The 266,963-nt window shown below is 47.8% G+C and overlaps 5 protein-coding genes across 25 annotated transcripts; 3 read left to right on the forward strand and 2 right to left on the reverse strand.

Moving 5' to 3' along the window:
- Nucleotides 1–54,670: 54,670 nt before the first annotated feature.
- Nucleotides 54,671–186,690, forward strand: SLC8A1 (solute carrier family 8 member A1). 10 transcript variants are annotated; one of them, XM_010411036.3, is made up of 12 exons: nucleotides 54,671–54,762; nucleotides 68,774–68,878; nucleotides 80,997–82,832; nucleotides 162,523–162,629; nucleotides 165,193–165,213; nucleotides 165,967–165,984; nucleotides 166,094–166,108; nucleotides 166,776–166,844; nucleotides 167,652–167,782; nucleotides 168,413–168,512; nucleotides 172,066–172,341; nucleotides 174,475–186,690. In XM_010411036.3, exons 3-12 carry the CDS (start codon nucleotides 81,004–81,006, stop codon nucleotides 174,849–174,851), a joined length of 2,943 nt encoding a protein of 980 aa, XP_010409338.1. In that variant the 5' UTR covers nucleotides 54,671–54,762; nucleotides 68,774–68,878; nucleotides 80,997–81,003; the 3' UTR covers nucleotides 174,852–186,690. The 10 variants fall into 10 exon arrangements, with proteins under 10 accessions (XP_010409338.1, XP_039424417.1, XP_039424418.1 ...); XM_039568483.1 differs by lacking the exons at nucleotides 54,671–54,762; nucleotides 68,774–68,878 and adding an exon at nucleotides 71,238–71,291; XM_039568484.1 differs by lacking the exons at nucleotides 54,671–54,762; nucleotides 68,774–68,878; nucleotides 162,523–162,629 and adding exons at nucleotides 71,238–71,291; nucleotides 162,972–163,075.
- Nucleotides 186,691–187,960: 1,270 nt separating this feature from the next.
- GINS1 (GINS complex subunit 1) lies at nucleotides 187,961–190,478 on the forward strand. 2 transcript variants are annotated; one of them, XM_039568492.1, is made up of 7 exons: nucleotides 187,961–188,070; nucleotides 188,366–188,430; nucleotides 188,538–188,633; nucleotides 188,923–189,013; nucleotides 189,197–189,313; nucleotides 189,699–189,773; nucleotides 190,032–190,478. In XM_039568492.1, exons 1-7 carry the CDS (start codon nucleotides 187,996–187,998, stop codon nucleotides 190,098–190,100), a joined length of 588 nt encoding a protein of 195 aa, XP_039424426.1. In that variant the 5' UTR covers nucleotides 187,961–187,995; the 3' UTR covers nucleotides 190,101–190,478. The 2 variants fall into 2 exon arrangements, with proteins under 2 accessions (XP_039424426.1, XP_039424427.1); XM_039568493.1 differs by lacking the exon at nucleotides 187,961–188,070 and adding an exon at nucleotides 188,150–188,289.
- Nucleotides 189,038–206,519, reverse strand: LOC104696631 (ninein-like protein). Of its 4 annotated transcripts, none has more exons than XM_010411038.4 (14): nucleotides 206,404–206,519; nucleotides 204,922–205,099; nucleotides 204,551–204,687; nucleotides 204,330–204,467; nucleotides 203,933–204,071; nucleotides 202,734–202,844; nucleotides 202,089–202,178; nucleotides 201,618–201,626; nucleotides 200,024–200,120; nucleotides 199,409–199,476; nucleotides 193,913–194,164; nucleotides 192,704–192,916; nucleotides 191,945–192,061; nucleotides 189,038–191,852 (listed from the first exon to the last, which is right to left on the reverse strand). In XM_010411038.4, exons 3-14 carry the CDS (start codon nucleotides 204,616–204,618, stop codon nucleotides 191,664–191,666), a joined length of 1,491 nt encoding a protein of 496 aa, XP_010409340.3. In that variant the 5' UTR covers nucleotides 204,619–204,687; nucleotides 204,922–205,099; nucleotides 206,404–206,519; the 3' UTR covers nucleotides 189,038–191,663. The 4 variants fall into 4 exon arrangements, with proteins under 4 accessions (XP_010409340.3, XP_010409341.3, XP_010409342.3 ...); XM_010411039.4 differs by lacking the exon at nucleotides 206,404–206,519 and adding an exon at nucleotides 206,285–206,397; XM_010411040.4 differs by lacking the exon at nucleotides 201,618–201,626.
- Nucleotides 206,520–207,295: 776 nt separating this feature from the next.
- Nucleotides 207,296–213,926, forward strand: EIF4A3 (eukaryotic translation initiation factor 4A3). Its single transcript, XM_039568496.1, has 12 exons — nucleotides 207,296–207,505; nucleotides 207,692–207,764; nucleotides 208,556–208,622; nucleotides 209,471–209,533; nucleotides 209,938–210,070; nucleotides 210,744–210,824; nucleotides 211,118–211,259; nucleotides 212,027–212,165; nucleotides 212,613–212,728; nucleotides 213,230–213,337; nucleotides 213,423–213,550; nucleotides 213,726–213,926. The coding sequence occupies exons 1-12, from the start codon at nucleotides 207,340–207,342 to the stop codon at nucleotides 213,740–213,742; spliced, it is 1,233 nt and encodes a 410-aa protein (XP_039424430.1). The 5' UTR covers nucleotides 207,296–207,339; the 3' UTR covers nucleotides 213,743–213,926.
- A 2,081-nt stretch (nucleotides 213,927–216,007) lies between these two features.
- On the reverse strand, nucleotides 216,008–257,322 carry ATL2 (atlastin GTPase 2). Of its 8 annotated transcripts, none has more exons than XM_010411043.4 (15): nucleotides 257,231–257,322; nucleotides 256,568–256,766; nucleotides 236,628–236,905; nucleotides 231,902–232,036; nucleotides 230,172–230,276; nucleotides 229,373–229,423; nucleotides 227,241–227,297; nucleotides 226,557–226,649; nucleotides 226,171–226,309; nucleotides 225,202–225,329; nucleotides 222,988–223,044; nucleotides 222,145–222,216; nucleotides 219,992–220,423; nucleotides 218,567–218,581; nucleotides 216,008–218,459 (listed from the first exon to the last, which is right to left on the reverse strand). In XM_010411043.4, exons 2-15 carry the CDS (start codon nucleotides 256,695–256,697, stop codon nucleotides 218,352–218,354), a joined length of 1,800 nt encoding a protein of 599 aa, XP_010409345.2. In that variant the 5' UTR covers nucleotides 256,698–256,766; nucleotides 257,231–257,322; the 3' UTR covers nucleotides 216,008–218,351. The 8 variants fall into 8 exon arrangements, 7 of the variants coding, with proteins under 7 accessions (XP_010409345.2, XP_019148348.2, XP_039424428.1 ...); XM_019292803.3 differs by having other exon boundaries at nucleotides 257,221–257,298; XR_753064.4 differs by lacking the exon at nucleotides 257,231–257,322 and having other exon boundaries at nucleotides 217,858–217,939; nucleotides 218,226–218,459; nucleotides 256,568–257,197.
- Between the last annotated feature and the right edge of the window lie 9,641 nt (nucleotides 257,323–266,963).

A 266,963-nucleotide genomic window follows, 5' to 3' on the forward strand; every position in this document is an offset into this window, starting at 1 on the left:
AACTTGAGTAGAACACATAAAAATGGAGCAGGATGGTTAAAATATTGATTGGGATGGAACAAAGGGGATTGAGAGGGAAAGACAGCTACAAGACCCATAAATAATCTTTGACAAAATAGCTTTAATTTACCAAGCACAGCCAAATTTACTTGCACAGCTAAATGAAGCTTTTTAGTGGATGAATGGGATTGAAAGAACAAATACTGGAAAAAAAGAGGTCTGGGCCAAATAAGACTTGCAGAGCTAGAGCTTGCCAAGGGTCTGGAAAAAGATGGTAATGGTACCATCTGCTTTGGAAAACTCTTCAGCAATGCCACAGGGTGAGAATGGGCCTTCATTCCAAAGGGAAATGGAGCATGTGTTATAGGTGAGTTGGTAGCAAACAATACTTTGGGAAGATTACTGGAAAATGGAGAGAAATGATAGCTTTATTAGTGGGCCAGGGTTATGTCAAACATTTGAGGCAGATGAGCTTTCAGTAGGTTCCAATTCAAAGCCTAGAGAGCCTTAACCAGAGACTGGGGCTCTGGGAAGGAGCCCTTTGCTTTAGGGCAGAAACACCTTGTTCGTGTTGGTGTCCTCTTCCTCTAGAAGTCATAGAAGTAGACAAATAGGCTGTCCTCACTGTCTCCTGACCCTGCTGAACTTGCACAGATATGTCCAAAAAGGGAAAAAAATCTGCTTACTGCAAGGGTAGAAATTTTGGAAAGGTATAAATTCTATTATTTTATAGACTGAGTGGTCTGAGAATAAAATTGCCATGGCACTTAACATATCTGGGTGTCTGCAGGGAGGTCAGAGCCTAGGAAGCCCTCGGCAGCCTGTGAGACAAGGAATGGTAGCAAGGATGTCACTTGTGCCCATTGGGAAATCTGGGCTTGGCTCACATCCAGCACCAGCCACTCGGGAGCAACACTTGCACACCCAAGGGCTGTGGGATACCAGATTAAAAGGGAAATCAAGATGCCAAAATAAAAATCCCTAATGGTGTGGCAGGGAGGTTTAAGCTCGCCTGCCAGCTTGGGCTTCGCAGATGTTGCTCATACCTATGCAACACTACACACCACAGGTAGCCAAATGTTATCCCTGCTTGGCCAGGCTGCATCCCCCACGGGCACAGAAGAAATTCACGGTTCTCTGCGCTAGTCTGAGCAGCTCCTGGTCCCCAGGGAGGTGCCTGCCCTATTTCCAGCTCTGGGACTTCTCAGCTGATGGCCCAGGTCCTGTCCTGGCTTGCCAAGCCCTGTCATCCATATCAAGCAGAGCGTGGCGTTTCACCCAGCCTCCTGCTCAATGCACAGGGGTGACCCCTCCCCACGGAGCAGACAGGCTGTGGCCCAGCCAAGTGAAACTGGAGTGCATCTTTGTAAAGGATATCTGCCCTGACTCCGAGGAGCAGGCTCTTCCAGGGGCTGTGCTTAGCTAGTGCAGAGCCCCAGCTCCAAGGATTCACTCACAGCACAGCTTTTCCGTGCCTCCTGCTCAGTTAACCAGGGCAGCAGCAGAGCGTGAAGCGTGCTCAGGGTGGCTTTGGGAGCACAACACACTGCGAAGAAAGGGCACCCAGGATGGAAAAACCCCAGTAGCTGAGAGGATCCATCCCTACTTTTTCCTGACTTTGGCCCACTGCAGGCAGGAAATTTCTTGTTTAAATTCTGACCTGACAAAATCACTTTGAGAGTTGTTTATCAAAAGGGAATTTTTTTCAGGAGCAATTTATTTTGCAGTGACAGGAAGATGCCATTGCACGCCCAGCCAAGTTTGTTTGGAAAGGCTCATTTGCTATGAATCAAAGCATCTTTTTCTCTTACCATAGGCAGAAAAGTCTGTTCCAGAAGCAAACTGAAGCTTTTTCTCTCTTTTGGACTAAAGCTATTCTCCTGACATCCATGCTTAAGATCATTAGCCAGACATTATTAATTTCAGGGCAGAAAGAAAAGCCAGAAGTCTGAGTTGCAGTGCAGTAAAGTCCACATTTTTAGGGATGACCAACAAATCAACAATCAACATTCAGCTCATGAATTAAGGAGAGAAAAATGTGTGAATTTGCCTTCCTGTCCTGCAAAGCATAATTTTTTCGTTCTTAGAGGAAGGATAAGATTTATCAGATCTAGATATGTGTTTCATGTGTGCTGTTGTCAACTGCTGTCCTCCCAAGAGGACTGAGCAAGGACCACTACAAGGCTCCAGACGGGGTTCACATGAGGGGCTGTGCTGGAAGCAGCTCCTTGTGCTCAGTGAAGCAGGTTGGGGTTGCTTTTCCCCATGGCTTGTTACACAGGGAAGGCTTCTTTCCCATGGGACTTCTGCAGCTGTCTGCAGCTTGGCTGCACAGCACAGGGCTTGTACACAAAATCCTGTCAGAGCTTCCAGCACCATCATGCTGAAAGGTGCTCGTGCTCAAGGTAAGGTGTACACTGGGGAAACTGGGGTCAGTCTTTTGGGCTGTCAGCAAAGATTGTTTTTCTGGAAATGCTTTGGAAAGAGGATGTGTTGCAGAGCCCCAGGGGGCAGATGAGTTGTACTTCGCTGTCCAGCCTTCATCTTGCCCTGGTGACTGTGCAAGGCTGGTGTGACAACAGAGCCAGAACTGCTGTATGCAACACCCATTGATGAGTTAATGTTGCCCACAGGTAGTTTGCAATGTCCTCAGAGCCTTTTTTTAATAAGAAAAGTGGGTTTTAGAGAGAAACCTGCTCATCAGCAGTATGCATATGCACCTATAAACATATGTTTAAGGCAGACAGGGATGTGGAGCTATTGTCAACACACAGGGCTGCCTCTGCTGGCTGCAAGTTCCGGCATCACCTTCACAAGTTTGGGAAGGTGGTTGCTGCCTGAGATTTTTGGGAGTTAATTGCTTGCTTGATACAGAACACAGCTACAATTAGTAGAAGTTGGACATATTTTTGTGGAGAAAGAAATGGTCTGGGAGTTTTATGTGTCCCAGAAGGGCCAGGTGAGGATGTGGTGGAGCCTCTGGCATTGCATGGCTCACTTTGGATGGGGCTGAGCCGAGGGTACTGACAGCCACTTTGTACTGTTGAATTATTCAGGAGTCCTTCACAGATGGCTGCAAGCAAGGGAGGTCTGGGAGAAAGTTTAGAAGAAAATGCTCAGTATTCAAGGAAGAAGTTCAGAATAAGCCAGATTTTCAAAGGACTTCAGGCCAGTAAAGGGTGGCAGACTCTCCTGATGGATATATGGGCTGTACAGAGAAGGCAGCTTTGCCTGGTTACTGAAATCATTGCAAGTGAAACTTTATGAAAATGAAAAACCTTATCCCTAAATTAATCAAACCAAATAAGGTGGAAGAGACCAAGTTAAACATTGGTATGATCAGAGGAAAGCCATATGTTGCATTATAGGATTTATGGGCACCTGTGATAGTGTTATGGGGCTGTTCAGACAGCTCTAAAGAGTTGGCATTTATTTATCAGTATAGCAGAGCTTTTACACAGGTTGCAGGTTAGACATGTCCCTTCCTTCAGCCATGGGACACATATTTTTCTTTCAGATGCATAAAGGAAATAATAGTAATGAACCAAAGTGACACTCAACCTGGTGCTTGGGCAGAGGCTTGGAATTGATGTCCCCACAAACTTTTCAGAGGTGTTTCCCAAGAGAACACAAGCTTTTAAGGCCCAACAACTCTCAGAACTTCTAGGACAGTATTTGTGCATAAAAAGTGAAGAGAAAACACGATGCTGGGGCCTCCAAAAAAGACACCTTTCTCAGAAGCAGCTCATCATCTTCCTCCTGAAGAGGTACCCAATCCAGGCAGCTGTACATACCACAGAGTGGCTCACCGTTAAGACAACCCCATCAACGCCACTGAAGGTCGTCAGGGACACAGTCCAGTGAGACAGCTGGCTGCCCTGGAGAGCCTAGAAGGCTACCCAGAAGGGTACCTCAGTACCCTTTGAAATCCAGAGGTCCCTTCAAGGACAGGTGGCAGGTATTTAATGGTAAGTCATATGTCAGAGACAACCTACGAGTGAAGCGCACAGTAGTTAAGGATTATCCTATCTGTTTATCAGGGTGTCTGCTCTCTGCCAGAAGATACCAGGAAATCTGTTTGGCTGTTTTTTCACTATTGCTTTTGTCTGCTATCCTACTTGGAGCTTTTGCTTCTCCTTTTTTTTTCCAGCTCTACTGCTCTCAGGAGTGGAAAAGCTTAAGAAAGTCTGGCTTTAGGGCCATTTCTGGTCCTCAGGACAGTGAGCTGATGTTGGAGAAGGCAAAGTACTTTTTACATTTTCTCTGAGGCTTTCAGGAAAGCAACAGCTCTGTGCTCCCCGTGGCAGAATTATAACCTGACAATGCAGATGCCAGCAAAGTCTGGCAGGGAGCTGAAAGCTTCAACAGTCTGAACTGGTCTGGGATGTGCAGGGCATATTCATCCTTGAGAAAGAGCCACTAAAACATGTTCACACCAGATTTCAGTTTTGATGAACAACAGATTTGCAGGCAGCAAGCACAGTATCCAGAAGTTCTCAAGCTGCACTGATTGTAATAAGCTTTCTTTTCCTTAGTCACCTGGTGTTTTTCAGAAAGAGCATTAAGGAAACTTACCCTGTGACAGTGTTCCTGCTGTGACTATAAATGTCCTCATTACCAATGAGACAAGAAGTGTCAGAAATTGTGCTGTGCCTCAGTATGCCACAGGATGGGTTTATGCTTAACTTTATTTTTTTTTTAAGTTCTCAAATTGAAGTTCAGAGTCCCTACAAACTCTAAACTCAGTTATCACTGGCTGTGAGTCAAAGCACATTTCACTTAGTTTTCCATAAAATGCAAATCTAGAGTAAGCCAACACCCTCCTGGATTATTTTGTATCTTGAATATACAGACTGAGAAGAAACACCTAAAAGCTGTCTACTTTGTTAGCCTGTCAGCTCAAGAAATAGGGCTGACTTCAAGGAACAGCTCAAGCAAGTTCAGCAGGGACTACATCGTTTTTAGAGATTCCCAAACCAAGGTAAAATCTTGGTACTGTTCAAGAAAACACAGCATGATGGATTCAATTGCCTAAGAGATGTGAGGTTGCTGCAGCTCCACACCCTCAGCTCCAAACATCAGTAACTCTAAAAGCATTTTCCCAGTAGGCACATGCCCACAGACCACATTTCTTTATCACAGAATCACAGAAGCCAAGTCAAAAGGGTCCCACAAGGATCATGGAGTCCAGCTGAAAAGCCCCTTTATCATTCCACAGCCAGAGAAATACCAAGGTGAATGACACCCTTGGTCCCACAGCCCCTGTGTCCTTGCCCCTAGGGACACAGAGGTGCTCTCACGCCCCGAGCTGACCCCAGAGACACCCACACCCCCTCACACACGCACACCTTGCTCCCAGTCTGTGTCCCCTGCTCCTGTCCTGTTCTGGTTGGATCTCAGCTCCCAGTCACCCACACCCTCTCCAGTCACGCTGAGACCCTTGGCCAGCTCCAGCTGCTGCACTCATACCCTCACACGTGCAAGTGCCCACAGGAAGCAGAGCCTCCTGCCTAAAGAAGGGTTGAAAAGCCATTTAACAGGGGTACAGGCCAGACTGTGCACACCCAGATGAGTGCACTGATCAGCAAACTGTTTACATGCCTGCCCCTTTTACTCCCTTACCCCTCTACCACCCCATTCTTGCTCCTCCCCAAATCACCTAATCACCACCCTGCTCCTGCCTCTTCCTCCCTTTGGTTTGCCAGTAAGCATCCCATAAGCTCTGTGCAATTCCAAATCCCCTCTTCCTTTGCATCCCATAACGTGGCTCCCCTCTTAGTGTGAGAGTGATCTGGAGAGCTCTGGATTCCACCTCTGTATGCTGGGACTGATGGCAAAGATGCTTCAGTCCTTGGAGATTTCCTGGCATCCTGCAATGCATTTGGGACCAACCATCTGTTTGGAACAGTGCTGCAGTGCATCTCTGGTGCTCCCCAGGCATTTTCCTTGTGCTGAAATGGGAAAAGGTGTCCACTGCCTTGCTGCCTCTCTCCTCACAGCACCTCATCCATCTCCAGGTTGCACAGCAGGCCCCCTGGCAGCACTGGCAGCATTAGCCCATCTCTCCTGGCTGATGAATTTGATGCAGCTGGCCCTATTTAGGATAACGCTTCCTAGTGGGAGATGGATATGTTTGTCCTGCCTGGAGCCGGGTGCTGTAAAAACCAGACTCGAGCACCCATTCAGCACTGCCATCTCCCTACACCCTGAATTGTGTGTGCCACTGGGTCTCACTGCACTGCTTCCCTCTGCCAAACCACCCAGGCAACTCACCTGCTTAGGAACCAGCCGTATCGTAGTCCAGGATGTCGGCTGGTTTCACCCCAGGGACTTGTGATGCTCTTGCCTTGCCTGCAGGAAGGAGAGCCAGCAGTGGGGTTTCTGTGGCTGTTTCTCTGGCTGCAGAATGATAAAGGTGCTTTTCCAATACTGAGTGCTTCAGTGCCCTTTTGGGACATGATACTGAAGAGCACTGGTGCAGCCACGGGGGCAGAGTAAAGCTGATTAGAATGCCTAAAAAACAGAAATGCGCAGGCTTTATTTGCAAAGTATGGCTGTTCCATCCCTGCTATTCCTTATTCTTAGTTTTGATGTCAAGACTTGATGTCCAGTTATTTTTTTCACAACCAAAGGTCTCCAGAAAATACTAATCTTGCTCTTTACCCTCTTCCTAAATTTCACTGGAGATAAAATATAGCTGCTCTGTGGAGTTTGCTTCTCTGGCTCAGAATTTTTTTGTGTTTGTTTTTAAAAAGAACTGAGCAAGGATTTTGTTGGATTAACTGGCTTTATCACAATAAAAGCCTTGAGTAGCTCTAATTGTATACTTGGCTTTGTTTACAACAATTATATCAGCTTCTCTTTTCTCTGTAATTTATTTTCCAGTGTTGTTATCCAGCACACGTTTATGTGGGTTTTTTTCTAAATGGGCTGAATGTTCCCCAAATGCCTGAAGTTGTTGCTGTGCTAATTCCTTGACTCATTTTTCTGTGTCCCATGCTGCTGTCCTTCCCACGTCCGTCAGTAAAAAAATGGGGAAGCAGAGCTCTACCTGTTTTTAGAGCTCTGAGTGGCAGGTTAGAAGCAGCACAAAGAATGCAGAGGATGGATTTCCCAGATTTTGTGCCAGCTATAGCCCATTCCTTTTTTCTGTTGAAATGAAAACTTTCCTCAAACTCTGACAGAGAAACGGTTTCCAGGAGTGGAAACCACTGCATACAACTTTGTGTTTTTGTTAAAAGATCAACATTGTGGCATTGCTTTAAGCCTAGAAGTATGTCTAGAATTATGAAGACAACACTGGTCTCTTTGTTTTGGCATTTCTTTTTTCTGGTATATTCATGATGATGGGTTTAGCTTAAATATCTGGGTGTTATTTGAGTGTGTAGTTAAATGTATGATAGTGTCTATATACAGAGGGACATCTGTAGTTATAGATGCATAAATATATTATTTTTTCTTTTTGTTTTTTTGGAGCGGAGAGGAATGAGAATGAAGACATTTGACTTTCCTGTTCCAATCATAAAAACCCATGAGGCCATATTTTAGGCCTGGTGGTCTGGATAGTGTCAGTTTTACGAGCAGAATTAAATTTGATGTGCGTATTTCTGTCCCAAAGATCAAGACCCTAAGAGCACTGCAGGTCTGAGCTCTGAGTCAGCTCCTTGTACAATAGATGTCTTAGCACTACAAATAGCTGATAAAGACTGAGACAGGAGTAGGGAAAAAAAAATCTCCTTAGCAGAGAACAATTAATGGCCCTGCCATGGAAAAAGAAGAGCTGTTTTATGAATGTAAGGTTCTCACCACAACCCTCTCCAGTCTTTGCTTTTTAAAACTGTACCATTCCTGTGCAATTCTTGCACAGATCTCTAAGTTGTCTAAGACACTAAATGAACATAGCACCTTGATACCTCCCTGCAATGTCACAGAATGTTCCTCACTAATTTTCAGTTCTGTACTAAATGCAAGAGGTCTCTGTAATCAAGTATTCCCCTAGTCTTTATTCCATGCCCTGTTATCCCCATTTCAGGGTGCCTATCCATCCTACAGAGCCTAAACACCCAAGAACGAGGTTGAAGAATCTCCTCTTCTAGATACCACCTATGTCTCCGACTAAAATGTGATGCAGGCCAGCTCCTGGCCTTGTGGAGTTGGAAATGGGAGGAATGGGATGTAAACCACTCCAGATGGTTGGGAATGCATGAAACTGACGATCCTTAAGGAGTCAGACATCCTCTAAGGAAATCTGGTAAACAGCTGATGTTCCTCTAGGGCATTGAATCCTCCTCCAAAGCTGGTTTTCCTTATGGCACATATCTTCTCTTCCCTCTCCAGCAGAACACCTTTTTACCTGATGAATTCCAGGACCCTCTTCCCTAAAGCCTTGGAGAACATGAGCTGCCACAAAACTTTAAACTGGGGATATGTAAGAGCTGGGGAAAGCTCAGGGGAAACTCCCCGTGACTCCTGCCTTTAGAGATGATTACCTTGTGTGTTTAAACACTCCCAGACCTCCTACTTGATTAGTTAATTTTCTCATGGAGACACATAGATATGATTTGAGGTGATGCACAGGCACATCACAGTATATCAGAGGGCAAGACAGACTCAAGGCCCCATTTGTAGACCTGGATGAAAGTCCAAGTCTGGAAAATTGATGAAGGACTGCACTGCTTTTCTCTCCTCAGCCTGGAAGAGTGACATCTCTGTCTGTGCATCAAAGTATTCAGGACACAAAAAAGTCACAGAATTGTAGCAGAGCAAGTAAATATTGCTCTGAAGGTTGCTTACACTTCGAGATGGTCCCCAGCAATGTCAATTCCAGCCTGAACTCTTACAGTAGTAAAAAAAAAAAGGTACAAATAATCACTCATTTTCTGGACAAAATGATAGGCAATAAAAATACTCCCAAAGCTCATGACACACTGTAAAAACTGACAGATAAGAAAATACATGCATTAATCTGTCAAGCAACTCATATTAAAGCAGGGAGAAAACATCAACCACTGGAGCAACTACCTCCAGTACTTTGGGAGAAATGGCAAACACGAGCAGTAGAAACTTCAATTATCCTGCAGCTTCCATGAAATCTGTTCAACTTGATCAACCACGCTAAACACAGGAAAGGGCTGAATGAGCCAAGCTGGACAGAGCGATTGCAGCTCAATTCAAGAAGTGTCTGAACCTTAAAATATTTATGTAGGTTTGCCTCCTTGCCTACAAAGCTCCTGTGAATGTTATCCAGCAGTATTTCCTGCTTTTAGCTTTTCTGGCAAGGCTGCAATCATAATAGAAGTTTCCATGTTAGAAGGAAACTGAAAAGTAGTGAAGTATGCAAACAGCAGGAAAGAACAGTAATTCACAGGTTTATTTTTAAGTTCATAAGTTCATTTTTACCTTTTTTTTTTGTAACAATTTAAACTATTTCCAATTTACCTGATCCCAAAGCTCATTTGGCAGCAGAAATACTGTAATCTCAGAGGAAAAAAAAAGCAACAACTTGGACAGTTTTAAAGGAAGAACTGTTCAACTACTGTGTTCTGTCAGCCTGGCCACAGTTGCACTGTTACCTGGGGAGTGGGGCTGGGGGGTGTGTGTGTCTTTTTTCTTCCCCAGTCAGGTTGAGAGGGGATCAGAAGGGAAACTTTGGGAGCAGTCCACAGTTCCCCCATGCAACCACTCAGAGCTCTGAGCTCAGATCTCAAGGGAGAACCCCCAATGATAGCTTGCAGTAGAACAGCAGAGCAATTTTATAGTTGGTTCCTCTAATTAGCAAGCACTTACTTCCCTGTAGGGCAGAGGGCCCAGGGGCTCTGCTAGTTTACACAGACGTGCTGCCTGTTCTTATTTGGGTGTCCACTTCTCAGGTAAGCCCCAGTCTGGCTGATCTTAGTTTCAACCCTGTACCTCAAAACTCCTGCACTCAAAGGATTTACTTTCAGCGTGGGGCTGCAAAAAACTTGTTTGGCTGTTCAGGGCTGAACTCTCTGAGGGCGGAGAAGGGGAACCAAAGAGAAGATTGTGAAGGACACAAGCTCACTCATCAGCTGCAAAAGAAGCCACTTCAGCCTCTGCATTGCTCATGAGGCAGAGGGTTTTCGTCCTTTATTGCTGGAAACATCCTTTACTCCTTGCCATCTGTGCTGAACCTCCATTGTCTCTAACTCCCTTCACAGAAAACTGGATGACACTGCCATTTCACTTCATTGCCAGTTTCTTTTGTGTTATTTATCTCTCACAGATGATGCATTCATATGGCCAAGGCAAACAAAGCAGTACAAACCTCCTCTTTCTGCGTGGTGCCCGTGCCTGGGTGCGAATGACCACACATTGTACTAAGCAGAGGAGGGACGATGTTGAACAGCTAAATCCACCGTCTCTGGCTCACATACTGCAACAGAGATGATCAGAAGAAGGGAAACTAAACTGAGTTTGTCCTTTTTCCAGTCAAAGTGACTGCTTGAAGGAGGGCTCTGTTTTACTTCCGTATTTCACCTTTCCCTCGACCATGAAAGCCACTTGCCCTCCGCAGAACAAAAGCCGGTCACGCACAAGGTGCTGCAGTGAGGAGCCCCCTTTTAAAATAAGCTCTGGAAAAATCACTCACCTCTTCAGTCAACAGATGAGAGCCAGGCATTCAGCCCCTAGAAATCTGCAACATCCAATTCTGTTCACAGTACCCTAAAAGCCAAGGAGAGTAGAGAAATGCAGGGGAGGAGCAGGCACCAAGACCACAGAGTGATCCAATCTGACTGCTGTGTGGATGACTGCTGTGCCCTTATCAGTGACTCTTGCACTGCACGTGCTTCCTGCAGTACCTAAACGCTCTTGGCAGCCCACCTTGTCAAGATGTGATGCTGTTCAGCGTTGCCCTGACAGCTTCCTGGCTTTGCCTTCTCTCTATTTTCATTTTAGAGCATGTTCCCACTAATAACAGTGGCTGAGATATGTGTTCTCATTATGAATGAAAAACTGCTTTCCAAAAAACTAATCAAGCAATACATTCTTGCCCGAAGCAGCATTTTAATGGAAGAAAAGCTTTATGTGCTCGTTACTAAATACCATCTCTGTACAGTTGCATACTGTTTCCATTAATAGACTTCCCTAACACCCAGCCATGCTGATAAATGTCATTTTTTCACAATAGTGAGAACACAGGGACAATTTGGAGAGGTGTTGGTCTGCTTCACATGCCCATAAAATACACTGAAAACCAAAAGAAGGAAATCCCTTCTATTCCTTATCACCATATTCTTGTCCTTCCACCATAGAGCAGCGGATTTTCCAGACTCATATCCTCACATCACAAACCTGCTTCCTAGTTATCACTCAGAGAAATGTAAAGTGATATGGCGATGCCATTCCCAAACAAGCTCATGATCTAGGGGAACTGAGGATTGTTTCCAGGTGTGAACAGAAATGTATCAATCTCTTCTTCCTAACACCAGCCTAAGCTGCTTGCTGGCAGGGTAGTTTTATTTATAGCCATTTTGTTACTCGGAATGTGCTGGAAGACAGTAAAAGTGCAAGAGTGAAATACTTGATTCCCTCTAGTGAAGCCCTGATTTTGTTGCACTCCTTCTAGTAAGGAATGGGAGAATTCATTCATTCTGCCACAGTCACCAAGCTATGCTTCTTTCTCATTCTGGGCACGGTTCCTTCTCTCTTCCACGTAAGGAGAGAAGTGGTCCTTGGCCCTGGCAGCGAGGCACTGAACAGGAGTGTGAGCAATGGCCCACAGCATCCCATCCTCTCCCCAGCCCTTGGCTCACTCCCAGCTGCAGACGCAGACCAGAGCTAACCCAGGAGGCACTGACAGGGCTCAATTTAGAGAAGCACCCTGCAGTGAGATACTGCAGTGGCGTTGCTGCTGCCTGAGACCTGCCTTGGCAGCTGCAAATGACAGTGCTGCATCTGCCTGTTCCCGTACATGAAGTTGTAGCCCTCCCACCCCCTGAGCAGGGGCATCCTCTTTCCCCTTCAGCCAGCCCAGTGTCCCCTTGTTCCTGCACAGGAGACTGTCATGGACTGGCACAGGAACTGCACAGAGGGCTGCCTGCCCCCTTGTCCCCTCTTTGCTCTGCAGGCACACTTCAGTTCTGCAAACACAAGAGAATCAGCAGCTTCCAAGAAGTGAATGCACTTTGTCTTCCAACAGCCAGTGGCCCCAAATGAAATATTTCAGCTGTCAGTGCCATGTGGGATGGCAAATTGCAATAATGCTTTCTAGGACATCCACGTTGCAGACTTGTTTGTGGCACACAGCTACGCTACAACTTAGCCAACTTGTAAATTAGGAATTATGGTTTTACTCTTACTGATGACACCCTCCCACCTTGTGATGGATGTCTCTTTGCACTAGAAAAACATAAGCTACAAATGAATAGCTCAAAAACAAATTCTTAATAAAGAGCTGAAAAATTGTTTTAGCTTTTTTAATACAGTCTGTACATTAAAGAAAATAGACTCTGACTAAGGTGAATAGCTGAGGAAGCTACGTAAGTAAACTTACAAAACTCAGGAACTGAATGAATGAGAGGGTAGCATATGGTCATGGCACTTACATATCTGATGGCCAAAACTGGCCAAATCAGACAAGTCTTCACATACTGAGCTCTGAGCTACTCCATGTTTGCTGTGGGATTAAAAAGAAAATGTCACACTGGAAATACAGAGTGGGGAAAGGAACTTCATCTTCTCAATTTCTTAATTCTCACAGTCTGCTGCTGCTTAGCCTTGGCAGATGGTGTAAAGCAGGATGCATCACGAGGAGGAACTCTCTCCCTGGGGATCAATTGTGCAAAGGCACACCTGCCTTTAAAAATAGCCTAACCTGTTAAGTGCTTAGAACCATTTTAAACTTCACTCTGGGGCACAAAAAGAGGTGTTTGATTGTGTTGTAGTGAAACTCATCACCCCTCCCACAGCCTGTCTACAGCTAATCACTGCACACTCTGATTTTTCATGGCATGATATAGGAAACCTGCTTGAGGTTCTGTCTGAAAGGAAGTGTTTCAGCACTTGTGGAAACTATTTTCTCAGACAAGACCACTTGCTAAATTCAACCCACAAATATTTTCCGACTCCCTGAAGTGCCTTTCCTTTTGACCACTTTACCACTGATCAAAGTTTCTCTGCTCAGATACCCCAAACTGTCCCACAAGCAGCAGGAAGAAGGAATGAGCTGAAGTTCAAACCTGTCTCTACAAATTCTCTCTCTTGGGAGGGAAACTGGCAATCTGTGTTGGACCTGCCAGAAAGCCACCTGAAAAAAACACAGCTAAAAAGACAAGTGGGGTTAGAGCTGCCTCTGGGAAACAACTTGATCTTTTCCAAGAATTTTTGCCAATATTGCCAGCAGGAGGAATGAGCAGCAAATACACCAGGACATTGCAGTAGAGAGAGGGATGGTGATGGCAGCCTGAAAGTCTGTTGGTTGTTCATCTACATTTCCTAAAGAAAATATTACTGATTTCTATCCAAAAATATTTTGGTTTTAATAGTACAGGTGAGTTTTTCTCTCCAAAACACTGGAAGGAAAGGACATTTAAACATGAGCAATTATCTTGACTTCACATTGTAAAGTAGAAATCTATGCAAAACTGCAGCCAGACAGGAAGGTAAATCTGCTATGAGATTGTTCACAACAAAATTTGCCCATTACAAGAGACAATCCTCAAGCAGAACAAAATCAGCAAATTCAATGGAAATGGGGACTGATACAGGTGAATTCAAAGGCATTACTTCACCACCCCCCAGCTAGGCCAGGAAAATGTTGGGAAGAAAAACTTCCAGCACAACTGACACTAATGTAATTTCTCTCTCTCCTAACTCTTCTGGGCCACAGCAGCCTGGGCAGATATTGTGAGCTGACAGCAGTATATCCATCCACAACTCTTCCCTGTGCCAAGGATTTCTAATGGGTTTTGCAGCCCTGCTCTTCCAGGAGTGGGGGACAGCCACCAGGATCTGCAAGTCAGGGCAGACAGGCAGCACTCACGAGTCCCTGGGATGGGCAAACACACAGTGTGACCACCAGGAAAAGCACATACAGAGCACTTTGAACCTGTCATCCAGGGCCAGATCTAACATCACAGCTGTCTTCTTGGAGATATGACCTAAAAGGTGTCATGAGTCCATGCTCTTGATTCCCCTGTGCACAAAGAGCGGAGATCCCCAGTTCTTTCTGCGTGTTCTGTTCGTGTTCTTTCACATGTCTTTGTGGAAAAAACAAAAGACTTTGATAAAAAGCAGGAGTCACGGTGAGAAGTGCTCTTGTGACCTCACCACACTGTGTCAGCAGGCCTGGCACAACCTCTGGCTTCTTCCAGGAGTATCCAATTTCTCTAATTTCTGAGAAAAAGCCCTAATCCTTCATCCCTAGCTGAGACTGCTCATGAGACAAGACACTCCAGATTTTGGATTGTTTTGCCTCACACGTGAAATACAATCAGACAGGACAATGAGGAAGCAGTGACCACTGTAAAATCTCTTTTCCTGGTGTTCAGCACCTCTGAGGCTTCACCTGATGGCCACTTGATAGAAGATGAAGAATTACCAAGGAGACTACAAACTCTGTAACATTCTTTTGTCATTACAGCCATAGACATTTATCTCAAACATAAATAGGTGATACAAATGCAAGGAAATGTCATGGACAACAGATGAAATCATCTGAAAAAAACCCAGAGCTGCTGCTGCTGAATTTGGTGTAAAAAAAACCCGAACCAAACACTTTTCAAGGGAGCTGAAGTATCTGCTGCAAATTAAATGTGAGAGACAAGGGGAAAAGAACCAGAAAGAAATTTGTACAGACAATAACCAGCTCCTTCCAAGGGCCAAGAACCAAACTCCAACAAATCTCTGAGAAAGATTTACAGGAGGACTATTTTAAAATCTAAATGTTTGAAAACCTAACTAAAATATACACAAATCAGGGCAGCATACTGAAAACGTATTCATTTCTTATTTCAGTGAAGTTAATTTCCTGTCTTTTAAAGGAAAGATTCTGTCTGAGAAAAGGAGTGATTCTGGGACCAGAGACATGAAAGGAGTCTTTACGTGCATTCCCTGATGTCTAAGAAAGGATGAATCTGTTCTCCAGACTCCGGTAGGAATACTGGTAGGATTTCACCTTTCAATTTAACAATCTATTTCTATCAGGTATGTAGGGCCCTGTTATTTCTTCATCTGCTGCACCAGAATCAAATTTCACCAAGGTGGGTCAAGTATCAAAGTTTTGGGCCTTTCCTACCTGGGAAAAAATTTGCCAGATTTCCTTAAAAAACCTTTGGGAGGGCTGAAACTATCAACCTTTCCAAATTATTATTAAAATTCCAAATGGTATTGTAATACCTGTCCCCTTCTTTTTGATGACTTACTGCTGGTCTTTCAAGCAAAACACTTGTAAGATCATGTGTTTGACTATACAAATAACCAGCAGCCACACCACGAAGGAATTCCAGTGCTTGGTCATTTATCCATTTTTTTTAAATGAAATGGACAGCAGGTATGTGCTCCCAAACTTAGTCTATTAATAGTGCTGGATAAGACATCATGCAGTAGAAAGTGTGCTGCTGCCAAAAACAGCCAAGAGGAAAGCCAAAACATCAATTAAACCTTTGGTTACTCCTGGTAGGATTATTCTGATTTAAAGCAATCCTGTCAGAATGCATCCACTATCACAACCAAGCAAAGCAAATGAAGAAACACAGCTCAAAATCAGGCTCCCCATTCAGTTTGCTGCTTCAAGCATCCTTGGAGCACTTGGAAATAGCTGGAGTCTGAAGAGAAACCTGAAGTCCAAGTAGGCAAATGTAGAGTTTATCTATTGCAGGAAAGAATGACCTATTTTGCTGATTTCCTTCAAGTATGAAAGCACATTTGACTTTGCATTGTTATTGGCAAATGACCTTTAAAAATAAAACACAAGTGACTTTTCCAAGTCATTTGCAGTCTCTATAAAGTGGAAAGATTTGAGATGAATGACTGCTAACAGGAGATTGGTTTGGGCACTAAGTAAACCTAAGTGGATGGAAAAAAACTTAGCAAAATGAAAAGAAAAATGGATTATCAGGGAGCCTGACAGGAATAAGGCAATGCCAAGAAAACAAATGAAATGTAATAATGAAATCAAATTTTGTCTGCGATATTTCAGTCTATACCAAAACAAGGTTTATTGTGCTTGGCAGTGGACTGCCAGAGAGGGGAAGTGTAGCAGTTTCTTTTTCCTCTGGTCTGGCCTTCATCGCAGCATGAGGGGGAAGATGTATTTCCTAGAAGTGTCTTATCTTCCAGCCAAAGACAAATACTGGAATTCTTCAAACTTGCTCCTGATCAAAGTTCTTTCCAAGTGCTCCCCCATTCCCTTAGCAGCACAGTGACAGCCTTGCAGGAGGCTGGTCTTGGCCATGAGGGATGGGATGGTGGCTTAGCTGGCACGTGCACCCTGGGAGACCCAAAAAGCTCCATCCACCAGCAGCAAACCAGAAGACCCCTCTCTCTGAGTACCACACTGGTCAGTGCCAGCACGAGAAAGATCCTGCCATTTCAAAAACCCAGGCACTGCCACGACAGGGGCAAAGCCATCAGGTGGAAGCCAACCTGTAACCAGTCAGCTTCAGCTGGTTTAAGTCCATTTTTGCCTGAACACACAAAAGGGCCAGACAAGTTTGACCACAACAGCCTGCAAAGGCTTCCCAGTGTGAAGTGTCCAGGAAAGGCTGCCTTACAAGGAGCTGTGCCATAGATTTTCCTGGATGAGAGACAGAGCTGCAGCAGAGACAGCTGAGAGCAGCCACAGGGCACAGGCTGGAGATAAGGGGTGTATTTTAAGTGCTGCACTGAAAATACATGACCTTGCTACTGCCAGGAAGGAAAGGCCTGATCCCACCCCCCTCAAAGTCAATGGAACAATCTCAGACCTTGCTGGATCATCAAAATGAAGAAAGCAAAAAGGTTTAGCTGTATCCTTTCCTCTGCCACTTCAAGTGCAAGGATGCTGTGACAAGACACTGACTCTCAGGGGTTTTTAATCCTCCTATTTATTCTATCTATGATTGCTTATATAATTATGTATAATATATATAGTTGTCTAATCCTTAGAGGGCATGTCAAGTCTATCTAAAACAGGCAGAGCAGCCACCCTGTCTTTCAGGGATCACGTTTTTTTCCTGCAAAGAACAATCTATTGCCTTTTTTCTTCTTTTCAAAATTCAGACCTGAAGTACTTTCAGTGAGCACTGAGGCATTTGTCTTGCATAAGTCAAGCTGCCATATTTTAAAATTATTTGTTGTACACTTGTAAGGCAAACTGTTACAGATCTTTCAGTTAATACTATGCTTATCAGCACAGAAGGGAATCCTCCAGCTCAGTGAAAATTTTGTTCTAAAGCAAATCTGAGCCACAGCACTGAAACATGTCTTTCTTTCCCTCTGCTGAGGTGAGATGGACACCCTGAACTGAGAGCTTCCCAGTTCTGCTAAAGCTCCCAGAACAGCGATTCAGGTTGGCAAGAGATTTTTCAGCCCGGCAAGAGATTTTTCAGCCCTCTCAGTGCTCTGGATCATGGAGTACAAAGCTCATGTGCTTCTTGATTCTTACCAAGGCTGGGATTGTGACAGTGGCTGGCACTGGTTGACAATTACAGCTGCTTACAGCACAAATGAGATTTTGCTTTTGCTGTTTGAAACAACTCAGCTGAGACATCAGTAGTTCTCCAGTAATGCTGAAGAGAGATAATGCACTCCTCATTACATACACAGGGAGGGCTCTCACACCACCCTTTTACATTTGCCAGAATTATGTGGTTTTGACCTAATGTGTTCCAATTAGACACTAATAACACTTCAGGGACTGACACAGTTAGTTAGACTCATTTAACCTCTATTATAGCCGTCCTCTTCCCTTTCATCCCGAAGGCACTCCGTGAGATGACCCAGTGTGCTTGTTTGTGCAATCAGTTTACAAAATGAAACTGAAAAGTACATATTTCAAACATGATTCTGCTCAGAGAAAGGAGGGTGGTTTGTTTGTCTTTGTAATAAAACAAGACAAATGGGTTTGTGCATGCTGGAACCCACAAGCAAAAGCTAAGAAGCCAAAGATGCTTTCTGAACTTCAGAAAAGCTTGAAATTAAACCAAAGCTCAGCAGATATTTGCAATGGTTTCAGGAAAGAGAGAGGGTTCTGACATTATTCAGGAAAATGGAATCTAACTAGAAATATTTTTTCCCATCTTGGTACAAGCCTACCTGGTTTTTAGCTGATTTTGTGAAGGGAAAAGTTGTGATTTGAAAAACAACTTTGTTTATTCTTATGCAGGAATTTTGATACATCCCTAGCTATTGGATTACACCCTGCAGTGGAAAACAAAGCACAACACGTGTTCTGAAGCCCATGGTAATGGGCACTAGGAATGGAACTGCTCGTGCTTTTGCTTTGCTGGTTTCTTTCTTGCTACATCACGTACTCTAATTCAGGATTTAATGTTTTGCCTAACTCCAAGACATGGTGTTGATCAATATATCCTATTGGCATGAAGCTCTCTGAAGACCTTGGACATGACCACATGCAAATTCCATGCATATTTTGCAGCAATTTGCAAAATTAATTTAAAATCAAATTCAAGAAAGACTCTGTATTTTGGGTGTGAACCGGGTGAGGCATTTGAACATTCAGTGGCTTGCATTCGTATCAGAGTAGGGTTGGCTGCAGAGCATAATTCTGAATCAGTTTGTACACTCACTTATTATCGTATTCTGAGCAGAACTTGCACAGGAAAATATTCTCATAATGGTTGCAAACTGACATTTTGCTGTAGAAAACAAAAGCCACTGCCATTTCTGCCTGAAGTCAAGGACAGCTTTTCCAGCAAGACCATCAGAAGGAAGAGGAGCATCCTCTAAGCCCTCAAAACATAGGCAGTACAAACAAATGCCAGCCAAACGCAGAGAGGTCAGAGCAATGAGCATCTTGAAGTGCTGTCCAGTCAGACTTAAGGCAGTGAGGTGAGAGTAAGAGCTATTCTCATGGGATGTTGTAACTCTGCTTTGGGAACGATGACACTCAGAGGAATTTTTGACTTTCAGTCAGAAAAACAGCCCATATATCCTGGAAGGCAGTTGATTCAAGAAGATGTGCATGCAAGCTTTGAAAAATTTTGCAAAGTTGGGCTACACCTAATTTTGATGGTATAGGACCCGTCAGATGATGTAAGAGAGGGCAGGAGGCAGAAGAGAACTTGTCTGTGATGTCCAGAAGTCCAGAGGATAAATGGTGTATAAACTTGGTGCTGCTTACAAGGAAGTGTGCCCCATGAACAGACATCAGATGAGGTTATGAGTGTCACGCACAGAGGAAAAGTCTTTAGACAAATCAATCCCATCAATTACAACACAGTGAGAGGCAAGGGATTTGCCATCCAACCTCTTCAATGAAGCAAGGATGTTTGATGCAGTCAGTTTTAAATACCACTGAAACTATGACACACTAAATCGCAGCAGTAGTGGTGTAAGTCTTCATCTAGATTTTAGTTAATTAAGAAAAAGAATATTCTCTAATCCTCCAGAGAACACATTCTTTGCTGATCTGATAAAGAAAGGCAACTTTTGTAACATGTGCTGCTGGTCACTCAGGAGTGAAACTTGCATTTTAGAGAAGCTGAGAGCAAGGCAAAAAAGTGACAACATCCTTGCAAAGTGTACATTTAAGATCTTTTCTGCAGCAGAAGCACTAAGTGAAAACATTAGGTTAGGTTCTGATTCCTGATCAAAGGATTATGGAATTTAAACTACGTTACATCAAATCTCCTGTAGAGAGAGGAAGGGGATAAAGACATAAGTAGTCGCTTCTGATTGCACATGCTTCTCTTCCCTTTTGGCTTGATTGCTTACATCCATGATGTTTAAGAGATTACATTGTTCTTGTATCTTTCAATCCTCCACTAATAAATATTAACTCACTAATTGATCTCACTGAGCAGCTGTTGTTTCCAGGATTTTATATCCCTACAGTTTTTGTGAAAATTGGCATCTGGCTAGAGGAATGCAGTCCAGAGAGTGTTCTTGCTCTCTGCTACAACTGTGCTTGGCAGCAGCTGGCAACCTGTCAGCTGGCTGGCTAACGAGCATGGATGTCATTTGTCACTACCTGCAGGCATCATCGATGACAGAACAGAAACTGTCCATAAAGGAAACAGGACAGGAACCAGATTTATGTAGGAAACGAGTTTTAATTAGTTCTTCTGCTTATTGAACACCTTGTTGTATAGGACATTGACATCCTTGTGGTGTGTCCTGTCTCCTGAGGCAGCACCAGTCAGAAAAAAAAGAAAAGTAAAATGATAAGAGACAGGGAGTGCAAATGTGAATTTGTGATCCCCAGCTCTACTGACCAGTTCCTGAAGGGTGGGTGATGGCCCATTGATGACGAAATAAGGAAAGAGCTAACACTTTTTTTTCAAAGTGCTGGTTTTCCTTGAAAGAATGAAAGTACATTATTTAAATGAGGACTATACAGAGGACAGATTTTATTTGCTTGGGGTCTTTTTTTCTTGAGTCCGTGCCTCTTCAATCTCTGCAGATATGTTTAGGATGCGACTTTTTAAAGCTTATGTATTGTAATGAGAGCCCTGATGACCAGACATTTGCATGAATTTTGATGCTTGCCTGGAATGGAACAGATTGGAGGAGTCTCATAGCAGCACAACTGCCCTTACAGGGCAGACATTTCACAGTTCATTTGTCCATAGTCTCAGTGGCAAAACTGGGGAAAAAAATACAGTAATAAGTGATCAACCTGTAAGTATGCCAACCATGGGCCAAAATGGGGGACTGAGCAGATTCACAGGAGGGATTCAAGAACATGGGAAATAACCAGCAATGATTTTTTTTTTCTGTGCAAGCAGATACCATAATAAAAATATTTTTGACCCAGTGAAACACTTGCTTTCTAACAAAAGCTTTGGTGTGAGTGATCCAAAAAACCAGCTGTGTTTTGTTATGATCCACTCCACCATCTGATTTAGAAGGATGCTATTTGCCTTATATACCTTCTCTCTTTAAAGCCCCCTCAGTCAGAGATTTGCTCCCATGTGATCCCATGCTATATCTCAGGAAGAAAAGGGACAAAGTTACTCCTCAGCCTGTGAATCAGATGTGCCTTGACCCTGGAGCCTGGCTGAAACTCTTGAATTTGGATCATGGAATAGTTTCCCCCTTAACAGGCTGGCCGAGTCCAAACAGAATTTTGGGGTAGCAGGGAACCCTTTACCACTACATGTCACTGTATCACAACACAGGACAGGAATTCTTTTAGTGAGGATCTCTTTATAAAGTTCAGGGGGCCATCAGAGCAAGTAAGCACCAGTCATAACACCACCACTTACTTAGTCTACACAGCATCAAACAAAAATAAAATGTTGGTTTTGGCTTTTCTTTTTCTCCTCTGTGGAAATCAAAAGTGTGTGGGTCCGGTGTGGGAGGGCTGCACACATTATCTCTTTCTTTTCATGGATGAACCAGAAGATATTATACCTTTGAGTAATTGAAAATAATCTCCTTGCTTCATTTGCCTGTCATTTTGTGGTTTGGATTTTTCCCCCCTAAGTGCCAGAACATTCATTTTGCCCATGGTAAGTAACACCACCTTGGTCTCTCTTAGGAAGAAGGGTGTATCTACTGTCACACAAAGAAACTTTTGACCTTAGCCCATGCAGGTCCAGCAAGCAAATAATGGTTTAATAATCCACAGCACCCCACAATATTTGCTGAGGAACAAACCACTGCCCTGCAAAGCAGGTAGGGCTGATGCCCAGAATCGTTACAAGGCCACAGACCAAGGAGCAGAATTTAATTCCTGGGGGGCTGAGGGAAGGCTGCAGTTAGAAGCATTATCCCATGCAATCCTGGCTGTGTGCCATGCAAGATCAAGCACTGCTAGAAGCCAGAGAAGTCTCTGACAGGCACTGCACAGCAAGGATGCCCAAAGCAGTGCAACCAAGCAACCTCTCTACAGCAGAGTCACCTGGGCACCTCACCAACCCTTGGGTGCACAACTGCTCGGAACCTTTGAAATGGAAATGCAAATGCCAGCCATCTGTTAGCAACTCCTTCATTGAGGCAGAGCAGAGGGGTTCATTAAATCAGAAAGGGCTTAAAAAAATAAACCCACCAACAGCCTAATACTGCGCTAGATCAAAATAGATAGTGATCTCAAAACACACAGGGAAGATTAATGAGTCGCACACAAGCTGGGGAGGAGGCAGGGAACCGGAAAGGAGGCAGAGGAGATGGATGCCAGATGGATGCCCGAGCCACAGTGTGAGCAGAGCTCTCGGTGGAGGGCAGGTGGCTCAGGTGTGCACCCCAGTGATCCACAGGGAAGATGTGAAGGGACCCAGACAGTCTCCGGCTTTGCCACAGGACAAAGAAACCAGAGAACTGCAGTAGGAACCTGCCAGACAGATACAAGGAGATCCTGGTGCACAGGGATGATGCATGAACAGCCCAAGTGTTCACACAGATCCCTGCCCTGTGTAGCTGTGGGGCAGCAGAAGGGACAGCTGCAAACAGCAAGCTCTTGCTCCAGGTGTTGAGAAGGCAGCTGCCCACGCTCTTACACCTTACCAGGCAGGAAAGATGCTCTGCTCTGGCCAGGGCACAGGGTAGAGACCTCCAAAGTCCTTCATCCCAGCTCTTTCTTGGAGCAGCAATAGCCCCCAACACTAGGGGAGGGAGGCGAGGGCTTTGTCTGCAGAATCCTGGCAACCACCAAAGGCCTCTGGTCATCCTTCGGCCCCTGGTCACCTCTTCCACCAGAGCAGGGGAGAATGAGATTTCCCTGGAGTCTTTCTAAGGCTAAACCCTCAGTATCCTGAAACTTGTTCTGCTGCATGTTTTGGAGGAGATGGCAGGGGTCTTTTGTGAGTTCTGATACACATTTGAAGTCGGGAATATAGTTATGCACATTTAGTTGTGGATTTACATCTCTACACTTGAAAATCTTCCCAGGCCTGCTAGGCACCGTGGCTGAGCTGGCACCCGCATGCAATATTCGAGTTTGCAAACTGTGAGGGGAAACTGGAACTGGAACTAAACCAAGTTATATTTGGGAGCACTTTGGTTAAGTGTTAAGAGCGCTCTGGAAGGACAGTTGGGACACCAGTCTTCGAAAGGGGCAGTGTGGGAACTCGTCTCCCCCTGTTTCAGCTTCAGTTCACACTGTGACTTCCTTTTGGTTCATGAAGTCTGAGTGCACTCACTGCCAAGGGGTTTTAGATTCACCCTTTGTATGAATTAGCCCAGTTACAGGGCCCTTCAGCATGAAAGCCATCTATGTAAGGCATATTCATAATATCCATATTTAAAATCCAAAGTATTAGTAATATTTATATAAATAAAATTTGCCAATGTGACAAAGGTTCCAACAAATTCTTCTGGTCCAAGATGTCACTAAATGGGAGAACTGGCAGGAGGAAGAGAGGAAGCTTTTAGGAAGGCAAAAAGCACAATGGCAAGGGTGAGTCCTAGCACACTGAACAGTGCTGTATTCAAGTCTCCTCTCTGCTCTCACAGATTTTCCAAAGGTCAAGAACTACCTGATCATGACCAAAAACAAATAGAGGGAGATGGAAATACAGTGTCTGCAAATAATAATAAAGATAAGGCAACAGGATATAATGAACATAATAAATCAAGGGAACAAGAAAAATGCTTTGAATTTTATATTAAACACTTCTTTTTGCATTGAAGGACAGGCTTTAAGCAGACAGTACCCTAACTTTGATTCACACCAGCCCTGGGTTTAGGGAACCAGCCCAGTTAGTGTTGTTACCACTTCACTGAAGGCTCAAACAAAGCTGCCTTAGGCAGAAAAGTTGTCCATGGCACCCAGTCCCTCAGAGGAGTCACTCAAACCCACAGTTTACTCCCAAAAAGCCAAGACTGGGAGCACCCAACGTGAATGTCGGGGGCAGCCTAACCTTGGCCCTCCCTTCTCACCTGGGGAGCCGGAAAAGTGAAACAATTTGTGAGGTGACATTTCCACTTTTGTTATTTCCATGTGCCTGCACCTAACACAGTAAGACCCAAGTTGGTGCTTGAGATCTCCAAGCACGACTGCAATGTAAATAATGAATTAGCATAACAATGAAGCTTGCAGACAGTGCTTTAGGCTCCAGTCGGCTAATATGGCAAATGTGAATTTTTCATAAGAACATAACAATCCTACCGGTCTATAATATCCTTTCCTCACTTTTTTTTGCCGAGAAGGTATGAATATCTACAAATCATTTTCAGTCATCATCCCTTTCGGAAGGATTTTTTATTACCTCTAGTCATGACTCATAAGAGTGGGAAACAAATTACTCCTGCTCCAAGTATAAACAGTGACGGTTCAAAATGCCTTCAGTTTCTGTCTCCTGAACGATCTGCCTCTCAATCAGTTGGAGGATATCAGAACATATTTACTCTGAAGACTAACAGATGTTTTCATCTTAAGTTAAATTTAAACTCAGCATCAATCTCCCAGAGAGGAATGAGATAACACAGGATATCTTTCAGACTTTAGATATGCTGAACGAAACCCTGCCTAAAACAGCTCAGAGCTGAGACTCAGCTCTACCTTGCCAGTTTAACTAAATCCATATCACTATTGTTGAGGAAGCTTTCCTGTCTGACCATTCAGGACCACTCTGGCAGTCACACTCTTACCACCCCAGACTTTCACTGCTGGGACCAAAGCTGATTTAGGATTTGCTCTGTATTTAAGGAAGATGCCCCTGAGCCTGAGAATAGTCCAATTTCATATTCCTAAAGTATTACAGTTGGGAATTTTGTAGCAAAGGCTATAAGAGCAAAACCCTGAAACTGCACAGAAAAATTTACTGTCTTGCTTCTTGTCTAGCAGTTTTCTACTTCACAGCATTTTTTGAGAGCACCCTATAGTATCCCTTACTGCCAGGGCAACAGGGGCAAAAACTGCCAAAGTTTACCTGGACAAGACTTTCTGCTCTAGGACAAATTTTGCATACCTGGCGCAGCACAAAGAGAAGCAGTGCCAGGGTGGAGGGTGGGGAAGATGGGGAAGCACAGAGCAAAGCATCCCCTGAGCCAGCTGATGAAGCAGCAAATTTGGTGTGGAAAGCCAGATTTTGGAGATCTATTCTCCAGGCTTTGCTCAGCACTTGGACCCCAGGTGTAGCATTGCTTCCTTACTTTCCTTCCAGTTCACTTCTGTTCAGCCTGTAATGTCCTCAGGCTGGGGCAGTCTCTCCTGAAGTCCCCTACAAGCTAACACAGTGCTCCTCAAGGTGAGGAAAATCCTGCTCCTCTTCCCGTGTGGACAAGCCACCCACTTGGACACGCCTTGGCTCAGCAAGTGTCCTGACTAACCCAAGAGACTTTGTCCAAAGGAACAGAACTGAGAAAGTGTGTTGGGACATTTCAGGCACTGAACTTATCCCAAAACCACATTGTGTTTACCTCAATCCTCATAGTGATGGAGGGAGACTTTGGAAGAAATGGGAGAGCCCAGGATACCAATACCTGACTCTGGGATAAGGGACATTAGCAGGGATAGGCAGGGCAGGCAAGCTGGAGGTATCACTCTCTGCATAAGGGAGAGGTTTGACTGCACAGACCTTAAAATTAGTCATGATGTGGTAAAGAGGATTAGGGGGGTGGAAAACAAAGGAAATGTAGTGGATATCTACCACCAATACCCCAGACAGGACAGGTTAACTCACTGATGAGTTATTCCATAGGCAATTAGGAGACATTCCTGGATCGGTAGCTTTCAGCTTGCCAGGCATCAGCTGGGAATACCATGCTGCTGTGATGAACAGGTCTTGGAAATTCTTGAAGTTTGTAGGAGGTAATTTCTTGTCACAAGTACTCAGCCAGCTAGGAAAGATAACCTCTAGACTTGCTTCTTGTGAATAGAGAAGGACTCACAAGGGATGTGATTGTAGGCGGCTGCCTTGGCCACAAGGATCATAAAACAATTAAGATGAAAGTTCTCACTGTAATGAGAAAAAAAGGCCGTCAGAGTTGCTACCCTGGACTTCAGGAGATCAAACCTTAATGTATAAATAAAGAGATGAACTGAAATACTTGTTCCTGGGTGACTTTTATGGATAAGAATACCTGGTCTGACCTCACAGGAGCCACAGTCTATCCTATGGACCACAATGAATGTCCATGTGTCTAGCAAGACCGCCTGACTTCTAGTTAGAGTTGTTTACCTGTAACACACCTCACTGTTTATCCTCTGTGCCACCCTCCAGGCAGTGAGCAAGGATAATGTCACACAGCTCAGGTAACCAGCAGACAGGATTCAAGTTGCTGGCTGAACACCCACTCACAAATGACTTGCCTGGATCATTTAGCAAATAAATTAATTCAGCAAACAAACAAGGCAGATTCACTCCTGCAGAAGGAACCTGTCTGCCCTGGAAGGGACTAATTGGCCAGTAACATTGTTTCTGAAGCCCACCACTCCAAAATCTGCAGAAAAATGTGCAGTTTGCATCAGGTTCAAAGCAGGTTGAACATTTTATTCCTACTGTTGTCTCAATATCGCATGTGTTTCCAAAGCTTTGTAAAAAAAAGCTGAAGGATATGGATGGGAGTTACTGTATCTCAGTTCAGCTGGTTTTTGCAAGTGTTTTCTGTGCTAACACTGTTAAGAGCAGCTGCTGAGGCCACACAGAGGTCCTGAATTCACAGCACCCATTACAGAGAGGGAAATTCAACCTTGTAGGGTTGGGTGACACATCCACTCTTCTTCCGAGCAGGAAACAAAACCTAAGCCCACCACCACTCCAAAGCAAGCCCACAGAGCTCTGGGCAGCTGGCAACCCTGAATCTCCAGGCTTTACTTCAATTTTTATTTCAGAAATACTGTGAGCAAGAGGCCAATTTATGACCTATTCTTCCTTTCATTTCACAAATAACTCCAGCTGCTATTCTGTGCATCAATCTTGTCTGCCTTTTCCACTCTGAAACCTCTTGCAGTGTTTGCTTTTGGCTCTGCAGCTGGAAGTGCTCTCACAGACACAGTTTAGGCTGGGGATGATCTCCATCTCTAAAGCAAATCTCCCTGTTTTCAGCATTTCTTCCTGACTATACCAGGCTGTTGTTGGGAAGGGGATGGTCAAAATCTGGAGACAAAACTCCAGAGCAAGGTGATGAAGTGCCTCTTCTACTGTGAGCTCACAGCTAGTTTGGCTCCGCACTTCTGTGTTTCCAGTGGGCTTGGGAAATAACCAGCTTCAATTCCAGGCGGAGGGAGCACGGTTCCCATTGCAATATCCCAACTGCAGTAGGGGATTTGCTCTCATCAGTCACAGCCTGGGTTTCTGCCACTGCAAACTCCTCAAAACACCTACAGGTCAGAGCAGAGAGACACTGGGTGCACACATCATCTTCGGTGGCTTGGAAAATTTCTGTGGCCCCACGCATGGTATGAGGATTTGCAAGGAATTTGGGGATTGACGTGCTCCTGAAAATCTTGTCAGTTCCACTGAGGGATTGGTTACATAATTCAGATAAATGCCAAGCTCCCTTCTCTGCATTTTCAGGATTAAATGTGTCTGTTCAGTCACAACAATTTTTTCTGTATTTTTCCTTCAAGCTAATTGTTTCAAGTAAAGAAATCACCTTCTATCAAAGCAGAAAACCTTATTTTACCCATGAAAGTATAATTTCAATTTTCTATTTGCCAGTTTTCCTTCTTTTATGGCTTTAAAATCTTCCAGTTTTGGGGGGAAAACATTTCACACAGCACTAGACGGAACACCGGTGATCTCCTAACTGTGTTTAACTGTGCTAGGGTAAGATGAAAATTTTCATCACAAAAATTGCACTGCTTGTGGGGTAAGCTGGAGATATTCTGTTTTAGATCAAGTATCTGAGAGGACAATGAACAAATAACTGGTAAAGCTTTATTGCAGTCACTGTGCAGCTACAGGAAGTACCACAGCTCCTTTTGCAATACCAGAGTGCAAAGATGTCTGTGAATGGCATGTTCTGGACTGCTTTCAGCATGAAAAGCTAACATTTCTGCTTTGCAGAGTCTCCCTGGAGACTCTGTGATGGAAGGGCCCTTCCCAGATGGCATTGCCACGTGCCCTGGATGTGCTGTGCCCGGCTCAGCCAGAGGACAATGGAAGAGCCCGCTGCTATGCAGCTGGGTGAACTTGGCCTTACCTGAAAGAAGTTCTCATGGCAACATGCATTCTGTTTGATGGTAGATGATGAATGGAGTTGTTCTCCTGTAAGAAAATGGAATAATAGCTCAAATGGCTGAGCTAGTGGAACCTCTCCATGGATGGGGTCTGCATGACACACTGTGCCCTCGTCGGGGACCAGCTCAGTGCCACACAGGTGGGGGTTCCCAGTGCCCGAAGGGACACAGCATCATCTCCCCCATCCTCTCCTTTACAGTTAAAAACTTAAATTATACCTCAGTGATCCTTCCCAGCACCTGAGTGCCTTTCTGACTGGGATCATAATGAAGCAGCACCTCCTGGTGCATAGCAACGTGCACATTCCTTGTGGGCACATCAGGATGCTGCAGTCCTGGCTGGCTGCAAGCTCAGCCTGGAGACCTCACCAAGAAACCAACTTGTCTTCTGGAGAGGTTGTCTTCTACCTCCATGCCTTTCATGCTCTGGCAAAGCAAACTCCAAATTAATAGATAAAAATAATGTATTTTTTAAAAAAAAAGAAGAAAAAAAAAAAGAAGAAAAAAGGTATGATTAATGTTTTCAGGATTTTTTTTTTAAAGTATCTCTGGAAACCAAGAGAAAGTTGCCTTGGCAACATTGTTTTCCATTCCTCCTTTGCTCACTGTTTTCTTGTGTGCCTGTTTCTCTAGCTTACATTTCTGACAGTACACACAATAAATGCAGCTCTGGGAAGGAAATCAGCATTCAGCCAAATAAAGGCCCTTCTTCCTTCTCACACCACCAGGGTGGAACAGTCCCATCTATGATTAACAGCAGTCAATTACAAAAGCTAGTTTAGAAATTTTCAATGCTGAAAATACTTCATATTCATAAAAAAATGTTCTGAACAGCTTCTGTAGGACAGACAGCCCAGATTAAGTGGGAGGGGTAAGCACTGCTCTGAGCCTTTTTTTGACTGAGTATGAGCCCAAAAGGAGCTATTACCTCTATGTAAATGCCAATTTTCATTAAGCAAACAGAAAGTGGTGTAGCAGCTATGAGGTAACTGGGATATAATTCAAGCTGACAGCTTTAAAATCTCTTCCCTTTGGTCAGATCCCATCGAATTTGGCAAGTGGATTCAAGAGCTGTGAACTTGCAGGTGAACAGGAAGAAAAAAGTCATTATGTCCTCTTGCTCCTCCCCACCAAAATCTATATTAAAACTGTAAAATAGGGTTTGGAAAGACCAATCATCCCTGTTCAAGTTTCTTGAATTTTCTGTATATGTCACGAAAAAATGTTGTAATAATGTATAAAAGTAAAAAATATAACTTAAATGTGACTAGAATACTTCTCAAAATCCATTCTCTGCACAGTGTTGTGTTCTCCATCACACCTCATGGAATGCATTGACTTCCAGCTAATTCAAAATTAATATTTATGACCATAGCACTATATTTCTACCACATTTACCCGGGTGTTTTAGTTAAAAGGTCCACTTTGTCTTCTTCTCAACAACTCTCTCATGTAAGTTTGCAATCCCCTCACCCTGCTAGGCGAGGTGCAGAGGAGCTTCAAGGGGACAGATCCCAGTGTCACAAATGCTGTGTCCCTTCCAAGACTTTGGCCAAGCCACCTGAGCTTCACAAGATGGGAACAAGCTATTTGCACAGAGCTTAGAGCTGCTCCAAGGCTCTGTGCTAATATGTGACCTGGCAGCTGAAATGTCTTCCAGGTTCATGTCTTCCCAAGCCAGGAGATGGATTGCCTTTAACAGCTTCAGTGCTTTATCCTTCTCCCCTTCATGTAGCCCACGTTTCAGAGTTCAAAAACATTTATTGCTCTCTGTAATTACTTACCAAGAGGCAACTGACAGCGTGTTGACATAATTTTGCCAGAATTAAAACCTTTAGATTTTCTGAGAAAACACTTAAAACCTTAGTTATTGCTTAGACATTACCCAGACTGCCAAATATCCCAGGGTTTCATATATCTAAGACTCTATTTTATACAAAGTTTAAGGTGTTGAGTTTCTTTGCCTTGAAATTTTCCAATACCTTCGTGTGACCTTGCCTCGGGGAAAGAAAAAGAAACAGAAAGTTAATTCAAAACAGCCTCAGTTAGCACAGATATGTTCATTTCCCTGCTTCCTTTAGCATTGACAGGTCTGGCAAAGAACTCCATCAGAGCAAATAGAGTCATCACAGCATCTCATTTGTGATGTATGGCTCCGGACTTGCTGTAGTAGCTCTTAGGAGCAGATCATCTGAGTGTTTCTGTCTGAAGAGAGAGAGCTCGTGCTTCTCCTGCGATGGACTTGGCTATTACAGCAGCAAGTTGCAGCCCCAGGTGGGACAGACTGATGGATACAGGTCTGGAGCCCAGCTCCCAGCTGAGACCAGCAATTCTCTCTTGCATTACTTGGGTCCCACTGACTGCTCGATGGGAAATTCCCCGCAGAAATAAGCGCAGCCTCTTAGGCTAAACTCTGACAACACTAAGAGAAATTTGCCTTCAAGAAAGGCAGGATTTTGCTTATAGTGGCATATCTTGGACAGATCAACCTAGCAAGACAGGACCTTAGTCAGACCAGTAACAAGAAAGACCACAGGGATACACATGACAGTGGACAAGAGCAGATCCAAAACATGATGGAGGAAAAAACTGGTGCTGGACAGGAAAAACACATGCAGCCTGATGTCTGGTTTCACATTCACCTTGCTGTGCCTCACCCTCTGACAGCCCCTGAGGGACACCAGCTCTGACAGCTTTAACAGAGGCCCTGCAACCACAAATCACCCTCGTTTTCCGGACAATGCAGATGATGATCATCCTGAGAAACGCCTGTGGATCAATAGGCCCTCCCACCACTCATTGCTCCTACTGGGGTGTGGATGTCCCTTCTCGAGTGCCATTGGGCTGCTGAGTGACCAGATGATTTGTGAACACTCAAGATTTCTACTTCACCCCTCTGCTGCTCAGATTAATTGGCACTTCTGAAGCTGATTGCCATGAGTTTTGTTGTCCCTGCTTCACCATTAGCACTGCCTTCCTTACAATTTCAAATTACAGCTCAAAATTCTTCCACAATAGATGGTATAACCTGTCTTGAGCAGCAGCGGTGGTTTAGCTTTCAAATAACATTCCTCACTACCTCAAAGCTGGCAGGGAGTCTGCAGAAAGTCTTTGGTCTTTAGAATGGGTCCCTGTGTTTTATTGGCAAAATATCTGTGGATACTTCTGGTTGGCTTTGCAAAGCTCAAGGAGTAGACATGGATGACCCAGAAGATATTCAGACCTCTGAGGAACCCTGTATACAACAGGCATAGTGGGACATCAGGAGTGCCTGCCTTGGCACAGTCAAGTATTAAGTGATTTGTGCTGAAAAACCGGGGTTTCAGTTAAGTGGTGTTTTGCTAAAAAAAGTCTGTTTTTTAGCTAAACACATCGAGTCTTCAACCAAAGCCAAAGTCTAATATCTGAAAGCTAAAAGAGAGCCAAAAACTGGTAATAAAACATTGAGACTTGTTTTGGACAGATAGTACTATGACTTCATTTTAAACCAAGACCTCCCCAATCCCAAGAGGAAGGCAATTTGAATGGCTTATCCACTCAGAGTATAACGAATTGGGATGTTTTATACCTCCCTCAGCAGGTTTTTCTGCTTGAACAGGGCTTCCAGTTCCAGCTGTACCCACTCAGGAACCTCATGTGAGAAAGCACTGATGGGGTTTTTCTCATATTCAGAGGCATCCACATGATCTCCCATGCACTTCTTTCCACCTCCTTCTTCTGAAGGTACAGACACCAAGTCATCATGAAGACTCATCTTTTCCTCATGAGAAAAGCAGCCTTATCACCAGCCTTGTGGAGATCCCTTCTCCTTGCACTTTTACCTCCTTGGTGATCCTTGGTCACTGCGACGCCAACACTCCCAAAGTTTCGAAAAGTGCTCACTGACATCATCTGCAAGACTGGCAAACCTGTGTGTTCACAAGCAGAACCAGAGCCTGAGGAGAGCTGAGGATCCGTCACACTGTCATGGATGTTTCCAGAATTAACATCCTGGTTGTTGGAGTCTTTCCCATAGATGTTTCTGATCCTGTTCACCTTCAGGACTCATTAATTCTATTTCTTTAGGAATGAAATTACCCAAAAGTGCTAAAAAATGCATGTGTATGAAGTACCTTTTTTTTTCCCCCCTATTTCTCCACTGACCCCAGAAGCAAAATATTACACAGAGGCTATGAAAATGAGATTGGGCTGTTCACTCAAGGAACCAAAAGCCATAGTCACGTGAAGGCTGCCCTGTACAGATTAGAAGTTGTCATTATGTGTCTCAGTCAGCTTAGATCTGCTTTCCCTGAAGTATGAACACCCATTCCAATTAATTTCCCAGCTGGTGCCGCAGATGAAACCCTAAATCAAGGCAAGTGACTCTTAGCTCTTTGTATTGGATGTCTTTGCAACTTGATGGACCATAGCAAGAACTGGAGTGACAGCAAAATATATCTAGAACAAAAAATAAGCTTTCATGTGATGGGATTTATTATTCAATTTAGGTTATTTTCAATTTAGGTTGAAAAATTATTTGTTAGTTATGCAGTCATTTAGTCATAGCCCTCAGGAACTGAGATAATTTTGAGCCTCTTAAAAGTCACAATTACCTTTTGTAAGTGTAATTTTATGTGCTCCAATATCAGTGCTGATCACTGTGCTATAAGAGGACATTTCTGTTGTCCCACTGCTCCTCCTGGAAAAAAACCCTAGGATGCTACAGAGTAACAGAATCCCAGGATGGGTCAGGTTGGAAGAGACCACCGTGGGCCATCTGGTCCAACCTCCCTGCTCAAGCAGAGTCATCGCAGAGCACATGGCACAGGATGGTGTCCAAATGGCTCTTGAATACCCCCAGTGAGGGAGGCTCCACAGCCTCTCTGGGCAATCTGTCCCAGTGCTCGGGCACTGCTCAGTGAGGAACCTCTTCCTCATGGTCAGGAACTATCATTAAGGCAAAAGTTCCCATCGGATAGCACCACAGCTGCTGCAGATTAACTTCCAGGGCCACATTTTCAACCTTTCTGGCAAAGCAGTTCAGATTTTGTACTTTCAAATGCTTACAGCATGTTCTGTGAGAACAAGGCAAAAAGGGAGGAAAGGCCTGAATTGATCAAAAGGTATTATTTTGTGATGTTTGAAACATATCCACTTAAACAAAAATCCAGGATCAAGCAGTAATCTTTCTGTGTGTTTTACACCAATATTAATGAAATCACTAACATTTTTCATTCACTGTCACAGAATAGACTCCAAATTTCACCAAGGAGCAACATGTCATCTCAATCATTGGGCCCTAAAACTGCACATGCAGAGTGTTTGGTTACCTAGCTGGGGACTTTGTGCTAAACCTTATTGTCAGTTTTTGGGGCTGACCTTTCTCAAAACAAGCCTGAAATTAAACAGCTGCAGAAAAAGAGTAAAACGCCCTGGAGAAGGCAACACTCACCACCCCATCCATTGTGGTGGCCAAGCAGCACAGGAACGCATTGCAAGCTGCATTTTAGCAGTCAGGGAAGAGGCAGAGGAGCCTACTACACCCTGAACACCATGAGGATATCAGAGATGGCAAACTCAAGATAAACCTACTTAATTCAAAATGACATTACAGGAAAAAAAAATTAGTTCAAAGACGAGAAAGGCCTGTTGGGAACTGGGAACAAGTTTGCAAACTTATTTTAAACAATAAGATTTTGTGCTTCTTAAAGGCTTCTCTAAAAGAAGTTGATGCTTTGTTTAATTGGAAATAGGAAACCTACAAAGCTCACCCTTAAATACATTTAAAAGCTTTGTAAATGGATTATCTGAGCACAGCAGGCATCATGCTTTTGGTAAGTGCAAGATGATATAAGCCTTAGGGAACTTTTGAAGATAGTTCATTCAATAATTCATTCACTTCCCTCTAATACTGTGTTGAAGAAACGTTAAACACTGGCTCTGCTTTAATAAGTGAATGATCACTCAAAATGTGGTTTCCTCACAGGATTAATTCAATTTGCCATCTTCCCCAAAGTAACCCTTTGCAAGGCAATATCAGGAGCAAGGCTCAGGAGCAAAGGACTGTGCAGGCACCACCTGATAACTTAGTGCCACACCAGCACCAGTTCTTCCTGAGCTACAGATACTGAGTTGAAAGTGCAGATATTGCAGATGGTGACACATTTTCATGTCTTGGCACAACATCTGAGGCTCTCTTCTAGACCTGGTTACTGGATACAGGCAGCTTCCTGCATAGGTGGGAAGGCTTTCAAAAATCTTCCAAGATTTTATTTTAGGAACCGCTTGAGTGATCCTAGGCAAAATTCGAGGGAATTATATCGGCTGCAGGAAAACAGGAATTTGAGGACAGGACACTCAATTGTGTTAAGTTTGCAAGTTCCAGCAGAACCCCTTGAAGAAGACAGCAGACATTCTGGCTCTGGGAAAAGTTGTGATGTGTGCTTCAGAGGTGGAAAAGGGTATGTGCAAACGCTCTGCAAAATACCATAAAAAAAGATAGCACTGATACTTAGTAGGTAAAGAATTTCCAGAATACCTCTCAAAAGAGTTCAAAAAAAACCCCAAATCCACAACACAAGCCTACTTTGAGCCCTTTGAAATGGTAGGAGGAATTAAATAAACCAATTCAGATTATTCAACAATTTGAAAGGCTTTTTTTCTTTATGCGGAACAAGCTCCAACTTTCAAGCAAATTAGGAAAGTGCTCAATTTTATACAGCAAGGCTTAAAATCTGACTTTATTTGGGATTACCTGTTTTGAAAAACATGGGATTACCTGTTTTGTGCTTTTGTTCCTTCAGTGGGACTTCAACTCTGTGGAGTGAGCATAGAAACTAGGAGTGGCTGGTATTCAGAGGAGGAAGCAAAGCGTAAAGGATTTGAGGATGTGGCAGGAGGAATTGTTCCCCAACGTTTGGAGGCTGCAGCTTTCTCACTCTCTGCATAGTGTGGTGGCCCTGCCATGGTTCTTCTTTCACTTCCACATCCCCAACAGAGCATTTCCAGCCTTGCACAGCTGACCAGGCCATACCTCTTTTAGCCACCCAGACATCACATTTTGACTGGGCTGAAGCTGTGTGAAAAACATGATCCACCCCAAAGGCACCGGAGGCCTTTCCTGAACACATTCAGGAAGAACTGCTGGTGTTTCTGGGTATGCTCTGCCTTAAAATGAATTTACACATCTTGATTGTTAAACTGGTGTAAATATATTCTTAGGCCTGGAAATCTATTCAGCCAGGCTGTGTTCTCATGCCTTTGCCCTCTACCTCTAAATGCTCTTCTGAGGAGCAAGTGGCCTCGTACCACTTTCTGCACGGCCCTGTGGACAGTGAATACTCACTGCTTTAAATCCTTGGAGCACATCCTCTGTCTTTGGGTGCCACGTGACCCTTCGAATGCTGCATTGTATTTAGAGACCATAATCTTATATTTGCCCTGTACAAGTAAGATTTAAAATCCTAAGAAGTAAATTAGGCAAGCAAAGGTGCTCCAGTGTGCTGGTGAGCTATCACACCTCCTCGTGTAAGTCCATCAAAGTTCCTGAAGACATCAGTGCCACCAAAAAACTGCGATTTATCTCAGCCTTTCCTTCCTGTAGACAGTCCTGAAAACTGTGTAGGCTTTGGGAGGATTTAGAAGGAAAAAGAGTGAAAGAACAGCAAAGCCACACGTTGTGTGGCACATATTCCCTGAGATCTGCTCCCAGGCGTTTTACAGAATCCCTGTGTAACCTCCAACAGATATTGAGAATTATTAACATGTATTGTGGGCTGTTTACAAAGGAACACTTTAAAGTCAAACTATATGTAAGTGGGTGTTCACGGGTACATTTCTTTTCCAATGTCAGAAAGCCCAATATTACTTCTTTCTTAGGACCTAATTTAGCTTAGCTTTGACAACTCCATTATCAATGTACTCCTGATGATAACAGCTGAATGAGGTTTGCTGTTGAGGTTGGGGTGTTCTCTGTTTGCAAGGTCCATGGATCTTTTGGAAGCAGGAATACTGCTGTCTTTGTAGCAACCACGGATCCTGCACAACATTGACCCCAGCTTGAGGAGTAATTTATGAAAATTTGCAGAATCATTGAGTAACTCGGCCTCAAGAGTACCAAGTCCAACTCTCTGCTCAAAGCAGGGAAACTTCAAACCAGATTGGCTGATCATACCCTTGTCCAGTCAATCCATTGGTCACTGTTTTCTACTCTTCCTGCTTTTCCCCCTTGTTTTGTTTGAATGCAGGAATTTCTCAGGCGATTCCTCACTAATGAAGTGCAACTAAGCAGAACAGGCGGTTAAATCCCAGCCTGGAAATCACTGACCCTGCAAAAAGTGCTGATTCATTTGTAATTAGTCACATAATGCTTCCATTTCTCAATTTCTAGGATTATTTACAATTATCAAAACGGATATTAAGGGAAAAGTGTCCAATCCAGTTTTCAGTAGAGTAATGGCAATATTCCAAGATAATTCCATGTGTGTCAGGTGAGTTTCCAACACCAGAACAAAAGCACTGCTTAAAGAAATTCCTTGGTAATTATTGCAATGCCATACAGTTTTTGCTGTGCACTAAGGAGAGCTCCAGGAATTCTCAGTGTCAGGCTGCAACTCAACACTTTGGTGAAAAGACACCATTTTCCTATTTGTTGTGTCTGTCCTTCCTAATACCTGAACCCAGAGGGGTGATCCAAGGACAACAGATTCCAGCACAATTAACTTTGCTGAGTTTGGCATAACATTAATGAGAAACATCAGCGTTCAAATAAAGTCGATGACTAGAGCTGTTCACACAACAGCAAGAAATCTGATCATTAAGGCCACATTCTCCTGACACAGTTGCCAATGGCAAATCCCAAATACACTGGTCCTACAGTGACTTTCCCTTTTTATCCCAGAGGGAAGAGGCAGAGCTTTGCGGTCTGAATCAAAAGAAAGTGCAGCTTTATAGAACTACAGAACCATACAATGGTTTGAGTTGGAAACAACCTTAGATATCATCAGCTTCCAACCCTTCTTCCATGGTCAAGAGTAGCTTTCACTAGAGCTGCTTGCTCAAAGCTATCCAGGAATGCCTCCAGGGGTGGGGCATCCACAGCTCCTCTGGGCCACCTGTGCCAGTGCCTCACCACCCTCACAGTGAAGAATTTTCTTCCCATCATGTAATCTGAACCTGTCCTCTTTCAGCTAAAGCCATTCCCCCTTGTCCTGCAGGCCTTTGCCTTCAGCGCAAGCTGGTACAACTCGGCCACTTCCCTTTTAGCACTAGTCCCTGCTCAGGAATTTTGGCCATGCTCAGGTGGTCAGTGATCAGCTGTAATCAAAGAAAAGGAAACTGTGGACACAGTGAACGATGAGCCAGCAATTGCAGCAGATGCCTCTAGAAACCTGGATGTGCCAGGGAACACAGGCTGTGTAAGTGGTCCCCGCCCTTACTGCTTAGAGGTGTAACTCTCACCAGAAGACAGTGGGTACTAACATGCTCTTTCTTCCACTGGGATAAATGGAAACAGAAACTGATGCTGCCTTTTTGTGGTTTGTGGTTTTTGTGTTTCCCCCCACCCAGGCAGAAGGTAATATCAGAGTGACAGATAAATCTACAGCATCTGGCACCTTCAAAACTACCTGGTATATCTTGCTGGAGTCTGACAGAGCTGTTGCAAGCCCAGTATTTGGTAAAAGGGTAAATTCTGGTGGCCTACATTGCATTGCTTTTTTCTGATGTACACAAGAGTTTCTTGAGAATTTAGAATAAACAAAGTGCTCCTATTTCCTGTGTGCATCTCTGTCTTCTCTATCACTGACCCATGCTAGTTCAAATCCTGAAGCACTGCAGCTCCAAACATATGAGGAGATGGAAACCATTTAAGATCTTTGTTCCATCATTTGGATGAAGGTTTCACAATAATCCATACTAGCAAGAGAAATCTAGCAAGATTACCGAAAGGCATAGATCTGGGAAACACTCCAGCTAGCTCACAAAAGATGCGTGCTTGTGTTCAGAGACAGCAGCATGACAAAGCACCAGGTTAAACATGGTATTTGAGAGAGAAAAATCCTACAGTGACAAGACAAAGAAAATACAGCCATTAAACCATCCCCTGCATGGACAGGGACAGGGCACAGCATCTTTCACCTCCCACTGAACATTTCATCCGTCGGTGAAACGAAAAGATCCCTGGCTGAAGAAAGAGCGTGGCTTCTGCCTTCCACGGGCAACCCAAGGTATCTCGCCCACTGAGCTTCCCTCCAGCAGAGGGGAGTGCAGCCTGTACGGCATGAGCTGTCAGAAACTCCAGGAAAAGGGAAGAGCTTGGCATTTTCACCAAGCCTGTAATGATGATTTCATCTTGCGCAAATATCAGTAAAAAGCACTGTATTCCTCCTCATGTAACTCAGAGCTGCAGGAGAAGCAGGCTGAGGTTAGCTGGCTTTCAGAGGTAGTGAAGTTTGGAAGGAAGCTGGTGAAAAATGAGAATATTGCTGCAGACCACTTCCCTGCTCACAAGGATTTGCAAATAACTGGTCACATATTTTGTTTACAGTGCCAAGTGAATGCTAAAATGCATTTATAAACTTGTTTGCTAGGTCAGACCCACAGCTCAAGCTGACTCTGCCCATTTTACTTTTCTATGAAGTATCTGCTCTCTACTCTTTCACTTAGACAAATTTTTAGTTAGTTTTTATGTGTGAGCTGTAATGGATTCACATTTTCCTCTTTCATACTGCTAAGCATGTTCTGGAACATTTCCTCTTCCTCTAAAAAGATACTCTGCAGAAAAATATACCTTAACTTCCAGCCTTTTGGTATAAGCAGGTAAGCCCATTTGTCACAGCACAGCCTTCTGAAGGAGTAAAAATCCACATCAGTGTGGTTGAGGTCACTGCTAAAAGTTTTGCAGGACAAAAGCCAGACAAGACTGCGGGAGTCAGGCACACACTTGCATGATTTTTCTTGCAATTTTCATCTCAGAAATTGATTTTCAAAATGCATTTGCTTCAGTATTGAGCTATATTGTCTCGTTATTGCTGTTTCAAGATCACATTTGTCCATATCAATCACCATAATTGCTGTACTGTAAAGAAAGTCTATTAGAATTATGTCTGCAAAGATTTCACAACTCGGTGCTAGAAAGAGCCTGGACCATTAACAAAGTGTAAGAGTAATCTAAAATCCAAATGTGTCCTGGAGCGATTGCCTTTGCCCTTGGGCACATTTCACCTGCTACCTCCAAAGGGGAAGTGAGGAATCCTTCCCCTCGTGCCAGTGAGATTGTGCTCTCATTTAAAGCCTTTACCTACCGCACAGCATCACGCTTTGGCCCTGCCCTGCCCATTTCCTGACCTGGGCTCACCTCTCTGCTTCACTTGCTCAATAGAGACTGAACAAATCAGTTTGTTCCCAAGGGAATGCGGCGTCAGCAGATTTAGACACCAGCTGTGGTAACTTTAGTTTCATTTTGCTCTGGAGGACTGGCATCCGAGCCAGTGCATAAATATGTTTGCCAGACTTCTCCACTGATGAGGGTAAGAGGAATTGATAGCTCTCATAAGAAATACATGTCAGAAAAGCAAGGATGTTATTAATATGGAAAAAGTAGTAGAAGTAAGAAGCCATATGGAAGAGTTACCAGGCAGAAATCAGTCCATCAAAAGAAAAGCAGGAACAACACAATTTGTTCCTCTGTCTTCAGGCACAGGACTTGATAGTAAATTACTGTACCATGAAGATAAGAGATATTTAGATATTCTAAAAGTGTTTAACCTTTCTTATATCTAGATCATCTTTTAAGCTGAATTTCTAACACATCTTATGGAAAAAGGTGCTATGGTCCTTGGCGTCTCTCCCAGTCCAAAGTATGAATAAAAAAGGTCCCAGAAATCAATCTGCAAGTCTGTCCTTCACTAAGTCACCACCTCCTGTGTGTATTTTTATTTTTTTTAATAAAACATCTATTTTGTCACATGAATACACCTGTTTTCACCACACCACCAAGGTGATACTGTTCCCACTTTATCAAATGAAAGCCATAATAGGCACTTGGCTCCAGAGAATTAAACAGAGATTAGGGATTTCCTTTCAAGCTAACAGACAAAAAACACATTTGAAGTGGCACGGGCTCACATGCCTTGTCTCCTCTTATTTGATCTCTGTCTGTGATGCTTTGATTCATTCTATTCTCAAGCCATCCTAACCTCCCTCCCATCCAGCCTGGGTAAGCCAGTCTTGCTCTACCCACATGCCCTTTCCCCAGCTCTCTCTCCTCACCTTCACCTCAAAGCCAGACCCTCCCTTTGCTTCTCACCCAAAATCCTCTACCTATCCTTTCCCAGCCTATCCCCCCATCTGTATCCCCACCCTGTGCAGTACAATCTCCCTTTCCCTGGGGGTCTGCTGGGGATTTGTTATGCCTACCTCAAATACCCGGGCTCATGATCAGTATAAAGGTGTGTTACCTGCCCCCCAACCTGGCTGGTACTGAGAAACGCCACCTTTTGAAAGTCTGGTAGATATGCAAAGGCAAAATTGTCCTTGTCAAGCAAAGGGATAAAATAAACAATGCAAGTTTTTTCCCCTTTCCACCAAATGGGCAAACAGCAAACAGGTTTGCTTTGCAAGTGAAGCAGTTCATAAAACAGATCAAAGCCCTCCCCGAATCTCAGCAATAGTACGGATCATTTCTGAGTAACACATCCCATGGAGAGAGCTCTTTGCAGGGGCTGCACCAGCCAAAACAGGATTAGCAAGTGGTAGAAATAAAAAGAAATTTTCACACTTTCACTCTAGCAGTGAAAGCAGTCACTGCTAGAGTAACTCAAAATGTGCAAAGTGCTTTCACTATAAAAGATACCCAGGCTGAGGAAAAAAATATATGGGATGGGATCCCGTGCCACCAAAATGCTACCACTTCTGAGAACAAGCACTGAAACTGTTAAAACATGTTTCACATTCTTGTTCCAAGTCATTCAGGGGCACAAGGAAAATGCTGACTGCAAGACACCTTGTACTTGGGCTCTGGAGATTATGTAGAAGAGAATAGATTTATTGTCTCAAATACACTGCAGAATCTGACTGTTACCTGTCCTCGTATTCTGCACTCTTGTTACGCTTTGGAGGAATTAAAATGGAAAGTCCAACCCAAACAGAGCTCCCCATGCTTATTTCTGTAAACTCATACAGTGACACAGCCTGAAAACTCAGTGGCAGGGAGGAAAATGCACAAAGTCATTCTTCCAGCAGATACATGGAGCAGACACAGTCATTACATCTCTGCACTTTGTGTGATCACATGCTGGGGACGAATTCTGGGGGAGACGCACAAACACCTCTTGCCTGCCTTATTTGCCCAGCATATTGGTCAGAGTGTAGGCCATAGGAGTTATTATCCTGTTAGACAGCCTTTGACAGATCAGCTGTGAATGAGTTTCCTAACTATGTTTTTATGCTTTCTCTCATTTAGATCTTCAGTTTGTGCTGCATCTTCTGGCAGGGAGCACCACAGCTTCACTATGCAACAAAGGATCCAGCAAGAGGGTCTTCTCTTCAGCCTCTTTTAATATTGCTTTAAAGAATCTTTGAAGGTTTTTCAGTGAAGAGAAGCAGCAGCTACTGCTTCTCTGCTCTCACCCTTGTTCATGAAGGACCTGATCACAGCCCTTTCAGTTGTTTCCTTTCCACTCGTATTTCAGCTCTTCCTAAAGAGCGTTCACCCATACCTTGATTGCCAGATGCCTCCTTCCTGCCCCTCTGCTGCACCCATGGAATTCTCTGAGACAGAGTGTGCACAGCTTCATGCCATGTGCAAGTCTGAGGCACATGTGGGGTTTATGCAGCAGGATAACAATGTCATCTGCTTCTCTGGGTATCTTTCCTAATAGTTACTCACATCCCATTTTCAATTTTGGCCGTGCTGAGCTGCAAATCGATGTTTTCACAATGATTTACACAGTCTCACAAATCATCAGATCCTCTTTGTAATTGGTACATGATCATTTAGAGACAAACAGCATATATGCATATTGAAGGCTCCCCCGCATGCATAGATATAATTTTGCAGTTTAACAAAATGAATTTTATTGGCAAGTTCATTTTTTCTGAAGCTCCTGAGTTAGTTTAGACCATCGAGAACAGGTCTGTATCAGCAGCAAGTTTGTCCATATTCTCCTAGATCCCATGTTGGAGATTTCACAGGCAAGTTCTCTCAGTGGAGAAAACAAGCATTTATTCCTCCTTTACCTTTTAAAACATTTGTTAATATGCTTTCCTACACAGCTCCGTTTCTTATTTCTGTGTCTCCTCTAATTCTTTTCTTTCTCATGATTTCTTATGAAGGTACTTGGCAGATCAATCCCCTGCACAACCATCAAGTTTGCAGAACATTTCTGAGGACTCTGCAGCCTTTAGAGATTTATTCACCAGCCTAATGTAACTCCATCTAATTTTTCTCCCTCTTTACCACACAGTATGAATGCCAATTTAACAACCTGACAATCATTAAGATCTTTCAGAGCACTGCTCAGGTTACCAGTTATTCTTAGGTACCTTCTTAGGTAGGGCATGAAAAATCTCATCAGTTTAATCAATGAAAGCTTCTGTCACCCAGCATCTGCCCTTCCCTGCCCCCAGAGGGAAGGGAAAATTTTAAAACCCCTCAAAAAAAAAAAAAAAAAAAGAAAAAAAAAAGCCAGAGTTCTTAATTTAGGCAGGGGGGAAAAAATCATACCATAAAAGTTTATGAGGGAAGAGCAAACGAAGGGGCTGCTCTGGAGAACATATGTTCCTTCTGCAGAGACACCCCAGCTGACGCCAACAGAGCACCGGCTGCTCCCATGCTTATCTTAGCTCCCGTTGACTCAGTTCCAGGCAGAGAGGAAACCTTAGCATGATCATGCTGCAGTTTAACTCTGCCGTGGGGTTGGAATTATTAAGAATCTCTCACTGCTTCCAGATCTACTGGAAGCACCGACTTGAAAATTCCTGTATGTTTTAAAAGCAGAATCCTTACACTTCTGGCAAAATGAAGAGCTTAGACCATTAAGAATAACTATATGGGCTTGAAAAGAGCAAGTTTAATCTAGAAGACATAGCTAGAGTTTAAGTTAAGGCTAGAGTTAATTAAAACCATAATTCTGTTGCAAAAAAAAAAAAAAAAAAAAAAAAGAAGTGTAGGGGTTTATGCGAATTTTTTAATTGTCTTACTAAATCCATGCCAGAAGACACCACGTCTCCTAATCTGAACTGGCAAACCTGCTGCTGTAGAAGAAAACATGCTATGTGGTCACTCAGGTTTCCAGGAGGACTATCCCATGGCCATAAACATGCAGGACTGTTGACCAGGGCTGATTGTGGGGAGTGGACAGGCAGGTAAGGTGGGCCATGGGATGACTTTTGCAAAGAGATTTTGTTAACTAACATCACTTTCATTAGTGGAAACAACATACCCAGGGAACGGGAGGGCAGGGCACTTGAGCAAGAACTCACTGATCCAAAAGCCTCAGTTAAAAGGCTTTTCAGGAGCTGTGAACAGGGCAGGGATACCCATGGTCTGTGGTGAAACAGAAAACCCACTGGTATCAGGGAGGCCCAGGCACTTTTCTTTTATGCTCTCTTGGAGATGTCCCAGCCCCCTGCCCTATCCCAGTCACGACGATGATGCCTGGCAGTGGAGCACCCCAAAAATGAGAATAGGCATTGCCTGTGCAGGATTGGGATGGTCTGGAGCTATCCCAAACTATTTCCCGTGTGACTCCTTGGAGTTCATGCTTGATACAATATTTTTTGTGAGCTTGTAAATGTGCCTCAGCCAGCAGTGGGTTGTATCCATCTCTTTGGAGAGAAGGAGGACTTTCGTGATGCTTTGCAAACATTATCCCAATGTCCTTGCCATAGGAGGGAGGGGGAAATAATGCCTCTTACTGCCCTTACTCCCAAAATACAGCTGTCTAAAACCCTCCTCAGGCAGAGGCTCAGCATGGGAAATTTTAGCCCCAGAGGTGAATGTCTCAGAAGGTTATGGGGAAATGAAAACAAATGGGATTGAATAGAAACTGACTTGTGACCTCAGTGCCAGTGGTTGCTACTAGAGCCCAGAGCAGGGATTGCTTGTGACAGGTTGAAAGCAATCTTCCTCACACCACTCCCAAAGATTAATCAAAGACCTTGGAAGTTTTGATTCATAGATCACATATTCCTAACAAGGATGTATTTATTATTATACATCAGAAAACACCCATACAAATGAGACACTGCTAAACTAGAGCTGTCAGATATTTATTTTTGCAGTCAACAGAAGTAATGTTATTAAACTCTCCAAAGGCAGCCTTCAAAAGCAAGAAAAATAAATTCCAAATTGGTTTAAATGAATGAATTCATAGTAATCACAGCTGAAACATCAAGTGATCAATCTCTGTCTCCACTGCCTTCCAGTCCTGAATTTTAATTAGCAGAAGATGAAACACGGAGCGAAGGTTAGGGTGTCTGCTGTGGAGGTAAATCTGGAGCCAGCCCACTCCCATGAAAGAAGCACTTGGCTCTCTGCTCTGGGCCTCCTGCTGGGTAAACAACAGTCATCAGTGCCGGAAAGCTTCCTCTATCGAACCTTTGGATCTTGGAAACACAGAGAATTGCAGCATAATCGAGGTGGGAAGAGACTGTGGTCAGGCTCAGATGAGGTTGCTCAGGGCCATGTCTGGCTGAGGTTTGAGGGTTCCAAGCAGGGACATCCTAGAGCCTCTCCGGGCTACCACGCCCACATCTGAACACCCCCATAGGGAGTGAACATTTCCTAGCGTATCTTCCTCTGCCTGCTGACACCATCCCCCTTTCTATGCCTCAAGAAGAGTGGAGATGTTTCTGACAGCACAAAAAGAAGCAGCAGGGAAAATCAGCTCCCTTCTTCCTCTTTCTGCCCTCCAACTGAGAGGGAAGCAAACAGGGGTCAGATTTAGACCAGATATAAGGAAGATATTTTAGAGGGAACTTGTGGGTGCACCATCTCTGGAAGTATTCAAGGTCAGGTTGGACAGGGCTTTGAGCAACCTGGTCTAGTGGAAAGTGCCCATGCCCATGGCAGAAGATTTGGAACTGGGTGATCTTTAAGGTCCCTTCTAACCCAAACCATTCTGTGCTTCTGTGATTCTATTATTTTGGGCAGATAATCTTGAGGAAGGGAAAAAAATGAGGACACGTAATCATTGATGGGACATGCCATGTAGGACTGCTGCTCTACCAGCCTGGAGCTTGCTTACAGACTCCTGAGAACATGCAGGAAATTATTAATTATTACCTAGTAATTATTTTAATTGCACATTAAATCTGTCCTGTGTTGTATGAACTGCATTAGCAGCATTCAGTAGCAGCATGTGAAGCATAAGCAGTAATACCCAGAAGTAAGAAATTCTGCTTTCTCCTCTGCTTTCCTCTCCAGGGAGGTGGTAAAGGAGGAAGCCACTCATGGAGGCTGAAGGTAGGAAAAGAGAATCTTGGTTTGCCCCAGAGCTGTACGCTCGAGGCTTTATGGCCCCAGCATCGGCAGTGTGAGTCATTTCATGCCTTTTGGAGGGAAGTGATACTTTTAGGCTTTGTATTTCTGTTTTATAGGCCATGAAATACTTTCTGAAATGTTTCACCCTTGACAGGTTTATGGACAAATAGATATCTTTCTTTCATATTTAGTCGTGTTCATGCACAAATTACCTAATTCCAGTCACACTAACACTGACATAACACCCTTGCGTTGCTCTCTGGGTTTGAATATTTATGTACTCCAGTTTGTACCATTGCAACAGGGAGGTGCAAAGATCTGCCCTCTCCAGCCCCCATGGCAGAAGCTGCTGCATTTAGCAAGGCTTACACACATCCAGGAGAGTCTGGAGGACAACCCCTTCCACTGGGAGACCAATGAAGGGCACCAACACTGTCACCCCTGGACTTGTCTCCCTACTCTGCAGGTCACTGAGAGCCCTGGAACATCTGTGGACCACATGAGGCTGACAACACCAGGGAGAAACTCTGAATCTCTTCAGCAGGCAAAAGGATCTGGAATGAGGGGCCCTGCAGCAAAAAATGGGCAGCTGGCAGTTCTTCCAGCACTGGCATGGGCCAGGTTTTCTGCTTCTGCGCTGCCTTCCAGGAGCCAAAGATGCAAGTGTCTGGCCAGATGACAGCATAAGAGGGACACCACTGGCACACTGAGGAAAGTAAGACTGGAAAACATGAGGGATGAGGATCATCTCTGCTGGGGCTCCAGCCCCTCTGACTGTGAACATGCCTGGCTTTGCCAAGCTAGCATGGAGCCAGTGGATAACGGTGGCTTTGGATCAAGATGCATTTCCCCAGTGAAAGCAATTTTGCTGAATTTGGACTCGTTAATTTCAGCAATACTCATCAGTGGCTCTTCATCCTGATTACAATGTTCATCTCCAAAAGCACTATTTCCACAGAAGTGCTGATTAATGTTATCACACCAACAAGGTTTCGGAAACGAAAACACTCTGGAAAAAAGTTGTCAAAATCCCATCACCTCAACATGACTGCAGATGCAAGGGAGCCCCTGAGCTACAGGATGGGAACTCCTTCCTAATCCCAGAGGGCTAAAAATTGTCTCCGTGATTCCCAGGATGACAGACACCTTCAGGCACAATTCTGTGACCAAGCTTTCTTCAGATAAAGCACCGCTTCTATCCTGGTGGCTCCACTGGCCTGGGTGAGTCTGGTCATGGTTTCACAGCAGGGGAAGAAATCAAAAGATGGGATCTCCTTTCTATTCAGGACAAAGGAGTATCAGGCCATAAACAAACTGGAGAGATGAGAAATTTCTGAAACTCACAATATTCAACCATTCAGGGGTCCAAAATCCCCTCTGGCTGCAGGACGGCTGGCAGAGCTATGCTAGTGACATTCAGTTGTGGCTGAACCAGACCTTCCTCTGGGTGGTTTGCTGTGACTGGAAGTATGAAACTCCATTCTTTCTGCCTTTCTCTCACCTTCATCCATCACAAGACTGTGAACATTTTGAAACCTTCAACTGTTGTGTTACTACACTTCTGTCATGTTTGCTTCTGTTTCCTGGGACAGGTGCCGTTTCTTTTTTGCCATAACAGTTTTGCCACATGCTTCACTGGTGAGAAAAACAACTGCTTTCCCTCACTGCATTGTAGCTGTACCTAGAACCCAGCAGAATCAGACATTTCTGTTGTAAGTGCTTCCATACCTCCAGTGACAGACAGAAGTTGCCCCCTCAATCCAAAGAGACACAACAGCAGAAAACAAAGTTGTATCATTTCTGTTTTGTGCAGGAGTGAACCAGAAGAGAGGAAGATCAAACCCAGTTTCTGCTTGCAGACTGAGGTTCCAGATGTTAATGCACCAGGCAGCTGTGAAGAAATGGGTTGGTTTCCATAGGAAACCCTTTCCCTGCACTGTCCTTGTGTGCTGGCTATATAAAACAACCAATTGCAGGATGGGCCAAGGCCTGAGGCTATGAGCTAGGCAGGGTTTGTAGGACTAAGCCAGCAATTCAGCAGGAAAGCCATGCAGAGCAGAACCTTCATCTTTCCACTTTTTGCAGGTGAAGAATGATTTTTTAAAATTACCCAGACTCATACAAATTAGATATATTAGAGAGAAGGGCAATCACCAGCTGTATGAAGTTTAACTGCACCTGGGATGGTGCAGCCCTGGATGTACAGACTGGCGAATGAGAGGCTGGGGAGCAGTGCCATGGAAAGGGACCAGGGGATCCTGGTCCATGGCAAGTTGGATATGGATCAGCAGTGCCCTGGCAGCCAGGAGGGCCACCCCTGTCCTGGGGGGCATCAGGCACAGCATTGCCAGCCGGGCAAGGGAGGGGATTGTCCAGTGCTCTGCACTGGGGCAGCCTCACCTCGAGTGTTGGGGGCAGTTTTGGGTGCTACAGTATAAGAAAGATATTAAGCTGTTAGAGAGCATCCAAAGGATGGCCACAGGGATGGTGAAGGGCCTTGAGGGAAGCCATGCGAGGAGTGGCTGAGGTCGCTTGGTCTGTTCAGCCTGGAGGAGACTGAGGGGAGATCTCACTGGCATCTTCAACATCCTCACTGGAGTGAGTGGAGGGGCAGGTACCAATTTCTTCTCTCTGGTGACCATTGATAGGACTTGAGGAAAAAGCATGAAGCTGAGTCAGGGGAGGTTGAGGTTGGATATCAGGAAAAAGTTTTTCACCCAGAGGGTGGCTGGGCACTGGAACAGGCTCCCCAGGGCACTGGTCACAGCACCAAGCCTGAGAGAGTTCAGGAAGCCTTTGGACAATGCTCTCAGGCACATGGTGTGACCCTTGGCGTGTTTGTTCTGTGCAAGGCCAGGAGCTGGACTCGATGACCCTGATGGGCCCCTTCCAGCTCAGCATCTTCTATGATTCTGTGGTTCTATGAATTTGAGAGAACATGGTGGTGTTTGGGCAACACACAGAAGCACCAGAGAGGAAGAAGGTGAAAAAGTGGCTTAGACCACTGCGTGGTTAGGGAAGAAAATAAAGTGTAGTGATTCTCCCCAGGTCCTTCAGGGGTAGCTGGACAAAATTCCAGTGCACTGTAAAACCCGCAACTCCTGTTTGCCAGGTTTTGCAGCTATGAATTGTTGCTCCTAGGCTCATCTTTTGGTGGCATGTTTGGAGATCTCCCTTGATGATCACGATGGGAAAAAGAGAAACAAAGGGACTGTTTAATGCAGAATGTTCCCTCGCTGGTAACCAAGTGTGCTGTCCTTTACAGACTGTTTGTCTCTGTTTGTGCTATTGTACCAGGGTTTCTTGGCTTCCCTTGCATAGTTTCCGTGGTGCGTTGGGTTCTTTTGAAGCAGATTGTGTTACATAAAGCAGCTCATTTTAATGGCATATGAATTGTGCCACCGTCTCCCTGCCCTCTGCTCCGGGCGCACGGCAGCTATGTGATACTGAGAGAGATGATGCTCCTGACACAGTCAGCTCCGTGCAGACTCTGAGGGCTTTTATCAGGCAAATGACGGTGCTATCAGCACCGAGCCTGATCCTGATCAGGTGGAAATGGCTGCAGCCCCTCATGCCGGGATGATCTAGGCAAATAAATTTAAAAGAAAAACGAAAAGAAAAAGGGGAAAAGGCAGGAAGATTTTTTTCTTCTTTCTTGGCAACCAGCAGTTAATTTTTTTCCAGCTGTGGTTTTCGAGATTTAGATGACTACCCAAATATTTTCACTGAAAGCAAAACTCTGAGGGAAACCCTCTGCCTCTTTTACTTTTTTTTCCAAAGGCAAAACTTTCAACAAAATTGTTGAGCACATCCAGTGTTAAAACATCATCTGGATCCTCTGCTTGCTTCTGCTGGCTGGGAGTCTGGCCTGTTGAGACCTGAGGTTTTGAGCAGAGAATTTCAAAATTGTCATTTCTCTGATGTTTTAAATAAATGTAGGCAGCTGTCTGAGCCATACATCTACCCTAGCCAAAATGTTGTTCATTCCAAGTGGATTTGCTCCATCATAAGTTGCCTACAAATAATTTTAAAAAGTGACAGTGTTTCTTAAATTATCTTAGCTCTTTAAATATTGAAGTGCATCAAATATTAATGCTTGGCAATTCAGAGTATCCTTAGTCCTGGTTCCTGCAATATTCTGATCAGCATTAGACCTACGTTCTTCCAGCTCTGGGATATGAAGAGGTGGTCCTAGCTAAGGGAAGGGTCATGGTCACCACCCCCATAGGTGCCTGGCTCCAGGGGTGTTCTCTGGAAGAGGGAAATGTGGAAGGCCAAAGAGCTGGGCTGGTTTCAGCAGGAGTGGAGCCAAGGAGTGAGCAGGCACAAGCAGAGCCAGGAGCAAACATGGACTGGTTCAGGCACCATCCAAACACACTGCTGGTGGCACAGATGGTCCCCAAGCCCAGCAGTGCAGGTCTGGAGTGAGCTGGTACCACCAGATCCATGCTCATGGGCTTTTCAGTTCCAGTTTGGCCATAGAGCCCTCAAAGTTACATGCAAATTGAAGCCCATGCACCTGTTTCTGAATTTATGAATATCACAGTGCTGTGATCCTCATCTCTTCAGACGCAGAGGCAAGGAAGTGTGAGATGAAAAAAAAAGCACTGCATGCGGATTTGGCATGTCACGGATGGAGAAGCTACACCTTCAAGCCCGAGTTCAAAGGAACACAGATAGTATCAGAGCAGCTCGTCCTTTTCTCCCAGCAGAAATCCCAGAACAAAATTCAAGTCTTCTCTTTTATAAGCCAAGGAGAAGGTCTGACTCAGCTGCCTGAAGTATCTCATTTGGGAATGTTGATATGCCATTCTGCATGCACGTTCCCAGGCTGGTGTCCAGTGGAAGGGAGCTGGGGAGATGAGACAGGCTCCCTGACTTCAGTATTTACAACTCCCACCCAGGAACCAGGAATTTTCACCACTTGTCCATCAGCACGTTTTCTGCATGGCAGATTTCCCCAAACTCCAACCCTTAGCGGTGCCACAAGGCCGGCAGCCAAGCAGATAAATTGTCAGGGGATCAGCAAGAGGGTTTTGATGGATTCCCTCTTTCCTTACTCCCACCCCACCTCAGCTGACCCTGTGGCATTTGAGGCTCAGCAAAACCAACATGTTCTTCTGGAACATTTCAACTTTGACTAAGCAGGAGAGTTTCTGACTGAAAAATGTTCCACTGGAAAATTTTTGACCAGCACTAATTAGCATTTTTTCTATTAGCTTTGTCCTGAAGGCACAGTAATTTATGCCTTGGTGAAATAAACAATCACTAAGAATTGGACACTCCCCAGGTTCAAGGCATATTTGCTTACCCCAAACAGAAAAAGCCTTTTTCGCTTGCAAAGCTTTACATACTTAACACAAGGAAAGAATGACTGCCTGACTTTCTTGTGCTTTACCTGGGCACAGGCCCAACTGCATTTTAATCACTTTGCTCTTAAAAAAAAAGGGGGGGAAGTAGTGGATTTTCACTTGCAGAGCAGTAAGGTTCAAGCAACGCTGGAGACAAGCCATGGATGTGGAACGAGAGCTGAACCACACTCAAAGAGCTTGAAGGTAGTCACAAGAAACAAGAGGAAGCCAGAAATTGTCGCAGGTGCCCTAGGAGTTCAGATTTCCTTCTATTCCTCTACCATATGGTTACATCCTAAACTGAATTTCTCACTGAACCACAGGATAATTAAGGTTGTGAGGGACCTCTGGAGGTCCAGCCCCTGCTCAGAGCTGGGCTGGCTTCCACATTAGATCAGGTTGCTCAGAGCTGTGTCCAGCTTTCCCAGCACATAATACTACATAAATGCACCTGAGCAACACATCTGAATGTGCTGAAGCCTGCCCATCCATCCTTTCTCCCCAGAAAGCCTTCATTTTGGAACCCTGTACAAGCCAAATGCAGAATGACAGGTCCCTGGCGGTCTTTGGGAAGCGGCTGTGAATGCTGGGCAGATGGTGCAGCTTTTGCTGCAGTGAGAATACAGCTACAGGGTCTCCCAGGAAAGCAGGCAGCTATATTTAAATCACTCTTACGAAATCCACATTGATATTCATAAAAGACACTTCAACACCTCTTTGGTGGCTCGAAACTGCAGCACACAGCATGGGGAAGAGCACACGTGTTTCTGAAGACCAAGGCCCTCTTTCATTTTGTGGCTACAGCATTGATAGCAGCAGGCAGAGAGGACAGATAGCACAAAAAAGCACAACCTCTTGGAGCACAATCCTGGAGAATCAGCACCTAAATGCTGAGGGAGAGACTAGGGAGGATTTTTCCTGGGAAGGTGTACAGCTCTGGGAGGGGACTCAGGTGTTGGGGAGATCCCTGGGGGGACCAGGCTTCAGCACATGAAGCCCCACCACCCTCACCTGGCACAGACACAGGTCCTGATCCCAGCCCTGCATTCAGCAGCACTCCTGCAAGTCCAGCTGGTTCCAAGCATGTCAGAGCTGCTGATGTCCCCTACATGTCTCACCACCAAAGATGGACTTCATCCTCCTGTTCTGCTTGTTTTGGGGAGGAGGAGAGAAGTCAGTGGGCACGAAGGCCAAAGGTACTTTATTTCCATCCCCCTGTGCCCACTCGGTGCTTGGCAACACTGCTGTCTGCTCTTTCTTTTGCTCTAGGAAAATGCCTTTCACCTTATCACCACCCTGATACAAACTCCACCTCTCCCAGCAGGGAAGAATGGAAAAACCTCTCGATGGAAAATGTGAGAAGCTCTTTGGCAGCTCTGTGTGGGGAGCAGAGTTTAAAGAGGGCGGTGTCACCCATCTAGAGGGTGACACATGGCCACTGTGCCAAAAGGCAGATCAAAGCCAGAAAACAGCCTACTCTCTTGTCCTTGTAGCTACCGAAATTCCGAGTGCGGCTTTGTCATGATATTCTCAAAGCCACCGAGGTTTTTCTTTGGTATTGAAATCCACAGACACCTGTGGTTTTCAACATTTCCCTCAAGGAAAGGAGGACACTTAAAATGAATTGAGTCTTTCTTATCTTAGCCCATTTTTGTTGGCCCTAAGACCTCCTAGGAGCAATACCTAAAGTCAAGACATGCAAATACACTCATATGTGAGTGCCAAATCTTGTTTGTTTTTCATGCTGCTTCACGGCAGATTCATGTCCATATCTGGGCAACCTAGTAAAGTACAGAATGAAAATCACATGAATAACCCCCGGGGAGTCAAAAGTATTATTCAATATTTAAAATTAAGCAGGAATTTCAACACTTTGCTGAATCATGTTCTCATTTGCATTGGAGCATAGACCTCCTGAGTCACCAGGTGTGTCTTACATGCAATGGTGATATTCCTGTTCAAGCACCTTCCTAGGATGAGCTTGGCTCCTGCTCTTAAAAGGCTGGAGAAACTTCAGGACAGATTTCCAGGAGGAATTTTTCTCATGCCATTCCTCTCCACCACCCCAAACAACAGGGGGTTGTACACTGTACAACCCTTTGGCCGGTATAATGAAAACTGGAGGGTCCCCTTCATAAATACCCATCTTTTCCAAGACACTCCTTTTCCTGCCTGTTGCATGCTTCCATGGGCCTTCAGCTTGCTCTGGGATGCGCTCTCAGGGAGGCTGTTGGTTCTGGATGCTGGGGAGATGCTGGAAATCTCCCCAGACCCCCATTTATACACACACTCCCACACGTATCCCCTCCGATTTCTGAGACAGCAAACAGCAGGAGTCAAATAGGCCACTTGAAGCAGCATTTCTACCCGGGCAATTTGTGACATAGAAAATGTAGTTTATCATTAATTGTAAAGGTGGAGCTGGTGAGCTCTTTTAAAAACTTTTCTTGTGCCTAGTGTTCAACAGATGTCTAGGAAAAATCTCAAACAGTCAAGGTCAATGACTTGGTGTGTGGGAATCTACAAGGAATTTCCATCTCCTGCAATGAATCAAAGCCACCACGTTTGAGGATGCCATTTTCCATGCAAGTGGCCTGAACAGGGAGACCTACCTTCAGCCTCAGAAATATGCCTTTCACTGGTTTTCTTTCATCCAGAGAACCCAGTATGAAGCAATTGATTAGCTCACTAATATCTCTTTTATTCCCAGCTGCCACTACAACAAACAGTAATAAAGACATCGGTTTAGTGCTCCCCTTTCACTGGAGCCCTTAACATTTCCATTTGCACAGCAAAGATTACAAAGGGCAGAGTTAAGGGCAATTATATGACTTCTTCCCTGACCTGTGCCACGAGGCTCCCTCCCGTTTGTGTTCTTCATCAGCCCTTTCTGAAACTGAAACCTAGGAAGTAGGAAAGTACCTAGAAAGATAGCAAAAAGAGCGAGGAGTGATTTACTCATCAATACATCTGCAGGAGGCTTCCAAACTGCAGCTTCCCTCTTCATTGTTTCAGGCATGTCCCACGGTGGCTACTGTAATATCAGAGGAATGCTTACTCCTGCTACTGCTGCTAATCTGGGAGCTGTCATGTGGCTCAGCTGTATTCTCTCTCTCCAAAAATTTGACTTTTAACCTTCCTTTGCTACAGACATGATGTATATTGCTTTGACATGATTCCAAGTCACAAACATGCAAAACTCTGACCTATAAGCAAAGCAAATGGAAAAAAAAAATATTTATGAGAATAAAATTATGTGAGCCTGCGGGAAGGGGAGAAGGAAAATCTGCCTGTGTCATTTGCCTCCCCCTAGGAATTACTTTGGGAAAAATAGCAAAATGTTAATCTGGGGAGAAGGAGGAAAAGAAAAAGGTGTCCTGAGGTGCAAATTAAAAAAAATAAAAGGAGACAGCAGAAAATGTAATTATTTATTCGTGCTCATTTACGTGTCAGATGAAGCTGAAAGCTGCCAGATAGCTTCTTTTCGACAGCTTGGAGTTACTGTTGGGAACAGATCCATGTATGGAAGCAAAAGCAGAAAAGCATAGATAAGCTGAGATCCAGCTATGCAAACCATCCTTAGAGACACTTAAAGGACAAGCACCCCAGCTCCTTTCTTTCTGGTAAATATAGGGACACTATCATATGAGGGCTTTTTTCCATTCTGCATCACCCACAACTGCTGAGCCTCGGCTGGGGTAAGTGAAAAGCAACTCAGGCATTTCTTGGGAACACCTGGGGATTCGGTTGGACTGACATCCTGGGAAAAGCCGTAAATCTGGGGCAATGGGATGGCTCCAACAGCTGGATAATGGTTAAGCTCCCTGAGTAGGAAACATGACATATAACAGCTTTGCCGCTGGAGGGACAGGAACTTTCCAAGTGTCTGAAGGAGGCAAGAGAAAAATGTTGGAAAACAAGCGTTTTATCACTCAAGAACTGGATTTACAGACTGAGTGATGATAGAGCTTCAGTGGGCAGGGAGGATCAGTGGTGGTTGCCAGTGTCAGAGTCTCTCTGTGTTTCTATTTAGAAAAATTCATTTAAAAAGTCGAGGGCTTTTTCTTCCCTGCTCTGCGCTACTTTCGTTTTGAGAAACATGTTTCACTTGGGTTGAGCTGACTGGACATTAGGAAGAGCTCGTTGTAAATGACTGTTGTTTTTCTTGGCACTTGAAGGCAGTTTCCCAATGTTTCTCTGTAGATTTGAGGTTGATTACATCCTGTGCAAGGATTTTTGGTACAGTTTTAACAGTGTTGTGAAAGTCAGCTCCAGCAAAAACAGCTGTGTGCTATTGTGAATATTTCCAAAGCACTGAAGTAATACATCTCCTCCAAACCAGCACAGAAATGTGTCAGCTCTGGGAATTGGGCACTGTCAAAGAAACAGAGTATAGCCTTGGCAGAGAGGCTTTCTTCACCAAGTGCTTTGTTAAAAAGAATGAGAAAAAAGCTTTTAATAGCCTTGGCTTAAAATCTTGTTGGTATATGGTGGTACAGTTAAACATGAGGTTTTTCTTTAAATGCTAGTGAATGTCTTTAGGGTAACAGTTCATGTGTTTTCAGCTGTTAAAATGCTGTATTCATAGTCCCACTGCAAAGTTCTAGGTAAAGCTTTGGCATTTTTCAGGTGGTTAATAGACTGGAAAAAAAAATCAGAGCAGGTGAAGTGAAATTATACAGAAAGAACTGGATGTAATATCAATTGTAGATTTCCAGGGATATGAAGGATAATCGTCAAGGGAAATCATAAACATTTCCATTCATGAATGAAAATGCTTTCCCTTGTCCTTACACAAGAAGAACATAATGGAAGTGTTTGCATGTAACCCCATAGCAGAGTCTGCAGTTGAGAGGGCCCATGCCCTCATTTTCCCTTATTCAGCCAGCATTTCCACAGATTTTCCCACTTTCCTCAGTTTTCACACTCACTGAAATACACAACTTCTCTTTGTCTGGTTTCCTTTGTCTGTGCCAGGCAAACTTTGATTCTTTTGAGAGGTACCTTTTAAATACATGCCACCTGTCTGTAGAAATGCTAGCACAGAAATCAATCTTTAAATAATTGGGGTCAACAGATAGCTTTTAAATTGGTAGTGAGTCATTGACAAATAAACCTTTTAGCTGTTAATGCTATGAAATAACATTTCTGCATTTCACTCTTACTCAGATTGCTTCTATTTTCTACTGGGTATGGTCCTGGTTCATAGGTTGCTGTGAACCTGATGATTTATAAAAGTTCTTCCTCAGTTTTTCCTCTTTCCTCCCCATTCAGACTGTGAGCTTTCCTTTCCCCAGGAGAGACAAAGGCCAGCTGATATGTGTGGTCCCTGAGCAAGGCGTTACCCAACAGCTGTGCTGGGCAGGCCAGGAAGAGGATGGCAGGATGGAGCTGGAAAAGCTGGGATTTATTGAATTTGCTGTTTCCATTTGGTCCAGGGCCTGGGGCAGTGAGGCCTGGTAGACAAAGCCCTGGTGGCATGAATCATCTCTTGGTTCCTAGCCCCAAGGCTGCCTGTCCTTTGTGCACCCCTCCTCCTCTCCCTCTATCAGGAGCATTTTCAGGCAGGCTGTGTTATCAGTAATATTAATTACTATTATCAGTGTGCTGGCTATTATTAATATTTACTATTGATTACTCGTGGCTATCACCGGGATTTGTTCGGTCCCTCGTGCCGAGCTGATGGGATCTCATTCAGAGACCCCAGCCATTAATATAAGGAGCCACATAAAGCATCAGTGATAGTATCACTAACATCTTTTATAAGTGACTAGTCATGATGAGTGCTGCAGTCTCCGAGCATCCGCCGTGAGGTCCTCCCACGCTCCATTCTCTGCCAGAGTGCAGGCAGGAGAGGGGGAAGGGGGAGCTCTGCTCTTTCTCACCATCAGCCTCAGCAAGGCTGCCGAGCTCAGTCGGGGAAGCACATGCACCAGTAGGGAAGGATCGAGGGCAAAGCTGAGCTCCGTGCTTATTCCTGCTGGCCCACGGCAAGGGTAAAGCTGTCCTTGCCCCGGTGGTGCTTGGAGGGAGCAGGAAAGGAGCCAAAGGCACACGGGACTTCTAGATACGCTGGTGGCTTGTGTTCCCAAACCTTAGTGACTTTAAAAAAAGAAAAGCAACACACTTGGGTTTCAGACAACACGTCTGAAGAAAGTCTTTGCACCGGACATCCACACTTAGTCCTTGAATTCAGACTTTCCTGTGAGAAGGGAAAGCCACCTTTGTGGTCTACAGTGTGCCCAAGAAGAGAGCATCCCCAGAAAGAAATCAGAGAGGAGAGCTACACCCTGAATTCACTTAGTAAGGATTCTGTAAACTGGCTCTGACTTGAAGTAAACCCACTGTATATTCTCCTCTTCCAGACACCTCGAAGCTTTTATTGTTATTCCTGAAGGATGGTGTTTGGACACCATCTCTGTCTTTTCTCTAGGAAGTCAGAAGATTGGAGCAGATTCTGAGGACACGCTGACAGACTGATCCACTTCTCTGGCCAGATACACACTATTGCCTATGTCCCTGCAAAATGGGCTCTGTGCAATGGCTCCGCCTGCTCCCAGCCTTGAAACTTGCAGACATATTTGCCTGTTGGAGTCTGATTTGGCCCAGGAATTGAGGCCTCTTCAAAAAAAAATCTGAAAATGTCCAGCTCTCTCCCACTGATTTTTTGCAAAAACATCATCTTCCTACTCTTACAGGAAGAGGCAGCAACAAGACAGTTTTAAGCAGTGGTGGTGTTTTCTAACAATTTACAGGTAAAGCAGGGAATTGATGAGTGGACATTCACTCTAGAGCTGATCCTTTGGGGAGCTCACTATCATTCTGGCAACACATAGGGGAAAAACATAGCAACAATACAGTAAATCTGGAGGTCTTCAAAACTCAGTTTATTCCTATTTAGGGCTCTAACCATCACTGTTATCTAATCATAAATGTATTCTTTTTGCATGGGGTCACTGCAGGGCAAAGCTGGAGTTATTTTGATTTCTATTCTTCAACATATTTGGATTTCTCTTATATTTAAAGCTGAACTTCCTCCTAAGTTTGGGATGTTTGTTTTTAGGATCTTTCCCAAATCCTTGGAATGCTGAACTCTGACATTGCTATTATAAAATGCAGGTTTCAGTTTGTGATGTCTCTAGCTGAGTCTCTTCCAGAGACATAAGGAGAGAAGAGGGATACGGAGAGGGAGAGGGAGAGGGAGAGGGAGAGGGAGAGGGAGAGGAGAGGAGAGGAGAGGAGAGGAGAGGAGAGGAGAGGAGAGGAGAGGAGAGGAGAGGAGAGGAGAGGAGAGGAGAGGAGAGGAGAGGAGAGGAGAGGAGAGGAGAGGAGAGGAGAGGAGAGGAGAGGAGAGGAGAGGAGAGGAGAGGAGAGGAGAGGAGAGGAGAGGAGATGTGCATTTCACTCTGGAGGATTCCACATCAGTTTATTTATGGAGAAAGGTGGGCACAGGAGAAGGAAAATGCTAACAGAAGTGGTATTCTGGAAAATGTGAGTACTGGGTAAAGGTACAGTGGGAAGACTAGTCTGGATTCCATTCAGCTTAATGATGATTAATGACTTATCTGTACATACCCAAAAAGGACAAATGCTCAGGAATTTCTGCCAAGGAGAGCTGTTCAGGTATAGATTTTCTCCTGCCAGTGTGGGAGATTCAGCACTTGGGTTGCTTTACTCCCCATAGGAACACAGTGCATTGAACAGTATATAAAATCTTTTTCCTGCCATTGGTCCCCCAGGGCCTTCAAGCTCTGCTGAGGATGAGTTTCACCAGGAGTTTTGTCCCAGGTCATCCCACAGACCGCAGTGTGCCTTGGAGGCTGCAGACTCATCCTGCATGACACCACCACACATCATTTCCTGCTCTTCCAAAGAGATGTTCCTTCTCATTGGAACACCAAATTGGATTTTTTTGCCCTCTTATATAAGCAAAAGCAGGAAAATAGAGAAGAATGTAAAATGTAAAAATGACAAAACATGGGAAGTGCAGGAATGGGGCCTGCAAAACTATTGCTGCCTTTCTATGTCCCTCCAGGCAAAGGTTTCCTTGAGCCCCTCTTGGAAACAGCACAGGAAATGCTCCCTTCTTGTGCTTTAGGAATGGTATTCCCCAGTTTAATGCACCCACTAAAACCACTCCGTGCTGCTCCCTCTCCCCTCCAATTGGAAGCACAAAAGGCAAAGATCGTGGGTCGAGATAAGAACAATTTCCAGGAAACAGCAATGAGATATAAGAAAATGAGCAGTAACAGCAACAATACTGAATGTCAGAGGAGATAAAGAAAAGAAACAACTCGCTTAGAACCACCCCCCGATAACACTAGTACCTGATGGCTCCCTCAGCCACATTTTCTCAATCAGGAGGACCCCTTCTGCCTGGAAGAGCTTCCCTTCCCCCTGCTCCTGGCAACAGTGTGAGAGGGAACAGAATAACGTTTAGGTCCCAGCCGTGTCTCTTCCTGGCTACTACACCCCTCCAGACACCAAGGTCTCCCAGGCCACAGGGAGATCTCACCAAGATGCTGAGTAATGTTTAACAAGCTTTCGGAAGCAAGGGACAGCACATGAGCTCAGTGGAGCTGATGGAGGGGCTTGGCCCACAGTGATGTGCGCACGGTTTCAGCCTCAGACAGAGAAGCCTGAGGAGTCATGAAGCAGCTGATGGGACGTGCTGGTCCACCTAAGTCAGCTCTCACCACCCTCAGGATTTCTGCAGGGGCTTGGGGTTTGATGGAGGAGTTGTATCTCTTGCCCTAAAACCTCTTCACCCTTCTAAACCTGCTTGATTTGACATCTGTTTCTAAAAGAGGCAACCATGCATCCAGGCTTTAGTGTGGGAACAGGGATCCCATCTCTTTGAAAGAGCCCCCTCCCAGCATCAGCATTTGCCATATCTGCACACTGGAGCAAGGAAGCAAAATCCAAGGTGACAACTACTAACCCAGCCTCTAATTCCCAGCTCATTGCTTCTGCTGCAGTCTGGCAAGCACGATAGGAGAAATATCCCATGTTATTATTTTGGCTTACGGAAAGGCTCCAAGCAGGGATCTTATGCTTCTGCCCCAAACGCAGCAACAAACTTCTGGATTTGCTGCCGGTGTGCCGAGACTGCCAACATGTACACAATAAAAGTAAACCCTTCCTGTGGCCACAGACCACAACATGCTGGTGAGCCATGGTATTATCCTGTTATTTAGTGAGTCATCCTTGCTGCTGAAAAATACACACAGCCCAGTTAGTTGTTAACAATAACACTGGATGTGAGAGACTGGTGTTTGTTTTACTCCAGTGTAACTTATTCCATATGGTCCTTTAACCATGCTAAATGTTACGTCGCTTTGGGCTGCCAACTATTATTTCAAGATGAACTCCCAGATCTAGAACACGGCTACTTGAAGCTAGGCTCTGAGAAGCATTTTCTGTCCAGGAAAAGTGCCCAGTTCAGGAGCAAAACAGATGTTCTGGATTGCCCTATCTTGATCTGGATAAGCAGGTCCCCATTTTTACTGAGTGTCCAGAATAGTGACGTTTACTGCTGCTCTGCTGCCTGCTGTGACATCTTTCAGATGTAAGCCACATGCACAGGGCAGAAGCCATGCCCTGACCAGGGAGATAAGTTTAACTTCTAGCATTTACTTCTTATGCATGTCTTTCCAAGTTGCTGATGAACCAATTCTTTGTGGAATCCTAGTGTGTTTTCCAAATCTCCTTGGTAGCCTTAATTCATGGGGAAAATACTGCAAAAAGAGAGATATGCAGCCGTGAGAGGTGTCCTCACTTCGCTCTCTGGCTACATTACTCAAAGGTTTAGCACAACAAAGTCCAGCACCACAGTGTATCCTTGAGTTCCTGCCACCACAGTGTATCCTCGAGTTCTGTCCTGGACTTAGTCCACAGCACTGCTTTGAAAACAAACACATTAAAAAGTTTCTCTCCTCACTAGGGGTGTTCCCCAGGCCTCAGTATTGTGATCAGTCCTGTTCATTTATTTAGGAAATGGTGGAATCACCATTCCTGAAGGTATTGAAAAGACGTGTAGACTTGGTGGCTGGGGACATGGCTTAGTGGTGGACTTTGGTGTGTTAGGTTAACAGCTGGACTCATGATCCCAAAGGCCTTTTTGGACCTAAAGCATCCAGTGATCCTACTTTTTTAGCCGCTGGTTATGGAAAAGAGATGCTCCACAAAGCATCTTTCTTGATAACTGAGAGATTTGCCTTTTGGCTTGAGTTGATTTGATCTGAAGTGAAGTTCTGAGAGTGAGAGTAACCAACACAGAGCTTTTTAGAGCCTTGCTGATAACCTCACCCTTCCCCTGAAGTGTGACATATGCCCAAATTAATCTTGACAAAAGAGTTAATCTTGAATGTTCTCTGCTGTGAGTGTGTATGAGGACCATGGAAATGCGTGTGGGGATCATGTGGAGGAGGATGGTATGTACAGGATGTGAACCTTTTATTGTCAGAGAAGAAATATCTTTGTACTGCTTGCCACTGAAAATCTGCTTAGTGGACAATGATTTCTCTGTTAAGTTATCAATCACTGGTTAAGATTAAGGACAAATCACGACTATTTTAGAAAAATGAGTCAGACCCATTCTAGATTCTTAAAACCTCCAAAATAAATCACCAAAGACCCACCTGAGGATCCATAAATTGGTGAGAGTCCTTGCATTTTTAGAGGCCAGGACAAGTCTGTCTGTATGTGCACCTTCTTCATGTGTACCTGGAAAGGGCCTTAAGGTGTTAAAATGCCTGAAGATGTGCCTCCACAATAATGCACTAAAAAAGTATGCGGCCTTTTACCCTTAATTTCAATGTCCTTACCTTAAAACTAACCAGGCAGACTATTTTTGAGCATGCTTTGATGCACAGACCTAGAAGAATGCTACAAAACAAGACAAGTTTGTAGGCATTACAAGCTGTGCCACTGCCGATGTTTTCTAGACATTTTCTGTCCCTGTTGATAAGAACCTGCCAAATTTTAACATTCTTCTCCTTGAAACACACAGTCTGATCACCTTGAAACGTGCCTTGATGTATACAGCTTATGGAAAATCAGAGAACAAGACAATTTGGAAGGCTCTAACCCTAATAAAGTTGATGTTTTGCCAGCACAGATGCTCGGCCTTCATCCTGAGTTGTAACTTCATTTCTTGTCTTTGGTGTGGATGACGTTTGACGCACGTCCCTTCTTTCGTGGCAGTGTCTTATGCAGACACCTCACTTCAGCAGGGTCTTTGCCACGCAGAGCCATCTGCAGGAAAGCCCTGTGCTGAGTCAGGCTCTCCCAGGAGCTGGGGGTGTGCTGCATGTGGCAGATGTTTGTGACCTGACTGACTTCAGGTACAGCCTCACACCTACGTCGCTCATTTGTCACATTGCCGTAATTAAGCATGCAGCTGACCAAAGGCCCCAGATCAGTCCTGTGTCACTTGCTTTACCTTGTATTTTGGTTTTGCCACTTTTATTCTTCCCAGGTTCTGCTTCTTTATCCAGTCCCTCTGCCCCAGACAAACCCGTGATTAAGCTGGTACCTTGCCTTTGTTAGAGGCAATGTTTGTCTTCTGTGCCATTTTTCCTGCTGCTGTCTAGTCAGTGTAGCTTCTGATCAGACATGGTCGGCTGCATGTACATCACCCCTCTTCTTACAATCTGCAGGTTCTGGTAGCTTCTCATACCCTTATTTCATGTTGTTAGATAGCCATAAGTGAGGGTTAACCAAAGATACAGTTTTCACAGAATCATGGGATCACAAAAGGGTTTGGGTTAGAAGGGAGCTTAAAGATCATCCAGTTCCAACCCCCCTGCTATGGGCAGGGACACCTTCCAGGAGACCAGTTGGCTCCAAGCCCCATCCAACCTGGCCAGGAACACTTCCAGGGATGGGTCATCCACAGCTTCTCCGGGCAACCTGTTCCAGTGCCTCACCGCCCTCACAGTAAAGAATTTCTTATTAACATCTAATCTAAATCTCCTTTAGTTTAAAACAATTAGCATTGTTCTATCACTGTCTGCCTGTGCAAAAATGGCTCTCTCGTGAGTATGCTGGCATGTGAATCACTCTCTTTTGTACACTTTTAAAATTAATATTGTTGCTGTTACCATTCATTTTCTTATCTCTCTGCTGTTTCCTGTAAATGGTTCTTATCTCAGCCTGTGATCTTTGCCTTTTGTGCCTCCATCTGGAGCGGGGAGTGGGAGCAGTGAGTGGCTTTAGTGGGAATAATAAACTGGGGAATACCATTACTAAACCACAAAACCCAAGTGGGATATACCATGGGCTTCAGAGCAACAATCAGCTCTCTTCTCTGCAGTCCTATGAGCTAAATGGCTCATCCACCCAGGAAATTGGCTGCCAGCCTGGAATGAAGGTCAGTCTGCTCCCAGGTTGTGTGAAATTGGATAGTATTGCCACCTAGACTTCGCTGTGCTCTCCCATCATGGCCTGATTTCCAGTGCTCTGACTCTTCTGCAATACCAAATTTTTGTCCAAAGCCTAAGTGTGTGTCTTCTTTCCTTTCAGCCTAATCACAACCTTGCTTTTTCCTTTGTGATGTGCTGGATGACACCTGATTGTTCATCTCTCAGATACATCTTTCTGGTGAAATGATGTTGAGAACTAGATCACCTACACCTGATCTGAACTCAACAGAGGTTTGGTCATCCTTATCTAAAACCCTTTCAGTGATAAAATACATGCTTCTCCCTCTTTACAGACAACCCAGCTGCCTACACCATTGCTCTCATGGCTATAGAAAGTTTTTCTTTGTGCCAAACTTCAGTGTCCCTGCCTGGAGTTTAACCCCCGAGTTCTTATCTTGTCAACAGGAGGAATGGAAAGCATCTACTCTTTCAGATGTGCAAGGATATATGTCTCCTCTTGACTTGTCAGTTTGCATTCCTGCAATGTTTCCTCTTGAATCATTTCTTCTAGACCTCCCACTTCTCTTATTTCTTCTGCAGCTTTTCCCTGCTTTCCTGATGCCACTGGTCATATAAATACAGCTGTTAAGTCTGGAATCTACCGATGGCAAATAAAATCCAGGTACTGTTAGCAGCCCTGGCACAATGACCAAAATACGACACTGGCATCTTGAGAAGCAGGGGGCAGAAACTTTCTGAGTGGCTGAGGTGCACATGGAAGGGAGCTGAAAGAAAAGGGAAAGCCTGTACTCCCATCAGCCCTGTAAGACACTGCTCTACCAAACACACAGCTGCCTACACACCAGCAAACTGGTTCTACAGCCTCCGAACCAAAAGAGATCCCAGAGAAGCTGGGCACAGCTTCCCATAAGAGCAGGAGATTTCCATAAGGGACTTGGGCATTTCTAACCATGAGGCAGGTGGCAAAGGGGCATCTTCAACCATCTTAAAACATCATCAGAATCCAGAAAGACAGGATAAAAATATTCAGCTTTTAGACAGGCCATGTTTGAAATTCCAAGGGGGAAACAGACTAGCACGTGACAGCTTGGAAATTTGAAAGGAGAATCCAGTCTTACAAATGGTGCAGTTTCATTTCTCCAAAGTGTCCAGCAAAATCCCCAAACCCATAACCACTAAGCAATCAGGAAGTTACATCTGGTTTTCTTGTTTCTTTTTTCCTTTTTCTTCTTTTTTTGTGGGTAAATTCTCTTTACACGCAGGGCTCCAGTTCCTACGTTTAGGGCATGCAGCATTGGTTTCTGCCTCAGTACTGCTCGAGCCTGCAGCACAGAGAGGATAAGCATTTTTGGTTCATACATCTTCAGAAGAAAATAGAAGAAATAGAGCAAACTGTGCCAAAACAGCAAGATCTGTGTGTGCAGCAGTGTGAGTTCCTGGCCAGTGGACTAAGCTGTGAGGAAGGAAACTGGGATAAGAACCCTGCTGCTGTCTCAGCTCTCCCAGGGGGGAAAGTCAACCAGGAGCAAGGACACAGGATTTCTGCAAGGTGCCTTGGGAAGACCAAGGAGCACAGGAATTCCAGCCACATGGGTCCTTGTGGCCTAAAATTGACTGATAACAGCAGACAACATGTTCCCCCGTCCCCAGGACTCGAGGACTCATCTCTGGCAGAGCTGTTCTGTGCTGGAGGGACACCTCACCAGGCAAGGCCACTTGGAGGTGAAACAAGGCAGAGCTGAGGCAGAGGCTGGTAAAGCCAAAGCAGCAAGGAGTCAGGGAACATTTCTGACCACCCTCAAGGACAGCAGATTAGACCCCACTGCAGCAAATAAATTTGCCCTTTAGGAGAAGTCATTGCACAACCTCTCTCTCTTCTGCAAGGTGTTCCACCAGCTTTCTTGACGTGGAATACATAAATGAAATAGAAATAGGGTGCTTTGTGCAGCTGAGGCCAGTCACATCTCACTTTCAATAAAAAAAGGCTATTTTCCCTGGAATACCCAGCCTTGCTCAAGGCTGGCAAACAGATGATACAGAGGAGGCCAAATTACTTTCATAACTAGGGGCCACAGCCAGAGCCATGCACTACATCTGATTTGCCTTGTGCTTCCCACTGGTAACTATGGGAACCTTGCACATGGATCAAAGGAGGAATGGGGACAGAGCTGCTGAGGAAGCATCACAGTCCCCAATTTGCAGGACACAGCTCCCAGACCATGCCACATGGTACTTGCACTTCTGTTTTTCTGGAAGTCCCAGCTCCTGAAGTCATGTGATTACTATTTCATCACTCTTACGGTTTTTCAACTTGCTTCTGGTTGCCAAGTAAATCGGAAAGCACCAAAGTCTAGGGTTCAAAAGCAGAAGACAAATCCAGAGAACATGTTATTTGCTACTTTTTAATTCCGTACTTGGAGGGGGGGATTCTTTTTTTTTAACCAAATTTTTTTCCAGGCTAGGACAGCCTTGGAATGGTGGTGAAGAGGGCTGGAGTGTCAGGTGGAGAGTGCTTGTGCCTATTCGGTGGCAGCGCTGCCCCAGGGCTGCCACACTGCTCTTCCATGGCCCCATGCAGGGAAGCAGCAGAGTCACTGGGCTATGGCTTTCACTGGGAAACACATCTCAGTTAACCTTGCATCTGCATTTTTAGTCCCTGTGTTCTGCAGCCCTGTAACAGCAAAACAAAGCTTCATTGGTGTCATGGTTTTGCCGGGAAAAGATGCTAAGGGACAGCCAGTTCAGCAGGGGTCACCTGGTCCTTCATTTTCCAGGGATTCAGTGACTCCAGCTAGGAGCTGGTTCTTGCCTGAGAAGTGGAAGTGAGATGCTGGTATTAGCATGCACTGCTGGTGAGACAACTGACAGCTGCCAGAAGGCTTTTTTGTTTCCACCCCTTTGAGAAGAGTAAGCAGACAGTTTGCACCTTGTACATCTCTCACAATAAGCCCAGCTGCTGAAGTCATTCTGTGCACATATTGAATTTTTCCTGTGTATGCCTGGTGACCAGAAAGCAGGGTTGTTTTTTTTTTTTTTTACAAAGAGAAAAGTACGACTGTGAAGCAGAATTTGAAGAGAAGAATGTGTGGTTTGTTTTTCAGCCTAGATGTTTGCAAAATATGTGTAACTCTCCCCATTTCCAAGCTTCCTAAATTCACATCCGGCCCCTCTAACTACTCCTTCTTTCAGTCCCCATGCAGCAGGTGGTTTCCAGTGCAAATATACTTTTGTGTCTGTAACACATAAGCAGCACTCTGCAAAATTTGGCTAGTCAATGCTTCTTCCAGGAAAGCTCTCTCCCAAGCTGTGAAACGCTATGCTCATGAATTAGTGCTCTGGATTTATTGTTTAAACATGCATAAAGCACAGCACAGAGCAAATATCCGGGGGGAAGCTCGAAAGTGGCACAGGCTGGGCTTCTCCAGTTACCTCTGCAGGCTCCCAGAGCAGAGGAGTGACAGCAAATCACATGCTACCGATTTTTCACAGGTGTGCCAAAACACTCCATCAAACCCTGCCTCCACCCTGGGGTGCAGTCTGTGCTCTCAGTTTTCCAGGGGAGAAGATACCTTTCTCATCCAAGCTCCCTGGCTGGCTGATGGACAATTGTCATGCAATCAGGCCTCCACAGGATCATCAGAACTCAGACTGTGCCAGGTACTTGGACACACTTAAGGAGGCACTGCCTAGAGAGCTCAGAAAGAAATATACTGATGTCCAGCACACAAAATTGCCCTTCCTACTCACTGCTGTGTCCCACTCCATCTGCCACTTTTCTAAATGCCTGATTTATCCCCCTAACAGCAAAGGCTGGTTTGAAGGTGTCAGTGAAAGGAAGCGCTCAAGTGGCTGGAAAAGATGTTTCTAAGCATCTTTTTTAGAAACACCACTCTCCAGGGATCTCCAGGTCTCTGCCAAGAACACGCACAGGAGAGCCAGAGAACGTTCAGGGAGCGCATGCTCAAGTCTGCTGCAGTGAGGAGCAAAGACAGATGGATGGCAAGCAGAGGTGACAACCCATCTGCTTCTGCAGGACCTCTCTGGCATCTCCCGAGGGACTCGAGGAAAACCATGACCAGAGATAACCAGCCAAAGCAGTCTCACTAGTTATCCTCCAGCATCATCTGAGACCAAAGCATTCCATCGAGGAGATGTTCCAAAGAGGGACAAGGGTGGTAGGACAGCTCCTTGGAGATGAACATGCTTTGGCTGAGCTGAGCATTGCCCCGGCCTCTTGTCTCTTACAGGGAATATAAGGCAGAAATTTTTCAAGCAAGAAGCACCTGAGGCTCTGTGTCCCCCTCCTCTAAGCTGTGCAGCAGTTCAGACGTCTTTTTTCACAAGGCACTGAGCAGAGAATTGGCCTGCACCATTCTGTCCTGTGCTCAAGGCTCTGCAGTCCACTAACCCCACTCTTCACCAGGAGAAATTGCCTTTGTGCTCTGCACACACAGACAATACCCAGAAACCTCCTCCAGCAACTGCAGAGAGATGCAGGCTGCTGTCGGAGAGAGCTGTGGGTGGGCATGAATGAATGAAGGAATGAATGAGCCACTCGCTACTATTGGCATGAGAATCTCCATGATTTTGAGACGAGTAATTAGTGGTTGTAAGCATGGTTGCAGTGGTAGGTGTTCACTTGCACGGCTGCAAAGAGTGACAGGGAGGTAAAGGCAGCTGGAGCAAAGTGCTGCCTCGCCCAGCACAGTCCAGGCTGCAATCTGGAATGCCGAAGCACAGATGTGCCCACACCGTGACAAAACTTGCTGTGTCAGGACATGAGCAGTCTTGTTGCATTTCTGCCTAGAGCATCAGGCAGAGCACAGGAGCATTTGCTCAGCTTGCCCAGCAGATTTCACAGCCCGTGCAGAGCTCCATTCTGTCACAGCCACCACTTCAGCTAGCTTGGCTGAGAAAAAGCAGTGTGAACTATGGCCACTGCAGTGGGGAGCAGTTCTGGAACACAGCATTTTCTCCCAGCAACTGGACTCACTGTCTCTCCCACTCCCTGACTTCCACTTTTCCCTTCAGAGCCCTGCTCCACCTTTCTCTTGGAGGCGGTAAGAAATGAAGGTCTAAATGTGCCTGGAAAGGGGTGTGTGAGGGACTGGGGAGTGGAGCACATCTTCTCCAAGCCTCCCAGCCTCATATTCTTCCTAACCAGTCACTTTTCAAGCAGACAGGTGAAAGCTGCTCTCACGTTCAGGTGGGATAGTGCTGCTTCACCTTTGCTGTCCCAGTGCCATTAAGGCTGGGGGGGTACAAAGGGTTCATGGACTAATGGGCATCACCACAAGCACTGACAAACTCTTGTTTTCTTCAGCTCCCTTGGAATGTCATGAAAATCCCACAGCTGAAGCAGCCTTTCTGAGGGTCTCAGCAGGAGGCACTGGGAGACAGGAACACGCACTGCAAGCTGCAGAGAGAGGTGAGTTGGGAGGAACCGTGTGGGTGCCTGGCTCCTCAGAGGGCAGCTCACCAGTGGGTGCCCATTAGCACAGTCCTGGTGATCCACAGGAGTTGGGTACTGTATTCACTGAAAGAGCTGGGAAGTAGGTCAGCAACATTACTGAGGGAATTAGGGACTTTTAGGGAGAACTCCATGACTAAAATTTGAGTTCCACTGCTTACTGATGCAGTGATGGGATTGCAGCGTGCGGGGTGAAAAGCACCAGCAGGGGTTGTGTTTGCTGCAACCATGCCAAATTTTCCTGCTCACACTATCCTTTCGCCAATTTTTCCTGCTCACACTATCCTTTTCCCATGCCAGCTTGTGCAGCGCCTTGCATCCTGCAGCCACTGCCAAACCAAATGCCACTGATACACATCCACTGCTCTGCTCAGGGCCTGAGCTCAGCACAGCACTGTGCATGCTGTACACATTTAGCTGTGCTCATTTTATATCAATGGCCCTGCTGGGAGAATTGAGTACCATCAAAGTACCACACATGGCTAGATGCAAACTTATCCCTCCTCTAAAGAGCTTTAAATCAAAAGAGGTGAGGCAGAAAATCAGAGTTAGCTATTGGACACAAAATCATGGGTTTTTTCTAAACCAAATTCTTATATGGAAATGCCTTTCATTCCACATGTAGGCAATAAGCTCTTAAACTGAGACCAAAACTAAATAATATCCATAACTGCTGCAACACTAATTACAAGTAGCTGGTTTTTTGGTTGGTCAGCTCATCACAAAGTGCTTTACAAAGTGGTTTTGTGACATTATCCTTGTGACATTTTGTGACATTACCCCTCATGTTGAACAGAGAAATTTGGTTTTCCATCTCTGCTGGTGCAAAAATCTTTAAAAAAAAATTGAAAATTTTTTGAAAGCAAGTAAGAAAAGCACAGTGAAAAAAGGTAAAATTCCAGGTTGCTGTCTTGCCAGTGGTGACTAAAATTACAGGCGCAGCTGAGAAGATAAGAGGGAGAGGGTGTAAGAGGGTGCAGGAGCTAAAACAACGTCTCTGCTTCCCCACAGTTCTTGTTGCACCTGAGGATCTGGGCACAGAGGGTTCGTCAAGGTCGCTGGGTACTTGCACACCAGTGTGTGAGTTATTAGCTCTGGTCCTATTTTAAGTTCCTAAAGTCACAGAGCTTTGCCTGGAGGGTGGGACAACGGGTTCATCTGCTCCTTGCTGGAGTCAGTGAAGGGTGGAGGAGTCATTCAAGCATGGTGAAAGGGGAATTGCCCACAGGAAGGACATTTTGGTCAGCCGGAGGTGCAGCAAGTCCTTCTGTGCCATGCTGCTGCCTTCCTGCAGGACCTCCCCGAGCACGATGACCCTCCTGTGGGGACAGCAGGCTCTGTGGGTTCAGGGCTGACCCCTTTGCCAGATGTGAGGGCACTTCCCAGGAGGGTCCTAGCTGACACATACGCTCCTTGCCTGTCACCCCATGTCCTCTACTGACCCCTGCCACAACTTTGAGGATATAAGAGGGGAGTGAACGTTAACCCAAGGCCCCTCGAGATTCTCCTGACCTCTTGCCTCCCCACAGCTGCCATGGGCAACACTGTGGGGCACGGGGACAGACACAGCAAGGCACTCCTTGTGCACACACACACACACACACACGTTTCCCTTCTCTCCATCTTTCCCAGGGCTCTCTCCCTCCTGAAGGGAGTGCAAATGGGTTTAGGGTCGCCCTGGCAGGCTGCAGGTCGGCCAGGGGATGCGGGCAGGAGCTGACCTGCCAGGGTGGGATGGGCTGGGCTGGGCTGGGCTGGGCTGGGCTGGAGGCAGGCAGGAGGGTATGGATGGGGACTGTCCCGGCCAGGGCAGAGCACGACAGGGGACACGCAGGGTATGAATGGAAACTGTCCCGGGCAGGACGGGCAGGGCTGGGGGCAGGCAGGGCAGGGCTAGGGACTGCCCCAAGCAGGGAGGGCAGGGCTGCTGGGGGTGGGTCCGCGACCAGCCCTGCCTTTCAAAGTCCTTCGATCCGAGGAGGAGTTCGGGAAATTTTTCCAGCAGCGGGAGGAGGAGGAGGAGGAGGGCTGAAGCTGCTCCCCAGGAGGAGGGACGGCGGGTCTCTCGCTGGCCGCGCACCGCGGCGGAGGGATGCGGAGGGAGGGGAGGCTGCCTGCGGGGCGGGCCGGCTGAGCGCATCCCCGGGGCGCCTGTGTGTGTGTGTGTGCGCGCGCGCTCCCTCCATCCATCCCTCCATCCCTCCCTTCCTTCCTCCCTCCCTTCTCCCTCCCTCCCTCCCTCCCTCTCTCTCTCTCCCTCCCGCCCGCCGCCGCGCCGCAGCCGCGCACCGGGGCTCCGCCGCCCGCCCCGCCGCGATGCCCCGCCGCTGCTGAGCCGGCCCCGGCGACGCCCGCTCCTGCCCCCCGCCAGGTAGGACTGCGACCGACCGGCCCCCGCCCCGACCCTGCCCAGCCTCACGCTGCTTCCTACACCGCGATCCGAGTGCCGGGCGAGACTGCGGGGGGGAGCGGCATGGGCGACCCGGAGCCGTGTGGGAGCCGATGGGGAGGCGGCGGTAGGATGCTCACACTCACACGCGCCCCGGAATGCTTTCTACAACCCAGCCACGACACCTCTAGGCAGGCGAAGGGGCTCGCCGCCCTCCCCACCCGGCCAATCGCGACATGTCGCGACGGGAGGCGCGGCTGCGGCGGGGGTCGCTTGCCCCTTAGCCCGAGAGCCGGGCATTGCCGGGCAGGTGGGGTCGGGCAGGGCGCTGAGGCAAATCTCCTTCCCCGGGGGGCTCTCGGGCACATCCCCCCGTGCGCGGCGGGGTGCGGTGCCTCCGCCTGGCGGGGCTGTGCGTGCCTCCCGGCGGGGCTGCTTTTCCTGCCTTGAAACGCTTCCCGAGGTGAGTGGTCGGCGGCACCTGCAGCCACGCTGAAATTCCCGTCTTCGTCTGGAGCAGCGTGCGTTATTGAGGGCTGGCATTAAGCAGAGCTCATCACGTAGGCTTTGTCTAGGTGGAAGCATGGCTGGGGCTCTTCCGTCATCTTGAGTTTAATTCTTTATTCACAGCCTTGTTGCTTCCTTCCCCGCCGAGCCGTGCAAAACAACTCCACACTCTGCTCTGTCTCCAAGGCGAGAGCAAACTGCCAAAATGTTGCAGAAATGCAGCAAGCACTAGGGAGGACTGGAGTCTGAAAATGAAAGCTGTAGTAAAATCACAAGGTCACGGGCGTGTGGGTGCGAGTGTGTGCTTTCAGGGCTCCTTTTCGCTTGCGCTTTGCAGGAACCTGTTCGTTCCTCCAGTCCCAGATGTTGGAAATCCATAAGTCAGGCAATGGAAATGAAGGCTGAGAGTGGCTGGGGTTCTCTGTGTGCTCCCCTGGCACCTGCCTAGGAATTCATGTGCTTTTTGTCACCATCACAGAGAATGGTGCGCTTTTATCTAGAAAAGGGAAGCTGGGACACTTGCATATTGATGTGATGGTGGCATCCAGGAAAAAAAGAGTTGTGCTATATGGCTTTGGCTGGGGACGTGGCTATCATCAATGAAAGGCATTTGTGATCCCTTGGGAGCATCTATTAGCTGTTTCTTTCTCCCTCTTTCCTTCTGATGGGTTCTTCAACAGCAGCTTTGCCCCTTGTGCAGCACAGACATTGAGTCCAAATAGGGACGTAATGTATCATTTCTAGGACTATCACCTGCGAGCCAAGCCATGAACAAACTCCTAGGAAAGCTGTCTGACTCCTCCTATGCTCCCACCAGCTCTGTTGGCATGAACAACTCCTAAGTCACTGCTGGGGAGCCACGTTGGTCAAAGCTTCCTTTCTACCAGGGTTTGCATCCAAGATACCTGAGCAGGTTGGACATACTCTCTATGTCCAGCATCCCTGAGTGCCAACACGGAGCAGCACAGTTCTAACCTGATGAAAGTTTGCTTGCTTCTCTCTCCCCCACTTTCATTACGGTTTTTGTAATCTGTTGGCTGTGAATGGCTCCTGAGACTTAAATATTCACTGTCCTGCAGCTGCCCAGGCTGCACCTCATCTTTGGTCCTGGCACTGCTGTACATGACATGGCACAAACTCTGGTTTACATCCTTGCTCTTGTGAGTCTCTACAGCACCTTAAATGATGTTGTACAGGCACAGCCACTTCTCTGCCTTTTGTAGTGTCCTGGTATGCTCAGGGCTTTCAGGGTTGCAGTTTTCTGGCGTTGCATCTAGGACAGAATTTGGATTTCTGCTGTGGCTTTGAGGGGATACAGTCCTGATGGCTCACTGGGGAAATGCCCCTGTTCTCCAGCACCCTAACAGAACTTAGATCCTGTCATAAAGCCCAGTGCCCTGCAAGATCCAAGCATCACTGGACGACCAACCAACAGGTTGGTCATAGACAGCACAAGTGATAGTGGCTCTCCTTGAGACTGGCACAGGGAACAACCTGGGGCTCTGTCCAAGCTCACAGTGCTGGGATCTGCATGTGCTCCCAGCTCCTGGACATCGATGCACACAGCTGAGCAAATCCTGGCTGCACCTGGGGCTGCTGCAGGCTGCTGTGCTCTTGATACTCTGGTGTCCACTATGGGCTGAGCTCCCTGACTGGGCTTTCCCTTGCCAAGGGTGTGAGTGGTATCTCTCCAGCTGTTTTCAGGAACCTTGGAGGAACTTGGTTTTTGCTGTTATCTCTATCCCTCTGGTGATTTTAACTGAAATTGGAAAGAGGGGGGAGCGATGTGAACAGACAGACAGACATGGAAACTGTGATTTCATGTGCCTGGCTTCCTAAGGAAACCTGGCTACAAATAGAAATGAGATTTGGTGCTGCAAAGAGCTCCTGAGGAGACAGAGAAGGCGGGGGAGTCTGAGGAGAAGGAAGGGGTGGTTAACCTCGTGTTTGAGATAGGTAAAGAAGGCCTGGCACACACCTGGGATTAGAATCCCTTGCCTGAGGTCTGGGGGTCTAAAAGCTGGCCATCTGCTCGGCACTAGCATCCAGCTCCCTCTAGAGTCAGCCGTGCCAGAGCTGTGTCTCTGGAAGTGGCTCTGCTGGGAGATGCTACCACCCTTCCCCAGCCAGGAGCAGTCACGCAGCTGATGGATGGAGCATGCCAGGGTGAGCCCCCAACCCAGCCCAACCTGCCCAGCTCCTGTCTAGTACCGTGCCTAAATTGCCCAGGTCAACAACCTGCATTTGCATCAGTCTTTCCCCACATCCATCCCCGTGGATGTCTCCACCTCTTCATCCCTGGATGGGCACAGGGAGCTGGGGATGGGGATTTATCTCTTCTCCCTTGAAGCTTTCTGTTCCTGCAGGGCCCAGGGGAGCATCCTGCTGCACAGAAGACCCACACGCAGCTACAAACCCAGTGCAAAAATAGTCCCAGAGGGAAGAGCGGACACAGGCACAGAGGAAAGCAACAGGCCTGTTAATTCCTCCCTTCTGGCCCCTTTGGAGCACCTCTGGGCAGATACTTCCTCCCCAGGCTGCCCAAGAGCCTCAGGCTTATTAGGGGTGTTTTATTCTCCCAGCACCCACAGGAGATGCTCTTCCCATTTTACACAGAGTCGCGGAGCACAGGGAGATGCAGGGCTGCCCTGACATCGGACAGGGAGTCTGCCAGCCAGGCAGCCTCAGGGCCAGCTCGTGGAGAACGGGCAGACTGTGCTTAAATCAGCAAGGGAGATGCACAGGCAGAGAGGAAGGCATCAGCAACCCAAGAGGAGTCACAGGAAAGAGCCTGATGCTGCTTGATAGAGACCAAAGGCAGGTGGTAAGGATAAAGAAATGGTCTGAAGACAGCAGCAAGTAGGAAGAGAGTCGTTTAAAAAGCAGACAAACAAACAAACAAAAAAAACCCTGGTCCCAGAGAAATGTGGCATTTCCCCCTTGCTTCTTGTTTCCTGGCATATTCCTTGCTGAGATCTTGAGTCGTGGGAGAAAGGGACAACTTGACACTTGGTCTCCATGCATAAAAAGCAAGACTGTAATCTCCATGACAAACTGTTCCAAGCTCATTCTCTGCAAGCTGCCCCCAAATTCATCCAATGTGGTTGAAATTTTATATCAGGGATGTTTTATTTTCTCTATTTATCTGTTTATTTTGGAAAGTTGCTGGGGAATTTGTGGGAGGAGATTGGATGTTTCATTGAAGAGATAGGATACTTGGAAAAATCAGTTGCAGACTGATAATTATTCTTACTTTTTAATGTCCTTTACAGAAACCAGGGTGGCCTGAAGTGTGTTTTACTTGATCGGCCTCATGGAGGGCTTGTGCCTCTGACTATATTTGGGAAGGTTTTGATGTTTTTTTGTACTGATGCAATCAGGATGCTGATGGCCTGGAAATCATTTTCCTGATGTGGAGATCTAGAGGGTCATGGGTAGGGGATGCCAGCAGGCTGTGCCTGTTTTGGAGTGGCAGAGCTGGGTGAAAGGGAGCAGGAGCCAGGCAGAGCCGGAGCAGGGAAGTGAGCCAAGGGTTTTCCAAGCAGTGTTTAAAGTGCTGTCACGCTATGCAGCCCTGAGCAGCAACACAGTCTTTGGACTTAGCAGCTCTCCTCCACGGTTTGGATGTACAGCCAGTGTGTTGGAAGGGTCCTTTTCCTGCTCTGATAGGTAAATCTCACAGCTGCCAGGAGCCCGGTTTTACCAAAGCTGTGCCGCGGGGTCAGCATCAAGATCGGAAGTGAAGCCAACAGAGCCTGTGGCTGTCCAGACAGATCTCCAAGCACCCTGTACCTCCTTGCAGGGCTGTTGGCATCCGCCTTGTGTCCCTTGGCTGCAAGAATCTTGCTGGACCTGTAATGGTCAGAGACCAGACAGTTTGGGGTTTTTTTCCTACAGCCCTGTCTTTTCTCAGTACAGGCTTTGCCCAAGCTGCCTGCTGTAAAGTAGGCTGCTGGTTTCAGTGAGGCACAGGTGTACAGGCTTGGGCACAGCCAGGCAGGGTCAGCAGCAGAGGAGAAGTTTACTGTTCCTTCAAAGATTGGGCCATGGCTGTAAATCCCGTGCGTGGAGGCAAGGTATGCAGTGCTTTCTCCTGGGAAGGCTGCTCACTGCTTGCAGTAAATTCTTCTTCTCCTGCAAGAGAAGCTGGGGAAGGGCTGCTGTAACGTGAGGACTTCAGATTTGACCTGGGGTAGGAGAGAGTGTGCCTTTTTGGGGCTTGCTGTCTTTTTCCCGGGGGCACTGGCAGGGGAGGGAGCAGCTGAGTTGCTTTGAGCTTGTGTTTCTCCGGCTTGCAGGCTGGCTGTGCCTTGCAGTGACCACTGGCTGCTTCTTTGCCAGTTTTTGGCCCCTCTGTCTTTCTCCAGCCTGTGACACCAGCAAAGGGTGGCTTGAGCGGTCTTCCCTGTCTCTTCCTAGTGCACTCTCACTAGGAAAAGGTCCTCTCTTGTCTGGCTCTGGCTGTAGGATGGGAAAAGACTCTTGGGGAATCCCCGTGGTGTTGCAACACACCCCTGGTTGTGTTCCCACATCGTGTTGAAAAGCAGCCGCTCTCGTGTGAAGAGCAAACTTTCTACTGGTCCCCAGCAAGCGACCAGGCACCCCGTGGGGAGAGGGTGCTGCTCCAAGCTGCTGCACGGTGGTGACACAGCTGTGGGGACACCTTGTCCCATCCCAGCTGGCAGTGAATCCGCAGTGATGATGTTCATTATGAAGCCGGTGTCGCAGTGGGGTGGGCACCGTTGGGTAGCACCGGGGGTGGCTGTGATGGTGTGAACACTGCTGTGTTACAGCTGCTCTGTACAGGTTTTCTGTGGGATGCTGGGAAAAAAAATTCCACATGGGAAGCCTCTCAATCTTTTCTTTGTGTGGCCACTCATTCCTCGTGAGCCCAGGCCATTTCCTTCCTTGCCCAGTCCTTCTGTAATTAAAGTGTCTGGACCAGCAGAGTTTTTTCAGTGCTCTTAAAAATAATGGTGCTTCTAGTGTGGTGCAAATGGTCATAGACCTGTGTGTGATACAAAGCTTCAGGAAAATAACAGAGGGAGGGTCTTACAGTGGATATTTCTAGGCTGAAGTGCCTTGATGGAGACAGGACTTTTGGGAAGCTGCTGCAAAGAAAAAGCTGTGCTTTGTTTAAATGCAGAGCAGCTTTCAGGCTCGCTTTGCATGCAACAACCAGTCAGCCTGAAGGATCGATGCTGCCAGGGAAAGATCAGAGCAGAGTCTGAAAGGCTGTTTCCTCCCCATCTGGCAGCTCCTGAGCTGGGGGGCAGGAGCATGAGCTGGCAGCAGGAGCTCTCTCCTACCAATTCGTAAAACATAGAGCTCCCATGTCCAGCAGGGAGGCAAATACCTCTGCAGCCCTCCCAACCCTGCTGTGGGCAACAACTGCCCTCCTGGTGTTTCACAACACCAAGGGGTGGAATAAAGGCTGGACTGACGGCCCTTGGCTGAGAACTCCATCTAAACTGAGGTTGTTGTGCAGCCTTTCACAGGGTTTCCTCCCTGACTCTGCAAAAACACCTGCTGGCACCCCTGTGGAGCTTGTCTGAAAAGGGAAAGGGGCTCAGTGCCACTTCAGGAGAACCCAGGCTGGGCTCTGTCTCTCCTGGTTCGTTTTAGCTCTCCCTTAGAGCTCTCCAGCAGCACCAGGACAGTTCCCCTCCTGCAGTGGTAGAAAGGTCTCAGGGTGCTGTCCCTGGGCATCAAGGTGGTGTTTATGGGCAGGGCTGTGCTGGCCCGAGACAGCACTTTGGGGTTTTTCACCACACATGTATGGCCAGCACCGAGCCTGAGAGCAGCCTGTGCCCCTCTCCAGTGCTGCCATGATCCCTCTGGCCCCAGAGGCACTGGGGCAGTGCCACCAAGGCCACGAGCACCGTGGCAGGCAGGGTTTGCTGGAGCTGCCGGCCTGGCACTGTGCATCAGCTGCTGCACACGCTTTTATTGCTGATGGCCAGGATGGGAAATGCAATTGAGGCACCTTAATGAAAAGCTAACAAAGTTCAGTTTGGAGGGAGGACTGCTCCTCAGGTAGCCTTGCTTTTCTGGGAATATTCCTATGCTATGCCACAGTGTGCTGACCATGAGCTGAGACTGTAGGCAAATGCAGAGTAAGAGGGTCTCTGGGGACCAAGCTGTTTATTTTGGATTGTACAAATAGAGAAATGCTGATGATTTAATAGCAGGTGCTTCTCAGAGATATTTTGAGTGTCGGGCTCTGGCTGCATGTATGTAACTAGCATGTTGTGGCCAAGCATTTTCTAGCTCTTCGTAATTCCTGAGCCTCACTGTGACTTGGTTTAAGTAGGAAAGCTGGTCATGGTGTGTGAATCTTGCTTGATGACTACACTACAAAATGCTGGAGAAAGTACAACAAGAGTTGGGGGATGCTGCTGCTGCTCAGAGGAGGCACATTGACATGGCTGGTGGGTGTCCCTTCCAAAGCTCCAGCCATTTCTTATACCTCTCCAGAAAAGCTCCACATTTCTTACCTCCTGACATCTGAGGGAAAAATATTGTTTGTACATGGAGTGCTGGTTGGGAATGCCAGAAATATGGATTGCTCAGATGCAAGCCTCTAGGCCTTTTTTCTCCCTGTAGTATGGGACTCGATTTCAAACAAACAAACAAACAAACAAATAAACCCAACCAAAACCCAGTTTATATTAGAATGTTTGAAAGGGGAAAAACCTGGTAAATAAAGTTCAAATTACTTATTAATTTGATTTCATGGGTGTCTTTTTTTCTGAATGAGACTTCCAGTACCCAAATCCTTTTAAGGCTGGAGAGTTGGTCCAAAGTGTGATGGGACTCTCCTATTCTTCATGACCTAAATCAGTGACCCAAAGCATAATTTTTTTTCTAGAACCATCTGTTTTCTCTTCTTGCCAAGGGGATTTCACAATGCCTGATTGCTCTGAATAATTTTACATGTGCAGGAATATGACTTGCCACAGGGAGAAGAATTAACTGAACAAGGACAGGTGGATGTTCTTGAGTTTTCTGAAGAAACTACTACCCTTCAGAAGGAGAGGGTGAAGAACCATGCATCTGAGTAGTATTTTATGCCCACAATGAATTTTTTTAAGCCTACATATTTAAAAAGGAAACAAAACTACACTTAGGAACTATCTTGGATAAACAGAGTAGGTACCAAGTCAGCCTGTGTTTTGACAGCCCCTTTATCAAATGTGTCCATGACTTGGTTTGGAGCAGTGTGAAACACAGGAGTACAGATGTTGGGTGACTAATTCATGCTTCAGCTAAATTTCAGTGACCGTGAATGCACATCTGTTTCAGCTTAGCCAGCCACTGAACGGCCTGCAAAAAGGTGCTCCTCTTTACAAACATCATGCTTGCATTTTTTTCACTTTGGGCTTGTAAGTGGTACAGATCACATTTGGGGAAGCAGAAGGTACCCAGGGGCTATGATCAGGGGGGCAGTGAGTCTGGTAGTAAGACCTTTTTTGTAGCATTAGCAGGAATCCCAAGGCAAACAACTTTATTTTAAATCTGTCTTCCTAGAAGACACTTGCTTTTTCTTACTCAGTTTATCTGTTCTTATCACCCAGCTCTCTGATTTGCTCACTTCCTCCACTATGTATCTTTTTCTTTTCTTAATTACAATACCAGGGAGTGGAGGGGGTTGGAGGCAGACCAACAGTTCCTGGTGAGAAAATGCCATTTATATAAAGCTGTCTTGATAAATTCTCAGTATTATTCTTCCAGACCAATAATCCTACTGCAGCATCCATAAATAAAAGCAAACGGAGGAGGGGGCTTTGATCCACCGGTACAACCTCTCTTTGTGGAGTAGATCCCATAACGTGGGTGAGGGATGGTACCCATTGCTTCCTCCAGCCAGTTGTTCCCTTGCACACAGCCCTGTCCCTGCATGATATGCCCCTGCCCTAACAAGGATTTAAAGCCTGTCATGGCTGAGCTTCAGTTGGTTTTTTTCTTTCAGGGGTGTGGGGCTTTTATGAGCAAAATCAGCTCAGCTTTTTGTATTTCCCAGTGAAGTCGAGGTATTGACGTGCTCATTTTCCTCTCTTCATAGAAACATTTTTAAGTACCATCTGATTAAATTAACTTGGATTGGAGAAGCGTGGTACAGCAAAGGCTCTCCTTGAGAAAAAAATACAGCTTTAATAACTAGGGATCTGGCTTTTATTGGCTAGCAAATTTGAGAATGTAACACTGAGCATGCTCAGGGGTTTTTTTTCACTGAGCATCTCTTTGTACTTAAAGGCATCTGTTCTGTCTGTTTATGCACTGTTAACTAACTGCAAACCTCTTTAACAGCTCCTCCGCATTGCTGGAAAATCCTGAGGCAGGACAAGGGCAAGTTCGGCTGTCACGCCTGATGACTGATGTTGTAAATGGAGTGAGAAAGGCCCTGGAAGGGGAAGCCGTCAAAGCTGACCTAGTGGGAAAAGAGCACAGGGACATGCTTCCTCTAGAAGCATGCCAAGAGAGCCAGGCTTCGATGCATATGGGGCTCCTTCCAGTTTTGGGAAGGTGCAAAGTGATGCACTGTGGAAGGAATGGCTCCAAAATCATTAATTACAGGCTGCCCTTCTGGTGCACCTTATGACCAAGTTACTGTTAAGAGTAAGGTTTTGCCAGGGCTCACTTTGTGCGGATTTCTGATGTGGATTAGATGCTTGGGAGGACTGTGAGCAAGGAAAGGCTGTGAAACACGTAGCCTACAGTGATTTAAAATGGCAAGTATAAAAATATTTTTTAAACTTCATGAGGGGATAGCAGATTTCCCTGTCCTCTCCTGCTCTTACCCTGAATTCCAGTGAGTGAGTGCACTGTAATTTTGAAATGGGAAACACTTCTGCCAGCTGTGAAGCAGAATGATGGGCGTTAATTAGATTAGAGGAACAAGAAAATGCAATTGAACAAATAGGTTTTCAACAAAGAGAAAGAAACATCATGGTAGCTAAAGGGGGCAGGTGCTAGCTTACTGGTACCATCTGAATCCATCCTGATTCAGATGACTGAACTAGAGGATTTCTACATGGAAAACATCACCAATCATAACAAAATGGGCTCATCAGCTGGATCTTCTTGAGTAACAGGATTACTCGATCATATCTTTGGAGAGGAACATCTGTTCTCTCTGGTTTACCTCACTTAATGCATCTTTGCTTTTTGCCTCTTCAGGTTGAGGATGTTTGGGACCTGCCTGGTGGAAGTGGCCATGTCACGGGTAACTCATGCACGCACCTTCCCAGTGAGCTTCCCTCTGCTGAGCCTTGTCCTGGTGCTGCTCTTCCATGCAGGGGGCACACACGCGGAAAGCCCCAGTGAACTGCCCGCGAACGACACCGAGGAGTGCGCTGGCTCCTACATCTGCAAAAAGGGTGTGATTTTACCAATATGGGAACCCCAGGACCCCTCGTTTGGGGACAAAATCGCCCGGGCAACGGTGTATTTTGTAGCAATGGTGTACATGTTCCTGGGAGTATCCATCATAGCTGACCGCTTCATGTCCTCCATCGAAGTCATTACGTCCCAAGAGCGGGAAATAACCATCAAGAAGCCCAATGGCGAGACCAGCAAAACCACTGTGAGGATCTGGAACGAGACTGTTTCCAACCTCACGCTGATGGCCTTGGGCTCGTCTGCTCCGGAGATCCTCCTGTCTGTTATTGAGGTGTGCGGCCATGGCTTCACGGCGGGGGACTTGGGGCCAAGCACAATCGTGGGGAGTGCTGCCTTTAACATGTTTGTCATCATTGCAATCTGTGTGTACGTGGTGCCAGATGGAGAGATAAGGAAGATCAAGCACTTGCGAGTGTTTTTTGTCACAGCAGCCTGGAGCATCTTTGCCTACACTTGGCTTTACATTATTTTATCTGTGTCTTCTCCTGGGATTGTGGAGGTTTGGGAAGGTTTGCTCACCTTCTTCTTCTTCCCCATCTGTGTGGTGTTTGCCTGGATAGCTGACAGGAGGCTGTTATTTTACAAGTACGTCTACAAGAAATACCGAGCTGGCAAGCAGAGAGGGATGATCATCGAGCATGAGGGTGACCGGCCCTCTTCCAAGGCTGACATCGAGATGGATGGAAAGGTTGCTAATTCTCATGTGGAGAACTTTTTGGATGGGACACTAGTGTTGGAGGTGGACGAGAAAGACCAGGATGACGAGGAAGCCAGGAGGGAAATGGCTCGGATCCTGAAGGAGCTGAAACAAAAGCACCCAGACAAGGAAGTTGAACAGCTCATAGAGTTGGCCAACTACCAGGTCCTGAGCCAGCAGCAGAAGAGCAGGGCTTTTTACCGCATCCAGGCCACTCGGCTCATGACCGGCGCGGGCAACATCCTGAAGAGACATGCTGCAGACCAGGCCCGCAAAGCCGTCAGCATGCACGAGGTCAACAGCGAGGTGACCGAAAATGATCCCGTCAGCAAACTCTACTTTGAGCAGGGCACCTACCAGTGCTTGGAGAACTGTGGCACCGTGGCCCTGACCATCGTCCGCCGGGGAGGAGACCTGACCAACACAGTGTATGTCGACTTCCGGACAGAGGACGGGACGGCCAATGCTGGCTCTGACTACGAGTTCACTGAAGGGACAGTGGTCTTCAAGCCTGGAGAGACCCAGAAGGAAATCCGTGTTGGCATAATCGATGATGACATATTTGAGGAGGATGAGAACTTCCTGGTCCATCTCAGCAACGTCCGAGTGAGCACCGAGGCCTCAGATGAGGGTGTTCTTGAGGCCAGTCGTGTCTCAACACTCGCCTGCTTGGGATCACCATCTACTGCCACCGTCACCATTTTTGACGATGACCATGCCGGCATCTTCACCTTCGAGGAGCCAGTAACACACATCAGTGAAAGTGTAGGAACCATGGAAGTGAAAGTGTTGCGAACCTCTGGAGCACGAGGAAATGTTATTGTGCCCTACAAAACCATTGAAGGCACGGCCAAAGGTGGAGGAGAGGACTTTGAAGACACCTGCGGGGAGCTGGAGTTCCAGAATGATGAGATAGTGTAAGTCAAGGTTTTATTTGTTTCTTACAGTCTCTGTTTCTCCTGAGACGAAATGCAGTTAGCTCCCAGAGCTGCACTGGAGGTGTTTGGGTGCCAATGTATTGCAATAAGCCATGAATGGCCTTAGGTGCTTTGGGGAGCCTGAAACGCTGCGTCCCTGCCTTGCCAGCAGACTGGTGAGCGATGTCTGGTCAGAGGCACTCCAGCCTTCCAGCAGCAGGGAGGTGGAACTGATCTAGGAGCCGTACTCATGCACTGAGCAGGTCTCTACAGCCTCAGCTCTGCAGTGGAGCAGAGAACAAAACCCAAGTGGCTGTGACCACACAGGCATGAGGGCGTGTCCTGCAAAGGCCTTAACTGAATGTGTGAATTGTGGTACCTGCTTCCTCTTTCCTGTTGGGGCTCAGATCAGCCGGTACTGGGTCACTTGTGATGCTCTGCTCAGGGCTTTGGTGAAGGTTGCTTCACCTCCTCCTGTTCTAAAGGTTGCACGCCTGAGTCACTGCCCAATACACGTCTTGAAAAAGTGTTGTCGTGCAGGGAAGCCTCATGGTTAGGATGCAACTGCAGCCACATTCATTCGCTGCTTGCAAGTAAAAAATGAGGCTGAAAGCTGTTGGAGGCTCCTGAGTGTTGCTCTTTGGATGGTGGAGAAGTTATTAGTGCTGTAGCCTTATTACATTATGTGGAGAACATAAATTTGCTCAGTAAATCGTGGTAGAAAACATCTATCCTTGGGTATGTCATGAAGACATTTCCTTGCCCAGCTGGTGCTCTGGGAGGAGTAAGGGTTGGGAGCTGTGTTGTTCCAGCCTGAGGCTCTTCCTACAGTGAATTCTGTGTTTGCAGCCAACAGGCACTAAGTTCTGTAGCACAAAAACACTGCAGAGAACTGAAAGAAGTAACTGATAAAGGGCACTGCTGTATCAAGGGAGAGCTAAGTTTCGGCTTGGGTGTTATATATTGTACTACTGGTCTCCTAGGAGCTGAGACAAACCATGGCGAGTGCCCAGAGTGGCCCTTGTGTTCTGTCTGTCACCTGGATCTGCTGCGTGTGCACAGGGAGAATGAAACTTCTTCATAAAACTTCTTGAAGTAGATGGGGTGGGGAAGGTGATTTTGTAGCTCTCAGGCAGGATTTATACCAGTTGGGATTTTGACTTCCCAGGAAAAACTGAGCAAAAACTTCACAGCTCTAGCAATCTGGAGGCCACAACATGCATGTTGCTCACACAACGCTCAAGAGCACATGGTTCCTGACTCCTGAATGATAGATGTTATAGAGAGGAATGCAGTTATTTGAATTTTTTTTTTATCATTTGGGGAGAAGCAGGGAGTTTCCTGCAGAGATGCAATGAACTAGGCTATAAGGATATCTCCCAAAGGCTCTTTGCTTTTTATCCAGGTCACTCAGCACTAGCAAAACTGGGCTAGTGGCAGTTAGACTTTGACGTTTGTTCCCAGCTCCCATGGGATGTGACATGTTTACATGGCAGGCCAAACACAGGGCCACAGGCTCTGGAGCGGTGTTCAGAAGGGCTTGGATTACCCCTTGTCTTGGATCCATCACTGGCCAGGATCTCTGTGCTGTCCTTCATCCAAGACCGGTGTCTGTGCTGCCTCTTGGTGCTCAGGCTGTGAGGAGGCGAGGTGTTGTCGCTGGCACTGCTGTGCCTGCTGCCTCTGGTGGTGGCCTTCCTTCCTCTGAGCTGTTCACGGCTGACTTTTGCCAACAGCCCAGTAACCAAGGGGTGTGCTGGAAGCAGGCTGGCCACATCCTGTGGGATCTGTGCTGCTGTGCCCTCACCAGGGCTGCAAGCCTCCTCCTTCCTCTTCTTACCGGCTGCCAGAATGTGCACAGCAAGCAAGAAACAGGGGAAAGCAGCTTCCTTAGAAACCTGAGCGTGCTTTTTCTGTGCAGATGCCATTGTATCTCTATTGTCTTTAAACTGTCTCTCCCAGGAATCGCAGTGAGTGATGGTACCTCAGAAGTGTCCACAGCCTGGCACAGATGAGGGTCTGGGGCATGGATGTAAGGAGGTGGTGACTGCAGGGACAGATGTTGACCAAGGGGCTTTCTCATGTCAGCTAGGAGAGGACATGCACAGAATGAAACTGATGTACTATTCCAATCTATTCATGTGCCTGAAAGGCAGTAGGCATTAATCTAAAACTTAGCTGCTACAGACCATGTTCAGCATGGTACAATCTGACTGGCAGAAGATTTCCTGCAGGTCCGTGTTTTGCCTGGGCACAAGTTTGGAACAACGCTGCAGTGCAGAGGCAGAGTGATCCCAATGCTGAGCTGCTGCTGACAGGCATCCCCCCTTGGAAGAATTTGCTCCAGTAAAGAAGATATACTAGCACAATATGTGGAATATGGAGCTAAAGACTTTTTGCTCTGTCATTGCTTGATAGTGCTGTACTTCAGCTAAGCCACAGTTATGTAGAATGGTGCAATTCCGTAGCACACTGGATTCAATAAAGTTCTAAAATTTCAGGTTTTCCCATGCTCTGATGGCCAAGAGATGTCTTTGCTGCCCTTTCTAAAGGTCTTTAGTGCCTCTTCAGTTCTGCCATTCAAGTCTGTATGAATCAGCTTGATAAAAGTGAGTAAGATGTGTTTTTCTGGGGCAGTAATAGCAAAGGTAGGGCAGTACAGGGAGACAGGAAGATGAAAGAAAAGCATGCACAAGCCTCTATTATTAGAGGGCTGGCTTGCTGGTAAGTCCCAGTAAAATTAGAAAGCGCTGGGAGGGCCCTGATCTTCTGGAGACCTTCCTCTGGTTCCCAAAAGGCCTAATTACGTAACATGTTGTTTGTTTGCAGTGTCCAGAGAGACTTTCCCGTTTTGCAATCTGTTGATGTCCCCCCTTCCCAGAGTACACAAAATAAAGAGTTTAACTGCTGAAGCTGTGCTGCTCCTGTGCATTTAAACAAACATCTCGTTCTGATGCTTCCAAAAGAGATGTGTGATGGAGATGATGTTGGTCCTTCTGTGGAACATTTTATCCCAGCACTGCTTCTTGGAGCGGTGCTTTTCTGCTCCTTGTTCCTGTAGCACAGCTTGTGTGTTCAATGGATGCGTGTTAGCAAGTGAAAGGAACAGCTTTTAAATGGGGTTTGCATAACTTACTGTTCCAAGCTGCGTGAGAAAAGTTGTCTGACTGGTGTCTCAGCAAGGTCAGCCTCAGTGATGCTGCACAGGTACCTGGGGCTCTGAGACATCGGGGTAGGTGCTGTGATTTAAAGTGTAAGAGAGCCTTCCCTCTGGGCCCACCCTCAACAGGGTGACTCCAGCCTTGTCTTGCACCTCCATTAATGATTAAAGCTTTCTGTATGAGAACATGGAGAAGATGTGCAGTTGTAGGCTCCTCCTGCCCTCCTGTCTACTACAGCTATTGTGATCATAGAAGAGGTCACTGGTTCATGCAGCCAGTGTATTTTTATCTCCTGACTGAATGCTAAATAATTCAAAAGAAGTCCAGCTTCTTATATTAGAGGAGGAAGCAATCGTTGCCTCAGCTGATACCCCATCAGCTCTTCTCCTGTCTTGAAACATCAGGAGGAGCATCTCTTCCAGATGTGACTGCAAAGCCATATGAAAAGAGCGTGTTCTTTCATGTTCAAAAAACACAGGTTTTCTAGGGATAACATTGCAACTAGAGATCTGCTACAATCGGTGCTCCAGATGTCTGCACACGCACCCCAAAAGAAAAGGTTTTACTGCATTAGTGTCAGTGAGGAAGATGATACATACAGTTATATGGACAACCAGTTAAACTCATATTTCACCTATGCAGTCACACCTGTAAAAGCCTGGAAAACCTTATGTCAAATGATCTTGCTGTCCATAATGTACAGTTTAGTTGTTTTTATAAAACATGTCTGCTGCAGTTTTAGGAAATGACACTCTTTGCCCACTGAATTTGACTTGTGCAAGTCAGTTTTGGCATTTCTCTGTAAGCATAAATTTAGGAGCTGAATACTAAAAAAGACACAAACATCAGCTACATCCTCTGATTTTTCTGGGGAACTGTCCCCAGAAACCACATAGGCTCCCTCCCAAGAGCCCTTTAAAAATGTCTATGTCAATAAATATAGATTGTGGCAGGAGGGGAACCAAGTGATACTGCTTTTTTAAGTTCTTTTCCAAAAAGAAGTTGGGTCAGGTATTTCTAAAGAAACAGTAGAAATAATATCCTGACTCAGCCCTGGAACCCCTCTATCTCAGTTTTTCATCTGTGGCCTGCAGCTTCAGAGAAAAAAAGTAAAGCCTCCAAGCTTGAGCAGCGTTGCAGTAGGATGCAGTTGAAGAGGAGGATGTCTTCTGATGTGGCAGAGAGTAAACCAGGCTGGAAGGGAAGCAAACAAACATTCCGCTTTTCAGGTTTCATTGTTGAGCACATTGTCTTCTTCTTTGTGGTCCCACTTTGTTCAGCTGGGCCAGTGTGCATCCCCTGACACAACAGCCCCAGCTTGCACAGGGTTAAGGTCTGGCAGCACAGTGTGAGATATCAAAGTAGACCAAACAAAGATTAAACTCTTGTTTGGCCTGCTTCCAGAGCCCAGTGTGGGGTTTACAGAGTATTCTCCCCTCACCACTGGAAGTCTTGCCTGGCCCAGTGGGATTTGCAGGCAGTACAGATATGGCCAGCTGGATCTAGGGCTTGGATCCTTGGCAGAAGCACCTGGTGTTCCTGGTCCATCCAGTACAGATCCATCTTACAGGAGGTGGCCCTGGCTGTGGCCCACAGCAGGGGTCTGAGCAGGTGTGTTGCACCACACTGGGGCACAGATGGGGCCTGTTTCCCTTTTGAGGAGGAGAAGTTCTCTGGGCCTGAAATGTACAATTTCTTTGGTACCTGAAGGCCAAAAGCTGGTTGTCCCCTCTTCAGAGGGGAAGATACGGCTCTAACAGGGTCAGCTGTCTTTTCTTTTTCTCCTCTTCCTTCAAACAGTGTTTAGTCTTTCCTGAACGCTCTTAAAGTATCAGCCTTAATATCTCCCAGGCATGGGCATCTCTCTTAAACTGCTGTGCTCCTGCCTCAGCTGCATGGTCAACCAGGTCTCTGTTGGGAGACAGCAGGGGAATAAGGCCCCGTGGTGTCCACAGACCTTCCCCTTCGTGCTGTGCCCAGGATGTGGCAGGTCCTGAAAACCTCATTCCCAATGCCACATCAGGTCTCAAGCCCCTGAAGGGCAGACTCGCAGCTGTGTCTCCAAGTGTCCCACGGCTTCATGTGCTCCCCAGGGTGAAGCCACTGAGGGTGCTCCTGTGGCAGGTCATCGTGGTGGTGTGGGACACGTCCTGCCCACGGCTTCCTCCGGCAGGGTGAGCGTGGGATGCAGACTGTGCCGTTTGCCCAAATAAGTCAGGAAATCCAGGAACTTGATTGCATGATGTCCCCTGTGGAGGGGATTAGGCAGTGAAGTCGTGTTATTGGACGAAGAAGTTGTGCCAGCACATCACTGGGGGTGAGTGGAGGGGGGAGAAGGGTGAGGACAAGAGTTAGCTGAAGAACTGACACAGTTTTTGTCCTTGAAAAACCAATGTTTCCTTATTTGTAATGAACTGTTGTTGGCAATTTACTGCTGCCAGCTGCATCTCTGTGGTTGATTAAGGGAGCTTGGATCTTAAATATGTAATAACTCCCTGAAAGCCATTGAGGGGTAGTTATTAGCTTCGTCAGGGCCTGTGTACACATCTGCTGTGCTCCTTTATGAAAAGGCTACCTATTAAATGCATTGTAGTGGTTCACAAAATGCAGGAACTAGGCTTGTTTTAAGAAATTAAAACAACCCTAGCAAAGCTTGTTGGCATGGGAAAGTTACCTCGGAGTGAAGCACTGCTCTACAGCTCCCTGATGGGGAGGCAAGAACAGGGAGTAGAAGAAGTCCTATCCCTGTTTGCAGACCCTTCTTTCCCTGGCATGTGCTTGAGCACTGCTGGGAGCAGCATTGGCACCAGCAGGTTTTTCCAACACAACAGGCATCCATCCCTCTCCCAGCTGTGCACATAGGATCCATGGCTGTGGCAAATCCTTGAGCAGGGAGAGGTAATTCATGAGTAAACAGGATCCCAATGCAATTGGAGTTCAAGTTGTGCATTTGCCTTGGGAGCAGACTCCTCTCCTCTGACACATTGCCCTTGGGTTTGAACTCAGTGGATGGCACTCAGTATTCTTTCAGCAGCAGGGCTGAATTTGTGGGCTCAAAATGAGAGTGACAGAACAAAATGCAGACAGCTGACCACAGCCAGCATTCAAGCATCTGTACAGACGGGCAGAGAAACATCTGCTGCCATCCAAAGCCAAACAGAGAGGAGAAGCTGGACCTGGCAGACTGAGTCAGAGGCAGACCCTCCTCAGAGGGAGAGGCTGAGCCTGGAGGCATCATTCTGCATGCTGCAGGGGAATGAGTGTGATCAGCCAGCTCTTAGCTCACAGGGAGATGTGATGCTGCCCTGCCCTTGTCAGATGCACAGTCTTCCATGTCTGGATCTGGCTTCTGCGTGTCTCCACTGGCCCTGCTCACACCAGGGACAAAATCATGTGTCCACTAGCAAGGACATTACATCACTGCCATGCAAGGGAAAAGTCACCTGTCCTATCCCATCCCTCGTCTCTGCTCCTTCCCCTGTTCTCCAGCACCACAGGGTAACTGTTTTAGCTTAACCTTCACAGTCTGGTCTTGCTGAGCCACCTGTGCTTTTCCAGTACTCTTAGATGAGGAGTTTTGGTTAACAGCCTTTCACAGCTACAGTGTTTGCCATGGTGTGTGCATGGCCTTGCTGCACCGGTACCACTGGGTATGTCCTCCTCTTTGCAGTCTTGAGCATGGCTGGAGTTAAGGTCAGTCCTCTCCAAGCCATAAATGCCAGTTAGCCTGAGGACGTCTTGGGAGATATCAAAAACTCTACTAATACAGTTTCTGACAATGACATTAGAGGCACTGTGCTGGTTTCCAAGAATGGCAATGCTGGATCCTGGGTGACAACAAATAGTAACAGCGTTCTCTGTTTTAAAAATATCTTTGTGTAAGAAAGAAAATATTCCCACTGCTGTGTAAGTAAGAGGGTGACCAGCATGAGCCTCCTCTGCCCAGTCCCTATATGGTTCCATTTCCATAATGTCTGGACTGCTTCCTACACAATCAAAGTAACAATCAAGTGTGTCTGGCAGTGAGAAACAAAGCAATAACAAAGAATGGGGGCATGGCTGGATCCCTGTGAACTGGACACTGGAAGGAGAGAGACAGAACTGATGGCATATGTCTGCCCCTTCAGAGCAAAATCCTTTCCGGGGAAAGGTCCCCTCAGTGCAGGTGGCTGGGGACAGGGATAGGGCCCAGCTGAGTGGAGTCCAGTGCAGACATGCTACCTTTGGAGTTTTTCGAGGGATGGTGTAAATTTTATGGCATCATCAGGAAGCTTCTTTGGAGGGCTTGAGTGATTCCTCTGGTTATTTGCTCCTGTTAAAACACTGGTGTGTGGTAGTCGCACACTGTGCTATTTTGGGGTCATGCAATATGGCTCTGATTCAACCACAAGCCCGGTACACCCTGCAGAGACCCTTGTCCCAAGGGCCAGATGCACTGTCACCAGGTGGCAAAGCTGTTGTCTCGTTGGCTGGGACATAAGAAGGACATGAAAACAAAAAAGGATTGATTTGCTCAGAGTTCTTTTCCAAACTTGGTTGCTTGCTTCCTACTAAGAAGCTCATTTTGAGACATGCTTGCATGCTCCTGGATTAATCTATCAGTACACATGATCCTAAAGAACAGAACAGTTATATGTGTGTTTTCACAATCAATTTGGAGTAGAAATCTATGGATCCATGAGCATGCTCAGCAGCCCCCAAAACTGCCCAGGCTGGCTCTCAGCAACCCCCCTGCCTGCTCTTCTCCCTGGTGCTTTCCCTCCCCTCTCTGTGCCGCTCATGTGGCCGTGGCTCTGCCATCCTCTGCCCCAAAACCTCCCTCATGCATCCTGAGCACCAGTGTTGTGACAGATGACTTATCCTGGCATGCCTTTGGATAAGGGCAGGCAACACTCCTGTCTGGAGACTGTGGACATTGTGCTCCAAGGAGCTCTGTGGAGGAGCCACAGCCCTCCCTCAACCCCAGGCAATGCCACTGTGCAGCCCAGGCTCTGCTGTCCTCACACTGCACAGCTCTCACAGAAATTCACAGTCCTGTCACAGTGTATAAGGCAGAAAAAAAGTCAGTTCTGCAGGGAGTCTGAAATGAATCGAGCTGCAGCGAGCAGGGGAGGGACGCCCTGGTTTCATTGAGAACAGGAGGCTTGATCTGAAACAAAACCTGTTACTTTGGCTCAGGCAGGTAGGGAGCAGGCTTTACCTGGCACCAGAGTCTGCACAGGAGCCAAGTATTTGCTTGGTTCAGTAGATTTCCATTCATACTTTACGTTTGGTTATTGAAGTTTGTCTTCCTCCTTAGTGATTGGGTATGTGACAGGACCTATGGGGAATAAGGTATCACCCCTACACAGGGTAAAAATTAGGTAAACATAGTCAGTATCAATGTCCCAGGCACAAATCATCCTGGGAATAAGGAGGGAAGTGTAGCAGGAGATTTACCTGACTCGTGAGCTCTCTGGTGACCTGGAACTCAGAAAGACTCATACAAAAATCTGAAAATGGGTCAGTTTAGTAGGGAGGATTGTAACAGAGAAGTGTGGGAGGGTTGGATCAGAATCAGACCGAGCATGAACTGGACAAGAATTAGATGGAAAGGAGATATTCTGGACATTCACACCTTAGCAATGCAGAGGAAGAAGGGGAAGGGAGCTGAACAACAGATTCTACCGAGAAGCAGGTCCCTCTGTGGATGTACATGAGGCCTGCAGGTGTAGGACAGAGGTGACGCAGCCTGCCTGTCCTCAGACCAGAAAGCATACAGAAATCTAGCCTTGTGCTCTAAGGGCAGTGCATGAGGGGCTCTTAGCACTCCCTCTGGAAGGTTTCCTGGGCAATAGGTGACATGTGCAGCAAGCTCAGAAGCTGCCTTCAAAAGCAGCTCAGCCAGATTAGGTCTGCTTTTGTACCTAAAAGAGCCTGGAATAAATCAACACGTTATTTGTAAGTACCTCAAAGATAACAAGGAGAGGAATAACAGCCAGCATATATTTGTCAAGAACAAATCTTATCAAGCCAACCTAATTTCCTTTTATGCCAGCCTTTTGGGTAAGGGAGAAGCAGTGTTGTCATATCACTGAGCTTCAGAAGGGCTTTTAATGTTGTCTTGTTTAGCACTGTCATAAGCAAGCCCTGGCTAAATGGGCCACTGGGGTGATGGGGTCTAATCTGTCTGGAAAGAGAAATCTGTCACTGGATGGGGGTGAAAAGGTGTTCAGTAGGTGCTCTTCCTGGAATGGAGCTTGTTGGGCATGGGAAAGAGAAAATCTGTGTTTAAACTTGCAGGTAGAAAGAGAATAGAGTCTGAAAGACTATCAGAGGTAGGATGGGGACTTACAGAGATGTGAATTAGCCTGAACAGAAGCAAGACTCTGTAAAGTGCTTGTGTAAGAATAGTCATAAACACAAATTCGAGTGGGAGGGGAACAACCAAGTCAGGGGTGTCATTATGACCTGGCAGCCAAATCTGAGCTCACATCGTGCTCTTGCAATCAGTGAGACAGATGACATCCTGAAGATATTCAAGAGGAGGGTAACCATCCTTGTGCTCTCTCTTGGGGCAGTGGGTAGCCTCTGTCAACAGCAAAGACAGCTTAGAAGGCACTGCCCAGAAGTTTACTGAAGATATCAGGTGTTTTGTCTCTTTTAATACACCTTGGGTCAGATGAAGCCTTGGGAACTCTTTGTCTCCTCTTGCTATGTGCTAGCCAAGCAGAAATGTTCATCGTGTGAGTTGCATTTCAGTCAGATGGTCCCCATCCTGCTACCAACCTTTGATGGGATAACATGCAAAGCAACCTACAGATGGAGCAGAAAGGCCAAATACACCCATGGAATCTGCACAGCTTCCCTGTGGCAACCCACTCAGGGCTCCCTGCTCACAAGGGATATCTGGGGCAGGGGCAGTGCTGCCTTCTCTCTCCTTTGGTAGTAATTAGATGCAATCCAAGCTTCCCTGCAGGAGAGCCCTGTCCCCGTGGGGGAAGAAGCAAGGCTGCACAGATTAAGGAAGCTAATTAGAGAGGGAGAGAGCATTGGTACTGAAGCCTCAACAGTAAACTTTGAAATCTAGATAAGGGAGCAGTAGTTAATTATATACAATTAAAACACCGTATCTCAGCCCCCTGGGAACTGGCAGTCCTGGAAAGTCCTCACAAAGGTGCTAATGAACAGATCCGAAGGCAGCAGTAGGCTAGGGGCTATGCTTATCAAACTTCACCTGGGAAACACACCTGAAGAGAAGAGCTAGGAAAATTCCCTTGGACCAGCACCTCCTTATTCCTGCATGATGTTCTCCCTCTCCTAGTTCTACTAGGAGAGTTCTACTCCCTCTCCTGGTTCCTACTCTTCTGTTCCCACATCTTAGGAACAGAAAGGGAGATTGCTCTGCTCTTACCTGCAACCAGGCAAGACCATTGCAGGCACCTGCGCAAGGAAAAGTAACCCTGAGAATGTAGGGGAAGTCAGAGAAGGTTGTAAATACTTGGTCTGAAAAACAGACCTGTGCCCTTCTCTCCCAATGCACAGGAGAAAAATCTCCTTCCCTGTGCCTGCGAGCCAGGGGTGTCCTAGTGTCTCCAGGGAGCACCATGCCGGTGTTCCCCTTTGCTCCACAAACCCTGCATATTTATCAGGTTATTTTCCTACAAGTTCCCTCTAGCCACTAAAGCAGCTACTTCCCCTCCCTGCTTCTTTGCTGCATCATCTGTGTGGTCCCTGACTTCTGATCCTTTCACCTGTCCTCTTCAAGCCAGGGGAGCAGTTTGGTTTCCCCTGTAGAGTGCCTGCTTTGTGCTCAAACATTCCCTGTTGCACCATGCCAGATGAGCCAGCAGGCTTCATGGACTGCAGCAGCAGCTCTCATCCCATAGCTGCTGCTGGGTGTTAATGCAGAATCATGATGAGGGAAAGCTCGGATAGATTCATATCATCTGACAGATTAGAACTGCAGAACCAGCCTCAAGTTTTCCAGAATTCCTCTTCCTCAGCAACTTCAAACCCTTAAGGAAGGCTTTTCGTTCAGCCCTGGGTGCCAAAGGAAGTGGTCCCTGTTTTAATTTATGTAGATATAAAATGCCATTGGGCTTCTGCCTCCTGAAGGCAGTAACTTTGAAAAGCACAGGTGAAAGGCTAGGGCTCCTTTTCCTGCATCCTTGTCACCTGTTCTTGTTGAGGAACACACCTAGTGCAGGTCTCTCTTGAGCAGCTGCAGTGGGAGCTGCAGGTTGTGCCTGGGGTGGGGGAAATGGTTCTAACCTGGGGCAAGGGGCCATGACCTGGCACCAATCCTTTGTCTGACAAAGGGCAGGGGGACCTGCAGCACTGGCTGGGGGTGGCCAGTCCCCTAGAGACTCTAGAGAACCCAGATAAAGAAGCAGAAGACCCCAAACAGATATCAGGTGCAAGGGGCATAAAGAGGATGAGAGGAACGGGTGCACAGACTGTAAGGGTGCAGAAGCCCAGGGATTCATTCCTTCACTGACCCTGGAGGCATCAGCTCAAGCTGTTACAGTGCAACTGCACGTCGATTAAATTACTTAAAAGAACCAGACATCTGGGACTCTGCTGCAGGAAACCTGGGACTGAGGCAGTGAGGGAATCTTGTCTTTGTGAGTGTGGTGTGTGGTGGGAGCCAAGCTGGGCACCTGGGGGTTCACTGGAGCTGCCCACTGCAAGGGGGCTTTGGTCCCAGCAGTGAAAGTCTTGGGTGGTGCAGTTGTGACTGCCAGAGTGGTCCTGAATGGTCAGACAGCAAGGATTCCTTAGCAATCTTCTGCCTGGCCTTTGCCCCACATTCTGCTCGCTAGGAACCTTTCTCCTTTCAGTGCGCAAAGCCCATGAGTCACATCTGTGATGTTGTCACAAACAGCTTCCTTCCCTGGTGATACAGCTGATTGAAATGTTACAAGACCCCAAAGTGATGCCAGTGCCACTGAGGTTCATTTTATTTGTCTGAGCCTTTCTGGTGATGTTTTCCTCTGCTGTGCCAAGAGCTAAAACTTCAGGGCATCCTTCACTCACTGTGTTTTATGTGGAAATTAAATTTCTTGTTGAATCCCAGGGCTCCAAGAGCTGTGGTCTTAAGAAAGACGCTGACTAATATCTAGTGTGCCCTGTCTGGTCCTTGGTGTGCCAGGGAAGAAGCTGCCATGCTTTGGGAGAAGAATTGCTCTCAATTGCCAGTCCTCTAGAGCTGGAAGGAAGGGTGGAAGGCTTAAGTTGCTTCTCCATTCGAGCATTCCTGCATTAGTATGAATGAGCATGTTGGTGCCTTGCAAATACACAAACAGATTTCTACAAAACACTTGCTAATGAACCAAACCAGCAGTCTGTCCTCTCAGTGATTTGTGGGGAGTCAGTAAAAGACTCAACCTGGGGAGCTCATTACCCTGCTGGAGGAGTGCATTTTTAGGGGAGATGCTGGGAAGCTGTTAGCTGCCAGCTGTGAGGCAGGGCCAGAGGCTTGGTTGGCAGTGCTGGGAGGAAGCCTGGGAGAGGAGATATCCATTGCCTTTGTGGGCACGAGCACAATGAGGCTGTGGTTGTGACACACAAGAGGGGCTGATTTCCACCCCCAATCACTGTAATCTCAGGGCCAGGCATGCTGATACTGTGCTGGGTTCTCGGGTTTTTGGTGTGAAATGGAGAAGACCAGCATCAGCACCAGTGACAAGGGAGAGCCACAGCAACCTACTTAACCACACACACAGTATAAACCAGAGGCCTTCTGGAAAACACAGACTCTCGGGGCTTAGAAAACAGGTACTTAATCCTATACATCAAAGGGAGTTTGGCACTGCTCAGCCACTGCTCTGCCTCATGGGCACAGCTCATTTGTCACCTGCAGCTATTGCACAGCTCAGCCACGAAGCTAATCCACACCACTGCCCTCTCCTCTGGGTGTGAGCAGATGGGCTCACTCAGGCAGCAACTGCGGCCGCCTCCAAAAGGGATGCAAATACCTCAAGGTGCACATACACCTGAGGGCTGCACCTGCCTATGCCTCAGCAATTAAGAGTAGGTGAAAGGATGACCAGGGAACTGCATCTGTGGGGATGAGGTGGGCTGAGGTAAAATGTGAATAATTGGAAAAGGAGTGGAAGGAAAAAGTGAAAGAAGGGCCAGAATCACAACGTTTCGTATGCATGCTTCATCTTTGCTGCTGCTGAGCACTTGAGAGCTGCAAAATGCTTGGGTCCTCCTCAGAGCCCCCCTGTCCCATCAAACCTTAGAGCAAGGTTGTGCTGCTCAAGTCTGCAACAGGTGCTTCGAAAAAGCTATCAAGTTTCATCTTCAGTGTGTTTGCAGGGAGAACCCTGGCTTGTCACTAGGCATCAAAGGTAAAAGCAATGAGGAAAAGAGAATACTTCTAGCCTTGCCAAGAAAAATCACTTGTCTGGGAAAGGAAGAACTAAATTGATCTGAGTTTTCCTGCTATTCATCAGCATTTTGGTGCCAAGGCAGTGCATGTGAGAGAGGAAAGAAAAGGGATAACATGAAGAGCTCCATATTTAATATTGTGTTAATCCCTTCCCTCCCAGCTAGAGCAGAGGTTTAAAATTCCTTTCCTGTACATGAGGGAAAATGTACTGATCCGTGTGAGCATTTTTATTTAGGGAAGAAAGATTTACCTTCAGGAAATCTGCAACTGAATAAACCAATTTCAAAGTCTAAAGAAATTAATTGAAGTTTGGGGTTGTCAGATTTTTTTTTTTTTTGGTTATTTATTGCTTCACAGAACATTCATTTTGCATTTTGAACCAAACTTTCCTTCATTGACTCTGGAAACTTAAGCAGGGGGGATGCATTTCAGGCCAAGTGTTTTGAGAAACCCTGCTAACAGCAAGTGTGACAGAAGGTGAAGCAACTACACTTCAGCACCTCAGCTTCTCTGTGAAAGCCCCTGCGCTGGGAAGGTATCTATTGTCAGGCAACTTGTGCAACAGCTCTTTGCAAGTAAGGATCTGCTCCTAGCACCCCAGTTCTGAGATGGAAAATCCTGCAAGGGAGCAGGTGGAAGTGGCAAAGCCACGTGCCGGTTTTGGACCTAGAGCTCAACGTGATGGTGACCTCCCCCAGCACCCATGGGGAGTGGGGAGCAGTGCCTGCCCTCCAGCCCTGGCTGGGTACGGCGCCCTTTAATTTGTGGTAGAAGTTTTTATTCATTTATTTCTTTCTGAGCTTAGACTCGTGGACTAATTAGAGGAGAACTGGTGAGCTCAGCTAACGCATTTGAACACGGGTAGCTTTAGGCTTGCATTTGGGTCATTAAAAATGAAGTAAAATGATGTTTTCTTTGCACCAGCTATTGTGAGCAGGGGCCTTGATTTGGCAGCGGTTATCTCCCCAACACCACTGCACTAATGACTTCCAGCACAGAAAGAGCAGTGTGTCATTAACGCAACAGGGTGGTGGGAATCTGCTGTAGGCAAAGCAGGATCTGGGACAGAGCAGTTTATGTCACACCTGTAACAAAGCTGGGATTAAGTGGCTGAGTTTAAACCCTTAGGAGGCTGGAAGGCACCGTAAGGGGAAGCCCTTCCCTCAGGGACATGCTCGCAAGGGTGTGGGCATGCTGCAGTGGGTGTGCAGTGGGTCTCCTGAGGACCTCTTCTGCCTGCTGGTGTGTCCAAGCAGCCTGGGTGACCTTGATGTTTGAGCAAGGTTTTCTTCATTGTTCTGTGGGATGTCTCTGCTGGCTGCAGGCAGGATTTGGTTGAGATGGAGACCATCAGTTTACAGCATAACAAGCCGTAGAGAAAGGCTTCATCTCAAATTGATCTAAACTACAAATGCAACATAGCTATGTATGCCAAAGCTGCTGGAGATGGCCTATAAAGATAATTTGGCTTACCTCCCTGTGGGACAGAGGTTGTATGTGTCTGTTGGTTGTTAATTCCCACAACAGCCGATACTGGGGCGGTGTTTGAATGAGGATTTCCCCCGCAAGTACCTTGCTGCGTTTTCTCCTCGCAGTGAAAGTGAGGAAAATTGGAAACTCCACAGAAGCATACCTGCTTTTCATTTAAAAAGCTGGAGGAGGAGAAACCATATAGATTTAGAGGTGTCGTTGGCTTGTATTTTAGAGAAAACACCTGGTAAGAAATAAAATGTCCCTTTTGCCTACTTCAGCCCTGATGACAGAAACCTGCATTGCAACATTGACGATGACCTGCAGAGATTTACAATGCTGGGAGGGCCCTGGGCCATCATCCTGCTGTGGCGGTGCAGTCACATTGCTCGAGGTTCCATTGAGAGGGAGGTGGATGTTTGCTTGCATGCTGTGACAGTGGAAATGGCTCACATTTCTTGAGCTGCAGAACAAAATTACCTTCAATTTCTTCCTCAGTTGCTCTGTGCCTTGTAGCAGTGCTCTCCAGAGGTGGTTGCAATGCAGGCATAAATAAAATTCGGCATGCGCTGGGACTACACATACCTGGAGCCATAACTTAATGAGTTAAATCAGAGCTTTTATTATCTAATTTCTCATTGTCATCCAGTTTTTTGCATCTCTGTAGATAATTGATGTGGAGAATAGTTCTTGCCTTCTGGAAACTGGCTGCCTTTTGAAATGCTCCCATCAGAGATGCTTTTTTCAGGCTTGTACTTCTTTCTTCTCATTATCTTGTTAATAGGCCGCCAAGTGGAGGAAGGAAAACTTACTGGCAGGGTACACGAGGCCGGTGAGCCTTTGCCTTGGAGATGTGGGCACTGAGGCCTCAGGAGCAGCTCCTGCCAGATGAAGGAAGGATAATTCTTCTTTCTGCCAGTAAGGGTGGCTGCAGCCTGGTAGAGGGAAGCTAGCTGAGCCAGAACCGGGGCTGCAAATGCCTTGGAGCAGGAGGGCTAATCCACTGGCCACTGCTCCTGTTGGGAGGCTCTGTGGCTGCTCTTTTGGCAGAGGAGCTCTTTTCAAATCTCAGAAATCCCAGCTGCAAAGGCAGTGCATCTTTGAAGTCTAGAGGAGTACAAAAGACTGCAGATAAACCTGAAGAGTTTTTCCCAGTAGCTAAACCCCTGGGTTATATCTGTTGAGATTGTCGAGAGAAGATCCAACAAATATTTGTAACAGATTTCTACCAAGGATGCTGCATATTCACATGAAAGAGAGGAGATGGCTGCTCCTGCAGCTGGGGAGGGTGACCCTGCATGCAAATATCACTGTGCTCTTTTGGGGGTAGCTCCTTTTCCTTTCCAGCCCTGTGCTTGGGCATATCTGGCAGATGTGCCTTTCTTTTCAGATTTGTCCTTCCCCGTTCCCTGTGCAGTGTTTGGAGCACCACGTGTTGGGCTGTGGCACGCAAGGCAGGGAGCAGTGTGCATGGGGGGGACAGAGGTAACCTGGCCTCCGAGGCACATGGAATGAGGGTCGGCAGCAAAGGGGCTCTCACATAAGGCAGCAGGCATCAAGGTCTCTCCTCACTACACCTAATCCTCCTCTGCAGCTGGAAAGCCCCTTCTTCCCACAGAGACCTCTTGTCTTTCATCGCAGTGTCGCTGTTTCAACCTCAGCCTTCCCTCTGTCCTGCCATTCCAGTTTTCTCTGCTCATCTTCTGTGTCATGATCTCAGAGTTAGGAGGCTTGTGCCCTGCCTCAGAGCATCCTGGGTCATCCTGCCTTAAAATGTGCTGTGAGTACCTACACAGGTGAAATGCTACTCCTGGTTTGGCCTTGCAGGCTCCCTGCAGAGAGGACTGGTGCCTGTCAGGCTGAGTCCTCAGATGTCAAAAATGAATAAATGAGCTGTGTTTTACTGGGATATAAATCAGGATGCCCCGGTGCCCTCTGGGCGCGTGCCCCGGGCTGCAGTGGGATGTGCGGTGGTGCATCTGCGCCCAGCCTGGTGCTGCCTGCGGGATGAGCTCCTGCTGGGAATGCACCAGCACTGGTTAGATAAGCCCAATAGTGCCCTCTGATGCAGCCCACACAATAACAACTAGCACAAATAATAACTACCAGCAAAACCCCCCTATTGGGGGGGTTCTGTTTTGAGCTATTGTTCTCAAGCTTGCATATCCTTTTTTGCCGTCACTGCAAAGAGGTTTGCTGTGTCCAGTGGTTGTTTCCACCTTGGGAACTCACCATTTGCTGTGTCACAGCTGGCTGGTGTTACTGCTGCTTTGGCACTGAGAGAGACCGAAATTTAGCTGGCTGGTGGTTTCATGATCATGCCCTGTGAGATACAGCATGAGTTACAGAAAGAGAGACAAAGAAGGGTTTGTATTGAAACAGAAGTGGTTCTCATGGGTTTGACTCCCCATATGGCAGGGACATATGCAGAAATGAATTTGCTGCTGTTTGGTTAATAACAATAAGCAGGTTGAGACAGTATGTTAGATCTCACAAAAGGAAACGTGACTTTTTGGTTATAATCTCTATTTTTTGTAATTTAGATGTTCACTGCTGTTTTCTTGAAATTCAGTTGCAAACAGTGGGAAGGCATTCAACTGCAATGAAAAGGAAAGGCTGCCCCAGAGGCACATGCCTGTCAGAATGCTCTGTGAGATGTCCTGTGCAGAGGCTGATGTCTTGATGAGGACCAAGCACTGTGGGCTCCATCTCAAGGCTTATACATGTTGGCAAACTCACTTGACTGGTTTGAGATTAACATTATGGGTGAGCTGTTGCAAGCCTACATGCAGCAGGCTGAGAGCAGGAATGCCAGCTCCTTGCTTTTGAGCACAATGCCGCCATCTCTGTGGTGAACAGCGCTGTCTCAGCGAGAGGAAGTTTTTAATATCACAGGGCCAACGCTGTTGATTCTTCAGGGGCCATGAACCTGTTCTTCCCCCCCTGTAAGAAAAGCCTGCAATGCTGTTTTTGAGGCCTGTCTGGAATGGTTTACTTTGGAAGGGACCATAAAGATCACCTTGCTCCTACCCTCCTGCCATGGGCAGGGACACCTTCCACTAGACCAGGTTCGTCAGAGCCCCATCCAACATGCCACTGAACACTTCCAGGGATGGGGCATCCACAGCTTCTCTGGGCAACCTGTTCCTGTTAGCAAATGCTTAGGTAAGAGCAGAGGAGGGCAACAAGGAAGTGCCTCGACGCCAGCCAGGCTCCAGGTTGTGAAGAAGGACCTTGTGCTCTGCACAGGGGGGACACAGTGCAGAAGCACCTCTGTGAGCAAAGCTCTGCAGTTCATTTCCTGCTGCTGCAGAAGGATACGTGGTGGGAGTTCTTAAAAAAAACCTTCGTGTAAAATGTGGACTTTTGCTATCAGAAGAACTCCTCCGAAAAGGGTAAGTCGTAGTCACTAGTAGAGTCTGAAGCAATGCATTTCAATGCCTTGATTTTCTAGGTCCATTTTCATGCAGGAGTTTGTTTCACTGTCATTTTTGCCAGCCTGAATACCAGAAAACACCGTTCCTCTGTTGACCAGTGAGTGTCTTGTAAAATGCCCTGCCTCTGCCTGGCAGTGCTTTCCTGCAGGGGTGCAGGGGGTCACCCCATAACTTTGCAATATTTAACAGGGCTTTATAATTCCCAACTGCTGTCACAGGGACACGAGGCTGGGGGACATCTCTGAGCGTTTAGAGAATGCTGCGCCCTGCCGTACACGTGGCTGTGAGTGTGACATGCTGAGACATCCCTGGGAGAGCAGAGCTCTTAATGCAACAGCGTGACAATCATACTTCAAAGCTAATTGACGACACGGGCTTGCTAATTTTACAGAGGTTAATGGATCTTCTTGGAGCAGTGCGTATGAGGAGTGCTGGGGACTTAGCATCTTTTTCTCCCCCATGGAGTTCTTTGACCATATATAGCCAAGGTATCAACTTACAGGCCTGGGATTTCAGCTTTCTGTTTAGATTTCAGATGAAAGGCTGCAGTTGGAAGTGATTGTTATAAATATTTCCTGCTATCTGGTAGCAGGCTGACTTCAGTCCCTTCTAAGGAATTCACCATAATTATCCTTTACACAACTGCAATGAAAACCCCGCTCCTGATGGAGGCCAGTGAATGAAGCGTGTCCTCCGGCTGCCCCGGTGGGATGGAGCTGCACCACGTACCAGAGAGCTCACTGGGGGCTGGAGTCCTGGGTGAGGGACTCACCAGCACTGCTTTTGCAGTCTTGACCCTAGCTGGTTGCCTTCTCCTTGCTGGCAGGGTGCTGCTGGCCAAGATGCTGCTGGAGTGACCAGGGCTGGGCCAGTTTACAGAAGCTGGGGGTTGAAATGCATCCTGAGGCTTGCAAAGGAGATGGAAGGGGTCAGTGGAAAGGGCAGCCTGCTGCTGTGGCCACATAGGGCATGGGAGATGGGACTGGGCACTCTTCACTTTGTGGGAGCCAGAGGATCCACCTGGGCTCTGCTCTCTGTTGGCCACCAGCAATGAGTTCCCAGTGGAAGGAAGTGCCAGCCACCTCATCATCCAGCTGTCCTTGTTTCGTGAAGGAACATCTCCCCATGAGTGCTGCTGGTGCTGCAGGGCACAGGTTGGACATTCCTGGGAGAAGCCTTCTGTGGTTTCCATTCTTAGGGAAAAGTAATGAGTGCAGTGGGCATTTGTGGCCATCACTGCTCATCTGGAGAAGCCCCAAGACAGGAGCCTGGGTAAGTTCTTTCAGACTCATAGTTGACTGACTAGTTTGTCATCCAAATGCTCAGAGTAATAGGGAGGAAAAGTGCTGTTACCCTGCCCAGGACTCTTCCTTTTTCATTTTTCCCTTCATCTCTGTCTCTCCCCTATCTTTTTGAATATCTTCATGGTTCAAAAACCCACATCAAACCAGCCAGAGCTGCCACTACATGCAGAAGGGCTAAAAAAAATAAAAATGCAGCCACATCAGTTAGAAATCCTGACTCCCAGGGCCTCTGAAAATTTGTGCCACAGAAATGCTGCACAGTTGTGCGATTTAGTGCCTCTGAAGAAGAATAAATTTGCTTTAAAAAAAATCCATCAGCATATTGCATATATTTATAGTTAGCTGCAAGCCTTTCCAGTGAGAACTTTTCGAATTTATTTTAAATTAAAGTGACTAGCGTGACATACCAGTACTTAGCCTTTTAACAAAAACATTTTAGTCGTATAAATACAGTTGCTATTATTAAACTCCAGGGAAAGCCAGCAAGCAGCTCCAAATAACATCCCTCTGGTCTGCCTGTCCAAGATCTTCTGTTCATGCCCAGAACCAAGACATTAGAACACCTTGTTGGAGATCAGGGGTTCATTTTATTTTCTGTTTCCTTGATGGCTTTTGAAGCTTGTTTTAAACTTTGTTTCTACTTCCTCTTCTTTATTCCCTTCTCCTTTCCCTTATGTTACTCCTTATACGCCTTTTCCTTTAGGCTTTTTTATCTTTTTCCTCCCCCTCTCTCATTACCCAGGGAAGCCCAGTTCTCAGTGGTACTTTCTGGCCTTTCTCAAAGCATGCTGAAACCTGTTTGCTAAATCGGTTGCTGGGACTGACTTCAAGGACAGCACAAGTTGCCCTCTGGGTTAGCAGAGTGTGAGGGTACTTCTGTGCATTGAAAATGTGCCTGTAAATGAGATTTTAGAAAATCTCAGTCCACTTATCCTGTCTGTATTTACATCTTTCAAAAGTGCCAAGGGAGGGCAAATTTTGATGCTCCAGGGTACACACCAGACAGAGTGGTGGACAGACTTTGACCTGTGACCAGCACAGTGCAGGGAGGACCTCCTTTTTGGGGACCACCCCCTGCCACTGAAGAGCTCTCTATAGTTGAAAAACAGGCAGCCAGTGACTGGGGTTATTCCCATCTCCTCCACATTAGTCTTCACCCAGCTCATTTCCAAACAAAAGCTCACCAGTTATTCCTCACACAGCTTTTAAGCCTGTGTGGCTGCTAAGAGAGGGAGGATGCAATAAATCACCCAGTCAATTACCGAGGGACTTTCTCCTTATTTGTAACCTCCTTTCAAAGCAAATGAGTATGACTGGTAATGAAAGGAAACATATGCAGTAGTTTAAAAATAGGTGTCTGAGGCCAGTGGGGGAAATCTTTGCCCTGCTGCGTGTGGCATCCAGCATCTCCAGTTTGCGTGCATCACCCCTCTCCACTCACTCTCTCCCAGCACCCACAGTAGCTTATTCCTTCAGGTGATGGAGCAGCATTTCCACATCCAATGCCATGCCAGCACCATCCCACTCACAGGACTTTGTAGACTTTCTACGAACCTAACTCCCCCATAAATCTTGCCCTTGGAGATGGAAAATTAAGGCACAGGGCTCTTGGAGCAGCCTGCAGCATTCCAGCAACTCCCCTGCCAGCTGGGGGGCTTTGGGGTGAGCTCTGAGAAATTCAGCAACCCGCAGGTGGGACTTGAGTCTGCTGGGAGGAGAAAACCAGCAGCTGTGTCCTATTCAGAGCCTCCTCTTGCTGGCTTTAGTCAAGTGTCTCTTGAGGGAAGCCAGCAGACCTTCCCAGGGTTTCTGATGTGCTTTAGCATTTGCTGAGCTGAAAGGCTGGCTTCAGCTCTACACACTGCATTTCAAAGCTGGAGTAGAACCTCATGGGTTTGGGACATAGCTTTTTTTAAAAAATAATTCCTTGAGGTCTTTTGTATTCCTTGGCACCTGCCTCCTAGTTAGTCTGTGTCCCTTAATGTGCATTGCAAGGGCAGCTGCTCATGGCTTGCAGGTCCTGATCCATGTACCTGGGAGACACAGGGCTTTCAGAAAATGTAAGAGCATTGATTTGGTGGGTCAAACAAGGGCACATCTGTGTCAGGCTGGATGGACAGGATACTGGACAGCAGGAACATGATGTCATTGTCCAAAACAGTGTGGGTCCATGGTGTTGCCCTGCAGAGCCAGGATTTGTTGTCTGTGACAGATAGTGGAAGTAGGAAAGCTTAAGATTTTAGCATTTATAAACATTGAGAGGTATCAGGAGTGTTCTCTGAATGTTAATTTCTGTTTGCTTTGTCCTTACTCCAGGTTTTCTTTTTACCTCTCTTAATTCTGACAGTTTAAAGGACTGTAAGAGTTATGATTCAGAATTAAAAGCAGACAATCTTAGTTACGCTCTGAAAATAGCTGAAACTTGGCAATTATGGGCCAGTGATTCCCTCTGTCCCTGTCTGAGCCGGTCACTTTGGTCCATCTCAACTGTCTTGCCCTGAATTGCTTTTCCCCAGCTCAGCAGCACCTACCTGCTCACACTCCTCTGCTCCCGTTCTCCCCACAGAAAACAGGGCCTGGCAGTGCTGATGCCAGCATGATTAGGGCAATAATCCATAATAACCAGTAACCAGGAAAAAGGCAAACACTTAAGCAAGTATGAGGGGAAAAAATAATTTAATGCCTGTAACAATCACTTTATTGTTTGGTGGGGTTTTTGGGGGATTTTTTTGGGTGGGTTTTTTTTTTTAGCCTGGAGGTTTTCTGATGGTTCAAGAGATAAAAAAAAGTCTTTCTGCCATATCTGTAGCTTTAGTAATCACCCAAGTAATTGCATTGTTTGTAAACTGTGTGGTAACGAGCATGTGTAGGGCTGTGATGCAGAAAGCAGAGCTAAGTCTGGCTGAGGGTGCCAGGCAATATGCAGTGCAGAAGTAATGATTATTAATAGGACGTGTTGACTTAGGCTGATAATGCCCCAGAGCTTTCGTGCTCTGTATCTCACCAGCGGGAAGCGGACGCTTGGTGCGGAAGACAAATACCTTGTAACCGGGAAACTGCCTGTGCCTGGGCTTCCCAGGCCTGGATTGTCCTTGGAGACAGCATTTCCCCAGGACAGAGCCCTCGGGGTGCATCCTGAGCAGACACCAGGGCAGGGGATGTGATCTGTGTCTTGCAGTTTTCTTTTCACGAAGGATTGTGGGACGGTGTTCGGACACGATGCACAACGCGGGTTTGCCTGTGGGGAGTTAATTATTCCCATAACCAGAGATAATCAGTGCTGAGCCCTATTTTTGGAGGCAAATGCCAGGTGAGCTGGTGGAATATTAAATAGGAAAAGTTATTACATAGTCTGAATTACACAGTCCCTCGTTGAAGAGGGAGAAAAGAAATTTAACTGAAAAAATACAAAACCTTAGAGTGTCGAAATAAGAAAATGCTAGATTAATCCAGGAAAAATCCCTAAACCAACCCAAACCCTAGAATCATCACCTTTGCTTTGTTTTCTGGCTCTTATTCAATCTTATGAAACAGGACCATATGTGACTGTCAAGACCCTGGTAGGGATGGGGAAGAAATTCTTTATTTACTTTCTTCTTTAAACGTCTCTTTTTCTACTCTCCATCTTTCCCAGAATTCCCTGAGTTTATGGGAAGAAATGTCTGATATGGCAAATGAAAAGTAAAGCCATGGCTGTGGTAACTTGCAGCATGTCAGAATTGAGAAAACTGTTTAGCAAAAAGAAGTAAGAGAGTAGTCATTCTTCCCCTCCATTTTTTGACAGTGTTGAGAAATCAATGAAATGCTGAAAGGAAAGTCAAAGAAAGGGGTAGGAATCAGCAACAGTGAGGATGTGAAGTAATGGCAGGGAATTAGATACTTTAATAATAATAATAGTAGGAGGAATTAAAAAGAACACTGAAAAGAACACTGTGAAAATTAGCCAGGGGAAATGTGGTAGTCAGACATTTTGTCTGAAGAATAGAGAGGGCTTGACATTTTCAGAAAATAGTTCCAAGATAAGTTTTGGGTGGGGAAAAAACTTCAAGCAAGACATTTTTGGGCAGGTCTGATAGTAAATATTATTCTTCTAAAGAGAATTGTGGACATTTAGAGGAAATAAAGAGTTTTTCCTTAAGCCAGAGCTGCAAGTGGCCTCCACTCAAATGTAGTGATTCATGCTGCCTTGTTTAAGGATCTGAGATCCCTTATATTCAAAAGGAAAACTGGGAAAGGCTCCAACCATAAGGGCAATTAGTACTTCAGATGTGAAATTTAGAGCCAAAATTTTCACAAACAAAGGTATTTCTCATTGTAGGGCACTACTTCTCATACTGTATGAGCTGGAATTCCAGTTGATAAAACAAGCAGCTAAAATGTCACCTATGATATTTAGAAAAATGATCTTATTGCACAAGGTGCTGATTTTAAAGGGTTGTGCCAAACACCAGCGTGCAACTTCACATCATCAGAGCTCAGGAAATATCACCTGCAACCCAGGGCTGTTGGCATCTTGTTTAGTGAAAGCTTTCCTAAGGATTTCTCCAGCTATCCATCTAGGCCTGGATGAGGCCTCTGAGGGGCACTTTTTGTCAGCAGAGAGCTGTTTCTTCTGTTTTCATTGCAGGACTAGGGGGGATTAGGAGCCTTGGCAGTTGAGATCTCCCAAAACTGGTCTGTAAGAGATGACCACAGATGCAGCACAAATGCCTCTTCCCTTCTGGGTATTTAACAAGGAGTGACTAAAAACCTGTGCTTGGGAGTGGGGCACTAAATAGCTAAGAATTGCAGTTGTAATGGTGGGAGGAATCGATTTTTTTGTTACTTAGACTTGTGAGCAAGTTTCTTTAGTGCCCATGGAACTAAAGGATAATTTGGGGACTTTGGGTTTCTTTTAAGAAACATCATATTTGAGGATAGGTGATTGGTCAGGCATCCATGGACTTCTGTCATGGCAGGCCTTAGGAACTGGTATCATTGGTTTTCTCAAGTTGAAAATAACCAAAATTGCTTTTGTTGCAGAGTAAGTGGTTTGGATCCTATTTTCCCACTGCATATTGTACTTTGCAGACTAAAAAAGACATGAGAAATAGAAGTGACTGATTTTTCCATTCCTTAAGCTGCCTCCATGTGGGTTGATTGCTCAGGGGATTTCAAGGCAGACTGAAACACAGACAAATGCTGGCTTCGTGTACGCTCTTAAATATTGCTGTGTTTTGAATTTTATTAGAAACTTGGCAGGCTTTTGCTTGAGCTCTAACTGCCTTTTCTGCCTTCAGTTTATCAGCTCCCATAATTTTAGATGCACAATCACAGTGTGCAACGGTGTAGCCCAGCACGCATGAGCAAGGGAAACACTCTAAAAACATGTCTGGTTAAAGTACTTGTCAAATTAGTAGCTGTCAGCCAGGGTGAATTAGACCCAAAATGGTACATGCACAAGTGAGGAAACACGTTCTCCAGCATGCCTTGTGCTATCAGTCCTGCTGTGCTTGGACAGGGAGCCTAACTCAGGAAAAAGCCAGGATCTTCTCTCACTCACGTTCTCGGAGTTCTACCCAAAGACACCTTGGGTATATGTACTCGAGGGGATATGTATTCAAAGGAGAGGATGTGATAAACCCATACATCTGTCAGAAAGAAAACACGGCCTCGTGATCTTTCTGAGCTGACTGCAGCTCTAAATCCTGCCGATGAGGCAGCCATAATTCCTTGTGCGAGACGCTGAAGGCAGATGTACAAATCCTGGTTTAACAGGGGAAGTAGGTGTTTTTCCATTGCTCCAAAGAAGCATTTGGCTTGTGAAATCAGTGCCCTTTATTTAGTTTTGCTGCAGTTCGTCCTGCCCAGGGTCCAAAATGCAGGATGGCAGGTGCTCCTGGGTCTGGCTGATTAGGTCTCACAAACCCATGGGGATGCGGAAGACACGAGCTATTTGGGGAGAAGAGATGGGTACAAAACTCTCATGGAAGGAATTCAGTTCTTTGGAGCAGCACCAGCCCTCAACACTTTGATGACCAAAAGGCAGGAGAGGTAAAAAGCTGATCGATAACTGATAATGCTATTAATGTGACGAGATGCTTTCTTGAGCATGGTCCAGGCCACAGCACGTTTGAGAGTCATTGGCAGCTTGCCACATGTAAGGGAGACGTTTGTGGTCTCTATCAGTGCAAGAAGAGGAAACTCCCTGCTTGATTTTGCTTCCCACACAAAGAGATCCTGTGCTGGCTGGTGTGCAGACTCTCCAGTTGTGAGGAATTGAGATGCACCTCAGAGGTGGGGACACAGTTGTTCTTTGGGGCACTGCAACACAGGCCTGCCTTGGGGACAGCAAGGGCTTTGCCTGGCTGTGGCTGGCACAGCTCTCTGAAGCAGAGCTTTCATCACGCCACAGGGAAACACCAGGGAAATAAACTGGGCTTCCAGGTAGTCTATCAAACGCCCACATCACCCAGTCTCAAGGTGGAGTGATAACAAAGACGACGTGGGGAAAGGCAATCTGTGCCCAGGGAGGTTTTCATGAGTGAAATTGAAAATAAATCACTGCAGACGTGATGGCTCCTGCCAGCTCTCTTCCATGCTCATCCCCTCTCTCTGCTTTCCTTTCCATTTGCTAATTCCTCTGCTGCAGCACACCGTTATCCTGGTTTACTACCCAGCTGGGATAGTCTCTGAATCTGCCTTGCAGAGGAGCTACACAGGCACAAACCAACTGTCTTAGCCTGGGAGAATAAATTAGGAAATGAGCACTGGAGAGCCTGACACATTTGATGTTGCAGAATTAGGTGTACTGAACTGACTGACAGCACGGCCCGCAACACTTTGGCATATTTATGTTGCCCCCTTGCAACTGAAAGCCCACTGTCATGGTGCCAAAAGGCAGCCCCCCAGGAAGGCAGGCTCCATGGCCTGCCCCTCCCCTCCCATCATTCCAGAGAAGTTAAAGCAAGGTCTGGGAAAGCAGCCGTGTGCTGGAGACCTTATGAGATGTGGCTCAGAATAGAAATGCTCTGCCTCACCACAGCCCTCTCGGAAGCTGTCTTTCAGCCAGAAGGGGTTTGTTCCCATCCCCTTACTGACAATGCCCCAGCTGTAGAGCAGGAGGAGCCAGGGTTTGCACACTTCCCTGGGTAGTTTTTGGGTTCTTGGGTGAAGGGCAGCTGTTTGTGCCGTGGTTTTTGCCATCAGAGATGTGAGTCTTTGTTTTGGAGCAGATGGACAAAGGCAGCAAAGCGCAGATGTCTCATGGTGATGAATTTGGAGGGAAGGCTGGACTGTGCTGTTACCTTGCTGTGCTTTGGGAAGCCAGCCTGCTCCCTAGGCTCAGCTTGGTGTGCTCCTGGCCTCACATCCAGCCAGCCTGGCTTGCACAGCTGTGCCTTGGACGTGTCAGCCATGGCACAGGAGCTGCTGAGTCCACTCCCACACCCCTCACTCCAACAGGGCCAGACAGCGACTGCTGCAGAGACTCCCACCTGCCACCAGCCAGGAGCAATGGCAGCCCAGAGATTAATAAAAAACAGCATTGGCAATTGGGTTGCTCCGAATTATTTTTTAACTAGACTATCCCAGGTACTTCTGTCCTCTTTCATAACAAAACTCTCCTCCTCTGAACACCAGGTGATTCTCAGGGTGCTGTTATATGGCTCTTTGTGGCATGGTGGAAACCAACTCTTCAGGGTTTAAAATCAGCTCTAGCTAGTGCTGAACCATACAGAGCAAGAGGTGCTGGAGCAGCAGGGCTGCCTGGAAATGTCATAGAATGGAGAGTTCCTCTTTGGGGTTGCTGGTGAAATCTGCAGCCAAAAGCCTGCCTGCTGCTGCCGAGCAGGAGGCAGATGAGCTTGTGGGGGCTGGAGGATGTTGTCTGTGCTGCCTCAAGCAGCAGAGGGCTGTGTGAGAGGTGGATGAGTTTCAGGAAATGGCTGTCCTAGGAGTAAGCTAGGACCCACTCTCCCCATGCCTGAGGTGCCTCAGCTGTGCCAAAGTCCAGCAAGGGGTTTTCTCAGGCGGTGACAGTGGTGCCACTGCACACAGGGGATGCAAAAGGGAGGGTGGCTGGGGCAGCTCTCCCTCAGCACAGTGCCCTGAAGTGCAAGGCAGTGATCAGAAGCATTTTGAAGATGTTTTCTCCTGATGTCTTTCCATTTGACATGAGGCCAGCTCTCCTGGCAAGAGCCCAGGAGTGCATTGTTGCTTAGAATCACAGAATCATTAAGATTGGAAAAGAGCTCTGATATCGAGTCCAGGCCTTGACCAAACACTGCCATGTCAACTAAACCACAGCACTGAGTGCCGCATTCAGTCATTTCTTGAACGCTTCCAGGGATGGTGACTCTACCACTTCCCTGGGCAGCCTGTTCCAATGCCTGACCACCCATTCAGTGAAGAAATTCTTCCTGATGTGCAATCTGAACAGCTTGAGTCCATTTGCTCTTGTCCTGTCACTTAGTTTCCTGAGAGAAGAGGCCAACCCCCACCTTGGGTCAAATCTCCTGTCAGGGAGTTGTAGAGAGTGATAAGGTCTCCCCTGAGCCTCCTTTCTCCAGGTTAAACACCCCCAGCTCCCTGAGCTGCTCCTCACAGGACTTGTGCTCCAGACCCTTCACCAGCTCCATTGCCCTTCTCTGGACCCATTCCAGCACCTCGGTGTCCTGCCTGAACTGAGGGGCCCAGAACTGGACACAGCACTCGAGGTGAGGCCTCAGCAGTGCCGAGTACAGAGGAAGAATCACTGCCCTGGTCCCACCAGCCATGTTGTTTTTGATATAAGCCAGGATACCCATGGCTACCTTGGCCTCCTGGGCACAGCTGGCTCATGTCCAGACACTGTCAACCAGCACCCACAGGTCCTTTTCTGCTGGACCACTTTCCAGCCACTCTTCCCCCAGCCTGCAGTGCTGCAGAGGGTTATTGAACCTTCTGCCATTGGCCTCGGCCCCTCAGCCTGTCCAGATCCCTGTGCAGAGCCTTCCTGCCCTCCAGCAGAAGCTCGCTAACAGCAAGCAGGACTCACCTCACAAGGAGCATGGGGATGAGCTGGCTCGTGCTCAGCTGCCCACCCCATCCCACACTGTCTCTGCAAGCAGAGGAGTATCAGGGCTGAAGCTGTGTCAGTCCTGGGGGAATGCTCTTTATCAGTCTGACTCTATGAGTGCTCTGCAAGGAGCCAAGTGCCTTTTGGCCACATCAGCCTTGCTGTGCATTTCCAGGCAAACCTGCAAGGAAGCATGTGCCTGGGATGTAACACACATGCTGCATGTGCAGCAGGTTTCCATGTTGCAGGTAGATGCAAAGATGCTGACTCAAAACCCTCAGGAGAATCAGGCAAGTTCTTTGTTGGCTTCTCCATGTCTCTGAATTATTCAAGCAATTCAAAGTAGAGAGTGGCTTACTCAGGGACCCTCTGTGAGAAGCCAGAATGGAGACAGTCTGGTGAAAAATGCAGGGAGATTAGGAAAGCTGAAGCAGTAGGATCCCCTGGGCAGATAGCCAGGGAGGCTCTGCTGAGGAAGCAGGACTGCTAACGTTGGAAGTGGTGATTGGATCAGAGAAGTGGGTGCTTGTAGCTCCTGCGCCTGACAGTGTGCAGGTTCACTCTGGGTCCCCCTTGCAGGCATTTAGTCCCTTGAATTTCAGCAGTATTGCACAGGGCAGAAATCAGTGCAGTTTTTTAGGATGTAAGTCCGTGCCTCGAGCCAAATCTGGCTTTGAATTGGGGAGCAGCAATCAACCACCATGGCCCCCTTCTCGAACTTTTCACAGTTGTGTGTCCATTTCAGGATTTGCACATCTGTGCCTGTCAAGTGCTCCCCAATTACAGAAATCTGGCGTAGAGAATCTCTCATCTCTTTCAGGAGCAAGTGAAAAATTTGCCTTGTGTTTCCTGGTTTTGGCAGCGAGATTCTCAGCCTTTTATCCGAAGCCCTCGAGATGTGAGAAGCAGGGATGGTTCCTTGCACACTGCAGATGGGCTGCTGCATGACAGAAATGAAATGATTTCGTCTTGTGTGTAATCCAGAGGCTCAGCTGAGTTACTCATCAAGCCCTTTATAAACCGCTTTGTAGACTGCCGCTGCTGCTTATTACTTATGATATCTTACATTGTCTGATGAGTTACACGATTTTGCCTGCTGCTTCTTCCATCACATTGAGCAGCTTTAGTGTCTCAGGCAGCTTCTGCTGACTCAGAGCAAGGCAGCCCTGCTGGTGAGCGGTGAGTGGTTTGGAAGTGCACTGTGCAAACCACTGGGCACCTGAAAGCTGAAAGCTGTGGCCTTCCATCAGGTACACTTGGAAATATTCAGCATGGTGGCATTTGGGTGAGGAGCTTTCTCCAGCTCTCTGTGTTTTGCTGCTAAGCACATGGGCATTGGTCACGAGGAGGCACATTCTCTGATCTGCATGGAGTTTGGGTGCAATAGGATTTTACATTGCATTTTCTGGAGTTTTGAGTTTCGTTTCCTCACCAACAAATGCAAGTTCTTGCAGGAATGGAAAGCACTGAAGTGCTGGAGAAGGTTCTGGTGGAAGCTCTGTGGGAGAAGCACTGATATGAAAGTGTCCAACTTCGGCTTATCGCAGTGTGGTGGGGATAAAGGGATCAGCTGAAAGTCTCTTACACTGTGTGCTGCTGGCTCTTGCTGCAAACTTTTTCCCTTTTTTCTTTTCTCCCCTTGCTCTGTGCAGGGGGAAAATACCACAGCTGCTTTCTCTGAAAAGTCATGTCTCCTAAGCAGCTCCTGTGTCTGGGAGGCAGGCAATGAGGTACTCTGAATGCATCAACACGAAACTCCCTGGAAAACATTGTTTATGTCACAGCCATCCCAGTGGCGTGCTGGGAGACAAGCCTTGCTGGTGGCATAATTCAGGAGCTCACTCTTTGCTTCAGAAGATGGTTCTTGCTATCAGTATTTCCAAAATAAAACAGTCAGGACTTCCAGAGATATGGGGAGGGCAGCCTGCCTGCCTAGCCCTGAGCCACAGGGTGGTTTTGGGCATGGCAGCATTGGATTTGGGACAGGCTGGCACAGCCCCAAGAGAAAGCTGCAGGAGGCAGGGTCCATCCGTGCTCCCAGCAGCAGCACAAGGATAATGGGCAGACATTAGTGATGTGAGCTGATCCTCAGGTTCTCTGTAGGCTCCTACAAATTTGGCCAGAGTCTGAACTATTAACCAGTTAAGAGAAAAACACTTTTTTCGTTCAAAGAAGCATTATCTGGGGTTGGATTGAAGGCTTTGGTAGGTACCTTTAGCTTTAACTCTCTTGTATTTGTTTGGCAACCCAGCTCTATTTTGTATCCATGTGAAATGAGAGGGATTTCCAAAGAGATCTGGAGTTTTCCCCACCATCTCTAGTAAGAGTCCCTCTCTGCAGCCTCACAGTCCTGTTTCCTCACACTTACGTCCAGAGTTCCCCTATGCTCACAGCCTGGATTGCTGAGCTCCCTGTCCAGCCTCTCCCCTTTTCTGTGTTGATGTCATTGTCCTCCTTTGAAATTGTTCACTCTCCCTCTTGGTGCCTTCACCTTGTCCGAAATCAGAAACGACCATGGGCGGGACATTTTCCCCATGGTCTGGCTCAGGAGGGAGGGCCTGGAGGGGCACCATGCCATGGGCAGAGCTGGTTGGCAGGAGGAGCTTGGGGAAAGAGTCCCAGGCACAGCACTGGCCCCAGGCAGCGTTGGCCAGCCTGGCCCCAGCCCCAGGCTCCGCTGCATCACCATGACCTACATACACCCCTGCTGCTGGTGGATGCGTTCCCAGACTTTTAAAGCGTTTGTTCCCCTTGGCCTTGCTGGGAGGAGCCAGCAGGGAGGTTTTCTGGGGCCAGGCTCAGCACATTGTTCGCCTTGGAAGAGCTCCTTAGCATGCACTTTTTGTGGTGTAAATAATGAATCGAACATTTAATATTAAACATCCTGTGCACTTAGCAGACCTTGTTGCACACGTGAAACTTGGCAGATGAAGTGCATGAAGGGGGTTTGTCTTTACAGCCATGCAGGATTTCTAATGTGCTCCATTCTTTTGTTTGGGGGGAGCAAGGTTTGATCCTTTGCTCTTCTCTCTGCTGCTCCAGTCACACCTCAGTGCATCTTCTGCTGTGCTGAGCACAGTCCTCAGAGTTCCTCTGCTTTGGCCATCCTGCCCTTTCAGCCACGACTGCCCACATCTTCTCATCCTTCTGCACTAAAACCTCAGCTGCATACATGGGCATGGTTCAGTGCACAGCCCAGGAGGACCACAGACACGGGCAGAGAAAGACTGAGGGATTTGCTTGTAGCGAAACAGCAGAAATGTGTGTGCAGAGCTTGGTGGAACTGAGACAAGACTGTTTACTGGCAGGGAACCCAGCAGGGTGCTGGAGCTCAGCAAGGATGATGGAACAAGAGAAAATTAGTCATTTGGGAAGGAAGGACTGTCAGTACAGTAGGTGACGTCTGCGTGGTTAGCTCACAGACTTCCAGGGACACGCTGGGAACCCCACCACTGGAGTCATTTAAAATCCAAATGTACTCAGCCCTAGGGAGGGATCCTGCACGGGCAACAGGAAGTTTATGAGTAGAGGCATGGATGCATCCATAGGTGAGGTGGTGGACAGTAGCATGATGCAGTTGGTTTTTCCATCTCTGATTCCTGTGAGTCAGCGACCATCGATCATTTTGGAAAGCTAACCGCATTACTCCACAGCTTCAGGTGAATAAGGAAGCAGGCAAACTCCCTGGGGATCTGACACACTGTGAAGCAGGCATCCATCTGGGAGAGCTTTATTGCATTAGCTCAGCATTCCTGTTGGTATTGATGCATGTTCTGCTCTTGCATTGCTCCTCACAAGGGAAGGCTGCGTGGGGTAACACAGTGGGTGATGAGACAAGGCTGGGCACCCTGCTTAGGTGCTATTATTTGTTTGTATAAAATTCATGGGAAGCAGAGGGAGGGAGAAACTCTGGGTGAGGATGAAAAATGATGCTGCACATAAAGCTAGCTCTGAATCTGTAGAGCTGGCCTTTAATTCAGTCGTCATAGTCTGAAAGCAACACACACACACACGTGTGCAAAACCCAGGCTGCAGATAATGAATTTTGAGAAAATGAGCCCTCGGCACCCTCCTCCCAAGCTTTACTTTTTAGAGAATGCCCTTCCTTAATTTTGGAAATGATTGCATTATCTCAAACTGCTTGTAAATCTTGTTAGCCAAGTAATATAGTTTGGACTAAATGTCTGTTCCTACATGAGCCTCAGGGGAGTATGGAAAATAACCAATGCAGCCCTGTTGCAACCTCCCACCAGCTCTACGAAAGAGACTCCTTTTTTCTGATTAACCTCAGTTCCTTTCAGCAGTGAGGCAGAGAGAGGCAGCAAGATTAATGAAAATTAGGTCTATTAAAGCCAGCCTTGTTTTCTAGTCGTGTGCACAGCCTTGCCACAAGCTGAACTCGTCACCAAATGCACAGTTAATCAAAGTGGAGTGCAGGCACTTGGTGTCTCCATGTGCGTGTGTGTGTGTGTGTGTGTGTTTGTGTGAGTATGCACTCAGGTGACTACACCAGATGCATTTGCAATTGAAAGGAGCAGGGGAACAGAAGCAAGATGTTAGTTTTCCTATTTATTATTTATGTCGTTGAGAGTCTGCACCCAGCAAAGCTCGTGGAGCTGTGACTGATGAGTTAATTGGATACCACACTGGCATCTCTGGAAGAAGCTGTGGAAACCCAGGGACAGAAATAGTAGCTGGGACTGCAGGAGAGCATGTCCAATGTGTGTTGACGTGCTTAGTGATGCAAAGCCATAGCTCCTGCTCCTGCTCCAAAGGGAAGGGACTTGTCACTGTTGGTTTTATTTCCCAAAGGACTCCAGTGTAGGATTGGCACTTCTATAAGGATCAAGATTCCTTGTATTTAAAGCTGTCTGATCCTCAGCTTTGGGGGAATTGCTGGGGATGTGCCAGAGACAGGCCCAGCTGCATTTCTGTACATCCCAGATGAGTCTTAGGCTCTCAGTGCTGGCACTTTCCTCCTACCAGCTGCTGCCCTCCACCCCCTTTCTCTGCTTTTCTGACAGGGTTTTATGGGGTGGGGAGGACCCTAAAGCTACTGGTGGCAATGGTTTCTCTGGCCATTCCTAGATGTGATTGCTCAGCTCCCCTCCCTGGATCTGTGTCTGTGCACCTCCTCTATGCCCACGCAAAACCTTCATTCTGTCTCAGTGGTGGTCCTGCTCTGAGTTTCCCTTTACCATGAACCAAGTCCTGGTTCTCTCCATGGATCATCCAGGGACCAGGGGACCTCCCCAGACCGCATTAACTTGCATGGGACTGTGTTGCATCCATTCTCCTGGTCCCAGTGCCGTGGTGGGACTGGGTCTTGGCCAGACATGATTCCCCTTGTGTGGCCAGTGGTGAAGCTACTCCCATGCCAAAGGGTTGTTTGTCTCACAGGGACAATGCAAGGGGACTGGACGGACTTGGAGACTTTCCCACTGCCCCTTGATGAAACAGCCCTGATGGGGGGCAAGAAGGGAACCCCCCCCAGCCCCTCTGTAGTGCTGTTTGAAAACTGCTTTGGGGCTAAACACCTCTGAACATCATGTGATGCCTTTGGAAGAAAATTACAAACTTACATTGTCTGAAAGCCAGTCTAAGCCTGCTGATGGCAAACAGGATGAAGAGAGTCCAACAAGTCCAACACTTTGCAGAGAACCTGGGTAAACGCAGATCTGCTTTGCACTGCCTTTGGGAGCAGTGCAGCAACTGAAAATATGGGTCTTTTTTGCCCTTGGTGGGACCATTGAAATGGAGGTTATAGTGACCAGCAGGCCTCTGTGCACCCCTGCTTTTGCTGCAGGCATCACCGTGCCCCCCAGGCCCTGGCTGCACTTTCTCAGCACCAGGCAAAGCTCCGTGTTTTTCTGTGGCTGGGAAGCCCTGAGCCAGAAGCAGTCGCTGTTGGAGAGCACGCTTAGGGGGCCCAGATGGGCAGAGCCCTCCAGCAAACTCAGTCCAGGTGCTGAGCTACTGCAGGACCTTGGCAGGGTGACGTTGTTCCTGTGCTGCTGCTCCTCCCTATCCATCATCCCAGAGCTGTTCCATATGAAAGATGTCAGTGCTTCTATGACACAAGGAGAAGATACCAGTGTGCACAAGGGTACACAAAGATAAGCAATTAAGCTGTTTCACTCTGCAGACATCCCCCTAGCATGGTGAGTGGTTTGGTTTGGCTTGGTTTGTGGATCTTGCCAGGAGCTGGAGTTTCATTCCCACCACAAAGCTGAGCACACTGTGGGAAGATCTTGTCCCTTTCTGTACCCCAGCCACTGATAAGGAGCAGCCCCTTTGCTCACTCTTGCTCAGGGAGAGTCACTTTCTGACTCTGAGTGACACCATCAGGATCCCAGCAAAGACAGAGAGGGGAAAAAGCCTTTTGTTCCTGCGGTGGAGCAGCCCTGCCCAGGGTACCGCAGCTGGAGAAAGGCATCACAGGCATGTGACTGGGTGGTCAGCTTTGGGCTCTGAAACTGTTGCAGAAGGGTGTGAGCAGATCTAGAGAGCACTTTCCCATAGGAAAGGACAGGAGGATGTGACCTGAAACGGCACCCTGGGCTGCCTGTTTGCCCTCTGCATCTTGCAGTGATTTCATTTCCAAACCCATCTCCTCCAACCCAGGCACTCAGCCGTGAACCACAAGGTTGAAAGGAGTCAAGCCAGGGAGGGAGCATGGAGAGATAAGGTTGCTGTAGGATAAAAACAGCTGATGGCTGAAATCCTATCTGCTGAGAGCCAGGGTAAACCCTTCTCCATGGGTTATGCTGAGTCTTACATGGTCCAGAGAAAAGGGAGTTAAATTACTCACTTCATCCAGTAAATTCAACCCTTTTTGCTGTCTACAGACATAGCAATTTTTTTTGTTCATCTTACTGCATGCAGTTACACGTTTCAATAATCATCTGGATTCCTTAGGATCCCCTTATTACTGTGCTGTTGGCCATGCAGGTTAGGTCAGACTCTCCCAAAGAAGCAGAAGGCTCCCTGTTCTGGGTCCACACTTGCCAGGTGAGCTTTCCAGACCTCAGCTGGTCTTCAGACTTTACCAGGTCCTTGAACAACCATACTGAGAGGTGACCATGGGAGTTAAAGACCTTTTGGTGGTCTCACTGGTGATGGGCTGGTGCTGGCACATCCCTGACTCCCTGCCCATCATCGTCTCCCTTTTTTAGGACACAGGACACAGAGCATGGTGGTGGGAGAGCTGCACCATTTCCAGAATCACTGGTTTGGGGCTACCTTCCAGCATCTTTGGACCAATTCTTTTTTCCTAGTTGTTTGGCCTGGACTGAATGAGAAAGCATATTGTTAATACTTCCTCATAAAAGCACAGGAGCTTGCATGTTTTTTTCTAAACTTTACTTTAAAGTAACTGTATTTTCCTCCTAAACATCTGATTCTGTCTTTAATCATGCTAATCTCCTGATTTCAACAATGTGTCAGTGTCACAATTCGGTGCACTTTAGGTAAGAATATAAAAACCCTTTTGTTTCTTTGAAACCCATTGCTTTTTCATTTCACCAAGAGCATTTATTCCTGTGTCAAGGAAGAATAAATGAGAAGTGTCAGGCAGACCTTTTATATATTGCTTTATCTTTAAGCTAAACAAATCCTCTGTGTGCAGCCTGGCTTAGTATGGAAATCTCTGCACTCCTTTATCAGTTGTCACCCTGTTACTTGATGTTCTCCCTTTCTGAAGTGGAATGACAGAAACCTCATATGTGCCCTTGCAGCTGCTTTACTGAATGTTATTGTGCTGGTTTGATGCTATTTTTTTCAATCTGCTGTTTGCATAGCAAAAGGTTGTATTTTGTTTTCATGATGTCAGAGTTCTCCGCTGGGCTGACTGCTGGGAAGTCGTTTTCAGGGGCAGCTTCAGCTGATTTACAATGTAGGGCATGTAGGAGTAGTTTGGGTCTTTTGCCATTGGTATGTGTGCTGCTTTGCATTAGTTTCTTCAGACTTCATCTTCCCACTCCCTTGTCCTCCTTGGGTGCCTTTGAAGGTTCTCACAGTTCTCTCTGAGCTCGAGTTAAATATGCATGTACATGTGTATTAGTCCATTTGGGTGTCTATACAGCCGTGGACACGTCCATACATTTTTCTCAGCCCGCTGAAGAACTTCTGCAGCCCTGTATATCCTCCCATGCACCCTGCAGGTGAGCTTGTTCCTTTGAAAACTGACCACTTATTCTTCCTCCTTGTTTTCCACTTCTGAGATATTTTCAAAGCCTCAGCCTCTCTCAGATCCCTTAACTATTGTCCCTGGCTTTCACTGCTGTCCTTTCATGGGAGCTGGACCAGGCTGAAGCCATCTGAACTACGCACGAGATACACACAGAGTGCTCTTAGATGCTTATCCTCAAATTTCCTGCTCTGACACCAGACACCTCTGGTTGATGGCTCACTTTCTCTTCAAATTTAATTCAGTTACTGCACAAAGCCACTTTGTACCCTGAAAAAAAGGTTGGAAACTTTTTGTGCCACACGTGAGCTGGGGGCAGGAGAGGAAGACAAAACATCCAAGGCCTTTTCTTTGCTCTGCCAGCAAAGCAGTGAGGCTGAGCAGATCAATTGCTACTGGCCACTCACCCCACACAGCAGCTGCCCCACTTGGTGCACTGAAACCCAAATAAGCAAGCACGTAATCAAATCTAATTCCCATCCAGCAACCCATCCAGAAGCACACAGCCAGCTCCATACAGAATGTAAATCACCACAGCCTGCTGAGGCCACTGAAACAGTCCATGCAGGACCTGGGCCAAGCTCTGTGTTTTCCAGGTGGGCCATGAAGTGATATCACTGCTGCAGATCCAGACAACCTCCCTCAGCAGAGGAGGACGGACAGCTTCTTTGGGAATGCTTAAGGAAGCCAGGAACAACACGAGCAAGTTTTACATAAGGCAGTGAGGCTGTCTGGCCCCTCTACATCCTGAAATAAGTGGTGCATCCTCTTGGGTGAACATGAGGAGAGCTACTGCCCTGCTTGCTTTTGCTGTAGCCTTTCAGCTTTAGACCTACCTTAAGAGGAGCCAGATTCCTTCATTTTATGAAGGTGTTTTGTTTTTTTTAATTTCAAATTTAAACTAACCTCATGTTCACTGAGTCCCTTTGTGGCAAACATCCCAGTGACAAGTCAAGGGAGGAGTGTTTTACTCTAGTAAGGTCTGGTGTCTCATTCAGCACGAGGAGCAGCTCTCTGATACATAAAATTTGGGTGGAGAAACGCAGTTTATCATGCACACTGTTACTGAGTCGCTGTGAAACAGTGTTAAATGGTATAGAGGAGAAAGAGAACATAAAAACAGACTATGAGCTTTTTTTATCCCCAAGCAGCACTGCAAGGCAGGGGGGGCAGAATTCAGAATTCTCGCATTTCAGTAAAGTCACATTTCCCTTCAGACCAGGAAACCCATCCCAACAAAAAAGCACTTGGTACCCCATGAACTTTGTGAGCAGAATTGCCAGCAGAGGCCTAAAGTTAGCAGTTCTGGTTGAGCTGTGTGTTGAAACAATACAGGAGATGGGCTGGTGCAGGCTGCACACAAATGAAGCTCTGCACATGATGTGATCATCCTGCCAGAGTGGTGTTCGCTTTCTCCACTGGGTGCAGGTGGCTTTCCACTACTCTCACAGGTCCGTGTCTCAGCCAGTCTGAAAAGAAGGCAAAACCCCCCCTGTGACTCCCATCCTACATTTCGTTCATGGGTACAAGTGCCATGCTGCTTTGCAGGGCCAAGAGGACTTCTGGTACCTTTAAGAGGTGACTAAGGGCTCCTGGATTAGATCCAAAGTGTACATAAACCTTCTCTAGAAGGGCTGTTTCTCTTGCTGATTTGGGAACTGAACCAACCCAAGGTGGCTTTGAAGTGAAGTGAAGTGGCTTTGAAGCCCATCTTCATGTAACTCGCCATCAAAACATCAAATGAGACATGGAACAGGTTGCCCAGAGAAGTTATGGATGACCCATCTCTGAAATTGTTGAAGGCTGGGTTGGATGTGGCCCTGGGCAACATGATCTAGTGGGTGGCATCCCTACCCAAGGCAGGGGAGTTGGAATTAGATAATCTTCCAACACAGAACATCCAGTGATTCTATGATCCTATGAAAATATGGATACATACATGGATGTACGTGGTTCTCATGGCTCCATTGAGTGATTAGGTTGTGTCAGTGTCCTGGGCAGAGGGGACTCAGTCAAACTTGGCCAACATCGCTGGCTGAACTTACTGAGGCTCTTTCATTTTTCATCATCCTGCCAATCTACCCATCTGGGAAAGTGATGAAAGGCCATGTCTGCCACCACAGGAAAAGGAGAATAAGGAGAAATACGGTTGTTGCTGGAGCCCTCTGGTCTCAATTGCACTGAAATGAAGGGCAGATCAAAGGGAAGAATTTGGCCAAGATTCTGATGTGCCTCTGTGTTTATGTATGTGCACATGCACAAAGCAAGTTAAAAAAACCCCACTTGGGTATGATTCACCCAAATATTGTGTGGGGGAATCATTTTCCACCAGGGAGCTAATTGCTAATTACATGAGTATGAAGCAAATTCATTTGCAAAGTTTTGTTCTTTGCAGCCAAAGAAAGCAAATTTTGCAGAAGCTGAGCGGATGGGTATTTAGGCAACGGAGGTATTGTTATTTCTGTCAGAGCCCTGAGCTGAAGTTTTTAGGAAGCTATTGCTCTTTAAAATAACTTTATTTATTAGCTCAGAATTTTCCCAGAGTGAATGACAAAGCCTATGTTATTTTTCCAGGGCTTATTTTGAGATAAAAGCTATCTGATATAAGGGGTTCCTTTGGCAGCTGGACAAGGGAGACCATACATCAGCATCAAGGAACAGGAAGAGCTGCCTGGCAGATGTGAGATGTGCTGGAGGGTTTCTCTGCTCTGGTTGAGATCCACTCAGGCTGCTTGACACAGAGGTGTGGGACATGAAAATGGTGCAGTATGGGGAAAAAGCATCCCCTCTCTGCTCCCCTGTCCCCTCCGTGGTGGCCACCTCCTCAGCAGAGTGTTAGCATGGTCATGGGGCCACAGCAGAGTGGCAGAACAGGGCTGGGGGGTGCCGAGGATGATGCCATCAGGAAATGCCACGTGGCTGAACGTGGTGGCAGCAGGAGTATCATGGTTACGTGTCCATGGAGCTGCTTATAAGGGATAACAAGCTCAAGCAGACGTGGCTTATTTCTATGTGCCTCTACAGAGAACTCATCCTCTCCATATGAGTCCTTTAGTCCTCACAGCCCAAGTCCATTTAATTTATCCAGACAGTGCTGGGGTGGCTCCCGGCAGGTTTTGATCAGAAAGAATGGAGAGGGCTTGGGTTGCAAGAGCCAAGGGAAGCTGAATGAATCATTAAAAGCAAGATAAGAACCTAAAAGCCTCCACCAAATGCCCTTATTAATGTTGATTTGATTGTTTATGCCACTTGACAGGGATGAAACCAGAGGCAGATGCAACAACTAAATCCTGGGTCACTGCAGTGCCCTGCCTGTGGTGCCTGGCCTTTGCCGGAGACCTCCCTTGTGCATCCAGGCACAAGGTTATGTGTTTGGGGGAGCGATTCGCCTCTCTCCTCAGGGGCTGGCTGCTGCAGGCCAGGCAGGGTGTGTGGCTGCCCAAACGTCTGTGGCCAAATGCCGTGCAGGATTTCTCACAGAAACGGAGAGCGGCGGTGGCACAGCTCGGGGCGGCCGCACTCGGCAGAGGCAGTGGCAAGCTTGGTCACTGTCACCCATCGGGCTGGGAGCATTGCTGGTGTCCCCCAAGGGCTACTAGTGGGTGCCTGGGGGTGCTTGCCTGCTGTCCCTCCTATGCCCTGCAGGCATTTTGCTTGCAGCCAAGAAAAGGAGGCTGAAGCGGGAGCTTTTAAAAGGCTTTTTTTAATCTAGGGTAAAAGAGGAGCAGAAATCAAGCTCCCGGTCTTCGCTGCTTACCCCAGGGTAAGGGAGATGCTCATTCACTCCAGGCAAGGGGAGCAAGCTTTGGCCAGCCTGGCAGAGAGGGGCTGAGGGGGGGCATCTCCCATCCCCAGGACTCACACACACCGTCCCCACCAGTTCCCCACCTGCTCCCAGCAGGCAGCAGCAGCTCCCCATATTGCAGAGAGCTGGTAAAGCTTGCAAGGTGCTCAAACACCATGGCAAAAGTGATAAATGCAGACAATTTCCGGCAGATTATGTGTGCTAGATAAGCTGCCAGTACCTGCAAGAGGCATTGCAGGACAGCTGCTGTGCAGCAGTAGAAGACATTTCCTGCTGCTCCCGGGTAAGCAGCTGGGTTTAGGTGCATTTTGAGCATTGAACACTGTTTTCCAGTGCATGCTGGACACACTCCACCATGGAGCAACACTCTGCCTTGCTTTGGTGTCCTGCAGCTGAAAGTGGAGAACTGAAAGGCAGGCCACCAGCTCCACCAGGAGCAAGTCACCAGAGGGATGAGTCTGAGCACGTGCCAGGACAGAGCTCTGAGGGTGTTGAGGTCTGTCCTGACCCCTGCAGAAGACAGTTGTTGGCAGTGTTTCATGTCTCCTCTCTGTTTAACAGCATTTCTCCAACTCACAGCAGTGTGCAGCAAAAAGCATGGAGCGTTTTTAGAGGGCCTGAGTATGCACCAAGGAGCAACGTGCCAGGCTCTTTGCAGCTGCACACAGGCTTTGCTTGGTGCTTGTGCTGCTCTGAAACCTTGCCAGTGCCCAGTGCAGCCCTGCAGAAGGCCAGACAGGATCAGGTGCTGGAAGCTGGAGAGGTCTCAAAGGCACAAAGCAGACCTTTTTTGGTCCAGGTCTTCAGCATGTCCTGCATCTTGCTGTTAGTGGCAGATGGTAGTTGGCAAGCCTTTAGCACCATCCAAGCCAAATCCCAAATCCACCCCTGGTAGCATTGGGAGAGAGTTGCTGTTATTTCTGTGAGGTCTTCCCATGTCTTGGCTGCCTTGGATGGCTGGGCTGGCTGCTGAGCTCTTTGCTTGCGGTGTCTCAGGATAACTGCGGCTGGCTGCACGTGGGTTTCACCCCCTGCAGCATGTGCCTGCTTCTTTGGCTCCAGGGGCGAATTCCTGGTGCTTTTCATAGCATTGTGCTCTTCCGTGTGCTCCCTCCGATCTTCAGAGCGAGGCATGTTTCCCAAGGATAAAAGACCAGAGCTAAACCAGGCTGAATTCAGAGCTGCTGCAGTTGTGAAGCGGAGCTGATCTGGATTTAGATCAGCAGAGCTCAGCTCATGGCACAAAAATAGACAAAATTCTTCAAGGCATACTGGAAATGTTAGCAGCTCTTTGAACGGCAGCTCTTTCAGTCTGTCTTCCTAACTTTCTCCCTAAAAATGCTGCTTGTTGCACAGAATGGGCCCCGTTTTCTTCTCAGTCCTGCAGCTGCCTGCAGCTTTGCTGGCATTTGGAGCTGTCTCTGTGGTAGGGTATCTTGGGGTTATGTCACCTTCCAGCTCGAGTGTGATGGTCTCCCTGGGAGTGCCGAGCCAGGGACATTTCTTCAGTCAGTTTGAGAAGAGGAGCCCTCTGATCAGGTAGCTCCTTGACTCTGGCGAGGCAGGGGGGTTCCTTTCTGCTCTTCAGGTGCATGAGACTTCAATCTCATTGCTTCCCCCAGCAAATCTCTTATTGGGAGCCGTGTGTGCACACTGCTGAGCGTGTGCAGCTACAGCCCCTCATGGCAGGAGACAGAAACTTTCCAGGGGGGAGCTTGCACGGCTCAGTACAGGAGTACCAGTTCAGGCAGCCCCAGTGCTGCAAGAAAACCCAGGGTCAGGGCAGCCCTGATTGAGACATCTGGGTCAGGAGGGCTCTTGTGTAGGTCATGAGAGCTGCCACATTGTACCCAGTCCACACCTCCAGCTTTTCCTCTGCGAGTGTATAGGGTGAAATTTGATTATGTTTGCAAAGAAAAGAAAGTCTCCGTGTTCATGTTGGCCATCCCCTGATGCAAATAACATCCCTTGATAGTAATGCCGTGCCAGCCCTGATCAGTAAATGCCTGGCTGTTGATGGCAAGAGGTGATTGCCCTGAATTAACAGCAGTTGGTGTTTAAAGATCCCTCTCTGCCCAGCCTCAGCTGGCCCCTGGCACACGTGGAATCGGGGGGATGAGAGGCTCAAGGCTCAGTGCCTGCTCTATTTTTCCTGATCTCCATTTTTTTTTTCTCTTTTTTTCTCGCATCTGCCCTGTGCATTTTAAATCACATCTCCGGGCAGCTGCAGCATCCTGCCTTATTGCAGTGGCATGTCTGTCTGTTGTCCACACTTGCTCTCTTCACAGATGAAGAAGCTTTTCAAAATAAAAAATCCCTCACTCTCAAGCACCATGCAGATGAAATATGCTTTCCTTAGTAAAATATTAAAACAAATCTCTTCCACGCAGGCACAGCCCATGAAGATGTCTTTAAAACACACAGGGAGTCATGGATGCAATATTTACAATCTTGAGCAAGGCAATTTATAATCTACCTGAGCTCCCTGATGCTCTTTGAGCGGGGTTTCTTTCTGGAGTGTATCAGAACAAATTAATCAACATTTTCCTAACTATATGCATATGGACTTCTAAAATTTTTGGCTGTAGGTTGTAGCACTAATTGCTCACAGGGCTTATCCAAGCGTCTTGGATTTGATAAGCCAGGGAATGCACCAGCCACTCCATTGAATTTCTAATGCAAACTTACCAGCCCATTTTCCCTTCTGCAATTATTAAAGGTCAACTCAAAATGAACCGAGGAAGGGGAGGGATATGGTCGCTTTTTGCTTTGATACAGGGCTCTTATTTCTCTTCCTTGGACTGAGGGTGGGGGGAGGAATAGAAGTAAAGTGCCCTTCTCCCCTTGTGCTCCCGTGTTCTCATTCTGGGCACACAGCTGGCCAGAGACCTGGACCTTGTCAGTGCTGGGAGCCCTGCCCACGGGGGCTGGCAAAGGGTCTCATACACTACTACCTTTTGTTTTCTGCTCATTTGCCCCTCCGTGAATTTTCCCCTTAGAAGAAGTGTATCAAAGACAGCGTCCCACTGCTCTTCCAAGCTCTTCAAAGCCCATGAGCTCAGCCATCACCTGTGCTGAGCCATTTCTCATTTGGCAAAGCACAGCTCCAGGCACCTACCAAAAGACTGACGTTTATTGTTGCTATTAAAAAAAAAAAAAAGTAATAAAAACTGTCTTCCCCCCAAAATGTCAAATTTTAGTGCCAGGATTTTCCAGAGCTTGAGAGATCCCGATGCTGACCCCTTGGATGTTTCACCTCAGTGTCCCCTGCAAGCACTGGTGCTGAAACTACATGGGCACAGCAGGGGCTGGGGTGAGGTGGAGCCTTTTTCTGGTGAGGTGGTTTGGAAAAGCTTCCTTCCCGCCACTGCTTGGATGCGCATGGCTTGCCAGGGATTTCCTGCATGTGTTTCCTGCTGAAGCTGAGCAACACTTTTACTGCCTCAATGAGTTTTCTTGCACGGCTGTGTGACAGCTGCAGTTGGGAGAAATACAGGAGAAGAGGACTGAGGAGAGGAGCAGAAAGCTCCCTGAAGAAGCCAGAAGTATTTCTGTGCATCCCTTTGCTGCCTCGTGTCACAGGGTACTCGTGACCCGTGGCTGTACACAGGCCTTGCGTGTCTGTGGTCCAAAAATGCTTTAGCCAGCCCCAGCCAAGTATTACTGAGGATGGGCTGAAGTGGTTGAGCATGGGGAAGTGACTGTTTACTGCAACCATGTTGCAGGAAAACCACATCTGTTTTCCACGTTTCAGGATCCATGTTTTAGGAATCTGGTTGCTAAACTTCAAGACATGCCATGTCTCCAGGAATACTGGCTTGCTCTAACATCTCACATGGACACCCAGAAATGCACAGAGCTGTGAGGAGGCAGCTCTCTCACAAACCAGGTCTGAAACCAGAGCAGACCTGGATCATGTCTCATCAGATCAGGACATCTGCAGGCAGAGAGGGGCTGACATTGCTCTGGAACGGGTGATGCTGCCTGCACACCTCTCTGGGACCAGGGCTTGCTGAGGTCCTGGTGAATCTGTAAAGCTTTCAGCACAAAGCAAACTGCTTTGCAGAGATTCTGAACCCGCTGATTGCCACTGGAGAGAATCCACTCCAGCATCTTCCAGCAGGAACTGCCAAGCCTTTTGTACCAAACATGTGGAGATTATTTTCTGTTTGCCACCATAAATTAAGACATGTTGGTTCCTAAGTTTGTCCCAGGCAGCTCAAATGTGTGTCTGGTAGCCAGAAGGAGAAGCTGACCAAGGAAGCTTTGCAGCACTGCTGACAGGGTTCCTCTCCCCCAGTGTCCTGAGGGATTCTCCCAGCAGAACTGAGTTTCTCGGGTGGTGTGCTGGGGAAGGCTGACCAGTCTAAGTCTAAAACCTCAAAACAGAGTTGCAACCAGAGCTGGGCTGCTGCTTTGGCCATGCCATCACTGCAAAGGTCAGTGCTGTGGCAGTATCCCTCCTGTGGGAATGGCAACACCCAGCAAAAAGCAGCATCCACGGTGGAGCCTTTCCAGCCATGGCATCAGGCTTCTGGGCATTTCACAGCTCTGCTTTTGGCCACCAACAGCTTGTAGGGCCTGTTGGGTAGCCCTGATTGTTCATCCGCAGAGGTCACGATGCTCCAGTCCCGTGGCAGGAGAGCTGTGGGTAGCTGAGCACTGAGAGGTTATTGCTGACACCAAGTGGAAGCAGATGAAGGTTTCTTGGATGGTGTCAGAGTGACTTGTGGGGCAGCTGAGGATCAATGTCTGGTCCCTGAAGAAGCTTGGAAGAAAAGTTATACGTGGTAAATCTGTGCTCCATAGCCCCTCCCATGCTTATCGTGCTCTTACCATCCAGCTACGCGTTTGTCAGCATTTCTTGCAGATAAGGCTTCTGGGTGCTCCAGCAAATGATCCTGTTATATTTGGGCTGGGCATACATGTCCTGCAGACCTCGATGCTTTTTCTGGAAAGCGAAGGGTCAGCAGAGAGCTGCTGACCAAGGTTTGGCAGGTCCCTTCTGCTCTAATGCAGCTCTCTGCTCCCTTGTACTCACATGGAAGGGACAGGAGGAAAAAATGTGTCACGGCTGTGGAGTGGGGTGCAGCCAGCTTGTAGCCTCACAAGAGTTTGGGGAGGGCTTCCTAAAATTGTTGCATCCTTGATAGCACTGCCTTTCCCAGAGCAGACACTGGCATCATTGCCCCTTTTCCCCTCAACTAAAGTGCCACTTTTAAAGGTGCTGCTGAGAACTGTGATGTGCAGTGTCCAAGTGCTTATGCCAAACAGCCCCGTGGGGTGACAAAAGCCTGTCCTCCCTATTCAGTGGTGGCAGCAGAGGCTGGAGATTCTTTTTGCCAGACCAACAGAGTTTCAGCACAAGTTCAGGAGGACCAGGATTTCTGTGGCCGCCCTTGGCAGGGGATCCTGGGCACTTTGCCCATGGTGCTGTTGGCACCCTTGCAGCACACTGGGAATAGCAGGGATGGCTGTCCAGCACCCACTGCATGGGCAGAGTCAACAAAGATATGGCTCTGGGGCCGCTGAGACTCCAGTGAGCTCCTGAGAAGTTTTGGGAGACAGAAGGCTTTCATGTACCTTTATAAAGCCAGCTGGACAGCTGTGGAGTCACAGCTGTTGGCAGAGGGACTCCAGAAGTGCTGAGTAATGTATCACCCTGGTACTAGCCCCAAAACCACCTCCCTGCACTTGGTACTTCCAGGATCCCTGTGCCAGGCACCCAAGCTCCATGATGGCTGGGAGAACCAAGAGGATGAGCCATTTGGTGAATTATTTATCCGTTATTCATTTACTCGGTATGCATATAATGCCGTGCACTGAGTGAGCAGGCGCAAAATTAAAAACCAAAATGATGGATGCTGCCTTATCAAGCCCTCTTCATCCCACTCTTGAGACTCATTCAGCTTTAAATATTGATGGCGGATCGCCTGTTGGCAAACAAAGATTGTGTAAATTCATCCCTCTCCGCTCGCTGCCACGGTTTGGAGGCAGAGACTTTGTGCAGCTGCAGCCACGGCCGAGACATGTGGTCTGTGCTGCCTGAGATGGGGAGGGGGCTCAGAGTCCCTTTAATTACCTCCTGAAGATGGCAATTAATCTGTGCCTGAGTGCTCACCTACATGGCAATACAGCAGCAGTGAGCTGCAGCGTTTAATATGCTGATCCTCAGAACATCCCTCAGAAGCGCAGGCCACCTCAGCAGGGACAGCACGGCTCTAATCGCAGGGCTGCTGTTCCGTCTGTGGAGCTGCTTGAATAGCTCGTGCCTTTGGCTGCTATTCTTTTACTTCAAAACCTACCAGGCACACATTAGCATGGAGGATTAGTTTTTAAAAAAAAAAAAAAAAAATTTAAAAATCAGATCCCTGCTGAGAAAGTGGTGTGATGCCAGAGGAGCTTTGGGAGCCACTGTGTTGAGGGACTAACGCAGTGAGGAGCAGCTTCCCAAGTCCAGGTGGGCTGCATCACTGCCCAGGCCAGACACACTCAGTCTTTCCAAACACACAGACCTGTAGGACCCTGAATTTCCCAGATGGATCCTGCTCCTGCCACCTCCAGGCCTTCTCACACCTTTAACAGGAGCTGGATTCCCAAAACCAGCCACAGGCCCAGCAGACCAAGAGGGGCTGCCTGCACAAGGATAAATTCAGGGCTGTCCCAGGTGAATCCTGAAGCTGGAGATCTGCTTTTTTCCTCTCTCACAGCCTTTCACTGGGCCCATCCGTGTGGCAGGAGCTCCTCACAAGAGTCATTTCTGAGATGAGACCGGTGGGTGCTCAGCTCAGAAGGCAGCGAGGCCCACTGCAGGTGCCAGCCCAAAGGCTTCATCCACAGCACGGAGTGGGGAAGCAGACACCTTTCCAAGCTGGCTTCTCCCTGTGCTGGCAGTGTGAGAGCATGGAGGAGATCTCCGGCCAGTCTCCTCTACCCTGCCAGTGTTTCCACTGCGTTTCACACCACCTCCTTCCCTCCCTTTCCCAGCTGTCAGGAGCATGGGGAGGGATGGGAGCCGTGCACAAAGGGCGGGGATTTTGCCTGCTCCTCAGCAGTCTGGAGGCACCCTTGGGACCGAGGTCGCAGATGGATGGCCTGGGGGTGGTGCCAGCAAAAAGCATACTGGAAACATCTCTGCTGGCTCTCCTGAGCCAGAGGCATGTGGCGAGGTGCCTCTCTGGAGACACTGTCCTTGCACGACTCCAGGGCTAAATTCACCATGTGCTGCAGCGCGACTCCCACGTGGCGTGCTCCCACATGGGCACGCTCCTGCCTGCCCCTGCCTGCTCCTGCCTGCTCCTGCCTGCTCTGGCAGCACTGTGCAGGCAGCTCAGTGGCCTTTCAGGACAGCAATAAAAAGCAGGTTTTCATGCTGGCAGCTTTTCAAGGGACAGAGTGGCGTGACTTCAGGGTAAAGGCCTAGAGGATATGCAAGCTGAAGAAACAAGTGCCATCAAGCCCTCTCATCCTTGCTCTCTGGAAGAAAGAAGTGAGATTCTTTGCACATTTGAAAAGCCCGAGACAAGTATCTTAAACATGGAGCACGGCCAGTCCAATTACTTCTCTTGGTCTCGTGCCCAGGCTTTATTCCGTGAAACATCTCAGTGACAAATGTTCCCACTGCAAGAAACTTTCTAGTACTTCTTTTTTTTCCATTTCGTGACACTGTAAACTTATGCCAGAGACTGCTCAGAACCAAGGTGTAATTCTGATCCATGCAGACCTCTGCAAAGTGCAGCTGGAAAATATCTCAGGAAGGAGATAATCGCTGCGGCCTTGAGAAACAGCTTTGTGTAAATGAACCCAGAGATTTCTTTTGTGGGAATAAACTTCTCTTGGAGATACGTCCTTTCTCTCCTTTAATCTTTTCACTGGGATTTCCGTATCAGCAGCCTAAGGCCCAACCAGTCTGTATTGCTCATTTTCAGTGTGTTTTAAGCACGGATTAATGGCAGATACCCAGCTGTCCTGCTCTAACTAGCCATCTCATACCATTAAACTAAACAACTGCCAACCCAAGCATCTGAAAGCATGGATAAGTAACATCTCCAACTGCCATTCTTCCTCTACCAAAAAGAAATAGTCCTGGTGGCAGTTCAGGTTCAGACCTTTGCCTTGGTAAAATCAGTGCCTCTCCGTTGAGCACACTTGGTCATCTTGTGCTGGCAGAGAGCTGCTGTGTGTGTTGCTGCTTGAATGCATATTGTTTACATAAATGTTGCAAGAGGATCAGAGAGCGATGGGAGCTGCCATCTCCGGAGGTTAAACTCTGATCTGGCTTCTGGGCCGGATCACAGCTCGTAAATGGGGAAGAAACTGGGAGACAGCGGTGCAATTTGGAGGGGCAATTTGGAGGGGCAAGAATTGTGGTGCAATTTGGAGGGGCAAGAATTGTGGTAGTGACAGACCCACTGGAGGCATGGAGGGCAGTGCCAGGCCAAGAGGAGCAGGTCACTACTCCATCCTGGCCCTAAATTGAGTCTCAACATCAGGGCTTTTTATTCAGTGCAGGACTCTGTGCAAAGAAGTTGCCAGCTCTGGCTGCTTAGCCAAATTAATAGTGCCAAGCAGGAACAAGATGTACTGGCAAGTGTCCCTGGGACCAGGTGGGTCCTGCCTGTCCCCCCAGGGGAACCAGGGAAGGGAAGGGCTCCCCTCTCCCAGGCAGAGTTCAGCCCTGATGGCCTGGCTTTCTCACTGCTCCAGGAGCCCCAGCATCCCTTAAGCTCCCCTTCAGAGTCATATTGATTGGTCATATTGGGAGTTCGGGAGAGGCAGGTTGCAGAGATGTGCACCTTCTCCATTCCCCCACCACCAGCAGTGGGTGGCACAAGCCCTCTTGACCTCAGCTGTCCCTGCATGTGGCTCATTCCCATCAGTGCCCTCCAGATATTTCCAACCACTCATGGCATAGCAAGCAGCAAAGTGCTTTTTTTTCGTTATTCTTGCAGCAATCCAGCACAAACCCCAAGTCTGCAGCCAGTGGCTCAACCACAAACTGCTTCCCTTTGGAAAGCGCAGGGACAAATGGACTCTGGGGCCTGGAGAGCACTGTGTGCAGAAAATTAGCATTAGCTGGGACAAAGGAGTCACTTGCAGCTCACAGAGCAGCTACTGTGTGATGATGTTAGAGACCAGCAGGCTGTTTGTCACTGCCTCTCCTTTTGTCTCCCCACTGAAATCTCATGCACTGTGTGCAGTTTTTCCTGATGGAGCTGCTGGATCTTCACAAACCCATCCCTCCCCACGCCTCTCTTGCAATCTCACTAGAAAGTCTGGAGTCTTGGCCGTCCAAAGGTGAAGACAAAATGGGAATTTCCATTTTGAAGCAGCCTGAAAGCCCCAGGGTTTGCGCACAGACAAGGGCTCCCCAGCTAGCAGTGCTGGCAGGTACCAAACAATGTTTGGGGGTTTTTTATAAGCCATGGACTTACATTTACTTCTTTGCTTGCTGGAGGGAAGGCTGCCTATGATTCTGGTCCCCAGAATTTCACAAAAGCTTAATTCACAGTTCAGTTTGGGGTCCAGCAAAGCTCCAAATTTGTGGGAGACTGCTAGGAGCTCTGGTTGGTTATTAAAATATTCCTGGTTGTTCTGGTTTGGTCAAATTTAGAGATATATCCTCTGAGAGAAGGCACAACCACCCCTCCCCCACCAGGTTTGGGAAAAATAAATTTTCCTCGAAGGAAAGAGAAAGAGATAAAAACTATTTATTTAACACATAGGAAAAGGAAAATAATGCTAACTAATAAAAATCTCCCACTGTGGAGAAAAAACCTGGGAAAGCGTTAAGAGTCCTCCCTTTGGTCTCCTCAGAGCTGGGACTTGGCCCAGGGCCAGGCCCTCTGTGCTCGATGGAAAGTCCTCCCGATGTGCTCTGATATTGAAGCAGTCCACAGAAAAAGGGAAAAAATCTGAAATTCCAGAGAAAGAAAAAAGTTCAACTCTCAGTCTCTCTCTGGAGAAAAAGAAACTGAACAACTGGCTGAAAGCTGGCTGAAAAAAAAAAAAGTGTGACCTTGAACAAGCTGCAAACTGCTTTGAAAAAGTTTTGCTCAGTTTTTCCTTCCTCCTCTCAGGCTCAGTTTAAAGGCATAAAAAGGCACAAAAATTAATTTCTGGGCATAGGGCAGCAATATGGGATACACATCATAAAGTCACCCCAAGACACTGGTATCACTTCCACTATCCTCACCCTAGCAGAAGGTGCTGGAGAGTGTGAACAGTATCCTCTAGAGCCTGCAGAGGAACAGAAACCTCCTCAAACCAAACTCGGTGACTGAAATTCAAAGCATGGCACTGAATTTTTTTAACAAAATGCTGTCATTATCCTAAATATAAAAATGTTTGATTCCAAACCATTTTTTCATAGTAATATTAGACAAAAGCAGCTTGTTCTAAACATGTCACTTTTGACAAAACCAGCATCTTTCTGGCTGAAAATAAATACTCTGTGAATAAATCTCTATGCCAGTACTAGTGATAAGTCTTTCATTTCATGCTCTAATTGAACATTGGCTTTACAACTTAAAAGCAATCATCCTAAATTGCCTTCTGCTAATATTAATGCTTCAGACAAAGGGTAACAGCCAGATTATAGGTTCGCATATTATTCAGGCAAATCTGGGTTCTTCATACATCACTTTTTAAAAGAAAATTAATTTTTCCATGTGTCAAGAATGAAAATAGTAATAATGGATGATATGCTTACATCACCCTGTATTGCTGAGATTGGCAAGAACATTGCCTCTGAACAAAGTGAGTGTAGATAGCATGCGTGCCTCCATGCCAACCCAAGCAGGCGGGTGAGCAACCTCAAAAGTGCCGCTGCCTGTGACTTAAACCTGTACTTCTTCGGGTGACAAACTAGATCTCACATGCTGCAGTGATAAGCAACACCCCCTCCCCCTGTTTAATGCACATAAGCTGTTTAAATCCCTCACCTGGCAGGTGGCTGTGTGAATTGGCAAGGACTCGCCCCCTCAAACAGAGCTGAGAGCAGAGCTACAGAGGGTGTGTTCTGTCACAGCAGCAGTGGTGCCATGGGTCTGTTTTTGGGGGAGGGTTGGTGTACTGCTCCAGCTGAGTGACCAGCAGGGTCCATGCAGAGCTGACGCTGAGCCTGGACACATCAGCCACAGTAGTAAAAGTCTGGCAATAGTCAGGGTCTTCCAGTGGGAAATAAACAAAAGCTCAAACCTTAGCCATCACCTGAAGCTGTGGTGTCAGGGTTAGACCTGCCTTTGAAGCATCTGGATTGTCCACTGGATGGGAGTCATTAACCATTTGCGCATTTTCCACCTGCTTTATCCATTTCCCAGCCCAGCTCCCTCCCAGGGATGGCAGTGGGTTTGCACAGCAGCCCTAGTGCTACTGTGCCACCCTGCATGCCTTCTGCTTTTTTGGCTGTGCCATGGGAAACCCACTCTTTCCCAGGCATCTCCTGGGAGCGGTGTATTTTTAGCTATTGGTGCCGGGGCCAGGTGTCTCTACATGGCAGAGGAGCCCATGGATCCCTGGGAACTGCCTGTTCCCACTTCAGCTGCTGTCCTCCATTTGCAGGCACAAACTCCACCATCACTCAGCAGCTTCATTTGCTCACCCCTTGTTTCCTCTTGCAGGAGCAGTCTTCCCTCTGTCAGCTTTCGAGAGCCACTTGTACTCACCCTGCAGCTTGGGATCCTGCCTGCCTTCTCACTCACCCCTGGCATGCTGACCCTCTGACCCAGCCTAGCATGTTCAGGGGTTCACTGCCACCTAAATTGTTGGGGGGTGTCTTTTGCATCAGCTGGAGTAAGTCTGTGCTTGTTCTGAGCTTGGATGATGGGGTGGGGTCACACCTGGATCCAGCCATCACGTCAGCAGTGCCAAATCACCCCTTTGCTCTCCTCAGATGTTCTGAACCTCATGCAGGAGGCTTGTGACCCTGGTAATGATGGTGAGAACTGAAGGTTCTGAAGCTGCTGGGGGATGGAGGTAGCAGGTGACGAAGGGAAAGCGCCACATTCCAACTGTGCCATCCTAGCACTGCTTCAGCCCAAGTCTGCCTGCCTTCCTTCCTTCCTTCCTTCCTTCCTTCCTTCCTTCCTTCCTTCCTTCCTTCCTTCCTTCCCAAATGTGGAAACAACTGCCCAGTGGACTGATGGCTCCTTGGGCAGAGACAGAGTGGAAGGTTGTGTGACCTGCAGAAGAACCACGCAGTAAAAATAGTAACCCAGTAAGAAAAAAATAGCTGTAGCTGGGAGCTGTGCCTGGCATTGGGGAGCATGGCCCCAGCAGGGGGGACATCCCTGCAGGCAGAGGCTGGGATGTCACGAGCAGACACTTGCAGGATGGAGCAGTCCTTGCCCTCGTTGTAGCAAAGGGCACTTGCAGCTCTCCTGCTCTGTCCTTGCAGGAGCTGGGGCTCCAAAGAGAGCCAGGAGGGAATGTGTCACATCTCAGGGCTTTCTTCTTGAGATCAAGATGCTTGGACAAGCAGAGAGTGAAGAGCAGCTGCAGCCCTGAGGAATGCACTGTGCCTGGCAAAGGATTTCTCTGTGCTTGCTGAGGAACATCTGATACCAATAGGTATCAGAAGTGGTCACACAAGAAATCCAGAGCTTGCTTAGGCTCAGGAGGCCAAATCCCAGTTGGTCGTGCTGCCATCCACATCCCGTACACAACCTAAGGAAGCCATCAGTGCCACTCTGCAGTAGCTCAGCAAATTGCAGCAACACCCAGAGCCTTACGCAGCACTTCCAGCTCAGAGCTCCCCAGGTGCTTCACAAAGCCTGGCTGGTGTCATGCTGTCACAGAGGTAGGGGACACAGCCACGGAGAGGCTGACACAGAGGTGATGTGTGCTGGAGCAGGCCTCGGAATTCCCCAGCATGTGGCTGGCAGGCTGAGCACTGCCTGGGGCTGTGAGCAGCACCTCGTACAGGCAGAGAAGCGCTTGGGGCTTATCTGCTGGCTGGTATTTACTCCGCAGTTGTCAGTCTCCTGTTCAGAGTGGTACAGTACGAAAATGCCTCTTGTTAATAGCTTGTTATCAGGACTGATGCAGCTATGTACAAGCATTATCTCCTTGATCCCATCTGTCTCAGGAAATGTGGTTGAGAGGAGAGCAAGGGCGGAGCTCGGTGGCTGCAGGAGTCCAGGAGAGAGACCTGGCACCCCACGGCTACATCATGGCCATCTCTAATTCATCCCCGCTCAGTGGAGCACTTGGAAATGTCACTGGGGAGCTGCAGTGGCCATGATTGATTGTGTCTCTGCTGCACGCTGACGGAGGAGAGCGACTCCAGCAAGAGGAGACCTTGGCTCCCGAGCCTCCCCTTGAAGTGCAGGAATGAATTATGCAAACTAATTCGTCCCTTGGCTCCTCCGACAGCTGCTGCCTTCCCAACACCTCCTGCCTTCACATCTTTCTTTATCTCTGAGCAGTTTTAGAGCCATGGAGGCTACATACTTTTTAGTACATTGTCCTTGTGTGTCCCAGGATGCCTGTGGAGATGGGGGCAGTTCATCACCTGTTGTAGGATGTTGTCCCATACACAAAGATAAATTGCTAAACTAGTCTTGACCAGAGCCTGTAGGCTCCTAGATTCATGAGGAAGTCATAAGCCCTATTAAAATACAATCATTTTCTTCTGGCAGCTGGCACAGCTGCAAGCACTGCTGTGCACCGATGGCATCACTGGCCTCACTGCAGCAGGGCCTGGGTCAGGGGTGCCAGCCCAGCACCAGTGTTGATGTGCTGTGAGGAGCTCCCTCCCAGGGCAGCAGCCCATTGCTCCCCAGCATGATCGCCGCTGGTGCTGGCTGGGAGGCTGGACAGAACTGGCAGCCTTCTTTTGGCTCAGCTAGCAGATATGTAAGGGCTCCTGTGCTGGGGACACACACACAGGCTGGGATGGGTTGTTAAGCTCCCTGCGTGGATGGATGCTGTCTCCAGTGGATGGGAAGAGGGAAAAGGGTGGAGAGAGAAGTGGACCAATGGAGAAAGGCATCTGCACAACGGTGCTTGGTCAGGTTTTTGTGTCCATGTCCCATTGCAGAGGAGATTTGGTCCTCACTTGTCCAAGCTAAGCAGGTGTCCCCTCCTGCCCATGACTCTGCTGCACTGCTTGCCCTGGCTGCTTACTGGCATTTTGGTCCCTGAGAGAGCTGGAAGCTGAGGCAGGCAGAGAGGAGGACAGAGATGAACCAAATGGGAGCAGGATGGACATGTTGAAGAAGGCAGACACAGGACCCTCACGGAAGTCATACCTCAGTCACCTCTTTGCCACATCCCTGCTGTGCCTCTTGCCCTGGTGTGATATGCCCCACTCACAGGTTGCCAGCACAGCACAGGCACCAGGGGAGCTGCCATTTCCCCAGCTGAAAGCCACATTTTATGTAGAAGTGAATTGGCAAATAGCCTGTCTCATTTTGATTCAAAAAGCTCCCAGACTGGAGAACTGCAGTGAAAGTGGCTGTTTTAATCTGTCACTTGCTGGCAGGTGGAGGAATGGGCTGACCCAGAGACAGGGAGGTCATCAGCTTTTGGGGGAATTAAAATTGGAAACCTTTTTTTTGTCCCAGGTGTTGGGGAAAACAAACCCAAAACATCAAAAATCTCACAGAAACAGCTCCTCTTGCTGCCTGTAAGGCAGTAGGAATATTTCCTTCCCCCTGCTCTTTGTCCATGCAGAGCGGGGCAGGCAGGGCTCGTCTTTTATGCCAATATTGTCAGCCAGAAAATGGGTTTTAGTTATGTCTGAATCTTGAAAGTGATGCTGAGCTTGGAATGCTCCCAGTGATGGCAGCTCAGTGTGGAAATGGTTTAAAAGGACTGTTTCCCTCCCACTCTCCCAGGAGCACTCAGTTGCATGTGCTGGCCCTGCTGTGTGCTCAGAGAGATTTGAGCAGGCAACACCATCACACTTGACTGCTGAAGCTGTAGTATGGGAACGCTGAACTTTGGATTTATGGTGAATTTTTGCAGAATTAAGGTTGTAGGGACAAGCTTTGCTTTCCTGCCCGTGGGCACTTCTGTGCACAGGAGCTCTCAACACAGTGCAATGCAGAGATTGCCAAGCCACTGAGAATGTGGCATGAAATTATCAGGGCACTTGCTTGAGGCAAGACAGCACTTGAGAAGGCCATGGGGGCCGTCCTATGTCTGTATGGTCACACTTCCCTGCTGCTGGGCAAGCAAAGCATTAAATTCCCACAAACCACCCGCATCAGGAATCCGTCAGCAAGTGGATGCTGACAGGTGGACCCTGCTGAAACGGGTTGGGGTCATCGTTCTTCCAACCAGCTCATGTAGGGCTTGCGTTTTTGTGATGCAGAGTTTTAATTTCTCCCTGTGCTTTCAGCTGCCTGGAGCACCAAGTCCTCAGCACATGAGATAATGAAATACAAGATTATTAGCTTTTGTGGTTTGCCACTGTTTGCAGAAGAAAATAATAACTAGCTTAAATACCTATTAGTCATCCATAGCTCTGCGTGTCTGCATTGTGAGTTTAGAAAGAAGGTGTAATTTAGGAGGTCAGGGGATTATATTAAATTTTTTTTTTTTTTAAGAATCTCTTAAACATGCACTTGTGAAAAATCAGCTTTTAAGTATGGAAAACTTGATACAGCTTGGCAGCTCTCACCGATTAAAAAGCCACTGTTCAAACCCATTTCCAAAGTGCTAGTAGGAAACAGAAATGGTTCCTGCCAGAGTTTAGAACCCAGCTTAACCCTGAGCCCAGCTTCAGGAAACAGATGCAAAATGCTGAGTGTGGTTTTGTGGTGTATTGTTGTCTAAGGCTGGTTTATGTCACTGGCCTGGGCAGGGAAGTTAAAACTGTTTGCATGGATCTTTTCCCTTCTCAGTGTAGTTTCATTTCACTTCACAGATGAATGCATCTCCCTCTGAGCTAGGGAGCCCCAGAGCTCTTCCCTGTGTCTGTGGGATTTCTGGCCAGTTGCTTCTCAAAGGCTTTGGAGAGAAGGCATGAAATAACCACAGGGAGCTGGGAGGCCTCCTTCCTGGCTTTGCCTAGGAAAAAATCCCAACAAGATGGGCCGTGCATCCATCAGAGAAGCCCTGTCCCAGAATCCTGAACCTGCTGGCCAGGTGTAAGGGGGTAGGCATAGGTTGGTGGGGAAGATGAACCCAGTAAAGAGGGAAGATTGTTTTTATTTGGCATCATCCCATTTCACTCGGTTAAGCTGCTTTCACCACCATTTCATGGTCTGCAAGGGCCTCACAGAGACTTCAAAGTGCTGTTCCCAAATCCTGGCAGAGGGAAGGCTGGGGAGATGTCCTTTCTAGATTTGTGCTTGCATTATAGACGGAAAAATAGGAAGGAAAGCAGCATTTGAGAGTGGATTGGAGGTGTCAGCAAGGGTCTGTGCAGGGCTCACAGGTTCCCTTGCTTAGCCCACATCACCAGGGCAAGGCTCAGAGGGGCCCAAGCTCAGCCATGGAAGAACCTGAGGTTCAGAGGGCTCAGGGAGAGAGCCCCAGCTGTGATGGGCTGAACCAGCCCTGCTGCCTGTGCCTGGGGAGTATCCTCGATGGATATCCATGCTGGACCCCTTCGGGGCTCACCGTGCAGTGTTTGCCACCAGGATCTCTCATTCCTTTGCAGCAGCAGAGCAGGGAAAGGCTTCTTCTATTGCAAACCAGGGCGTTCAACCCGTGGCACGCTGCAAGCATGCTGCAGTGTCTGCATCAGCCTGGAAATATCCCAGAGAGGTGCCAGACCCTGCTCACTGAGCCCTTTCTTGCAGGAAGAGATAGTGCAGGTCACTTCACTGCCCATAAAATTCCACTCTAAGATGCAGAAGGGAGCTGAGCAGATACTCCCACTGCAGGAGCTGAAACCCCCTTGCAGCCTTTCTCACTGCTGGGGGGAGCATGGAAGAGAGGGACAAGCACCTCTTTGTGCTCCTTGTCCTCACCAGGAGCACCAGTGCAGCATGCAGGGCTCAGGGGACAAGCTGGGTTGAAAACTGGGGTGAATCTGATTTCAGATTGCTGATCCAACCTAGCACTGGTCTGGGGAGGAACAGATGCCCTTGCTACTCTAGGAGAAGTTGCAACTAATGGGTATTGATCAGAGGAGAAAGCAGATCTGTGGGCACAAATTCATGTGAGAGCTTGAAAGAAGTATGTTCCCTAAAAGAGGAACAGTGTGAATAATCAGGCTTTGAGACGAATGCTAATCAGCATTGGATCTTGCCTCTGAATCTCCAAACACAGTGTTTAATCTCTGAAATTAAATATTTCCCTGGTGAGAAGTTAGACAACTTCAAGAGGCTCGTGTTTGAAAAATTCAGCTTGGTGTGCATTGGTTTCAGATCTTTCTGACTGTGTGGAGTTGAGTCTGTCCAGAAGCTGGCCCAGCCCCTGGATCTCTGAGCAAAACAAAAAATACCCGTATCTTCCCTGCTTTATTGAGAGACCAACAGAGAAACATGTGTTAATCAAAGGCTACCCAGGACAGCTTTCAATCAGATCTAAAGGCACAGAGTTCTTCCTTACAAGAACCATGACACAAACATTTTCCCATTGGGAAATATTTTATCAAAGATTAAAGCTTAGATGTTTGTTACGTGGAAAAGTATCTCCTGCAAGTGGCATCTTGGTATTGGTAGTCTGTGGGACTACATAGCTTTGGATACAGGAGCTCGACCACAGGGGAAGAATGGATTTACAGGGACTTGAGTTGGACATTTGAGAGCTACACCCCAGCTTTTCAGTGCACTAGTGATTTCTAGTTTAAAGCAGTCTCAGATGGATTCACCTTTTATTACATGCTCTGGTCTTGCTTCTGAGAGCCTGGAAAGTGTGCATATGTATGCATCTATACAGAGACCCATGTGAGCACCCTGGCCTTGCTTGGGGGTGGGCCTTGCTTTGACCAAAGACCTCTTGAGGTCCCTGCCCACCTGTGAGCACTCCTACAACTCTGTGTTTCTGTCCAGGCTTCAGGAGAGGGTATCTGTGCTTCCCTGAGTGCTCTGTGTCCACATACGCATGTATGTGATGTTCACTACAGCAAAACAAAGCTGAATGAAGTCACAAAGAAGCAAGAATAAAAACTGTGCCTTGCTAATAAAAAAAAAACTGAATTATTTTTAAAAGAACCACCAGCAACAACAATATATAAGGCAGAGGTTTGTTTGTTCCTCTTAGGAATAAGTGTTCTGGTATTACAGTACTTATTTTGGAAATTTCATGACAGTGATTTCATCCTTTGTAGCCACGTGTGGCTCAGTACATTTTTACCATGGTTGCCAAGTAACAATCACTAAGCATTTGTGTCTAGATCAGTAGAGGCGAGTGGAGGGAATGGATAAAATCTATTTTCAGAGACATAATCATCGGTGGCTCTTTGTAGGTTAATGGTTAAGTTCACTCAGCAGGGACAGTGTTTTGAAGGCCTTGGGATTTACAAACAGGAAAATAAAAAGCAAAGAGACTAAAGAGGGTTTTTTTTATCATTATTATTATTATTCTTTCAGAGCAGAATGGCTTACGAGTGATTAAAAAGGCATTAACTATGTTGGACGTCAAGTCCCGCGTGCAACAGGAGCTCTGTAATCCCCTCCTTGGGGCTGCTCTGCGACCTGCTTGTTTCCTCCCATGTTTACTGTGCCAAAACCTCCGGCACCAGAGACCCCACTCTGGCCTTGTTCTGCTCCTGGGGCAGCTCACAGCTGGTGCAGGTGGAGGAAAGGTTTCCCTCACTGCAGAAAAACGTTGGAACAGTGGGGGAAAAGCGGGGAGGGAAGCCAGGATATCTGGCTAAGAGTAACTCTACGGTGTGGTCTCTGCTGCACCAAGGGATGCCTATAGACTATCCTGCCACAAGTTCTCCCTGCCAGGCAGCCTGACCTGCCTGTGTGTCACCAGCACCACCACCTCCCCTGCCCAACAGATGAGGTGTTTTCACCCCTACACCCAGAGTTTTTCTCAGGAAAGCTTTCCTCTCCCATGACTGGTGCCTCCTGAGCTTTTTCAATATCCTCTAACAAACCTCAAGGTCACCTTCACCTTTCCAAGGATATCGTGACATTTATGCATCATTCAGGGCAAGTTGTGTGCCCTGTCATCTTCCAGTGGAGTCCCTACACATCCCTGGGCACCTTCCTCATTACTGCAGAAGTAATGCCCACTGATTCCCAACAGCTGCCTAACCCTTGGGATCCTTGCCTGAAGAGCTGCTGCTGGTGTTTCCACTGCCCTAGGGATGTCTCACATTCCCCAAAACCCAGGCTGTGCCCTGGGACATGCCAAGGCCATGCTGGAGCAGCCTAGCAGGAGGTGGAGACTGGGGATGAGCACTGCTCTCTGCTTGGCCAGCCTGGGCCAACTCCTGGCGTGTCCCCAGGCTCAGCTGCATGGCAGCACTTTCATTGTGCTGGCAGGGCTGGTGCTATCACACAACTCCCCTTTTCTCCCAAGAAGGAAAAGTCAACCCTGGAAAAAGGGCCAGGTGTTAATTACATTTCGTAATTCTTTCTGTGGCAGGCCAGCATGTGGGATGTACCTGGAGAGAGGGTATGGCTTCCCTTAATGCTGTTTCCATCAGGTGTGCACTTCAGAGGAAATAAGCGGGAGGAGCACCTGGGCACATTTCCAGGAGCCCTCTGTGACCAGCCTGGGTTTGTCTTGGCAGATCAAGACTCAGGGATGAGCCAAGGAGGCAGCACTCACTGCTGACTCTGGCATAATTCAGCATCTCCTCCTGGGTAAGGAGTCAGGGCCGCCCTGCAGCCCCTGCTGCTGGGGAGGGAGGCAGTGACAGAGGGAGTGATGGAGAGGGCAGGAGAAATGCCAGGGAGCAGGGGTGACTCAGCTCAGGGTGCTCGGTGGTGAACATGCTGGGGAACGGAGTGCAAAGAGGGGCTTCCCTGGCCATGGGTGCTTCTGGTGGAATACCTGGCAGGTGGCACTGCTCCCTGCATGGATTGCAGGGATAACAAACCAATGTTTTAATCAAGGGGATGAGCAATATGTAAGATGACTGATCCTGCTCACTCAGGGGGAAATCATGCCTGGGTTTGTCAAAGCCTGAAACACCCATGGGTGCTGCCTGCTGCCCACAGCCCTGGTGCACCAGCAGCCTTTGCCTGCCTGCTTTTGACATGGAATGAGGAGCCAAATGGCATGGGTGTGTTTGTCAGGAACAGGCTGTGAGGAAGGACTTGGAAGCACTGCCACACCTGGCACTAGCAGCACATTTCCCTCCGGTTTCACAGGGGCACGAAGTTCCTGCCTGGTGTCCCCAGACCTCCCACACACAATTCCCTGTCCTCCCATCTGAAAGCCAGGTTGTCAGCAGACAGGAGCAGCTACCTGGGGGAGAAGAAGGGATTTGCAAAGTGTTTTTGCAGGTTCCTTGGAGATGGTGAGCGTGAAGGGGATCCATGTTCTCCCCATGGCAGGAAGGAGTGGTTCCTATTTAATTGTGGGATGCAGGATCGCTGTCCCACACTGCTGAGCAGCCTGGAAACCAAGCAGGGCCGGACCAAAATGTGTCAGAGCAGAACTGCTGGCACTCTCCCACCCAGGCCCTCCCCCCTGTGAAACAGCAGTATTTTTAGAGGATTGGTCATATCACGGAGTTCATTTCATGTTTGTTGGCTGGGATTGCTGAGTCCATCTGTGGTTAGTAAGTGATGTAAGAAGGATGGAGCTGGAAACCACCAGGATGAGTGGTGCAACACGAATGGGAGTCCCAGAGTTTGCCTTGGATGTGAGGAAAGGTGTCGGAGTTCTCTTATTTGGGCCAGAGGGCCAAACAGTTTTTGTGATCTGCCCTTGGACTGGTGTGTGCTTTAATGAGGGTGTAAGGACAGCTGGATTTAGGACTGGGAGGTTGCTCTCGTATAGGTGAGAGCTTCACTCACTGTGGAGAGGATCTGGTGGAGGTGTTCATAGGGGTGTTGTGGCCCCTATGTTATTACAAGCATGGAAAGTAAGATTGTAAATGAATCAACTAAATACATAAGCATTTAGCTTATGCAATACCAATATTGCATAAGCTCAATATTAATGCAAATGCAATATAAATATTGCATTCAGCTTATGCAATACCAATAGCATAAGGTACATTAAATGGATCCTAAGACATAGGGAAAGGCATCATTTTTAATAAAAAAGGCATCTACATATTTTGGGTCATAAACACCATATTTAAGAAAATGAGTCTCCGGTGATCTCCCATTCGTCAGCATCATTTTTCCTCCAGGACAAGAAGGTTTTGAGGGTGGAAGGGATAACAGAGCAGTTCAGCCTTTAGTGTCAGTGAGGGCATTGTCACTTGTACTGCCAAACCCCCCAGAGCTGGGGGCAGCCGCTGCCAGGCTGAACCAGAGCTGAGCTGCTCTGTGTGCAGCCCACTGGGGACCACAGTCCTGGGCAAGATGAGACCAGATGTGTCCATGGGTGAGGTATGGGCTATGTGTTACTGCTGCTTGGGGAGTTACAGAGAACAGCTGCAAAGTGAGGTGCAGAAAAGGCTTAGTGCTCAGATCTGTACAACAGGGCCCCATCTGTTCTGCAGGAAATAGCTACTTGTAATAAATTAACATCTTACACCTTCTGACCAAAAAAAATCCCAAAAAAATGAAAACAAAACAAAAAAAACATGCTAAATTGCAGTAGGAAAAACTTTCTCCTTCCACTTACAAACCCAGTCACTCGAAATGAGCAGCTTCCAGTCTAGCAGGAATTTAAGTTTATATTGAAGAGTTTCAGGCTTGGGTTGAGTTTCAGGCTTGGGTTGAGTGTCTTTTTTTCAAGTAGATTTCACCTTCTAGATCGAAACTTAGTTGTTGTCTTCTGATGGAGTGAGATTTGGGCAAAAATAGAGGCAGACCACTAATAAATGCCTATGCTTTTAAAAACCCTGCCTTCCTCCGAGAGTCAGGAGTGGGGTGGAAAAAACACATCGCTTCTTTTTCATGGTTTCATCTGACTACATTTCATGGAGCAGGAGAGATAAGGAGCCCTGCAGGACCTTTGCTTTTTAAACATGAGCTCAGTGCTGGATTTCACACCTCGCTATCAGAGAGTTTCTGCCTGGTGCAGTGCCTTACCTATTTGGAAAGAGGTACATGGCATTCCTGCCTGCTGTGCCAGCACTCAGCCCTGGAGGTGTTGAGAGAAAGGCAGCTGGAGCTGGAGCTGTTTGGCTGGGACCCAGCCAGACATCACTTTTCCAGCGTGTTCCAGGCAGATATGGACATCTTGATGCACCAGCAGCCCTCCCTCCCCATGCCACCAGCTGGCTGGAACATTTCACTTGGCACCTGCCAAGGCTGCTCGGTCAAATCCAACGTGGCCATGCCATTCCTGCCTCACAGCCGCTTCAGTCCCATTGGGAATTTTGGTGCATGAGCCCAAACAGCTGCTGCTTGCAGAGGTGTGTTTTGTCATTTTTTCAGCAAAACGAGCCTGAGAGGCAGTGCATGTAGCAATTTGTTAGATTAGCAAAGCACCCGAGGCTCGGAGGAGACGCCACCTGCGTGTTCGGGTGGTTTTGCCAGGAAGCATCCCACTGAGCCTGGCAGCCCCGTTGCTCCAAGGCAGTTCCTGGGGAACCACTCTGGCAGCGTTTGGAGACACCCACTCAAATGTGTGGACACAGCCCGAAGTGGGCATGACACGGGGAGAGATGGAAGATCAGCACCATGGGGACATTGGGGATGAGTAACAGAGACAGGAATGCTTGTGTCAAACCCCCCTCTGAGTCAAATCAGGCTGAGAGCGTTCACAGGCAGGCGCTGTAGGGCGGCACATGGTCAGACTGGTTTTGGGAGCTAAAAATAGCAGCAGAGTGGAGTCAGTCCTTGGTTAATCTGGGCTTGTTTAGGCCAGACGTCCTGATCCAGTTCAATACTTTTGTAAAAAGGCTGCATTAACAGTGCTGCCGAACTGGCCCATTGCCCACTAGGGTGACACTGGCCACTGGGCACTGGGCCAGCTTGACAGGGTGACTTCAGCATCCTCCTCCAAAGGCTGCGACGAATTGTTGGCCTGGCTCATTCTCCTGAGACCTCATACAGTTGGTCACAAGCAGAGCTGGGATTTCTCTGCTGGACGTCTCAGCCTCAGGCTCACGAACATCCATTTCTGTCCCCAGAATTCTGCTGGCAGGCCAGAGCTCTCTAATGTCTAATAACAACACTATGCCAAGATGCATTTTTGAACATGGCTAAAAAGCCCAGGACTTCCCAAGGAGAGGGAGGGGAGTGGAGGAAGGCAAGGCAGGAAAATGAGCGTGCATTGGTGATCCACTCTGTTTGGCTTCATAATAGCCTAAATGTTGTCCCCTGGACATACTGAACTGTCCAGTGATGGAGGGGGCTGCTGAGAGCAAATGCATCGGTTCTGGTAGCTCTGGGATGAGTCCTGTGCCTCTTTTCCTAGAAGAAATTATCACTGCAAGGGAGAGGGAACTAGAGGAGAGCGGATGGGCAGAGCAGGGTGTCCTGGTGTCTCCAGGCTGGCTTGGCTTGCCTGGGAAAAGCCCAGGCCATCCAAGTGGCAATTTATGTCACTTCTGATGCTGGGACAGAAGGTCACTGGCTCAAAACTGAGAGAGAGATTACTTTGCTTGCCCACAGTCAGCTGATTAAAACCATATTTTCCACACATTTGAGTAGTGATTAGTATGAAATGCAAATCTCATGCAAATTGGTGCAAATGGCTGGTGTGCACAGCCAGCTCCAAAGTCAGTCATTTTCCTTTCCTCTGAGGCATTTGGGCACTTTTAATGTTCACATGGGGGAGCTGGACAAACCCACTTGTGACCCGAGCACGTAGCTGAAGCAAACAGCGTGGAGAGAGTGGGGAAAATCAACTGGCACCTGGATTCACTCACCAAATGACACCTAGCTTGGGTGCATCAATCCATGGAGCTTGTGCAAAGATCTTTATTAAATAAACAGCTACAAACAGCTCAAGCATACACCTCACTCCCCAGCCTTCTTTATCTTGTTTGCCAGAGCCTTCCTGCAGTTCTGTCTGTGGAATGGCCTGTCCCTTTCCAAATCAAAATGCCATAATGCTTGCTGGATAAAGTAACAAAACATGTTTCTCTAAGGATCAGATTTGGAAAGAGGGTCTATAAACACAACAAAAGCAAAAAAAATCCCCAAACCCGTTGCCTCAAAGAATAATTGCAAATATATATGCACAAAAATATGTGCATATTTTTAACTTGACTCCTGTTTTCCTTTGGCTTGCAGATCCAGAGCATTGCTTCAGTCTGAAATGCAGTGAGGCCAAGTTTCCTCACTTCCAGGCAGCTTTGTGGGGACAGCAGAGGGGCCAAGAGAAATAAATAAATAATGGCTCACAGAGTGAAATATTATATTTAGCAAGGCTGATGGGTCCTCCTGAAACCCGGTTGTGAAAACTTTAAAAAGTGTCTGTTTCCTGTAGCTATCAGCATGCTGGGAGAGGGGAAGCCCTACAGGCTTGTCAGATTTTTCCCAATGGCTGCAGCTTTCACAGCTGGTCCTGATTTGCCTGGATATTGCTCATTTTTCTAGCGCTCGTAACAGCCCTGGAATGGAAATCCTGGCTCCCCTGGTACCCAGTGCATCTCCATGGTGTGCTGGAGGGTGAAGGGTGCCAGCCCAAAACTTATTCATCCTGATTAGCTCTTGGCTTTCCCTGCAGTTTGAGAAAACGAGGCTGGAACCATGAATAATAGAATGGATAGAGGAGGCCTAATAAAGGACAAAATTCATGGTGTGTGTAAGTCCCATCAAACAAAGGTTTATGCTGCTTGTGGCGCTGCCCTACTCCACACGCCGTGTTCACAGGGCTTGAGTGTGCTGGAAAACAAACCCTTACTGTGGCTGCCTGGTGATTGTGAACTGCAGAAGGGACACGGGGCTGCTCTGGGCTTAAAAAGGCAAAAGCAACCCAAGCCAGCAAGGAGGCTACAAGTGCTGGGGCTGAGTGCCTCCAGGCTGTGCGTGTGTGTGTGTGTGTGTGCCTATTAAATATACATGGCCCTGCTATTTGTGGGACACCGGGTGTGTACCAGGAAGGTGGCTGGGCTGACGTGTGATGGCTCAGCAAGCACAGAGAACTCGCTGCTTATACCCAGATCTTCTATGAATCAGATGTAAATCTTGCCATCTTCAGCTTTCAAACCAGCCTCCCTCTGCCATTTTCTATGGCACAGCTGTTTCAGGTGGGAAACAATGGCATTTTCTGCCCCCCTGGAAAAGCTGTGGTCTCCCCTTCTGACAGGGCTTGCTGCCTTTCCCCAGGATGTGGTGCAGGGTTCTCTGCTCTTCAGCTGGAAATCATTTTTGTTCGCTGCTTTTCTGGCAAGGCCCACTGCATGCAAATCATTGTCCACTTGGAATGTACCTTGGGCATTTTTATCTGGGTTTCTGGGAGCTGGGAAACATGTTTGTGTGCCTATTTCTAGGATTTTGACATGCAGCTGTTCATGTGAGATGTAGAAATGGAAATCTCATCTTGACGAGTCACTCTGGAATTTTCCTCCGAAGATCAGTGAAAGCAATCATTAATATGGGGCATCATTTGTAGCTCTGTGCAGAATAATCCTCCAGGCTCCCTGGCAGCTATGAATTGGAAAACAATAAAGATTATTGCTAGAGAGTTCTTTTTTTAAACAAACAAACAAACAAACAAACAAAACCCCAATCATGTTCTTTGATACACTGTCTAGCTCTCAGAAAAGGAGGCAGCAAATTGAAAATCTCTCTCAGAAAATACATACAGCAGCATTCCAATTTCTTAAGGTTTCGGGGTTGTTTTTCTCCCATGCCCTGACATCTTTCCCGAGTAGTGCCAATAAAATTAGAGACTTTTGCTAATGTGATCTGCGAAGGTTCCTCTGGGGAAACAGCAACCGTGAGCACATGTTCACTTCCGGGGGGGCTCCAAGGCTGCTGCAGCTGCCCCTGGGCTCCAGCCGAACACATGAGCCCTGTGCACGCAGAGCTGCGGCTCGCCCCAGCTCTCCTGGTGCTGCCACGCTCGGAGCTCCTCTGGAGCTTCATCCCCCACTTGCTGCTGAGATTTTCCCCATTCATTTTGAAATGCAGTCAAACCATGCTGCAGATAGAAGCAGGGGGAAATCTGACAGGATTGTGTGGCCTCACAGCCCCTCTCTTCAGCTTTGGTCCGGATCCCCACACATTTTGCTGCACTTGATGGTACCATAGGCTGAGACTTTGGGTGCTCTTGCAGCTTCTGGCCCATCACACTCATGCACATGACCCTAACTCACCATGCTTGAGCCCTGGGGTGGTTAAGGGTTTAATTTAACTTAAATAGCTTTAAAATGTGAATGCTGGTGAGAAAATAAAACTTAACTGTGTGTGGCTACTAGAGGATCCCTACCTGACTGTAGTAAATAAATATGCTCATGGTCGGCTCAGCATCCTGATATTCAACAGGAAACTAGATATCATGATGAGATGATGTGAATTGATGTGATGAATGACAGCAGGGGGGCTGCCTTGCAGAGCATTTGGAAGGCTGTCTCAGTGTGTCTTTGAATGGAGTCTCCAGCTGACATTTCATTCTCTTCTTTGAAAGCATTAATAGCCCCACAACAGCACTTGTCCATGCTTGAAGGAAAAGCAAATGAGTGTCAGAGAGGAAGAGGGGCAAGATACAAAAGGCAGCTTGTACTTCCTGGCTGGTTGTTTTGGTCAATTTGGTTTCCTCTCACTACACTTTATTACGGTTTCCTTGAATCCTGATAGTGTCTTTAGAACACTTCTGAAAATCTACTTTTATAATACTGCCGTTGCCATCACTAGGGAGGCCTTCTGGAGCCAAAGGCAACTCAAGCTAGCTTTGCTTCTATCTTTCTCTCTTCCCCTCCCCGGCTCTGCCCTGGGAGGACTCTCTGGGAAACCATTTTCGCTCGGCCTCCCTCCTGCCTTCCTTCCACCCACCAGCTCCTGAACCATCCCAGTGGTTCCCACCAGGCCCACACTAGGAAGAAACTCCCAAGCACAATACTGAGGTGTGTTCCCACTTCTTCATGCTTTAAATGCTTCTAAGCCTTCTGGTATTAAATTGCCCTTCCCAGGAGCAGCAGGGGGGTTTTTTTGTAGCATCACTCCACCTGCAGCCAGAGAATACAGCACAAGGAGCGGGTTCTACGTGCCCAGCCAAGCGCTTGGACAGAGTTAAACTCTGGCTTTCCCCAACAGCCCTGGCTCACTAACTCAAGCTCAGGATCAGGATGGACAGAAAAGGAGAATCATCCCCTACAGATCCCAGGCTGAGTAGGAGGGGGCAAGTGTCTGTGTGCCAGCAAGCTTCATCATTCACCTGGCACAAGCTGGTAAGGAGGGCTACCAAAAATACTGCAGAGCCTGCCATCCTTGCAGCAAGGATGCAGGGTCTGTGGTGCAGAGTCCATGTGCCTGGAGACATTCACAGCTCAGAGGCCAGCAGTAAGGAGGAGGAGGAGGAGGGGAGGCATGGCTGTGGAATTTCTCAGGCCCCATGGCTGCCCCTGCCATGAGTGGCCAGCCAGCTTTCCTGTTTCTGCCAGAGCTCCCTGCTCCCCAGCGGCTCCCAGGCACAGGAAAAGCCCTGCTGAGGGCACAGCCTGTGCAAAAGCAGGTTTGGCACTGGGAAAGAATGGAGCATTTCCAGAGCAGATTAAATCTTCCAAGACTTTGAGCTGCCAGTTTGAAGAAGCCTACGCATTTTGCAAGTTTTTAGAGTCTTAGAACTTGGTCTAATTTAAGCAAATTGGCACATCCTGAGCACTAGAGAGAGATCCTTCTGCTAAGTTTCGTCCTCTGCAGCAAAGCATAAGGAAGAGAGAATTACTCAATATAGTGTTTGGGGAAAAAATGTTTGCATAGGCAGAGCAGCATTTTTTTTTTCCCAAAGCTGAGACGGTGAGGCTTTTCATTACTCTCTCATCAGTGGCCACTCTACATGGAAAGTTTCATTCTGAATGGCTAAAGTCTGGCAAAGCACCAAGCAGCTGAGACAGACTCTAAAATAGTGGAAAGTTGTGGGCAAGCTTAACAACAGGCACTGCCTTTAACTCACAGCCCTGACTGCATCAGGCATCCGGATGAGCATGTGTAAGATATGAGGATCTGCTGGAGAAACAGCATCTGGGAAGTTTTCCCGCTCCTTGCCTTAACTAAGGATTGCAGAGGGATCGAAGCAGCTTATGGGCTCTGGGGTTTGTGTGGGAATTGCCACTTCCACATAACATCTGCAGTTCTCAGCATAAGAGAAATGTGCAGCTGGACCTGAGGCAGCTCCTGTGCAGCCCTGGCGTGAGGTGGGGCTGGAGAAAGCCCTGTCTTCGTGTGCAGTCTGGTGGTGTTTGTCTTCTGACCTTTAATGGTGCATCTTGATGATCTTGGATGTCTTTTCCAACCTAAATGATTCTGTGAACCTGTGACTGTCACAGGAGCGAATCCAGCACATGTGTGTCCACGGGGCTCTGCAGTAGGATTTTTCCATCCCGTATTCCATGTATCTGCCAGCCCTCTGATCTTACAGACAGACACTGGAGCTGCTGAGCTGGTCACAAAGGGTGAAACTTTTAGCCCCACACACAGCTGGTTTTACTTTTCTCCCACAGGGAGATCTCCTCTGAGAACCTGAACACACAGGTCCAGGCTGAGGCCACCAAATGCTGTGTCCTGCTGCCACAATTGCCATAAATGGGGCTAGCACATGGCTGAAACCTCTGTGGGCAGGGACTTCTCTGTATTGCCATTTTTGAAAGCTCCTGGCCATTTTCACCCAGGTACATGCAAACCAAACTATGGACGTTTTCCCCTGGGAAGAGGGGAAGAGCTGCTGGCCAAGGCTGAGCCCATCACAGGCACCCTGCCCAGCCTGTTAGGCAGCAAAGCCATCACAGAGCGTTCAAGTGCTCTTCCACTCTCACATTTCTCTTGGCCACTTGGTTCCTCTTATTTTAGCTTTGTTTGAACAATCTCCTTGGTAACTGGAGACAGAAGCAGAATTTTTTCATCCTCCTCATCGGATTGGTTTCCTGCCTATCTCGGCACTGGGAGGGATCCTTGGCAAACCTGTGTTTGCTTTTGTGCACCCACCACAGGCTTTAACCCCATGGATCACGGGGACTTCAGGAGACCTGGTGTCTCTTTCAAAGGGTTTTTATGCACAGAGTTACAGCTGAGAGGGACATATTTCACAACTTAATTTATTTGGCAGTAAACAGGTGGTGTGTCAGTCACAGTGTGAGTGGTGGCTCTTGAAGTTGCCCACATGCTCCTGACCTCCAGAGCGTCCAGCAACAAGGAAACTCCACTGGAATGGCCCTTGTCAGGATGCTGCAGCCACCAGAGTGGCAAAACCCTTCAGCAAGGGCAGGGAATGGCTCCTTGCTGTGGCAGCACCCTCCACACAGGCCTCAACTGACGCACTTTTTTCATCTGCCCTCTGGCGATGGAAGTCATTGAAAAGGAAGAGAGGAAAAAAACCCCAAACCAATCAACTACCAAGCTGTCTGAAGATTTGCTGGGCTGGAGACATAGAACCCCACTGCTGGCACTCATGCACAGGCTTTTCCTTGGCCAGAGCCATCCCCAAAGGATGGAAATAGCAGCATGAATACACCAAGCATCACCTTTAGTGCAGACTTGAGATTTTGGGGTCATCTGTTGACTCAATGGTCCAAACAGTGTCACTGCTTAAGGCAGCATTGTCCCAGCAGCAGCCCCTCTCTGGGGCTGGCTGAATACTTTATGGGGCACAGTGTGAGCTCGCTGGCCTTATCCCTGGGTAGAGGGGTTAAGAACTCAAGATCTGTATCACCTCCCTCACAGGGCTTGCCTTGTGGCATAGTGACAGCATGGCAAAGCACTGGGGTATAGCTCTCAGCTTGGGTGATGGTCTTCAGAGCATCCCTGATGTTTCAAGCCTGCATAATGACAGCATTTCATGTGCTGGTACCCAGACACTTCACGTCTTTTATGCCATCAGGTAACCTCTGATACTGTTCCAGCACGGGGCACTTGCCAAAGGGAGTCTGGACCAGGAGTGATCTCTGCATCCAGTCACTTTAATTGCTAGAATGTGAGGATTCCACTTGAGCCTCCCTAGAACCCTGACAGGAGACCACTTACAACTTCTTCTAATAAAAGTTCAGTGTGACTCTACTGTCCAAGTCTTGAAATCAGCCCCTTGCATCCCTCACTGGATGAGGGATGATAAATGTAGTGATAGTGAAGTGTTTGCTCCTGCCACACCATCAGGAGGCTTTGATCCTGCAGCTGGGTCACCATGCCAAGAATTTTGGAGGAGTGTCTGGAAAAGCAGGGCCTGGTCTTTGGGGCCAGCCATCAAATAAGAGGATTCAGACACATGCCTGGCTGAGCATGGAGCTAGAAAGACTATGGTTGCTGCTCTTGAAATCAGACCTGCACATTCTGTATTGATGTTTGCCCTTTGAATTTTTGTGGCATGCCCTCTGCTGTCGCTGAGCATTCCTCGTCTTCTCCTTCTTTTCCCATGTACAGCTGCTTTTCCAGCAGCAGAGCTGGCTGTCAGCAGCCCTGGCAGAGTGGCAGGGCACAATCAAGGCTCCTTGTCAAGTGTCTTCCCAAACAAGAAGGGAAATTCTCCTTCTCCCTCAAACCCAGGCAAGCAGGATTTGAAATGTGCCTCCCCCTTGCTGTAGTAGCGGTGCTGGAGCAGTTCATGTATTTCAGGCTTCCTTGAATCCTGATTCCTGGTGCTGAAGCCATGCTATTAGACATTGACCTGTTATTTCCAGTGGTCCCCACTCTTTTGTTCAGTCAGGTTTAATTCAGCAAAGTTTGCTAAATGTTATACAGAACTGCAGAAATGCCCTTTTTGCTGGCAGGTGCTCGTTGAAATTCATTTTGTGGAGGCCAAAAGCCATTTAAAGAGTGATGTCTCCTGTTTGAGGAGCATTGTCATGGCAACTATCCAGGTGCACACAGGGAAGAGCAACTCATATTTATTTGAAAGGTGAGAGCAATTATTGTCATGAGGGGGAACCTGGCTGCAAAGAAAAGCTGGATGTGTATTTGGATGCAAGAAGCAACTGTGTGCCAAGTTTCTCTCCCCTTATTTACCTGCCTGCACTACCCACAGACCTGACTGCTCAGCCGGGTCAGTCAAGAGAAAATCCCAGAAAGGCAGAATGGGGGAATGTGTCAGATTTTGGCTCTTAACCCTGTAGGCTTAGAAGTGGGATTTGCAGGGTTTTACACTGAGCAAGGATGTTGGGCTGGGCTGAGCCCTGGGCAGTCAATCCTTTGCTTGCAGCGCAGGATGGATTTTTCAGGACTAATGCAGTTTTCAGCTGGCATGGGCAGGGCTGTGCACAGCCAGGGGAGAAGTCATTTTACTCTGTCAGCTTTCCTGGGTACCTTAAGTAATTGCTGCTGGGGGTGTTTTTGATCAAATTCACATCAAATGTGTTTTCCCTCCTAGCCATCAGTGGTATTGCACTCTTTGTGCAGGCTGTCCTTGGGGCTCCAGACACGGATCTAGATGGGTCTTATTTGATCCCCCAGGGATCCTGCCTCCAGCAGGCACTGTGGGAGCTTTGAGGACCGTGGATCACTGTCACTAGACGTGCATGGCAATGAGATTGGGGAAAAGCAGGAAAATAGTTTTTTCCTTGTGTCACCACATCTGGAGCCATGGAAGAGGAGGCCGCAGCTGGAGCTGTGGAAATATTTAAGCATGACCAAAGGCTCAGGCACTGGTTTGGGTCAGATCAAGAGAGTGCCATTCATCTTTGCCCAGCTGGTCCCTTGCAAGATGTGACACTGGCAGATGAATGAAGTGCATTAGTCAGAGCACAGAATTCACAGTCACAGCAGAGCAAACATTGAGGATTCGCCAGAAAAACATTTCTGATCTGACAAATCCTTCTCAATATGGTCTTCCTAGGAGGAGAGTCAAGCAGCATTTCAGTCTGGCATGGGAAATCATCTTACCTGGCAATCACTGCTCCTAAAAAGTATTTTTTGAGGCACTGAGCATCATCCCAGCTATTTGAGCAGCAACAGCCCTCAGTCTTCCTGTCTCTGCAGACCACCTCTCATGCCTTGTGTTCCTGCAAGGCCAAGGAAGAGCAGGCTGGATCTTTTTCCAGGATTTTCCTGGTAGTGATGCTCTGGAGCAGGACGGTGTTATGTATTTGAGCCGTATGTTGTCATTTAAACTCAGCCCATCCCGAGGCTAGGGGAGCAGTTGGTTTAGGCAGACATGGAAATGACAACACAGCCCTGCCGTCTGATAGATTCAGGAGGCCTTGGGGAAAGAGGTGGAGGGCATACAAGAAAATGAGCGTAGCCAGATGAATTTTGGCTACAGAGGTGGGGGGAAAGGTATGGAGGGACCATTTCCACTTCCCCCTCCCCTTGTTTGCAGTGTCCAGGCTGGTGTGCTCAATCAGTTTTGGGAGGCATTGGACTGTGAAGCTCCACACAGACCTGGGCTGCTGGACCAGCAAACCAAGCTGCCACATCAGATCAGCTCACATCCACACTTCCCAAAGCGTGCGTCATGCTTCGTTTCAGGCAGGTTTTCGTTTTCCCTCCCTGTCATGTTTGCAGTGCACTGCAGGCAAGATTTCATTAAGTACAGACATTTCGTGTCAGCAAGGCTTGGTTCGGCAAAGGATCCTGCATGAGTGGGTGACTCATGGGACATCTTACACAGATGGGAACCCATCAGCAGGGACAGAAATCCTGATGAACCCTCTCCTCTGTCAGACACCACTGTGGAACAGCTAAAAGCATGTGTGGCACAAGGTCATTCACATAATCTGGCCCATTTTTGCCCCTCTTCCATCCCTCAGGAAGGTTTGTCCCTGCACTGGCTGAGCAGGTGTCACATTGCCCTCACCTGTGTCCCCCACCACACACACTTGCCCTGTGGCTGGGACAAACACCTCCACCACAGACCTGGGTGTCTCTCTGCACGTGAAGCTGCCACCTCGTCACCATAAGGTGCAGTTTTGTTGTCAACTGGTGGAAGAAAAGCCCTGTCAGCTCCTTTCCCTTCCCAGCAACAAGCAACTTCCTTCCTTGCGTATCTGTCAGGAATTGGAGCAGGGAAGCTGCTCTTGGTGGTTGGCTCCAACCATGCCCGTGGGTCTGGTCCAGGCTCCTCACTGTGGCTGAGGCCCATTTATGTGGCCCTGACCTCTGGCTCAGGTGGTGTCCAGCTGTAATGATGATGATTTGGGAGCTTTCTTCCCCCTGGCACATGGTGCCTCACCACAGCCCCTCTGCGCAGGCACTGCCCGGTGCCCAGTGACCACATGAGCTGTGTGAGGCATGGAGCTTCCCAAGCCACGTGCCCATCTCTCATGGCAAGCTCTAACTTCAGCTAATTAAGTGGCTGGCTGACAGGCAGATGTATGAGAAATCAATGTGGCAGGGTTCTGTGGGAGTCTGGGAGTGCGTGCTAGGACAGGCAGCCCCAATGGATGTGGCTTTGCAGTGTCACCTCCAGAACATGTGTCCCTCACGGCTATCCCCTCACTGTAATTGATGGCCCTCTGGGTGGGTAGTGCTGGTCTGTTGGGACATCAGGGCTGGCAGCACCAGGCTTAGGCAACACAACCCACTCCTGACTGCCCAGCCCGGGTGTTGTAGCTCTGAATCTGCAGCTGAACATCCTCCAAGCTACTCCTGTAGCTCTCCTGGGTGATCAATGGAAGCTGGATGGGTGACAAGCTGCAGAAGTGCATAATTCCCTCTATTGATTCAGGAACAAGTGTCTGTGCAGACAGCAGCAGCGTGCCATGTTCTCATGGGCCAGCTTGTTACTGACTGCTCTAACAGCTGGTTGTGTGTTTAGAGATTATCATTTTCCTGGCCCACTGGAGACACCATTACTGACTGTGTGCAGAAGTTCTTGGCTATTCCAGCTCTGGCATGACTGTGGTTCTGAAAGAGAGCTAAGGAAGTGAGTGCTGGACTTGAGACATCTCTGCTCCTGGAGATCTGGCCTGGTCAAGAAGTGCCCTGGATGATGTCCCCTGTCCTCCAGCGTGTCCTGCCTGAATCTTTCCAGAGCTGACTTCTGATGCCCTCCAAGTTCCCGTGGTCCTTTTGCAATGCTGGTTGCTCGTCTGAGCCAGGAGAGCAGTTTCTGCCATTTCATGGAACTAAGCAGTACCGTGTAGAGTGGGAATGGCAGTATATTCACAGATATACTCAGGATTTCCAGAGGTTTGCCATGACTGTGCAGATATTCGGGTTCAAAACGAATGCAAAGGTCCATGGAGATCCACACCAGTAATTTCTGATGCCATTTGCTCCCTTGAGGGAAAAGGCCAGTGGAGACAGGAGAGCTGGGACTCCCAGATCCTTACATCTTTGCCCCATGCTGCGCCCATCTTCTCTCCTGCTGTCAGAAAAATACTTGCAGAGAAATATGTCGCTGTTGATCTCGGTCCTGCTCCTGTCACCCTGTGCTGGGCTGTTCTAGCTCATTACATATGTACCTGTCCCTGCACATGCATGAGATTGCTCACAGGGTGCCCTCCCCAGCTGGCATTTTGCTCCAAGCATTGGTTCTCTTCATGCCCTGCCTTTGCCATTGTACATTGGTGTAGCAGCTCTTCCCTAGAGCATCTCCAGCCAAAAGGACTTTTCCATGGGCTGTTGCAACTGAGGGTTGTGTGGGAATGCTGTGATAAAAGACCTCTTCAGTTCGAATGAATAGCATGGTTTGAAATGAAAAGTAGGTCCTGATGGAGGGCGTTGGACTTGGAGTGAGGGCAGAGCTTCGTATGACACTGGTACAAAGACACCACTCCTCTCCTGTTGCTGCTGGGTGTCTGCAAGAGGAGAAGGGCTGGAGCTGCAATTCTGCAAGACGTGTTTACTCTTTGATTTCCAGTACACGGAAATGGAATGAAATTCATTCCCTCAGCAGTTGCTTTGACTGCAGACCCAGGGAAGTGCAATTTCTGGTACAGAAGTGCAGACAGTCAGATGGGTCATGGATACCCTCAGTCTTCATGCCAGAGCAGGGCTCCTTAGCTCAGGTGAGATGGACCCAACACCAGTGGAAGGAAAACCCCGTGGTTTGCTGCAAACTTGCCCCATTGTATCACTGGAGGAAGGGAGAGGGAGGTGTGTCAAGGCTGGTGGTTTATATCAACACAGGACCTCTATCTCCACGTGTTGGAGAGATTCTCCAGAAATTGTTCTTTCCCACCTGCAGCATGACTGAGGGTCAAAAGAGGAAAAAAATAATCCAGGTATTTCAGGGGCTGTGGTGTTTTGCACTCATGGGATCCTGGGTTTTTGGCTTTAATACCCAGCTCCTGCAGACATTTGGTTATGGCAAAAACGCCACTGTCAGCCCCAAATCAAAGCTGATTCTCAGCTTCTGTGTAGAAGGGACAGCTTGGAAACACCCTCTGTATTGATCCCAGATTCCCACGAGGTGAAGAAAATGGTTTAGAGGCAATGGTTTAGAGGCAATGGTTTAGAGGCAACGGTTTAGAGGCTGCTTAATCTTCTGCTTTAATCCTTCGGTATTTTCCCTCTTTCTTGTGAATTTGGGATTCCTGGATCCTGGCCCTGCAGTGAGGCAGCATGGGGGATTTCAGGGTGCTAATTAGTGTCCCTTTGGTTTTCTGTTATACACTATCACAGCTTGTTCTGAAAGAGCCCCTGAGTCGCAGGAGAGAGAGAGAGAGAGAGATCTTAAATGCAAATTTCAGGATGTGCTTGTGCTTTGGGGACTTTGGTCTCCCCATCCCGCGGTGTGCAGCTGGGAAAGTCCAGGGACAAGGAGTTCAGATGCTGCTGCACCCAGTGCTGTGGTTGCTCTGTGAGCCTCAGCCAGCTGTCCTGGCTCTGCCCACGCTCCGCCTCATTCCCACCACGTTCTGGAATGCAAGGAAAGCCCGTGGGGGCTCGATGCTGCTCACATCCTCACAGCCACGGCACATCTCTGCGTGGGAGAGGAGTGAGAGGCAGGGACCACATCGAAGGGTCCAGCAAGAGCAGGGGGGACATCAGTGCCTGTCCTGGATTGCTGTAGAAAGCAGTCCTCACTCTAATGCAGGATAAGTCGTGCAGTTGCCTGGCCCTCCTCCTTTGCACTGACCGAGCCGTGCCACACGTGTGCGGGACCCTGGGAAGGGGCTCTGCAGCAGGCAGAAGGCTCTGATGGAGATCAGGCACGCTCTAAAAATAGCCTGGTTTTTTTTCACATCCTTGCTGTTTCTCAAACACCATTAGGAGGTAATCCTTTTCTCCAGGATTGCAGTCTCATCCCAGGGACAAATTTGCCTCAGCAATTTTTGCTGATTGGAAATTCACCCAGAGAGCAGACTTGCCATTTGTTCTGCCTACCCATTTTCCCAGCAGCCTCGTGCAGCAGAAACAGCAGCAGCGCACATGTCTACCCAGCACAGGGCACTTGTTCCCACCCTGGAATGATCACTTGGAAAACTGCGTAACACCACCACCTCCTGGCAGTGGCACTTAAAGCCCCATTAGTCTGCTTTACTCAGAGGAGTCCTATTGGTGTTGTATCTAAGCATCAGAAACGTATTTTTTTAATTGGCACCCAGGTTTCTTTTTGTGAGAGAGAGTTATTTTGTGGGACTTTGAGGAATGCCACACATGGCAAGCCAGAGCACACCCATAGGAAGTTTATGTCTTGATGCCTCTGCTGCCCTCAGAATTTAGGAAGGCACCTCTCTTAATTAACTTTCCTGAGGGGGGTTTTCCTACATGAGGCCGGGATGCAGTGTACATTTTAATGGGAGTCGTCAGAAAAATTATTGATTTTGTTAGTAATGTTTCTGAAATCATACCATTCTGGTAATTCTATCAGGTTCTCTTTGAAAGCTTAACTGAGAGCATTTTTATATCCTTCATTAGTTTTTTAATACGTGGTAATTTCCCCTAACTCATCAACGCAAAGCAAGATCAGCTGCCTGCTTGGTAACCATTTTTCCTGTGTACAAACCTATTGCAGCAATAATTACAAACTGAACAAATTATTACAGATATTCATTATAAAATACAATTACACTGAGCCGTGCTGCATTGTTGCAATTTTCACAGCCATCACTCGCTCTTGAGTAAATGGTTTCATTAAAAGCATGAAGGGCAAACTTAATACACTCCTGACTCACAGCAAACAGCACAAGAAATCATCCTGGCTGTTCCTCCGAATGCTTGAGGTGTTTACCCTGAATGAGTAGAAAATCTTGACTCTGCTGCCAAATACTTGTCAGCTTAACAGAGGGGCTCTGGGTGGCCAGTGCAGATGTGCAAGGAGGGGGGAAACCCAGAAATTACGGCAGTGTGGCCTCGGTTTCACTCCCCTAGAGCGTGGCTTTCTTCCATGTTTATGGGTTTTCAGTGCTGGGACCTGCCAGGAACAGCAGAACCTCCTTCATCATATACTGGAGCAGCCTTGGGGCTGGGTGCTCATGGAAAGTGCAGGGGAGCCGGGGATGGGACATGAAATATTTCTTCGAAGGACAGGGCATTCAGGCTTGGGCAGGGAGGGAGCAACAGGGAAGCTGGTTTAGGTAAAAGCATTCACAGGAGGGCAGTGCTGTCAGGGGAGTGCGGGGGAAAGCAAATCCAGCCAGAAGGCCGGCAGCAAGCACAGGACTACAATCACTGCCTTGGCTTTTTGTTTTGTGCTGTTACTCTTTCTTACTTCTTGTCTGGATCAAGATGAGAGCCAGGAGGAGGTCCTGTCCCCACAGCAATGCCATGACAGTGAGCAGAGCCTCCAGGAAGGAGCAGAGGCTGCTGGATTTCTGTCTCTGTTGTCTTTGCAAGGACTTTGCACTGTAGGAAGGACCACAGTAGCACAGGTGCCCCCCCCATGTTTGTACCCCAGGTACGGTCACCTTCTGGGGAGCAGCTTTCAGCTGGGTGCTTCTGTGAGTCCCTGAAAGGAGCTGAAAAACGTCTGTGCCAATTTTTTTCCACTGGAAGAGCAATTTTTACTTTATCGGGTGGCTCAAGGAGCAAATCTCTCTCCCGGTGGCCACAGCCTCTCCTGTGAGGCTTTCAGCTTCTGTGCTGTGTGCTTGTGGCTGTGCTCTGAGCAGTGACTCTGCCTTTGGACCTGTCCTGATGATGTTCCAGGGGCAAATTCAGCAACCCTGGGTCACCTGAGAGGGAATTGCTGCTCGTCTCTCCAACGGGAGAGGATTAAACCTTGAAGGCTTGGGACAGGATGTGCTGCCTGTAAAGTAAAATTTGAAAAGTAAAATCTCCTATCAGTGAAGCTTTCCATGTGCCCGCCCTAACCCGGAAGGCCGTTTTTCCTTCACATTCCCTTCACAGAGAAAGTCCTAACTCCAATGTCCCTTTCAAGCTTGTAAATTAGAGCCTCCAAAGCCCAAACTGAGCAGCTGATCATGAGGTTGTTCATGAATCTGCTGAGCCTGGGGAGGCAGAGCCTCTTCCATATCCAAGCTTGAGCAGTGCATCATGCTTCCAGAGGCTTGGTCTGTGCTGGTTCCCAGTGCTGGTGCCTATGCAACGTGTGCAAGCTGTCAAGGGGCTGTTGTATACCACAGGTTTTTGGAAAGGGACATGTCTTGCCAAGACACCTCTGGGGAAGGTTGGTCCAGGCTGTGTCATGCCCAGCCATGGCCTCTGGCCGTGCCAGGGAGAATGGCACCTGCAGGCTGCCGGTGCTCTGTGGTCCATGCCCATCCTGAGGCAAGCTTGGCCCATTGGCTCCTGCCCTTTGCTTTTGGCTGTGCTGTCCCTCCAGCCTGTGCCACCAAAACCACTGTTTTCTGTCCACAGCCCCTTTCTCCTGCTCTTTCCGCCCTCCTCCTTTGCCTCCTCCTTCTGTTCTGCTCCCTGTTACTCCTCCTCCCTTTTCCCCCCTTACTCTTGAATCTCTATTTCTTCTTCTCTGTTCCAGCAAAACGATATCGATCAAGGTGATAGATGATGAGGAGTATGAGAAAAACAAGACCTTCTACCTAGAGATCGGGGAGCCCCGGCTGGTGGAGATGAGTGAGAAGAAAGGTGGGGGACGTGCTCCGGGGCTGAGCCCAGCCTGTGTGTCCCTGTCTGGCTCACTCATGTCTGGCACCTGCAACACTGAGCTCACATCCCCAGTGCCTATGGAAAAGGGCAGGAGCAAGGCCATTCCCCATGCCCCCTGAACACAGCCTTTCCCCAGACCACCAAGGCACAACCTCAGCCAGGTGGTGAGGACGCTCCTGCCCTTCCCCATATGCCCGTGGGGGGATGTGCAGCCCCTTTCCCCCACCCAACCATCTCTGTCACCACAGCACCCGGGCAGACGTGACCTGCATGTGTGTGCGATGCCAATCATGTGTTTGCCTTTGTCTTGTGTTCCCACAGGAAATTCATTACCCTTAGAGTACTTGACCGTGAGGAGTATGAGAAAGAGTGCAGTTTCTTCCTTGTGCTTGGGGATCCGGTGTGGCTACGACGAGGAGTGAAAGGTGTGAGAGTAAAACCAGACCAGCTCTCGAGACGCTGCCGCTTTCTCTGTGTCTCCCTACTCTCACACTCCTTTCTCCTCGCACTTTGGCTCCTGGCCGTTTTGCCCTCCCTCCTTTGAAGCTTGGCCGCTGCACCTTTTTGCTCTGTTTTCTTTCCTCTTTCATTTGGAGAGGACTCCATCCCACTCACTGGGGCTCCAGGGAGCGAGGAGTGCTCCTGGGGCCACCCCGGGGCATCCAGGCAGGGGACGAGGAGCGTCAACCCAGCCCCCTGAGACATTTTGGGAGTGCTGCCCTGCTGCACCTTCATTTAATCAAAGAGAGCATCCAGCCTCGACAAGTGAAAAGGGCAACGCTGCATCATTTTTACCAGAAGATAAAACAGCTTTCACTTGAAATAAAATGCATGGCCAGAGCAGTAATTTTAGCCTTTTTATACTGGCGCTAGGATCTGAAAATAGATGAAAATCACAGCCAAAGTAGGTAATACCATGAGATGCAATCCGTTTAGGTAAATCAGGTTATGCTCAAATGAAGTTTCATGGCTCTGCATTGGATAATAGCTTCTCACAGGAATAATAAAAACAATTTCCTCTTTCATCACATTTCTAAACAAAATGCTAAACTTCCCAAAAAGACAGAGTTCACCTATTTTTTTTTTCTGCTAGAAAATTAGATGAGGATTAATGGCAACAGCTGGTTCTGCACACAATTGGTGGCTGAGCAAGAAGCAGTTTTAGAGTTACTTTAAATATGGACCATTATTAAAGCCTTTGCAGAATGCTGGTCTGTCTGTCTTGGAGCTGCTTTCTAGTCTCTGGGACATCAGCTCTCCCTCCAGCAGGGATGGGGCTATAATATATTATTTGATCAGAACAGAGAGGGCACTCCGTGGTCCCCGCACTGAGTGAGGACATGCCACGTTCCTTGTCAGCTCAGGTGCTAAGTCAGCTGCGTCATCCCCTCCATCAGCTTCCCTGCTGGCTTATGTGACTGCCTAACAAAAGCTGGGCTAAAAAATCAGACACACTGGCATGACTCAGGCACTGCAGGTGGGGTCTGTGTCATTAAATGGTGCTGGTGGCATCTGTGGAGCACAGACAGTGCTGCCAGGATAAAGTTCCACATGGACAGCTCAACTCAGCAGCTCCATCCTTGCCCACAGGGGCCATTGTGGGCTCAGCCTTGCAAGTCCAGCAGGAGCAAGCATGCTTTCCAGATCCAAGGTTTAAAAATTGTGGTCCCAGCTCTGGAGATCTCAGCTGAAATTTTTAGCTAAAAATAAAAGGAAAAGGAAATAAAGTTTCTCATCTTCCTGGTCACAAAGATAACTGAGGAAACCTGAGAGAAGCTCAGCCTTGCCAACTCACTAGGTGGGAAGACAAGACAAAATTTTAAAGGACTATTTAAAGCAGCTATTTGCTGCTTTGGCCATGCAATTTCTTTTTTTTTTTTTTTTTTTCTTTTAAACTAGTTTCTTTGTATTTGGTTTTGTACAAGAAGCAGCAAGGCAGGAGGAGTGGTGTGCTCAGAGAGAGGAGGGCATCTCTGAAATATCACCCCTGGGCTGTGGTGTGGCCCAAGATCCACCAGGGCACTAAGGGAGAGGCTTTTTCTTTCATTTTGGAGATCTAAAATGCTGAGCAACAAGACCCTTGAGCCAAGCCTTGCGACAGATTTTTCTTCTCTCATTGTCTGTGCCAAAAGTGCAGCTGCCGCCGGAGCCATTGCTCCCCATCAGGCAGCTGGAGGAGGTCAAAGCCAGTAGCTGCTGCACATGGGACATCTTGTGTCCTCCCCTGGGGCAGAACTGCCTCCGAGACCAATGGAAGACCTTGCACAAACAATTCAAAGGGGAAAAATGAATTTTTTGGAGTGTGTCTTTTAATCCCATATCCACCCCATGTTTGCAATGGTTTTTATTTTAAATCCGCAATCCCATGAAACCTTTCTGTTCCTTTGTTTTTAGTGTCTTTCTCTTAACGCTCACGGTATCCTGCAGCTTTACAGATCTGAAATCTCTGCCCTGGGATCTGGTGTCTTTCTGTGGATATCCCTTTTGATTTCATTATTCATTTACTTTTCTTCTTCTGTGTTTGTCTCTGTCTTCTTCACAGCCCTGTTGTTGAGTGAGCTTGGTAAGCGCGCATTCATTTTTCCTTTCCATTTTTCTGGTTTGCATATTTTTGGAAGAAAATCGATTTTGCTTGATGTTTTTCTCCACTCACAGCATTCTCTTTTAGGGTGGTCAGCACTAGTTAAGTAAGCTCAGGTGCCTAATGCCCCATCTTTCCTGAAAGTAGAGCCCCAAAGTCAGCAATATTAACAGGTGGTGCAAGGAGCGTTTTTGGGGTGTGGTGCTGTTGCAGCCAGAGTAAAGCTGCCAACACTCCGAGATACAAACCTGTGCCACACAAATTAACCCATCACCTCTAAACTGGCGTGGCAGAAACAGGATTTCCTGGCCACTTAGGGATGCTTGTGGCTGGACAGGAAAGTTGACCAATCCTTTTTGAAGAGACAGTACAAACTTTGCCTTTGAATTTCCTTGCTGGCCACTTCCAGGATAGGGCAGCTGGGGAGGGAAGCAAAGCCATCCTCGTTCCCCAAAGCACCCTCAGCTCTGGGGCAGACTTGCACTGTTTTTACCCCTTCCACGGCATTTATGGGACACCAAGGGGTGGCAGCTTGCAGATGTGGGTTGAAAAGCCTGTGTTCAGGTGTCCCCACACTATCCCTGGGGTGTGTGGGTGTGCGTTGGGGAGCAGCCCCCATGTCCACAGTGGGGCAGGGAAGGACCACCATGTCTGTGTTGATGTGCAAATGCTAATCCTCATTTATTTTCTTTCTCTCTCTCTCTCTCCCTTTTTCTCATTTTTGGTTTCATCTAGGTGGCTTCACCATCACAGGTATGGATTTCTACTCTTCCCCTGTCCCCCTGTTCCTTTCTCTTCATGGCCATATGCTCACCCCGCTCTTTCCTCTTGGTTTCCTCTTTGCTTTTGTTCTGTCCTGGAGGGAAACTCTGGAATGGTAAGAAGGCGCTGAGCCACGGCCTCCCCGCCCCGGCCGGTCCCATTAACACCGTGTCCTCTCACAGAGTGCTCTGCCTGCCACACACACCTAACTCCACCTCGGGGAGGGTGACCTGTCACCGCTGAAGTGACAAGCAACCCCTCTCCATCTCTTGGAGCTGAGTGAGCTTCTCCATTTAATCCAGTCGTCCCTTCCCTACGCACTGGGCTCTTTCCTCACTTCCCAGGCCTGAGCCAGGTGCCTGAGCACTGGGGATGTGCAGGACCCCATGGCTGCTTCAGATGTGCAGCCCCTGCCCTTCCCACCGGCGAGACCCAGCAGCAGGGCCGGCTCATCTGTCCTGAACCAGCCAAGCTTCCCTCATTCAGCTGAACAATGCAGGACGAGAAGGTCCTGGGTCCCACATGTTGCAGAGCCGCCCCTCAGGAGCCCTGGAAACATAATTCAGATTTGAGAGGCTCTGGCTCCAAGGTGGGTCCCTCTGGCCTGCAGGAGGAGAAGGGCTTTCCTTCAGCTCTGTGCCACCTGAGCAGACAAGGGGCAGCCAGCAAGGGAGCAGCACTAACCCCGTGTGACATAGGAGTGGAGTTTACTAACTGCATGGGGACAGCTTGTGCAGTGCGTGCAGTCCCCCCTGCTGATCTCCTGCTGATCACTTTAATAGGCAAACCTGTCTTCAGGAAGGTCCAGGCTAGAGATCATCCTCTTCCTTGCACCGTGGTCTCCATCCAAGGTATCTGTGGTGTGGCACCATGTCAGTCTCATGTGGACTGACTGGGGCATTTGCCTACTGACAGATGAACTCCAGTCCTTTTTAGCCCTGATGTTCTTCTGCCCATCCCTCAGGTGGACTGGAAGGGAGTTCGGTGGGGTCTGCACAAGGGACAGTGACAAAGGGCATGCTGCCTGCAGTCCCCATGCCCCAGAGGTTGCACAGATGACAGTGGAGGTGCAGACCTGCTTCACTGCTCTTGTAGTCCCTCTGCTGCCTCCTCTCTCAGGGTTTGGAGCCAGGCACTGGCCTGTGGATGGCTTCTTACATCTGTGCTATTTCCTCCAGCCCCACCATCGCAGCAGGCATTGGCTGGCAGCCCCCTCTCCAAGGCAAATCCCTGCTCAGGAGGAGGCAGAGCCAAGATTTCATGTGCATCTTAGCCCTGGGGCTGCTGACAGTGCTCTCTTGTTGTAACAGGCTGGTGGAATTGTCCTGACCGTACCTCAGTGCAGGCCTGGAGTGCTGAGGAATGGAGCAGCCTCAGTGCTGATCTTTCCCCTTCCCAGCATCCCTGTGGGAGAGACAGCAATAAGCTATTCCCCAGCCCCAGGATGAGCAGGACTCCTCCTGAGGTTGGATGAGTTGCAGACCTCTTGCTAGCATTTCATAAAACTATCCTGTCTTTCTGTTGCTCCTGAACTCCTTCTCCACTGTTCTGTCACTCATGCTCCCACCTGGAGGCTTCCTGACCTCCCCCTCTGGCAGGAAGCCAGATCCAGAGTGACCAGCTGGGCCTGAATCACCCACAGGCTCTTTGCTTTGCAGAGGAGAATGAAGAAAAGCAGCCACTGACCAGCAAGGAGGAGGAAGAGCGTCGGATCGCAGAGATGGGGCGCCCAGTCCTGGGGGAGCACACCAAACTCGAGATCATCATTGAGGAATCCTACGAGTTCAAGGTACTGTCCACATCCTCTGTCCCTGTTCTTCTTCCCCCTCTGGCTGGGGACCCTCCTTTTGGGTTTGCACAGCAGTGGGAGGCACATGGTGATGGTGTTGGAGCAAAGTGGGGCAGTGAATGGAATCACACACGGAACGGGAGCTGGGATCCCAAATGCTGCAGGTTGCTTTAAAGCACAGCCTTGTTCTCACAGTGAGTTCTATGTGCTGGTCCTACTTACAGGCAGCCTTGAGTGAGCCCCAAGCCTGGCACTCCCAGTGCAAAGGGCTGATACCCCAAATGCAAGTAATGGTTGTGCAGCTCAGCAGCCGTGAATGCATGTGCCAGGCCAAGAGCTGAAAACGGGCCATTTCATTATCTTTTCCATTTTTCTGTAGTATAAAAATATAACAGGCCACCTTTACTCTGAGGTGGTTCAAGCTCCCATCCATGAGTAGATTTCAAAAGGTCTTTTTTAGCAGCAGTGAAGGGAATAGCAAGTACTTATATTTGGGTTTGCTGCTGGGGTTCTTGAGCTTAAAATCTGTTCAGCTTGTTCCATAAACACATGGCTGTAAGCACTAGCACTGGTGGGTTTTAGCCCAGTATCTCCAGCCCCTAATTCTGTGCTATGCATCTCCATCCACAGAACACGGTGGACAAGCTCATTAAGAAGACGAACCTGGCCCTGGTGGTTGGCACAAACAGCTGGAGGGAGCAGTTTATTGAGGCCATTACTGTCAGCGCGGGTGAGTTTGGGCCACAGCTCCAGGTGAATTACGATCGCACTTGCTCCTGTCTCGGCTTGGCTGTATTAGTAACACAGACTGTAGTGGAGCAGCAGGAGGCAAAACAGGTGGCAGAGTTATTTACAGTGCCTGCATAAATAAGGCAGCCGATTGAACCCTTTCGTGAGGGCACCTTGTCTCATGTGTAGGAAACCTTCTGCGTGAAGTGTGTCTGTAGCACCAGGCAGAGCAACACCTTGGCTGGTACCAGACGGCAGAGGGGAAAATGTCAGTTCAGTGGGAGAGATCTGGGAGGTGAACACAGCGTGGAAATTCAGAGTGGCATAAATGATGCGGGTGTGAAGCAGCAGTGCTCCCCATCCCTGGTTCTCCCTGTACCTCTGCGGTGAGGACAACGCAGTAGCTAAGGTGCCAACACTGAAGGCAGTCACTCTCTGTGAGCCAAAATTTGCCCTTGACACGCCCTGCTTTCTGGAACTCCTGCTGCCCCAGCCAGCTGTGGCTGGAGGATTGCAGCTCAGCAGCCCAATAGCTGCAGCAGCACATTGTATCTGTGGTCAAACCAGATCCTGTGTGGTCTTATCTTCCCTCCCTTGGAGAATTGCCTTTCCCTCAAATGCCCTGTTGTTGTACCTTTCTCACAGGTGCCAGTGCCATGTGTACCAGTATGCCCAGTACAGGATTTATTATCATTCCCATATATGTGGAAGAAGAAAGAAAGAAAGAAAGATCTCCTCCAGATGTTGTTTTAACAGCTGGAGACACTATTACTCACTGGCTGGATGTTACAGCCTCACAGCCCAGCCCTGGCTGGGTGTGCACACATTAGGGCAAAATCAACCAGCTTAAATTAAATCCCTGGGGAATGCGATTACCTCTTATCTGGCTAATTGTGCACTGAAATGCATGGGGCAGCACTCAGATTCCAGCCTCTAACTCTGCTATACGTGGTAACCTCTGCCCAGCACCAGGTAATTAACAAGGATGGCAGTACCATTTGCCCTCTGCCTCTGGAAACAAGGGCAGGACGCTGTGCAGCAGCTTTCTCCTCAAATTGTGATCCCTCCTCTTTTAGCACAGTTCTTCTGAGAGCCTCCAGGCAAGAGCCTCCCATTATTTTGGATTCAGCATGAACTTATCATGCAAGACAATCCTTGGTGAAGGTTTTGTAGCTAATATGGCTAAACTAATCTATGCCAGAACCAATTATTTAATTGCATCCCATGTTAAAGCAAAGATAGTCACTGACGGTCGGATCCCATTTCTGTGACGTGTGTAAAGACTGCAGTTACGTGGAAACCCTGTTGCCCCAATGTCTTGAATATATAGCCATGATCAGTGCTAACAGATGATTAACAAGCATTTAATAAATGGGATGTATTTTGGTCGACATGAGCTGTCCCTTGCAGTTGTGGATCAGCAGTTTGTCTCTGAGCTCTGGAGATATCCAGACTTTAGCTCCTCAAGCTTTGTGCAAGACAAGTTAAAATGCCTTAAACACTGGAGGTTGGGTTTGAGTTTTTCCCCCAAAGCTCACCGTGGAGACCAGGTGAGAGTCACCCATCACCACTTCAAAATGTAACATCCCAGCTGACAAAAGAAACATTAAACCCCCATTTCCCACCCAATGATCAGCTCAGGGCAGTGTTTGCAGGGGGATGGAGAAGCAGAAGGTGAGGTCTGTGGAAGGGCAGTGCAGGTGCAGGCAAGGCTGTGCCACACTGTGCTGTGCCATTCCAGAGCCTGTCACTCATGGCTCTTTCAGTCTGCACCCAAAAGCTATAAAGTTTCTTCCACAGCAGAAACATTCTGGGGCTTGCAGGCCTGTTTCTGAGTGCCCCCCTGGGTCACCATCCAACCCCACTCTGTGCTTCAAGTCACCTCCACAGGATCTGGCCAGCTCTTCAAAAGAGAGACATCATGGCTGCTTAACAAAATGATAGGCAGATCTGGATGAGTGTTATGACGGTGTCATTCATGTTCATTTTTCAGTCTGTTTCATCGTCCCCACAAAGATTTAGGTCCATAGCAGTCCTGATGGCACCCCGAGCTTGGCAGAGGATTGAAATACCTGCTGCAAAAATTACAGCATGAGCACAGCACGGTGTATCCTGCCATTAGCAGCCTTTGCACACTGAGGAAAAACACAGGTCAGAATAGGCTTTCCAGGCTGAAAAACTGTTCTTTATCTTCACAACAATGCACAGGAATAGGTATTTATATCTGCCAAAATAATAACACTGATTAGGTGCTGTTCCTGCCGTAGTGAGTTTGAAGCTCTAAAGCTTGCATCTTCCCATTGGTAAGGAGCTTCTTCCAACAGCCATGCAGGGAGACCTGGTGGTCCACATCCTTGGTGGGAAAAAAAAAAGCATCAAGGACATGGAAAATCACCAAAGTGCAAGGGATGTCTTTAATACAACTTGCAGTGGCCTTGGAATCCCCAACATTCGTGACTTAGAAACTCATCCTTGTTCCTTAAGGGCAGCAGGAAGGCTCCCACTGACTTAGTTGGAAAAATGTCACCTCCCCTTCAAGTCTGGGAGTGGTTCCAGTGTGAGCAGGAGGAGTTTTTGACTATGCCACAGCAGTGACACTGTGCGCTGTGCCAGGCTGGGGAAGCCCCACGTTTGCCATGCAGCCTGCCCAGGGCACAGACTGGCCAGCAGCCTCTCCAGATGGCTCCTTAGAGCTGCAGGAGTCAGACAAGGGGTCACCAGCCCCAGTGGGTTCTCTAGTGGGGTCAGCCCCACACCGTGGGGACTCCCTGTAGGCTGGATGCCAAGTGGTGTTGCAGAGACAGGTGAGGTGCCAGTGCCTGGAGCAGGAAAGGGAGTGCCCACTTACCTAGGTCAGACCAGACACCAAGGAACGGGCAACCAGAGCTCATAGGGAAGCCTGTGAAGGGGCAGGGAAGTGCAGCAGGGAAGGACAGCCAGCAGTCATTGACCAGGGAGGCTTTAGGGCAGGCAAAAATCCATGACTGGATCCTGGTTTGCAGCAAAGGTAAGGTGAAGTGCCAGAGCAGCTCAGCAGCCATCAAAAGCAGCTGCCTTTCCAGAGAGCTGGAAGCAATCGGAGGCACTTGTGGAAAGCAGCTCAAAGCAGTTCAAAAGGGGCTTCCTTGGGGGAGTCTCCATGAGGCAAGAGTTGTTCTTGGCAGGTTCTCCTGCCCGAGTCAGCTCCAGCCAGCACGAGGTTGGTTATTTCCCACATCTTCTGGGCCAAGGGGTCTTGAGCAGGGGCTGAGTCCCAGAAGGCATCTGATGGTTAAACTCAGGTGGGGGTGCTGGCACAAGGCTCTGCACTTTCTGGCGTGCAGGTGGATTTTTAAACCATTGCCTCTGGGGTGTCTCTCTGTGCTGTGGGAAGGGCCAAGGAAAGGCCATTGAGCCACTCTGACGGTTGCCCAGCAAACAAGATATTTGGAAGTCAAGGCCTGCAGGGCCCAAATCATGAGACACAGCATTTTGGGGGCTGCAGTATGCACAGGAGTTTTGCCCAATCTCCCCAAGATGGGCAGGTCTGATCAGGCACTGCTGGTTTTCTCCAGGGGAAGATGACGATGACGATGAATGTGGGGAGGAGAAGCTGCCCTCCTGCTTCGACTATGTGATGCACTTTCTGACCGTCTTCTGGAAGGTCCTTTTTGCCTTCGTGCCCCCGACAGACTACTGGAATGGCTGGGCTTGCTTCGTTGTCTCCATCCTCATGATTGGCCTCCTGACAGCTTTCATTGGTGACCTGGCATCCCACTTTGGCTGCACCATCGGCTTGAAGGACTCAGTCACTGCAGTCGTGTTCGTTGCACTGGGGACATCGGTGCCAGGTAAGCACAACCACGGGGCTTGTTGTGAAGGTCCATCTCCACCCAGGCTGGGGCTTGGATTTGGGCTTGGGCTTGGGTTTGGGTTTGGGTTTGGGTTGGGGTTTGGGTTTGGGTTTGGGCTGGGAGAGCTGTGCTCTGCAGGATCCTGGAGCACAGGTTTGAGCTCTATGTGGAAATCGGTTTTCAGTCTCAGATGGGCTGGAAGGGCAGAACCGCGATGTGGATTCAGTCCCGTGGGAATTATTTCAAGGACCTTCCCACTGCAAAGGCTGTGAAGTATCTATTTCTGTGGGCAGCCTCCGTGGTATCCACTTTCAGAGTCGGAGTTGGTCTTTGGTTAAAATGCTGCCTGCGTTGGCAGTCCTGCACTTTAAGCATCTGGTGCTTTAACCTTGCTCCCAGGTGAGTTAAGTGCTAGTCCATACTCAGGGCATGCTTTCCTGCATGGACACCTTTGTGTGAGACCAGGTTCAGATGGATCATGGTGAGGTTGCTGAGCCGGGGGAGCTGCTTGAAATGCAACTTGTGAAGCTCTGGGGATTCCCTCATCAGCTTGTGTAAGAGAGCCTGTGCCTTTCACTCACCTTCTCCCATGGGCTGTGCTGGGCAGGCAGAGCCTGGTTCCTGGACAAGGGGCTCTGACCCAGCTCAACCTGCCCTTGCATCGGTCACACATTCCCTCACCACCTTCAAACTTCCACTTATCAGCACTCAGATGCTCAAAGATCCTGAAATTGTCCTAATGCTACCAAAGGCAAAGAAAAGAAGCAGCAGTACCAAAAGGAAGAACAGATCTGGGGCAAGGTACAGAAGAAGGAGCATTTTTTAGACCTCTGGCACTAGAGGCTTTAGGCAGAAGGTTTGCAGGGCTTCTTCACACCTTTGACAGTGAAAATCTTCCCTCCTGCCTTTGCCGACATAAGGTGGCATTGAAGAAGTTCTTTTTTAGAATACATTGGGCTACTCTTGTTTCAGTTGGCTCCCAGGCCGTGCTGTGTTAGCTGGGTGCTGCTTGGGCTCCTCCACCCCTGCTTTCCAGGAGATGGGCAGGCACCAGAAGAGAGTGCAGAGAAATCAACACTGACAGGGGCCTTCCCTGCACTGAAATCACTGCTCAAGCTTGCAGAAGTGCATGTGGTTGTTTCCACACTCATCCCTTCTCTCCAGTGGCAGCTGCGGAGCCACGGAGGCATCAGCACTGTCCCACAAGTCCATTACTGCACCATAATCAAGGCCCTTTCCTTCCCTTAGCAATCAGGTGCATTTCCATGGCAGCTTTTTTTTAAAAAATAAAGCAGACTTTTGATTTCTTTGCTGCAAATGGACCCTCTCGCTGTGCTTATATGTGCCCATCCCCTCCTGTCCTTTGGAACTGGATCTTTGTGCCAGGCTGCACCTCGCTATGTCACCTTGGAGCCCGCTGGGGAGGAGCAGAAAGGAAATTCTGTAGAATTAAAAAATGTAAAATATGACCTTGTTGTTTTCTTTTCCTGAGCCACCCTGGGCTGCCTATGCCCGAGGTGATCTGGGAGTGCAGATATGTTCAGGACTCATCTTCTCATTGTTAGCTGAGAGTGCTCACCTGGACAAATCCACGGGCTGATCCCTCCTGCTCTTCCTTCCCCCTGCAGATCCAGAGTGGGTTTGGATGTAAAATCAGCACTTCCCTGTGGTGCAGAGCAGCATCATGCTGGTCTGCCTGACACAAGGTTTTCCATTTAAAAGGCCAGCCAGGTTTTGTCATTGGTACTGAAGCTGGCACAGCACCTGGGCAAGCATGCACCACCCACATGGTTTTTCTTCCCAAGGGATGGAGGATGACTGCTGGCTTACCAAAGTGCCAGGGTCTGCACAAGGCACTGGACTTCAGGGAGGCAAAAGGTGCTAGAGGCCACACTGGGGGAAGCCCTGTATGTCTGAACATTGAGGTTTCCCCCCTGTGCATTTCTGGATGCTGATGGTCCAGAAGAACCAGATAGTCCCCTGGCTCCTTGGAAGTTCCATTAGAAGGGGCTGTACCCTATCCCCTTACCCATTATTTTCTTTCCCCAGGTGTTGCCATTGACATTTGTCCCCAACTGCCCTCTTCTCCTGGGTGCTTCCTGAGGGTTTCTCCCCATCTTTCCTTTGCAGACACATTTGCCAGCAAAGTAGCAGCAACGCAGGACCAGTACGCGGACGCCTCCATCGGGAACGTCACTGGGAGCAACGCTGTGAATGTTTTCCTGGGCATTGGGGTGGCCTGGTCCATTGCAGCCATCTACCACGCGGCGCACGGACAAGCCTTCCAAGTCTCCCCTGGCACGCTGGCCTTCTCCGTCACCCTCTTCACCATTTTTGCTTTTATCAGTGTGGGAGTGCTGCTCTACCGGCGGAGACCCGAGATTGGAGGTGAGCTGGGCGGGCCGCGGACTTCCAAGCTGCTCACGTCCTCACTCTTTATCCTCCTCTGGCTCTTGTACATATTCTTCTCATCTCTGGAAGCCTACTGCCACATAAAGGGCTTCTAAAGGGACAATCAGAGATAGTAAATATGTGTATATCTATATATATCTATATAGAGTGATATATAGGTATAGATATAGATATAAAGCTGTGTATAATGAACAGAGAAAGAATAAAAGAGATTTGCCATGTTCACACACCTGCTGATGGAAAGCGGCTTTGGAGCATCCTTTGAACTAGGCAGGACCCCAAAGCCAGCAGGACCCCTCCCCAGGCAGCAGCCCCAGCCAGGAGCCAGGGGCAGGGCCCTTTCTGCAACTCGACCAACAGGAGCGGCCGATGGCCACCGAGCCCCTTCCCGTCGCTGACTCCCACCCGCCGGCCCCCGGGAAGACGGATGTGATGGCGACCGGGGTGCGTCGGTGTGAGGAAGGCCAGAGTAGCTGGTGAGAAACAGAGCAGTGGGCAAGGGAAGGAGAGGAAAGCAAGGGTTCTGATCTCCCACCGCCATCCAGCTGCCTTCACCACTCGGGAACAGGCCCTCTGGCCCTGTTGGAGAGGAGCAAGAGACCGAACTGAAGACAAGGGGAAGCTGGGAGCTTTCTAAGGATAGAACACAAACCGTTTTTGTCATTGATTTGGGGTTGGTTTTTTTGTTTCGTTTTGGCGTGTGTACAACTAGCATTTCCCACCCACATGCCCCTCACCTTTCCCTGTCCATGCTTTGGGGGTGCACAGCCGCAGCCTCGTGTCCGGTGTCCCAAGCCGAGGCTGCGCGGAGCAGCGGGAGCCTTCCTCCCACTCCTCCGCCTCCTCGGGCATGCTGTCGTGGTACTTGTAACATTTGCATGAATGAAATGAAATCTATCTGTATATAGCATCCTATAGCAGTAGTCCTTCCAACCATGTGGGTTGAGCATTGCAGATTACAAGCATTTTCTTTTCACTGGGTTTTATTTATTTTTAGTTAGTTCGGTTTTGCCATAGGGTTTTGCTTGTTTGTTTGTTTGTTTCCTCTCAGCGGGGGCGGAAAGGATGGAAAGCTGTCCCCACTTACTGCTTGTGGCATGGGTCCGTGAGAAGCAATAACAGCCGTGCAGCTGGAGGTTTTTAGGAGAGGAAAGCCCGCACCCCAGAGACTGCAGGCCCTGCCCAGCTCTGTGGATGGGGTCCTCTGATGAGCTGAAGCCAGTGTGAAGGCCTCCTCTGTCCACAGGAAGTTTTACACGAGGTCCCAGGGAGCCCGAGTGGGGTGAGCAGTCTGAGGGGAGCAAGCCTGGCTGACTCCCAGCACCTCATGTGCTTCTGCCTTTCGAGTCGGTGGCTGCCTCAAAGCCCTTGGCCCCCTGCTATTCCCTGTATCCCCAGAGGTGTAGTGACAGCCCATTTCTGAGTGTTAAGCCATCAGGACCGGTCCCCAAAGCTGGTCTTTTCCCACAGCCATTTGGAGGCAGAATAATCCAAGGTAAGGGCTGAAGGGCTGTACGAGATCTCCCACTCCACTGAGTGTGACCGGGAAGCATCCCCCCAGGAAAAGGCTGTGTTTTGCACTCTCCAAATCCAAAATCACTGGACAGGATGAGACAGGGAGGTGTAACTCAGCATCACTCCCCTGTAGCCAGGAGTGCAGGCTGGGGTAGAGAGTCGAGCCAGGGAAATGTGGGTGTAGAGCTCCCCAGGGCACAGCACAGGGGAGGCACTGGGCACTGGTGTTGAGAGATACCTTCTCACCCCATGCCCTTTGCCTGGCTCCCTGATGCTGCAGCCAGGCAAACTCCCAGCCTGCATGTCTGTGGTGAGCTCTTCCCACTCAGCTGAAAACCATGTCTGATGCTTGTACCATAACCAGCTGGCTGGGGGTATCTGTACTCATTTTGAACTATCTGTGGAAATTTTAATTAACCTGCTGTAAGGTTTTCTCTAGGAATATGAAGTTGTGGGGTTTTTTTTTTTTCTTCTCGAGCCTTTTTTCACTTTTGATTTGTTTTGGGGTTTTTCTTTTTTGTTTCTCATTGTTTTGGGGGGAAAATCAAACGCAGGTGCAGGTTGTTCAGGTTTGTGATTACCTTTATGTACAATGATTTCATTTTCATCTGTTTGGCTTCATTTTTTTTCTTTGTGTGTATTGCCCACCACTATAGGCAGTGAGTCCACTAATTGTGATGATCCTTATCAATGGTACACAATGCACAGAGAAATAAAGTTTGTAATGATTCCTGATGGATCCAGTACTGCTCCTGCATATTCTCTATGGAAAACCCTTCTCTCCCGTCCAGTTGTTTCCCCTTTGTACCCATCTCTCCTTGACTCATTGGCCTGCCTTCACCGTGTTTCTGCCACTGACGGGGGCAGTGGTGCCTTGGCACAGCCGCTCCTGCCCCATCTCATGCCCTTCCTCCCGCTCCATCTCCATGGTGCCTCAGGCTCGGTGCGTGCTGCGGTACAGCTGGGGCTCACAGCCCACTCCATGCTCAGGGGGATGCAGGAAACCACCCAGGGACAAAGCTGCAGGGCAACCCACCCTCCTGGGGCCAGGAGCTGCTCCTGTGCTGCATCTCTGGCCAGTGCTGGCTTGCCCTAGGCTTGGGGAGAGCCGTGGGTGTGCCCCCAAGGTACTGAGCAGCTCTTTCTGCTTGTGTCTTCTATAGAACTGCTCCTGCTGCAGCCTCACAGTGACCTGTGCTGGGTTAAGCCATGAGCTAACTATGAGGGAGAACGCACAAGATGCATTACCAGGACAGGGTCCATGGGTGCCAAAGCAGATCTGAGACACCCCACGAGGCTGGGCTGCTCTCAAGAGGTGCCTGCCTGTGCCCCAGTCCAGGTGCCGTGGGCCGTTTCAGACCCATGTGCCTCGACACAGCTCAGCCAGCACTGAGGAGGAGAAAAGTCTCCCCATGCCCAGGCATGTTGCTCCTCCCTGTGTTTCATCCAGCATCTGTTGAGCTGTCCCCAGATAAACCCTCCCTGCAACGCTTGGGAGGTCCTGCTCTGACAGCTGAACTCAATCACCAGCTCTGGAGATGGGTCCCAGGCAAGCACTGCCTTCAACACTCCCCAAGCCACAGAGAGCATGGCCAGCGATGTCCGTGTGCTTTTCCAGACAGCGGATTGTGAAAGCAAAGCAGCTCTTCTGACCCAGTAATTGCATCTGCTGAAAGGTGATCTTGGTATTTCCCCCTCATCATTTGCTTCTTCAGAATGAATTGCCATCGCTGAAGTAATTAACAAGTCAAATGGGACTTGTGTAGCCACTCAGGTTAGCAGACAGTGAATAACTGTTCTGCTCACAGAGCTTTCCAAAGGGAAAAGCAAGCAGTGCTTGCTTAGGACAAGGCTTAAATCACAGGCTAAACACCAGCCCTGTTGATGCAGTTGCTCTCTGCCCACTGTGTGCTTTTGGGCATCTCTAACAAGGCTGTGCACTGTGTGATGTGTTGCGTGCCCAGTGGCTCATGGAGGGGTTATGGGGGAGCAGCAAGGGGGAGCACCAAGCCCCCGTGTTCCCAAGGGTGCCCCAGCGTTCCCGAGGGTACCAGGCCTGCTCTTGTGCACAGTCTCCTCCTTAAACCACGCTCTCCAAAGGGAGAAGAGAACTGCCCTCCCCCAGGAGACACTGGCACTGGCTGGCAGTGCTGGGGTGCAGCAGGAGGAAGCACAGTCCCCAGCACAGTCACGCCTTGTCACAGCTCAGCTCCCTGGATCCCCTGTCTCATGCCAGAACTCTCCCACCTCTTCCTCATCCAGCCTCCCCACCCTCCCTCACGTGGGCAGAACATCGAGCATCTCTGATAAAGGCCTGGGTTTATGAATGTTGCCAGAAGCAGCAGTTCAAACCCTCGGCCTCCATCCATCTGCCCCATTTGCTCTCATCCCCTCTCATCACCCCACCAGCCAAAGGCAAACCTTTCCATGGAAAAGGATGCACCACGTGTCCATGTGCAAAGGCCATTCAGAGACAGGCACCCAAATGACTCCACAGGCCGCTGCCAAGCACTTGAGGACAAGCAGAAGGAACACACTCGTGACAGCGCTAACCATCTTGGACAAACCATATTCCCAGCTCGTCAGGGCTCAGCGGGAGTGGAGGCGAATCCCTGTCACAACCTGAACGCTCGGAAAAGGCGCAAACCAGGAAAGAGCGGCAGCTCTGCAGTGCCTCATGGCTGGGCCCACCCAAACTGCCGCCCGTGCCAGGGCAGCACAGGAACAGCTCCATCCCGAGGTGTGACTCCCTCATCTCCAACCCAACAAGGCTCCTGCCCCTGTGCCACCCCGCTCCAGGCAGCCTGTGATGCCTCTGGGGCGAGGGGTGATCGCAAGAGTCATTAGTGCATCTTCATCCCTGCTCCCTGACAGGACAGAGGGGAGAAGGGAGGCCTTGAGGCCGCCGTGGTCACGAGCCTGGCTGTGAACTCGCTGCACTATTTCTGCTACGGGCAGGGACTGGAGAACCAGAGCCCCTGTGTTATTGTTACAGCTATTTTTAAATTCTCGGGTAAGAATCGTCGGCATTGGTGGCCATATACATAACGCAGGAGGAGGTTCAGCTACGTCCCTGGAGGGACAGAGCTGGGCATAGCCGGAAAGTGACAGAAAACTTAACGCTGGATGCTCTAATTCCAAGACAAAGCCCTGCGTTATTTTCTGTAGGCTTTGGCACCCAAGCCCATCTGGAGAAATGTGTTTGCAGAGCACCAGGAACCTCTCTGGCCTCTCTGAGCATGCAGTGACCAACTACTGATGCCTCTACACATGCTCAGCACAGCTGTGGAAAAGCCTGTTTATCTTGTAAAAAATTGACTAGCGCAGGAAAGCATCCAGAGGCGTCCGTATTCTTGCAAAAAGCAGCAAGGGACAATAAATACAGTGAGATTCCTCACCTTTTAAGGACTTGAGCCTTTCTGCTGTTGGAACTGGAGGTGCCAAGAACCTCTTGCCAGCCAGCAGCACCCCTCACGCAGAGGGAAGGGACACTTTGAGGGAAAGGGGCCTGCCTGGCCAAGTAGGAGCTGTTATCAGCAAAGATAGACAGGAGCTTGCTGCTACTAGCAGGATTTTCTGCTTGTGGTATGTCCCTGAGAGCATCCAAGGAGTCTCCACAGGGTCTTGCTCTCTCTCTGGAGCATCTTGAGAACAGCCAGTCCTGCCCCTGGGACCCAGTGCCCCCAGGGTGGTTCACCCCCTTCTCCTGCAGTCTCTGCACCCTCCCTTGGCTCCTTCCCCTTTCCCGAAGGGAATGCCAGCTTGGGGCTGCCCTCATTAGAAGTGTGGAAGAGAGCACTGGGGCACCCACTGTTCCCAAAGCAGGTGCTATGGAGCACTGCTGGAGCTGGGGGGGATGCCCAGCATTGGAGGGCACCAGGAAGGGACAAGTGCCATGGGGTGCCACCCAGATCTGGAAACCTTGTCTCAAGCACTGCCACAGCATGTCCCCTGCCCTGGCTGCCATGGGCATGGACATGCACCTCAATTTCTGCACAGGTATAGCACAGCCTCCTTTTTTGGCCCCTGGACAGCTTTTTGGCTGTCCAGAGGCACCAATCCCGGACAGTATTTTTATCTCCTTTGATTCAGAGCAGCCCTCAGCCTGTCGTACTGCACCAGGAAAGCTTTCTGCTCCTCCCTGTATGCAGCCCCACCCCAGTTCAGGTGGCAATGGGAAGGACCATTAGTGATGCACCATTAGTGACCCCACCTGGTGCTGGGGTCCTCCAGGTTCTGCCTTGAGCCATCCCGAGGTCCCAAAATCACTGTCTATGCACAGTGACAGTCCAGCCTGGGGCTTGCTCTGTGCTTGCCTCCCCTGTGAAGCCTTTTCACATGCCATCTTCTCCCAAGCTCACTGCAGAGAAGCATTCTCTGTCCCTCCTGCCCCACAGCTGGGGCATTCCTGTGTGGGACACTTTCCTTTTCTCACTGCACCGAAAAATTATTCTTGTTAGCTCAGCCTCGCTGTCTGTATCTCAAGGCTGGACTTGAGCCCCTACAAACCAAGGAGCAGGCAAACTTCCACAAAAACCCTGGCATGCTGAGCCCCTCCCATTCATCACCCAGGCACAGGCACAGCCACTACCTGCAGGCACAGTTTTTATTGTGCCACTGCCCCTTGCTCATGAGTCTGTGGCAGATTAAACATTTTTGGTGGAATTTCCATTATCGAGTCCTACAGATGCTCCAACTCCACCCCCCAACCCAAACGTGCCTTGACATTTCCAAAACAAGCTGATTTGCTTTACCTGGGGGTTCAAGACTTTCCTGCCCTTGCTTAAAATGGGCAGAGTTTAAGTAGAGCCAGTTGCAATGGCTTGGGATGCTTATCCACACTTAGAGCTCCTAAACCCTTGCAGGACATGGGAGACTGCCGCAGAGCTCTCTCCCTGCACCTCCCGACCTCTTTGTTCAGGTGGGATTTATTTCTCGTCCATTATTTCCAGCCCAGAGGAGTCTCTTTGCAGATGCCAGGATGAGACCTGCGTGGAGCACAGCCTTGCCCTGTTTGCCTGATGGAAATTGCCATGTCCATGGCACTGCCATCCCCAAGAGCGTGTCCCCCTCTGCCCCAGCCCACAGGCCCTGGCAGGCTCGTCGCTCGCAGAAGTGTGAGATTCTGGCAGATGAGCTTCTTTGCAGAGATACTTGGAAACGTGCAGAATTTCTAAGTCCCTGTAAAATTGCTGTGCTGGCGCGGGCAAGGTTGAATCCCAGTGGTGCAAACGTGTCCCAGAGCTTATTTGGGAACATTAATGAAAGGTTTTGCAAACGAGTGGCTTTGTGATTCCCAGGGATGTAGGGAGGTGCACAAGCGGAGTTCTCCTTGTTCTGCGTAACGCTGAGATGCCTCCCTTGCCCTTTGCCTTCAGCTACAGCCCTGTGCACTGCCCTGGCCTTTCCTTGCAGCGTGGGCTGTGATGAGCTGCCCCGTGGCTGAACTCCCCCTGCTCAAAGGAGAACGGACTGGTGCCTGTTTGTGTCTTCGTTCACTTGCCCCATGTTGCCTCCTTCATCTTGAGAGCTCTTGAGAAAAACGTGCCCATGCAGGGAGCCTTGCAGGAGCCCTGCTTGTCTTGCTCTTAATCAGGAAACATGCTCTGCTCTCTGCAGCTCCAGACAGCAAAAGATGGCAATAATACCTCTTACATTACAGGCACTGCGTTAGCAAGGAAGAAAATGTTATTTATTTTTTCCCTGACAATACTTGTCCTACTTCTTTTTTCCATAATGCATTAAGCATTAGGAGGCACAGCTCTGCACACAGTCCAGCTCTCAAGACTACCTGTTGAGGACATTGCTCAGCAATCCAGCAGTTTTATTTGTGGATGAAGGGCAGAAGGTGGTGAATTCTCCTACAATTCCTAGCTCCTGCTGGAAGACACACAGCCATGCTGGCAAAACCCACAAAACACAGGGTTTTGTAAAATGCAGTCTTTGCATCCTGCGTCTCTGTGCCAAGAAGACCTGGCATGAGGTTGTAAAATCCAAATCATGAACTTCCTGAACACCACTCATCAGAGATGGGCATCTTTATCCCTACTGCTGCCTCCAGGCTATCCGGAGAGGTCTCTGGCACACCTGGTGTTCACCTTTTGTGAAAGTCACCGCTAATCAAGCGAGAAGAGGATGTGGAGTAGACAGACCACATTCTACCTCCCACCCCAAATACAAGCCCACAGGATATCCCCAGCAAAAAGCAGTCAGACTGCCAGGAGCACAGCAGTCCTTGGGAAACCTCACCCACCTCAAAGGCAAGCAGGTTCCCCATGGTGCTCGCTCCACGCTGCTCCCCACATCACTGCCATGAGGGAGGGGCTGCTCGCAGCTCAGCATCCTGCAGGCACAGGCAAAGGAGACACCTGGGCTCCCCAGGCTTGCTCGTGGGAGCATAAGCCAGAGAGGCCTGCAGGGAGTGGCCATAATATTTCAGAGGAGAGATAAATGAGATGGGAATTAGTAAAAAAAAAAGATAGTAGCAGTAATTTAGATCCATCACTTATTTTCCGCTGTAATGAAGTGCCCCAATTATCTTGATGCTTGAGTGACCACTCCAGTTCTCAAAAGTAATTTCCACACACTTGAACAACTGCTCCTCCTTCTAGAGTAACCATCTCAGAAAGAAACACATCTTTTCTGGGCAGTAATTCTTGTCAGCAGCTTCTCACACTGTCCCACTCAGGAGTGGAGGGACACTCGGGCAGGGAGCTGCCTGCACAGCCTGTCCCAAGGTTGCTGGACATTCCTCACACCAAGGGTCCCCTGGAACAGCAGGATGCAGGCGGGAGAGAGCTCAAACTGGCTCGCTGGGCCTGAGAAGTGAGGGGGACAGCTGGTGGTTGGATGCAGCCCATGAGGGGAGGCAGGCAGCAGGCGTGTGGTGACTCTCCTCACGGGCACCCCATGCCAGGGTGGTGGCTGGGCACAGCACTACCAAGGCAAGTTGTCCTCTGGAATTTTGGATGTGCTGCAGAAAGAATGGCTCTCACTTTCCTGGTCTCCTCTGACAGCCACCAATCTCTGACAGCCACCAATGTGCCCCTGCTGAGCAGCCCGAGGGGAGCTCCCCGTGGCCCCCGGAGCAGCACGGGGCAGGCAGGCAGGGAGGAGGCTGCAACCACCCTTCCTGACGCACCCAAAGCCACCTGCCACAGTCATCCTGTCACCCATCACCCTGTGTGTGTCTCCCCGACAGCCACAAGGCGCTCTAGGGCAGACAGACATCTTGTGCAAACCTTGACAGAGAGAGAGAGATCTCTGACAGCCCAACCAGCCCCCTGGTCCCCCCACCAGGGACAGGGCAGGCAGACCCCAGCTGGACAGAGCCAAATTATTTCAAAGCTGGGCTGAGAGTTTGCAGGAGAACTGGTTTGCCTGGAGACAGAAACCAGAGCATGGGTCATAAATTCAACTCCACCTTCCCTCTGCCACCTGCGCCGTGCTTGGTGCCGTGAGCTGGCGCTGCCCCAGCGATGCGGAGCCCTTGTGCCCCAAGCTGAGGGTCGCCCCTGGGCTCAGCAGCTGGAGCCCCCCAGTCTCTCTGTCTCTGTCACAGTTCCTCACAAATTCAATGGCACAATGCAGCTACACTATTTGAAAAGCCATAATATTTGTTGGTACGACTCTTTTATTACTGTCAATTTATATATATATTTGTTGATAAAAGAGGTCATCTTGGGAGACACTTCCAGTCTACTGGGAAATAATTGTCCGATGCTGTATATTCTGTACATGCTGTATAAACAAAGCAAAATATGTAAATCTAAATGTTCGGTGGACTCGGTGGCACCTCCTGCAGGGGGAGATTGGGACCAGGCAAGGCCCCTTGTTGGGCCACCACGGCTGGGGCGCGGGGATCCCAGCAGAGTCACCATCCTGCTGGGCCCTGGACACGGTCTGGGGCAGGATCTGGCCACAGTGCAAGGGCAAAGCCTGCGGCTCCCTCGGTGGTTCTCCCCACACGAAGGTGAAAGGGGGCGGCTTTGGGAGCAAGAGCGGCCGCACTCGACCTCCCTCCCGGGGCACGGCACGGGGCCGGGCACGGCCGGATCCATCGGGAACTCTCAGCGCAGCACGCCCGGCGTCAGCCACCTGCTCCCCAGGGAGGACACCCCTCAGCCACCACCCAGCACGACATCTCTAAGCCTTAGGGGTCCGAGAGAGACAATTCCCTGTGGGGAGACGGCTGGTGACAGCAGAGACTGGCTCCGAGCATCCGGCTTCTCCAGCTCCTTCCCACGCCAATCCCAGCTGCCCTCCTTGGTGTGTTTTACAGCAGCCATGAGCTGTGCCCTTCTAACCCGACACACGCTGTTAGAAAACCTGTTTCATATTTTCCGTGGTATCAATCTACAACTTTTGAAACTATTGGACACAGTCGTGGTAGCCTAAAAGTTGTGCTGAGCTCATATATTTTTATATTTGTGGTGTTTTCCTATCAATAGAGAGTAGTGAACCCTATAGCTGAAAGTGAACTATTCAAAATAAATATATGACTGCAGAAAATCTTTGTAAAAATAATTTATTTGAAATATTCTGCCAAAGATAGCTCTCTAATGATCTGTAAGATGTCGTTTCTCTCTTTTTGCTCTGAATGTCATTGTGAAAGAACTTTTATCCCCATATCTTTTGAAGATTTTTTTTTTTTTTTTTTTTGTATCTTTAAGGGCAAAGAAATATTCCAATGATTTTTTTACTAGAGCAGTAAATAGAGTAGCAAGGAGGCACGAGACAACTTTGCAAAGGTGATAAACAGGATCGGGTAACAATCACTCTGAAAATCGGTTTCTCCCATAGTTCCTCTGGCTGACAGATGGGTTTTGAAGCCTAGGACAGCTGTCCAGCAGGAAGACCTTGGCTGCTGCTGCTGTGGCTGCTGTGTAGCTTACCCAAAGGAGAGAAATCTCTCGAGAATCCCATCCCCAGGCTTGGGGCATTTGGATCCCCTTGCATCCAATCTTAGCCTCTTCATAATTTATGGGCATGATTTATTTATTAGCCCTTAATAGGCCCTGTGGCACATGGGGAGCCCTCACCCACAGCTTTGTGGGGCTTCAGCCATTCCCTCCACGCACCTGCCAGCAGCCCTGAAGCAGTGGCACAGGGAATCCTGCTGGCATCCAGATCTGTCCCCTTCCTCACACGGGGGCAGGGCAGGGGACACCCAGCCACCAGGGGACACGATACTTTAGCAAGAGGATCCGTCCCTGCAGGTATCCAGTTAAAACAGGGGGAAGTAGAGCCTTTTAGCATGGAGAAGCTGCCTAGACAAGTCTTTTAGAAATTACCTTTTTTTTTTTATTATAGAGAATAATCTTCTTTCCCTTCTTCATTTCTCCCTTTTGAAAGAACTTTTCAATACTAGGGAAAGCCTTCATTATCCTCTGTGATCCCCAGGTCTGCTGCGGTGGAAATAAATCCGCAGCCACGTCTGTTAGGCTCCACCACTTCAAAGAGATTTTTTGGCTCAGACTTTTTTCCCTTCTGAGCAGATTCACAGTTTCTTGAATGTCTTGGTCATAAAGGTCTGGACGAATTAACTGGTTTAAAAAGGAAATAAAAGCCCTGTTCCAGTGAATGTGTTTCCACAAGCAATTCAACTTTTGACTCCCCCTAGGTCAGGCACGTGTGTGTTTTATTGGGAACGGAGATGGGAAAAGCAGTTTCCAAGCCATAAGGTGTGACGGGTGTGATGGGAGAACTGCTGTCCGTGGGGTGTGGGTGGCACACTCTGCAGCCGTGGGAACCACGTGCCAGGGAATCTTTGTTCCTCTGTGCAAGAGCTCTCTGAATCCGGGGCTGCGCAGCTGCTGCGTCACAGGGAACCGCAAGCGAGCCAGGGAAGACAATGGTGAGAAGAATTGGGTTTCTGATCACTGTGCATTTTGTTAATTAGTGAATTCAAATAGTTTTATTTTTACCAAAAACAGATAATCTTTATTCCAGTAAAGACAACTGTTGACTTGAGATATATATAAATATATATATATATATATTATTTGAATGGTTTATATCCTGTTGCTCTAACTACATAAAATGGAAACATGTTGCAAGTTGTGTCATTCCAATATACAAAATAAATTACTTTTCCCTGCATGCTGCCTGGGTATGTTGTGATTTGAATTAAGAGTTATATTTGAATTGCCTTATTCAAGAGGTTGTATGTTACCTAACTGGGGAATGACCTGGCACTGTTCATCACATTACATGTGTACTTGATGCTGTGTTATGTCAAATTCAGATAAGTTGTCTGTCATCTATGTATTTTGTGGGAGATCTTTTATCTTGTTAAACTGTGATGTGTAAACCTTCATTGCCTGAAATAGTCACAGTTGTATAAATCAGTGTCTTCAGCTGTTTTCCTAATTTTAACACAATTCCTAACACAAAATATAGATGTTTGTAAATTCTTCATTCATTTGGTCTATTCTTATGTATGAGGCTTTTTTAATCTGGCAAAGCAGTAAGATAAGGCAGCTTCCCCGGCAATTTTCAATCAAGGCTCAGCTACATTTCTATCCCTCGGCAAGAGGCAACAACCAATTTTCAGCAGCGACAGTTGGCATTCGGGATGTCTGTTTATTGCTATTATCTCTCCTGGCTCGGATGGGCCATTATCACTGCAGAACGCGATGATTAATGACAAGCCAGACGTGACGCTCCTGCAGCGACAGCGCTCTGGGGACCCGGCACCTCACAGCGCCTTCCTCAGGCCCCGCACCTCTGCCGTGCCCCAGGCTGGGTGGGAGGCAGGGAGGGGTGGGGGTCCCTGCAGACACAACTGGCAGCAGCACAGTGCGGCCAGGAAACAGCTCGGGCTGGGGAACAGACCCGCAGAAGCCCATCTCCAGCTGGCAGACGACTGGAGCATTTCTGGACATTTCCGCCCCCATGCCTAAAATCCCAAATAGAACAGTTGTTGGGATCGTTAAAACACTCCTGCCAGACTCAGACACGGTCCGTGCTCAGCTGCGCAGCTGCCGCATCGTCCTGAACACGAGCAGCAGAAATGTCTCGGGCACACGAACCACGCCGAGGTGTCTCAGCCGTGCTGTGAGAGCCCCACCGTGCTCTCCCCACTCTTCCAATCCGGGCTGCAGTTGCACACGAAACGCTGCTCATTTTTTATGTCTAGTAACCGTGAGAAACACACGGCCACAGAAAAGAACTCCTGGAGCAGGACAAGCTGTGGTCCTGGGCTATTGAATTTCTTTCCAGAGCTTCTAGTGGTAAAAAACTTCCCATCCCATCCACAAACGTATCCTTTTTTTTTTTCCTTTTTCTCCCTTTAGTGTTGGCATGCTTCGGGTTTGAAGGCTGCCAAAGGGGGGAAATGCAATGGGAAGGGCGGGGATAGCACTGGGAGGAGGCTGCCAGCGGCAGTGCGGTGCGGCACCCCGCAAACGATCCAGAGGACTGGGGGAAACAGGCTTGCTAGAGGCAAGTGTGCGGTAGAAATTCTAATTTTAGCTTCAGCCGCTCGGGGGCTCTCAGCGTGACCCCAGGAATGTCACCAGCGGCGCCCGAAAGCCGCAGCGCTGTCACCCACGGCCGTCGAGACCGGCACAACTCAGCGCAGGTAACGGCGGGGGCGGGGCCGCGGGAGACGTGGTTCCGCCTCCAAGCCCCGCCCCTCGTCCCCCATTGGCTGCGGTCGGCACCGCCCCTACCGCCATTGGCTGGTGCGCGGGCGGGTTTCCCGCGCGCGCGGCCGGCGCGATGGCGGCGGAGCGGGGCATGGAGCTGGTGCGGGAGCTGCACCGCGCCGCCGGCGGGCACCTCCCGCCCTTCCGGGTGAGCGGGGGGCTCCGGGAACACCGGGAACACCGGGGTGGGCGCGGCCGGCGGGCACCTCCCGCCCTTCCGGGTGAGCGGGGGGCTCCGGGAACACCGGGAACACCGGGGTGGGCGCGGCCGGCGGGCACCTCCCGCCCTTCCGGGTGAGCGGGGGGCTCCGGGAACACCGGGAACACCGGGGTGGGCGCGGCCGGCGGGCACCTCCCGCCCTTCCGGGTGAGCGGGGGGCTCCGGGAACACCGGGCGGGCCCGGCCGGCGGCCCGCTCTCGCTGACTGTGTCCGCTGTTGCAGACGGAGGAGCTGCGGCAGGCGCTGGAGGAGATGCGGGCGCTCTACGAGCGGAACCAGGCGGACGTGTGAGTTGGGCGCCTGGTCCCGGCGCGTCCCGCAGAGCACGGGTGGTGCTGCTCCCCGGCCCGCAGCCCTTCTCCTACTCCTCTTTCTCCTTCCCCACATCCCCCAGGTCCGAAGCGAAGTCGGGACGGACGGACCTGATTTTCCTCATCCGGTTCCGGCACTGCTGCCTGCTCCGGAACCAGCGCTGCCTCCTGGCCTACCTGTGAGTGCGACGGGGGGTGGCCGCCGCCCCTTGGTTCATCCCTGCCGGCGCAGGGTCCCCAGGGACAGGGTGTTGGGACTCTCGGCAGGGGCAGGTGGCTTTTCCACGAGCAGCAAGGCAGCTGTGGAGCTGGTTCTCCTTGTGTTCATTGCTGATATCACCACAAAGAGAAGGCTCTGCTTCCTCCTGTTCTTTAAAAGTTTAGATTACTAGGTATCAGTGTTGCCTGGGGATGTTGCCAGCACTCACCTCAGCGGAGATGCTGGGTTTGCCCCATTTCTTCCCTTAGGTACGACCGGTTGCTGCGGATCCGAGCACTGAGGTGGGAGTATGGCAGCGTTCTGCCCAACACCATCCAGTTCCACATGTCGGCTGAGGAAGTGAGTCAGCCTTGTTTCAAACTCTTCCCCTCTTTCCATTTATTCCTCCTGGAGGATTATTTAGTACAATCAAAACAGAGTAGTCTTCCCCTCACTATAAACATGACACTTAACATGTTTTTCTGTAAATACTTATTTGTGTGTGTTCATCGTCTGTGGGTACAACCCTGTTAATGTCCACAGGTGGAGTGGTTCAATCGGTACAAAAAGTCTCTGGCTACCTACATGAGGTCAGTAGGAGGAGAGGAGGGGCTGGATCTCACACAGGACATTAAACCTCCTAAAAGCTTGTACATTGAAGTAAGTGTAAGATTTCTGGTATCTATCTGTGAATAAACCTTTTCTTGACCATCTCTTTTCGAGCATTTCGTCCCTGTCCCAATTCAGTTCATCAAGCAAAGCCTTTCAGAGTTCCAAAGTTTTCACAGGTTTCTGTGTTTTACTCTGCCTGCCAGCATTTTACTCCTCATACTGAGGGCACATAGTACATTGAAAGGTGGCATTTCTAGTCTGCAGGGAGTTTGTGGTGGGGTGAACTATCCAGGAAGAGGTTTTTGCAGCTTTCTGCAGAAGCTTAACTAATTAGACCAACTAGAAACCATGTTCCTGTGCTGAGGAGTGTTAGCAAGGGGGGTGGTTGGTTTTTTTCAATGGACTCTTACAGAGCTGTGTTTCCACTTTGCAGGTGCGGTGTTTAAGAGACCACGGGGAGTTTGAGATCGATGATGGCACTACCATCCTGCTGAAAAAGAACAGCCAGGTACCTGTGACAGGAGTGTGGTCTGTTCTCTTCCTTCCCTTTCACTCCCATGACATCCCCCTGCTTATCCTGGCCTTGCAGCATGTCCCAGTCCCTGCACACACAGCTTCTTGCACGTGCTGTCTGCATGGTCCAGACTGCAGCTCTGCCTGATCTGGTACCATGAGGCACTGGAAATACAGCACAGCAAACAGAGCTGGTTGTGTGCAGCAACAAATCCAACAACTTCAAGGAGGGTTTTTCTGTGTTTCTGTGCAGCACTTTTTACCCCGCTGGAAATGCGAGCAGTTGATCAGACAAGGAGTCCTGGAGCACGTTCTGTCCTAAGTGTGCAGGACAGGAGGGACAACTCTTGCTTGGTGGCCTGCCCACGATGGGGACTGAGCTCTGGTGTGTGCAGGACTTCAGACACATCAGTATTTCTGCAGTGGCACCCTGCCACTCCTCCTAACAGCCTTTGATGCCTTAAAACCACAGCTCTTCATGAGCAAAGGGTGCATACTGGTAATGTAGCAATCCTGGGAATCCTGGATAGTGGGGGGGCTTTATCCAAGCCCCACAGCTACAACCAGGGTTTGTGAGTGCATTTTTGTTTGGAGTAGTTCTTTGTTCACACTGTGCATGTGGGAGTAAGATACCGACTGGCTGGGCTCTAGAAGCCAGGAAAGCTCCATGGTTGCAAAATAAAGAACTGCTTCAGCCTCAGTCTCTTGGGTTTTAAGAGTTAATGTGGTGTTCATTCAGCACTCTGATCCAGCTCTCCAGCCAAAGCCATCCTGACCCTGCAGTGTGATGGTTATTTAAGTGCCTCAGTAGAACTGCTCCTCCAAGTGTCAGATAAGGCTGCACAAGGTTCTTTCCAGGATTAGACATGAAGCCTTGTCCCCCATCAGAGACCCATAAATGTTGTTTCTTGAGGCGCTGTGTGAATGATCACTGCGGTCTGGGCCATGGGCCTGGGTTTTTCCCAGTGTGCTTGGCTGTGCCTCTGTTCCTCTGAAGAATCTCTTATCCCAGAGCACTGCTCTGGCAGGGCCTAGGGGCTACTTGGAGTAGGGGTGGGAAAGGGAGCAGAGGATTTTAAGGATTCCAGTTAGCACAAAACCAGAACAAGGCTGAAGAACTGCTTTCCCTGTCTTGTTCTCCTAATTGCACAGTGTCTGAGAGAACACTTGGAAAAACATTAGCCCTAAGTAAGACTAGAGGTTTGCTTAGCCCCCATCTCAGACTGGACCTGAAAAAGTAAACAGGGAAGAATGCAGGAACAGGATAAATGCCTGGGGCACTACAGCATTGCTCTGTCCTGCTCACTGCAGAGGCAACAATCTGGTTGGCTTTGGATCCCATGCTCAGGCTTTAGGAGGAGCTGTCAGGAATAGATGTTCAGCAGCAGTTGGGCAAGGTTACTGAAATACAGAGCAGACTGGGGATGGCAGGAGGTGCTGCAACATTACAAACATCTTTATGCCACAACTCAGCTTTCCTGCTCGGAGTGAGCCAAGCACAGGGACCTGCAAGCCCATCTGCCCTGGCTTTTGAGATGTAACTGTGGCTCCAATATCAACCTTCTGCAGAGAGGAAGCACCTGCATCACCACCAAACACTGTGCCAAAGAAAATCCTGTGAGATGGCTGCCCTGAGACAGACCTGACCTAACAGCACACTGCCACTGAGAAAGGCACCAAAGCTGCTGCTTTCAGTTGGAAAATTCAGCTATCCACAGGACCAATTTCCTTGAAGGACTCTGGGCTCCCCATTTGCTATTTTCTGCACAGGAAAATCCTGGCAAGACCAGAGAGGACAAGGCTGATTTCCCAACCCAGCCATACCTCCCATTCTGCACCTGACCAACCCCAGCCAGGACCAGGGGCTGCCACTGCAGATGTCCCATCATCCACTCAGAGATGCTGGTGTGATTTTTCCAATAAGCTGCTTCAGAGCTGAGGCTTGCTCCTCCAACAGCTGGTTCTTCTCCTCCATGCTCTTCTGCTTCAGCTCAGCAGCCTGCAGGGCCATTGCAAACCTCCTGTTCTCTCCACGGAGCTCTTCAATCAATAGTTTGTTCCTGGAGAGTTGGGCCTACAGCAGGAACAGGAGGCTTCAGGTTCAGCATCCCATGCAGGGGTACCAGACAGGCAGGGACACACAGCACTGGCCCCTCTTGCACTCACCTGGGCATCTCTGAGCTGAGCTGCCCTCTCTGCCAGCACAGCTTCAGCATTCCTCAGACTGTGTTCCAGCCCCTCTGCCTGCTCCACAGCTGCCTGCAGCAGATGCTCGTGTTCCTCCTGCAGTGGGCAAGAAAGCCTATCTTTGGCTTGTCCCAGCACTCTCCTGGCCTCTGGCAACCCTGCACTGTACACTTCCCCAGGGCCCTGTTCGTGGACCCTCACACTCCTTGATGCAGAGCAGGGGGGGATCATCAGAGGTGCAGGACACAAAGAGCAGTGGGACAGATGTACAACCCTCCCTAGGTCTGCACCCAACCAGTCTTAAGGCACAGATTTTCCAGCAATGTTTTCTATAAAAATAAGCCATTGGCCTCCCCTCTCCCAGCCATGTCCAGGAAAGCTCAGGGAGAGACAGTCTCCTTGGATGCAGTCCTTGTGCCTGCTCATTATAATTCCTTAGGTTATAATTTGCTCTATCTTTGCCCAGAAGACAAACTCACAAAAACCCAACACCTGGTTGCTCAGTGCCCTAGAGATGAACCCACCTGTTTGAGTGCAGGGTGGTGACTGGAGGATTCATGAGGAATTAAAGTTGCAGCTGAATTTGAAGGGAAGTGCATTTTCCATGTGGGTTCTTTATGCATAACATCTTCCACCCAAACCTCTGGTGGCTTCAAGCACAGCTGCCTTTCAGGCTGCCAGGCCAGCAGTGTTCCCTTCACAGTACCCTTGACTGAGCTCCTGCAATTCCCTGCTTACCTGGGTCCTGAGCAGCTGCCTGCATGTTTGGTCAGCCTGCTGCTGGAGGCTTTCCTGGAGCTGCTGAGTCTTGCATTGTTCCTCTCTCAAGGTGTTTTGCAGCTGCTCAAACTGCTTCTTTGGCACCATGTTGTTTATCTGGGCCTTGGCCTGCTGCAACTGCAGAGCGTGCTGGGTCTGGGCCAGGCTCAGGCTTGCTTTGGCTTCCAAAAGCTGTAACACAGAGAGGTTGGCAGCTGGTTACAGCTTTGAGCCAACAATGGGACAGGCCCAGGCTGTGTTTTGGGGAAGAGCAGAGGTTAGGTAGCACCCTCAGCCCTCGGGACCACGGGAATGGTGCTCACTGGGCAGCCTGCAAGGCAAGGGATTGAGAGCACTGAGAGCTCCAGGAGGAAAAAGAGAGATCCTTCGCTGAGAGATGCTCCCCTTGCTGAGTAGCGAGGAGCAGGAGTTGCTGGAGGGATCCTCTGGGAGGGAATCCCAGCACCAAGGGCCCCAAGGGCAAGATACAGAGGGGGCTGCTCACCTGGGTTCTTGGATATATCCCAGGCTAGCTGTGATGTACTGCATGTCCTGTACTACATGTCCTCTGCTTCTTGTCAACACCAAGGGGCAAACTTGGTACTGGGAAGCAGGTCTGGTCCAGCTTTGCACTAGGAATGGCTGGCATGGGTAAGCTCTACTTTGGAAAGCCAGTCCCCAGGGTAGAATGCAGGAGAGGGATGTTAACACATTGGAAGGTTTCTCACACTGGCTTTCCTCTCTCTGTCCTGGTGATCCGAGTTACTCTGCTCTGACCACCTCATTTCCCATCCCTCAGACAAGCCCTGTCTGGCTGCTGTCATCCCTGTCCAACCCTTATCCAATTCTACCACTCCTCCAGCTCCTCTGTCAGCTGAGCCATGGGGAACCACAGCTCCTGGTGCCTGTGTGAACCACCTCCACACAGCCTCCATCCCCTCTGCCCAGCCAGCCTGCACAGGACAGAGGGGATACTCCAGGGGCAGCTGCAAGCAAAGAGCTGTCCCCAGCTGCACCTGAACTGGCTTCAGCCATACCTGAGCAGAAGAGAGAATCCTTTGTCCCCCACAAAGAGGAAGAGGACAACTTTTTTCTGGCTGGGGAAGGTGTCCAACACAGCCCCAAGCAGGGCAAATCCAACATCACAGAGACCACTGAGCAGTGTGCCACCAAATGAAGGATACCCACCGTTTCCTGCGAGGCCTGGAGCTGCTGCTGGAGCAGCTGCATCTCCATCCAACATGCTGCATGCCTCTGGTGGTGCTCCAGCCTTGCAGCAATCTCTGCTCCTAGTAGCCATTCAGCCTCCAGAAGCCTCTGGCTCTGCAGCTGGGCAGTGCCAAGGCCATCACTGTAACCAGCCTTGTGCTCAGGGGGTTCACAGCCCAGCTGATGCCTCTTGACATCTGGGTGAGAGAGCTCCTCCTTGCTCTTCTCACTCTGGAAAAGGTTGAGAAAAAAAACAACAAGTCATGCACAAGAGGCTTGGGGTGGGAACGGAGGCAACAAAGACCGACTGAGCATGTGGGTTTGATTCTGGGAGTGAGACAAACCTCTGGGAGAAAAAGCAGTGAAAGTCATTGAAGACTTTCCCTTCTGTAAGACCTTCAGGGGCTTTTGTCACACAAGTTTTCACTACTTTACAAGTTATAAGATGAAGCTGATTCTTCAAAGCAAGACTGGGTTTGAATGTTTGAAACAAACATTTTTGCTCTCCTCTATGAGCATGTGCAGTTTTTGTCCTTCTAAATCCTTCAGCCAAGAGCCTGTCAGCTGGGGTTAATGGCTTCTTACCAATGCTGTTAACTCTGCTATTTCAGCCAGCTCCTCCACCTTCCCTCTACCCAACTCACTCCTGTTTTTCCTACTGGGAAGAGGAATATGATCAGCCTCAGGCCAGAGAGCAGCAAAGCACAGCCTCCCAGAGGAGAGCCCTGGTTTGGGTAGTCTCATATCAGATTTTGGCCTGCAACACGAAGTGAAGCCAAGCCAGAACAGATATGGCCCTGAATTGATTCAGGAGTGAGGTGTCTCTGCCCCAACAGGTGACTCAGCTCAACCCAGGGCAGACAGCCTGGGGACATCCAAAGTCCTGCAACGCTGTCAGAGGCCTTAAAATCAAGGGATGAAGAACAGTGGGAGGGACAGCTTAGCAGAGTCTTGGGATTATCTTCACCAGAAACCTGTCTCTCCCCAGATTTATGGCTCAGTGGGTGACCCCAGTACCTATCTAAAGCTTCCTAAGGAAGAAATCCATCCCATGTTAACTCTTCAGCAAGCTGTTCTCCAGCAGCCAGCACAGGTCTCCTGTGCAGGGAGAGGCAGCAGAGTGAGAAAACCATGTACAAGCCCCATTTACTCTGGCATTCTGTGCTGGCTCCCTGGCCTTGTCCAATTTGGTTTCCAGTGGCAGCAAGGACTAAAGAAAACTGAGAAAAAACCTTCCCATAACTCAGGCAAAACATGTGGGGACAATCAAGAGACAATAGTAGAGAAGGAGCAGGTTTTCAAGGGAAAGGAAATATAGGGAAACAAGGACAAAGAGGATCAGACTGAATTTAGGTGGCTTCCAGCTGGCTAAAATTCTTTTGCAGTCCTGTGGATACAAAGTGATTTGACTCATCAAGACACACCAATTACAGGATAACCAGGTTGTGAGCCCAGCTCCTCAACTGCAATAAAGCCACGTCTGGAGAAATCAGCTTGTTTGTCAGGCCTCTGTGATTTTACAGTGCTGGACACAAGAGCTGTGACCCCAAATCCAAGGTGGCCTCACTATCCTTCCATTTCTGTTGGTACTCCCAGTCTCCCAGGAGGCCATGAATACTGGCACTTGTGGGAAGGAAGCTTAGTCCTGTGTTGGACAGTCCTAGCCAATAACTGCTGCTAAACACCAGAGCCATCCAGGACCCAAATTCCTCAAGGGAAGGCGCAGGATAACAGACCATCCATCCTGGCAGGGAGGACAGCACTGCAGTCTGTGGCACTGCCTGTGGCATGCAGAGGAGCTGTGTGAGGAAGTTCTTCCTCTCTCCTTGAAGCACCAGGACCAGTCCATGGACTGTGTGGTGTTTGCTCATCTCAGAGCAGCTGCTTTCTGAGTTTTACATCAGAATTCACATGCTGTGCTTCCTGTGGCATCTCCAACACCCATGTGCAAGGCAGAGAAGATGAGTGTGCAGTCAGCCACAGGAGCACATCCCAGCTGCCTGACCACACTCCCATGGTCAGTAAAAGACATAGCATAGCTTTTACATTTGCCTACATGTGCTCAGTAACATTTATGAATTGGAAGTATCCTAGTTCACAGTCCACTTCGTGTTACTACTGCAACAGTAACAAGGCAGAACAAAGCTGCTGTTAGAACACCCAGAAAGAACACAGCTGCTGTTAAAAGTGTTCTGCACCATCACAGGGTTAAGCACCCCTGTGTCTCATAAGGCATCTGGGGTTTGGGGTTTTTTTTTTTTGCAGCAGCATGTTAGTTCTGCAAACTGCCTTTGCATTCAAACCTGACACTCTCTTGAGCTCTGAGCTCATTTTCCAACTACTGCATGACATCTTTGAGATGCATCAGCTCCAGTTTCAACCTGTTCCTTTTCAGCTCTATTTTGACAGCCTGAATGTCAGGTTTCCTCCTATGCTGTTACACCACTCTGTCTCCCAGAGCTTTTTTCCTCCTCTTCTTGCCCTGCAGGTCAGGTCTATATCCTGAGATGCTGCTCTGTCTGCTATTTGAAGGCATTTACCTTTGCTCTCTCTTGAGAGCACATCCCCTTGTCTATCAAGATTCCATTTCTCCGTGACAAATGCTTTCCACTTTGGCTCCAGCTTCTAGACTGAACAGGCCATTTGTTACAACAAACATCTGCACTGTTTGCACTGGCGTGCCCATCACACAATTGTTCATTTCTTATCTGTTCCTTCAGCGTTGAAGTTGCAACAGAAGATTTTGGTCTACTTGCTCATCTGAGTCTTAGGGGATCAGCTGTTTTCCCCCAGAGGACATCTCTCCAGACACCTTGTCCCTTCCAAAACCAGAGCCATCAGCTTCACTGTCTCTGCATTACTTCCATTTCACCCTGGTGCCTTAATCTTTTTATATTCAACAGCCAGCATTTCACACATTGTTGGCTTGTTCATCACTAACCTTTTCTTACAACTTGAGCTGCCTCTGCTTCCACAGAGACTTGGTCTTTTTTCTTACGCTTCCACTGCTGCCTCTCATGGGTGCCCTCCTCTTGAAGGCCTCACCTTGGAGCCTTTATCATTGGGAAATCACCTACTCTCACACCAGTGTTGCTGCATTAAAGCCTTACAGCTGTCCTCATGCTGGCATTCACTCCATGACAGCTCTTGGTTATGCTCAACCTCTGCATCCTTCCTTAAGATAAAAACCATTTTCCTGACCTGGGTTTGATATCACAGCTTGAAAAACTCAGCCAGCCTCTGAATATACATTTCTGGAGATGCAATACAAAGGGGTTTTTATGTTGCAAAGTCAAGGCAATTTGTTAAACTTTACAGAAAGCTCCCACACATTTTGCACTTCTCAAAGACTCACACCCATCGCATCTTTTCCAGCAACTCTGAAAGCTCCCCACTGCAGTCAGTCCATCTGCCATTCACCAAAGGTAAAATAGCTTAAATGCCTTGTATTCCTGTTATTTGGATTTGTTTCCCTGCTCTACCACAGACTTCAGCCAAGTCACCTCCTTTCTCCCTCACCTACTCCATATCTCAGCCCTAAAACAGGGATAATGCCCTAGCAAAATCCTCTGCTTGCATATTGCCAAGGGGAACTCTGCTCCCAAAAGGAGACACAGCAGGGAAGAGGCAGGAGGAAGGGAAGATAAACAGTTATTCAGTGACAACCTCATTCTTTCACAAGCCAGTCTCTTTTACCTCTATGGAGAAATTTAAGATATTTTTTACTGTGTTTAAGATAGCAAGCTGTGATCATCTAGCAAGTAGAGGCAGGTTTGCTGAAGGACTGAGAGAGGTAATAAGAAAACACTAATGAAAGCTCTCTTATATCTCTCACTATTTTAAGATACAGTCTTTGCTGGGCACTGCCCCTAACACAACCTTGTAGAAGATGCAGGGAAACTTAGTCTTGAAATAAAAGCACTCCTATAAGGGGAGTTTAGATGTCTCACTTCAAACAACTGCAGCCCTGCAATACTGGCCAGATTTTCTTCCAAATTAAAACAGATCTCCAGCCCTGTGAAAAATCAGCCCAACCTACTCTGGTATGAGCAGGAGATGCACCCTTGATCTCCTGCTTAGCCCCAGAAAGAGAATGGTGCCAGACCTCAGGCTCAGTCTGTCCCTGTGCTGCCTCTTTATCTCTTCTCTGTCCTGGTCCAGCTGCTGCCCTGGATGGCAAATGTCTTCAGTGTCCTGCTGTCCCACCCTGGCCTGCTCCATCTCAATCCTCTCCTCCAGCTCCAGGCTCCATTCACATTTTTGCTCTTTCAGGCTATTAATTACAACCCAGTACTTTGCAACTGTTTCTTCCAGATCTCTTTTCTGGTCTTCCATCTTGCACATCTCAGCCTTGAAGTTTTCCTCACTGTCCTTCCTCTCCCTCAAAGTTTTTCTGCATTAATTCTGTTTCTTCCTCATAACAGTTTATCTGTTGGAAGGAGATGGAATTGGGATATTAGCACCATGCTCCTGAGAGCTTTCCTCTCCTCCAAGAGCTCCAATTCAGATTGATCTATTGGCCCCACTCAACAGGCGACTCTCTTCAGGCGTTTCTGGTCCCTGCTGAACTTAGGGCAACAATCAGTCTCATGCAGCAGTCTCTAACACAACAAGATCCCATTTCTTGCCAGCAATTAGCACAGTCCTCCCCATTCTCCTTGTTTGCAAGGAACCCCAGAGAGGAGAAGGGAGAGGCCAGGGCATCATCTGCCACTGCTTCTCATATCCTTCCTCCACTGCAGAGCGGTCCCTTGTCAGGATGAGGTGGTGAGAAGCTGCTGCTCCCCACAGCTCCCCTGTGAACACCAGAAACTCCAGGATTTGATGTGCACAAAGGCAGGACTATAAAGCAGGCAGAAGATCTGTAGGCACCTTTGTGCTCCTTGAACCGTTCCGTCACCTGTGTGGCAGTTTAGGATTTTCTCTTGCAGTGCTGGCAACAGAAACCCAGCAAGCATCACTGACCTCTCAGTTCAGCAGCAAAAGGAGTAAATGTGGAAACTGAGGCCTCTCCCATGAGCATTCATGGCTGTCTAAAGAGGGGACTGGGTTCACACTGTCACCTTACAGCAAGCAGGTTAGAAGCCTGCTGCAAGCCAAGGGTGACAGGGCTCTGATGCAGCCCTTGCCATCAGGAGACACCTGGCTGCTTCTCCTCTTGGTCCTGTCCCTGATTTTACTGTGACAGCAACACTGAGTGATCTCTCGTTCCCCAAAAGACCCACACAAACATTTCACAAGGTGACAGTGATTTCCACAAAGCCCTTGCCAGACAGTGAGGGCTCCAAACCCTCCTACCAGCTAAGATGGGCTGGAGAAGCACATGAAATAACCCCACATGAGTGATGAGGTACCACCCTGCTCCCAAGCCTGAACTCTCTCTCCAGCAACCCTACTGGAGCAGATGTCTTCTCAGTCACGCTGTAGCAGTTGTGCTTACCAAGCAGTCAGGACATCTCCCCCCACCCCACTCACCTTGGTTTCCAGCTGCACCTTCAGGTCCTGCAGCTGCTCTTGGAGCTGCTCCACTGGGAGCGACATCTCTGTAAACACAGAAGTAGGAACACGAGGGCTTAGAGAGGGGTATGCTGGCAGAGAGCAGCCTGTGAGGATAGGCCTACAAGACAGGACTGATCAGAATGGCTGCAGCTTCATCCAGTCCATACAACCCCAAAAGATGGAGATTCCCCATCTATCTGGTGACCAGTCCCAGGGTTGCATCACCCCTCTCGGCCAGAAGTTTTTATCTAATGTTCAACTTGAATCCTCCAACCCACAGTTTGGGGCTACTTCCTCTTTATTGCATTGTGTTCCCTCAACATCCTCGACACCAAAAATCTGCCTGTTCACTGTAGCTGCCTAGTGCACAGGCTACCATCACCAGCTCTTGAGTCAGGAAAGCCTCCTTTCCCCATTTCCCTCCTCCCCACCACCCATCTTCTTCTTCTTCCCTCCCACAGCTGCCCAGTACCAGAACTGGTAGCAGCAGTTCAGGCACAACAAGCCTCCCCGCACTCCCATGCTAACTTGGATCCAGAGGGCACGCTGTTCTTGCTGAGAAGATGGGCACTGAGCCCTCCTGCATGTTACCTGCTGCTGGCAGCCCTCCCTCAGCCCTGCTCTCCTGCAGCTGGAGGCGCAGCCTCTGCAGCTCCCTTCGCAGTGCTCCATTCTGGTCGTACAGCACCTGAAATAAACACAGGACAAAGCTCCAGCAGCATCAAGAACATGAAGGGCCTCCCCCAGCTCCAGCACAGCCTTCCCAAACAAAGGCAGACATGAGAGAATTTAGAAGAGCCAAAGAAGAAATATAACCCCAGACTTCCAAGACCACCATCACTAGACACTGTAAAGCACAAAGCAACGGCCCCTGAATGCAAAAGCACACAAAGCCAGGGGGTTTTGCAGACACCTCAGAGGGCTGGGCCTCCTGACACCCTCCTGACCTAAATAATCCTTGGTAGAATCCAAAACAGAAGAAACAAGATCTCAGCACGAGCCCAGAGGTTTGTGTTTACATCCTCAGGACACTCCTGTGGGCATGTGGACCAGCCAACAAGCACTACTCTACACAGACAAGGCAACCAGCAGGATTTACAGGGAAGCCAGGCCCACAGGCCTCTGGGAGGGAACATTTCCAGGTTGCAGAAGGAATAAAACAAGGCAAGAAGATGCTGATCCCATGGGAAGCACAGCACGAGGCAGGTCCTGCTGGTCTCCTGGTGCCAGAGACACCCCAAGGCCAGCACAGGAGTTTATCCCATTCCACCAGCAAGGAGTCCCACAGCTGAACTCCAAGTGATGAGCCACCACACCAGTGCAATGAGCCACTTCCATGTAGGTGTCTGGAGATGGGCAGCTGCTTGCTTCACTTCACATCCTCTATCCTGTACTGGAAGCAACAGTATACAAGGCATCCTGCCTTCTTCTGGACTGTCCACTTTGAGCAGACATCCAATTACATCCCATATCTTGCCACCCAGAAAACTGATGTGCTGCAAGAGACTATGAACTAGGATACTCCCAATTAATAAATTATTACTGAGCAGATGTAGATCAGTGCAAACCCAGTTTGTTTCATCTCCATTCTAAGCAGGAAAGGGGGGCTGTGAGCATTCAATGAGGGTAAAGAATAAACACGAGTGGGTGCCTTCAGAGGGTGAAGCCTTAAGGTCAAACCTTTCCATCCATCAGCATTCTCATGGACAACTCTGGGGCTGCCAAACAGGAGGAAAAATTGCAGCACCAAGCATATTCAACCCTCTGGTGCCACCTGGAGCAATGCTGCACTGCATAGTGCTTCAGAATGTTTGCCTTTAATTACAGCTTCGAGAGGGGCTGCCTGATGCATCCACGGAGTGGCTTTGCTGGAAGTCTGCATTTCAGCCCTTGCTGGGGGGATGTGACTGTCACTGTCCCCACTCAGTGGTGCTCCCCAGCCACACACAGCATTTGGGAACAAATGGGCAATGTGACAAGCACAGGACTCACAGAACAGAGCACGCAGCAACCCACAGCATGCAAGATACACAAGTGAAAAATGGGAGAAGGGAAACAGAGGTTGTGCTCATGCCCCGGAGAGCCCCAAGCTCTGGGAAGGAGCACAGCACCCTGCAGGAGATACAATACACACAGCACCAATTCTTGGACCACACACACACACCACATATCTGGACTAGCTCACCTTGACTCTCTAGCAGAGTTCAGCAGCAACAAGTTTTTTTGGTTTTTTTTTAAGTGGGGGCAAGGAGAAGGAAGGGAAAAACAAAAAGATAGAAGACTTTAGCTGTTAATAAGCTTTCCAGATAAGAAGAACAGCTTTCTCCTTGTGCTCAAGAAGAAATCCAGCAGAGCCCAGCATGGTCTGTCCTTAACAACAGAGGTACATGGTTCCCTAACAAAATAGTTCGTGCCTACAAGCAGGAAGGAATTTATGATCCACCCCTACTCTCCCCTGCCAAAATCCCAGCAAGGCAAACAACCCATGGAGGGCTTCAGGAGTGAGGAGACAGGACTCTGTGCAAGGTAAGAGGGATCCCTCTGCCCTATGATCAGGTCTGCCTCCTTCCACTCTCCCAGACCAATGTGCCCAACAGATGTGCTGCAGAGAGCAGCACTGTCACCCCAGCACTGCTGGAGAGCTGCCCACACGCACCTGGCACTGCTGCTCGTACTCCAGGACAATCTCAGCAAAGCGCTCGCTCTGCTTCAGGAACTCTGGGCTGTGGGGCTCCCCCTGCTCCAGCTGTGCAAGCACAAGGAAACACTTCTCATCAAGAAAATCATCACCTCTCCAAATGGAGAGTCAAAAGCTCTACTAAATCACTGGGGTCATGGTGCTACACCCATAGATTCAACAGAAGGCTCCCTACGGGACCCATCACCTGTGGGATGGTCAGAAAGAGGAAGAAAAACATTTTTCTCCATATTTGAGACACCCAACTACAGGCAGGTTTTGCTGGCTAACAAGAACACAGACTCATTTCCTTCCCCAGATTCATTTTAGGAGTGAAAGACACTAAAACAAACCCTTTACTTCAATACTAGTGAAAAATAAAACTTTTCTGGAAACCAAACTCTATAAAGTTTTCACTTGAAGAATGCAGATTTGTAGAATTCTCTACAACTGGAAATTTTCCTCACTTCCCTTTTTTTTTTTTCCCCAGCTTCCAAGTTGTCATTAATGTGCAGGAGAGCTCACAGAGGGGGGAGGCCATAACTACTGACCCAAAACATGCAAGATCAATTTTTTCATGCATTCCTGAAAAGTTCCTATTTAACTGCAACAGAGAAAGGTTACCTTATCCTTCACAATGCGGCTGAGCTCTTTTTGCAGCTCCAACACCATTTCCTCAGAGGCTGACAGTTTCTCAGCCATCTCCGTGACCTTGTTTTGCAGCTGTGAGTTCTCCTGCAGATAAAATGGAGATTTCCTTGATGCAGCGGGTCCTGACATGGCAAGATGGGTATCAGCCACAGGTCCTCAGCAGGACACATCAGCATGCCAAACACAGCACAGCTCTCAGAAGACCCTGGGCATGGCCTGTTTTTGGCCAGGACAGGGCTGACTTTTGCAGTAACCGGGAGGGGATGTGGCTAAAGCCCAGATGTTATTCTGCACCACCTCAGTCATTGCTGGGGACAGGGGGAAGGGACTCTCTGTCACTTCCAGGGAGAAGGACACTCCTCCCAGGGAAAATGTGGCTGCTCTGCATTCTGCATGTGAATCACCCTCTCTTTTGTACACTTTTGTTACTAATATTGTTGCTGTCACTGGTTGTTTCTTATCTCATTGCTGTTTCCAGTAAATTGTTTTTATCTCAACCCGTGATCTTTGCCTTTTGTGCCTTCAATTCTCCTCTCCAGCCACTGAAAAGCAGGGAGAGGGAGTGAGCAAGCAGCAGTGTGGTTTGGAGAGCCTTGGTAGGAGAACTAAATTGGGGAGCACCATTCCTAAACCACGACAGCACAGCACACTTCTGATATCACACAGGCTGGGGTTAGGCTCATCTCTCCAAAGGACAGGAGTGGGTTTTGCAGAATAAGAGCTAGACAGCCCCACAGTATCATCTCTTCTTCTGCTCCCCAAAACTGTGGGAGCACACTGTTAGCTGTGTGGTTTCCCTCACAGCTAACCAAGGCAGCAAGTCCTCAGCTATCTCCATCTGTACTTCTACACTGAACAGAACTGGGCATGCAGACATCACCATCTCTGCTTTCAGCAGGGTCCCTGGCACAATTTTAGCTTTGGTCATTGTGTTTTCAGATGTTACCAAGGGTCAAACCAATCCCAACAGACAACACAGCAGTTTAGTAATGTCATGGTAAGGTAACAAGCTCTGTATTTAATAAAATTGTATGGATGTGGCTGATGATTCTTCTGCATAAAATTCCTGTCCTTCCCAACAAGAGCAACATGAACTATCTATATTTGTCACCACCTCTGCTTTGCCGCCTCTGAAGGAGTGAAGATGTTTCATCCAAGGCAGTTTTACTTACCTTCATCACATGGTTCAGTCTCCCTTGCAGGTTGGCCTCTTTGCCCTGGAGGAGCCGTGTATCAGCTTCCAGCTTTGCCTGGTGACTCACTGCTTGCTGCAAAAGCAGCTCTTTTGCCTCTATTTCTGCCTGAAAATTCCTGGAGAAAATAAGCAACACGGCTGGGACAGACAGAGCATGTTCCTGGATGGCCACAAGGTACAGACACCCTCTCTCACCATGCACAAAGCAGGAGATGAGAGTTTGGTTGGAAGGATGCTGAGACCATAGGAGGTGGAAAGGGGTCTTCAAGGACTTTCCTGCCACTGACACATGGGCAAAACAAGTGGGAGATTCAAAAGGGACACTGGGATGTGTAAGCACATCTTCTCCACGCCACCAAAAGGACCCCTCCTACCTGAGCTTGCTCTGGGTGTGCTCGAGAGCGATGTACTGCTCATCCAGCTCCCTGCCCAGCTGCAGGCAGTGTCTCTCTGCCTTCTCCAAATTGAGCCTCGCCTTGTCCCTCTCCTTGGCGATCTTCCTCACCTGGCTCCTACAGACAGAGCGAGCAGGGCATTAGGAGGCCCCTCACACAGCCCACAGAGGGGCCCTCCTCACAGGGAGCAGTGCCCTTACCAGAGGCACTGCAGTTTGTATCCATAGGATGTGCCAGCTGCATGCTGAAGGCCACTCCTGGGGACCATGAGTGTGTTGTCCAAAGCTGCAGGCAGCCCTGCCAGGTTCACCTGCTCCTCCGTGCTGCTGCTCTGCTTCTGCAAGAACAGCACAGATTGAGAGCACTTCCTCTCTGTTCTAACAGTTCCAACAGGATTTCTGTACTCACACTATCTGACCACCCTCCAATCTTTCAGGGATGCCCTCCCATCTCACAGATAAGCCTAGATCACATCCACCTCAGACTTCCCCCAGCCTTGGGGTGACCAAACCCATCCTGAACCTGGCTGCAAGCACTTCTCCCACCCCAGGCAGTTGCTCACTTCACCCACCACCACTGATCCAGGGAGAACCAGAGATGTTGAGGATCTCCTCTAAGTTCTTCCAGGGCTCAGGTGGCAAGTTGAGGCTTGACAAATCCAGTGCCTTTGCTGATGCTGGAGAAGCGATGTGGGCTTAGGTAGCTTGGCCAGAAGGACAGGCTGCTTCCCTGAGCATTCCCCTCTGATGCTGAGGAAAAAACCAGCAGGAATAAGTCAGTGGGGCCAAATTGGCAGAAGAAAACAAATGGTTTTCAATACCGAAAGGAAACTTCAGAGAACAAATCAATGCTGAAGAACATTTTAGAAACAACCCCAAGCTGCCAGGAGGGAGATGTCCTGAGCTGCCCCCACAGCAGCTACAAGGAGCAGGTTTGCAGGCACAGACCATTCAGTTTGGTCTCCCTGCTAACCCATCAACACCCAGTATCCACAGAAAGACCAGCACTGAAAGTTATATACAGGGTCTTGTGAGAACTGCCAGATGGGAACTGCTAGCCAACATTTTGTTTGACCAAAAGCAGAACCCAGAAAGCTGGTACAGAACCCATAGCATCTCCAAAAGCACCAGTTTTGTACCAGGTTTGGAAGAAGCCTGTCTTCTGAGAGCTGTTACCTCAAAATCTTAAGCCAAAAGAACCTGAAACAATTCTTTTTTCTTTTTTTTTTTTTTGCTCAAGGTCCTACATTGAGCTGTCCTGGCTGTCAGGGTAATCAGAGATTCACTTCCACCTTAGCACATTAATGTGGTGTTACTTCAAAAGCATTTGCAAATGCCTTGCCAGTCCTTGGAATTGAAAGCACTAAGGAGAAAGAAGCATTTTACATCAAACAAATAAAATGTGGATGAAGCTTGTTCATGCACTTAAAAGAGGACAATCTGTGTCACATGTGAGGTGCAGAGACATCAGCACTTCTGAGATCAATATTAAAATTGGAGCGATCTTTTTCCTCTGCGAGGACGTGCATCCCTCTCCCTGCCATAACCAGACGAGGCTCAACAGCCCTCTGTTGTTGTGTATCACCATCCCACACCACCTGAGCAGGGGCTGCTCCTACTCAGGCAGTTCCCAAGGGAGCCTTTCAGTCACCACGCAGCGGCTGCAGTACAAACCATACCTAAAAACTGACTGGCAAGTGAAGAACTCCCCCCAGGTCACCACCCTCAGACGCCTGACTGATTTCTATTAAATCACCCACTTGTGAAAAGAAGTATCTCGGCCTGAATTGTTCTGAGTAAAATCTGTTCTCCTTTTTATGAGGGGGAAGGGAAAGGAAATGGATGGAGAAACCTTTCTAAACGTGTGATGGATGTCTGGACTTGTGTCTGAAACTGTCCTCTGCAGGGGACTGGCAATGACTTATTGTTCCTTACCCAAGGTTACTGGAAATCACCTCACGGAGCTGCAGATCAAGGCCATCAACCAGGATCCTTTTTACAAACCTCATCCCATGGATTGTTGAGTCTTGGCTCCTTAAGAAACACTGACATACCGTGGAAAACGGGGTTATGCATCCGCAGGGATGCAGACACTGCAGGATCGGCCCCGCTCGGCTCGGTCCCGCTCGGCCCCGCTCGGCTCGGTTCGGCCGCGCTCGGCTCGGCTCGGCCCCGCTCGGCCCCGCTCGGCTCGGCTCGGCTCGGCCCCGCCTCCCCCGGCCCTGCCGCCCCGCGCATGCGCAGGTCGCGCCCACCTCCCCGTCCGGCCCCCTGGCTGCCTTTCCTGGGGGGAACTGGGAAGAGCAGCGCCGGGAGGCAGAGGGAGTCGATCCTGCTCCTCTCCTCAGCCCTAGCGAAGCACATTTGGAGTGTTGTGTCCAGTTCTGGGCTCCTCAGGGCAAGAAAGAAAGGAGCTACTGGAGAGGGTCCAGCGGAGGGCGACAAAGATGATTATGGGACTGGCCCGTCCTCATGAGGAAAGGTTGAGGGGGCTGGGCCTGTTTAGTCTGGAGAGAAGACTGAAGGGATCTCATCAATGCATACAAATATCTCAAAGGCAGGTGCCAAGAGGATGGTGCCAGACTCTTTCCAGTGGTGCCCAGCGACAGGACGAAGAGCAATGGCCACACACTAAAAAAAGAAGTTCCACCTCAGCGTGAGGAACAACTTTTTTGCACTGAGGGCTGGAACAGGCTGCTCGGGGAGGTCATGCGGTCTCCCTCTCTGGAGCCACCCCAGCCCCGCCTGGACGCGTTCCTGTGTCGCCGGGGCTGGGCGATCTCCCGGGGCCCTTTCCGAGCCCCGGCAATCCCGTGGGTCCCTGCGCGCGCCCCGAGGCCTCGCGCACACCCCGCGCACGCGCCCGGCGCGCCCCGCGGCCCTCCCGCCCCGCCCCCGCGCAGGCGCGCGCCGCTCCCGCCCGCCCCCCGCGCAGGCGCAGTGGCGGCGCAGGGCGCGCGCGGCGGGCGTTGTGCGGCGGCGGCGCGGCCATGGCGGGGTCCGCGGGGTCCGCGGGCAGCTCGGCGCGGAAGCGCCTCATGAAGGAGGAGGACATGACCAAGGTGGAGTTCGAGACCAGCGAGGAGGTGGACGTGACGCCCACCTTCGACACCATGGGCCTGCGGGAGGACCTGCTGCGCGGCATCTACGCCTACGGTGGGCGGCGGGGACGGAGGGGGAAGCGACGCGGGGCACGGGACGCGGGGCCGAGGGGACCGGCTGAGGGGAAGGAGGGGTTCGGGGCCCGTGGCAGCGCCCGGATGTCGGCGTCGCGCCTGCGCCGTGCGGCCGCCGCCGGCCGGTGGCGGGGCCTGCCCTGACCGTGTCCCTTCGCCCCCGCAGGGTTCGAGAAGCCGTCGGCCATCCAGCAGCGAGCCATCAAGCAGATCATCAAGGGCAGGGACGTGATCGCCCAGTGAGTGCGGCCGGGGCCGGGGCCGGGGCCGTGGCGGCGCGGGGGATGTCGGTCACGTTCCCTGCCTTGAGGCTGGAAGCGGGATTGGCCACCCGTGGGCCTGAGCTGGTGCCTGGCAGGGTGTGGGGAATGACCTGGGACAGGTTGGACAGAGCAGCTGTGAATGCCCCATCCCTGGAAGTGCTCAAAGCCAGACTGGATGGGGCTCTGGACAACCTGGTCTAGTGGAAGGTGTCCCTTCCCATGGCAGGGGGGATGGAGATGGATGTTGTTTAAGTTCCCTTCCAATCCAAACTATTCTATGGTTTTATGATGTGACAAGCAAAACTGCCTAACTTGCTGTGATCGTAACAGTTGTTAGTGCCAAAGTTTATTAGGTTTAGTTACTGTAAAAAATATATTATGTCTTAGAGACAAAGAAGGATATGCATCCCACTGAAGAAATACTTTCTTGGTCACTAGTGGGAATTACTAGCCTGGCAGATTGCATGGGCTTATCTGTCATTTACTTGAACAAAGCTGTATGTATGACAGATGGCAGAAAGTTAAAGTGCTGGTCTGATAAGGAGTGAACATGCTGGAGCTGGGGGCCCTGGACTGTTCTATCCCTGATATTGCAGTTCTCAAAGCTGCTTGACAGCAGATCATGCTCTTATCATAACAAGCCTTTGCTGGCACTGTTGAGTTCTTTGCAATGGAGGGGTGGGAGAGAGCAGAGGGGTGGAATGTGTTGAAATTGCCGTACTGTTTGTCCAGACATGCAGAGTATTCACCACACATTTGTTTCTCAGGTCACAGTCGGGAACAGGGAAGACAGCAACATTCTCCATCTCTGTTCTACAATGCCTGGATATACAGGTAATTTCATAGCAGCACATGCTAGAAATAATTTTTACTAAATCACTGACCTTCATCATAAAAATGTATTCTTTAGGAGTGAATAAATGAAGCTTTACATTGAAATATTTTGATTATGGACAGTGACAAAATTCTGACTGAGAACTCCACCAGACTCTGTAACAATTTAACTGTTAAAGCTGGTCTGGCACAGTAAGTTCAGATGAAGTCTTGTAATCATAAAGTTGGCTTTAAGAGTTGACCTCTTTCACCTGTTAGGGCTGAGTTAATCTCTCAGCAAGCAGAATGGTCTTCAGGCAGTCCTAACAGCATCCTCAAACTCTCTGAACAGTTGCCACACGTTGCACAGAATCAAACCTAGATTTTTGACTGACAGCTGTTGCTTTTGTTCTGCTCAGGGGTATCTTGTCCATCCAGTAGTAGTTTATAACTTGGATGTGTAGATGCAGTTGAATATAAGGATGGTTTTCCATGGGCTTAGTTTGTTGCTTATCTGTCACTGTATGGGGACATAAAAGTAAAGGTTGCAAGTGGAAAGGACAGCTTTTGCTTCATTTCTGTAAAGTGCTCATCATATTTTTCAGAGATGACACTAAAACATTGCCTTGGAATCCTTGTGCTGTGCAAGGTGTTTATCTGAACCCAACACACAGAACTGAAGGGCTTGAAATTTGTTTCTGTTTTGCAAGAAATGTATGCACCTTTTTTTTTTTTTTTAGCACAAAATTCTGTGACAAATCCTTCAGCTGTGACATTTCACAGCTTCAGTTGTGTGAGATCCATCATCTCTTGCGTGCTTGGCTCTCTGGTCGGTGATTAACTTCCATGTGATCCCATGTTTTAACCAGGTTCGCGAGACACAGGCCTTGATCCTGGCACCAACTCGGGAGCTGGCTGTGCAGATTCAGAAGGTAGGAGCATTTCAATCCCTGTCTGGAAGGCACTGGCAAGGCCTGGGGCCAGGGCTCTGGTGTTTCCCTAGCAGAGCTCAAAACGCAGCTTCCGCTCTTTCTTTCTGTTCCTGAGAGAAATAACAAAGTATCATCTGATACAGGGCCATTTGCTCTTTTGCACAGCCCTGAGTTTTTAAGGCCAGCACTTCTAAAGCAGTTGTGATCCCTGAGGAGCTGAGTTCCCAGTGTTTTAAGGCCTGCTGTTGTGGAGGTGTGGGTAACCAAGATTAAAAACATCCATCTAACTCCTTGTGCTGACATCTTTAAAAACCCCACAGCGTGGCTGCACAGACCTGCATCTCTTCACAAATGCAGCCTTAGGAGAGCCGGGGTGATGAAGCCGTTTCTTTGTACCCACACAGGGGCTTCTCGCCCTGGGAGACTACATGAACGTGCAGTGTCACGCCTGCATCGGGGGCACCAACGTGGGGGAGGATATCCGCAAACTGGATTATGGGCAGCACGTGGTGGCTGGCACCCCAGGCCGGGTGTTTGGTAAGCAAATCGTGATATTTACTGCAACAGTGTTAATGTAACATCAGTGTGAAGTGTAACAAGGTAACAACTTACTGCCCTTGCACCTGGGAAAGTCTAGAGGGAAATCCGTGGTGATGGTATTTTCATTTTCTCTGCTTGTGTTTTGCTTTTCATTGTTGAGGTGACTCTTTATGTGGTGGCTTTGGAAAAAGGAAGAAGTATTACAGTCCCTGAATCTTCGAGGGGATAGGAGCCAGGCCTACATGAATGCCAAAATTAGGTCCACATTTTCTGTGTCCTGGTGGTTGCTCTGTCTTTGTTAGATCAGGTGCACTTGCAGCTGGTACCTTCTGGTTTCACTGCATGAAGAGTTGAACATTTACTGCTTCATTTACATTCAAGCTCACATCTTCTGAGAAACAGACAGCCCTTACACAAGCTCCTGTCACTGGGAGAACATGACCTAGTTCCTACAAGTGGGGGGAAAAAAAAAAACCAAACAAAAATCAGCAGCTGCTGAACTGGGCTGGCTCTCAAACAGGATTTGTGGATTCTGTTGACATAAAGTTCATCTGGCATTTTGTATTTCTCACATCTGTCCCTCCTCCACCAAATGCCCTGACAGTGATGAGTGCAGTATGGGCTCACTTGCTTTCAGAGCTTTCTCATCTCACAAAGTGAAACCTTACAGATATGATTCGTCGCAGAAGTTTAAGAACTCGTGCCATCAAAATGCTGGTTTTGGATGAAGCAGATGAAATGCTCAATAAAGGTAAGACATTTGTCTCCCTTTTACTTGCTTTCTCCTTGCCTCTTTGAGATTCCAAAGTGTCCCAGCTGGCAGGCCCACTTCTAAAATTTAAAGTTTAAAAAGTTAGGCAATTACAGTTAGTTACAGGTTGTAATGAGTTAAACTACATAATATGCCTTGTCTGATGTTACTGATTGACACATTTACGTTCATCCCATAGTACAGAGCCACTACTGAATTCCAGGTCAGATTGTGAAAGGAGACAATATTTGGGAGAAAGATGTGCTAACTGTTCTGTGTGGCTTGATTTGCAGGCTTCAAGGAGCAGATTTATGATGTGTACAGATACCTGCCCCCAGCCACACAGGTGGTGCTGATCAGTGCCACTTTGCCACATGAAATCTTGGAAATGACCAACAAATTCATGACAGACCCCATCCGCATCTTGGTGAAACGGTGAGTGAGTTTCCTTGGAGAGAGCAGGAACTCTGAGTTGGTCCTGTTTACTGGTTCACAGTTAACTGGTTTAAATGCACAGAGAGTCTCTCATGCTCCTTCTCACCATTCCCGAGTGTTTGCAGATGTGCTTATGTCCTGTTTGCCAGCAAGGGCTGATTTGTCTCCCTGACTTGTCCAGTTCTGCGTGCTGCTGCTCAGCCTGGCTGTCCTCTCACCCTCCCCTGGGGATAGCAGTCTCTCCTTGTGGAAATCTATCTTTCACACTTGCCCAGTTCCTGGGCTTCCCCAGAGGATTTTTTTCGGCTTCCCGTTACAATTTCCTATTACATAGCAGGCTAAAAAACCTTTCAGCTGACTGATCCTGGATGTTCTTGGAGGCATAGCTTACATCTGGTGGTGTCACAGGTCCTTGTGCACTGTAACTCAGGAGGAGTCTCCCTCTTGCCTGAGCCCTTACTCTGCCCAATTTAGTATATTCGAGCTTCTTGAGACTCTTCAGTCTCTCTCATCAAGAAGCTGGAATGTAAAAATGCTGGGAACAGAAATGTTCCGCTTTGGAGCTGGCTGGCTGGAGCAGAGCAGTTCCTGTGTCTGCTGAACGGGTCATGTCAAGGCCCTTCTGAATTTTCCCAGGAGTTTCTAGAAGCTGGGACTCTGTCTGGACCCAGCAACCCACAGCACACAGGGCAGAGGGGTGGTGTCTGGTGAAGCACAGCCAGCCCTTCTAACTGCTATTCACCTGCTTGTGGTGTTCTTCCCTACAGTGATGAGTTGACCCTCGAAGGAATCAAGCAGTTTTTCGTGGCTGTGGAGAGGGAAGAGTGGAAGTTTGACACCTTGTGTGATCTCTACGACACACTGACCATCACCCAGGCTGTCATCTTTTGTAACACCAAGAGAAAGGTACAGGGGCCATCAGAGGGGCATGGTTCTTCCTGAGGGTGACTCAAACAATGCTGGGTTAGTTAAGGAGTCTGGCTGCTCCATTTGGAAATAGTTCAGTAGGACCATGGGATGTGCCTAACTTAAAACAACAGAGGCAGACGTGATACAGCTGACAGGAATTGCCTTTTTAGAGAAGTAGCGCTCAATGATGTGCTCAGTCTAATTGCTTGTAATTCCTGGAGCAGAACCACACTTTCTGAATAAATGCTCTTTATTCCTGTCCTTTCAGGGCTTGTGGAGCCCTGAAAGCATCTGGTGTTCGTAAGGATTATTTACTTCCCTTAGTCTCAGAATGCTTGTGGAAGTGTCTCTCAGTCCATACCAGCTCATCTCTGCAATCACTCTGGAGCTCAGCTCCTGCGTTTGGCTGTCTGCACAAAGAGCTAACCCAGGCTGTGTTCACAGGTCGACTGGCTCACAGAGAAGATGAGGGAAGCCAACTTCACAGTTTCATCCATGCACGGGGACATGCCCCAAAAGGAGAGAGAGTCCATCATGAAAGAGTTCAGATCTGGCGCAAGGTAAATGCCCCAAACAGCGCTGCCTGCATCAGTGCTGCCTCAGGGCAGGGAAGCCCATAATACCTCTCCTCTCAAGGCTTTGTTCAGCTCAGGTTAGGGGGAACTCTGATTTGCATCTCTCCCCTGTGGTGTTGAAGGGTTGGGAAATTGCCGCTTTCCAAGGAGGGATGCCCATCCTTCTGGGTGTAGAATTAGTCTGTTTTGTTTTGCTGAAAACATTGGGAGTTGCTGCATTTGAAATACATCAAGGGAAAATTTTTAATTTGTATTTAATCTGTATTTTAAACACCTGGGAGCATTATTCCTTCTGAAAGATCCAAGCTGTGTTGGTCCTGTCTTGACTGAAGTTTGGTGATAGTTCAAGAGACAGCTTTCCATGCAGTACAGTGTGGGTGCTGCTGATGTGCTGTGGGCAGGGGGGAACACAGAAGAGCAGGGGCTGCTGTGTGCTGGAGATTGGGAGTTCCCAGAAAAGTCCTAACTGTGCCTTTCTCTTTGCAGCCGCGTTCTTATTTCCACAGACGTTTGGGCTCGAGGCCTGGATGTGCCTCAGGTGTCGCTGATCATTAACTACGACCTGCCCAACAACAGAGAGCTCTACATCCACAGGTAGGCTGGGCCTTCCCACCGGGCCCTGTGCCTGGGGGACTCTTCCCACGGTGCCTCCATTCCCTCTCCCCTCGTGCCTCCGCAGAATCGGCCGCTCGGGCAGGTACGGCCGGAAAGGCGTCGCCATCAACTTTGTGAAGAACGACGACATCCGCATCCTGCGGGACATCGAGCAGTACTACTCCACCCAGATCGACGAGATGCCCATGAACGGTGAGTGCTCCTCCCTCCTCCCGCGGGGAGCTGCTGTGCTGCACCCGGGAGAGAAATGCCACATGCTTGGTTCCGGCAAGAACCCAGGAGCAGCAGTGTTGTGCTGTCCTGCTGGGCTGTGGCTCTCAGCACACTCAGTTCATACTTTGAATTTTTTGATTTTCTCTCGTTGCAGTCGCTGATCTTATCTGAAGGTCCGTGGGTAGCAGGAAGTTGTACCATTTGGTACCCTCCGTAATTCTGGTTTGGACCCACATCCTTTTCTCATATTTTCAGTCGTATGTTCTTGAGTTGAGCTGCACTTGGGAACTTGTGTAAATATATTGTCTGTACTCCCACCCATGTTTTTCAATAAAAAAAGGAACTTTTACCATAACCTGGGCTTAATTACTTTAACCCAGCATAGTTACAGGCAGGGAGTTTTGAGGTACTGCCATACTTGGCTAGCATAATGAAACGAAACATTGGACGCTCCCCCGATCTGGGTTCATAAAATGCAGGGCTTCCTGTTCGCTACCCTTTCATTATTGTTGTGCAGTGCCACCTGATGTACTTTTCGTTTCCTTAACCTTTAAGGATCAGACATCTACAGGAAAAATCTGTGGCCTGGCCCGAGCCTGCCGTAGGAAAATTGAGTTACAAGATAGCCAGAAATTTCCTGCTGATTATGGCTTTCTGGAGCCAGAAATCACCAGACTTGTTGCTCCAGATGAGGATTTCCCCTCCCAAGGAACCTGGGCAGGCACTTCTTGAAGTAACAGGAGCAGCAAGTATCCTGTCTCGTCACCTTCTCCACCTCTTTCTGCTGCTGTACCTCGTTATACCTTCCCCTGTGTCTCTCTCTGGCAGGATGCTGTACTTTGCCAGCTGTAGGATCTTCCATGTGGCTTTCCTACCTCACTCTGCTATGTCCCTTTGTGAGGCAGGAGTTGGCCAGAGGTCAGTCACTGTGTTCTGCTCTGTGCTTTTCCTGCTAAATCAGGATTTTTGCATGCTCAGAGAGGCCTGAATACAGCACGGTTGGCACAGAATTATTACCTTTATTGAGCATTTCATCTGCTTCATCCCTCAGAACTCCTTTCCTGAGCAGTAGTGGAGTAGCCCAGGGCAGAGAAAGCAGCTGTCACCTCCTTTATGCCCCTGTGTATTCTCCTGGTGAAGCTCCTCAGTTCCCTGAACCCACTCTGTGCACCAACCTGATGTTCTTGGCACATAGACAGGAGATGGGAAATACTAAGCTTGTTCTACTAGGAGTACTGATTGTAAGGGGGTGCCCATGGAGGTGAGGCCACTACAGCTTCATGCCCCTGTGTGCCACCAGCAGCAAGGCTGAGCCAGCATTCCCACTGGGCACACACATGGAATGTGCTCACACCATCCATCCACATTCAGCACTGGCACAACAGCACCAACACCCTCACTCTGCCCCTCCTCCTGGTCACCGTGACGGGCTTTTAGGGGAAATACACAGGCTCTGGATCCCTCCAGTACCTGGGCAAGGAGGCTCAGCTCATCCGGTCTAGTATCCAGCCTAGTATCCAGCCTCTGGAGCACCAGTCTGCTCCAGTAACCAGCACATGAGCATGGCCCACAGCTGCAGTGCAGTCGCGGGTTCAGCCCACCCTTGCACATCCCCACTGTGCCTGCCCTCAGCAGCTGGCCTTGTGACACGCGTCTATCCTTAACGGGCCCTTGCAGAGCCTCTTTTGCATCCACAGACGGAGTCACACATAAAAAAAGGATCCCAGTTGAGCCCCACACCCTCCAGATCAGCCCAGACCTTGTCCCTCCAGCTGCCTCATGCAAAAATAGATGTGTCCAGCCCAGACTGAGCTGCTCCAACACCAGGCTCCCAGGCCCCTTACTCTACTTGCTGGCTAAATCCAGCTCACTGTCCAAGTGACACAACCTCGCTGCAGGCTGCTGCCACTCCAAACGTGCAGCTCCTGTGACCCCAGGTCCCAGTCCAGTCCCTGGCACTTTGACCTCGATGCACACGTGCAGACAGAATGGAACCCCCTCTTCCATGGAAGGGAGAGATGGGGTTAACAGCATGGCCAGACAAGGACGTGCACCAGCAACCTGCTGCCACGTGACCAGCCCCTTTTAGCCCCTAAAACACCAATTTCCCACATTTCATTAAAAGTCATCTTGACCCCTCCCTTTCCCTCTCTTTGATCCCTCCCACAAGCTCGAGGGGCTTTTACATTCATTCTGCAACTTCGTGGCACAGTTCAGGAACTCTCCCCCCACAGACCCTGAAGAAGAGTACAGATAAAGCCTTGCAACTCCTTGTCCACATGCTGGGAAGAGTTCTGCTTTTGCCATCTCTGCAGGGCACAGCTGCAAATCTCGCACCTTCCTGGACAAGAACACGAGCAGCAAGGGCAGGTGTGGCCCTGCGAGCCCCCGTGTGACTCATTTGATTAGTAAGAGATTAATCACCAAAGCATTGGCTTGTTTGAATAACAGTATTTAATCTGTACAGGTTGAGATATCATAAAATGCGACATTCCTACCTCCTCTTTAGCATCATTCCCCTGGAGCTGAGCCCTCACCTGCACAGGGCAGGTAACCACCACTCCCCAGCAGTTCTTCGCGGTGCAAAAGTCACAGTGCAATTGCTTTAGTCCTAGACAGATGATTTCCCTCACTCGAGAGAGGGGAGATGTTAAAGCTCAAATGTTGATGAGAATTGTTGCCATTTAGGAATGCAAAAACCCAGCTATTGCACACAGCCAGTTCCAGCTGAAACTACAGCAGGTAATTATTTAGCTGCCTTTACACTCCACACAGTTGGTACTGATTTAGCCAAGAATGAAAGTAAAGCCAGTAACAGGATTTCAGAGTGATACAGTTGTCGGAGGGCAGAATCTGACAAGCAACTCCACAAGTCAAAAGCGTGCTTAAGAACAGCAGGAGGTTTTCCTATACAGGGAGGGGGTATGAGCTGGACAGAGGTCATCTTCCAGAGACAAGCATGAGAGGAACATCGGCTTCAATAGAAAGCTATGAAGTACAATAGAACAAATCTGTTCATATAATTGTCAGGATAAGTATTTGACATAGTTTATGTAGTAGAATACAATACTTGAACATCTTTTAAAAATAAGCACAGATTTCATTTCATATATACATAACTGATTTTAATCATGTACTGAAAATAAATTACAGGAAATAACTTTAAAATGCAACAGAAGACAAAGAGTTTCACAACAAACATTCCCATTGATTTTCCCAAGGGGGTGAGAGATTGCAGTGCTCAAGGCAGGTAAATATCACAAATATATCAAAAAACTTCAAATTGTTGATGCATTCACACATTTACATGAGCCACAAACATTCCTTTACAGGAACTGCACTTAGCTACCACAGAACCAGGTTTTGCCATAAACTACAAAACTTTGATACAAAATCGTATTTATATATTTATATTTCATATACATGCCCTATCTGTGATTTCTTAAAAAATAAAAACTAAACACACTGTACAGACAATCCTAACTCATTGCTTGGTAGCTGTAGGCAACATTTTTGGATGGAATTTCTTCCCCAGTAGAATTAATGGCAATATTATATACATGAAGGCTAAACTGCAGAAAAAGACAGCTCAGTTCCGATATGCACCTCCCTCGGGACCAGGTCTGCGAGTTCAAGGCAAGACACCCTCTGTGCTGAGCCACTGCCTCCCTGACAGCCCAGTTCTGCGTGAGGAACCAGCACATGCATCTGTGTAACACTGGTAAAAGGCAAGAAAGCAAGAGACGTGTTGTAATGGAGTGGCCGCTCCGATGGCTCCACCGGCTGCACACACAGGACACTCGCTGGAGCTGGCGAGGGGCAGTGCCGCGCTGGGGACATTTGGTGAGAGCACACCTAGTGTGGGTCTGATCATTACACTTCCCTGAAGTCAGCTCCTGCAGGGGACAGGTTGCCCCTGTAAGCCAGAGCCTGCACGGACTCACAGCGCTGGGGAAGCTCCCCCTCCCTCCCCCAAACATGGGTCACCAGGACTACGTAAAACTGAGCCACTCCCTCCCACCCCAGCGGGCTCCATGGCACCAGTTTGTCTGAGAAGCTGAACACTGACAAACTTAACTCTTCCCCGGTGATGGCAGCAATCTGTGAAGCCAATCACACTAAACTACTTCTACAGTTGATTGTAAACTTTGGTTTATTTTTATTCATTTTTTATTATTATTATTGAGTTCTCATGGTACAGCAAGCATGTCTAGGATGAGAGGGCAGAGTTGAAGAGGAGACGAACTGTCAGTCTGTCTTTAGTCTGGCATGGTGAGACACCTGCTCGGTCAGGCCTGCTTTGATAGAGTTTTTTACAGACTGCCTCATGTGATCCTCCATCAAATTATCACTCATGGGCTTCAACACCTGTGGAATGAGAAATGTGCAAAAGAAACAAGAAAATGAGGTAACCAAGGAAAATAAGATATAAAACCATATAAAGAGATGAGACTTGAAATCATGAAAAAACTTAGAATGATGAAGTCTGACACAAAGTGGCATGAACTGAAAGAGAAATGAATTTTGCTGCTAGAGTAATGAGGTTAAAGCAGTCACATGCTATGGACACAAGTGACACCCCTCCTACACAGCAGTATTTCACTGAATTCAAACCACTTTACAGTTCCTAGAAGATGGATGTGCAATTCCATACCCCATATGCAGCATCAGTCTGGTATGGTTACAGCATTTATGCAGACCGGCCCAGACGGTCCAGCTTATTGTCCTATATGTGTAAGTGTGAACACTTCAGATACAGAAAGAAAGTTAAAAATACTGGCTAGTTTTTCTTCTTGTTATTGTTGGATGAGAGTCGCTGTCGCGGCACTGATGTAAGAGCACGACGAACCGTTCGGCGTCTAAGGACTTCAAAGAGTTTGGAAAACACCTAAAACATGAATTCAGCTGTTAGGAAAACCGGCTCTCACAACATAGCAGAAAGTCAATCAAGTTCAGAAAAAAAAAAAAAAAACCTGATTGCCAGTAACTTCTCACCTTCCTGGGATTCCTCTGAAGCAAGGAGGGAAAAGAAAGGCAGAGATTCAGAAAAATCAACAGTTAAGATTGTGTATTCAATCAGAGTGACTCAGACAGGACCTGCAGTGCTTTGCTTTGCCTATTACTGATGTGCAGCTCTAACAGCAACACTGCTGATGTTTTTTTGCGACCACCTTCCTCCAGCCCACAAATGGCAAGCTCCTGCCAGCATAAGCCAAGTTCTCCCCCTCCCAGGGAAGGCAGCAGCCAAACCAAGCCTTGTGTGCTTGGGGTACCATGCAGCAGCAGCTCCAGTAGAACTGGAGAGCCTCAATTTCAATCACTAGTTAGTGGTGCTAACTCAAGATTTAGTTACCAATTTATTTACTGATGCTCATTTCCCTATTTTTAAAAATCCACTTTTTCTGCTCCAGTGTAACTCAACCTGACTAGGACCCTCAGCAGGTTGCTCAGATAGGCCTAGTGTACCAGTGCCTAGGATGAGCCTTGAACACAGGAATTTTTCAGCTGCAGAAGCAAGCATCTGTGCAGAAGGCTCCAGTTAGTTATCTGCTCATGCCTCACAGGACACACTTTAATGTCACCCCAGATAAGCTCAGTGCACCCTTTATTTCCAGTAAAAACAGCAGGAAAGTGTTTCCCTTCTGCTGGCACTGGACATAGCTAGTCAGAATGCTCCAAAAACTACTGGAGAATAGGAATAGAGAATTTCAAGGATTCTCTACACTGGCCTTACTGGCCACAGCTGTGTCAACTGAGTTCAGGCAGCAAAATCTCTATGCACAAAGTTTTCTCCTCCAGCTCTGTTGTCCCTACACTCACATCTTTTCCTTTCAGGAATTTGTTGAGGATTCCCTGCAAACAGCAGCTGCACCCACTGAAGCTGTCACAGACAGCACAAGTCTCCCTGATGGAAGAAACCTGCTGTGCACCCTCTGGTAGCAGCTGCTGAAAGCCATCACCCAAGCCAGTTCTCTCCAAGGACTCATCAGCCCTTCAGCATCCCATCAGGAGAGGAGGGCAGTGTTTCGCCTTTCTCATTGCATGATCTGAGATATTTTATCCACCACATAAGGACAAGCTTATCCATAAACATAACTTCAAAAACAATTCCTTACTATGAATAAGGAAAAAGAGAATTGAGGAGTCCCTCCACTCTTTGCCATCAAAGCACCTACTAAGTAACCTTCTGCACCTTACGTAACACTTTGTTGGCAATACCCTACGCTTATTTAACATTCCTTGTGTGCAGCATCTGTTCCTGAAGAGAGCAGTCACACTACTGAGCAGATTTTCCCTTTGGCAGCACTCACATTCTCTATTAGGTCTAGACCAGCTTTTCCCTCTCAGCAGAACAGAACAGAAACTGTTTGATACGTCTGCTCAAGACAGCAAGATTTTGCAATAAAAACAGATACCAACCTGTTCCCATATAGCTTCAGCGATCTGATCAATGGCTGTTCCAACTTCTCTGAATTCCCCAGAGTACTTAACGTATGCCCATGTACAAAACGATATAAGAGCCATCCCCAGCACAAGATTACACAGGGCAGCTATGGAGTTCATGCCAAGGAACCCAGTCAGTCCTGAGATTATGTACATGGCAAACATGACTGCAAATAGAGTGGCAGGGGTACGAGCAGCATAAAAGATGTTTTTGCCATCGTTGTGCTTCACAAAGTTTGCATAGATCTCGTCGATTTCCACTTCCAGTTGCTCCTGGTAGCGCCGGCAGAACTCCTCCCCTCCCATCTTCTTCACGGAGCGGAACTGCCGGATGGCGCTCTCTCGGAAATCCTGGTGCTTCCGCTCGAGGTCCGATGGGGCGATGTAAGGCTTATCTCCCCCACACACCTGTGGGAGCGACCAGAGACCACGGAATCACACCCTGAGCCTCTGCTGCTGCACAGAAAGCACCTGCCCCTCGCTGCCCTCCTCCCTTCTGCAGCTCCCTTGGCTCTGTGAGCTCCAGGCCCAGCCAGTGAAGCAGCCTTGGATCATGGCATGGCAGGAGCCTCACCTGTCCAACCACACACAGACCCACAGCACGGGACTAACTCACACTTCTACTGTTCTCTTCAGACAGGCCCAGAAGGACAGGACAACAGCCACATGCACATCCCTGCTTTTTCCCATAATGAAGTCCTCCACATCCACCAAAACTCCCTGGGAAATGGCCACTAATCTCATCCTTCAAAACTGCTTTTTCCACATTGCCCAGAGCGTGTTAAACACTAGGAGCTACTGAGAAATCAGGAGGTCACCACACAAATAACTGCCACTGTTTTCTTGCACTCTGTGACACTGCACCTGTTGTTCCTTACATTTCAGGTCATTAGGGGGACAGTATTTTGGTTATGCATGCTCAGCAAAGGAGGGCTTTGGTTCACGAGGACAACTCAGAAGCTGCAGTAAGAACTACCTTTACATAATCGAGTTTTAAATCCAAAGAGTTCCCACTTCTGTTTTTAAAAATAGAAGTTTCAGAGCTGTGTCAGATCAAGAACATCATATGAGACATCTGGATAAAAAAAATCTATTCCATAATTTTTGCATATCTCTACAGTGATATAAAAATATACAGTACTGGGGAACATTACTATGGAAACAAAGTCTGTTTAAAAGAACATCTGTTTCTGTTTATTCCCTGCTCCAAGTTAGAAACCTTACAACTACAGTATCTCAACAACCACTGAAGATTCAAGTTTGGAAGGCAGACTTGACATGTATTATAAACAACATATTTACTATTTCAAGATATTTTCCAAAATGGAAACAGAGGAGTTCCTTTAAACCAGCAGAACATTCTCCAAACAGCCTGCTAACAAATGGAACTGGCTTGTCTGCCACTAGCATTAGATCTTACTCTAGTTTCAAAACAGAAAGCTACTTCAGCAATTAAGACCACAATTAGCCTAATTAATGGGGAGCTACATTTGTAGCATGTTCTCACACCTACTGGTCTTTCTGGTTGTACAGTTTCACAATAAGCACAGTCCTGTTAAGCTTTATGAGACAGGTAATGGTTTTCAGAATTTCCTATGATAAAACCTTGCATACCACTACAATGAAGTATGAAATCCATCCAGCACTCAGCTTAGAATGATATAAAATCACCATCTTCAAAAGAAGAAGCAAGAAGGAAATTACATACACAGGTTTTTCAAAGTAATTCTTGTATTTCAAGGGGTTTCTTTAAGTATCAGAATCCTTGCATTTTACAGCCAGTGAATGGCCACAATTCAGAAGCATGAGACTACAAACCTAGAATTTCACCACTATGCAACCCTGGCACAACAAAGTCTGCTCATCTGCTTGTGCATTTCATGTCACAGGATTCTGAGAGGCCTGTCAAGAGCTATGGAGGGAACTAACAGGTAGTGTATCCTGCAAACACAACCTTTTTCACATCTCCCCAACATCAGACACCTCAGCTCAGAGCAGAGTGCAGAACACACACAAGTCCTGGCCCTGAGCTACTTCCCCCCACTGAAGTGTTCACACACAGAGTACAACATGGAAGCTCAAGGCCTGTATTTGCATGCAGGTGTTTAGGAAAGGTTGTGCCATCATACCTGCTCCATGCCTTTGCTGTACAAGTCCTTTGCTCCTGCCACAGCAGCAAGATTGTTCGCCTCAGCTGTTGCCTAGAAAACACAGAGCATCCTCTGTCATCACAGCACTTCCAGCTTACACACAGCATTACACTCCCAGCATACCCCCAAAACCTCCAGATGGCCAGGAAAAGGCCACACAAAAATAAGTGAAGTTTAGCAGTACACATTAAAACATATTGCTGCCCTTCTTCAGCTTTCTAGCACAGCTGCAAACCAACCTCAGCTTGCTTGTACAGGCTTTTCATCATGAGCAATCTCTTCTGAATGCTCTACTGTTAATAAGCACATAAGGGTCACTAAACTATTACATATTAATCCTGGTACTGGACTACTCCCACTACCTACGAGGAAAGGAGGAAGCTGGTATTATTTCTGCATTATAGTTGTACAGTTTTGGCGTCAATCGTAATTGTCAATTTTGTTAAGAACTTAACACTTATTTTCTACCTGTGTCATGTCAGGGACAACTATTGTAGTTAAAGCTGCAAGATGTCATTTTCTGGATCTCCCAAACAGCAAGTTAGAGGAAACCCATGCTTAGAGAGTAAAGCAGCTAAAAAACCCAACCAACCAGATAGACCCCTGCTCCATTTGGTTGATTTCATTTTATTTGGTTGATGAAACTGAGGGAAAAGTACCCAACCATCACAGTTCAGATGGCTTTCAAAGTACACAGATCCTTCAAGAACTACAGCTGGGGGGGGGGGGCTTCAGGCCCACAGCAGTCATGATTCTTCAATTGCAAAAAACTTACAAAGTACACATCATCTAATCAGACTATTTGAAAGAAAAATAAAATACCTGCAGCATAGATTTCGGATGAGGTAGCTCCTCTCCTTGATAGATTTTAATGTAAGCCTAAATGTGAGGGGGGGGGGAAAAAAAGGTTTATTTTTCTAAACATTTATGTTTAAGGAGAATAAGAAATAAGGGATAATACAAAGATAGAGTTCAGAATATTTCTTATAATAGTGCTAAATATTAAATCATAAAAATTTCTTCTTACAAGTTTGGCATTTTTTCCCCTTCACTTTCCTGTGCCCAGGACTGGGGCCCAGCAGGGCAGCAGAGCACCCTGAGGAGACACCTCTGTCTCAAGAAGTGACAGGTTTGACAGCAGGCTTCTGCTCCCTCAAATACATGAGGTTTTTGCTAAAGAGGGAATCTTCATCCATAACAAAAGAGTGGAGATGACTATCCCAGCCTTTCTGGCAAGAGGTTTGCCCAAACTTACCCCAGCACTGGGAGAACCAATACTTATATTTCCTCACATGACTTGATCTACTGAAGTGTAGGAGGAAAAAAACCAGATCAAGGCACTTAATGCAGACAGAGCTGAGCAGGCAAAACACTTGCAGAAGCTAAGCAGACATCCTATCCCTCTGTGCCCCACCCCACTTATCCTCAGGTGTCCTTTCTTTCCCCAGGGTTCCAGAGGGCTGGAAGAGAACACACACTTCATTTCTTCTCCAGCCCACAAGCTGGCCCATGGCACAGCTCCTGGGGACAGGTAAGTGGGGCAGAGCAGGCAGCAGCAGCCATTCCAGTGCTTTGGACAAGCTGTGCACGTTACACCAGCAAGGCCACTCTCAGCCCCTTGAGGGGGTCTATCCACTCTCTCCACACTGCCACTGCCTTCCTCCCTGCCTTGTCTACAAGCCTTGGGCCTGAGGATTTTTTGCTCTAAGGGAGGAGAGAACAAGGTTATCAGGGTCCCCATGTACTCAATGCTCTAGGTTGCAGAGCAACCTACAAAAACATACGGAGTTATACAGGACTCAGTTCCCTTGACACCCTTCTTGCTTCTGTAGCTATTTCCTCCAAGTAAGAGCCCTACAGTTTCCAGCTCAGGCCTCACAATCTCTGCTTCAGATGCACAGTCCCAAGGGAGCAGTCCTCTTTAGTTACATAAGCATAGCATTTCTGCAGCACCCCACAGGACTGCTCCCCGACTGGATACAGGATGGGAATCAGCTTTCCAATAGAGGTTTTACACTTGGTTTTTAGGATGCAGTCCTTTTCCTTTCTAAACTGCTGCTGAACATGCACTCCCTGCACTGGACCTGAGTGGGTCCTACTAGAGAAAAACTGGAGCAAAAAGCAGCATGCAACCATGTAAACAGAGACTGAGCCTCTGAGCGCCAGTGCTGATTTTATGCTTGTCAGAACAGCCATCACTTCTGCATCCTGTATCATGTCTTCCCTTTAAAAAAGTTACTTCATTTTACAAGTGAAGTTAAATGAGTTCTGGTCTCAGATTCCTTCATTGCACAGTTTGTTTCTCAACATCAGCCTAACTTTTCTACCCCAAAAGTAGCAAAACAAAATTCCTCTCTTTAGGAGACAGTGGCATCATTCTTACCAAGCCAACTGTCTAAGTCATTCCAATACAAAAAAAAAAAGAAAAAAAAAGGTCTATACACACCAGACCAATCCCTGCTGATGGAGAGATTATGTTATCACATTTCTGCTGGTCTCACCATGATACCAAAAAAGCTCAAGACTAACAGCTGTGAGTATCACACAAATACTTCAGAGCATAGTGGTGCTACACATGCAAGCGTTTAGCAAGCACCTTCCTTGCATGTTAAAAATCTAGAGGGGAATATCTGAAATTTTCATTGCATACCTAGCAGTTTAAGAGCTGGTTTTCTACCTGTAAAAACTACATGAGACCTACTTTAATTAAAAGTAACCAAACCAAAACAAAAAAAAACCCAACTGGGATTTCAAAGTAGGAAAAAAAAAAATCTAATAAAGCTTGAGCTATTTCAGCCAATTCAGAGAGGAAAATAAAAACCAACCCACAAATTTTGCTAACAGTAGCTTGCTAAGAGCTGTACTGCTAGGAAGTAGTGTGCCAGTTCTGGAAAGTCAGAGTAATGAAATGAAAAAAGTGAGCTGATCAGTGAGCGTCAGCCTAGATATCTTATCTTCTCTGGGAACAACATGGCCTAAAATTAGAATACTGTCTTTTAAGCTATTAACAGAAATAATTAGTATGAGTTTGCTTACCTTGAAGTATTCTACAAGATCTCTACAGGTCACCTTGGATCCACTAATCTCTTTTTCTACCAAGTTTTCAGGGGCAAGCAGTAACGGCACCAAATTCCGCAGCTCATTCTTAAAATCCTCATCTATATCTAGTAAAATTCAATCAATTCCAGGAGAAAAAAGTGGTTAGTTTTCAATCTTGTATCTCCTAAAGGACCACTGACAGCCCATGATCCTTCTAAATCCACAGCATCACAACTCTGAACTGCATTTTTAAGGTATTTAAAAGCTTACATACATAATATAGCTTTAGTAAGTTCTACCTACTCTTAATCTACCAATCTTAACTTCAGAGGGAGAACAAGGTTCCATTGTCCTTTGAGTATTTAAAGTGCATTTCCCCAATTACACCAGTGCACAATGACCCCACAGGTCTGTACCCTCAGCACAGCAGGAGTTGGCATCCCACCACTGCAACTCACTTTTATAGCCTTTGCCATTCTGATGCATTCCCTCTGCTGGGGGACAGGCATCCATTGGAGGAATCCTGACTGCCTCTCATTCAGCTGCAGCAGAACCCTACGGGTTTTATTTCAGCCATTTTAGAGCTGACCTGTGGTTCAGCAAGTTTTTAGAGAAAAGCCTTTGAAGAAAGCAAAGTCTTTAATCTTGCAGATTCTGCCCTCTGGAGACCTTAGTTATCTTTGGAATCTCTATTTAATGACCTTTAAGCATGTCTCAAGTTATCAGATTGCAATGAACAGCTAGACACAAAGACACCCATTCCCTCTGCCTACTTAATTCCTCTGCCTTTAAACCACTAAGAAGAGCACACAATGCACATTTCTAAATTCTGCAGTTTCACCTTTTAGCCTTGTATTTTCCAGTCAGGCATTTCAATAGCTAACCATTACAGTGCTTAACTTCCATCATAAAAGAAAACAATTTCAGTGATCTGAATTAAGAAACACAAAATGAAAAGCTTCCTACCATTCAATCGCCCATCAAAATTTGGATTTGTTGCAACTTTAAGACCAGGGTGGGGCAACAGGAAACACCCAAGATTACTGAAACAGGAGTGAATATGCTTCCTTACATTCTGTAGCTCTTCATGTTGGTTTTGCTTTACCTGAAGGAAAAAAAAAGGCAGTATGAACTGCTACCAGTTTTGGAGCACTGCAATCAAGATTAACCATCATCTTAAAAGCAGTAAGAGCACAGAAGAGTGTTTAAGCTTTTATTCCTGAGCCTAATAATGTCAACTTTGCATATGAGTGGAAACACCACAAATGTATTTTATTAGCACAAGGAGCCAGCTCATGCTGCATCATTGCCTTGACAGCAAGACCAGAATAGGACTACTGGAGATAACTTACCTGCAATCTTTTCTCTAGGAACTTTCTTCCTCCTTCCAAGCCATATGCATGTTCATAAGGATAACTCCAATCTCTAATTAAGAACATTAATGTCTGCAACAGGAAGAACAGCAGCATTGAAAAGTTTGCATCATTCCTAAGGTCAAAAACTCTATCACATGTGTGATTATTTTAAGTATTTGGCTGCTCTAAAACTAATATATTATAGATTACAAGTAAGGATACTATGTAAATTTTTTGGTATATTTGGTTGCTCTAAATGAAGCAGCCTTGTAGTTCTGTGGTGCAAGTGTTTGGTTGTTTAAAAAACCAAACAAACAAAAAACCCACCACTAAACAGGACTTTTTCTCAGAACCATCTACCACCAGCAAAGACCAGCTATATCTCAGAGTAATAAATAAGAAGGCAGCACAAAATTTTTCTCCTTAGCACCTGCACATCATCATTTCACATTTTGATTCCTTTTATGCCTTTTAACTCAAGTAGAAAGCTATACTTGCCCAAAATGTGGTCCTCTTCAGCATTTTTCCATTGGATTTTTGCAAAGCCATGTGGCAATAGTGAAAGAAAATTAGTCTTGCCAAGAACTGGTTACCTTCAGCCCAACTAGTTTATCTTCAGAAATTATCCTGAGCTCATTTTCTACACATTCAACTGCTTAAATCCATTTAACACATAGTTACCTGAAACGGCTTTTGGTAAATTTCTTCCATAGCTAGTCTTCCATATTCTGTAAACAACTGAGAGAAAGAACAGTGTAAGGGTGTGCCACATAGAAAACACATTTTTCTACTGTAAAACATTCTATTATGTCACTAAAAAATAAAAGCATTCAATCTTTTATCTTACTATAGGTTGAGAATGACAAATAAACCTCGATAATGAGTATACCAAGCCTCAGTAAGATTCAGGTAGGAGACATGATTCCCACTGGCTTCACAGTGCCATTCCTGAACTGTCAACACACTGCAGCTCTAAGTGGGTGGCTTGTGGGCTATTCTCAGAGAAAAGCTGGCTGCATCTCTCACCAAGCCAGCTTCCAACACTTGCTTCCTAGGCTAAGGAGGTAAGCCTGTCTAACATTTGCCCCTTACTTCCCACAAAAGGTTTATTCCTGGAAATCCCAGGGAACTTGGCTCTAGCCAATATATCAGACATTTAAATACAAGCCAAGTTCAGCAGCTTCTCAGGTCTCTGCTTCAGCCCGTGACCTTAACTAATAATTGTTCCCTCCCTCCAGTATAAAGGCAGGTATCAGCTGTCTTCTTCTTATTGCTTTCACCATCTTTAACACCAGCAGCAGCATTTCTCGCTGGCCTGAGCAGGCCAAACCACCCACAAGAACAAGAATTATGGACTGTGCTGGCTGTTTCGGCAGAGGCCAACACTGGCAGGGATCAATCCATGCCAGCCTCCTTACAGATCTTAGAGATAGAGATGATGGAAGCACACCAGAATTCTCCAGTACCAGGCAATCATTACTCTGCATTAAACTAACTCCTGGAGCATCTCCGATAAATTATGGCTCAAAGGACAGTTCCTGTGCTGATCACAAGAGCACCTGAGAACTTACAAGACTAATTTAACACAATTTAAATCCCAAGCCCTTGTCATCCTGAGCAAAAGCAGCTGTGAAGTGGCCAAGCACCCACGAGTCTGGCTTCTTTGACCTAAACTCTTCGCCTCATTCACTAAATGCAAAAGGCAGTCAGAGACTAACAGTATTTCACAATTACATAAATTCCTGTTAAAACAGAAATTCAGAATTTCCTTCCCTCAGACCATGATTCCTTCCTTAAATGCAGTGGTGTCCCCTACCCAAGTGCTTGTATTTATCATCCTTCTCTTCCCTTCCTTCCCTCAAATGTCACCCTCCAGGATAACAGGAACAGATTATTTTATTCAGATGACACTGAGGCTGTTAAAGGACCAAAGTCTCAAGGGAAGCCTGGCTTTCAAATAACTACTTATGGATTTTTTTGGTTTTGGTGCTTGGCTGTGTTTTTTAGGGTGTGGGGGGTGTTGGCCCAGTGATACAGTCCTGTTAACTGAGAACAGCTTCACAAGACTGTTTAGTTAGTGCTCTTCTACTTCCAGCACTGGCAGACAGTCTGTTGCAGCACCGAAGACACACAGAACAGTTTTAAGCTCATGGCCTTGGCATTGGGCAATACACAAGCTATTCTCTAAAGCTACAGGTTTTAAGTTAAGGAGATAAGGTTCTTGCACCATTCACATGAAGCCAGAATTCAGTGGTCTTTGACCACAATGTTCCATTAGAGGATAAAAACCCCATGGTGAAGAGAAGACAAGATTTTCCTGCTTTTATTTCTAAGCAGAAATAAAACTCTGCAGAAAATTCTCAGCTGAAAAAACAGAGACGGCTTCTGGGCATCAGACACCTGGCCTGACCCAAGCTCCAACACTTCCTTACAAACTGGTTATGAAATAACATCAATTTTCCTATTTTAGGAAAAATGGGAAACATTGGAATTTCACTATTAAGTATTTCCATAATTTTCTTTTCTCATTTTTTTGGGAATTTCAGAACTTGCAATACAGAGAACAGACTTTAAAAGAATTAGCCAGATTAGAAGCCTGTACTATTTTACCTCTACATCGGCACAGCAGAGGCATCACAGAGTTGATGCAAACAGCTCTTACAGACAGTACCAGTCTTAGTATCAGGTCAAATTCAGTGTTTTACATGAATTAGCAAACAGTTCTCAAGTCAGTTACATGAGTAGTAACTTCTAGAACATTGTCAAGACTTTCAGTTCAGAAGCAGCTTAACATAAATTCACCATATTCCTACCTGCAAATGTTGAAGGTCATCTTCCTGAATATTCTGAGACAAGTTGTATACCTGCAAGAGACAGTCAGAGAATTACAGTGGAACATGAAGCCACTGTCTTACATTCATATAGCCTCTTTCACACATTGAGTATTTTTGCTCCCTCCAGAAAAAGTACAACAACCCAAACGTGAGCAAGTACAAAGGTGTCACAGAACACATCTCAAACAAAAGTCACCTCCTTATTCAAAAACAATCCACCAGAGCAAACTCCACAGGACAGAAGTAGTGTTCCACATACTCCTGTTCCTTTTATGTTGTAGCATGTCTGAAGAAAGTCACTTGTCACCCCTCAAAAACCTGCTCGCTTTTGGCACTTTTAAGGCACAAGCTTAGAAGTAGTTTTAAGTATAGCACAATTGTCAGGAGTTCAACTGACACTTAAACAGAAGCAGCAATTTTAAGTTTGGCTGATCACAGGGTAATGTCACCCCAAACTGTATCTAAAGCCTTAAAAAAAGATTCTGCAACACATCTGTAATGAAGCAGTTGCTACTTTGACATCTTGGGGAGGGAGAGGGGGAAGGGGATTTCCCAGTTCTGTCAGCAATTTAACTCAGCCTGGCCTTGCATAACCTCGATTCCACCAAGCAACTTGGGTAGTTTATGTCTTACACCAAAAAGAAGACAAAGTATGGAATTTTAAATCAGAGTTGGAGGAAAATATGCGTGTGAAGTTTCCAAGTGTGGCTCGAGAGATATTCTTTGCATGTTCAGGATAGAGAGTTCTGCCATTATTTGCCAGTATGGATATTCTCACCTGGACAGAGCTCGTCATGGTGCTCAGGGCAAAAACTGTCGCACAGTCTTTGATAGTGGATTGGCTATCAAAGGCACCTTGGGTATCCATGAGTAGTACAGCAACCTGGGGAGTTTGAAAGAACAGCAGCAGTTAACCAGATCATGGACACTTTCCTACTCCAGGCCACTGGGCTAAGTTCTATTTCAAGCAGAGCAAGTCTCTGCCCCTATGCCTACTGATTAAACCTCAGCCAGCTCCCTGCACACGTGACTACACACACCCACAGCTGAGTAAGCAGCAGCCAGAGGGCCTTGGCATCAGCCTGAAGTCCCTGGCCTTGCCTAGCTACCTTCTCCCACAGAAATAGCCCTCCTTGGCACGGTGGGAGTGCAGCGCAGAGCAACTGACAGCTCTCCTTCACTGGAATTCTCAGCTGCAGATCTAGCATAGCTCATTAGAGCTAAGAGGAAGATGGTTACTTATATATAAATGCATCTTAAAATAATTATTTTCAGCAGAAAACCAGATAACTGATACTGACCGTCTGCTGGAATGACAAGGAAGGAAGTGATATAAATGAAAAAAAGTTTATCAGTCCAACTCCCATCTTTGGGGTCTACTACAATTCCCTTCTCTTTCCCAATGATAAGGAACAACAAGTGAGTAATTTGTTCCCAAAGCACAAACAGATCCACACAACATAACTGGTTTTTAACCAGAGAAATGTTTGGTTAGCCGTGAAATTTGTTAAAACTTCCTGCATACCACTAAGCCAACTATTTTTAAGATCCATGTCCCATGGACTAGGCTTCAGATGTTTCCTTTGCAAATGCAAAGGATATGAAATTTACTAGAACTGATGGTTCAGAACATGAACAGTTCAAGATCACCACCAGTATTGTGGAGCAAATATTTATTAATGACATTAACACTTTGTAGTTAAACTGACTTAAGAGTTAAAAAAGAATCAAGTTAGTGCTTTTTTCCCCACTGTTAGACTTAGTCCTTTTTTATACACTACCTGTCAAAATTGTATGGAAGGACCAGCTTCCACACACTAAAGTACTTACAGCCATGCACTACATTTCGCTAGAACACAGCTAGAAGCTAGAACATATTCTCACCCTTCAAAGAACAGTGTTTGTTACAGAGCTTTTCACCCCAGCATTTGTCTGTAGGTGGTATTTATAGCCATTACAGTTTTACAACATTCCCAGGATAACCCACCCATCAGCCCGGACAGGGTAGACTTTGCCAAAACAAAGTACTCTCAAAATGAGACTATTGTTGAATTTTTCTGCTGGTTTGTAAGAATCAATCTCCATCCCTATACTGATACACAGCTTCCACATATGTTACACAGCTACTCAGTGCAAAGGAAAGCAACTGATGTTCCAAGTGCCACCATGAAACCCATGACATTAAAGGTGTACACAGAGGCAGAAGTCCTTACATACACCTATTTAAGTTTCAGAGTCATAAAAACTGATTAGGCTGAAAGGGACCTCTGAAGATCATCTTGTTCCCATAGTCAGGGACACTTTCCACTAGACCAGGTTGCTCAGATCCCCACTGAACTTGAACAGGAACACCTCCCAGGATGGGGCATCCACAGCCTCTCTGTTTTGTTTAAAAAAAAAAAAAAAATTCAACTAAAAACCCCACCACCACAAAAACAAACCAAATCAAAAAACCCACACCACCTCCGAGAGAGATCTTGAGTAAATGAAGGGAAGCCAAGCGCTCACCTTTGTTCCATTAGGTTTATCAATTACAAACACTTCACTCCAAATCTGAATGCCAGTTGTTTCCCGTTCACATCCACCTCTCCATGTAAACCCGGTCAATGGCTCAGTGTTTCCACCTATCCAGCAAGGAGAAGTCTACAAAACAAAAGGAAAAACTTATGTAAAACCAAGGAGGAATGCCTTTTTTTTTTTTAACACGTTATGTCTTAGCAGACTTCCACACTGTTATTACATTTTCCTCAGAGCCAGCTGACAACACTACACAAAATATTTAAAACACAATGCTACTCTGCTGTGTTTCAAGATCATCCACAAAGCAACACCACTGCATTTCAGTGGCTGCACAACTTTTCAGTCGCCGAAGAGTAAATGTGCACAGTTTTTGAGTCTCAAGCACACAGTGCTATTGAGAACAGCACAGTTTTGTCCAGTTCCACTCAGCACTCAGGCTCTTTTCTCACAGTTGAGAAAACTCAACTCAAACACAACAGCAGATATTTTAACTCAGGAACACCTAAACCTTTGCAAGGCACAAAACTCCTGATCTTAACTTAATCCTCTCCCTTCCCCCCTCACTAACATCTAGCTAAGCATTTGAGTCCCTGCACTAACTAACAGAAGCCAGCACAAGACTCCCAATGCCACCTTGCAGAAGCCACAGAGAATAGGCAAGTACCAGAAGTTTTACAATCTATACTTGCCAGTTACAGAGAACAGGTCAGGTTAAGAGTCTGATATATGTCAATCAACCCACCCATAATAAAGTTTTGCTGGGACATTGCCCAATTTGTGAGAAGCTATCGAGTACAGCTGGCAGCTAACATTCCTGGCTGATGGAATTGTAATGAGGTCTTCAAAGACAGGCAACACAGAGCAGCAGCTCACACACAAGAATCCAGCCATTATATGAGCACATCTAACCCAGAAATGTAGTTCATGTACTGGGCAACTAAGGACGATGAGCAGGCACCCCAAGGAAGCTTCACTGTGGTAGGTTTTTCTGTAGCTCCCTCATCAGCTAAACTGTAGTCTGCCTGCCACTTCTTTCATGTAGGATTTCAGTGTATATAAACTTTTCTTTCACAGGCTAGAACACAGCAAGCAGGCAAAAAAGATATTTAATGAATTTGCCTTGAAGTCTCCAGAGTAGATTACCAGCCAGGAAGAGTCCACTGGGAAGGTCAAAGGATTTCTCAGTTCACTAGCTCTGGACTCTACCTCGCTGTCTCCACACTGGCAGTTTTCAGATAACAGCTCAAGACACTTCTTCACGTTTCAGACCACAGCATGAGTACCCAGGGACTGAACAGAATAAAAATACTTGAAACACTAAGTGAAACTGCTTATTTCTAAATGGGGATGGGGAAAAAAACTTGCACACTTTCCTCATGCCTAGGAGCATGCAGGCAATCCAGAAATTCTGCACCAGCATTCTCCCAAATGCTAACAGTGCTCTACTCAACTCTGCTGCTTGGATCAGACAAAGGTGAGATGAGCAGATAAAAATTCAGAAAATGAACACAGGTACACAAGTGAAGAGTTCTACAGGTAAGTTGTGTGGGTTTGGTTGATTGGTTTCTTTTTTCCTTTTGTTTATTTTGATAGGCACATGTACCAGAGACCCTAAGCAAACCCTGAACAGCTTTTCCCTGTAGTTTTTTTATCCCAGAAGATGCTTATGCTTCCACAGACCACTCTACAAATGCAAGCTCCGAGCTTGCTTTGTGCTGCGCTACACTCCAGGACACAGTTTGGCAATGCTGAATCATATTTCATACGTTCATGTCAATGGACTGCAGCTTTTTACTTTTCAAAAGGAATCTGTACTGTTATTCAGTATGTTCCATTTTTCTCTTATACAAGAATACTTTTTCCCATTTTGGTCCAGACATTATTCCTATTTGTAGCAAATCAGACCACAACTACACAAACAGTTTGACACGTCCCTCAATGAGCACTAGATATGACTTCATTTGATTTCACACGTGATTCATATCACAGTAATACTTTGGTATTTTAACAGGCACAACTTCACCTGAACTTGCTTCATCTTATGGATGTACTTAAGCCTGCCTCTGACTGACCTCTGCATCAGTTTAAAGCACTCCTAGCTTATTACCTACATCTTTCCTTAGCTAAAGTTCTGTATTTTAAGTCTCCATCCATCAAGTTGGCTTGAAAGATATTCAGGAGATGGGAGGAAGAAAAAAAGGCTCCTACATGAAATCAAGCTAGAAGTTGCTCTACAGTTTTATCTCAGTCAACTAAAGGGTAATTTCTGTAGATTTACTTCACACTATGGAAAAGCCCCATGCAGCTTTATTTGCCTAGTGCATTAATACCCAGTATGCCTTGAAGATTAATTCAGGAAAAGAAGGTGACACCCCCATAAAAAAATAAACTTCTAAATCTACACTTACAGGTAGATTTAGATACAGCTCCATCCAACTCTAAGGCTTAAGAACACAGGATCCTTGCAGCAGCTTGCTGAGTACACAACTGCTGCTGTTCAATTTCAAAAGAGCAATCATAACACTAACAATCAGTGCTTGAAACAAGATGTCCACCTCCCTGAAGTCAGTGATCAACCTCTGCCATGCCAAAATCCTACCTGTGACTTTAGCTGACACCAGTGAGATTTTTATTTTACAATGGCAACTTTTCACATGACCTCCTTCCCTCAGTTTAAAACAAGAAAATGAGATTCTGAAGTTTTTTGGCAAGTTTTTTATTATTTTTCGCATGTTAATGTCCCCATAAAAGGGCATCCTAAAATTGTTTGATTGGCACATGAAGTGAATGCAGTTGCTTTAGGATTCTGTGCAAAATTTAGTTCACAGAAAATACAGACTTGCAATTGAGCCTGACTAAAGATGGAGGGCTCAGACTAAGTACTATGAAACTATACCAAGATCTCTTCTCCTGTACTAAATTTGGAGAAGCAGAGGATATCATTTGACTTCACACAACTTAAGAGCGCTCCAAAGAGGAGGCGTTGCATTTATCCTCCATCACCCCCAGTTCCCATCAATCAGTTTGCAGCAGTTCTGATGCTTGTCAAACTCCTTCCCTAAGCCAATTTACGTCACTGAGCTGGCAGAAAAACAATTCAGCAAAGTACAGTGTCTTCTGATGCATCAGTGACTTGGATCAGCTCATCTAAGGGTCTGCAAGCACTATAGCTTCAGAATGGAAATGCCTGGCCAGAAGCAGCACGTGGACAGAAAGACCTCTCTGCTCTTGGTAAGAAACAGTTGTTAGAGCAGATAGCCAAGCTTGCTTTTATCTTCAGTTCAAGAGAAACAAACATTATTTTGAAGGATATTTATAGAAAACTGAGAAAAGTGACTGCACAATAAAGGAAACAGAGAGGCCTGATACACAAGGCTGAAACAGCATTTCAATCTGTTTTGCTTTATGAACATTTGTTTTATTTCACAATCTGAAAATTAAGAGTATTTGTTTAAAGCCCAGCCCTTCTGTTTTCAAAAAGAACTTGTACTACGTCTACCCAGCCCAGCATCTTGCTCAGATCACTGTACTTAGGAGTTTGTATTTTTCTTTGTTTGCAGGGATCGGTGGGGGTTTTGTTGTTTGGTTAATTCTGAACAGACAGGACACTAGAGAGGGCTTACACACACACAGGCCACCCACAGAACATCTGTATCAAATGAAATGTTTTTCCTCCCTAGGTTAAGAGTCTCAAGAAGTTAGGAGTACCAGCTTGCTATTCTGTATTCCTCCTACTCTATCCTCAGGGTCTTTCTTCCAGAGCTCTTGGTAAATGAGGGAGAAGTCGTCAAGAGCAGGCCCTACTGGGATTGAGAGAAGGAAGTCTTCATTTGCCAACTATCAGCAACTTTTCTGCAGTACTCCCATATTTCCTGTAACTGCAGGGTTAATTTTGATTTTCCCTCAAGCCAGCTAGCACAAATTAGCGCCAAAGAACAGTGACCAAAAAAGGAATCCGTTCTGGGTTTCTAAGAGCTTCAAAGAGCAACAAAACACTGACCTGTCACTATTCACAATGCAGACTAAAAGAAACACCCCACAACCTGTGACAGGCAGATGGGTATGTTCACAGAAGACCCTACTCCACCTTCTCCATATAAGCCAAGGGTTCAAAGTGTAATCGTCACAAGACAATGCTAGCCAAAAGCTACAAACTAAAAGAAGAAATTAAATTTTGGATCAGGCATTAATCAATCTATAACTTTAAAGGATTTTAAGAGTTCCTGGACTGCATTCAGAAATGCATTCCAAACAGCAAACAGGAAACTTTCTCCTTTTTGCCATACATCATATTTAAGCAGATTTAGCCCTCCAACAGCTATCTGGTAAGACTTATTTTTGCAACAATGAGCAAGTGAGCACCATAATATGATTTCAGGAGATAAAGTCAAAGCAATGTTCCTCTAAGTCACCACCTGGAAAAGCCCTCGCCCAAAGCTCAACTAGAAGGCCATTATACTCCCTCATTCAAGTTCTTCTTGTGTCCACTTACACTGGGACACCAATAAATTCCCTTGATAACTGCAAGAAAAGGTACATTGAAAAACTGTCACTTAAATACCCTTCTTCACAGCGTAGAGCAGCTGACTTCCCCTCCCCTGATATATAAGAAAATTCTGACCTGCTATATTTACGCTCAAATTAACAAACACAAAGGGAAATGACTAAAATACCAAAGTACTTTTCTCCTGCAGGAAAACTCCAAATTACTCACCCTGTTATACATGTATCTAAGCATGAAGTCCAGCAGAAAAGATTTTCCTTTGCGGAAAGCTCCTGCTACAGACACAACTACTATGTTAAGATCTTTAATATGTTCCTGAAGCAAGATTTTTTCCAATGCTGCTTCATCTAATTCAAAGTTATGGTCATCTTCATGAGCAAGGACAATCTGTATGGGGCGCGGCTTATCCAGCTCCACCTCATCATCTGAGTCCGGCAGGGCATCTGAGTCTGGCAGGGCATCGTCCTCTTCTTCTTCATAAAGCTTACCTGCAAATTGACAGATGAGAACACATTGGTAAGTCAGAGCTTAGGGCAAGAAACACTTTTTTTTTGAAGTAAAGCCTTGAGCTGGGCTTACATTTCCAGCAGCAAGGGTGATGTTCTTGGGAATGCAAAGAGATCGACAGTAGTTTCCTGTCCATTTTCATCAGCTTTGTGGCTAGCCTATATTTCAGGTCTTCTCTATGTATTAAGGAATCACAAAAAAAAAGCCCCAGCCCTGATTTTCAGCTTCAAATCCCCTTTTAAAGGCATCTTAAGTGTAACTGCTACTAAAAAAAAAAAAAAAAAAAAACCAAGGGCCTTTTATCTGGAAAAAAATGAGTAGTTTAAAACAAGCTCCAAAGAGGACCAAAAAAGGGCATTTTTATATCGCCACCTTCTTGTACTGTTGTAAGGGGCCCAGGGGAAATGAATGTTTTCTGTCAGTTTTGCTTGCCAACAGGTACAAGCAAGACCACAGATCTAGTATGGAAGCCCAGGATAAAAGACATCCAATGAATAAGCTCCTCTCCAATTCCAACACTGTTTCAAGTCTCAATACAGCACAGACTTTAGAGCACCTATTCCCTGTCTGCAAGAAGATAAAAACCCTTAGCATGTGCATGCCCTAACATTTCTGGGATAAGAAAACAAAAAACCACTGAAGTAGTTTCTGGCTTCATATTCTTCCTACAATGCACTACTAAGCAAGATTTAGTAACAGTAAGTATCCAGTCTTTAAAAACAGTTAAGAAACTATTTTATACACAATTTAAGATTCAATACCCTTTCAGATTAAAATAGTAGCTGAAAAAACTATAATTCAGATTAAAGTTACTAATGAATGATAAGGTAACACAGCCCTTCAGATACACACTGTAATAGCATCAATACCCTATTTTCCTGACTTCTGGAATTCAGAAGTTAATTGGATTAGAGGCCTAAAAGAAAACCAAACTAACCTATCCAAGATGAAGTCTCCTCTCTTGTTCAGGCACCACAACACTGAAGTTTATCCCACAGCAGAAATCAACTCTATCATTCCCAATTCCACTTTTCCTGACAAACATCTGGTAAGCTGCTTTGTGCTTACAGAATTGCCTCCTACTCCATATTTGCATTTTGCTATATTCTATTGCAACCCTATGTGCACAAACCTGATCAAGGCACCTTCCTACCAGTGACTTATCTGGGATTATCACATATGATTTTCAGTACGCTGTCCTTCTAGTCATGCCTGCATTTCCAAGACAAGGCAGCAGCCACCCCCAGTCCTTTGATGTATTGCTCGAAGAGACGTTTCCTGTAGCAGCAGCCCACAGGAAGTGTTCTCCTGCAGGATGCGCCCATGAGGCACCACGGAACACAGTTTCATTCATTCATAGCAGAGAACCTGCCAATGCACAAAGGACCTGCCAAGTCATTCCTGATAGACTTTGCATGCAAGACACCATTCTCAGCAAAAGACTTACGAACAGGGCTCCAAAGCACTCGATTTTGTGGATGTAATGAGACCCTGAAATTACAATGAATTTGAAAAACTGGTAACATGGTGACCCTGAAGTTTCTCCAGCAACCATCCCCTTATCCAGCTCTGACAACACTTTTAATTGCAAAATGACAGAGGATGTTTCCATTTCCAAGCATCAAATCTTGTGCTGTCCCAAAAACCAATGGCACTAAATCTTAAAAAAAATTAGTTTGAATATATTAAGCTGGCATGGTACTTGGTTCGAACGGGAAGTACACTTGAGCACTTAAATCCTAAGAAGCTAGAACTAAACGCCAGCATTATCCAAGTGGGTGTGCAAAACACTCCCCAGCATCACCCTAACTCACAGTGATTAACCAAGCAGGCTAAAAAATTGATTATACTAGCAGGCCTGACAACTGGAAGGAGTAACTTTTAGAAGAAAATCTGTCAACAGGACACCAAACTATACAAACTACATTGACACAATACTGCTCACCACTTCAGAGGAAAGTCTCTCACCTTTGGCCTAAAGCTTTTGTATTCCCAGATACTACACAAGCCCTCTTTTTTGAAACAGTTTCTAAACAGGCTTTGCCCCATATAGAAAGGATCCTTCGTAGGTCAGAAAATTTGGGAGGATAACCCAGGTACGAAGGGATGAAGATTCTGACAGTCAGAAAAAAGCCTGCAGCATCACAGCCTAGAAACATAAAGGGAATAATTCTATTGATAAAAGCATTAAAGTCAGATAGTCCCAAGAAGAGGCACCTGTGTTTTAGCAAACACATTCACACAATGTTTCAAAGCCACCCTTTCAAGGTATGTCCGTAGTAACAAGTGTAACGTGGTTACTTCGAACAGCCTCATATTCTTTTATTTAAATGCACACTTCACTTCAGCTGCAGTAAGGGGTTAGGTTTCTAAACAAGGGCAGACTGAAAAATGGTTTGGAAGCCACACCTGCAACTCTCTTCATTCACTTGGAGCCTGACATTAACCATCCTGTCCTACCTGGAAGTCATTAAAACTTGTCAGAGCTCAAAGACCTCAAGCTGTAGCAGCAACCTTTTGCCAGTGCAGAGCACAGCCACCCAAAGCCTCTTCAGGCCAAGGACATTTCCAAACAAACAAGTGGAATGGTCCTTTATCATTAGTTATTCATAAACAAGTAGATTCTCCCTATCACAAGGAGATAGTACTATCAAGAGCTTACACACAACATGCCCATTAAAAGCTCACATCTTGTTAACAGCATTCTGCACCACTGAAGCTCATTAGCTCAGAGGGAACAGGAGAGAAGATTCATCCCAGACCCTACTCAACTCCTATTAGATTTCACTTATCAGCAGAAATTGGAAAGTCAAGTACAGAGCATCAAGTTGGGTTTGTTTGCTTGGTTTGGGTCAAGTTGGTTTGTTGGCTTTTTTTTTTTTTTTGACCAGGCAGCCTAATGTATCTGAAAGTTCCCAACCTACCTACAGAAAAGACCATCATGGCCTTCAATCAAGCACTTTAGAGGGTGGAGAACTACAGTGCTGACAACTGTGAAAGCAACTTGATCCATCCAGAAGAGCTGGTTTGATAACTTCATGCTCAACGGGCAGAGAACACCCCTCCTTTCCAGATTTTGAACTAGTTAGCAGTTACCAGGACAGACATTGCACAAGCCAAGCATGTGAACTATAGAACAAGTGCTACAGCTCATCCCAGCAGCATAATCAGCATATGCCACCCTGTCAGGTGTCCTAGGCAGATGTCACACCCTTTTTTGATCCTTTACCCTGCCTTCTGGCTGCTCACCCTGTCACTCTGGCTAGTCACTGTCTCAGGCAGCACTGGAGTACTTAAGAAGTCTTTCTAGAAGGCTTCAGTATCATGGGCAGAAAGATCACATTCCACTTCCAAGAATTACTTTCAGTGCAGCCTCTGGAAACAAAGGTCAGAACAAGAAGCACCCCCTTTCACAGTCCAGTTTTCTGCAAAAGCACTGCAAAAATTCTCAAAATAGTTCATAAAGTAAACATGCTGACAGCACTGTCAGGTCAAATCAGGCCAGAAGTTTATGCAATTCAGAACTCAAAGCCCTGTCCCTTGGCTGCCCCCCACTCCTCGCCTGCCCCAGCACGGTCACAGTGTACTACTTAAAACTCAGAATTTAAGCTGATTTGTTCTAAAGCCCACAGACTGCTCTAGGTTCTTGCAATAGTCCAGTCCCAGCAAGTCAAATATAAGAGATGAGTACTAACTTTAGAAGAGGTGGCATTCACAGAATGACCACTTCTACACTTAAGTCTTCCTAGCCAACTAGACAGTACCTTGGACTTGCAAAGCTCACGGCAGCACCGCTATACAGGTCTCCATGACAGTACATTTTGGTACTGCTACAGAGGCAACCAAAACAACAGACTTTTGTTGGTTTGAGGGTTTTGTTTGGTTTTTAGAGGGCATTTTAAACACTTTGCTAAGCCCAGTTCCACCCCTGTAATGGAGTTACCAACCCAGCACATCCATCCCAATACATTCACACAGGGGGTGGTTGTTTTAGCACAATGTTCCATGTTCTGCATACAGAGCAGAGAGGCAATGCTGCCTCCTGCCACAGTATTACAGACAGGCTGGTAGATTCATCCAACTCACTCATGGGGTTGATCACTATGCAGTTGGAAATTCCCATGTGCACAGAAGATCTGAACCTCAGGCTTTTAGTACATACAGAAGAATTCTCATCTGTCAAGCCATATGGCACTAGAACTTGTAGCACAGTGCTGCCCAGAAGGTCACAGCTGTATTTTTCTTTTTTCGAGTTGTTCATCTGACCTTTGAAGTTTCTGTAGTACTGAAATAACAGACTCCAGACTAAGGTCAGGTCTGCTGCTCTGTCGGGAGATGATGCAAAAAGATCATCAGCTGGACTTGTCCCTGAAGTCTGCCATCCATTCAAATCTATTACTGTGGCTGTTCACCAATCACTCCCTACGTCATTTTGGCTTCTTCCAACCTGAATTATTCCATTCGAACCTGTTGGGTAATGCATGGTTCTGACTGACACAATCCCTTCCTAACCCAGGTCAAACAGGCTGGGAGACACAAGAGAAGCAACGTTGTACAGCAAGACACAGAAGCAGACAGATTTGAATGGGAGCAAATATAGCCAAGAGAAGATACTACCACTCACTTTCCCTATAAACTCCTCACTCCACTCAGTAACAACTACAGCAGGTCTGCTATTTATTCTCACCAGTTAAGTATCCAGAACAAGCACCATTTGTTGAAATACTAAGCCAGATTTTGAGAACAGTAGCTTCCTGTGTATGCAGACAGTATTTCAACTGAACAGACCCAACTAAATAAGCTATTTCTTAAAACATGAGGTAGAATGAAAAGCCTGGTTCCCCTAAGTACACAGCCAGCAGCTGATGACCTACTTGTCCTGCAGTGTAAGAACACAGGAGTGAAAACACTCAGACACCTGCATGCCATGAAAATAAGACAGCCTGCTTTAAATGCAAGTTCTTCCCTTTAAGCACATTAATTGAAAGTACTAACACACTTGCCTTTAAGTTTCAACCTAAATACAGCTTGAGATCTTTAAACATATTATCCACATTCTTTCAAGAAAAAGAAAAGGCAAATACTAATTATCAAATTCAGCTGGTTTTAGAAACAGTACAGACTTTTGATCAACAAGCACTGAATCACAATTAGTAACTGCTTCTATGGACAGTGAGTTGAACACAAACAACTGCCCACAAATGCAGAACAACATTAAAATAAACTTAAATCCCATTTGCTTTTTAGTTTGAAGTCACTTTCATTAGTGTAGCTGTCCCTCATCAGTACTTCCATTTGCTCTATCACAAGGAGTTTGAAGAGTATAAAGCTGTACATCTTCTAGCTGGTAGTCTTAATATCTTGTTTGCACCTTGCTAGAAGTCAGCTTCAAATTGAGACTTCCAGTACCCCTAGATACTTCAGCTTTCACCATCCCTGAACTCTTTTTTCTGGTGCTCTACAGCACCACACACTTGCCTCCATACAATAGCAGCTCAAATCCCCTGCTCACATTACAATGCAGATGCTTGACAGGCTCCCCCCACCATCACCTGAACGGTGAAAAGCAAACTGAAGCGAGCTACACTAAGATCAAGCCATCTTGCTTGAAATTTTGTTCAACCTCCACACCCTGAGGGAGTTCACGGCTTGAATCAAAAGCTTAAAATAATTTATCATGAGGAAACTTGCTGCACTGCATTTAAATGTAAGGCATTCTCTCAGTGCTTCACGTAGGAAATTTTCCTTCGAGAGAAAGGAGACAAACTAAACGCTTCTTGTTTTGGTGTAGTGAACGAAGGAAAGTGTAGGCATGTGTGAAGTGAGTTCCAGAGCACAGAAAGAAAATATGTTAACCTTCAAACCTTATTTGGACACATCTACTGAAAAAAAAAAAAAAAATCACTAGATTTAAGCCACAAAATTGTCCTCCCCTTTTTCCAGTAGTCCTGCTCCATGCAATAAACTCACATGAAAGCCATGGGGCTGCCACAGACCTTAATGCATCGCTGCTTTCTTGTTGCTGACTAGTAAATAGTGCCAAGTAGCTCATTTTAAGGCCAGAAATAATTAAATATTTCGAATATTTCAGCTATAAATAGGACTGATGAGCTAAGTTCCAAAGATTTGTTTGGACAGAGGAGTAGGGGCAGGGTACAGGGGGAAGACACATTTAACTCTCTCTGTTTCTTCAGGGTAATGGGATGTTACAGGCACACATCTAGAACTGTTACATAAACTGTGAGCTGAAGCAAGAAGCACCTGAAACTACAATTCTGCCAGGCAAGGGGAAAAAGAAGATATTCTGATGACCTAGATAACTCAGAAGCACTACTCCTAAGTGCCTTAAATTGCTTCTCTGCTGAAGGTCTGCATGCACGCAGGAGCAGACAGCTCTCCCCTACACAAAATACTGATAAGCTGGCATTTGGTGTTCCCCATTTATGGGGACCAAAAAACGAGAGGGAAACTTCATATAATGAAAACATGTAGCAAAAAAAGTCAACCCTCAAATTCAGCTCTTCTCAACAAATACAAGTAAGAGAATGCAAATAAGCAGAGACTAGGACAGAAGCAGTACAAACTCAGTAAGTAAAAAAAAAAATTATATAAAAGGACTGCTTTTTAGAAAGCACATTATGAACTTGGTAAGAAAGATGTTTCTCCATAGCTACAAGAAAAATCGTGCAGGGTAGGGATAGTGGCAAAGCGTGCTTCTCCTCTTTCTTCCCCTCTGCCCAAAAATCACAGCTATTAATAGCACACTCACTGAAGGACCTAACAGGATCTCTATCCACAGTAAGATTCACCAGCACTTTTCCAGCCCCCCCAAAGAAAGCTGTATTAAAACACTAAGAGCAGATGAAAGCACTAAAAGGCCTCTTGCTCACCTTTTCTTTCCTTTCTTACCCATCACACAGGTTCCTGAGGATGGGAACGAGAGCACTCCAGATCTGACAATGCCCCAGTTCACCATGAACTCTGGAAATGGCAAGTGACAGCTCCTCATGAACACTGAAAGCTAACTGGATCCTTGCAGGCCACGCGCATTTAAACCAGGCAGACTTCTGTTTGTATTTCAGAGCGATTTTATTTAAGGCTGTTGCTCACTCAAGAAATCAGTATTTTCTAATTGGTTTAGGCCAGAACTACGTTTTATGTACTTTGTATGTACCCTCATGTCAGCAGCCAGTAATTTAAACAGTGAGCAGCTAACCTAAATTGGTATTTTGAGCGAGAATAGGGAAAAAAGAATAAAGTGAGAGATGCCAACTGCAATTACCCCATGTTTGGTCTTTAGATTGCCAGTCAGAAGTGGTTTAGTTACAGAGATGCATCTGCACCATGGCCACAGAGGAGCTCAGCAGAAAGCAAAGCGAGCGCTCCCTTTGGCTATACAGGAAGGTGTGCCAAAGGGTCGGGTTTCATACTCATTTCCAGGATAAACAAGCTGCCAGTCAGGAACACCAAGATGTTTAAGGAAACACAGTAAACCAAAGATGCTTTAACTTTTCTTTTTTGCTTCTAGCAAGCTGAATGCCAGCAATAGTGTGGCCCGTAGGATGAGGGTGGTGACCAACCTCCTGTACGTAGCACTGGTGAGGCCACACTTCAAGTACTGGGTTCAGCTTTGAGCCCCCCACTGAAAGAAAGACACTGAGGTGCTGGTGAAGGGCCTGCAGCACATCTCTTCTGAGGAGCAGCTGAGGGTGCTGCGGGAGTTTAGCCTGGAGAAAAGGAGCCTCGGGGTGACCTTAGCATTCTCTCTAACTCCCTGAAAGGAGGCTGTAGTGAGGTGGGGGTGGTCTCTTCTCCCAGGTAACAAGTGACAAGATGAGAAATGGCCTCAAATGGTGCCAGGGAAGGTTTAGGTTGGATATTAGGAAACATTTCTTCATGGAAAGGGTGGTCAGGCATTGGAACAGGCTGACCCAGGAAGGGGTGGAATCAGCATACCTGGAAGCGTTCAAAAAACAAGTGGATGTGACACTTGGGGACATGCTGTTAGTGGTGAACATGGCAGCACCAGGCTAACAGTTGGACTCTGATATTAGAGGTCTTTTCCAACCTTAACAACTAGATGAAGCTTCCAACCAAAAGTGATCTTTTAGCCCAAGCTCAGTTCACACTCAGCTTCCCATCTCTCTTTCAGTTCCTGCAGCTAAGAAAGCCTTCCAGCAGTGAACTCCAGAATTCTACATTTCATTTCAAAGAATAAAGGATAGTAGAGAGAGAGTGTAGGTCTCTTTAAAAAAACTGTCTTCTCTAGATCACACAGTTTGCAAAACTGATACAGTAACTACCTGCAGACAACTCCAGGGAGTATGTCAGTTTCTTCTCCTTCTCCCTTCTTAATTGTTCTTAACCTGGTGGGGTCACTGACACCCACGAGATGAAAGGGAAGTGTAACATGGGAAACACACCATGTGCCAACACAATTAACACCCAGATCAAAAATGTGAATCAAAACAGGAAAAAAGTTGCACACAAGGCACAATCAAAGAGAATTGAAACAAAAAAAACCCAAACAAATCACATTTCGCATGTGTTCACTTTATCTCCACTGGAGGAAGAGATTTTTCTCACATAGCTACAACAAAAATAGTTTTTATCAGGGTCCCTGCTGCTAAGCACACAGAGAAACAGGCCTGGGCTGCCATATCCCTTTCCTGCAATTAACCCATAATAATTGATACAGTACCCAAGTCCATACACTTCAAAGCCCCACACCTACTGCCACAACTCCTGAGTCTCTGCCAGGCATCAGTGCTGCTGCTACACACAAATCCCTTGTTAAGGCAACAGCTCAAAGTACATTAACTCTGCCAACAGGACAGTGCCAGTAACTGCCTCCTCCTCTCTCCCCGTTGCCTCTTCAAGCCTGTTTCAATAGCACAGCTGAGTCTTAACCACCCCCTCACAGGGGCTCTCCCACTCTTTCCCATTTCCAGCACCATGCAGCACCACACTGCCTTTCCTGCTAATTTTGCCATGTATCCAATGCTGCTTAGAGTCAGCTAAAGAAGCCAAACCAGCAGAAAAAGCAATCCAATACAAGCAGTTTCCCACAAACTGTATCACCTCCAATAGGAATCCAACAAGCACTAGAACTGAAGACAAACAAACAGCAGAGCTACGCAGTCTCCTCTGCAGGGCACAGTTCAGCTGTACTGTTCAACAGTCCAGGGCTGCTGCTCTCTGTGCTGGCACTGCTGTCCCAGGTCCAGCACCAACTTATCTTGAACACCAAGTGATGTTCTGTGCACTCTACAGCCTCTGAAACAGCTGCACCAGCACCACTGAGGGGGAGGCACAAACTACTTCACTGGGCACTGGTGCCAAAAGAAAAGTTCAGCTCTGTGACTACAACCTAGTTCAGCTGGAAAATTTCTTCAGAATCCCAAAACTCACAAGTACAGTTAAGAAGCACATTCATGTAGGAACTGACTTAGTGATATGTGATAACACTGCAAAGATGAGTAGACAACTGGGCTGTAACGGGATCTGACTGTGTGTTGCCAAAGATTTGTCTCTATCTGAAAGTCCAGATTTTAGCTGGGATAGCCAACACATTTGTTAACCTTCACTTAAGAACAAGGTTTCCTTCCCTTACAAATGGAGGTTACCAAAGCTTTCAGTCTGTCAGTATTTTGCAGGCCAGGATGTGCAACTGGTGGGAAGACCTCGAGCTTGGCACAGTCCTTCCTGCACTAGAGGAGTATTCCCTTGAACACACCTACTGAATACACTGCACCTGCTAAGAGCTGTGCCTACTACAGAGGAGGCTAGAAACACATTGATTTCAAAAACACTACTTAAGTTGTCCCAAGGACATTATAACACACACTTCAGTGGCTCAGTTCCATACAAGCACCTTCCTATGCTCAAAGGGCTCAAGACTTACCCACTTACCTAAGGACTTTTAACATCATTCAAGAGTCTTCTTACCACAGAAAGATCAGCCACTGCTACAAAACAAGTCTCAACAACCAGAGCATTTTTGATTTTTAAACACATTTTCTTGCGACAGGAAATGCCATTGTCATGTGTACCTTGATGGCTGCTGGCCAGTCAAGCCTAGAGGTATAGAATTGAAAGGAAAGAAGTCAGCAACCCCAGATTTAAGGCAAGCCACACTTATCATCCTGACGAACAAACACAGGGGGGGGCTGCTTACTACTTCTCTTTACATCAAGTTCTCAAACTCATCTATATACACCTGGATAATCGAAATGCTTTTCTGCAGGACTACCGTATGTTGAGACCACAATGTTTTAATACACATCTTTCACTTGGGTGGAGAAGGAAGAGGGAAAGACAACTCTACAAACTCTGTTTGTTTTAGCACTCCCCTCCAACCAACAGTGTAGTCTCTGTAGATCATATTTAATGTCCTCATTTGGTGGATCCATGAAATCTTTCCTTACAGTATAGAGAGTAAACACTGGGGAGAGAAGTCTAGGATTAGAAGATTAACTGAAACAGAGAAAGATAGCAGTGTGATCCTCTTCAAAGCTCACAAAAGCTTAATCTAGTCCTAATGTGCCACAGAAATAAGTCAACAAGAGATTAGACTAAAGAACAGCTCAGTTTGATATTTGATTAATGACACAGTGATATGTCTGCAACTCGAAGTACTTAGAACAAGACTCTTAAGAATAATATCCAGTCTTTCACAAGCCAACTTCCAACCTCTTCAAAAGCACCAAATTGCATTTCAAGGGTCTTCTCAAACAAGCAGGATTTCTCATAGCATCTGAAGGTTCTACAAGCATTTAATCACATTTGCTATCCAAACGTTCACAGTAGATAGCATGTTCATCTTTCTATTTAAAAAAATTAATTTTATTAATTTATTAAATTAATTTTAAAAGTTTAAAAGCAAAAGCTGCATTTCTTAATGTTTGTACCAGCAGTATTTTATTTTGAAAGGTTTCAAAATAAAAATCTCAGCATGTAACACGTAGGTCTTCAGTAGCTGTTCCTTTCTATAGTACTATTAGCTTTAGAAAATACTCCAGTTCTGTGTCCTAACCCTCAAAATCATTACTTACTGCGCTTTTCCAAGCAATTTATTTGCTAACAAGTCTGACATACCAGCAGTATGATTTCCTTTTAAGAAATCTGAACTGCATTTCCTTCCTATCCTAATGACAAGCTTAAGACTTTGCTCCCTGAAAGACAAGTGTTAACTGATTTGAGGGCAGCTTCAAGGCAATGTTTAAAATCTTGACAAAAACAGTTCCTTAGCTCAGGATTACAAAGTATTTAAGAAACTTAATTCTCTTAAAAGCAAGATGGCTTCTTGCTTCAAGAAAAATGATTATATCAAGAACCTTAACCTCATTTTCTACAGCAGTCATTTTCACTATTATTTTATGTCTAAGCAATACATTAAAGGAGGCCAAGCTTCCGTCTCCATGCCTAGGAGTTCACATACTTCAAGTGACTGTTCCTCCCCTGAAATCACGGCTGTGATGATTTCCCTATTAGGCAATGGGTTGACAGACAGACTGAATTTTTTATTTCACAAAAGTTTACAGTTCCCCAAGTACATCACACCACACAGACCAAGGTAAACGAACACCTACAGGTAAAAGCCAGAAGATCCTTTCTTTCATGCAGAAGAGGTCGAGGAGGGGAGGGGAGGGGAACAAGACAGCAAGTTTGCAGGCAGTAGTATCACAGGGCTGTGTTTAAAGAGACAGCTAAAATAACTGCACTTATTCTTCCACTCAGCAGTACCACCCTGCTAGAGGAGATAAGAGGTGAGAACAACTTTTCCAAGTATACACAACATAGGGAAAGCAGTCCTAACACGTCAGTAAAAGCAGTTGACACATGTTCTCCAACAAGTTTCTGTAATTTTCAATCCAAGTAAAAAAACTCCACCTTGCTATCCTGGAACCATTATCCAACATACTGCTCAAAAAGACATTCCAAATATTTTACTGAGACCACTAAGAACTTGTAAATTCAACATGCTTATCTCTGAGGTGATGGTGGGAAAATAAATGCATTATAATTTGACACTAACTACAGACTGGAACCTGATTCTGATGGCACTGGAGCAACAACTGCGTAAGAGTAAATTAAGTTCTACTCTCAAATATCAATTCACTGGAAATTGCATTCTACATCTACAATCTGTACAACAGCTTATCAGTTCAAGTCTTCAGCATTTCGGCTTCTATTCCACTCCTTTAGGAGAAACTGACCATGACCTGCAGTAGCAAACCCCACCTTGCCACACAAAAATCAACAATATACAGGGCTGAAAATGCAACCACCATTTGCTCATCATCTGCACTGAAAACAAAGCTGAAAATACATATAGGACAAGAAAAAAATAACTACATGAGACATCTCCCCTCCCAGTAAAGCATACCAGAATATCTCTCATACAGGGTGTAAATGGAGGCCAAGTAACCAAGCTGTGAACAGAAAATCCTTCCCCAAAAGACACTTTATGCAGTCTTAGAGTTTTGCCAGATCTCCTACCTATTCCTCCATGATAAATAAGAGCAGGGCCATTCTTTTAAAAGAAGCTGGTCTTTCATAAATCATTTCTGCAAAGACCCAAGTGGACTTCTCTTTCACCTTATACTTGATATCCTATTAGTCCTGCTTGTAAGTTCATCAAATGGGCATCAAACAGGAATTCTAATATCCAGCTTACCTGCATTTACTCAGGTAACTTCTGGATTGCCTTGGATGCTCAGTAGCGCCATCTTTGGTGGCAAACATTCTACTTTAAGTTCTTCCAACCTTAAAGAGAAGCCAGCTACTAAGCATAATAAAATTAGCGTAGCTTTTTTTTTTTTTCCTGTTTAGTTAATGAGAGGAGATACTTATTTAGCTTCAAAGATCACACTTAGCACAAAAATCTACTATTCTCACACTAAAATGAGATATAAACCAGTCTTGTTACTTCAGGGAGTGACAACCCTGTGGAGCAGCCGGAATTCTCAGTGACAGATTCCAAACTGAATAGATAACTTTACGAGGTTGTTCACATGCTTACACATTCTGTGGAGACAATTCTGGCACTAAAACAGGGATGTGGGCTCCCTCCCAAACACAAAGGGGGACAGTGAGCTCCTTGCTTTGCTGCAGAGCAAGAGCTCCAGTTAAACACCAACAGGTAGCATTAACTTACACCCGAGAACATCTCCCAGTAACTCATCTCTACACCTACAGAAAACAATGAGCATTACCTTCAAGTCCCAGGAGATACAGTCAGCCAAATCAGAAATAGCAGTGTGGGGGAAAAGACAAATACCTAAACTCCTCAGATTTACCTCCAGGATTAAGCGGGCAGTGGTTCAAATTTCAAGTTTAAATGCCTTCCTCCAGCTTGGGGAGTTGAAGGAAGGAACTTTAAAAGTTCTTACAACTTTTATAGTCAAAGCATTTCAAAAAAGCTTGACAAACACATGAAATCTTACTTCTCTGGAAATGAACACTACACAGAATACATTATTTCAGAAATAAACAGAAGCTAAAGGTCAGGCAAGTTAGTTACCAATGCTCGCAGAACACAAGTTCCTATTATGCATTAATTTGCTCCTAAAAATGCCTTGATTATAATCCTTATCCTAAAGGACATCACTTATTTCTTATCAGTCATTTCTTTGCAGCTAACTGAAACAGCAGACATCAATCTGAGCAGTCTTTTCACATATATCTCAAACTTGCTCATTTGCTTGTTCTGGTTTTTCAGACACAAATCCCAACCTCAGAAGTGTATTCACGTAAATCAACTCCCTACACAGCACCGTGACCTTAAAATCAGCTACAGGATGAGATAATAATTCTTTGTATCATATCAAGAACAACCTTCCAAAAACAAGGAAAGCTACTTCTATCTTTCCTCCAGGACATCTCAGGAAGTTCAGGTTGCTGAAAATGTTTTTAAAAAAGAAACCCAGTCATGCTTCAGCAAGAGTAAAGTCTAAAGAACCACCATATGTAAGTATTTCTGAATTTTTTCAGTTGTTGACCAATGGCAAATACAGCATATCTGCCTATGCAGAAACTTGGAAAATATTTTTTATGCCTTGTTCACCTTAGATAGTTGAGGTTAAAGACAAAACCTAAAATACTAACAACTGGTATAGTAAGTTTAAGAAGTAAATGCAGCCCTTAGCAAAAAGTTGAAAAAATGCACTCAGGAAGCTTGCAGATCACATTGTAGGCACAGCATGCAGCAACAGTAGAAAAAGAAATTAAGTAAATTAAAAAACAAGGCAACAACTCCACCTGATTTTAAAGTTTAAAACATCCCATTCAAAGACTGCCATGAATATCAAAAATCATCCCAGGGACGGGGTCTGTTCATAACCACAATGTAAGAACAGAAGCAACTTCAAACCTGACTTATGCAAGGTGACATTTGAGTGAATATTGGTAGTTTTCCTTACGAATGCCCTTGAAACTTCCATGGGCTGTGATAAGACGCACAACGATCTACTAACAACAGGCACAAAGTTAAAACTGCGTTTATTACAGTGCTGAAGTGAAGCCTGCGATCATGCTGGTGCTGGTGGTTCACTACCAACCCAACAAGGACATGGAATTGATACCTGCATTTCCATCTGCTTATGACATCTGGTTTGGAAGCCAGGTAAACTCAAAGTTGGGGCGGGTGTGACACTGCCACCAGGAGATAAGTGCTCTTCTATTACACTGGAGGAAAATCCCCAGCCCTTCTCCCCCTGACAGACCTGCTCCTACCCAGGCTGGCCAGCATGAGGTAGTGTCCCTGTTATTATTAGGGCAGGAAGAGAAAACAATCCCTCATCTATCATAGTACCTCACTCCAGTCAGTGCTACTTTATTAGTACAGTCAGTAAGCAAATATTAATCACTGATATTTAAGCAAACCACAGGGACTGCAGTTGACACAAGGTGCCTAAGAAGTATCAGGACTCTTGCAAGACATGGCTCAAGCATTCCTGTCCATCCAACATGAACAAGAGCTGCCTGGCCTCCTAAACAAGGACAGACTGTCATGTTTAAAACAATGCTTTTACAACAATTCAAGTTAAAGTGTTCTGTGCTAGAACTATTTCAGAAATGTTTTTAAGTTCCAGGCAAGTGAACGTGAAAAGGAAAGAATACAGCCTTCCTCAACTCCACTCACTGCTTCCAAAATAATTCCAACCAAAAAAACAAAGAGCTATTGCTATTATTTGAGCAGGTGCTGTAACACAATTATTGATTTTAGGGTAAGCTAGAACGTAACAGCTGTTAAGCAACACTCAGTAATGGTACAGGAGGAGTTACAGGTCTCTCCTGTTACACTGCTGCTCTTGTAACTACTCCAACCTATCACTCTGCTTTATTTCACTGTACAGAAAGCCCTTCTGCACAGATCATCCATAGCTGTACATGCAGACCCGATCACCTAAGTTGTTCCGTGACTAAAGTTCATAAGCAACCAAGAGTGACATGTGCATGTTTCCACTGCTAATGATGACACAGCTAATTACAGGCCACTTATTACAGGTGTGCTGGCACTTTTATGACCTTGAGAAAACGATGCACTAATCTAATGCTTTGAGATTACTAAACGACACGGTGGCAAAAACCACAGAAAACTGAAATCAAAGAAAACTGAGCAGCACTGGGAGGGAGAGAAATCAGTCCTTGAGCAGTAAAGCAGTATCATAGCCTCAGTTTCAATCTCTGGGCTCTTTTAAATTATTCAAACTGCAGTGCTGGCAAACACATTCAAACTTTTCCTGATGCTCAGAAGCACTGCCTTCTCCTCCCTGTAAATCAAGCCAGGTGAGTTGTCACTCCATATCTCCCAGTTTATAGTGCAGCTAGATTTCCCTATCTCTAGCTGGCTTGCAAATCAAGCAATTGAAACCAATCGTGGCACACAGCATCTGATAGGTTTTATTTAATTGTGCCCAGTCCAATCGTTCTGCTTCCAAATTAAGTGAGAGTTACACAACAAAGATGTCCAAACAGTTCAGTGTTCCAGTGCAGTGCTAAAAACCTCACATGATCCAACTCAGAGCTCGAGTCAGTACAACCCTCACAAGTCCCAGGTGCCCCCTCGCCAAGCGTACGGCAGAGACACTGCTACGAGCACCCAGCTTTTAAGCCGTTCTTGAGGAATACCCACACTTTAAAAAACACACTGCGCAGACTCCAGCACACCCGAGGCTGAACACCCAGCCAAAGCCATGTCCCATCCCCACCAGGGGACAGATTACAGGCAAGAGCAGCGCTGACAGCGGAACGCACCAGCTCCATGTGGGGGACGGGCCGACACAGCTCAGTCCCCTCCTTCCCCGAGCTGCCCGGGGCTGCCCCCTCCGCCAGCCAACTCGGCCCCGGGAAAGTCGGCGCCCTCCGGGCTATCTGGCTCCGGTCCCGGCACTGTGCAACGCTAGTGCCCCCCGCTCCTCACGGGGGTGAGGCACACACGGTGAGGCCCGGCCGCACCGCAGCGGGGAATAAGGTCACCGACAGTGGCCCCCGGGCCGCCCCTGCTCCGGCACGGGCCGCCGACTGCAGCGGGGGAGGCCCCGGCCGCAGCGCGGGGAAAGCGGGGTCACCCCGCCGGGGAGCGACCGCGGGCCAGGCGCAGGGGCCGTCGCCGCGGTTTCCCCGACGCCGCTCGGGGGCGGGCGGTCGCCCACGCCATTTTGAGGAGGGGGGAGACACGGGGGCCTTTCCCCCGGCGCCGCCCGGCGTCGCTGGGCCACCCAGCCCTGCGCTCCGGGCCGACCCCGCGGGCTCAGCCCCGCCGCCGCCCCCGGTACCGCCGCCGCCGCCCCTGGGCCGCGTTACCTGCCGGGGCGGGCCGGTGGCGGGCCGGGCCCGCGCGCCGCGCCGCGTCCCTCGCCGCCATCTTGTCCGGGTTTAAAATTAACTCCCCGTGACGTCAGAGCTCCGCCGCGAGACCTTTATCGCCCGCCGGCGGCGCGCGGGGCGGGGCCTCGCGAGGGGCGGGGCCGGAGCCCCCGAGGGCACCAGCGGGAGGGGGGAGCGCTGAGGGGCCGGGAGGCGTGAGGGCAACGCGGGGCTGGGAGAGAGAGACACACACAGAGACGCGTACACACACAGACAAACAAACACACACACACACACACACACACACACACACACACACACACACACACACAGCTGCCCGGCTCAGCCCGGCCCCCGGGCTGAGCTGTGGGTAGGTGCCTCCCTCACGGCCCCGCACCCCGCGTCACGCTGAGATGGAGCAGAGCGGCTCCAGCGGGGCACAGGGTGAGGAGCCCCCAAGCTACACAAAACACCTCCTCAGGCTGCGCATCCCTCCGGGATCCCTCACGCCCTCGGCCGCAGCAGCCGGCGCAGCTCGCTGATGTGGAGTGCACAGCCGGACCGTCACCCGTGTGCTGCTGGCCACCTCCACCCTCATCCTGCTGGGCCCTCGCGTCCCATTTCCACCTCTGCTGGGCCCTGGGGGCAGCCAGGAGAGCGACCGGACCGCTCTGCATTTCCAGCCGTAACCCCAGCTCCGCACTCCTCACTGTAGCAGTGCTGCTGCACTCGGGCTGGAAACACGCAGGAGGACAGCTCTCAATGAGAACAAGCCATACAAGTTTCCAAGGAACCAAACATTCCTGCAGGTTCTGGGGTTTGCAGGAGTCTTGTTCCTCTCAACCCGAACTGACCTTGCTTCATGCTTTTAAAAGGCCAGCTGTGAAAGTGAGCTGCCCTTACTGCACGGAGTTTTTAAGTCTGTGAGGTCTCCTATGGCTAAAGGTTGTGTAAACCTCCACAAGCAAATTGGTCAGTATGACCTTGTCACTTGTTAGAAGAACACAATGTCCAATAAATCGTCATGTGAAGTGAGCAACAGGTTTGCAAAACCCCACCTCACTGTGGCAATGCTCTCTGTAGAAACCATTTTTTTCAGTCTTTAGCTGTGCTAACTTATTTGGTCCTGGAGAGGCAGCTTGTGAGTGACAGCAATCTTAAAAGCAAACAGAGTTTGGTTCTCCCAAAACAGAGGTGGAGGGAAAGCTTAGAAGAGATTTTCAAAGTCAAAACCAACTAACTATCATGGAAGCACCTAAAACTGCTTTCCAAACATTGCTTTCCACCCTTTCCTATTGAAGTAGCGCCCAAGGGGTTTCCTAACATAGGGGCTCATGATACCTCCTGCTGTGCTTACACTGACAGCCCTTGTGTCAGAAAGTTTAACGTCTACAACACATGAAAAAGAGATTAAAATATCTAAAAGATGCCGTAATCACAGCGAGAACTGCAGAAGGATACAACAATCAAACTACTATCATATATTCAATTCTAGTTATGACACTTGGATTAATAAAATATGCAGTTCTGTAAAAGAACTTTATTATTCTAGATTTACATCAGCATAAATGGAAGCAGGATTCAACCCCTTAGTACAAAAGCGTTCATACAAATGCTAGAAAAAAACCTAAAAATGTTGCCATTGGCCTTTTGCAGTTTTAATATCCTCTACTTATTTGGTGAAAATGAGTGGGCCATTGCTTGTCCTTCTAACCTCATACCAAGCCAAGGAAAATTTTCTTTCCATCAGAAAGAAGGCAGAGCACACTCTGTATGCAGTGGTATTTCAGAGATATTTCAGGCAATCAGGCAAAGGGAAATAGCTTGAAGTAAAACACATTGAAAGCTAGAAACACTGTTAGCTGGCAAATTTAAGATTCAGTAGCTCAATATGAAATCTAAAAAAAACAGGGGGAAAAACGCCACAATATTAAAGAAGTTTCCTAATTCTGCTTTGTTCCTGGTCAAGTCTGGAACAGTTTATGCAGAGAAGAGTAAATAGTGCGTGTTCAGACAGATAGATTTCTGCTTCATGCAACAGGATTTGCTGCTGCTGTAACGTGAGAGCAGAAGTCGAGAACTTGGAGGTCAGAAAGCTCAGCCTTAATTCTGTCCCCTTATGTTTGCAGGAAGGAAGAAGACATTTTCTGAGCTGAGGGTTTTGCTATCAACATGTCTTCTCCTGGTTGCAAAGGTCCCCATCTCCACCACAATCCAAGCTATACTCATCTGAGCCAGGCTAGGAAAGGAATTAGGATTGAAACTGCTTAAACTGGCTGTGGATTTGGCCCGGAAGTAGCTTGGGAACAACTGTGCAAATCACAGGCAGGCTGTGGTGGGAAGCGATTGCTGGAGCAGAAGGACACGTCTGACCCGCAAGTGCAGGCTGGGCCAGTAGTCCCCTCAGCCACCAAAGTCACAGTTTTGTACTACAGACAGCATCTTCTCCTGGATTTGGCCATGCTGCTCTAAAAAGTCTGCTGTCCCAAGCTTGTCCCAAACCCACTCTGGGCCAGTCAACAGCACCAGTGTCACCCATGCAATGAGCCAAAGGCAGCTTGGAGAGCTGTCCCTTCCTGTGGCTGGAAGGGAAACAGCCACCACAATGTCTCCTGGTCTTCGGGCACCACAGCATGGCAGGGGACTGGCCAGTTCCTGACTCATGCAGGCAGAGGCACCCACTGGACACTAGGAAAGGTTGAATCAGACTTGGGTTCTTTATGTCTTTCTGCATAAAGTGTTTCTCTATCCCCATCAGCTAACCTGTGCAATACAGTTGGATTTGTTTAAGATGATCTGTATGATGACAAATCCTTAAGCCAAACACCTACCTGAAGCACGCTGAGCACCACTCCTGGGCTGGGGAACAGAGCCATGTCCCACCTTGGAGGGCTGAGGGTCCTGGGATAAGCTGGAGACATCTCCGTTGGTGCTTCTGCGCTTACCAACCTCTTTCCTCATCTGGTTCAGGCTGTGGAGTCCAAACTAGTGACCAGGTGATTCCCACTCCTTCTTCCAGATTGTGCAGTGCTGCAGGCAGTCAGGAGCTGAGGTCAGACAGCTGTGAGATAAAGGTGGCTCTTCTGAAACCCACCCTGTCCGCAGCAATAAGGCACCTCCAACCCTCTGGCTGCAGTTGCTAGGACCACCCAGGGCTTCCCAAGGAATAAGACTGGGGAGGCAAGGAGAGGCCAGCTCTGCAGTGGTGAACCAGCACTAGCACTGGGAACAGCCAGGGCAGGCAGTGGTCAGCTGCCCTCCCACCAGACACCACCAAGGGAGCTGTGTCACTAAGGCAAGTCTGAGAGGTCTTAACAGATTCCCACTGGGAAATCCGTCTGGATCTCGGCCTTGCTCCCAGAGGCAAACACGTGCCCTCCCAGAGTTTGGAAAAGCCGTGTAAGGCACTTTGTCTTGCTTTTTTCTAGAAGACACCCAGGCTGCAGTACCACAGCCCTACTACTCATGGACTTCATCTACTCACAGCTTCCCACCTCTTCCAGCTGGAACGCTCCTCCCTCTGCTCAGTGCCAGCTGGCCCTGGAAGATGTGCTGCTCCCTGAGCCCCTGCCCACTCTGCAGCTGGATCCTCCCGTTGGCTCCCTCTTCCCAGCACCCATTCCTGTGCCCTGCCCACATACAGGAACACGCTGCTCGGTCCTGCCCAGGTTGGTTGATGTTTGCCTCACCACCTCGGCAAAGATCTCAGCCCTGTAAACAGGTAATCTTGGCTTCATATGCATTTTTTTCTGGTGCTTCACATTTCCCAAGGGCATCTCTCTCATATTCAGGGCTGCCTTCATTTGTCATACAGGTGATCTAAAAGTTGCTGTGCGTCATTAGAGAGTGCTCAGCACAGGACCGAGCTTGTAGCTACCTGCGAGTGTTTGCATAACCTGGGGCTCACACAAGAAAAGCCAAGGTGAGACACGGTATGAATCCAAGCCTGGTTGCTCTTCTGCAGTGAACTCCAAGAAAGCAGAGGCATTTGGGAGCAGAAAACAAGTTGTGAAGGAGGAGGAAAAATCCATTTTACTAAATCTCCTGAACCTGAAGCTGTCCCACATGCTGAGAGGAGATGCCTTTTTAGCTGGCCGCAGGACAAGTGCTCACGAAAGAGAAAGCAGCCCCTCCCATACCACTAATTTGTAGCAAACTGAGTGGGAAATGTCTCATTCTTCCCTGATACTCACCCAGGAGCTGCTTCTCTGGGGAGGAGCACTGAAATAACATTGAATTTTAGCCATGAGAGCAGCTCAGAGCAAGTTGCTAGGCACCAGCTGCAAGAACTGCCTGCAGGTGCACTTGCAGGAGAAGTTGGGCCGGTTGATTGGGCTCTCCCGGTGTAGCCAGAGTGCCAAATACCTTTGAAACGGGCATAATCCGTTTTCAACCTGAAGGAGTTATTGCACAATCTTCCCAGGATTAAGGGTTTAAATCGAGGGACTGTGTCACAGCCGGGGAAAGGGCAGTGGGCAGGCTCAGGAGCCACGCTGGCCTGTGTGGTACGTGTTACAGGGGTTCTCTGGGGTGGTGGGACGCAGCCTGCCTAGGGAGGCGACAGTCTTGCAGGGGCACATGGAACCCATCTCCCTTGTCCTGCCCTGTCTACATCTTATCAGGGTGACTGAAGTCTTCAAAGGATTAAATGGCTAAGTGGTTTTCTTCTGCTCCCAGAAACGAAGCTCCGTAGCCAGCTGAAGCTTTCAATGCAAGCATTTGCTCAAGCAGAGCCCTATCATTTCAGTCTGTATAAACACGATGTGATTACCATCTCACTCTTATGCAACAGCACAAGACGAGGCCGCTTTTAAAGTCTGGGTTAGATACTGACTCCTGTGAAGGCTGCAGTGCTGCTTGGAGTGCCAGCATGCCTGCAAACCCCAGGGCTGCCCCACGGCAGAGATGCCCCTGTCCACAGCCACAACGTTGCTTCCAGTCTCACCTGGAGGCCAGCTCTGCTTACCCACATACTGCCCGCTCTGCATCTCTAAAAATGAGAAGCACCTCTCGGGTGTTGATCCCCTTGGTGTCATTTCCAAATGGCCCTTTAGGTCATCAAGGCCACCACAGAGAAAGAGCTTTCCCACCCGCACCCCCAGACTCTATCTTCCAAACCACTTGTCCTAGAAAAAGAAGAATTGCTCCAGCTGTCATGGTGACACACATCAAATGTCTTGCAGAGATAATCACACCAGCCCCTGAAGCCCCACAGCTCCCTCCAAGAGCTGTATCTGCTTTTCTGGTACAAACAGCAGGGCTCAAGGGAGGAGAAGTCCCCATATGATCAGTGACTGCGCTTCAGCCTGTACTACCAGTGCTTTGTCTGCATGGTGCAGCATGCAAAAATCAGGCTACCAGGGACAAGTTGGGGTGGAAAGTACTCCACCACCACAGAGGCTTCAGTGACAGTTCAGAGTCTCACAAGGAAAAACGCTGCATAGACATTTCATTCTTTAATGTAACAAAATCAGACTGGTTTAGCTTAGTGTGCTGCAGGTATTTACCAGCAAACACTATCAGCACTGGCTGTGGCTTTTAGAAGAGGATATTTGTCCTTGCAGCATAACTGATCTCTCACATCACAAGCCAGCTCCTCCCATATGGAGCAAAGCATCAGCACATGATCCTGATTTGAGGGAAGCAGCACAGCTTTAAACCTGGGGAGGGTGTTTGGAATTGAGCCCCGTGCAGGCAGGCCTGGCTTCTGGTTGCATGCGGGGTTAGGAATGATTTCCCTGGCATACAAGGGGTGCTAATTACACAGCAGAGTTTATTTGCACCCTTTGCAGCTACATGACTGGCTTGCTGGGTGAGGCTTACAGGTCCTCACGAGGAAGTAGGTGGTTTATTCATGCTTGTTAAACATGCTTGTTTTCCATGCAAGTCCAGACTAGCTGCATAGAGATGAGTTGTGCTTAAGAGAATTCTGCGGAATTCCCACAGCGGAATCTGACCTGCAGCTCTCATTGTCCTTTTCTGGAAGGCAAATCCCTCCAATGCAGGGTCACGCACACACCCTTGGATGAGGCTGCATTAGCCCATGGCTCTATCAGGGTAGGATGGGTTTGGATGTCGTTTAGCCACATGGTCACAGCTCACTGTACCCAGCTCAGGAGAAGCTTTGGACTAGCACAGGCTGCCTTGCCAAGGACTTGGGTACCTCAAAGACAGGGTAGCTGCCAGCAGGAGCTGGCATGAGACCCAGTGATGGCAGCACCCCGGAAACCCAGGTGAGGCGGGGACCTGAGCTTCCCCCACCAGCACCATGGGCTTATGAGAGGGTACCTGGGCAGCAGCACCCTTCAGGGCTGGGATCACTCCTGTGCTCCCAATCAGGCCTGGATCTGGGTTGTGATCCTTAACACCCCGATGAAACTGTCTGGATCCAGTCTCAGGTACTGAAGCAAAGTCTGGGCCTGAGTCTAGACACGAAGGGCAAGACCAGTTCTGTGGTCTGTGTTTGTAGGTTCAGTCTGGCCCCTGGGCCAAGCTAAGGACACAAAGTAGAATGTGCCATTTAATCTGGTTGGATTAACATGCAAATTTAATTACATTTCATCTCTTCTCAATAAAATCTAGAATATACTGTTGAAAAACTGTAGTCTTCCTCCAAGAATTTTTGCATACGTTTGAGCAGGGAACTTGCAGCACGGAAAAATTGCAATGAAACGAGAAACCATGTTTTAGCAAAACCCAGAGGGTGGGGCTGAGATCAGCATCCTGTCATCTTTGGATTTGTGAATCAGATTCAGAGGCTGTCCTGCCCCCTCTCCTCCAGGAAGATTGTACAATGGATTTAGGTGCTGTCCTGTATGATCACTCCATGGCAGCTGTCTCTGTGCACCCAGTCAGCTACAAAAAGCACAGTATTGCACTGGCTATGATCACATTTAGGTAGTTTGACAAAAATGGCTCCAGGGACTCACCACAAGTAAAAATGTAAAATTGTTTGGAAATATTAATCAGGGGGTATCACCTGTTTTGTTCTTCTCAAGTAATGTTAACTTGCAAGAGACGGAGAAATAATGAGAGAAGGAGAGGGAGACTGCAAGCCTGGCTGTAGCAGAGGGCTGGAAACCAAAAGGCAAATTCATTTGAGATCCAGGGATTAAGATCCAATCATTTGACCTCAGATTAAAAAGTGGGTGAGCAGGACAAAGAATAGCTTAAAACATTTGGGAAAGTGTAAAGGAAAATCAAGCAGGATTAAATTAACAAAACAGCTGCATTAAGCCAGAATGCCTCCCCGATCACAGGCAGCAAATCCAAGTAAGGGATGCCTCAAGCTTCCTCAGTGCCATCCAGTCATCCCCCAGCTTTTCTATTTCACAGCCACCCTCTGAGTTAAATCAAAAGGAACTTGCCCTGCCCCACACCAGTTTGTTGCTTGTACTGAGCTCCTCTCCCTCACCCTCAGGGGAGCACAGCCACCTGCCAAAAACCCTTATTAGGAAGAAATTGCCCAGCAGAAGTAGGCTAGCTATCTGTAAATGCGTGCTTGAGGACAGGAATCCCAGGGCAGTGGTGCTGAGGCTCTGAGTGCAGTGTGGCCACTTCTCAGCTTTGCTTTGTGAGCTTTCCCTGCCAGCGTGGTTTCTTTTCCTGGACTTGGCCTGTATCTCCTAGGGAAAATCATCCAGCTCCCTTGAGTGACTGCTTACTTGCAGCCAACACAGGTTATCAGTAGCCATTCCTACAGGTTCCCTGATGTCCTCCAGGTGCCCAGTTCAGCTACTTTCTTCTGCAGCACCTTTGAAATCATTGACACAGTGCTGTTAAAAGGGTGTCAGTCCACAGTGGGCAACACCACCCGGCTGTGGCACTGGCCCAATCCCTACGTGCTGGTCGGCAGCTCGTGGCAGGCCACGGCTCTGCCCCAGCCTTGGCTCCACTGCAGGTTTAGGAAATGCAGAGAGCAGTCATGGGCTGGGGGGCACAGAGCTGTGCTGGATGGATTCTGGGTCTCCTCCTTGCCCAGAGCCAGCAGAGACCCAGTGTCTCTGTGACAGGCACAGTTCCCTTCTCACACACTTCAAGCCACAGCATCCCACAGACAAACACCAGCCTTTCCTCACCGTGGCCAAAGCCACATCCCCCCTGTGACCATCCTACAAACAGGCTGTGTCCTTGAGAGTGCCTCTGTCACTGAAAATTCCTTGCAATGAGGAACCCCAAGGCTGGGAAGGGTCTGAGCATGGGACCGCCCAGAGGTATGTTACTGCTTTTCCTTCTTCTCCTTCTTGTCCAGTGGACAGTGATCCTGTTTTTCCAGCAGCCCCACTGCCAGCTGCAGTGGCCTGGCAGGCGCAGTGACCCCGAGTGATTATTTAACAGCAGATTGTATAACAGAGCAGGGCAGACATTACATTTCTGTCTCTGACCTCAGCCCTGGGATATCTCCCACCTATAAAACTTCCAGTCTAATCTTTCAGACCTCAGAGGAGCAGCCTTAGGCATCTGACACCATCCTTCAGAGATGAGTGACCAGTGGGGACCAAGCAGCTCTAGGCAGGAATGGGCTGCCCAGCACATCTCAGTCCCGCAGAAGGGAAAAGAGGAGGGAGTCTAATGTTCCACAAAGGCTCAGGTTTGGAGTCCAGATCCTGCTGAAGTGCCCAAGATGACCCTGCAAAGTCCCTCTGCTCCCTGCAATCCATCTAAGTGAAGCGCTACACTCGCCCCTCCATTCAGAGCAAGCTGTGCCAGCAAGGTGAAGATGGATGAGCTGGCCTTGAGCAGGGCAAGACAGCTCCTCTGGGTTCCAGCCACACTGCCTCTGGGATCTGGGAGCAGTTGAACCCCTTGGACCTACTCCAGAAGGGGTGGACAGTGCCCAGGAGGCAGTGGAGAGGTGTCTGCTGCTCTGAATAGTCCAGAATTCAGGATATACAAGCCTTGTGCTGCTGACATCCCCAAACTGTGTTGCTCTTCCATGGGGCTGAGGAGACAGTTCAAGGCAGTGACCTGTATCCCTCGGTGGTCAGGAGGATGCTGCGGTGTTACAAAGAGATGGGCATGGGCAGGCCTTGCTTATCAGTGCTGGGCACGTGCCAGCTGACTCAGGCTCATCTCGTTCAGAAATCCATCAAACTCAGCTTCTCCTGAAGCCTTATTGGAGCAGACACAACAAGGAGCTTGTTTCTGAGCTTGACTTCAGCAGGACTTGGTGGGTGTGAACAGCCCCAGCAGATCGCTGGAAGCTGGAGAGGACTAGCAGGGCCACCAGGCTGGTTGAGGTCAGAGGACATTGCCTACAGGGAGAGGTGGAGATAGCTGGCTTGGTTAGATGTGAAGGAGCATGAGGGGTGATGTAGCAGAAGTCTACAGTGACTTAGAGGGAGATGAAGCCAAAGTTCTTCCAGCAGGTAGGTTAGCCTGGCTGGTTCAGACAGGGTGTTAGGAAAAGCCCCTTCCCCAGAAGGGTGGTGCAGCCCTGGGACATGGACCCAGAGTGGAGGGGTTTCCATCCTTTCAAGTTTTCCAACCTTAGCTGCTCTGACCCAGCTTTGGCAACAATGCTGCTCCAAAGGTTGGATGAATCTGAGACCTCCACAGGCCCCTTCTCACCAGCACTTTCTTTGGGAGGCAATTCTACACCAGACTGAGCCAAAATCAGGCTCCTACCTTGAGCCATATGTGCCAACTTCTATCAGACACTGCTCCTGTACAACTCACCAACATGAACCTGCTCAGGGGTGCAGCAGTCCAGAGAGGATTTCACAGCAGCCTGAGCTTAGGAGCACACAGTTTACCAACAGCCACAGCAAAATAAGTCCAAAGGGCAAGATCAGAAAATCCAATATTTAAAATCTGTGACTCTTTCCACGGCTGGGCTGGGGAGGCAGCTGCTGCAATGTGGGTCTAACCATTAACCAGGGAGCTAGAGGGGTGTGATGCTCTCTGAAGAACAGGGTGCTGTGCCTGAGGTCTGTGTGTGCCAACACTGGGAGAGGGTGTGCAGCTAGACACAGGGATGTTCCTGCAGAGCCCACACTGAGTCTGGAAACTGCTGACATGTCTGACCCCTCTGCACCCTTCAGCAGCAACCAACTCCCACAGCTCACCTGAAACCATGTCTGACCAAGCCCTTGGCCAGGAAGAAAATATTAAGAAGGCACATTAATGTATTTTTAATAGGTTACATAACCAGTTAACTTCAAAGCTGCCTTACAAACAGGTGACACAAGATGCCATTGCTTCCACTGAGAGGTGAGCCAGGCCTTTCATGCAGAAAACATTTTGGCTGTCTCAAAGGCAGATTCTCCCTTGGAGGAGGCAAATCTCAGCTGGACAAAGCAGCTTCCATTTGCTAGGAACATTTTGATTTTTCAAAGCTATCCTACTTCATTTACAGGCAATGGGGAACTGGATGGGAGCAGGTCCTTGGATCTTTAAAGCCTCTTGTGAATGGCTGGTGCCTGCAGTGCTGTTGCTGGCAGGGACAGCCCTGTCTGGCCCTCACCCCCCTGGAGTGATGCAAGAGGTGCCTTTGCACTTTGCCTCAGTAGGAAAGCAGAGCTGGCAGCAAAGCTGCCCGGGAGGCAGCACAGGAGGCCGGGGGTGAAGGACCACAGCTCACTCACCATAAGGCAGGGTGGGGAGCAGCTCTGGGCAGAGGGTGTGCCCAAGGAGTGTGTCCGGGGCCAAGTGCTCCCTTATCGAATGCTCACGTGGCTGTGTTTACCAGGCTGCTCCTCCAGCTGTCTGTGAGCTGGAGTTTCTACCCTGCTCAAAGGGCAGGGGCTCACAGTGCCTTTTGCCATCTGAGCACACAGATCCAGCAGCGCTTTCATGCCCAAGGACAGCCGGCCACGCTGCAGGGCAGGGCTGTTCCCCATGTCATAAGGAGCAGGGGTGTCCTGGCATGGAACAGGCCGAGATCCCGGCCCCCAGGTCTCCCCCAGGCCAGCAGGACAAGAACCATGGTGCTCACTGCCTGACAGCTGTGGGAGTGGGAATGCCAGCAGCTGCCCTGCATTTTCAGTCTTCTCTCCTGTCCCCAGCACAGCACAGCAAGTGGCCCAGAGTCTGGAGACAGAGGGCTGCCAAAAATGCCAAACCACAGCTGGTTCTTCTCCCCGCAAGTGTTATAAAATCCATGGCTAAGTTTAAACACCAAAGACTGTGACCTCTGGCTCTAGGCTGACCCTTGGAAACATATGCCCCAGCCTGAAAGAGGGGAGCATAAACAAAAGGAAAACCCAAAAGGAGCAAATCCAGAAGGAAAGCATGGCAGGAACAAGCCCAGCTGAAACCAAGAAGGGAGGGCAAAGGAGCAGCGTTCCAACAGGCACTGCTACGCAGCTGCTGTACAACTGTTGCAACATTCCTATTCTGAAACCCCATCTAAAGCCACTTTTTCTTATGTGCAATGAGGACAGAAAACAAAAAGAAGGTGGAAAATTCCCAAAATAACCTGCATGGTTGACATGGTATAAAAACAACTGTTTTGTTCTGGGTAGAAGCGGACTGTCTCCAAGTTTGAAGCTGCCCCCAGTCTCTCCCAGGAGTGAAGATAACACTAGGGAGTCCAGAGAACAGCCAGAGTTTGACAGCACACGGCTGGCAGGATCAAGACTTTGCCCAGCTCCTGCTTTGGCCCAGTGCAGCCTCTACCAGTGTTAGTGCTTCTCCTTCACCTGTGTCTTCCTTCTGCAACTCATCCTCATGGAAAAATGTGCCCACAGCCTCTCCCCCCCACCCCAGTGTCCCTTTTGAATCTCCCACTTGTTTTGCCAATGTGGCAGTGGCAGTGAAGTCCCTGAAGCAGCCCCCACAGGCACCCCCTACGGTCTCAGCATCCTTCCAACCCAGCTCTCATCTCCTGCTTTGTGCGTGGTGAGAGGGGGTGTCTGTACCTCGTGACCACCTGAAAACAGGCTCCTCCTTGGAAAAAGCCACCAGAGAGCTCATCAGGCAGGCAGGGCTTGCTGCTCCCTGCGTGGGGGTGAGCTCCAGACAGAGCCCGCAGGGCATGGCTCAGGAGTGGCACCATCCAGCAGCCAGGCAGGAGCCAGGGAGACAGACACAGCCCCACCTCTGCAAGTGTTTCCCTGGTGCCCCCACCATGAGAAGTGGGACAAGCAGAGCCCGGAGAAAAAGCAGGAGGAAAGGGAATGGGAGCCAGTTCCACCCTCTCCAGGTAAACGTGCAGGCTCCTTGCATCTCTTTTGTGAGCCCTTTGAGGCAGATGTCTCACCCCACGGGGGACCCTCTGAGCTCCACCTATGCTGCTGTGGCAGTCACTTTTTCATGCCTTTCACTGCCTCATTGCATTTATTTAATTACTGCTCCTCAGGAGTAGCACTGCTCACATCTTTGGCTGTTGGATCCTTTTCCATTCTGTCCCCAGTGGAAGCAATCACACTTGTGATCCTTAGGAGGATCTGTTCCTCCTAAGCCAGGCTGCCATTTATCCATTATTATTGAAGTATCAAAGGCATTTGCACGTGTTCAGAAGCACACCAGCTCCCTCAAGGAGGAGGGATGAAATATCACCTCTTGCCCGATAAATTGCTTACACAAGTGGAATCAAACCCAGGTTTCTGGATTATCCAGTGGGGCTCTTTCGCAATGCTGCTCTTAGGAAAAGGGTTGCAGAGATGTCTTAGCTCGCACCCCAGAGCTGGTAAGACTACAGGAGAGATTCAGACATTGAGTTTTCCAGCCTGGATGCCTCTGGGTCACCCAGAGGAGATTCCAAAGTCAAGGATAGGTTTCTGCAGAAACAACCTTACATGCTGCCCTCTGCAAAGCACAGCTGTGTTCAGCCACATATGTGCTTGCTGCCCTTGGCTGTGCCCTGCACAGTCTCTCTCCTCACTCACACATGGCTCAGCAAATTCTGGAGTGACCATTCTGGTGAATGAGAATCCAAACTCAAGGACCTGGGAGTCCTTCTGCACATCTTGGCAGGTCCTTGAGGGTGATCCAGTGCAGATGCTGCCGGACAGCATCCCATGACCTCAAACAGCCCTCGAGCACGAACCGAAAGCCGTGTCAGATCTACTTCAGAGAGTTTATCTACGATTTCACTGTCCCCACTTCAGCAGAAGCCAACACACGCAGTCCCCGGCGCTGAACTCGGAGCCAAGGGACCTGGATTTTTTGCTGCCACCTGCTGTCCCCTGCCAGCAGGGCAGGCTCTGCCCTGCTCCCTGCCAGCTCTGCCCCAGAGCCCCCACGCCGGGATCCAGGGGAGGAAACAGCAGGACCCACTGCCCC

This window comes from Corvus cornix, chromosome 3 (assembly GCF_000738735.6).
Source record: "Corvus cornix cornix isolate S_Up_H32 chromosome 3, ASM73873v5, whole genome shotgun sequence".
Classification (NCBI taxonomy): Eukaryota; Metazoa; Chordata; class Aves; order Passeriformes; family Corvidae; genus Corvus; species Corvus cornix.

Bases quoted from the DNA above. Each gene is read 5' to 3' on its own strand.
- ATL2 (XM_010411043.4), bottom strand. From the start codon at position 256,697: ATGAGGAAAGAGGTTGGTAAGCGCAGAAGCACCAACGGAGATGTCTCC. The intron at 226,650-227,240 runs GTAACTATGTGT...TTCCTGTTGCAG, and splicing joins TTTACCAAAAGCCGTTTCAG to ACATTAATGTTCTTAATTAG. The intron at 223,045-225,201 runs GTAAGCAAACTC...CCTCACATTTAG, and splicing joins ATCTTGTAGAATACTTCAAG to GCTTACATTAAAATCTATCA.
- SLC8A1 (XM_010411036.3), top strand. From the start codon at position 81,004: ATGTTTGGGACCTGCCTGGTGGAAGTGGCCATGTCACGGGTAACTCAT. The intron at 166,845-167,651 runs GTATCTGTGGTG...TTTGCTTTGCAG, and splicing joins CACCGTGGTCTCCATCCAAG to AGGAGAATGAAGAAAAGCAG. The intron at 168,513-172,065 runs GTGAGTTTGGGC...GGTTTTCTCCAG, and splicing joins GGCCATTACTGTCAGCGCGG to GGGAAGATGACGATGACGAT.
- GINS1 (XM_039568492.1), top strand. From the start codon at position 187,996: ATGGCGGCGGAGCGGGGCATGGAGCTGGTGCGGGAGCTGCACCGCGCC. The intron at 188,071-188,365 runs GTGAGCGGGGGG...CCGCTGTTGCAG, and splicing joins GGCACCTCCCGCCCTTCCGG to ACGGAGGAGCTGCGGCAGGC. The intron at 189,014-189,196 runs GTGAGTCAGCCT...TAATGTCCACAG, and splicing joins TCCACATGTCGGCTGAGGAA to GTGGAGTGGTTCAATCGGTA.
- LOC104696631 (XM_010411038.4), bottom strand. From the start codon at position 204,618: ATGGTCCCCAGGAGTGGCCTTCAGCATGCAGCTGGCACATCCTATGGA. The intron at 192,062-192,703 runs GTAAGCAGGGAA...TGCCCACTGCAG, and splicing joins GGCAGCTGCTCAGGACCCAG to GAGGAACACGAGCATCTGCT. The intron at 191,853-191,944 runs GTGAGTGCAAGA...TTCCTGCTGTAG, and splicing joins CTCAGCTCAGAGATGCCCAG to GCCCAACTCTCCAGGAACAA.
- EIF4A3 (XM_039568496.1), top strand. From the start codon at position 207,340: ATGGCGGGGTCCGCGGGGTCCGCGGGCAGCTCGGCGCGGAAGCGCCTC. The intron at 207,765-208,555 runs GTGAGTGCGGCC...TTTGTTTCTCAG, and splicing joins GGCAGGGACGTGATCGCCCA to GTCACAGTCGGGAACAGGGA. The intron at 210,825-211,117 runs GTAAGACATTTG...CTTGATTTGCAG, and splicing joins AGATGAAATGCTCAATAAAG to GCTTCAAGGAGCAGATTTAT.